Here is a 209,989-nt window from a genome sequence, read left to right as displayed (position 1 = left end):
CTTCAGTGTAGAAGCTCTGATGAGGAACAAGGCAGACCTTCAAGCCAGTCATCCCAGAGGCACCCTGCTGCCAACACAGGCTGAAAAAAGCCGCAGGAGAATCACAGAGAACAAGGGTTTCACTTAAATCAAGAAGGCAAAAGGAGGGCTTCCTGGGTCGTCCAGTGGTTAAGAATACGCCCTGCAATACAAGGGACACTGGTTCAATCCCTGGTAGGGGAAGATCCCACATGTCTTGGGGCAACTGAGTCCCAGCACCACGACTACTGGTGACTGCTCTCTGGAGCCTCCGAGCCACAGCTACTGAGCCTTCCCATGCTAAAGCCTGAGCATCGCAACCCCCTGTTTGCTGCAACTAGGGAAAGCCCAAGAACAGCAATGAAGACCCAGCACAGACATACATAAGTATTGGGGGGAAAAAAGAAGGCAAAATGAGACTTCAGAGCTGAGATGGAGGATATTGAGGACTGTGCTAACGATTTAGCATGAATTTGAAAAGGCCCAGGTTTGGAACGTTTGAAATCATTGAGTCCAGGGTTCAGATCCTGCCTTCTAGATTACTGGCCTACAGTTTCCTGACATCCACAGTGACCCAGTTTCCTCACTTCTGGCTGTTATGAAAGTTAAAGAAAATAAGGCATGCACACATGTACAGTAAGTCAGCCAGGGCTAATTCATCTCCATCCTCTTGTTCTGAAACCTGAACTCTCAACCACTGCTTCTGTTGAGCAAACATGTTTCAACGACCATCATATCTGCTCTGTCTGCTGAGGGCACTCTCTCTCCCCACCCTCCCCACCCCATCTCCAGTTATGCAATTCTAGCATATTCCATCACTCCCAAGGAAAGAACCCAACTGTATATCATCCATCACAAGACCACGAGGCAGGCATCTGACATTCTCTGATCCTTGTGCATTTTCTTGTTTAAGCTTCTATCTTTGTCACGGCTCAATAAAGCTCAGTTTCAACTTTTAAAACAACTAAGTCAGTCAGTTCAGTCGCTCAGTTGTATCCAATTCTTTGTGACCCCATGGACTGCAGCACGCCAGGGTACCCTGTCCATCACCAACTCCCAGAGCTTGCTCAAACTCATGTCCATACAGTCAGCGATGCCATCCAACCATCTCATCCTGTATCATCCCCTTCTCCTCCTGCGTTCAATCTTTCCCAGCATCAGAGTCTTTTCTAATAAGTCAGCTCTTTGTATCAGGTGGCCAAAGTATTGGGAGCTTCAGCTTCAGCATCAATCCTTTCAAAGAACATTTAGGAGTGATTTCTTTTAGGACTGACTGGTTTATCTCCTTGCAGTCCAAGGGACTCTCAAGAGTCTTCTCCAACCCCACAGTTCAAAAGCATCAATTCTTTGGCATTCAGCTTTCTTTACGATCCAACTCTTCTATCCACACATGACTACTGGAAAAACTAAAGGTGAACGAACCCCAATGAGTCAAATGGGACAACAATGCCTACACCCTCTAGGAGGGCTTGAATGCTGTGAGGAGGAGGAGGAGATACTCCATGAATGCTCCTACCTCCTCCTCCGTCTTCCGTCTTAAACAGGAGCAGTGAGCTCTGTGGCTGCCCTGGAGTGAATCTAATACCAGCGTGTGTAAAAGAGCAGAAGGAAAACAGTCTTATAAAGAGTAGGAGGAGGGAGAGGAGGAGAGAACAAAATAGAGAGAAAGAATACCAGGGTAAGACACCAGCCCTGCCCACTTCCACGGGGTGCAGAGGTGGCCCTTTCATTCAGGAACACAGCTGTTGAGCAAACAGATCTAAAACACAAAGGGAAACTCATTCAGGCCATGAGGGTGACCCACCTTGTCCTTTGACGGTCACTGAGAGGCTGCCAGCCACTGGGAACCCCAACAACAGGGAAGAAAAATTCACAAACAGAGCAACTATCTGCAGAGAAAATAAGAGCTGTAGGATAAAGGAGAAATGTAATTCTGATTAGTATTTTCAAAGAGATTTAAGAGAAAGTTTTCATTAGAAGACTACCTCAGTTTAAAAAAATTAACATTGAAGTTATTAACATCACAAATATAGAACCTTAAGTTCAGCTTTAATTTCGTTAATTATGAATCTACCAAATTTCAAGCAATTATTTTCAGGAGGTTTTTGTAACTTCATTAAATTCCCTTTGTCTGAAATTGCTATATTAATACATGTATTACATTTGATTTCCTTTATAAGCATTTCATTGGGCTTCCCTTGTGGCTTAACTGGTAAAGAATCTGCCTGCAATGTAGGAGACCTGGGTTTGATCCCTGGATTGAGAAGATCCCCTGGAGAAGGGAAAGGCTACCCACTCCAGTATTCTGGCCTGGAGAGTTCCATGGACTATATAGTCCATGGGGTCACAAAGAGTTGGACACAACTGAGCGACTTTCACATACATAAGCATTTCATGATTTACGTAACTCTAAAAGCTTCCAAGTACTTAAATAATTCATTACTTGACCAAGGTTGATAATTCTAACCAATAAAACTTAATATCTATCTTGGTATCTTAAATATTCCAATATTATTTATAAGCTTAATAAAGTTTCAGCTTAAAATCACAAATCTAAATAAATTATTCAATCATATGTTTTAAAATGAATCCAAGGCTAATTTATTAGCTAACTTAACATGCCAATTATCTTAAAAATACAAATAACCCCAAAAGATTAGGACCATGGATTTATTTCAACATTTACATTCAATTCTAAATTCAGAATCATCCTAGAGGACTATCATGTTCTTTCTAACAACTGTGGGCCAAGTCTGAATGTTGGATTAAACTCTGGGAGCCTCGGTTACTCCACCTAAACTTGGAGGTGCCCACGAGAGTGAAGATCCCCACGTTGACCCTGTGTGACAGATGTTCAGAAGTTACAGGAGATTTGGCAGGCTGTGGCTCTTTCTGGGCCGGAGTCCTGCTTCCCTGAGAGCCCAGGGTGTTGTCTTCTAACCCTCAGGCCCAGTCCTGCCCTCGTCCCCCAGATTAGGCCTCCCCGACGGCTGCTCACTGGTGAAGACACCTGGATTCTCAAACTCACAGACTTAGAGGGTCTGTCTGGTGCCTCCTACCCCTCTCGGCTGAGTACCTTCCTCCTTCCCAGGATAGGCCCCTACCGCCAGAAGCAGCTCAGTGCCTTCACTGACCCTGGGAGCAGCCCCCTGCTCACTGCTGGTCTGGACTGAGGAATAACTGACTTGCTATATGAAAGAACAATCAGGGCCAGGAGAAACATGTATTAGAATCAGAAGGCAAGTCTAGGACAGAAGGAGAATAGAAAGAATCAAGCCAGCAGAGGCAGCCCAGTGGTTCACACTGAAACAGAATCTCTCTGGCTAAAGCCTTGCAATCTGTATTTTAGAATTTCAGTGGGCGATTCTAGTTTTAAGAGTTATGAAATGTGGGACCTAAATTTGGCACCAAGCTTCCATGTGGCCAAAGTGAAAAGGGAAACAGGTTACGTGATACATAAAATAGTTCTCATTGCCCAAAAGAGAAAATACATTGAAACTTTCCCTGGCACTTGTCAATAAATAAATCTCTTACCTATTGGTGACTCATAATTGTAAAGAACATATAATCCCATAAGTTCCTTCTTATGGAGGCCTTTGAGTATCACCCAAGGTACAGACTTAAACAGGTGAGCAAAAGCACTAGGGACCAAGGAAACATGGATTAAGTGAGCTCTTCCTGTCGGTCTGAATACATCCAAAGAGAAAATTTGTTAAAGGTTCTTTGATGGCAGAATGTTTTTCAAACAAAATCTCATGGAAAACCTCAATATACAAAACAAGTCAAAGTGGAGCAGCTCTGAGAGGGAAGGAGGCCCAGAACCTCGGCCTTCCGTCCTGCCCCTGGCTCTGCAGGGTTCCCTGAAGCATGTCCTTCCAGGAAACATGCTTACGCTTGTGCCAGCAGGCAGGTTGGATGCCCGGTATGAGCTCAGCTGAATGGTAGCGACTGTACTGAGCTGAGAAGTGTTTTGATAAATTGCTTGCATTGAGCTCCCCAAATCGTCACCCGCTCACTGCATTCACACCCTTACAAATCCTTTCTGAATCCTCCTCTTGAGAGATGGTGCGAATTTCCTCACCCCTGAATTCTGAGTTTGGCCCCAGTTGTGATCTAACCAGAAGCTTCCAAAAGGGCTTGCAGGTTGCCATTTCTGCTCCTGTATCTAAACCTTTGTTACCGTCAGTAGAAATTGATGACAAGGTAGACAAAAATTTCAGGCAAGGCTTTACTGGGACTCCTGCTGCAGCACGAGGGAGAAGAAACAAGTAACAGCTTCCCTCGCTCCCAATGGCTGGCTGGTCTCTTAGATGGGGTGGGGTGGGGATGGTGGTTCAGATCGGTGGGTAAGGCCGGAGGGGCGGCTTAGGTGGTCTGCCCACACTCTTGTGGTGCTGTGTGCAGGAACCAGGTGTGGGGCCCTGCTTTGCTCCCAGTACCTCACAAGTGACAGCTGGGTTTTGGCCTTTTTGTGTCTTATTGTTCATAGTTTGTCCCAACTGCAAATGCACAGTTTCCTTAGTCCCTGATAGTTTCCTGTATTCTGTTGCTCAGGGAGAGTTTGTACAGGTGCAAACACTGCAGCAAAGGGCCCATGATCCCACCCTGTCTCAGAGCCCTTGTCCAGTAAATGGCCAAGCCAGACCTGGAAGCCTGGCAGGCTGGCCCCAGAGTCTGCATTCTTAACCAGCATGCTGTGTTGCCTCTCAAAGAGATTAGGGAAATTTAAGCTCTTTGGAGCTTTCCCAGGTTCTTTCCCTGGGCCTAACTTAACCTTCAAATCTAAGGTTGCTCAATCCCCCTCCACCCAAAAAAAAAAATTCTAGGAAAGTAGGAATGAAAACAGGGAAGAGACTCTTTCTAGCTGTACTCATTTCTCCTGGTATGTCCTGATCCACTGTGATGTGTGTGACAAGTAATTGGTTCCTTAAAACATTAATATTTGTGACTAACTCACTTATAAAACAAATGGAAACAAAGCCCTGGTTCTGCTCATAACTGTCTTCTTCTTGCTCCCTTGTGTTCCCATGTTAAGAGAGAAAGAGAAAGAGGTCTTTAAAATTTTTCCCAGTCTTAAAAAGTGTTTTTGTTTTTAATTACAGAAAAAGTATTTGTATATTTTATCTTCTTTCTTAATTGATTTGTTCATCCATCCATTCATTTATATTCAATACACATTTATTGTGTGCTTATTACATATTCCAGGTTGTAAGGATACAACTGAAGACAAGACAGATAATTAAGCCTGGCCTCTTGGAGTTCTCATTCTAGTACAAAGAAAACAATAATTTTTACTGTGGGCAGGCAATACTTGATGCCATGAAAAAAACTATAAGAAGGATGAGGAAATAAAGATTCCATGGAAGTGACCAGGGAAGACCAGTTATAACCACTATTATGAATTAGTTGCTAATGCTTCTAGTTGATATCTACTAAAAGCGAATGTTATCTGTCACAGAGCACCAGGCTGAGCTCCCTGCACCATACAGCAAATCCCCACTGGCTGCCTATTTTACACACGGTAATGTACATGTTCCCATGCTGCTCTCTCAATTCTTCCCCCTCTTCTTCCCTCACAGTGTCCACAAGTCTGTTCTCTGTGTCTGTTTCTACTCCTGCCCTACAAATAGGTTCATCAGCACCATTTTTCTAAATTCCATATATATGCATTATATATGACATTAGTTTTGTCTTTCTGACTTACTTTACTCTCTATAATAGGCTCTAGGTTCATCCCTCATTAGAACTGACTCGAATGCATTCATTCTTATGGCTGAGTAATATTCCATTGCATATATGTGCCACAACTTCTTTAACCATTCATCTCTGACACCCTAGAAGGGGTGGGAAGTTCAAGAGGGAGGGGACATGTGTACACCTATGGCTGATTCATGCTGATATGTGGCGGAAACCAACACAATATTATAAAGCAATTATCCTTCAATTAAAAATAATTTTTTAAAAATAAAGTGCATATGTCTGGAACAATATATAGAATTCTTCAAATCACCAAATAATACACACTAAATATATACTAACTACAATCACATTGTACAAGAGACCGGCTTCAGGGAGGGTGGAGCAGGCATATTTCTCCCTAAACCTCCTACTAAGTACAGCTGAAAACCCTGGACATTGTATGAATATATAAAACAAACCTAGGAAGACTTGGGAAGTGGGGTGGAGGAGGCAGACTGGTCAGGGCACTTGGGTCCTGAGGCCTTGAGTTCCTGAGGCTTCCTTTGCCTCATATACGGCAGACCTGGACCTGAAGAAACTGGCTATCTGGAAACACTGGATGCTCAAGCGAAGGACCAGAAAAGGGCAGCCTGGCAAGACAGAAAGCGTTTAGACAAGCACCGCTCTACTCCAGCCATACACAAAAAAACTTCCAGCAAGAAATAATGTGACCTGCCCCCAACCGCTGCTAGCAAAGGCACAGTGGGGAGCTCAAGGCTCTAACTTCCTCCAGGCTGTAAGGAGGTACCCCAAACTCATGCAGGGTGATGTTAGAGGAGGTTGAGCAGCAAGTAGGGGTAGAAGAAGAGGAGGCCCAGTGGAGAGTGGACTTTCCCGGCTACTCAAAGGTAAAAGGTAAAGAGGTCACTCTCCTGTGGCATCAGTAGAGGTCTAGTGGGCAACTATTAACTCAAATCCCCACCCAGCAGTGATGAGGAGAACCTCCCCACCTTTGGTGTCAATGAAGGCCAAGTAGAAAATCTGGACTTCTATCCCATCCTTTACCTGACAAAGATTTTAAGGCAGCCATCGGACATGTGCTCAATGAGCAATTACAAACATGCTTGAAGCAAAGAAACAGAACGTCTCTGCAAAGAAATGGAAGATATGAAGACCTGAGTGGGAATTTTAGAACTAAAAAATACAATCATTCAAATTAAAAACTCAATGGATGGGGGACTTCCCTGGTGGTCCAGTGGTTAAGACTTTGCCTTTCAATGCAGGGGTGCGGGTTCAACCCCTGATTACGGAGCTATGATCCTACATGCCTCACAGACAAAAAACCAAAACATAAACCAGAAGCAATATTGCAACAAATTCAATAAAGACTTTTAAAATGGCCCACATCAAAAAATAAATAAATAAATAAAAATAAACTGGCCCACATCAAAAAAATAAATAATCATAGTAATAAAAACTCAGTGAATGGGTTCAACAGCAGAAAGGAGGGGACAGAGGAAAGAGTCAATGAACTTATAAATAGAACAAGAGAAATTACTCAATCTGAACAACAAATCAGGCTGGAAAAAAAAAAAACAGGGCCTCTGGGACTCATGGGACTATAACAAAGGATCTAACCTGTCGCTGGAGTCCCAGAAAGAGAGCAGGAAAACAAGAGGGTAGGGTTAAAAAAAATACTCAAATAATGGCTGAAAAGTTCCCACATTTGGTAAAAGACATAAACCTGTAGATTTAAGAAGCTGAGCAAAGACAAACCTAAAGAAATCCACACCAAGATATCATAGTCAAACTTCTAAAAACTGAAGACATCACACTATCCTGCAATAATTTTTTCTTTTTTTTTTTTTTTTTGTATACTGTGTCAGTTTTCGCTATGTTATGCTATACTAGGACTTCCCTGCTGGCTCAGATGGTAAAGAATCCGCTTGCAATGAAGAGACCTGGGTTCGATCCCTGGGTTGGGAAGATCCCTTGGAGGAGGGCAGGCAACCCCCTCCAGTATTCTTGCCTGGAGAATCTCCATGGACAGAGGACCCTGGCAGGTTACAGTCCACGGAGTTGCAAAGAGTCGGACACAACTGAAGCAACTTAGCACACACGCACATGCTGTAACAACAAATGATCCCCAAATCTCAGTGGCTTACAACAAAAACTACTTATTTCTTACTCTTGTTACACATCTGGTCAATGTATCACTTATCCCAGGACCCAGGCTAAGGGAGAACTCTCATATCTTTATCTGTCTCATGACAGAGATAAAAAGATAATGGCTAAACCATGCAAGGGCTCTTAAAACTGCCGCTCAGATGTGGCAAAGTCATGTCCACTCAAAACTCACTGACCAAAGCCACACAGCCAATCTTAGTGTTGGGAAAGAAATGTACCCCACCCACTCTAACAGTAGGTACTGTGAACCCAGATAACAAAGTATGTGGATGCATAATCCAAATACAGGGAGGGAGAGAAGAATTGGAAGCAACAATCTATTCCACCACAATCTGCTCATGGGGTCATAAATATTCATTTCCTTCCTGACTGCCCATAAAATACATTCATCATCTTCCCAAAACTTTTCCAAAGTCTCACCCAATTGTAGCATCAAACATTATATCCGGGATCTTGTGAACCACCCCAGATCTTGAGTTAACTTTTCTTGGAAACCTGTGAATGAGAAACAGGAATTATCTATCCTACCGACTCCCAACATACAGTGGTGGGACAAGAAAAAGGGGCAGAGAAACACACTACACATTCCCCATTTAAAAGGGGAGGGCGTGGGACTTCCCTGGTGGCCTCGTGGCTAAGACTCCGAGCTCCCAACGCAGGGGACCCAGGTTCAATCCCTGGTCAGGGACCTAGATCCCACATGCTGGCACACTCAAACAAACATTTTCCAAAAGATAAAATAAAAGGGGAGGGTGGCCCAATCCACATGTTTGGTAAGCGAGAAGCAGCCTTCCTGCAGCAGGGGAATAAGCAATGGGAAAATTATAAGAGATGTATCCATATCCACATTTTAACTGCATCTAATCATCAGAGTAAAATTTTAAATGGCCGTATTATTTACTGAGTGTCGTATATTCACATATGTTTGGTGTTTGGACACTTCTGAAGAACTTAACAACAAAACCTGATTAAAGAGCATCTTAAAGGAAGGCACAAGGGAGCTGTTATTATTAGAGAAACAATGGCTGAGTGTGGAAGGCAGGCCTCTGCCTCACCCGCACCCCCACCTACACCCCCACTGTAGCACCACTGCAAGCATTGCTATTTCAATGCATCTTTGACACCTCAAATCTGAGTGAAGCTCAGTTTTGAAATGCAGCGCTCTTAAGAGTATACTGATTCCGAATGCTCGCCCACACATCACATCTCTGGAATGCTGGGGAAAGAGTGCCAGACAAACCTGGCACACGGTCCTCTGAAGTGTGTCCGTGTCTGGCAATCAAAGGTTGTTGAGAGAAAGACGGGTCGGTCCTGGATTGTTCTTTCCAGTGTGCTGACCATATGGACAAGCAGATCATCATGGAGTACTGACAAAATGACTATCCGAGATGTTCAACAGTAGAGAATATGGCATTAAATGATAGCATACTGAGGATAAAATATTGTGCAATTAAAAGCAGTTTCACAGAAATTTTAATGGGCCTTAATATAAATAGAATTATAATTGTAAGCATGTATACACACACACACAGAGCCTATTCTCCCATACAAGCATTGACACATTAGAAGAATACTCCATGATTAAATGCATTAAAAATCTTTCCAAATACTTAGCCATTCAGCTCTCTTGACAAACAGTTCCTCTTCATAATTCGCCCAGACAGAACATAATTCTAAACTACTTTGAAGAGATTTCAATTTAGGAAAAAACACAATAAGCACATTTCATACAGTAAATAAACTTTATTTTTCTGTTCTGAGATGACATTGCCAACAGTCACAGATTTGCATACGATAGTTACGTATTGGCTATTTACAATTTACAGTAGTATTTTTTCCTCTGAAAAATATAAGTACAAAAGCTAAGTAAACAATGAGGTACTGCCATTTGGATTTATCATATGTCAGAGCTTAAAGAACTAGTCTTTAGCAAATATTCAACAAATCAATCTGGATAAAATAGTCAATTAAATGCTCTAATTTATCAGAAAAAATCCACTAAATTTCACCTCAAAATGTATTGCACAAGTCTTTAAAAAAAAAATCACCCTAAAAATAAATAGGAAAGTCAAGCAGTTCTTTAAAAAGAGGGACAAAAAGAATGGAAGAAAGGAACATGAAGTGAGCCCATAAATCAGGTTAAGTTATTCAAAATATCTTTTAAACAACACAAAACTCTTCCCAACAACAACAAAAAATTGATAACCCCCAAAACTATCATTGTTTCTCCACTGATATAGTAATCTATTTTAAAGGCAGTCTGCAATCTTTCTGTGGGTCAATGTCAGATTTTTCTTGGTCTTCTGGCTACATGAGGGGCCCTGAATACAGCGTCATACTAACAACAGCAACTGTGCACAGTTTTCCAGGTCTGTCCAGCACCTCTCTTCCCCACTTCTTCAAGATGAAGGTCGCAGCCATGACTGGAAAAGAAAAAGGATGAGAAGAAAAAAGAAAGGGAAAAAAAATCTTTTAAAGCTAACTTTTTGGGAGATTTATTTTTTCAAGTTAAATTATATTAAAATTATATTCTATGGTCTGAAGACTGAAGTACAAATATTCTAAATATTAAATCCTGAAGGAATCTTCTAAACATTACAGTTCTTAGAATGACCTTTTAGTCAGCAGTCCTGAAAGCAATATCTGCATATGACACTGGAAACTGCAGCCTTGTAGCACGTACCAAAGGCTACCAGGTCATGTTAGAGAAAGTCAGGAGTAAGTGTGCTAGCATGGGAGAAACCTTCAAGGATGCAGGCTAGATTTAAGAGGAGAAAAGGTTTGTCCTTCTCTAATGTATTGATGTTTCTATATATTACAGTTCTCCCAGGATGCTAGGCATAGCAGCAAGGGACAATTGCCTTTTGGTTTAAAAAAATTATGTATGCCTCATCTGAAATTAACAAAGTTAATTTTAAAACCTTAATATGCTATAAAATATGATGCTAAACCTTCCTAATAAGGTTTCTCTAGATAAGATTCTAAAAGCCAAATCTAAAAGTCAAATCAAAAGTATGAGGTTAAAAATGCATAAAAATAAACCACCAAAGAAGATTAAGTAACTGAGAGAATCTTTCAGTTCTAGAGAAAGTAATACAGTCTTCTTGACTTGTAAATGAACAATATAATCCACCACTCAGGATGTATCTCCAAGAGTTTACTATTTATTAATATAAAACTCATTCAACACGCATGTAAGTCCTAGAAATCTAGAGAAGATAAGAAAAAGATCTCCTGTGATATTTAAAACCTTTTTTCAATTATTATTTTCAATGTTAGCTTGCACTGTTGCAAGAAGAGAAGTTCATGTGTGATTCAATAATGTTGCACAATGTCAATGTCATGAGAGACCAAAAAAAGGCTGGGAGGACTTTTCTAGTTCAAAAGAGACCTGAAGAATATGATGACAAAATGCAATCTCCCAATGGATCCTGGAATTTTAAAAATTATGAGACATTATTTGGAAAACTGGGAAATGTGAGTATTTACTATATATTAGATAACAGCATTGTATTAATATTAAATTTCTGAACAGTGGCAACTGTATTGTGAGTATATAGGAAAAGGGTCCTTATTCTTGAAGATACTTGGTAAGACATTTGGTTTATGTTTGACAAGTAACTCAAATGCTTACAAACACAATGTTTCAAAGCAACTGGCAAATGTCAGAGGAGAAAAAATATATACGGAGAGAAAGCAAGAGTGAGAGTGAGAAAATCTGGCAAAATGTTAATAACTGGTGAATAACCTAATAAATATAGGTGAAGGGTGTATGAGTGTTTACCTAAGTTTTACAAACCTTGTTTGAAATTTTTCTAACTAAAAGTTGTGAAGACAATCAAGTTATCAATCAACAGAAATGCTACATGGTAGCATTTCAAGTGATAAATGATGCTATTTAAATGCAGTAAGGAGCATGATACAGTATTTATAATATTATAAACAAAAGTAAAGGTGAGGACTTACTGAGTTAGATATGGGATTTACATGACTAATGACAGCTTCAGACAATCACTAAAACAAGTTAACTGATACACATTAAAAATAAAAATGAGATTCAAATGTAGGCAGAAAGGATATTTGAACTTAAAAGGTTAAAAAAATGCTGTATATTAACATTTTAAAACTTAATACTGTTAGGTGCATGTTAGTTGAATTAATAATCACAGAGAACCTTTAAGTATAAGTAAGCTCTATTGATTGTGATTCAGCTTGTCGCTTGTGAAAATTTGTGCAAAGTTTGAGATAAAGACATACCTGAAATTTTTAGGGGGTACTAAATCATGCTAATAGCATGGATAATATGTAATGGTGATGGGAGGGGTTGTTTAAATGTGAGGACAGTCAAATGTATCCAAACATTTTAGATGCCTCCACCTCATTGTACTAACACGTTAATTAGAAATAGCCACATTCAATTAAAGCAGGCTGCCTAAGGGTCTCCTCAGGACAAATGTGTTATTTTGCTATACTGTATAATCCCTTGGAGCAGGAAATGGCAACCCACTCCAGTATTCTTGCCTGGAGAATTTCATGGACAGAGGAGCCTGGAGGGCTACAGTCCATGGGATTGCAAATAGTTGGACACAATTGAGTGACTAACACACATGATCCCTAGAAGTAACAAAACTGCCATTTATTTTTAAATTAACTTTACTAGTGCTCATTATTTCAGACTAGCCTGACTCTAAGCAGGCTGTGTAATATTTTACATTCTGGATTCGTGAAATGTATCACTCTTATCTAGAAAATGATTTTTCATTTCTCTCATAGTCTTTATTAACTTTGAAGACCATTCTCAAGAAATAAAACACAAAAAGGAATATAAAATACATAAACATTTTTGTTTTGGCAAAATGTCAAACAGCAATTTTGAAACTTTCAATTGCTATTTAAAGAACTAAAATTTCCTAGAATTATACAATATTGGTGGTGGTGATTATTAATCTATATATTAAAGCTAAATTAACAGAAAATCCCTGTATTAACCCATAGCATAATCATATTTTCATTAAACAGAAGAACAAAAGAATTCCAGCAAAATGGTTAGTATCATGCAATACATTTGATTTTTTGCACAAAAGACACAAGACATATTATTCTTCACTCACCACATGCTAACTAAGCACAGACTGATGGTTTACTCAGAAGATACCACTGCGAGGTGAAGTATACTACAAAGCCAGGAAGAAAAAAAGCTTATTGGGTTAGTTTTAAGACTTAACACAGAGATTATATGTGTTTATGAACTTCAAAGGATTAAACTGAATATACTTAAATTTCTCACATACCCCCAAACCAAGGAATCTATCATCGCTCCCTCCCATCCTAAGTAACTGCAACACTACACAGCAGAGATTTTACTTGGAACTTAATTTAAACAACACAATTATAGATATATCTTATACTTAAGCACATATTTATATGCTAGATATAACTAAGTCATGATTATTTGGTTTATAAAAGGATTTGTTTCATAATTCCATTCAAGCATACATTACAATTTGATTTACATAATTTCATTTTACCACCAAAATATGGGGGGAAATGATGAACGTGAATACAGTGCATCCATACATTGAATTTCCCTCCTAAAATATGTTAATTTTATCAATGAACAACTCTCTTGTAATTCAACACTATATTAGGAAATGGTTTCAGGAATGATGACCCAAACCAAAGTTTGCCTTCAAAGGGACCCAATCTCTGCAAATACGGTTTTACTGTAGCAGCCTTCTGCAATAAATTCAATGTCCTATTTAACATGGTCATAATCCAAGATTATTAACTGACCTCCTGGTTTGCTTTAAAACAGTATCAGCAAAGACAGGAATTGTTTATAAAATCTGAGCCTACTCTTAGTGTGACCAACCTTGGAACCATCATTTTATTGATCATTTATATTTAATGTGCAGTTAGTAAGAAGCAACAAAATCAAAAGACAAACTAGAAAATAATATTTGCAACACACACAACACAATAAGGCTAACATCCTATTGGAAAACTTGCGGGAGTATGCAAAATATATATATACATATGTATGTTCCCTGTGTCTATGAATGTTAAGTATTGAAAAACTAAAATAACCTAGGTGTCTATGGATAGGAAATTGATGAACTCAACTGGAGGACATCCATATATCAACCAATCAAAAGAAGAAGGTAAATCAGTTTGTAAAGAGGTGGAATACAAAAATAAGCGAAAAAAGCAAGCTGTTGCACACTCATTTTTATAAAGTAAAACACCCAAATGATAGAGGAATAAATATAATTATGTAATTATAAAGCTGGGGATGTTCACAACACCAATAGTAAACATGATCCTGGCAGGGTGGAAAGAGCTGGGAGGCTGAAAATCATCGAGGTCTCCCTTTCTAAGCAATGTTTCTTTGCAATGATCACATAATACTATGTAATCTGAACAAAATTAGGAGGCAAAACCACTTTTGAGATAACAAATACATGGTCTACAGGTGCAGTATTTTTCACTATGCATCGGTTTTGTGTGCATCTGTTTCTTGAATCCACCTTGCATGCCGCTACAGAGACCATGCAAAGGAAAACCTAACTGTCCACTGGAATGGAGAACGTTTATACCTACTGATGCTGAAAAGTTCTGATGGTTTTATTAATTCAGAGGAGGTTTTTTTAAAAGAATTCCAACCAAAGGGAGAGAAGTGAGAAACACGAAGTACAAGGCCATGCCTAGAGTAAGGACTGATCAAGGATTTGACACAACACGAAGGGTCAGCGTGAAAGCAAAGCAATAACAAGGTCACCAGAAGGTCGGTCTTTAAAAACGACCAGACTAGATAGGAAACGAAAACAAGCCAAACCTTACTCATTAGAATAGAAGAAATTTCTTTTAATAGTCAAAGAAAACAGCCATTTAGTTTAAACGTGTCATTAAGTTTGCTAGCACTCTAAATAAGAATCACTTTTTAAATAACAAAAGAACTTCTCAATCTCAAGACATCATTTAGCACCTCATTAAAATAAACTTTCTTACTGTAATTATCCTAAATAAATAAGACTTTCTTTAAAAACAATCTGATGGTGTAAGGGCAGTCTTACTCAATTAGACAATGAGATAAGCTAAATATTTTTGTATTCACTATTGTTCCCATCCTAAAACTCAAACTACTCTGGCCATTTAAATTACCTAAACCATCACAAAATCAAGTATCAGGCACAAGATGCTAAAAACTGAGAGGAGTAAAAAGGCTGCCTTAGGGAACACAAAGCTATGTGCATCTGGCATATGTCTTTAACTTCTGACTCCTGCATATAAGACCATTTTTCCTCACTTGAAAGAACTTCAAAATTTACAACTAACTTAATACTTCAGAGGAAAAGAAACCTTGCAGATAGAATAATCCAACATATTCATTTTGCCAAGGAAGGCCAGAAATATGAAAAGCGCTTGTCTGCTCAAAGTCATCCAGGGGCTGAGCTGTTGAGTGCTAGTTCTCCCCACAACGCTGCATGTGGCTGACACTCGAAGGTGCAGAGACTGGAGGTGGGACACGGCTGGAGCAGGTATCCTTCCCATAAAGTGACTTGACTGTCGCACTGAGTGAGGTCTCTCATGGTTTACCTTGAACAAGTCTCATTTTCTAGGAAAGACTAGTGCTACACATTGCTTCATGGCGGCTAAGGAACCAGCCCCACCAGTGCCACCATCATCACAAGACTCCAGCTGGGGCAGTAAACATACTTTGGTTCTTCAACAATCTTAGCAAGATATTAGTTTTGTGAAGAAACAAAGACTCTCTGAAGAACCAAGTCTCAGAGATTCTGAGACTTGTCAAATGAACGATTAGAATTCCCCTCTCCACAGTGACCCTTAAGTAAAACAGACTTTAATTATGCTCAGTAATTTAATCTTACTTAACAGATAACAGTTTCTCATCTACAGAGTACGTTCTTGAAATTAGGTTAAACTCTGAAACCACTTATTAAATAATAACTGTTGAATTCTGTAGTGGGGTTTCTCAAAGAGTATAAAACTCACTGAGGGGAAGGGACATATGTATGGTACAGAGGTGATAAACTGAAAAATACCTTACGAGCAGTCATGGACAGTTTTTGATCCATGCCAGAGAGCAAACTTATAATCATGAGGATTATAAAGCAGTTTTTAGACAGTTTCCCTCCTCTAGTATCTGTTAAAATGATGCCGGTGCTGATGTGGCCCACACTGTCAGTACAAGGTGCAACGCCCCCTCTCTCAAGCGCCCCAGTTACTAACAAAGCGGGGAGCTCTGCAATGTGGCAGGGTCTGCTTGGCTTACTTATACCAGCTGTGCAGCCCCCAAATTTAAAATAACAAAGCAGTCAGCACTGCTGATTTTAACAGAGAGGAATCGAGCTGTGGTTACAACAAACTGCATAAATAGCCCATCTGGAACATACATTTAAATTAAAGCTAAGGTGACTAAGTAACTTTAAAATGATTATTTTAAAAACTCCTAAAAAGCTTTGCTTTCTATACATTTAGATGTCTTTTTACTGGATACTTCCATAGAAAAAGAGAAATCACCATTCTTAGCAGTGCTTCGCTCTTATCAAGTACAGCTCATCAGTGTATGAAGTAATAAGAGGTTTGTTCAAAAACAATGATTCCCATCACTCATTTACGAATGACAGTGACTTTAAAGCCAATGTGACTTAGGCTTCCACTTTTTCCATATAATCTTAATTTTTCATCAAATAAGGAAACAATCATGAATGACTCTATCAAGTACCAAAATCTCTTTATATTGACAAAAGTTTAATCAAATTGATGTATACGTAATCTCTGGGATCTCCCTCACTTCATGCTCACTATAACATTTCAAATTTCCTAAGCATCTGCTTTTATAACTTGAATTATATCACATAACCATGTCTTTTATTCATGTATGAATGAATGGATGCTTTTCCCTCTGCCTAAAATGAAAGATTCCACAAAGTCAACAACCATACCTTCCATGTCTTCAATTTTCCTATATTCACCATAACAAACATCAATAGAAGAGTCAATTGAACTCATTTATTAAGCAAAAGATAATGATGGATGAGACTGCTTAAAATAGTAGTGGAAGTCTGGGGCTTTCTTTCTGAGCAGGTCAGCCTCTGGGATAAGTAATTAGGAAGGATCAGTCACCAGTTCATCTCTATCTAGAATGAGTACCACTTTATTCATGAATAAACAGTGTAAAGTTTTGCAAAGATTGCTTTTCAGTTAAACTTAAGAAAGAAACTTTTCCATCTGTCTTCAAAGGTTTTTTGTGTTTTTTTTTTAATTATTTATTTTAATTGGAGGCTAATTACTTCATAATACTGTAGTGGTTTTTACCACACATTGATTGACATGACTCAGCCATGGGTGTTCATGCGTTCCCCATTTTACATGGTTCACTATTTACATGTAATCTATTCGAACAGTTTCTTTCAAGGCAAAACAATCTGCGGCTGCATGTGGGGGACTGGTGGGGGGGGCGGGGGCGTGGTACAGGGTGAGGGCAAATGTCCTACCACACTTGCCAAAGCAGTGACTTAGGACGAGTCTATACTATATTCCAAATCCTGACAAACTGTAGCCTAACAGTAAGAGGAGAGGTTGGCCATACCTCATCATCAAGAGCCTCATCATCAAGTAGCAGCTACAGGAGAATGAACGAAGATTTAAAAACAAAAGAAAACTTTCTATTTACTTCATTTTAAAATATTTTGACCATAATGACAGAATCATGTCAACAGGCTCAAACTGCATTTGAGAATTTGTTTTCACAAAGACAGCTGTTTTACTTGGTGAAGAGGAAAACCACTCTGAGTGAACTACAGATGACAGAATTGGATGTTTGCTAGAATTTAAAACAACATTCTCTCTAGTGATGAAGGGCATACATTATAGTTACCTACTTCTTTATCAAAAATATCTAGATTCAGAACTAACTATAGAGATATGACAATATTTTTCAGACCACTAGATACCAGGGATGAATGTTTTACAAAATAAAACAAAAACCACCATTAAAGGCTAGCCAGAATAACTGCAACTGTCCCAGAAAATATATAATAGATAAGTAATACAATATACAATGGAGTTGGGCCTAAAGTCAGGGGTGCTGGATGACTTTAAAGGATGCCAAGAAGACGTCAGAGTATCCATTGGGTCAAAGGGAAGGAGCATCACAGGGGACTAATAAGTGCCAGGGGGGGTTAGCCTGTAGGATAAAAGCCTTCCATCCAGGCCATCTCAGGGTTTTTGGTTGAGTTCCACAGGTTAGAACCAGAACAGACTTGTGACCCCAACAGAAAGAGCAATTTGGGTTCATGATAAGCCAGAATTTGTTTAAGAAACACACACAGTCTGTAGAGATAAGATGGCATTCTTTGAGATGCAATTACTTATTGACTTAGTCCTTCTTACTGGAGACACTCAGATGTGAGCTAACCATCACTATAAGAGCAGACCTTTGTTTGCTTTAAATAGGTGAGTAAAAGAAGAGCAGTACTGTCATCACAAAATAGGTACAGAAATTGCAGGGGAAGATGTGGAAGTCCTGCAGGCTACTAGCAAGACAAGAAAAGACAGAAGAAAGAGAAAGTTAGGGGTCAGACAGGAAACATCACAAGTTCATACTCTGCTTAGAATGGATCTTATTCCGGTGTTGGTGCAGGGCGAAAAGAAGTTAGAGAAGGGGAATTTTGTATAATTTATGAAGTGTGTATTTGTTTCATTTCAATCACAGCTGACTGTACACAAAAATTTCCCAGTAATTCAGTTATCTATCGATACTTTCCCTTGTAGGGTATAGGCCAAAAGCTCAAAAATGCTTAAATTCTTTCACTCAGAATTATTATATTTGGAAATCAATTGAAATAGATTTAGGAACTGTAATCTACCAAACACCTACATCATGATATAATTTGGTTTAAAAAATTATTACTCAACATACCAGAACAAATGTCTTTTCCATCCTTCCCAGAAAGAGCCCAAGTTCCAGAAATCTCATACAGCTCATTTAAGTGTCAACCTCATATATATTATTAAATAAGATTGTTCTTTCCTTGAGGGCATCCATTCAGATTTGCCCTCAGTTTAATATTCATAATGTAGTTTCATATTTCAGGCTATACTACAATAAAGATGAAAACTTTTAAACTTCTCTTACCAACTCAGTCTTTGTAAATGAGACAGAATATAAACAGACAAGATAAAGTTATCTTCTATATGTAGCCTATACTTAAAGCTTACCATGAGTCGAGCATCTTCTCTTTCCAAAATTTTCTGAGTCTGATCATCAGGGAACTTCAGTACAGTGGTTATAACCTTTGCCATGGTCTACAAGAAAGACAAGAGACGGTTACTAGACAGAAGAGTGGATGACTCTCACCCCATTCTGACATGTTCTGCCAGTGGAATTCTTTAGTGCTCTCAATGGAAGCCACGACCAAAGAAGTATGATGTGAAGGTATCGGTCAAGGAAATAACAGTCAATTCCAGAATTTCAATTTGAAAGGACCCCTCACAATGCCTGGGTTGATATTATTTTAAGAAGATGTATTTACAATAGCATGAAGCTATATAAAGTTCTGGTGTTCTTGGCCCTTTGTAGTATTAAAATGAAACTTTATTACTCATTCATTTTATAAGGCTTTTTATTTGTAGAAATCTATCTAGTAAGTGATGTATTGCCAAAACATATGCTCTAAATAATCAGAATTAGATACTCCCAAGTTCAGCTTGAACTAAATCACATCATATATCTCATAAACATGGGCTACTGCATGAACATGAACATGCTTATAGGTATTTTTTTAAGACATGCAGCACATCAGCCTAATAGAAATACAAATTACATTTTAAATAAACACAAGATGTTTTGTTTGGTAGAAAACAGGATGAATCAAAACATTACACATGGTGGCTTGCAAAACAAGATCATAAACTGTGCAGATCTAAATAAATATACCGTAAGCCAGACTGTCACCCATAAGCTCGTGGAAAATTCTCCTCAAAGGCTGAAATTCCCTATTTTGTATCAAGATGAGATGGTTTGAGGGAGACAGAGAGGAAAGAAGATACCACTTATGAAATAGGTAGGATAACAAGTTCAGCGCTCACATACAAATTCAGGTACTAGTGCTCTGCTGAGGCTGAGGAGCAGTACTCCCTACTGTAGGGCTACAGAGGATGGGAGGCTCACCCAGGAAACTGACTCTTAACATTCTGTGTTCACAGTTACGTGACTGTGCATGTGTTCTGGGCAGACTGCAGGGAGGGAGGGAAGTGTGACTGCAGAAGGTCACGGAGCAAAAGATGACATAAAACAGTTAACCAAAATTCTAGGAACACACAGCATTAGGGGAAAAGCATAATTATTTCCAGAAGAATGGAGCTGTTATAAAAGAACTAACATTTTTAAAATTCCTACTATGTGTTAAGCCTAGGCAAGGCACTTCATGTATTTCTAATACTCATTTCAACTAACAGATCAACTACTACTATTCTTCAACCCCAAACCCCAAACCATAAAGAGCAAGATTTTAATGTCTGACTCTGTTTCTTTTATCTTGCCTCTGCCAGCTTGATAATCAAAAAAATACCTTTAATACAACTTAGTTCCTGGAGAATACCAAAGGCATTTTACAAAAATCCTCATCCTTTAAATTATATTGCCCAGATGGAATAGAATTTTCTGTGCTAAACTGAAGTCTAGAAACCAAGCATATATGTGGCATGAAATGGCAAGAGAAATAAGCAGTAGTAACTGTTTCAATATTCTTTTTATTAACACTCTGTAAATTTAGCTTATCAAGTTCGAAAAACCCCAAAGTCCATTTATACTCATTATGAAACCATATATATTATACACTTATGCACAAGAATGTCTATCAAAAAAAAAAAAAAGAACTGTGGCTAGTTGCCTCATCACACTTCTAAAAACATTAAATGGGAAACCCACCTCTAAACTCATCAGCGATGCTGAATTTGCAGCTGGTTACCCAGTAAAGACTTACAGCTCTTCCCTTGCTTTAATGGAAAGCCCAGGTTCTCTGTCATACCATGGGAAAGAAATCAGCCTCTACATACTCTACATACAACTCTACATACAATATCCTCAGGCCCTGGGAAGTAAGGAAAAGTGCAAATGAGCCACCTGGTTTAGAAGTGGCTTCTGCCACCAGGTTTTCCTTAGGGAGAGAGTTCAATAAAGGACAGAATGAGAAACACTTTCTACTGAAAAGGAGAACAGGCTGAATTTAAGTACCAAAAATAGCATGTAGGATCAAAATCCAAGGGAAAAAAGTGCCAGGACAGAAGAAAGAGAGGAGTTTACTTAACTTCACACTGTAAGAATGTGTATCACACATGTGGTCTTTAAAAAATCATCTGCCTCATCAAGTAAGGAACACTGTGTGCAAAAGCAGATGAAGAAAGCCAGGTGGGATGACATACAGATCCTATTGGGCAAGAAACAACGGCAGATGATGATCAAATCACAAAGGCCATTAATGTATTCTGGCTCATTCTAAAACCACAGCCTGGTCTCCATTTCAAATTCTTTGTTAATATATAGGAATTGGGCAAATCAACAAAAGGAATGTCTAAAAATAGACATCGTGTCTACCTTTGAGTGTGTCAACCCTTGCTTGAAAATCTTCAGGGCCACCCTCCAATAACCTACAGGTAGAATTCTGAAATACTCCAGACTGTCTACACCCTGCAGCCCTAAGCAGAGTCACTTCCACATCACAGAGGCAGTGCTTTAGTTGCAGCAGACTCCTTGTCATTCCAAAGCCCACACTCAGTTTCCTGCCTAGGACTTTCTGTCTGGGCCTTCCTCCTGTCTGAGCTCATCTATCAAAATTTATGCCACCTTGTAAAGGACTGTATACACACCTCCTTCCCCATGATTCCCCTGACCTCCCCAAAAGTAAAAATGGAGACGCTGCTTTTCAGAGCCTGTATCACACTATGATTTGCTACACTCTGTATCACACTGTGCCTAGTGAGAACAGCTCCACCTTCCCACCATATGGTTCAGTTTGGTCAGTTCAGTCGCTCAGTCGCGTCTGACTCTTTGTGACCCCATGAACCGCAGTGCACCAGGCCTCCCTGTCCATCACCAACTCCCGGAGTCCACCCAAACCCATGTCCATCAAGTCAATGATGCCATCCAACCATCTCATCCTCTGTTGTCCCCTTCTCCTCCTGCCCTCAATCTTTCCCAGCATCAGGGTCTTTTCCAACACTATATGGTAAACAGCTTAAAATTAGGGATGGTATCCATTTTCATCTCCAGATCCATCATGGTGATAAACATTGGGCCACATACAGTAAGTGTTTAATAAATATGCAATAAATTAAACTGAGTATTGACTACCAATTTTCAATATTGACTTATAAAATGTCATGGCAGAATGAAAGCCTACTCATTCTTAGTAACCAGAAAAGCACACTGAAAGCTGAAGATGCAGCTCACACAGAGCCTCCTCGGCACAGATCCCTAGCTGCCTGGGCCTCAAAAACATCCCTTAGAGCTATCTCCCAGGTCACAGCCCAGGATAACCGCAGAGCTCCAAAAGCATAGGCTGAGACCTGGCTGAACTGGCCCCACCCCAGAAGGTAACTCCTGCTGGGCTGGGCCTTTCTCTAGGAATCAGACTCTGAAAGGATCTCACCCCATACATGTTTGCAACCTCCAGGAGACACAAGCTGAGGCAGTCACACTCTCATTTCATAGATTGAGAAAAGGCTAAATAATTAATTCAGCAACAACTCTGGGATCATAGCTTTAGACTCACAAATACACCAAAGGAGCTAAACTTCTCAGAGGCTATTTTTCTTAAAGAAATGCTTTTCCCCGTTCCCTGCAATAACAAGGTAACTTTATCTAAGTCACCTCAAATACAGGCTGCTATCCAACAAGGGCATAATAACAGAAAGTTACATTTCATTAGCTTTGTTTTTTAAAGATAAGGAGAAAATTCAGTTTTAGCTATCCTTTGAATTAAAAAAAAAAAGTTCTTAAGAAAAAAAGGCATTGAGTTACTGTGAATTAATACATCCATCCTATGATACACATTCAGGATCACACTGAATATTTCTTTAACTTGAACTATCTCATACACTGAAATTACATTTCTGTTGTATCAAGGATTCAAACGATCTCTAGCCCTGTAATTCCTGATGTTTAGCAGAATCTACAGCCTATGAATTCTTAATATTCTTTTGAGAGATTTTTTATGCCCTTATTTTTAGGTCTTATTTGCAAAAACAACTCCTGAACTGTCTTCATTCCTGAATTTAGCACTTAGTAACTCCCACAAACCCATACATTAAAACAGTTTCTTAGAAAACTCATTATCCCATTCTCAGCTAACATATAAGGACAATGTAAAAATTCATGAAGGTAAAAAAGTTGATACAGTATCAAAAACAGAAATTGCTTCAAATGAAAAATTTTAAGAAAGGTTCAAGAATTTCCCTAAGTATATTTAATTCAATTAAAGATGTATTTACAAAATGTCCACTATAAGGCTTTTAAAAACACTGCAGGGATACAAGTAACAATAAGACTAGACTCCACACTATAAGGGACTTTATAGCAAATTTAACATTCTAGAAAACAAATTAACCAAGCATTATTACTTATGCAGTGTGGTCATTTTTAAATGATCAATATTCTATATGTACAAGAATAACTTTCTTAAACAAATTAACCAAGCATTATTACTTATGCAGTGTGGTCATTTTTAAATGATCAATATTGTATATGTACAAGAATAACTCTTACACTGACCAAAGTATAATACTTCTAAATACCCCTACATAGTCATTCTTAATTAGGACCATTTCCAATACTATCCACACTACCCTTAAGTCTCCATGAAAATAGAAATTTCATCTCCTAATCTTAAGATCTGAAGTCAAAAATATCCACATGCTTCACAAAGTATTAAGTCAATGAAATTTTTATCTTTATTATTTAGCATCAATAATCAGTATTTTTAAATTAATATCTTAAAAATGTAACAAAGATAAGCGAGATTTGCCAACTCACTTTTGCAAACTGAGAGCAATAACACAATTACCTATTGCCTACTATCAGCATACATGGTCTGCTAGCAGTGAACACACATCAATATGTGTATTAAAAATGGGATACACTTCCTTCTAAATTAAACCGTATGACAAATCACCAGACACGATTTATACCTTAGTCTCACGACCCATCATATACTCAAAAAGCACTTTGCGCAAATACTCAAACTCGGTAGGCTCTCCGAAGAGTGAGATGTCAGTCTGGTACAAACCGCCACCTGTCAGACAAACAGACAGGTTAGACTGAAGAGAAAGCCAGGCAGGCCATTCAGCACTGAGACAGGTAAGCTGAAACAAAGGGACAGAGGGAGAGGCATGACTCTGGCATCAACTGTGCTGTGTTAGACTGCACTATGATATTTATACACATTATATATGGTAATGTATACAGCATTCCAACTGGTATTTTTCCTCTAGAAGAGAAAACAAGTATTATTACAGCAGTTTTATTTCTCACATCTTTCCCCTCATCCAAGATTTTCCCTTCTTCTGCTTCATCTTTCTGGCGTGACAATTTAAGAAGACAAGATCTAGGGAATACAAAGATTTCTTAAAACCAGTATTTCTCTCCTAAATACTATGTGGTTGGCTTCAGACAGTCTATGGTGACTAAAATGAACAATTATTTTTACTTTGTTAAGGAATTCAGTAGCTCAGAATAGTATTTTAGTTTTTCTAGTATTCCAAACCTAAAAACACTGAAGTTTAAATCAGTTTTCTAAACTGTTTTGAAACATAAGGTGGATGAAATAACTTAAGTGTATTAAGTAGTAACGCCATTTTAGTGGTTTTCAAACACTTTGAGTCAACATCTTAAAGACTGTCACAAAATATATAGTTCATCTATTAGATCAAGCTCCACTTCAATTTGAAAATAAAGAATACAGTTCAAGTATATGAAATCACAGTATGAAAAACTTTAATCTGAATAAATTCACAATTCTGTATCATGTGAAGTCTAAACTCGCATTCACTTCCAGTACAACGGCGCACTAGGTAATCTGAAAAGCCTTCTGCACCAAGAACTATCCAAAAGCATAGTAAAGAGATCAATGTGCAAATTCAACCAGACTGCCAGGACTGTTGACAGGAATAAGTGAGCTGACAGACAAACTGTTTTATAACAGTGCCTAACACTTAGTATTATATGTGTGTCAGTTATTAAAAAACTATACATGTGTTCATTTTACAATTTAAAACTGAAAAAAGAAGAAAGATTAAGTATGAAATTCTTAAGTTGAAACTAAAGAAAAAAAGAATCAATACTATATTCTTTATGTACTGCTGGGCACAAATTCAGCAGTTCTATGCTAAGAATCACATATGTTGACTTAGCTATGGAAAACAGTCTTTGAAGCAAGAGTCTTCTCTGCAATGAGCCATAGGAAACATCCAAGTTGGTTTTCTCTTCTTTTTGAAGTGTGTTTTGGAAAGAATCTAAAGCAAGTCCTTGTTTAATTAAAAACTGTATAATATCTTACGCTATTTCATAACAATAAGTAAGAGCTTTCAAAAACACTAAAGAATGTGAAATGGCTTAGATTCATGCCTGAGTGCCTTACATGAAAAAGCAGAAAGCTTTACAAAACATTTAGCAAAATAAAACTATTCTTAATACAGCAAGGCTGTGCAACTGAGAATGGGAAATTGTTACAAGATTATTCAGTCATGACTATCTCAAGGGAACAACTACATAAAGACTCAAGCTCATCTTCAGAATCCTTTGTAGGCAGCATACATAATTTAAGTCAAGACAATAATACTTCCAAATCATCCTTCGCCAGTTTGAAATAAGTTATTTTTATGAAATTCTTTTCTCCTTAAATCCTGGTTTAAATACAGCAATTAGTATTACTGTAATTAGTAGAAACAAAACAAAACCAAGCATTTAAAATATCTAACTCTGTGTTTATATGGGTACATGTAGTGGATTATATAAATGCTTGCATATACATAGAAGAGTCTGGAAAAATATACACAAATCGTAAACTAGGTCCATCTGGAAAGTGGAGAACAAAGTAGGAACCTGCAGTTTCACTTATACATGGCAACACTGATTTTTTTCCACACAACAAATACACATTAATTTTGCTTTAGATTACTATTATTCTTTCCATAAAACTAGCTGTTACTGATGAATTTACACATATTCCTTCTAAAGAATGAGATTAGCAAAGACAAAAATAAAAATCATCCAGAAGTTCCCCAACACAAGATATCCAAGGACAACATGAGAGATCACTCCTACCTTTGTAAGGTGTCCCCACAGCTGTTGCATATACATTCTTCTCATATTTCTTCAAACGATCTTCTAAACTGTGAATCTAAAAATAACAAATATTTCAATCACAAGATTCATATGGAAATAATGTTTAAAAAAAAGACTGCTATAGCCACTAGATTTTTTTAATGTGGAATACAGAATATAGACAAAACAAAATTAATACATATGGTTTCTTAGATACGACACCAAATGCAGAGACAACAAAAGGAAAAACATAGAATTTCTGTGCCTTAAAGTACATTATCAAGAAATTGAAGACAACCCACAGAATGGGAGAAAATACTTGCAAACCACTTATCTATTAAGGTACTCATATCTAGGATATATAAAGAACATTTACAAATTCAGCAACAACAAAAAACAAATAACCCAGGTTAAAAATGAACAAAAGGCACTGCCCTAAAGATACACAAATGATAAGATGCTTAACATCATCAGTCATTAGGGAAGTAAAAATGACAACATAATGAGATAGCACTTCATACTACCTAGGATAGCTATAATCAAAACACCTGCTGGGGAGGATGTGAAGAAATTGAAATTCTTATACGTTGCTGATCAGAATGTAAAATAGTATCCACAATGTAAAACCACCTGAAGGCTCTTCAAAGAGCTAAACAAGCAACTTCCGTATGATCTAGCAATTCCACTACTGAGTACATAACTCAAAGGAGGAAAGAGGTGTTCAAACTCAAACTTGTAAACGATGCTCCTAGCAGTACTATGCACAGTCAGCAAAAGGGAGAACAAGCCAGTGTATTAAGAAGCAGAGACGTCACTTTGCCAACAAAAGTCCACAGAGTCAAACCTATGGTTTTTCCAGTTGTCAATCACCGGTGTGAGAGCTGACCACAAAGAAGGCTGAGCACCGAAGAACTGATGCTTTTGAATTGTGGTACTGGAAAAGACTCCTGAGAGTCCCTTGGACTGCAAGGAGATAAAACCAGTCAATCCTAAAGGAAATCAACCCTGACTATTCACTGGAAGGACTGATGCTGAAGCTGAAGTTTCAATACTTTGGCCACCTGATGTGAAGAGCCAGCTCACTGGAAAAGACCCTGATGCTAGAAAAGACTGAAGGCAAAAGGAGAAGGCGGTGGCAGAGGATAAGATGGTTAGATAGCATCACTGACTCAATGGACATGAATTTGAGCAAAGTCCAGAAGACAGAGAGGACAGGGAAGCCTGGCATGCTGCAGTCCACGGAGTAAAATAGTCAGACACGACTTAGGGACTGAATAGCGACAAGAAACAATCCAAACATATATCAACTGATGAACAAACTGTAGTTATCACCCATACAATGAAATTTTACTTCATCAGAAAAAGGAGTGAAGTACTAATGAATATTACAACACAGATGAACCCTAAAAACATTATGCTGAGTGAAAGAGGCTAGGTTAGAAAGGTCATGTATTACATGATTCTATTTATATAAAATACTCAGAATAGGTATTTTGAGTAGTTGAGCATGCCCTGGAAGAGGGCATGGCAGCCCACTCCAGTATTCTTGCTTGGGGAATCCCCAAGGACAGAGGAATCTGGCAGGCTACAGTTCATGGGCTCGCAAAGAGTCAGACACAACTGAACTACTAAGCACATTTATATAAAATACTCAGAATAGGTAAATCCACAGACATAAAAAGCAGATTAGTGGTTGTGATACTGGGGAGGAGGTAATGGGGAATGATGCTTAATGGGTACAGGGTTTTTTCTTTTGAGGGTCATGAAATGTTCTGGAACTAGATAATCACGATGGTTTCAGAATACTGTGAATGAACTAAATGTCAATGAACTGTGTACTTTAAAATGATTAAAATGGCCAATTTTAGGTGTTTACTACTATAAAAATAATCAGTACAAAAACTGTTATGCTAGGACAGTTTGAAGACTTGAGTGTGCTAAGAGAAGAGAATTTTAAAGCAGTAAACTTGAGATGGATGAGAAAAGCAAAAACACTAGGGAAAAAAATAATAAGGTAACACTGGGACTTAGTATCTATCTTTGGGAATTTTTTAAAAAATACTATGAAAAGTTTCAAACATACTCAAATACAGAAAGTATACTACAGTTAATGCCTATCAACCTAGTTTCAACAATTATCAACATTTATATGTACATACGAGTTGTAAAAAACTGGAAAACTTCTAAAGACTTAGTTTTCAAACTCAACCAGTTGACTGAGGTCACTCTTCCTCCAGAGTTTGGAAAAAGACTAAGTATCATGCACCACAGGTATACATATACTGGTGTCTGCATGCTTATGCATCCTTCTAGGTGTACACACATGATCCTATTTAAATTTAATCACTGGATAACATATGGACAAATAATACTAAACCAAGACATTATAACCACTAGGAAAAAGCAGTAAACACTGATGTTAACCTATTTCCCCTCTGACAAAAGCTTCTTTTATAGAACTTAAGTCATTACAAATTAAATACAAACTGTTATCCAAAATGGTAAGCACTAGAATAACAGGATGCAAATGTTCTTGTTTAAATATATACGGGATCACAAATTTATAAATATATCCTCCAGCACTTTCAGATTTAGAAATAAAATTTTCTGTGTGAGACAAGATTGGAAAACCAACTATTAAATGAGTATTAAATCAGTTCTTTTTAAAAAATTAGCTAAATGAGTTCCAAGAATATACTAACATAAATCAAGGAAGTCATTTCAAAACAAAAAGCACCAATTAGACCTGTACCTGTTCTCTGAATTCCTGCTCTTTCAACTTTGAATCACTGATTAGAGTAGTCTTCTGCGCTAGTTGTGTCTGAAAGAACAAAAAGTCAGATATGAGACTATTGGTTTCATCATTGCGTGGACACATTTCTACACTGCCTGGAAAATTTTTCCTTGTTAAAACAAGTCTCTTCATATTTTAACTTAAAATACAGAATGCAAAATAAAATAAAATAAAATAAAATACAAAATGCTCCTGAAAATGGATTACCTTCACTCAAATTCAACGAAAAATCAGTCTTACCTGTAGCTCCATAATTGTTACCTAAAAATGGAAAAGAAAAAAAAAAGAAATAAGTCCATACACTAAAATCTACAAGAAACAATAAAATGGAACAATAGGAAATTACAAGGCAACAAAAATTCAGTGTTACAGTCTTAAGAGAGTGGTCAGACTTGAGATGAGACAACTTTAACTACTTGCTTTTAAACCTGGTCTATTTTGCTATAATATAAACTATCACAATGTAAATATACATGTGTGTGCTCAGTTGCTCAGTTATATCCCACTCTTGAGACCCCATGGACTGTAGACTCCTGTCCACAGAATTTTCCAGGCAAGAATACTGAGGGGGGTTTCCATTTCCTCCTCCAGAGGTATATATACATAAACACAGGTAAACACAAAGAAAAATGACTAGCAGGTCAGTTGTGAAACTCCTAAGAATCATGACCACTTGGGAAAAGAAGGCACCCATCAGGAATGGTTTATCTATATACATCCGTATTATCTGACTTTTTTTTTTTTACAGCAAGAATATATTTATCTATTATTTGTACAATTTTAAAAAACTAAACATATTAATATCTATTTATAACATATGGGCTCTTTAGGGAAAATTCTAAAGGACCATTTCTGCAAATCCACTGTATGCAATAATCACAAATTATTTCTCACCCAACTCAACACTGATATACAGTTCAAGACATCTCAGAAGCACCAAAAGATGCTCAAGAAGGAAAAGAATAAAAATTCAAAAAGAGTAAAATAGAAAAACATTTTTTAGAGCAGAAATAAAAGTTAAGGATATTCTCTCCTTTCTTATGCTACAAATTAAAGGACTCAAAAGACCTCCTGGATATTAATTTCACAACGTCTCAATACACTATGGCATCCTGACAAAGGTCTTAAGGCCACTTTATACAACATTAATACTTAATTTGATACTGAGGAGAAGAATACCTTAGAGAGACATGTATCCATCTCATAGGAAGCAACATTTAACAGTACCAAGTATATTCAAATAATGACCAACTGGCAAAAAATTTAAAAAACAAGAAAAAATAAAAGAAGCTAGAAGCTACTGAAGAAAGAAAGGAAATTCGCTCATTGCTAAAAACTAGAACCTGTGCACCAAGTGGCCCGGCATGGTAGAGCTGTCTTGCTGTTGTTTAGTCACTCAATCATGTCCGGCTCTTTTTTGACCCCATGGACTGTAGCCGGTCAGGCTCCTCTGTCCATGGGATTTCCCAGGCAAGAATACTGGAATGGATTGCCAGTTCCTTCTCCAGAGCCATTTATAAAGTCCTTTTCTCTCCATTTTGGAAAACTGACCCATGCAACTGGTTATCTAGAAAATTACTATCTGGTCGCTGACTTCTGCTATGAATCCTCTATAACTCTGGAGGATAAAGCCAACAGTATCCACCTCTCCCTTGGCCCTCTTGACAGTGCTATGAAGACCACACTAGATGAGTGAGAACATATCAGAAGGAGGATGGTATACTGCCCTGGCCTCTCAAAGGAGGCTCACAAGCCCTGAGGATATGCATTTGCTGGGGTGCACAGCAGGTCAAGAAGCCACAGGGTAGACACGATCCATCTTCCATAGCGTCATTTTTACTTAAAGACTGGGATTATAAAAAAAGCCTAGATATGCAGTGCCAGATCTCTTTGAATTGAGCCCAATTTTCCAAAATAATCCCCTTGCATCTACAACTTGTCCCTTAACCAAGGAGAAAAGATGGTTTTTCTCAAAGGTATATAACTAAAACCATTTTTATGTGACTACAAATAAGGATATATTATAGAGTTGAATACAAAATGTATATGAATTTTTAGCACAAAATATAAAAATCTAAAACTGAGAAACATTCTATGAACCATTTTTGGCTCTGCCCCAGGGCTACAAGGTTAACTGTCCTCTGCTGTCCTTTCCATGGGGAAGCCTGAGAAGTTTTGGTACCACAAAAACACCTAGGTTTTGAAGTCTGGCAGAGTGGATTTATATTCCCAATACAACATTTACTATGTGAGCTCAGAGATTTTATTTAATCTCTTTGAAATTTAGTTTCACACTCTAAAAAGAGAGGCGACAACTTCTCTCTTGAAAGATTTCTGTTAGGGTTAGATGAGGTAGGTGTGCATGGCAACAGGCGAGTGAGTCAACAAAAACGACAATGTTTTCAAGGAATGAGTAAAGCCCAGTCCAGGTCCCCTCACTTTATCATTGCCGGGAGTCTCCTCCTGCTCTAGCCTTTGCTGGTATTTCTTCTGCAGGTCCTCAAATTGAGTCTGCAAGTCCATTACTTTTGCAGTCATTTCTTCTTCACGAGCCTTTGGAATAAAAAAACATATGTATGTTAACAAACATCTCAAAAAGAATGCAGTAAAGAAGCAACATGATATTGAAAACTACCTCTGTGGTAGAAGCAAACACCTACATATTTTTTAAAACATAAACCACTATTTTTATTGTCATTCATTTCTGTGCTCCGAAAACTTCCGTTCATGCCTCACTTTTAACTCCAAGCCCTTTTTAAAGCTGCTCATTATTCCTAGGATCACTTTTCCCACCTTTAGTCCTCTTATCCCCACCCCATAAAGTTCGTCAAGCTGACCCTTAAACTACGGTTCCCAGGTTTAGGCAACATTGAAGTGTGTGACAGCATTGAGACTGAACTATAACACAGAATCTATGTTTTAAGGTTTCCATACTAGGATTTAATTTCCAGAAAATATCCAATATAAACTAGCTTTATGCACACGACAGCTCAACTAGCTAGACACTTAAGTGATCAAAAGAAGTATGGGTTTTTTCTCCCCTAGCTCCTTGGGATGGGCTGCACAAGTCAAGATGGTTCTCTGTCCTAGTTAGCAAACCTGTACATCCCCTACACATCGGACTGAAAACCACACCAGTGGTTCTTTGGAGTAAAGCGTTCAACTATAATCTATCTCTGAAGGAAAAAAAAAACAAAAAACTGTCCAATATATCAGTAACTAATGTAAGGTATCCATTTGCCTTGACCTTGGCAGAAAACAGACAAGGCTGCAAAAGTAATATGAGACTTATTGGCTGAAAACTCCTTCTTACAAAATTTGGCAGACAAATCATTCTCTCTTCTGTTCTGACTGCCCTGCTAAAAGGCCTGCCCATCCTTACATTTTTTCATTTGTCTTGATAATTGCCATCATTTGTTGTACAAAGCAGTCCAGACCACTCCTTGCTCTTATAAATCTTGCAATAAGGTTTGTGCTAAAAGAACATTTGGCGTTGGAATATTGATCAGATTTGAGTAATGAAGACAGGACAAGTGTTTGCTGAATAAGAGGCTCAACAGGAAAACAGCCACAAGCAGGTATCTGATTTAACAGAAGAAATGTCATCATTCTCAAAAACAGGTCCAGAGGCACAAAATAAAGAAATGAACCATGAGACACCTCAAAAGTCTAAATAACTTGTCATAACTTACAATTTGTCATGAAAATTCAAACAAATAAAAAAAGATTGAAGCCCTTCTCACAACATAAGCAAAGCAGGGGTCTCTTGTAACTAGACTCAGACATCTGCCACGGAGGCACTCGAACGTAGCCTCCACCCTTCACACACTACTGACCAGAAACTACAGTAAATCTATAACTGTCCGAAGTTCTGGCTTATTTACTGTTTTTATTCTACCATCACATATACTGTGTGGATGTCTTGTTGATGTGGTTCAGCTTTGTGTGAAAGATCACCCCTATAGCTACGAATTTGGTGAGGCTCAGATTCTGATATGGCAATTAGCTACGTCTAACATTTCCTTTGACAGCTGGGTGAAACCAATCTGGAGCAAGCCCACTAAGAATTAGAAAAGAATCCTTGATGTGTCATTTCTAATTGAAGAAATAGCTCTGTGGTTTCCTTTGTAAAAGCTTTCTGTCTTCTTCAAGGGAGGAGGGGGAGCAATACCTCTTACTCTTAAGTAAAAACAGTAAGAAAAACTAAACCAAGTATTTATGCACATACATGGAAACTATGTCTTAAAGACTATGGTGTCAAAGCCAAATCACTAAACTGTGCTAAACGTCAAGAAGAAATCAGTCTGACGCAGCTGTAGGAGCTCCTCCCTCCCAGTGAGGCTGCTCTGAGGCTGGGAAGGCAGTCAGCTCCCTTACTTGTCAAACTCGGTTCCTTTCAGATGTCACCATCCTTTATTCCCAAACGAATGCTCCCTTGCCTACCAGGTGTCACCGCCTTCAAATTCACCAAGTGTCTAGTATGTGCCAAGCACTTGGCTAGGTCCTCAAGACTCGAGATGGATAGCAAGATCCCTGCCCACAAGATACTAAGAGTCTAGGGGAGAGGACAGACACATTAATACATTCCTACACACATATGTATGTATGATAAAAATGACATGCTGAAAGGAAGTAATAAATATAAATAAATACAGAGTATCAAAGGAAGACAGGTGCAATTCATTCTGTTTTAAAGGGTTGCAAAAAACCTAAGTGAAAACAATATGCTGCAGAAAAGCACATTCAAAAAGCTAACTTTGGGGTAGGACTAGGAAAAAAGAAATAAGAATTCTTTTTTTTTTTTCCTGTCTGCATAAGGAAACACAGGTCTATTACATGAGAGACTAACGGTCACCTGTGGAGGGAGAAAGGAAACACGTTATAGAATATCGAGAACAGTGTGGGTGCAATTTTCATTAGGGACCATCCTCCAAGTATACTTTTTAATATTATTTTGATCTTTAAACCATGGAACATATTTGACTCAATTTTTTTTCTAAATACAAGTTGAATTTAAAACTTAAAAAACTGTCCAAAGAGAGATGACAGCCAGCACCACTAAGTCATGAAGTGTGAGAATGAGCTCTGGTGGCGCCAGGAAAAGCAGGAGCAGAAGTGAAATACGAGGAGGAAGGAGTTAAAGCTGAGCTCAGCCGGACCACCAACTGACCCAGAGGAAGGGCACCAGGACAGAGGGAAGACACTACACGTTTTCAGGGCAAGGGATGTGATCCCATCTTTATTTGCAGACAGACAGTAACTCTGACAGGAAGAGATGAAAAACCGAGAGCAAAGAGACCAACTGAGAAATTAATACAACAGACCAGGCCAGATGCAAAACAGCAGCCAGGACCGAGGGAGAAGTGGTGGAACTAAGAGGGGGGAGCGTCCAATGTGCTTCAGTGAAACACTACAGCTGAAAAGGTCTATTACATGTTGGAGACCAAGCTGGAGATACACAGTTAAAGGGAAAAAGGTTCTCTCTCTGCTGAGGAAGTCAGGGAAGATAAACAGATTTCATGTCCTAAAAGGTGTGTGGATGTGGACGCGGATGTGTTAGGGGCTGAGAAAGACAGGAGGCATGAATCAAGGATGACAACGTTCTCAGCTTTCTCCAACTCTAAGAACATGAGCTAAGACAGTAAAAGCAGGAAAGTGAAACTGTCTCTGTGTTCCACTTTCCTAGTAACAAATCCCACAATAACTTTAGTGGATGACAAAAATACAGCATTCTACAATGTCATTATTAAGACAAATCATCAATCTGATAATAGCTTTTATAGAGGGAAAAAACACTACTACATAATATATACAAATCTCATATAAACTCCAATTCTGGAAATTCTTAAATGGGAGAATGGTAACAGAATATGTCTCAAAATCAAAGCAATATGGTGTGTGCTCAGTATTGGTAATACTAACACCTTTGAGTTATATTTACTCTTTAAAAAAAAAATTCTTCAAGACAGAGTAGGTATTTGGGTGTTTGGATGGGGAGTGCTGATTTAATTACCAAGTCAGTCCTGGAGCTGGCATTGAATGTCTGAGGCCACACTGTCTAATACAGTAGTCACTGGCCACCCTGTATAGTAGGTATGAGCACTTGAAATGTGGCTAATCCACGCTGAGATAGACTATACGTGCAAAAATACACCAACTCTCAAAGAATTAATATATATATAAAATGTTAAACATAATATATATATATATATATAATTTTTATACCAACTGCATTTTGAAATGACAATGCCTTGGATATAATGGGTCAGTTACTGTATTATTAAAATTAAATTCACCTGATTCTTCTTTATTTAATGTGGATACTAGAAAATTTTAAATCCTATTTGTGGCTTGCGTTGTATTTCGAGGGGACAGGGCTGGTCTAAGGTACAGGAAGGGGTCTGGGGAAGAGTCCACCCAACTCCTCGGGTCCATCCTCTACTTCCCATCTCTAACGCTCTACTGCTCCCAGCCTGAAGCTGTGAGGCCCATTTATTTTCTAGTAACAACCACATCTTCCAGAAGGAACCATACAGAGGTCACCTGTCTCCCTGTTCACTGACCTCTCTACCCACAGAGGTGTGCGGTGACCTGCAAAGTCTACCTTGTGCTATGGTCCCCTGACACACACATTCAGAGAGAGACAGAGAGCGTTCACAAGAGGGAACAGGATAGCTCTGGCGCAATCTGTCCCCTGCACGTGAAGCTCCATGATACATAACTGTTCCCTTCACCAAGCTCCTTTCTGAAAGAGAAGCTTCTATAAAATACATGAAACTAACAGAGTCTGCACTCTACTACTCGCTTTGTAATTTTAAGGAAATCATTTAACTACGCTGAACTCATTCTCCTTTTGCAAAAAATTAAATAAATAAACCACAAAAAAAGAAAAAACAGAAGGTAAACCTAAAACTAGCTTTAATGTATCTTCCAATCCCAACATTCTCTAAGCATTCAAGAAACAATGATATTTTTTATAACCTAACTCTACACCTAAAGCAATTAGAGAAGGAAGAAATGAAGAACCCCAGGGTTAGCAGAAGGAAAGAAATCTTAAAAATTAGGGCAGAAATAAATGCAAAAGAAACTAAAGAGACCATAGCAAAAATCAACAAAGCTAAAAGTTGGTTTTTTGAAAAAATAAACAAAATTGACAAACCATTAGCAAGACTCATTAAGAAACAAAGAGAGAAGAACCAAATTAACAAAATAAGAAATGAAAAGGGTGAGATCACAACAGACAACACTGAAATACAAAGGATCATAAGAGACTACTACCAGCAGCTCTATGCCAATAAAATGGACAACTTGGATGAAATGGACAAATTCTTAGAAAAGTATAACTTTCCAAAACTGAACCAGGAAGAAATAGAAGATCTTAACAGAGCCATCACAAGCAAGGAAATCGAAACTGTAATCAAAAATCTTCCAGCAAACAAAAGCCCAGGACCAGATGGCTTCACAGCTGAATTCTACCAAAAATTTAGAGAAGAGCTAACACCTATCTTACTCAAACTCTTCCAGAAAATTGCAGAAGAAGGTAAACTTCCAAACTCATTCTATGAGGCCACCATCACCCTAATTCCAAAACCAGACAAAGATGCCACAAAAAAAGAAAACTACAGGCCAGTATCACTGATGAACATAGATGCAAAAATCCTTAACAAAATTCTAGCAAACAGAATCCAACAACATATTAAAAAAATCATACACCATGACCAAGTGGGCTTTATCCCAGGAATGCAAGGATTCTTTAATATCCGCAAATCGATCAGCGTAATACACCACATTAACAAGTTGAAAGATAAAAACCATATGATTATCTCAATAGATGCAGAGAAAGCCTTTGACAAAATTCAACACTCATTTATGATTAAAACTCTCCAGAAAGCAGGAATAGAAGGAACATACCTCAACATAATAAAAGCTATATATGACAAACCCACAGCAAGCATCACCCTCAATGGTGAAAAATTGAAAGCATTTCCTCTGAAATCAGGAACAAGACAAGGATGCCCACTCTCACCACTACTATTCAACATAGTGTTGGAAGTTTTGGCCACAGCAATCAGAGCAGAAAAAGACGTAAAAGGAATCCAGATAGGAAAAGAAGAAGTGAAACTCTCGCTGTTTGCAGATGACATGATCCTCTACGTAGAAAACCCTAAAGACTCTACCAGAAAATTACTAGAGCTAATTAATGAATATAGTAAAGTTGCAGGATATAAAATTAACACACAGAAATCCCTTGCATTCCTATACACTAACAATGAAAAAACAGAAAGAGAAATTAAGGAAACAATACCATTCACCATTGCAACAAAAAGAATAAAATACTTAGGAGTATATCTACCTAAGGAAACAAAAGACCTATACATAGAAAACTATAAAACACTGATGAAAGAAATCAAAGAGGACACAAACAGTTGGAGAAACATACCGTGTTCATGGATTGGAAGAATCAATATTGTCAAAATGGCTATTCTACCCAAAGCAATCTATAGATTCAATGCAATCCCTATCAAGCTACCAACGGTATTTTTCACAGAACTAGAACAAATAATTTCACAATTTGTATGGAAATACAAAAAACCTCGAATAGCCAAAGTAATCTTGAGAAAGAAGAATGGAACTGGAGGAATCAACCTGCCTGACTTCAGACTCTACTACAAAGCCACAGTCATCAAGACAGTATGGTACTGGCACAAAGACAGAAATATAGATCAATGGAACAGAATAGAAAGCCCAGAGATAAATCCACGAACCTATGGACACCTCATCTTTGACAAAGGAGGCAAGGATATACAATGGAAAAAAGACAATCTCTTTAACAAGTGGTGCTGGGAAAACTGGTCAACCACTTGTAAAAGAATGAAACTAGAACACTTCCTAACACCATACACAAAAATAAACTCAAAATGGATTAAAGATCTAAATGTAAGACCAGAAACTATAAAACTCCTAGAGGAGAACATAGGCAAAACACTCTCCGACATAAATCACAGCAAGATCTTCTATGACCCACCTCCCAGAATATTGGAAATAAAAGCAAAAATAAACAAATGGGACCTAATGAAGCTTAAAAGCTTTTGCACAACAAAGGAAACTATAAGTAAGGTGAAAAGACAGCCCTCAGATTGGGAGAAAATAATAACAAATGAGGAAACAGACAAAGGATTAATCTCAAAAATATACAAGCAACTCCTGAAGCTCAATTCCAGAAAAATAAACGACCCAATCAAAAAATGGGCCAAAGAACTAAACAGACATTTCTCCAAAGAAGACATACAGATGGCTAACAAACACATGAAAAGATGCTCAACATCACTCATCATCAGAGAAATGCAAATCAAAACCACAATGAGGTACCATTACACGCCAGTCAGGATGGCTGCTATCCAAAAGTCTACAAGCAATAAATGCTGGAGAGGGTGTGGAGAAAAGGGAACCCTCTTACACTGTTGGTGGGAATGCAAACTAGTACAGCCACTATGGAAAACAGTGTGGAGATTTCTTAAAAAACTGGACATAGAACTGCCATATGACCCAGCAATACCACTTCTGGGCATACACACTGAAGAATCCAAATCTGAAAGAGACACGTGCACCCCAATGTTCATCGCAGCACTGTTTATAATAGCCAGGACATGGAAGCAACCCAGATGCCCATCAGCAGATGAATGGATAAGGAAGCTGTGGTACATATACACCATGGAATATTACTCAGCCGTTAAAAAGAATTCATTTGAATCAGTTCTAATGAGATGGATGAAACTGGAGCCCATTATACAGAGTGAAGTAAGCCAGAAAGATAAAGAACATTACAGCATACTAACACATATATACGGAATTTAGATAGATGGTGGCGATAACCCTATATGCAAAACAGAAAAAGAGACACAGAAGTACAGAACAGACTTTTGAACTCTGTGGGAGAAGGGGAGGGTGGGATGTTTTGAAAGAACAGCATGTATATTATCTATGGTGAAACGGACCACCAGCCCAGGTGGGATACATGAGTCAGGTGCTCAGGCCTGGTGCACTGGGAGGACCCTGAGGAGTCGGGTGGGGAGGGAGGTGGGAGGGGGGATCGGGATGGGGAATACGTGTAACTATATGGCTGATTCATGTCAATGTATGTCAAAACCCACTGAAATGTTGTAAAGTGATTGGCCTCCAACTAATAAAATAATTAAAAAAAAAAAAAAAAAAGAAACAATGATATTTTTTAAAGCTTTGCACACATATACTCTAGGGAAGTATAAGAAAATGTGAAATTATTCAAATTTTCTTTCATAGTGAAATCTATAGCTCAAAATCTATATTAAAAAAATCACCAAAGAATTGATTCTTTTGAACTGTGGGCTTGGAGAACACTCTTGAGAGCCCCCTGGACTGCAAGGAGATCAAAGCAATCCATCCTAGAGGAAATCAGTCCTGAATATTCATTGGAAGGACTGATGCTGAAGCTGAAGCTCCAATACTTTGGTCACCCGAAGTGAAGAGCTGACTCACTGGAAAAGACCCTGATGCTGGGAAAGATTGAAGGAAGGAGGAGAAGGGGACGGCAGAGGATGAGATGGTTGGATGGCATCACCGAATCTATGGACATGAGTTTAAGTAAGCTCTGGGAGTTGGTGATGGGACAGGGAAGCCTGGCATGCTGCAGTCCATGGGGTCGCAAGGAGTCAGACGAAAATGAGTGACTGAACTGAACGTTTATATTCATGTAACATATCTCAGAATTCCAGCTCTTTCAATTATATTTAAAATAATTATTACTAGAATCTGTTCCTGGCTCAGACCTCTACTGCTACCACAACCAGACTAAGGCAAGATTCTCTGGTTTACCCATTCCTAATCATCAAATGTTTCTCAGCACATTGTGAACTAAGTCTTACAGTAACTAAAGAATCTGCACTCCAAGAAAGAACAATTGACATTGTTTTATATTCAAAAATATTCTGAAGTCCGAATACTCACTAGCATTCGTGGCTTATCTTTATACATAAAAATGACAACACTAATCCACCACTAATAGAATAAATAGTATACTGAATTTTATCTTTCAACTGCATATAAAAGATCTGGCTGATGTATTCTTTTTTTTTCATCTTTTTTCTCCCTTGAGATCAACAAAAACTATGCAAATTGGGTAGGGATGAAATAAAGTCAACTGGCCCTCCTGGAAAGATCCCAGTTAAGCTCATACACACACCAACTGTCTTAAACACAAGCTCTCAATTCTTAGTCTGGTGATCTCACAATTTGATCTGAATCTGGGAGACAGAGAAGAAAATCCATTCTTTCCCTTACTAACTTACTGTTGTTTCAAGTATGTCTGGTAAACAGACACTGTTCAGAAAACTATAAACCTAGCAGAAATCAATTAGACTCCTCATAAATCTGCAAACAATGGAAAAACACTAATTTGAATTATATTGAACTCCCCCTCCCCAAAAAACCCCTCTACATTAGAAAAACAGGAAATCTGACAGCCCAATCTTCTTTACACTACCATGAAATCTATTTCACCTAAATTTCAAGAGAGAGAGAGAGAAAATAAGGTACATCAAGGATTTCTTCATATCTTTTGGCGGTTCTTTTTAGGTCATCTTCTTTCTCTGCAATTTTTTTATATAACTGATTTGTCTCTTCTTGATGGCTTTCTAAAAGTTCAGCCTCCACTTCCTGGGCTTTATCTAATAAATTAAAAAAATGGACACATACAAGAAAATATATTAGGTAAGAATTAATATCTATATCCCAGTATCTGTAAGAACCCTTGTTCCAAATTATCTGTAAACTTGATTAAAATCAACTGATCAAACTGATCAAATGTATCCTTTTCAGGGAGCAGAAGTGCCTTCATCAGGTAATTAAATAGCTAATGCTTTCTTTCAGGTTGTTCCACCTGCTCCTTCCCTCTGAAAGCAAGTCACTTTCAGGCAGCACAGTTTCCATCAGTGAACTTTCTTGGGCAAGAATAATTTTTTTTCTCCTGTTTATAATTACATAAAGCACTTAGCACAGTGTGAAAAGAATAAGCTTAAATTATAAATAGCCACCGCTGACTGATTCTGATTTGGTTTCTATTGAATTCAAAAGTTTACTTACCGATGGTCTCCTTTATGGTCATTTCCAGCTCCTGTTCTTTTTGTGCGAGCTGTGTATGAAACTCTCTCATCAGCTGTTTTAATGTGGAATTGTGCTTCAACTCAAGATCTTCCTGCTCCTGTCTGAGTTCCAAAATATGAACAGCTAATTGTTGTCATACAAAAAACAGCAGTGCATATAGTCTGATCTCACTGGTGTATCCAACCATATTTAAAGGGGTGTGTGTGTGTGAGCACACATGTGTGTGTCTCCAGGCCCAGAAAACTTCTGGAAGGCCACATAAACTATGATTAACTCTAGGGAATGGTCCTGAGGATTTGAGAATTTTCATCTTCCACTTTAAATTACCATATACATCATATACCATATATACCACATGCATCTATATTATATAACAACATTAATACTAAAAATAATAAAACAAAAAATAATTACTGGGTTATGTACCTAATAATCATGACCTCATATGCAAGGAAAGGGTTTTTCCCCCTTAAATAGACATGGAAAAACACTGCTTCTCTCATTTAATTGCTTTTGTTTCTCTTCAGTATTTAACTTACTATATTTATGCTTGATACTAACAATTTTAGGTTATGAAACTCAACTGTATTAAGACACAAAAAAGATTTCATTAGGGAGGATTACCTTAAAGATAATCATACTGAAAAGAAAAAAAAACTTACTTGGGGCTTCTCTGGCAGTCCAGTGGTTAAGACCCACCTGCCAACGCAGGGGACACAGGTTTGATCCCTGGTCCAGGAAGAACCCACATGCCTCTGAGCAACTTAGCCCATGCACTACTCACTACTGAGCCCACTTGCCCAGACCCTGTGCGCCACAAGAGAAGCCACCACAATGAGAAGCACATGCACCGCAACGAAGAGTAGCCTCTGCTCAGGGCAGCTAGAGGAAGCCTGCACACAGCAACAAAGACCCAGCACAGTCAATAAACAAAATAAAAGCTTACTTGATTTTCTCTTCCATTTCTTTTTCATACTCTTTCTTTATTATATCCAGTTCTTGCTGATGCTCCTTCCGCAGCATTCGAATATCTTTCTGCAGTTTAACCACCTCCTGGCTCAGCTTTCGCTTCTCCTGCTCCGCCCCTGCTAATTTAAACTCCAGGTCACTGTGCTCCTCCATGTTACTAAGCAAGCTGGGCTGGACCACATGTGATGTGGACTTTCCTTCAGCACTTTCTTCCAAAACTTCTGTGGGTTTACTTTTTCCATTCATCTGTTGTTGTAGAGCCTGTAAACTTTCAAGTTTTGAGGTCAGCGCTTCGATTTCAACTCTGTGACCTTCCCTCTCTCTCAATAAGCAGGAATCCAGCTCTTTTATTTTTTGCTCCAAGATCTGACAGGTCAAGTCCTCCCCCTGGAGCATTTTCTGGACATTGCCAACCACATTTTCCAAGTTCTGCTTTGCCCCTGTGTTATTTTTATTTCCTTCTTCTTCCAAATGCTGGGAAGAAAGCAAGGAGTGTTTCTTGTTTTTTCCTTCAAGTTCTTCTTGAAGCTGATTAATCATCGCTCGATCCTCATGTTGTTTTGCTTCAGCCTGTTCTATCTTTATTAAGAGCTCCTGGTATTTGCACTGTATTTCAGAATGAGAGGAAATTGTCTCTTCTTTTTCCTGCTCCAGCCTCTGCACTAACATTTCCTTTTCAATTAAATTTCTTTGTAAAATACTTAGTTTTTCTTCACACGCATTCTGCACACAGCCTTGGGAATCTGCTTCTTCTTGCTCAGTACACACTGCCACGTTTTCCAATAATCTGGGTACAACTGACATTTCTGATTGTGGTGAACTTTCAGCGGACTTCAGTTTTTCTTGCAAGATGTGAATTTCTCTGTCTCTTTCTTGCAGTTTTGTAGTTAGCTCACTCAGATGGCTTTCTCTGTCTTTTCTGTATTGCTGTTCTTTCTCTTCCATTTGCGATAACAACTGCTTCTTGATGGCAGCAATCTTTTGTTCGGCTTTTTTCTTCAGTTCTGCTAATTTCGCAGCACCTTCTGACTCAAGTCTATCTTCCAATGCTTTTAACTCCTCTTCTTTGCCTTTCACAATTGAATTCACATGTTCCAATTCTTTCTTCACAGATTCAAGTTCAGACTTCATGGAAGACGCTTGCTCTTCAAGTCTTAAGACTTTTTCTTCAGCCTCTTTAACCCTGTTGTCCTTCTCTTCTCCTAACTCTTGGATGTGCCGGAGTTTCTGAATCAGTTCTTTCTGTTCACTATCCTTTTGTTGATGGTGGTTTTTAAGCACTTCATTTAAGGACTCAATTTCAATTGCTTTCTGAGCAACATGCTCCTCTAATTCCACAATTCTCACAGTTAGAGCTTTTAACTCAGCCTCTAAATTACACTCCTTCTTCTCCATCTCACTCTTCTTATCTTCCATCTCACCCTTTAAATATTCAAATCTTTTCTTTTGCTGATCAAGGTCCTCCTTCAATAAAGTTAACTGCTCATCCTTTTCACTGGTTTCCTTCGTTTTTAACTCAAGCTGCATCTGCAATTCTTTACTAGTATTTTGGTACTGTGTAAATCTTGACTGTGCTTTCTTCTTCCACTCTGAGAATTTGATGGACAAGTGATCTGCCTGTTCCAGAGCAGACGTTTTCTCTTTACTCAGAGTTTCAACTTTCAAAGATAAATCTCGCACTTGATCCAGCAATTCCTGCTGTGCTTCATCATGTCGCTTACTTAGTGATGAGATGGCTGCTTCTTTTTCAGCTAGGCTGATGCTATTCTGAAGCTGAGCATTCAAATCAGCTAGCTGTTTACTAAGACTGCTGATCTCAGCTTTTTTTTCTTTAAGCTCTTCTTTCATCATAGTGACGGCATTGATGTTTTCTGACAACTCCTTCTTCAACTGTGTGATACAAGATTCCTTTTCTGAAGCAGCCTGTTGCTGATTTCCTCCTTCCTTCTGTAAGGCTTCTTTTTCTGTGACAAGACCTTCAATATCAGCCTTCATGCTCTTAATCTGACCTTCTTTTTCTTCCAGCTGATGTGTAGCATGTTGAAAAGAACTATTTAGTATATTTTGCTCTTCCGTTAGCTGTCTAAGCTGTGCTTCTAATTCAGAAACCTGGCAAGTTTTGCTGAGTAGTGCCTCCTTCACTTTAGCTGTGTGCTGTTGACAATGGGAGATTCTAGAGAGAATGGCATTGATTTTACTACTGCTGATGTCGATGAGCTCACTTGTTTTAGCCTGTAGTAAGGCTTCGGTTTTCTTAGAGTAAATGTCTAGCTGAACTGCTAGCTCCTCAGACAGTTTTTTGAACTCCAGGCTTCTGTCCTCTAGGCTTTTCTTACTGCTGTCGTGTGAAGATTTCAGACTCTGGAATGCTTCATCTGTGGTTTTCAGCATCTCAGTAAATTCTAAAACCTTGAGCCTGTCTTTTTCTGCCAGCACCTTCAGTTCAGCTACTTGCTCTTGAAGAAAAACGTTTTCCTTCAGAGAGTCACTCAAGTCAACCTCCAGCTTTTCAAGTTCAGCTTTAAGTTTAGCTTCATTCTGTGCGAGGGAATCCCTGAGAGCAGCATTCTGCTTCAACTGTCCCTGTAATTCCTTTAACGCCGTATCCTGCCTAGCACCCTCTTCCTTCAGCCATGCCATTTCCTTATTCATCTCTTCTTTTTCACACCCAAATAGGAGCATCTTTTGCTTTAGTTCTGCTACCTCTTGTTCTTTCTCCTGTAACTGGATATCATGTTTTTCCTGAAGTTCTTCAGCTTGCTGACTAAGTTTCCGCTCCCAGGCTGCTATGACATCATCGAGCTCTCGCCTGTGTGCCTCAGTGAGACTTTCTATTTGCTCCCTTTGGTTTGTCTCCAGTCTTGACACTGCATCATTGATTCCAGCTGAATTAGCCTGTGCCATTTCCAAAATTTTGGCATTGAACTGTTTTTCTTTTTGACTGAGCTCCAGAGCAGTATTTTCAAGCTCTTTTTTAAGTTTGGCTTCCTGATCCAACAATTTCTTCTTTAACATTTCTTGCATCTCCTTTGCTTTCTGCTTAATTTTTTCCATCTTTTTCTCTTGATTTTTAAATTTGGCTTCATATTCCTCTTGCAAAACACGAATACTGTCCTCTTTGGCTGATAATTTCTGTTTGAGTATTTCTATTTCTTTGCTCTGGGCTTCTCTCATTTGTAAAATAACATTTTCCTTTTCCATTAAGAGTTGCTTGGTCTGGTCCTGCTCTGTGTTGTTATCTTTAAGTTGGGATTCATAGAGTTGGGTTAAAGATTTCACTTTTTCTTCCATTTCACGATTCTGTTTTTCAAGCTTCTGCAGTAGATCCTGCACCTGGATTTTGTGAGTGTCTAACTCAGCACAAACATCTTTCTTTTGAGCTTCAACTTCAGCTACCTGTTTGGTAAGAAGAATTCTTTCTGTTTCCAAATCCAACAACTTCTGCTGCAACTGGGCCAGCTGCTCCTCATGGACTTTAGCCTGCTCATGCGTTGTATTCTGCAGTGACTGGAAAAGCTCCAGCTTAGTCGATGCCTGCTGGAGTTCCCCTTCGGACCTTTTGATGTCTGCCTCTAAATTTTCCACATGGGCCTGATGTTCTTTTAAATGCTTGTCCTTTTCCTTCAGAAGAAGCCCAAGTTGGTTAATTTCATCTTTTAAGGCCTTTTCAGTTCTCTGGATAGAAATCTCTTGTTCTTTAATGATACTGTCAACCTGTTGTTGGTGATGATTTTTCTGTTCATCCAGCTTGGCCTCTAATTCCTGCTTCATTCGATCCGCTTGATCCTTTAGTACAGAAAGTTCTTCTTCCAGCTTGTCACGTGTTTTTAATACTTCTGACAGTTCAGACGATAATGATTCCAATTCTGTTTGCTTCACATCAAGCTTTTCTAAAGTCTTTTCGTTCATTTCTTCTATGTGGGCCTGAAAGAGTGTCTCTCTGTCTTTCACCAATGTTTCTTTCTCTCGCTCATACTTTTCTCTAAGTTCTTCCATTTCAGTCTGATGCTGCTGCTTTAAGACTTGGAGCTTTTCAGTCCAAATGTTATCCTGCTGATGCTGCAGACTTTCCAATTCTGTCTTGTGTTTTTCAACCATGATTGTAATTTCTTTATTGTGCTTATTTTTTTCAGCTTCCAAATGAATAGTTAAAGCTTCTGATTGATTTTTATTTTCTTGCAAGCTTTTTTCCAAAGAACTTTCTAATTCAAGAATTCTCTGTTAATGAAAACAGATGTGTTTTTAATTTATTAGCAATGATATACACGACATGATGTCTACACCTCCTTAAAGATTACAATTTAGATAAATAATTTTACATGTCATATCAAACACTAGAAAGGACAAGGAATCTGTGCTCAGTTCCTAAAGGAATCATGTAATAAAAAAAAAAGATTCTATTTTTTACACAGCTCATAATTCCAGATTCTTTCTATTTGGGTAACTAGTTCAGCTATCTTTTTCAAAATCATTCTGAATGGATAGTGGGGGAAAAAATGATAAACTATATAACAGTAACTGTTGGTAGAAAGAGGAGTATTTTTTTCTGTTTTTAGAAAGGCCTATAATAATATTCTATCACTTTTATAATTTAATTTTGAGAGAAAAATAATGTATCTGGCTCTTACACCAAAAATTATTACTTAGAAGATGTTTTTCAAAAAGAAGGAACTTACACCAAAGTAATTTACCAAACTTTGCCAAAGTAGTTTACAAAAAGTAACAGTGATACAAAAATATTATTATCTCATAAAAATATCAATCTTGACTGAAGGAAAAACAGCTAATTAAGGCAGAGCCAAGGAGTGTCAGAACTGGAAAGGTGTTAAGAAATTATCAGATCCAACCTCTTCATGTGACATGTAAGGAAATTAAGGTATAATTAATTTATAAAGCTAATAAGTGAAAGATGTAGGCCTCCTGAGTACCCATTCCCCTTGACTATGCCACCTTACAAAATATTGGAAGTGGGCTAACAAGACAGTTTAGAAATATGCCTAAGAACTGAGACTGTTTCACTGTCTAAATCAGAGCAAAAAGGCTTTTAAAAAGTCTAAGTAGTATTAATTTATTTCTAGTAAGTCAAATATCTCATGCACTGTTAAGGGAAAGAACAGAGGGCCTTAAAAATGTGCACACTGAGATAGACATACTTACCTGCTCATCACAGGACTATTTTTTAATATGGGAAAACGGGAGAAAAATTAAATGTAAAAGTAGAGCAACAGGGTAACTAAACTGATACAAACAGAAAATGAAGTATGTCTAGATATGGCATGAGATGAAGGTGAAGAGGTAAGAAGGTGTCAAGGCAAGCGCTGCCTACAAAAGGAGGCCTCTTCCTAAGGATGAAAGATGAGTAAGCAGTGGAGCAAGGACGCTGCACTGCTGACTGAGGGCAAAGAATTGGAGTGAGAAACAAATACAGTCAAGCAAAGGCAGAGAGTCAGGAGCACCATGAGGCAGACATCAAACCACTCCCACAAATAGCTCTGACTATCTACAAGTGGAGTGTACCTAAGTGCGCGTGCTCAGCTGTGTTCTGACTCTTTGCGACCCCATGGACTCTAGCCCACCAGGCTCCTCTGTCCATGGGATTCCCCAGCAAGAATACTGGAGTGGGTTGCCATTTCCAGGAGAGCACGTATATGTATATCTAAAACAAAGTCTTCTCTACAACTTTATATCGACTGTAGAGATAATAAAGAGTTTTCATGTATTAATACAAGTAATCCCATAGCCTGGGGCCCTGAATAGTGTTTAAACTTACAGTTCTATATGTCTCTGCTTCTTGTTGAAGGTCCCGAACTTTATTTTCACTCTCTGTGAGGATTGCTTTCTTCTGCAACTCTAACTCTTCCAAGGCCAACGATTCTTGCTGTTCTTTTTCTTGAGTGATCTTCAGATATTCTGACTGACTTTTTTCCTGTGCCAAAACCAATCATACCACCTTAGACCCATGTAGATCTTCAGCATTCTCAAAGCACTGCCACAGGAATCATTTGATCTGCACACCAGCCCTGTGAGGTAGGCAGCATTGTTGCCTCTCTCTTCTCATACTCTGGTCTGCATAAACAGGGCATAGTGTGCCTTTTCCAGTATGGTCTGGCCAGTCTTTGCCACAATTACAACTAATATGAAAAATTTTGTTTCCAGTAACCCTACTGTGGGTATGCATGCTAAGTAGGTCACTTCAGTCATGTCCAACTCTCTGCAACCCCAGGGACTGTAGCCCGCCAGGGTCTTCTGTCCATGGGACTCTCCAGACAAGAAGACTGGAATGGGATGTCATGCCCTTTTCCAGGGGATTGAACCTGTGTCCCTTATGTCTACAGCACTGGCAGGTGGATTGTTTACCACTAGCACCACCTGGGAAGTATGTCTACTATGTATTCACTACTTAAAATGCTTTGCAAAATATCACTGAATGTGTAGGGTCACACAATTGTCACTACCACTTCTCTAGAGTTTGATATTTGAACTCTAGGCCATAGACGTAAATAATTTATATAAATTTAGGCTGTAAATTTATATAATTTGTGAGAAATACCTTACTATGATAGGGAACCCTGCATGGAAAAGCTAATCAAAATGAAATTACATGTGAAAAAATGGATTAGATCAAGGAACTCTAAAAGTCTATACAGTTCTTAAAAAGATCTGGCCCATTTCACTCCGGTGAAGTATACTGCTTTAAGGAAAGATTTTGTACCACACCATAAGCAGATTGATTTTTAAAAAATTAGTTTCTATAACATCAATTTTGAAACATCATTTTAAACATATAGTCTGTTTAACATAGACTATAATCTAAATGCATTGCCACCTATGCCCATAAATATAAAAAAGGAAATGCTAATAGTCTGCAGAATTTTGGCTCTCAATGCCAAACTAATTTCTTTGAGAAACTAGGTAGGAAGAAGGGTGGAAGGGGACGAGCACATGTGCAGGTATGTGTGCTTCATGTGTTATTTGTGTCCTGCGCTCACTAGTCAGAGTATGTCTGATATTATCGATTCCCAAAACACAGTATTAACAAGGTCAGTGTTCAGAGACCAGTGTCCCAATTGTGCGTTACTTGCTCAGTCATGCCCAACTTTTTTGCGCCCCCCTGGACTGTAGCCCGCCAGGCTCCTCTGTCCATGGGATTCTCCAGACAAGAATACTGGAGTAGGTTGCTATTTCCTTCTCCAATTACAGTGCCCCAATTACTCCAGCATGAAAACCCACAGCAGGTCTTATGACAGGCATTTTTAGCACCATCCCCAGCTTCATTTATGTCCCCAATCTCGCTTTGTTCCTTTAATTTCCATGCTACTATTTTAAATTTATGCTGTCCTGTTGTAATTTTTAAGTACTCTTGTAAACAACTTCAAATCCTGTTTGGACCAACAAAGAATACAAATATGTGCCCATACAGATGTATGTTTCACAACCATGAACTAAACCCCTAACTTCAGCCAACAGCACTGTAAATCCATGTGTCTGTTGGCCCCACAGAGATTACAGAACTCCCTGACTCAGTTCAAGGATCACAGCTGCTGGAAAGCCTCAGAGCCCCAGGTCCAAACCAGAGTGAAAACAGAAATGTGGAAAAGAATGGAGATGAAAATTATAACAACTATTTCTCACCCTTTAAAAGTATTTTTTATTTTATTTTTTAAAGTATTTTTTAATTATACCTATTACCTAATGGATAATAACTTCATGTAAAAACAATAAGCTACATTTTTGGCATTAATACTTCTTAAGGTAACTTATCTAAATAGGCTTTTCACAATTTAAGTAAAATATTTTTTGTTTCAAGCTTTCAAATTATACCATGCCAACAACTCTTTCTTATCTTTGCTTTTTTGGTTATTGTTTTAGTTAGTTCAGCCAGTTTTTTCTTATTTTACTTTATTTTTTTTAACATCATATAGACTGAAAATTACTGCTATCAGTCTACTTAAAAGAAAACTGCATATGTGTTCAGTCATGTTCGACTCTTTGTGACCCCATGGACTACAGCGCACCAGGCTCTTCTGTCCATGGGATTTTCCAGGCAAGAATACTTGTTTCTCCAAGGAATGCTCCCAACCCAGGGATCGAACCCAAATCTCCCGTGTCCCCTGCATTGGCAGGCAGATTCTTTACCACTGTGCCATCTGTGAACTGGGTCATCTTCCTTTTGTCCTCTTTAAAATGCATTCAAGCAAACTTTCTGAGCCTTAAGCTCTGATACATTCGGTCTGGTATCTGATATCTATCAAGACATTCTTGCTAAATTATGCAGGTGCTGGCCAACTGCTTCAGTTAACCTACCCTTTATTTCCCCCAATCACAGTCTACAGCCAGGGCAAGAGGAACGATCCACAAACACACTGATTAATGGAAGCCTGTTAGACAAGCAAATTTAATTTTCAGACAATACTAAATCAACAAATTCTGACAGCCTCATTTCTGCCTACAGTCAGTCTCTCTGCATCCTTAAAGGTCAAGGCTGAGAGTAGAGTGACCTCAGCCTAGAAGGCAGGGGTGAGGGCATGACAACATTTTAATGAGGGAAAAACAAAATACTGTAGGTACTTACAAGAGCTATTCTCATTTGCTCCCGAAATTCCATTTCTTGAGTCTGAAGCTTCTTCGTCAGTTCCTGCTCTTTGCTAGCCAGCTCCTCTTCATGAAGCTTCTGTAATTTAGCAATTTGTTCTGAGGATTTCTGAAAAGCAGCCAAATAGTTAAAAGTGAAACATCCAGATAAAACATGTCACTCTACAACAAAACAATACTTTATTATAGTTCAATCATCAAGCTAACAGATTCCTAACAGGAAAAATCAGAACATATTTCCCACATAAATCAAAAGTCACCAAATTCTTGAGAGTTTAAAGAAAAACCAGTAAAGTGTTGCTCCTCATTTAGGACATGAAGAGCTGAAGCTTCAACAGTCAATCCTATGGGGCTGAAGCTCCAATTCCACATCTTACAAAGATGTTCCCACCAAACAGGATGGGGAAGCGTAGCAAGGGGGAATAAGGATGCGCTCAGAAAGGGCACTCCATCAGGGGCAAGCTGCCCTGGCTTCATCCATCTAATTATGCCTACCTTTCCAGGCATGTACTACTATTACTAATTAAGTATTGGTCTTGTTCTTTCTTGAATAGGAAGACTCAAATCTTATAAAAATGTCAAACCACCCTAAATAAATTAAAAAATTTTAATAAAATCAAATAAAACTACCAAGCAAAGGACGGAAGGCCCACTGGACAAAATAAACATGGAATAATAGCCAGTCTCTTCTGAACATTAACAGTAATGAGGACGGGCTATCAAGCAGTAGAATATAAATATAAAACAATATATAAAACAATTTAAAACTATATAAAACAATACAAAACTAGAACATATGGTAAAACTAGTATTAGTGTAACACCAGCATATGGTCAGACAAAGCAGTGGAACAGCACAGAGGATCCAGAAGACCCATACACAGCACTACAACAATTTAGTATGTAATAAAGGTAGTGTGGCATGTCAGAAGGGAAAACACAGGTTACGAAAGAAATGATTTGAAGACTACTAGGCAGTCATCTGGAAAATATTTAGGTTGGGTCCCTACCTCACTCCTCACAGTAAATAAATTTCAGTTGGATCAAAAATTTATCCATAAAAAATGAAAGCATAAAAGTGTCACATGAGAAAAACAATTTTTTTTACTCAATTGAGAATGTCTTAAAGCAGAATAAAAATTTGCTAACATTTAAGGAAAAGAAAACTTTTTTGCATATCACTCTCCCCCAAAAAAACAACAAAAAATGATAAAGACAACAAATTGAAAATTATTTGGATAAAAATACCTATCTCTAAGAGTTAATTCTTACTATAAATAAAAAGCTTCAAAAAATAAATAAATAAATAAAAAGCTTCAGTAAGAAATCAGTAAGAAAAAGTCCAACAGTCGAAGAGGAAAAGGAATCAGGATTTGATCAGGCAACTCAAAACGGAAAACTATAAATTCCTTGTAAACATACAAAAACATGTTTGTCATATTGTAAGAGATATGTATATTAAAACTACAATGATGTCATTTTTAGCTTAGCTCATAAAGATTTTTAAAAAGTCAGGTAACAACATCTTTGTCAGGGCGGGAACATATTCTAATACTTGAGTATAAACGGTCCTCCATCAAGCTTGTAGCAAGTAGGCAATAATCAAAAATACACATAACTTTTGCCTGAGTAATATTCCACTTCTAGGAATCTATTCTAAAGAAACAGATGCTAGCGAATACAATAAGGATATTCACAATTTCCAACAATAAAAACTGAAAGTCTAAATATCTACCCATCAGCAGAAAACTGATAAAATTATGACCTATTCATAAAATGAAATCCTGAGCCATCTTTAAAACAAAAGGGACATCACTTTTAACTCAATAATAAAGAACAACAACCAAGACAGATTATTAATTTGGAAAAACAAAATACAGAACATTAAAAATAACATGCCATCTTTTATTTTAAAAAAAATTAGAGAGAGGTTTAGAAAACAAAGAAGAGAAATTATATGCAGAGATTATCTCTGGGAAGTATACTCAAAAAGATACACATTCATTTCTTTATCAGAGTGCTTTTTTCCTATATCCTGAACATCATGAAATGGATACGGTCTAAAATATAAATTTCCTCTTCTTTACTGTAGAGAGTGTAGGAAAAGTGTAAGACTTAAGTTTCAAAACTGCTGTAACCCACTGCAATCTAGAATTATTCTTACTTTCGTGACATCAACAACCTCCTGCTTCCCGCGACTTAATTCCTGTTGAAGTCTGATACGTTCCTCCTCACTTGCTTTTTCAATGGCTTTTATTTGCTCATCCATTTCTGCTTTCATTTTTCTCCGTGCTTCTTCTGTTTTTTGGGCTGTACTCAGGGCTTTCTCAAGTTCCTCAAAAGCTATAATGAAAACAGCAGAAAACAAGTATCTCAAGAAATACTATCATTGAGCTAAAGTGTTTTACATTCAATTGATGGGAACTAAGAGCAGCAGTAGCAGGACATGTTAAAAAACTCATCATTGTTTAAAGCCAAGAGGTATTTGAGTAGTGGTTCAACAAAGCCACAAGAAATGTCCAGTCACTGAAAACAATTTGTCATTGAGTTTTGGATTCAGATCTTAAGATGGCTTATACTGTATGAACTTAGGCTCAAAGTTGGAAAAAATATTAAATAACTAAAGATTTGCCCCTCTCTCCCCACAAATGTCATTATGGATAGTAAATTCATAGAAATGAATATTTGTACCTACTTCTGTAGTATATAATTGCGATTGCTTCTTTGCTATGCAAGTTCTTGTCTATTATCAATAACTAGGTAACACTATTGTATACTCACTGGGATATTTTTAAGAATGAAAAAATTATTCTTTGACTAATCGTACTTTAAAAAAAAAACAAAAAACCTCTTAACCATACAATAAAAGCAGGGTTTTCTTCCTAAACATTTACTGGCTGAATCACATATTTGAGCAATGTATTTTGATATGAAACCTACTACTAATTTGATATGAAACCTATATGTTGATTTGAAACCTATATAAGTTTCAAATCAATGTAGCTAACTAGTAAGAAATCTTTTCCTGATTCAAAACCACTACAATATTGTAAAGTAATTAGCCTCCAACTAATAAAAATAAATGGAAAAAAAAAGTGTACCAAAAGGCACTACTAGCAGGGAATTTTGGAGTGAAATAAGTAAGAATACAGATCCTGCAAAAACAGTCACCTAGGCTACAACAGTAAGATCTTTAAGGACAGATTACTCAGCATCAAACAGAATCTGACAGCATGGGTACCAGAGCTGGGTAACTAGACACTGAAAATACACGAGTATGTGTGCTTGTATATATTTGTGTTTGTATACATGCATGTGTGTGTGTGTGTGTGTGTGTATGCATGTGTGCACTGTATATGTGTGTAAACACACACTTTCTCTCTCTCCCCCCCTTTCTCTCTCTACTGACAGAATAATATCCTGTGAAAATCCTAGTGCTATTGTCATCCTTAACTATTTTCTTTAGTCCTCAAAGAATAGAAGACTTTCCTTTACCAAAGAGAAGAACTATAAATAAAACATCAACTTTCAAGATGGGTTTTAATCCTTTTAAGAAATAAATATCCAGGGTGACAATTCATTGACACATGAAGTATTTTCACTTCCAGTGGTGTAAGAAATGTGGAACTTCAACCAATGATATCACATAAAAAAGCTCCTTCATTAACTACAATTTCACTTAACAGATAGTGGTTTTCACAAAGAAACTGCATACCTAAAGACAAACATGTATTCTAAAGCATCTTCTTAATGGTGAAGTATAGTAGGTATAGAAAAAGGCAACAGAAAGATGGAATTCTGCTAACAATGGGGAAACACAACTTAATTTGCTTACTACCTTAAAAAAAAAACTTCTCTGGCAATCATGCATTTGATATTAAAAAAAAAAAATCTATCCAACTTATTCATTTTATATGCCCAAAGTATAAAACCATAGCTCAAATAAGGTCTAAATTTTAATGACATATTAATTAGGTTTAATTATTTTTAAAGATGCCTACTCCAACTTCAGTGATATTTGCCTGCAAACACCAAGATGATAATCCTTAGACATAAATATGTTGGTAAATAAAATATTTAAAGGAATATGCTATCTTTGTTTTAGATATTCTTTTACTATAAATTCTGGTGTCAAGCATTAAAAAACATCTCTTGCTAGGAATAAGAAATTAGTTTCCTTGTTTCTTAAAAACCAGTCAAGTAAAGTGACCAATTACAGGAAAGAAATCTTGTAACCGGGTGCGTATTGCTTAAGTTTGAGCTGAAGGCTTACATCTGGGAAAGAAAAACATGGAAAAAGGAAAGATGGTATTTTTTAATGTTTGAATGTCATCACCATCTTTTCATTACAGCTAATATTCAGCATATAAGATTGTATCTTAGCATTTCTAAGCACTTCACAGAAATATCTTAAATCAAGCTCTAGAGAACCTGAAGATAGTTATGATATTCTTCCAGCAAGACCGAGTTTTAAATGAAAAGCTTCTGTCAATTAAGCAAAACAAAACTGTACACAGTCAATACCAAGTGAAACTTCCTTTCTTTTAAATTCCAGAATCCAATACAGTATAAAAATAGATACAGGGCTCTCACTTTCTTAGTCAACAACAACAAAAATCAATGCCACAAAGTTCCTTTTGGATATAATTTTCCAAAAGTTAATCTTCCTAACCATACTCAGTAAACTTTAGTACATTCTATATGGTATTGTAATTTTAGTGTTTAATACTCCAAAAACAGCTAAGTCACTTAATTATCCATCATATAATGATTAACATAGGACAGATCTGGTTCCAAAGTTCTCATATAAGTTTAATCCTTTCTTCCCACACTCTGCCACCTTGTCAAAGAACCATATAATTTTATACCTAAAAGGACACCTTTGAGACTTTTAATTCAACATCTTCATTCAAATGTAAGAACTGAGTTCTCCAACTTTTCCTTGGGATGATAAATCAACTTAACTATACAGGATTTAAGGAACAATCCTTACCTGTCATTATCTTTTAAAACTAAGAATGCTGGCATTGATCAGGCTCAGCTGAGCAGTGACAAACCTTACTAAACCAGAATTTTTGAACCAATCAATTACTGATGGCTTCTAACTCTCAACAAAATTCACCATGTTATACATACCTCTGATTGACATACAAAAACTCACTGCTTTCCATCTCCATCGTGCTTTATGAAAACGTTAAGTCCCCCCAAAACAAAATTTTAAAGAACCAGTAAAACGCTTTTCTGTATCCATGTACAGAATACTTATTTCAAACACATTCTACACTGTACCACAAATGAAGCCACTTCCTTACAGGAAGTCTGCCTCCAAAAACGAGTCCCATTTCAATGCTGAAGGAGGATATGCTGAGAGCCTACTTACTAACCAGAAACATCTCACCTTCTGATCCTGCAACCACCAGATACATTAAGTGGAGTCCATGGCCTGTAATATTCTAAACTCGAACTCCACCCCCCTTTCCAAAAGGAATCTACACTAGGATTTTAACGCTGAGTGTTAAATAGGTATGTTCTGAAGGCCTACATAATTACCTTCCAATTCCCAACAACATGAGTGAGAGCGGAGAAAGAAAGCGTGCATCAGCCCCAGCTGACGAGCCTTCTGCCAACATGCAGGAGTGCGCGGGGAAACCGTGGCACAGCACACATCAACGGGAAGGCTAAGCACCAACTGCCGCCAAATGTTGCAAGAACACATGGTGTTCTTCCAAAGCAAAATTCAATGTATCTCAGGCAATTTTTGTTTTCAAACAAAAACCTGTGAAAACATTTCTAGGAAAATGTAATCTACTTTAGGAATAGTCCTCTATCAGTTAGAAACACAGGGCAGACCTTATACTGCCAGCTCCTCACTTTCCCCTTAGACAAGGTTCTCTTACATCCATGGGAGGTAAAAAATGGATAAATGCTCACTCTAAGAGTTACATGAGCTCAGTAATCCAACCATTCATTTATCATGTATTTATTAGATGTTTGCCATCTGTCAAGCATATGCTAGGCACTGGGTGACATCAAGAAAGTATTTCACAAAGAGGAAGTTATAAGGTGTTGGGGGCGGGGGGTGCAAAGTATAAAAGAACCAAGCCTCAAGCTAAGCTAGGACAATTGTGGCATTTGCTTTTGTCACTTCAGCATCCTTCCCTGCACCACCCTCAAAGTCCTAACCAGTCATATTAATGACAGCAAATGTCAGAATTCTGAGATTCTAGGCAGCATTACTATTTTGCAGCACTGTCCTGGAAGATACTTTACAGCAAAAATAACAAGACCCACTCTACTCCCCCTGCAGGGAATAAGGAAAGAGGCAGAAAAGTGGAAAGGCTGGCAACCTCTAGATTAACTAAGAAGCTGAATAATAACATCAAGAATGAGTAGGTAAGCCAGTACCTATTTCTTTACCCCAGCAAAAGGCTGCTAGAAATGCATGAGGTATTAAAAACAAAAACAAACAAACAAAAAAAAAACCAGCTAGTACTACGAAGTGAATAAAATGCAAATTAACAGAAAAAAAACAATGAAAAGTTTTTATCAGAATTCCCACCCAATCATCAAGCCTCTTTTGTGAATAAAAGCAAAAGTCTAGAGCAGCAGTTTTCAAAGTCTGATCTCAAAATCCTAGAGTCCTGAGACCCCCTGAGGAGCTATGAGGCCCTCCTTTTTCCAAATACTTATCTGCATGAGGGCAGATGTTCTTGATATATTTCAACCAAATTAACATATCACAACAGACTGAAAGTAGAAACAGGCATGAAAATCCAGTTATCTTCTATTAAGTCAAACAATAATATAAGCAAAGATGTAAAATAAGGTTTTTCTTCATACTAAATTGTGTTTTGGGAAATACAGGTAGATTTCATTAAAGCATTTATACTTACATATAATAGGTTTTTAACTGTTATTTTTAAATGAACTATTTTTAAAATTTCTTAGCTTTAATTTCTAATGTAATAAATACCAATCCATATTACTCACATAATAAAAAATCTTTGGAATCCTCAACAATCTTTAAGAGTACAAGGAGAATAAAAAATCAAAAAATAAAATAAAATATTGAGAAAAAAAAAAAGAGTACAAGGAGATCCTTGTGCCTAAAAAGTTTGGAAACCACTGGTTAGAGTTTACATAAATGAAAATAAAATGATACTACCACCCAGTGGCATAAACCAGCTAGTGCAATACTTGTAAGCTGGGGCCTTCAGAAATCTAATAATCACATTTTGCAACAGAAATCTACTTTTCAAGCCACTTCCCAAAACACATAACAAAATTCACTCTAACAGATTAACTATGCTTTGACCTTTAAAGTTTTTACAGATCTATCCAAATTTTCACATACTCCTTACATTAATCATGCAAAATATCTATCAAACATTTTGAAAACTTCAGGATGATCTTGAAAAATATTAGGCTAAAGCTAAGTAAATTTAATTAAATTGAAAATATGACTCTGTAATAAATGTGTTCCTCTAGTTGCCGATGCTTCCCAGTACCAGTGACAAGTGCCAGGAACAGAAGTGAGCGCAGGGTGACAGGACTTCCCAAAGGTATGGGTGCACGGCCACTACTACAGGAATGTACCAAGCACCGACAAACACATGGTTATTAAATAAACAGCCTATTTTAAAATTAATTCCATTTAAAATAATACCGTTTTCCATCAGGTGTTCACTCAGTGCCAAAATGTGTACTTACTATTTGCCTAAAATGGCACCCTTAAATTCTACTTTAATTCCTAACTTTTTGCCTGAGAAACATGGAATTTTCTTTGTAAAGCTTATACTAAGGACCCATGATAAGGAAAAAAAAACAGCCCTTACCCCAGTCCTGTTCATACAAGGCTTGGGAAAGGCACCATGATTCACTTATTGGCATGTGTGGATGCACAAAAATAAGATGTTTTGTGAGACTTAAGACTCCAAGAAAACTCTGTGACAAATTATCAGCAACTAACAAAACACGTAAATACACATGTGATTTTTGTTTGTTATATAAATATGCATAAATCTTACACATTGTTTAAAAAGAAACTATTTTAAAGGGTTCTTCAAATAAATATGTTCCACTGAATGCCTTTGGTATTATCAGGCCTATACTATACAAATGAAAAAAAAAAAACAAAAAAAAACTTATTTCCTGAACAAACACAACATGACAATAAAAAGGCAAACAATGTTATGAGTTAATCTACATTTTTAAGTGCAGCCAACCATATAAAACACAGAACTTCAGCAAAAACAGGGTACATGAAAAGGAAACAGGGTTTATGGAAGTTAATGCACTCTGGAAACTTTCCTAAACCAAGCAGAATATTTTACTCATTTTGCAGAACTGTAGGCAATAACAATGGGGGGAAGGTGTTACTACTATGATGTGGGTTTTCTTTTATAATGGTTATATTTAAATAACTTAAAAATAACTAACAAAAAAGAGTAGAAATTTATGGGTCAGACTTTATCCTGAGAAAAAGTTCAAAGATGGAATAAGCTATATTATAAAGCTGCTATAGTATTATTCATAATAATGAAAATAGAAAATAATCTAAGTGCTGATCAACAGGGAGATGGTTAACGATGTACATGCATTCTGACAAAGCCATTAAAATATGTTAGTACATTAGCAACATGGAAAAGTTCTTCTAATGTAATGCTAAATAAAGAAAAAGTAGCATACAAAATTATATGGACAATTATGATTACAATTATATAAAATAAGGATTATGAAAAGACTAAATGGAAGTGTATTGAAACAACAGCAATGTGCTTTCATTTTCTCTATTTCCCAATTTGTTTTTTGTAATATACTACATTAATGATTAGCCAGCTACTCTACCTCCTATTTCAGTTAAAAACATACACACACATGCACATACAAAATAGCCAAGACTTAGTGTGAACTTAACATTCTGTACAGGTGCTGAACTGAAGAAATAATGTTCTAGACAATTAGTAATAATACCCAGCACTTAAAAAACACCATTACATATTTAAGCTGAATCACCAGAATTCTCCAAATTTAAAATCTGGTTACTTTACAATATGACCATCTATTTTAAAATAACACCTAGAAAGGAATACTATCAACAGTGTTTTGTAACAAAAATTTTGTAACAAAATTTGTATTTCGTAACAAAAATATTTATTTTTGGCTTTACCCACTGATAAGAGTAGTTTTAACAACACAAAAGTGCTACAGTACTGTCCTTCAGAAAGCATGCCTAGCAGCTCCACTGTAGAGCTGAGTAAGTACTATAGGCTGATACATCATCAAGCAGGCATGTTACCCGTACCCACAGTCTAGGCATTTTATGATAGTGTTATTCTTTTTAAAATCAGAGACACTCAGATTTCCTTTGTCCTCCAACATATGAGAAGCATCACAGTTTGTCTAGAAAAACTGTGAGAAGCAGTGCAATAGACTGTTTTCCAAGAAAAGAAGTGAGGATATATTTGAGACGATTTGACCTCCAGAATAAGTGTGCCCCCAAAATTAGTTATTTGTCTGCAAATACTCACATGTCAAGAACTGTTAAATAGATGAACTAATTTTTTTACAATAAAAAATGCACTGGAAGAGTTCAGATTCTTTGTTAATTATTTTATGTACACACTTACTTCTAAAAATCTTAACCACATGGTCAGCTTTTATGTGTTTAGCCTTTGAATTTTAAATCTAAGAGAAAGACAAACATTTAACAGAGAAACTAAATTCTCCAAGAGCCAGATGATATTCATATGCTACTATAGAAACTCTACTTACTTTACAAAGACATTTTCTTACTTTTAGTACTAAATTTGGACTTCTCTGTTAATTGGAATAATCACTTTTAGGTAAACTAAGAACCATATTATATTTGAACAATTCTGTTCAGACTCAACTAAAACCATTAGATAAAATTCAGTTGATGCACAAAACTAACTTTCATTATAGATTTTAAAGGACAACATCCTCAGTATGCTGCAATTTTCTATCATAAACCCAATAATTATGACTACAAATACAATTTCAAAAAGTCTATAAAAGCACTCATTGTTATGAGTGCTTACTTTTGGAAAGTAAATATTTCTATTAAATAACTATAAATCTTAATTCTCTCTTTAAGTATTTATTAATTTTAAATACTTTGACAGTACTATAAACATAAGGTTTTTAACTTAGAGGCTATGAAATATTTATAAGCAGTTTTATGAAAATCATATTTAAAGACAAAATACATAAAAGGTACAAACTACCATGTGTAAGCACAAGGAATACAGCCAGTATTTTGTAGTAACTACAAATGGAACACAACCTTTAACAATTGTGAATCACTATGTTATATACCTGAAACTTATACATTAACTATACCTCAACTAAAAAATAAACAAGTAAAGACAAAATATACCTGAGTTTCAGAGAAGTAAGAGAAGGAGGGCCATATTACAAAAGAGCTGACTACAACAGCAGCCTGGGAAATTCTTATCCTACATATGAATTAACTGCATGTTTCACCTGCCTTTTCATTATTCACCCCATTTTACTTGTTATCCATGGGTTTCTATCCCCTCACAAGATACACCCCAATTTAAAAAGGAAATGTAACCCTTCACCAGCATTATTTTCTCTCGGCTGGCTACAACAGTCAACAAAAGCAATCCTAAAAATGAAAAGGCTTGACATGAGAAGCTGAGACTTTGCAGTAGGCTTTTCTGTTCACAGAAACCAGTGTTTAACAGCATCTCACAAGCCTCCAACTGCTTCAAGGAAGCTGCTAGAGACTATAACCTGAGAGATTTTTCTACTAATGCTCTCTAGAAGGAAATCTTCTTAGGTCTAAAACAACTGCAAGGAGACATTTAGAACCACATCTAGTTGTGAACCAACTACCCCTCTCATTCCAAACCATTCCTCTCCTGAAACCTTACAATCTGGTTTCTAAAATCATTTCTGAAACTGCATTCTAGGAACTGAATCCTCATGCAAATTAAAAGAAATTTTAAAAAATCTGCATCCCACCTTCTGCATTTTTGGAAATGCCTCCCATATTCCCCAGAAGCCTAAGTAAGTGTCCACAATTCCTATGACGTCACAGGTTAACTTTTTTCTTCTCTTCACCAAATGCAAGATCTCTATGTTAAAAGCACAGACGCCAGATGCAAAACGCCCAGATTCAAATCCAGACTATCCATTTAGTTTCTGTGGGTGAATCTAAGCAAGTTACTTAACTTCTATGTTCTTAAATTTTCTGTCTCACTCCTTATTTGTAAAATGAGAATAACAGTAATACACATGTCATAGAAATTTTAAGGATTAAATACCAATACATACAGGAGTGAATGAATACAAGCAAAGCGTTCATGACAGAGCCTTGCATAAAGTAACTGCTGGCCATCAGCAGCAGGTACCACCACTGCTACTACTACCAGTAAAGCAGTCTTTCAGAGAATTCAGTCTCTTCTGCAAATTGAACCAAAGACTTCAACCTTAGGCTAATGCCTCCAGAAAGACGCTCCAATTTCTTATTTCCAAATTCCTACAAGTCAATTCCATCTGGAAAGCTCATAATCGGCTCAAATTCAGAGAATCTAGGCAAACTCATCATTTCACTCCATTCCTCAGTGTCCCCATTTAGACTTCCTTTATTCTGGCATCATGTGATTCATTCGGTCTCCAAACCTTAAATCTCTGATGTCTTCTTAGACTCCTACCTTTCTTCTGCCCGTTCAAGCTGGCTGGATACCAAATTCTGCAGAATCAACCCCTCCTCTTCTTCCCAGATCTACCATCCTAGAGAAGGTGGCCAAAGCTCAGTTCCCAAAACCTGGGTTTCTGCCTTTCCTCTTAAGTTCAACTCTGCACTTCGTTCCCTTTCTACATACAACACAGGCTTCCATCGCATTTATACTTGTCTATTATTGGTTTCCTAACATGGAAAACACACCAAAGTCTAAACTCAGCTACTCAAGTATCTTTACAGACTTTAACAGTTAGTTCCTTCACAATCCAACTTCCTTTTTCCACTTCAGCAAGAATGATTTCCAGCTGACACACACCCCACCTATGGTCACTGTGCCTATTTATGATTTAGAATCTGAAATGTGTGTTGCCCCCGCCTGTCTGGTTGGCCCATTCTAGTCACTATCTGAGGCCCAACTCAAAACTCCCATCCTCACTAACCTGAAGGTCCCATTCACTCTCCTCTCGCCTCTTTCAAGCATCTCTCCTTTCCTGTCTTGCATTACTCAGTACCATACCCTGCTGAACCCTGTGCTGGTCTCAACACTTCACAGCCTAGTATTTATTGGGTCAGGACATAATGCTGCTATGTATAATGCTGAATTATTCCATCATTCTATCAAAAAAAGCAAACTGTATCTTATACTTTTTTGTTTATCCCCAAGCATCCATAAGGTAGCAGTTATTTAGTATGTACCACACTGTGCCTACCTGGGCAGTTTCAAAATGTACACCTAAATTGATAGTCTAAGGCAGTGGTCACCAAACATTTTCCACAAAGAGTCAGAAATAAATACTGTAGGTTTTGCAGGGTTCTATATAATAGGCCAAGCATTAGCTGCATTACCAGCACAGGCCATAGTTTACCAAGCCCTGCCTCTTCTAAGGAACAGTCTACTGTGTCTTTATAAAGAGGCTCTACAGTTGAACATTTTTATCCATATTAAACTAATTTTTCTAAATGTTGGTTAGTCAAGCACTTAACATGACTTGAGTTCTAACATAAAACAAGTAACCCCTGATTTCTTACCAGCTCTTTCAGACTTTTCTTTCTGTTCACGTAACTCCTCTCCCTGGGTGGTCATCTGTTTGATGCGACTGCGAAGTTGGGCAATTTCTTCTTCTTTCATTTCCAGGGTTTCATGCATCTGACGTTTTGTCTCTGCTATTACCATTCCCTAAATAGAAGTGCAGACTCTAAAGCATTTGCATAACAAAACTGCATTATTAACAGCACATAACAAACTTACTTTAAAGGGCAGAAAACATAATGTTTCTTACTAAGTAGAGCATAAGAATTATTTCAATATTTCACAAACTAAAGTCTGTGTCCTGCATAAATACTACACTATGTACTACAATAACTTCAGTTACCTGGCATATCAGGGTATTTTTAATATAAAAATCACTTTAATAATAGTTTTATCTTTAAACTGTTAAAAACACATTTTAGTTAAAAGATTTATAATCTTTTCATAAATGCTTACTATAATTTTCCCTACCTTAGTAAACAGTTTACAACAAATCAACAAAATACAGCCTTTTGTACTTGGCTCACAACCAACCACAATTACTGAACTGCGCTCTGATACAGGGGAAGACCCAAAGGCTGCCGAGAGTGTAAGGCCACCGCTGCCACACTGGATGGACCGAGACTGTGGCACAGGTCTACCTGGCTTTTCTCTTTCCTCTTGTGACAATCTCTGGTCCCAACACCACTCCTTATTACTGTCAGTGGGGCAATCCCATTCCTCCAATTTGCTAACTGCTATGTCTTCCCACTTTCTGGATAATCTACACAAGAAATGAAGGTTGCTGGGGGGAAATATAATCAAACAGTATATGTTAAATCAGTCATTTGCAACTAACAAAAAAAAAAGTGTGGTTCAACTTGTCTCTTGAAAACTAAGACTGTGACAGCTAGTTTATGATATTAACAAGAGTATTACCTTACTTCTAGGGTTTGTCAACTCTTGCTTTAGGGTCTGACTCTTCCAGATGGCTAATATTAATTAACAGATTAAAAACTAGGTAAGTGGGGCATTATTACACAAATTTCAAAACAAAATTGTGAGCCTTCAGTTTCCTCAAAAACCAAATCACAATGGAAAAAAAGAGAGATAGAAAGAGAGAGGAGTGGAACCTATAGATTAAAAAAAGTCTTAAGAGTCAAAACCAACTGCAATGAAAGAACCTTAGTCGGATTCTGCATCACAAAAAAGAGCAAAAGTGTATGAGACAAAAGGGAAAATCTGAAACTGCTGAGATAGTTGACTTATCAAGGAATTGCTATTAAATTTTTAGATGTGATCATGATAATGTCATTATATTTTTATAAAAATAAAAATAGTCCTTTATTTTAAAAGACACATTAAAATACTTATAGAAGAAATGGCAAGGTCTCAGATTTGCTCTAAAACAATCCTTGGATGAGGATACTGGCAGCTGGGAATGCACAGATGAAACAAAATTAGCTGTGAGATGTTAAGTGTTGAAGTTGGGTGATGGGTTCACAGGAATTCCTTTTATTAATCTTTGTATTTTCTATAATAAATTTTCTCAAAAATTTGTTTAAACAAGGTCTTTATGAAGTTAATGAAATATAATCTAGTCAAATGGACAGAACGAAAAGACTGACAATACATTTCAACAGCAGAACAGCTCTGACACTTTCTTAATTACACGGTCACTTAAAATCTATAGTTTTAAGTACCAAACTAAAGAACATGGTGGATGGTGTAGAACTAATTGGAAGCTACTGAAAAAAAAAAAAAAGGGACCCATGAACTTGGCGCTGAAAAACTTTAGTCAAAACTGTTTGTTCATGAATTTTTTTTAGTTGTCTTTGCTGCCACAGCTGAAGCTACTGTCCTGACTCTAAACTGCCAATCTCACCTATATACTCTAAAGTTTATTTGTAGAAAAATTTATTTATGTTAATGTATATATTACCACTGCATTACTTTTTGGACAATTTATCTGAGAGATTAATCTGCTTCCATTATATTTGAAAGACAATACTTATATCATTCACATTTAGTAATGCCTTAACTAATTTAACTTTTCTCTAAAAAGTAGTTATGTACTATCAACTAATTTCTTTTGCAACAGCAGTCTAAACCTAGAAATCAAACTGCTGACTGGATCAAGAAATTACAGATTCAGCTTCACATGATACAAAGCTAACACTAATAGTTATATAAATCTAGAAATGAAAACAAAGAAGTTTTTTCATGGAAGTTGCCATAATAATTTTGGAAAGCAGAAGTCTGAATGCTTCCAATTGCTTCCAAAAATGAACTGGGGCAGGGGGGCCCTCGACAAATTTTAGTATCATAAGTTTTGTTGTTTTACCTTATCTTGTTCAAGCTGTTCAATTAAGTTCTTTGCATCACGCAACTGAGTGATTAGTTTAGTCTTCTCAGCCATATGAAGCTCCTAAAAAAATTTTAAAAATTCATTTCCATCTCTAATAAAGTTTCTTCTTATATGCGAACTCTAAACATTTCATCTAATTTGAACACTCCTACAAGCCTAGTAGGAGAAGAAAACACAGGATGTGTCAAAAGGACAGCCAACGGTAGACTCCCATGGCACTCGGGGGCCCTCTCCACGCGGTCTATGGAGGAAGGGGCCGGCCTTCCAGAGGAGGTGCAGGCCGCGCTGGGGCCTGTGGATCTACCGTCACCGGGCTACGGTAAACCACACTCATTCGCTCTTTTACCTTCATCTTTTCTAGTTCTTGAAGTCTTTCATCCAGTTGTTCCTGCAGGGCTTCTTTTTCACTAGTTAACAGCGTACACTGTTCCTTATGTGACCGAATGGTCTCCTTACAGCGCTGCAGTAGGTTCTCCTGACGCCTAACTCTCTGCTGAAGTACTTCCACTGTTTTAGCAGAAGCTCCATCTCCCACTGTTAACAGTAAAGCGGCATAAACAGGGGCTGTCAGTAAGGAACCTGAGGACTCCCCGGGATTCCGTTAGTGCACAGGAATGTATGCTCATCCCAACACTTTACTATACTCTGAGCCACTCAGAGAAGAGAGGGGTGACCTTCCCAACTTCTACTTTGCTGGTATTTGTGTGACCTGTAGCTGAAGGAGCTGAGTAGTACATTCACCTCTTCCGTGGTTCCGCCCCAACCCAAATGACACACAGCACTCAAGAGTTAACTAATGTTAACTGAACCCACCCTCCTTAAAAGACAGTTTCATGGCCATTTTTCACTCTTTGCCAATGCCCCCTGTGTCTCAGTGCCTATACCAAAATTATCTGTAAAGTATTCCTTCCAAAGCGTTCTCATCTCGTCCAGAGAGGAGTCCTGGCAAGTAAGCTTTCTCCACCTCCTTACATTTATGAAACAGGCCAGGGAGCATTTCAGGAGCCCTTATAGGCTGGCTGCTCAGATAGATGGCTATTCAGCTCTTTGCTCTGGTGCTGGCTGGGCCAAAAATTTTTATCAACAATTTCTTTGCAAGGAAGTTAGTAAATAAAAACTGGGAATTTTACTGAATAGATACCTCAAAGTCTCTAAGACTAGGGTGGACTATAATTGGTTTTTAAAACAGAATTTAACTATTCTTTCTTTTCAGTTAGAAAGCAAATAATAGGGCAAATACTGGGATCTTTGAAAGTAGAAACATGGAAGCAGTATTACTTAAAAACAAAAAGAGACAAATAATGACAAAGAGCATATTCCTTAATCTTGAGTAGACCTGACCTTTTATATGAAGTCTAGTTAACACTCTCAATAAAACAGTATAATGTAATGAATTTCAATGACAATGCAAATGTATGCTACTCACAGACTTTCAAGTAGTAAAACAATTACTTTCTCCTGAATAACAGTAAACAAAAAGCCCCAAAAAACATCAAAAATCTTGCATCTGTTAAAAACAAGACAACAGGTCCAAGATGGAGGGTTATGTTAAGCCCCAAGCCACCAAACTGAGACTTAATTACAGTTTTGACTTCTCCCAGAAATGGAATCTTAAGCCAGCTCAGAAGGAATCACCTGGTCAACACTAGAGAGGTCACAAGCCTGACAGACCCCTGCCTCCTCCAAAGGAAAGGGACCTTGTCACAACCAATCCACTCTTTGCCACTCTAACTTCTTTGTCCCACTCTCTTCTGTCTATAAAAGTCTTTCACGCCTTCATTTTGTACAGCTCCCAGGAGCTCTTTTCAATCTGCTAGAGGGAGATGCTGCCCAATTCATGAATCACTGAATTATGCCAATAAGATCTTCTAAATGGACTCAGTTAAAATTTGTTTTTTAACGCATCTTTCTAGAAATATGAGAGTCAGCGACATACTACTTCTACCTCAGTCCATGTCTATTAGTCCCTGCCCTAGAATCTCTCAACATCCTCCTCTAGTTTCTAACTTAAACTCCTGACAAGCTGAAGCTTACCTACTGGCTCTACATCACTGTCTGTATTCTCTTTAGTGACGCCTTCAGCCTCTGGTTCCATCTGAGGGAGTGGTTTTGGTAGATCAGCATTCATTGGGCCATTTCGTAACCGTTGCTTCAGCAAAGAAACCTAAAAACAAAAAAAGTTCTTCATTGGGGGTTAAAAAAAAAAACAACAACAGAAATTATGGCAGCAGTACTTTATTTAAAACAGAGAAGGGATAGAGTAAAGGTATCATTTTTGCTATAATGGAGAGAAAAAAATAAAAGTAAAAAATTTTCTCCCAAAACAACCAATTTTGGTATTTGCTATTTTCAGTGATAGCTTAGTCAGAAGACACAATAAATCAAAAATTATCCTTAAAACTGAGTTGAAAAGCAAAGAATGTTAAAAATAGGCCTTAAAAAAAAAAAAAATCAAGAACCTGTCAGATATCCCATCAAAATCCCTTTATTTTCCTGTATCTAATAAGTCCCATACATTTTTTACCTGAGTCTGGAGAACGCTGATATACTGATCTTTTTCCTCTAACGATGCATCAAACTCCTCTTGAAGATGTTTTTTTGCTTGTTGGTCCATTTGAAGCTCCTAAAACATAAAGGATTCACAAGCAGTTTTCAGTATAAAACAAAAAATATGAACCTGAAGTTTTTAAAACTTAAAAACTGATCAACCCAGACAGTATTACTCTTAAGGTATAAGCAACAATAATTAGAGAATAATTAACATTTAAAACAGTAGTGTTTACCTCAACAAATAATTCTGTTTTTTAAAGAGTATAAAGATCCAAGAAGAGAAAGCATACTTTTAGACCTTAATCACTGCTGAACTAACAACTCTGCAGAAAGGATTTAAAAAATGTTACTTAAGATAAAGGTGTAACTTTATCCTACTTTAAGACATCTTACTGCCTGTGCTATCCTATATTCACTTGATCTAAAACTGAATTGCTATACAGTAAGAAAATAGATAATCAGTAGAGCCTTCCTTTTTCCAATACATGAAAGTGATCAATTGCCAAAATCAGAAGCTTCCTCAAATGAAAGGCTTGACCTACTGGATCACCAAACAGTGATATTTCAAGTTCCTGACATTACTCAAAATGCTGCTTTCCTCAGGTCATTGATCAGCATTCCTAACTAAATCCAATTGTCTTTACCTCTCCACTCAGTCTCTAACAATTACTTCCTCAAATGAGGTACCTGCTTTCTGCAGGTGCAGAGCTCCTCCCTATAGTCCTGTCTTTCAGATTTTGTACCATGTCCTTCATTGATTCTATCAGCAGCTATCCCTCTGGGTTCAGTTTCAAGTCCTCAGGGCTTCTCCCTGACACCTGCTCCATTAGAATGCTGGAGATTAACACCTGGAACATAGCGGATATTCCATCCAAACCCCTCTATTTTTCTAGAATTCACAGTATTCTCATTTTCTAAGCTCAAAATAGTCAAAGTCATATTTTATTTATTTTTGCTATCTCTGAATATAACCAAATTCTTTCATTACTTTCTCCACAATATTTAGGTCCTTTTTCCCCATACATAACCATAATCCCAATCTCTAATAATTTTGAAGATTAATTTCCTTCAGTAGGCTTTCAGAGAAAATTCTTACCTCATGTTTTCATCTGATTTAATGAATCCCTCATACAACTCTGGAAATTTTTCTTCAAACAGTATTTTCAAGGACTCATAAGCAACGCCCTCTTCTTGAATTGTTTCAAATTTACTAATTCTCAAAACGCTAAGATACTAACTGTCCTCTCTTCCCAAGAGCCTCAAGGTCTCCCAGCACAGGTACTGCTCCTCCCACTACTGGCTTGACCTCCCCCAGAGCAGGAGTCTCCAAATGCTGGTCTTACGATCAAGACATGGCGGAGGAGCCAAGATGGCGGAGGAAAAGACCGGGAGACCACTTTCTCCCCTACAAATTCATCGAAAGAACAATTGAACGCAGAGCAAACTTCACAAAACAACTTCTGATCTCTAGCTGAGGACATCAGGCGCCCAGAAAAGCAGCCCATTGTCTTCAAAAGGAGGTAGGACAAAATATAAAAGATAAAAAGACAGACAAAAGAAATAGGGATGGAGACCCATCCCGGGAAGGGAGTCTTAATAGAGGAAGTTTCCAAACACCAGGAAACCCTCGCACTGGCGGGTCTGGGGGAAGTTTTCGAATCTCAGAGGACAACCTAACTGGGAGAGAAAATAAATAAAATCCACTGATTACGTGCCTAAAAGCAACTCCCAGCAGAACAGTACCCCAGACGCCCGCATCTGCCACCAGCAAGTGGGGGCAGAACGGAGAGGAGCCGGCAGCATTGCTTAGGGTAAGGACCGGGCCTGAGTGCCCTGAGGGCAATCGGAGGGAGCTTTTTTTGAGATTCCAACTTAAACTGTGGGATAGCAAAAGAGAGAGAGAAAATTAACCAGCAGAACACACTACCGGTCGTTTGCAAAACAAAGGGTCTGAGCAAGTCCAGAGAAGAGCTAGCCAGCTGCGGACTGGTCCAGCCCCGGTCCAGCCCTGCCGGAGGCAGGAGGCAGGGTGGAGGGGAAGGGGCAAACTCGGCCCCAAAGACGGCATCCCCCACCACACTGCAAACAGGCCTCCAGTTTCTAACCAAAGACTTCCTGAGATTCTGGATGGTAGACATCCACCGGGAGGGTCTGGCTAAACTCAAGGTGCACGCATGCGGGCGGAAACTGAGGCTGGGGCCGCGGAGGGGAGAAGGCGCGCCGCACCCGGGGACAGTGCGCCTGCCAAGCTCCTGGCTGCCTGAGCCGCTCGGTCGAGGAAGGCACAAAAAGCAGGCGCAGCTTTTTGTTCTGCGCTTTTGTGGAACACCTGAAAACTGGAATAGCGTGCAGCACAGGGCACGCTCCATATAGAGCAGCCGGGAGCCTGAGCAGCATAGATGGGGAAAGCAGCGCCCCTCCCTCCCCAAAGCGCAACGGAACTAGCAAACCTGAACAAGAGACCACCTCCGCCCACCTGTGTCAGGGCAGAAATTGGGCACTGAAGAGACCAGCAAACAGAAGCCAAATAAACAAAGGGAACCGCTTCAGAAGGGACTGGTGCAACAGATTAAAATCCCTGTAGGTAACACCAACTACACTGGAAGGGGCCTATAGATATCAAGAAGTGTAAGCTGGAACAAGGAGCTATCTGAAACTGAACCAAACCCACACTGACCACAATAGCTCCAGAGAAATTCCTAGATATATTTTTACCTTTTTTTTTCTTTTCTTTTCTTATTTTTTCTCTTTTATTTTCTTTTAAATTCCCTATTACTCCCCCATTACTCCTTAACTTTCATTTTCATTTATTTTTACGATTTTTTTAATTAGGAAAAAATTTTTTTTCTTGTTTTTTTCTTTTTCTCTTATTTTCTTTTAAAGTCCTCTATTACTCCTCTACTTCTCCTTAATTTTCATTTTCATTTCACTATAACCTTGCAAAAAAAAAAAAAAAGAGAGAAGCCCTATTTTTAAATTGAACTTCATATATATTTCTAAAATTTTTTGTGTTTTTGTTTTTAATATTGTATTTTTAAGAGTTTAACCTCTACTCTAGATTTTTAATCTTTGTTTTTCAGTATGTGATATAAATTTTGGACATTTAAGAATCCAATATTCAGTTCCCATTTTTATTCAGGAGTGTGTTGATTACTCTCTCCCACTTTTGACTTTCCATTTTCTACCTCAGATCACCTCTATTTCCTCCCTCCCCTTCTCTTCCCAACCCAATTCTGTGAATCTCTGTGGGTGTCTGGGCTACGGAGAACATTTTGGGAACAGAGAACTGCGTAGATCTGTCTCTCTCCTCTTGAGTCCCCCTTTTTCTCCTCCTGCTCATCTCTATCTCCCTCCTCCCTCTCCTCTTCTTCATGTAACTCTGTGAACCTCTCTGGGTATCCCTCACAGTGGAGAATCTTTTCACCATTAACCTAGAAGTTTTATTATCAGTGCTGTATAGTTGGAGAAGCCTTGAGACGACTGGAAGAATAAAACTGAAATCCAGAGGCAGGAGACTTAAGCCCCAAACCTGAGAACACCAGAAAACGCCTGACTACATGGAACATTAGTAATAAGAGACCATCCAAAAGCCTCCATACCTACTCTGAAACCAACCACCACCCAAGAGCCAGTAAATTTCAGAGCAAAACATACCACGCAAATTTTCCACCAACGCAGGAACATAGCCCTGACCGTCAACATACAGGCTGCCCAAAGTCACACTAACACATAGACCCATCTCAAAACTCATTACTGGACACTCCATTGCACTCCAGAGAGAAGAAATCTAGTTCCACGCACCAGAACACCGATGCAAGCATCACTAACCAGGAAACTTTGACAAGTCAATTGTCCAACCCCACCCACTGGGTGAAACCTCCACAATAAAAAGGACAGACCTCCAGAATACAGAAAGCCCACTCCAGACACAGCAATCTAAACAAGATGAAAGGCAGAGAAATATCCAACAGGTAAAGGAACATGAAAAATGCCCACCAAGTCAAACAGAAGAGGAGGAGATAGGGAATCTACCTGAAAAAGAATTTAGAATAATGATAATGAAAATGATCTAAAATCTTGAAAACAAAATGGAGTTACAGATAAATAGCCTGGAGACAAAGACTGAGAAGATGCAAGAAATGTTTAATAAAGACCTAGAAGAAATAAAACGTCAATTAAAAATGAATAATGCAATAAATGAGATCAAAAGCACTCTGGAGGGAACCAAGAGTAGAATAATGGAGACAGAAGATAGGATAAGTGAGGTAGAAGATAAAATGGTGGAAATAAATGAAGCAGAGAGGAAAAAAGAATTAAAAGAAATGAGGACAACCTCAGGGACGTCTGGGACAATGTGAAATGCCCCAACATTCGAATCATAGGAGTCCCAGAAGAAGAAGACAAAAAGAAAGGCCATGAGGAAATACTCGAGGAGATAATAGCTGAAAACTTCCCTAAAATGGGGAAGGAAATAGCCACCCAAGTCCAAGAAACCCAGAGAGTCCCAAACAGGATAAACTCAAGGCGAAACACCCCAAGACACATATTAATCAAATTAACAAAGATCAAACACAAAGAACAAATATTAAAAGCAGCAAGGGAGAAACAACAAATAACACACAAGGGATTCCCATAAGGATAACAGCTGATCCATCAATAGAAACCCTCCAGGCCAGTAGGGAATGGCAGGACATACTTAAAGTAATGAAAGAGAATAACCTACAACCTAGATTACTGTACCCAGCAAGGATCTCATTCAGATATGAAGGAGAATTCAAAAGCTTTACAGACAAGCAAAAGCTGAGAGAATTCAGCACCACCAAACCAGCTCTTCAACAAATGCTAAAGAATGTTCTCTAGACAGGAAACAGAAAAGTTGTATAAACGTGAACCCAAAACAACAAAGTAAATGACAACGGGACCATACCTGTCAATAATTACCTTAAATGTAAATGGGTTGAATGCCCCAACCAAAAGACAAAGACTGGCTGAATGGATACAAAAATAAGACTCCTATATATGCTGTCTACAAGAGACCCACCTCAAAACAAGAGACACATACAGATTAAAAGTGAAGGGCTGGAAAAAAATATTTCACGCAAACAGAGAACAAAAGAAAGCAGGAGTTGCAATACTCATATCAGATAAAATAGACTTTCAAATAAAGGTTGTGAAAAGAGACAAAGAAGGACACTACATAATGATCAAAGGATCAATCCAAGAAGAAGATATAACAATTATAAATATATATGCACCCAACATAGGAGCACTGCAATATGTAAGGCAAACGCTAACGAGTATGAAAGAGGAAATTAATAGTAACACAATAATAGTGGGAGACTTTAATACCCCACTCACAACTATGGATAGATCAACTAAACTGAAAATTAACAAGAAAACACAAACTTTAAATGACACAATGGACCAGCTAGACCTATTTGATATCTATAGGACATTTCACCCCAAAACAATCAACTTCACCTTTTACTCAAGTGCACACGGAACCTTCTCCAGAATAGATCACATCCTGGGCCATAAATCTAGCCTTGGTAAATTCAAAAACATTGAAATCATTCCAGTCATCTTTTCTGATCACAGTGCAGTAAGATTAGATCTCAATTACAGGAAAAAAATTGTTAAAAATTCAAACATATGGAGGCTAAATAGCACACTTCTGAATAACCAATAAATCATAGAAGAAATCAAAAAAGAAATCAAAATATGCATAGAAATGAATGAAAATGAAACACAACAACCCAAAACCTATGAGACACTGGAAAAGCAGTGCTAAGGGGAAGGTTCACAGCACTACAGGCTTACCTCAGGAAACAAGAAAAAAGTCAAATAAATAACCTAACTCTACACCTAAAGCAATTAGAGAAGGAAGAAATGAAGAACCCCAGGGTTAGCAGAAGGAAAGAAATCTTAAAAATTAGGGCAGAAATAAATGCAAAAGAAACTAAAGAGACCATAGCAAAAATCAACAAAGCTAAAAGTTGGTTTTTTGAAAAAAATTAACAAAATTGACAAACCATTAGCAAGACTCATTAAGAAACAAAGGGAGAAGAACCAAATTAACAAAATTAGAAATGAAAATGGAGAAATCACAACAGACAACACTGAAATACAAAGGATCATAGGAGACTACTACCAGCAGCTCTATGCCAACAAAATGGACAACTTGGAAGAAATGGACAAATTCTTAGAAAAGTATAACTTTCCAAAACTGAACCAGGAAGAAACAGAAGATCTTAACAGACCCATCACAAGCAAGGAAATCAAAACTGTAATCAGAAATCTTCCAGCAAACAAAAGCCCAGGACCAGATGGCTTCACAGCTGAATTCTACCAAAAATTTAAAGAGCTAACTCCTATCTTACTCAAACTCTTCCAGAAAATTGCAGATGAAGGTAAACTTCCAAACTCATTCTATGAGGCCACCATCACCCTAATTCCAAAACCAGACAAAGATGCCACAAAAAAAGAAAACTACAGGCCAATATCACTGATGAACGTAGATGCAAAAATCCTTAACAAAATCCTAGCAAACAGAATCCAACAACATATTAAAAAAATCATACACCATGACCAAGTGGGCTTTATCCCAGGAATGCAAGGATTCTTTAATATCCGCAAATCAATCAATGTAATACACCACATTAACAAATTGAAAGATAAAAACCATATGATTATCTCAATAGATGCAGAGAAAGCCTTTGACAAAATTCAACACCCATTTATGATTAAAACTCTCCAGAAAGCAGGAATAGAAGGAACATACCTCAACATAATAAAAGCTATATATGACAAACCCACAGCAAACATTATCCTCAATGGTGAAAAATTGAAAGCATTTCCCCTAAAATCAGGAACAAGACAAGGGTGCCCACTCTCACACTACTATTCAACATAGTTTTGGAAGTTTTGACCACAGCAATCAGAGCAGATAAAGAAGTAAAAGGAATTCAGATAGGAAAAGAAGAAGTGAAACTCTCACTGTTTGCAGACGACATGATTCTCTACATAGAAAACCCTAAAGACTCTACCAGAAAATTACTAGAGCTAATCAACGAATATAGTAAAGTTGCAGGATATAAAATTAACACACAGAAATCCCTTGCATTCCTATACACTAACAATGAGAAAACAGAAAGAGAAATTAAGGAAACAATACAATTCACCATTGCAACAAAAAGAATAAAATACTTAGGAGTATATCTACCTAAAGAAACAAAAGATTTATACATGGAAAACTATAAAGCACTGATGAAAGAAATCAAAGAGGACACAAACAGATGGAGAAATAGACTGTGTTCATAGACTGGAAGAATCAATATTGTCAAAATGGCTATACTACCCCAAAGCAATCTATAGATTCAATGCAATCCCTATTAAGCTACCAATGGTATTTTTCACAGAACTAGAACAAATAATTTCACAATTTGTATGGAAATACAAAAAACCTCGAATAGCCAAAGTAATCTTGAGAAAGAAGAATGGAACTGGAGGAATCAACCTGCCTGACTTCAGACTCTACTACAAAGCCACAGTCATCAAGACAGTATTGTACTGGCACAAAGACAGAAATATAGATCAATGGAACAGAATAGAAAGCCCAGAGATAAATCCACGAACCTATGGACAACTTATCTTCGACAAAGGAGGCAAGGATATACAATGGAAAAAAGACAACCTCTTTAACAAGTGGTGCTGGGAAAACTGGTCAACCACTTGTAAAAGAATGAAACTAGAACACTTTCTAACACCATACACAAAGATAAACTCAAAATGGATTAAAGATCTAAATGTAAGACCAGAAACTATAAAACTCCTAGAGGAGAACATAGGCAAAACACCCTCCAACATAAATCAAAGCAGGATCCTTTATGACCCACCTCCCAGAATATTGGAAATAAAAGCAAAAATAAACAAATGGGACCTAATGAAACTTAAAAACTTTTGCACAACAAAGGAAACTATAAGTAAGGTGAAAAGACAGCCCTCAGATTGGGGGAAAATAATAGTAAATGAAACAACAGACAAAGGATTAATCTCAAAAATATACAAGCAACTCCTGCAGCTCAATTCCAGAAAAATAAATGACCCAATCAAAAAATGGGCCAAAGAACTAAACAGACATTTCTCCAAAGAAGACATACAGATGGCTAACAAACACATGAAAAGATGTTCAACATCACTCATTATCAGAGAAATGCAAATCAAAATCATAATGAGGTACCATTACATGCCAGTCAGGATGGCTGCTATCCCAATGTCTACAAGCAATAAATGCTGGAGAGGGTGTGGAGAAAAGGGAACCCTCTTTCACTGTTGGTAGGAATGCAAACTAGTACAACCGCTATGGAGAACAGTGTGAGATTTCTTAAACAACTGGAAATAGAACTGCCATATGACCCAGCAATACCACTTCTGGGCATACAAACCGCGGAAACCAGATCTGAAAGAGACACATGCACCCTAATGTTCATCGCAGCACTGTTTATAATAGCCAGGACATGGAAGTAACGTAGATGCCCATCAGCAGATGAATGGATAAAGGAGCTGTGGTACATATACACCATGGAATATTACTCAGCCATTAAAAAGAATTCATTTGAATCAGTTCTAATGAGAAGGATGAAACTGGAGCCCATTATACAGAGTGAAGTGAGCCAGAAAGATAAAGAACATTACAGCATACTAACACATATATATGGGATTTGGAAAGATGGTAATGATAACCCTATATGCAAAACAGAAAAAGAGACACGGATATACAGAACAGAATTTTGGACTCTGTGGGAGAAGGTGAGGGTGGGATGTTTCGAGAGAACAACATTGAAACATATATATTATCTATAGTGAAACAGATCACCAGCCCAGGTTGGATGCATGAGACAAGCGCTCAGGCCTGGTGCACTGGGAAGACCCAGAGGGATCGGGTAGAGAGGGAGGTGGGAGGGGGGATCGGGATGGGGAATACATGTAAATCCATGGCTGATTCATGTCAATGTATGACAAAACCTACTACAATAATGTAAAGTAATTAGCCTCCAACTAATAAAAATAAATGAAAAAAAAGTATAATAATAAAAAAAAGAAAAAAGAAAAAAAAGATCAAGACATATTTTTCTTGGATCTAAAGATCTTTCATCTAAACAACTGTACCTTATCCTGAGACTATGTCCTTCCTCATTGTTTTTTATTTTAAAAAAAATTTCTTTCATGAAATAATGACAATAAAAGAACCTAGATCCTTATTCTCAATGTCCTCACTTGAAAAAAACAAAAGTAGCCCTATGACAAGTCTCTTGTCCCCCATTTCTGGAAGGAAATGAAAGGTAATTTCTCAGTCCATGAAACCCCAAAGTCTGGAAAGCACTGTCCCCCATGAACCGGCATAGGACAATTCTTTAATGTGGAACAGCTGTGCGTCTCCTTAATAGCAATGCAGTCCTTTACTTTCTTTAAATTTCATTTCTTCGAAATAATTTTCTACTTTCTACCATACTAGACCCGGTTACATGGCATCCCTACCAACCCACATTAACTTCTGTGATTTATACTGCTATAACACTTTTCAGGTTCTGAATGTTTTCATCTCCTCATCTTAAGAAGTCTTTGCATACAATGGAAACAATTTTTAATCATGTCCCCTCCTCCTTCCTCTTGCTACCTTATTCTACCAATAAAAGCTTCACAAATAATAGAGACCATAGTTATAAAGGAACTGTCTACTTACATCCTGACTACAGGCTACAGGGTTGCTAGCCAGTTGTCCACCACCACTGTAACAGGGTCCCACGAGCTCCGGAACTGGACCCAGCACCAGGGGTTACTTTCCACTTTCAGGAAGTTCTTCGGATTAGATCCTTAGGGTCACTAGGAACAACCCTAATCCTTCTTCCATGTGACACTACTTCCAGACTCTGAAGCCTGATTTCTCTCCCAAAAAATCTCCTCTCCACTATCCACTAACTCAACAAATGATGCCACAATTCACTGTCACCCAAGCCAAAAGTGTTGGGGTCAATCGTGACTCCTCTCTTTTCCCCCATTTCCAATCACCAGCAAACCCTCAAAGTAACAGCAAGCCTGACCATTTCCCACCACTTCTATCCCTACCATCACTCCTACTACCAACTACAGCTGTAAGATCTGTTGACTGGCTCTCACTTCCATTCTTATCTCCCTATAACGAATTCTTCAGAAAGTAACCAGTGTGTGACCACCCTCTAAAGGCCTCACTCAACCTTCAATCCTTCATGCTGCTTTATTTCCCCTAATAGAACTGTTTACTACCTAACAGTGTGTTATATATGTATGCATATACGTATGTGTGTCCGTGTCTTACCCACCAGAAAATGAGCTTCATTTGGTCAAAGACTTTGTTTTATCCACCCTGATATATTTGGTATCTAGGAAACTTATCTTCAATGTAAAGCTACACTATTTGAAATTTTTAGCACAATAATAAATGGCTCTGTACCATTACTAAACATAACAACCAATTCAACAATTGTCCTATTGTTGGCCATTTGGACTATTTGCAAATTCGGGCAAATCCTGGAATTAACATTGTTATGCATAAGTTTTATAAGATCTTTCTGATTATTTTCCCAGGTATTCTGATGAGTGGAATGTATCAAATACCTTTAACTTAGAAAAACCTTTTGGGTAAAAGTGCCATATTATTTGTCCCTCAACAAATTCTAAATGTACCCTCTTTCTAGTAACAACAGAAAGGGACTGAGAAGAAACAAAGCCTGAACTTCTACTCAGCCCAAGACTCCACATTTCTAGTTTGACCTCTAAGACATGAAACAGAAGTGTTAATATTCACAAAACCATGCGTAGGGGTCAGAGGCCATGCAGTGGAGAGGCTGGAGGAGGTGCAAGTACAACAGCCAGGCATCTTTTCCTTCTGGTGAACGCTAACTATACTTGTAGAACAAATACACCGCAAGAGTTAAAAAAAAGAATGTATATGTAATGGTTTATGATCTAACAGCATAGATATGGAAAATGATATTTTAAATGGTGGAAGGATTGCAATAGCATATAAAAATGCATTTAACTAATTTCAGTAATCATAATTGATGACGATAGTATTCAGTTCAGTCACTCAGTCATGTCCAACTCTTTGCAACCCCATGGACTGCAGCAATGGATGCCAGGCCTCCCTGTCAATCACCAACTCCCAGAGTTTACTCAAACTCATGTCCATTGAGTTGGTGATGCCATCCAACCGTCTCATCCTCTGTTGTCCCCTTCTCCTCCCGTCTTCAATCTTTCCCAGTATCAGGGTCTTTTCAAATGAATCAGCTCTACCCATCAGCTTCAACATCAGTCCTTCCAATGAATATTCAGGACTGATTTCCTTTAGGATTGACTGGTTGGATCTCCTTGCAGTCTAAGGGATTCTCAAGAGTCTTCTCCAACACCACAGTTCAAAAACATCAATTCTTCGGCACTCAGCTTTCTTCACAGTCCAACCCTCACATCCATACATGACTACTGGAAAAACCCCATAGCTTTGACTAATGGACCCTTGTTGGCAAAGTAATGTCTCTGCTTTTGAATATGCTGTCTAGGTTGGTCATAAGTTTTCTTCCAAGGAGCAAGCGTCTTATAATTTCATGGCTGCAGTCACCATCCACAGTGATTTTGGAGCCCAAAAATATAAAGTCTGTCACTGTTTCCAGCAGATGCCATGATCTTAGTTTTCTGAATGTTGAGTTTTAAGCCAACTTTTTCACCTTCCTCTTTCACTTTCATCAAGAGGCTCTTCAGTTCTTCTTTGCTTTCTGCCATAAGGGTGGTGTCATCTGTGTATCTGAAGTTAGTGATATTCCTCCTGGCAATCTTGATTCCAGCTTATGACTCATCCAGGCCAGCATTTCACATGATGTACTCTGCATATAAATTAAATAAGCTGGGTGACAATATACAGCCTTGACATACTCCTTTTCCTATTTGGAACCTGTCTGTTGCTCCAGGTCCAGTTCTAACTGTTGCTTCTTGACCTACATGCAAATTTCTCAGGAGGCAAGTCAGGTAATCTGGCATTCCCATCTCTTGAAGAATTTTCCAGTTTGTTTTGATGCACACAGTCAAAGGCTTAGGCATAGTCAATAAAGCAAAAGTAGATGTTTTTCTGGAATTTCCTTGCTTTTTCGATGATCCAGTGGATGTTGGCAATTTGATCTCTGGTTCTTCTGGCATTTCTAAATCCAGCTTGAACATCTGGAATTTCATGGTTCACATACTGTTGTTGAACCCTGGCTTGGAGAATTTTGAGCATTACTTTGCTACCGTGTGAGATGAGTGCAACTGTGCAGTAGTTTGCACATTCTTTGGCATTGCCTTTCTTTGGGATTGGAATGAAAACTGAACTTTTCCAGTCCTGTGGCCACTGCTGAGTTTTCCAGATTTGCTGGCATATTGAGTGCAGCACTTTCAGTGCATCATCTTTTAGGATTTGAAATAGCTCAACTGGAATCCCATCACCTCCACTAGCTTTTGTTCGTAGTAATACTTCCTAAGGACCTCTTGACTTTGCATTCCAGGATGTCTAGCTCTCAGTGAGTGATCACACCATCATGGTTATCTGGGGCATGAAGATCTTTTTTGTATAGTTCTTCTGTGTATTCTTGCCACCTCTTCTTAATATCTTCTGCTTCTGTTAGGTCCATATCATTTCTGTCCTTTATTGTGATCATCGTTGCATGAAAGGTTCCCTTGATATCTCTAATTTTCTTGAAGAGATCGCTAGTCTTTCCCATTCTATTGCTTTCCTCTATTTCTTTGCACTGATAACTGAGGAAGGCTTTCTTATCTCTCCTTGCTATTCTTTGGAACTCTGCATTCAAATGGGTATATCTTTCCTTTTCTCCTTTGCTTTTCGCTTCTCTTCTCTTCTCAGCTATTTGTAAGGTCTCCTCAGACAACCATTTTGCCTTTTTGCATTTCTTTTTCTTGGGGATGGTCCTGATCACTGCCTCTTGTACAATGCCACGAACCTCCATCTGTAGTTCTTCAGGCATTCTGTCTATCAGATCTAAACCCATGAATCTATTTGTCACTTCCACCATATAACTGTAAGGGATCTGATTTAGGTCATACCTGAATGGTCTAGTGGTTTTCCCTACTTTCTTCAATTTAAGTCTGAATTTGGCAATAAGGGGTTCATAATCTGTTACTTCAAGTCTGTGAGGTTTATAATGTTGGGATTAAGGCAAATGAGCAATTTTGGATCTTCTCATTTATCATCAGGTTCTTCCACAGATGAAATGTAAGGAAAAGAAACGGATGAAGAAGACAAGTAAATTTAGAGCGACTTAAAAGATACATCAAAAAAATTTTTACATAGGCAAGACTATAGCATCTTGAGGTATACACTTAGGTGATAAAATCTTAAAAGAAATACAAGGAAATACATTTAAGTTAGAATAGCAGTTACTTTTGGAGAAAGAGAAGGCGCTATGAATGGGCTGGGAAGCCCAGAGGAGCTTTTGGATGGCCAGCAACGTTCTCCTTCTTGATCATGGTGATGGCTACACAGGGGTCTCTACATACATGGAAGCTGTATTTTTGTCATGATTTTCTGCATCTATTAGAGCTTATGATTAAAAGATGGTAAATGCTTATGATAAATGACATAGCAGAGACTTAAAATGCTGTTCTCTAACCAATTTAAGCCAATATTTTCCAAACTTCTTAAGGTAGGACAGAAACAGAAATTAGCAAAGCATGACTCCAAATGATAAATATTTGCCTGGATTCTGATAGTTTACTGTAAAAATTACACCTTCCCCCCCAAATTACAAGAAACATAATTTTTGTTTTACTTCACCAAAAAGGTAAAAAGGTTGCTGGTTAGGAAAAAACAAAAAGAAGCCTGAACTACCTAAGAGACAGGCTAGCCTCAGAACGTTGTCACTGACTATGTAGGCAAATTATACTCTGTTGTTAAATAAGCCCCTCTCATGTCATTACAGGAACATCTTGGAGATATAAAGGATTCATTTCAGACAAACACAATAAAATAAGTATTGAAATAAAGCAATACTTCTGGTTTCCCAGCGCATGTAAAAGTTGTGTTTACACTACAGTCTACTTAGTGCGCAATAGCATTAAAAAAGCACATATCTTAATTCAAAAAATATTTTATTGCTAAAAGATACCAACCATCATCTGATAACACAGGATAACACATCTGATGATACAGATAACAATCTGTAAAAATGCAGGATCTCTGAAGCACAGTAAAGTACAATAAAAAAAGATCTACCTGTAATTTCACCAAGATGTATCTTAGGGAAGCCACATAAATAAAAACTAAAAGAACTGACCCCTGGTCTTGTAGGCTCATCTGGCTAGTTTTCATTATAATGGCGTACATATGAAACTATCCCAATACATAAAACAGTCCTGATAAATACGAGAAATTTAGTTACTATTCTCAAAGTACTATTCTCCACTTACCTCTCTTAACTCTCCAATCCTCCGAAGTGCTTTATCCTGACTCTGACTTAATATACCCTTTAATTTAAAAGAAAAAAAAAAAGCTGGTTCAAACAACCACATGACATAGTAATGAAAAGCAAGTTTAAAAGATCACAAATCACTGAGTTTTTCCAACACCCTTTACTTCTGCAACTATGCAATCACAACTCTCTCCTGCCACTTAGTGGTAGACTTATGTACATTTAGAAACAAAAAAACAGACAATTCAAAGAAACACAAGTAAGGTATTCACAGAATTTAGGAATAAGATGACCTTTTGAGAATGAGCTTATGGAATATTAATAATACACTGGATTAAATCAGAATTATCCCCCCCCTTCTATAGGCCACATGTTTAAGAAATTATCAAACTAAATACTTTATGTGCAATAATCTAATTTTTACACTTGTTATAGACAATTAGAATAGTGAAATCAGCAACAAATAACTGGTGTTACTATTCTCAACTGATTATATTCCAAACCAAAGTCAGATAATTTAATGTTGTACTCAAAGCAGACTATTATTAATGGCAGATTAAATATTTTAAAATAATATACATGGGGAAATAAAGTTTACCAAAACTCACTTTACAAATAACTTTTTGGTTACACAATCAATGTCTTTAAATGGGACAAGACATTAAACTGTTTTAAATAACTTCTATAGTAAGAATGAACACTATCTGATTTTATAAATAACAGCACCATCTGAACTGGAGTGATATTTCCCCTTAGCTCTGACATGTGAATTATCACCTGGGATGCCTGTTGGGAAATTTCTGGCCATGAACAGGATGAGAGAGAAGGGCAGAAGTAAGTTAGCAGGACTATAATCACTCCTACTCTCCACACACTTAACCAAGGGCTTTATAAGCAGCAACCTCAGGAAACAGAAGAGAGGATGCTTATTTTTGGACCCTGATATAAGGATAAGAAACAGATGTCTTCAGGTATTTAGAAAGTTGTATGTTTATCTACCATTAAAACAAAGATGCAGCCTACAGACTGACCCACCAGGAAACAGGCTTGAGAGAAGCAAGCATGGCTTAAATCCAGACTTCTTATATACTACCTACTCGAGGAAGCCCATCCCTACCAGAGGCAAAAACATTTGCGATTTCTCTCATTCTCTTCATCAAAATCCCTAATAGTAAAACAGGTTAAATACTTTGGTCATATAAAGAATTATTAAAAGCCAGGATCAGAACTATCTTATTACAAGATCCTAATTTTAAAATTACATATGAATCAATATAAATAGTCAACAAATCACTTACTTGTAGCTTTTTCTTCTCTCTATGAAGAGTCTGATAAGCTGTAACAAGCTAAAATAAAGAAAAAGTCACTAATAACATCAGTCATTCCTATATAAATGCAGTTAATTGTTCTAAATTCTGCTAAAATATCTCATTATGAAAGTCAAAAAATAAGTCAAAGGAACCCTTTAATAGACAATTCAAGTTAATCAGATGCATATGGAGTTGAAACTAAATAATATAGGTAATATATTTCTAAAAAATAAAATGTAACTTGACTATAAAAATACTAAATTACATTTTATTTCACCTAGACACATACCTCTAATACCTAATTCCTAAAATGGGATTAGAGCCCATTGCCTAAAGACTACTCAAACTGTGGTCACAGATCAGTCTCATAAACAAAAGCATCACCTGGAGCCTGCTATTAATAGAAATAGAAGTCCTTGGGCCCCACCTCACACTAACTGAATGAGAAGCAGAGGGAGGGTGGAGAAAGAGCAATGTGAGAATCGTAAGGCTACAGGCAACAATTTGCTCCAAAATTTTACTAAGAGTCCTGGCCAAAGGGGCTCAGCACCAGTGAAGGCCGTTAACTAGATACTGCCACCCACTACTTACCACCAGGATCCAGTGGAGCTAGGGAATCGACAGTTCAGCCAACGACAGGCGTAAAGACTAGGCCGTCACATGAGTTAGAGAACATGAGGAGGAAATTTTCATACTAGCAAGAAAAAGTCATGCCCCTACCTCACAACATTTTCCTTTGTAGCCATTCAATCTTCGTTCCGTCCTCCGCAACCACTGGATCAACTGCTCTTTGCTGAGACTGTCTAAATTCCCAAGTGAGTCTTCAGTCTCACTCTCCATATCAGAGGGTGGATCAAAGAAGGCAGCAGAAGAGTCCAGGTCGAACCGATTCAGGGATTCTCTAGAAGACGTGCGTACCAAAGACTCTTTAGAGGAAGATCGGACTAGAGATTCCTTCACTGGACTCCGAAACAGAGACTCCACGGACGGCACGCGGAGCTGGAGCTTCTGTGCAAAAGACTGCGTGTCACTCGACTGCAACCAAAACGCAACAGGACATGCGGGTTAAAACACACACTGAGACTTCTGTTATACCCTAATCACCAGCCAGAATCTGTTAAAAGCTCTAGCACATTTAACTTCATTCCTGACATTTTACACAATACACTATTGGCTGAAAAACAAGAGACACCCGGTTATTTCTGAAAAGGCTCTGGACCTTGAGTCAGAGGACTGGGGTGTAGGTCCCAGGTCTGTCACTGAGCAGTGGAATAACCTTCACTAAGTAACTTCCCTTCGGTTTGCCCATCTGTAAAAAAGAAGGAAGCCATGCTTTCCCAGCAGACCTCACCTGTGTGCTGTGAGATTCATCCACTAAACTAAGACCCTTGGAGGCAGGGGCCAACAATACCACAGTGTACACCCAAGACCTCAAATGGGGATATGTACTGTGAGGTGTGAAGTGTGTGGCTGAATCTGGAGTCTGCCTGGAGGCGCAGAGTCCTTATCACTCTTCTCAGACAGAGGGTAGGTAACGCAGAGTGAGCGCATCTTGCTCAGTAACAGAACACAAGGCAGAGCTGACTGGTGACGTTCGGCTCTGCTCTACTTACCACTGTCTACGGGGAATAAACGTAAGCGTTACAAAACCATGAAGGGCAGTGAGAGTCTGAGCTCAAGTCCCTCTGCGTGGATCAGTAAGCCTCACGTTAGAAACAGTGATCAGCAAGAGCTATTCCCTTAATTAGCATATTAATGTTAATGATAATGCATTATTTTGTAAAACAGCCATGGAAAGTACTCTACTTCAATAACTTGCATTATTCAAAGCAGCATTACTTTGTTCACATGACAGCAGTCAGTACTTAAGGTGTTTCCTAGAAACTCATTCTCATTAGGGCAACAGGGTCACTGCAAGATCTCAAAGATGCTAGGAACAAAATGCTCAGAGGAGACTGAGGTCATGTGCAGGCAAAGATTACAAGAAAACAGAAAGATTCTCTTTAATATTCAATTAAAAAAAAACAGACCAGGAATACTTTATAGATTTTAGAGATTTAATAATAGTAGTTGGCAAGGTGTGAGTTAACAGGGGCTCACCCTCTTCATAAACACAGAGATTTATTACAGGAGATTAGTAACAGTAAAAACTGAAAACAACCCAAATATTCACCACTAGAGGATATATCAACTACAATGTATGTAAGGAGGTTCAAGACATATTATTAAATGGGAAAACTCAGGTTATAAAATAACACATATACTGTGCGGTCATTTTAAGTAAAAAGTAGCTTTTATAGATTTATATGTATAAAGTTTTATATACATATAAAGATTTATATGTATATATACATAGCTTTATATGTATAAAGTAGCTACATATAGTTTTGAATCTGTATGTATGTGTATACAAACACCTTTATATACATATAAAGATTTCTATGTATATATACATAGCTTTATATGTATAAAGTAGCTACATATAGTTTTGAATCTGTATGTATGTGTATACAAACACCTTTATATACATATAAAGATTTCTATGTATATATACATAGCTTTATATGTATAAAGTAGCTACATATAGTTTTGAATCTGTATGTATGTGTATACAAACACCTTGAGAACCAGGTCGTTAAAGGACCAACACAAAAAGTTAACAATGAGTGGGTCTGAATGGTAAGATTTTAGGTGATTTTTACTTTCATTTTTCTATTTTTGTGTACTTTGCAATTTATTCTTTCATAATGTGCAAGTTTTACCTCTGTTCTGGGACAGGGTGGAGAACATCTTAAGGGAGAGGAGGGACCCTCATGCTCAAAACCCCGAAGACCACTTTACGCCTACTCCATCACCAGCCACCTCTGACCCACGCAAAAAGTGCTCTTCAGCTCCTACAGACAGTCTCCTTGTAAACTGCCTCAGGACGAACAAGTGAGAAGTCTGACTACCACTAGAAATAGCTGTTATTTTAGGTGAGCCAGGACTAATGAACAATGTCAAAGACATGTATGTGCAGAAGCTCTCAAGCTAGGTAACTGTCACATCTACTCTGCTTGGCAGGAAGGTGACTGACTGTCGTGATTCAGCCTGTTGAGGTGCTGAGCAAAGTTGCCTAAGTTTAAATCCTGGTTCCGCCACAATCAATGTTCAAAACAAGAGTCAAGTTACTTAACCTCACGAGTCTTGTTTCCGCCTCTCTAAAATAGGGATGAAAAAATAATAATGATGGTAATAATACTACTACCCACCTCATAAGGATGCCACAAGGACTGAGTGAGTTAACATGTACACGCAAATTGCTTATAATGTAGCAAATATGCAATAAAACATTAATTATCATTACTAGTATTAGAGAAAGAAGACTAAAAGACAAACTTACACTTAAGAACCACACTCAAGCTTATGTGGCAGACTCTTCTGGCTCTACAACGCAGGAGCTTAGAGCACAGGCTCTGCAGCCAGACTTCATGGGTTCAAGTCTTCCTTCCACCACTGACCAGCAATATGACCTCAGGCAAGTTACACTGCCCCTCTATGCCTCTGTTTCTTCATAAGTAAACTGGGGAAAACAGCACTCCCCTCCCAGGGCGCCTATGAGGAGTACTACCTGAGCGCATGTGAAGCGCTTCGAGCCATGACTGGCTTGAACTGTCATCACCAGATATCCAACACTATCTATCAATAGATACCTAATCCTCCCTTCTTCCTTTTCACCAGACACCAGTTTCGTTCAGGCTAACAATACAGCCAGATCAAACATTCACCTTCTCAAATATGAAGTAAAACCACAACAAGACACTACCACATATCCACTAGGATGGCTAAAATTAAAACTATGGAAAACTCCAAGTACTGGTGACGATGTAAAGCCATCCATTTTGGAAAACTACTAGTATTTATTAACACTAAAACTAAACACATGCGTACTCTGTGCAACAGCAGTTTGATCCACTGGAAAAGGGACAGGCTACCCACTCCAGTATTCGTGGGCTTCCCTTGTGGCTCAGCTGGTAAAGAATCCGCCTGCAATGCGGGAAACCTGGGTTCAATCCCTGGGCTGGGAAGATCCCCTGCAGAAGAGAAAAACTACCCACTCCAGTATTCTGACCTGGAGAATTCCATGGACTGTACAGTCCATGGGGTCACAAAGAGTCGGACACGACTGAGCAACTTTCACTTCACTATATACCCAGTACAAATGTATAATTATGTTCAACAAAAGACATACACTATAGCAGCACTGTTCAAAACAGTACCAAACCTGAAACCACTGTTGATGCTCATCAATAACAGATGGGAAAAATCAACTGTTGTCTGATCATTAAAGGAATACTAAACAGCAATAAGAATTAAAGATTAATAGCCGTAAACAAGAATATACATAAATCTCACTAACAGTATTAAACAAAAGAAGCCAGACACAAAAGAATATCCACTTCTAATTCTATTTACATAAACTCAGAAACAGGCAAAATTAATCTACAGTGTTAGAAGCCATAACAGTAGTTAACCCCCGCCCCTGGTGTGAGAGGAAAACAGAAAAGGAACACAAGGGTTTCTGGGAAGCTGGTAATTTCTGTTTCTTGATTTTGGGTGCTGGTTACAAAGCTGTGTTTGGTTTGTGAAAATTCAGAAAACTGTATATGGAATACATGATACTTTTCTGAATGTAGACATTAGAGTGTGATACATTACATTTCAATTAAAGGATTTTTAAAATACGCTCTGGGCATCCCTGGGGGCTCAGTGATAAAGAATCCACCTGCCAATGCAGGAGACACCGGCTCGTCCCTGATCCAGGAGGATCCACATGCCTCGGAGCAACTAAGCTGTGCCCTCAACTGCTAAGCCTGTGCTCTGGGGTCTGGGAGCTGCAACCACTGAGCTTGGGTGCCCTAGCGCCTGTGCGGCGCGACAGGAGAAGGCATGGCAATGGGAGGCCGCACACCACCACCAGAGGGGAGCCCCGCTCACCGCCACCAGAGGGGAGCCCCGCACACCGCCACCAGAGGGGAGCCCCCGCTCACCACAACTAGAGCAAAGCCCACACAGCAACAAAGGCCCAGCACAGCTACAGATAAAAGAATTCACAAAATCATTAAAAATATAAATGTAAAATCATAATAAAATTAGCTTTTCCCAGACTCTGGTTCAGCCACGAGTGGGCTGTATGCCAAAGCTCAGCCAATAATGGATACTACTGAGTGGGACTCTAAAGGATGCGACTTTCCGGAGTTTTCTGGCAGTCCAGTGGTTAGGACTCCACACTTTCACTGTGGGGGCCTGGATTCAGTCCCTGGTCAGAGAACTTAAGATCCCACAAGCCACACAGTGCAGCCAAAAACCACGATGGAGCCTTCTAGAAGAAATATCATTTTCCTGATAAAAAGGAATGTGTCTTTTGTCCTATTGAGAATGGAGATATATTTCCTGGAGGCCAAACTTGGAACCGGGAAGATGAAAGGCAGTGATCAGAATGAGAGGGAAAACGGAGGGCAGGACAAGAAGTCAAAGGGAAAAGGGTCTCTAATAAACTGTCTCCAACGTTTCTGCTACATGAAAAACTCAGCTCCCACTGGCTCCAACTACTGTCGGGTTTCTGGTACCAAAGACGTTCACTGATTTATAACTCACTTTCCAAAAAGCTGATGGGGACTAGAGAAGGAGAAATGTATAAGTAAAAACAAATGAACACAGAGTTACTTTTTAACTCCTTTCTGTCTCACGCACTTGACCCTGTGTTCATTCCTCCTGCCTATTTCCCCAACAGTGTTGCTGTTCAGACCTTTATCCTCCACCAACTGGGTATCTGTAGCAGCCTCTGTCCTCCTGCCTCAAAACTCCTATCTACCGGTCTGTCGCTGCGTCACACAGTCACTAGGGTGCTTAGGATTTCTTCCTAAAACATAATTCAGTTCATTTCATTCCAGCTTTTAATTTGAACTCTCACTTAATAGAAAGATCAAAATCCTTCACTTATGTTCAAGATTCCCACTTCCCAAGACCCATTTCTTTGTAAACTCACCCCTCCACATAACAGAAACTGTTAGAAGTTCTAACAGGTAACTTCCTGTTTCCTGAACAAATGCATTGTCTGTGTGCCTCTGTACTATCGCCCAAAGTTTCCGTGCATATGGAAAGCTAGACATCCTTCAAAAGTGAGCTCAAACTTCTAGGAGTTCACCCATCAGAAGCTGCCTTTCTTAATGGCTAAGCACTTTACCAGGACCACTCCTGGAGCACAAACTGCATTCTGACTCACCATTAGTTACTTACTCACCAATACAACAACTAACTGTTTATGCCTTGAAACAACTACAGAGAGAATACAGCACATTGGTTAAGAACAGACTTCCAGATTTGAATTCCAGCTTTACTACTTATTAAACTTTAAGACCTCTGTTTCAATTTCCTCATCTACTAAAAAAAAAAAAAAAAAAAAAAAAAAAACTAGTAGATTGTTATGAGGATTAAATGGGCAAAAACATTTAAAATAGTCTCATGTATAGGAAGCACTAAATATGTTTTCCTACATTGTATCCACTGCACACACACCCTCACCCCAAACTTTATACTCTTATAGAAGAGGATCCATATTCTCTATTTCTGTAGCCTTGCCTCAGTGCTTTCCACAAAGTGGGTACTTAGTACACATTTGTTCAGCTGAACCTTAACCTGGCAGTATGATAATGACGATCTAATGGGAAAACTTGAAATAATCAATGATTGATCAAAATGATACATATCATTTTTTATATATAGTGTATCTTATTTTAGAAATCATGAGCAAGAATTAATACAACATCACTAGCACTCTACAGTAAGGCTCATAAGTTTTATTCATAACAGAAAACTGCAAACAGCTCAGGTGTACATCGGTAGGTGATCACCTACAGAATATTCATGTAGAAATATCACACAACAACAGAAGGGAACAAACTACTGGTAACCACAAGGACGAGATTCCAAAAGCACTGTGGTGAGTGAAAGAAGCCTTCCACAAAACAGCATACACTCTATGAGGCCACGTACATGTAAATCTAAAATAAGCAAAACTAATCTGTCGTATGGTGGGAAAAACTTAAACCAGGTTGCCTCTGAGAGGAGCACCACAAGGGAACTTTCTGGGGTGAGGATAATCTTCCATAACCTGTGGTGGGTTTGGCACATACAACTGTCAAAACTCAGTCAATGCACATGTGAGGCTTGTACATTTCATTTTGTATAAAATTCACTTCAAAAAAGAAATTACAAACACTGATCTCTAGATAATGATATGCATACTAAAACATCAGTACTGTGGCCTGCAACTTTGAAAGGCATCAAAAAAATAAAATAGATTGAGGTGCACATAGAGGAATGAATATATGGACAGAAAAAAGAATATGGTAAAGCATCAGTGACAGAATTGAAGAGTTCAGTTCAGTTCAGTTCAGTCACTCAGTCGTGTCCGACTCTTTGTGACCCCATGAATTGCAGCACACCAGGCCTCCCTGTCCATCACCAACTCCCGGAGTTTACCCAAACTCATGTCCATCAAGTCGGTGATGCCATCCAGCCATCTCATCCTCTCTTGTCCCCTTCTCCTCCTACCCCCAATCCCTCCCAGCATCAGGGTCTCTTCCAATGAGTCAGTTCTTCACATGAGGTAACCAAAGTATTGGAGTTTCAGCTTCAGCATTAGTCCTTCCAATGAACACCCAGGACTGATCTCCTTTAGGATGGACTGGTTGGATCTCCTTGCAGTCCAAGAGACTCTCAAGAGTCTTTTCCAACAGCACAGTTCAAAAGCATCAATTCTTCAGTGCTCAGCTTTCTTCACAGTCCAACTCTCACATCCATACATGACCACTGGAAAAACCATAGCCTTGACTAGATGGACCTTTGTTGGCAAAGTAATGTCTCTGCTTTTTAATATGCTATCTAGGTTGGTCATAACTTTCCTTCTAAGGAGTAAGCGTCTTTTAATTTCATGGCTGCAATCACCATCTGCAGTGATTCTGGAGCCCAAAAAAATAAAGTCTGACACTGCTTCCACTGTTTCCCCATCTATTTCCCATGAAGTGATGATGACTGAGGTGTTAGGTACACATATGCTCACTTTATAAAGTTCTTTCAACTTTTCTATATGTTGGAAATTTTTCATAAGTATTGAAAATAAAATTAAAAGCAGTCTTTCACTTTCAGCAGTATTCAAAAACAGCAACGAAAATTTCAAAATCTGATTTTACTACTATAATTTATTTTAAAAAAAATAAATGATTTTCAAAACCAGACTTTTCCCAACTTAAAAAAAATTAACAGCATATGAGAATGGCCATTTAAATGCCTATGTTTTGCTCTACTGAATTTAGTGAAACTCAGTTGTTATTGGAGAAGGCAATGGCAACCAACTCCAGTACTCTTGCCTGGAATATTCCATGGACGGAGGAGCCTGGTGGGCTGCAGTCCATGGGGTCGCTAAGAGTCAGGACATGACTGAGCGACTTCACTTTCACTTTTCACTTTCATGCGTTGGAGAAGGAAATGGCAACCCACTCCAGGGTTCTTGCCTGGAGAATCCCAGGGACGGGGGAGCCTGGTGGGCTGCAGTCCATGGGGTCACACAGAGTTGGACACAACTGAAGTGACTTAGTAGCAGCAGCAGCAGCTGTTATTTTGTTTTTGTTGTTTTTACTGAAGTTTAGTTGACTTACAATGATATGTTCCTTTCAGGCATGAAACATACTGATTAGACATTTTTACAGATTATACACCAAAGTTATTACAATGTTACTGACTCTATTTCCAGTGCTGTACATTACACATCCCTATGATTTATTTATTTTATAGCTGGAAGTCTGTAGCTCTCAATCCCTTCACCTATTTCGCCATGCTCCCACCCTCCTCACCTCTGGCAACCACTAGTCTGCTCTCCATATCTCATTTTAACAGCATATAAATTTAAATGAGGCAAAACATGGCAAAAAACTATAGCTTGGGAGACATGTTTTTGTCATTCTACGATAACCCCACTATCAATAACTAGTCACTGGTCTCTGGGCAAGTAATTTAAGGTTTCATGCCTAATATCTCATCTATACAGTATAAGAGGGTACTACTAGATCCTATAGTTATCCTAAACTGCCAAAACACTAAAACTATAATCTAACAAAACTATTTCACAGCTTCTCAGATAAGGATGAATGCTCATATATACTTGTTTTACCAGTTTGTTTTACAAACTCTATTTTTCTCTATTACATGGTGGCATACACTAATTATTTTCAAATATCTGAGTTTTTTAAGTTTGTCTAAGGTAAAAACGTCAACTTATGAACGAAGAGTCATTTTGATTAGCTGAATGTTATGTACCGATTACCTGAATTTTGTGTACCAAATTAAACTGAAGAGTTAACTACTGTTAAGTGTAACAGACATTTTTTTGAAAAGGGTATACTACACTTTTCTGTTTTCTTAGATAAGGACAGTGAGTAACCCTTTTTAATGACATCTCTGCCACAAACTGTGTGCCAAAATCTACTGGTTTACAGAGGATTATCTACCCAGTAGTAGGGGGTCACAGGCAGCTACACCTTATAAACTCTTGGGCTTGCTTTTCACCATCTCTTCTACCTTGGTGTCAACTCTGATTTCCTGCTCCCAATATCAGTAAGCATTCTACCTGCTTCAGGGATATCCATTGTTCCTAATTTGCTAACAGCAACCAACAACCAATCTGTCAGAAATTTGCATAAAAGCAAACAGACTCTGAGTGGAGGTGTCTCCTTGTAACAAGAATTAAATGAGATCACGTGCATAAAATGATTAACAACACCTGAGACACAGTAAATGCAATAAACACAACTAACTTTCTGAATATCACACATGCTCATTCCTCACCTTAATTAAAACTTAAGTCTCTCCTGAATTTGATCAAAACACTGGTTGTTATTCATTCTAGTTTTTGCATTCATAATTATATTCAGTCTGCTTGGACTATTCTACAATAGAATAAGCATTCTAAATAATATTTTCTGATTAATATTCCTTAAACATCACTGGATCTGTCCAGTAACATTAAGACTGATGCCTCCCAATATTTTAACCCTCCCTCAAGGCACTTACAAGAAATTATGTATTTGTAAAAAGGACTTGGGATTAATTGGGGATGTTTCAAGGCCCAGGGACTTGGCCCAGAATCTGACTGGCCTCCCTGAAAAGAATGAAGTTCTCAGCTCACAGGTAACCTGTTCATGGAGTTTGGGAAGCTAGACAATACTTTAGAATGTTTAGTCTACATGATTTAGTTCATAAATCAGATTGTTGAGAAACTGCCTATGTTCATGCTCCAGGTCCTCAGAATCAGAAATGTTACTGCCCTACACTAGACACTGTTGAGAATAGCCAGGTTAATGATGAATAATCATCAGTAAAGCCAAAGATAATAAATGTTCATCTCAGACACTGCTATCATTAAGATTTTTTTAATGAATTTCTTTCTTTTTTGGAAGGAGTCAAAAGAAGGTTACATGAGTCCCACCCGCCAAATAACTTCTTAAAGTCAAAGATAAACTTAATTCTCTAGTAATAAGATATTCTGCATTAGAACAAACTTTAAAAGAAATGCCATTTTCTTCACATCCCCCTTCTAGAATATGTAACTCAACATGTCTTTCAGTATGACTTACTCCTAATCTTTTACAACTATAAAGTCAGTCTTTTTTCAAAGTTTTACCTTCAGTGCCATTAGGTTTTTAAATGAGCAATAATGGAAGCTTACAAAACTGGTGTGTATGTATATATATATACATACACACATGTATCACTTTCACTTTAAACTTTTTCCAAGAAACCATCAACAAACTTGGATTTACCATACATACTGCATCAAGTGTTCTGACATCACTGTTTCATTGTAAAGTCAAATGCTAATAACATAGATTTACTGACACTGAAATGACTTGCTCTTTCTTTTAAATAACATTTAAAACAAACCTGAGGAGTTGTGGGTTCACTTCCGTTAACACTGTCGGGAGATTTTGTGGCTTGGAAAGACGCATTCTAAGAAAAACAAAGAAACACTGTAAAGAGAGGATCAGAAAACTGAAGTTTTAAAACTGTTAAGAACAAAGGCCAAGTATCTAAACCTATTAGACACACTTATCTATTAAACAAAATTAGTAAGTGCTCACTTATTAGAATTTTTTCATGCAAGGCAAAACTAGTATGGTAAGTATTTTAGAAAATTCATTTTGCTATTTTATCTGTAACTAGACAGCAAAGATTAGTATGTAGCAGAATTTATTTCAAACTAATCACATGCCTCCCCCTATTACAATCACCCCAGTTTTTTTCCCTCAATACAAAATTAACATCAGGAATTCAATCAGCAAAACTCATGCAAGTAGAAAACTATCCAGAGAAAGTAATGTCAATTGTTCCTTACAATTAAATACTATTTATTCAGGCTAAGCTCTGAAAAATATCTTCCTAATAAGAAATGGAAATGCCTCATTCATTTAAAGCCATCAGTCTAAATGAAACTGGTAGGACAGTTTTCAGAAAAACTTAAAATTAAAAATAATTTCTTCCACAAACAAAAGTTTTTTGTTCTGTTCTGTTGGTATGACAAATATTCTAATTTACACAGCATTCTACTTATTACATCAAACTTGTGTGAGTTCCATAAGGTTTGATATTCTTCGAGATTCAAAATTCTACACTATTCATAATACACTAAGTGTCTAACTAAAATTAAACCTATAGAAGCAGCTCATGATAAAATAACGTCCATGTTTTAAACAAAAGCATTCAATCAAATACTAGCCACTTTGTTTCAGTAACTTGGTGCTTAAAAAGTACATTCCCCTACAATCTCTCGGGCTAACCAAGGAAAGGTCAAACATATGACTCTTCTTATTCTTAAATACAAGTGGGAAAGGCACTCAACTTTACAAAAGTGTTCTCAAATTTTTGAACTCTCATTAGGTATTTGATACTATGAAATAATTTTAGCTGTGATAAATGTACTATGATTATGTAGTTTTAGTCTTTATCTTTTAGAAATATATACCAAAATACTTAGGTAAGATTTCTGAAATTTGCTTCAAATAATCCCACGGGGATGGGGGAGAGGGGTATCTGCATGTGTGATGAGGGTGGGAGGGACATGGTTAGGGAGGCGTGAGGGGATGGTATAAGATAGCCACGAGTTATTAATTGCTGACACTGGACAATGGATATTGGGGGAAGGACAAGAAATCTTATGTAATTTTTATTACTATTTCCACTCTTGCTATATGTTTGAATTTTTCTCTCATAAAAGTTTAAACACCTTGTCCCTCTAACATAAAAAGAGCTATCAAATTTTATCAGTCCAAGACACCTCCTTAAACTTACATAGGGGAGAGCAGTTAGGGGGATATAGAATTAACTTTTATCTTCCTCTTCTCTGCCATTTCAAAGAATTAGAAGCTGGATACATGGCATACATTTGTACAACATTTTAATTAATGCTTTCTAGCCCTAAAAATATCCTACACTACACACTCTAAAATAAAAGACATATTTCACAGAGATCAGCAAGTCTCTCTGCCAGGCAATTGAAAAGTAATTGTCTACGTGCAGTAAAAATGCTTTATGTATACTTCATATTCAGTTGCACAGAATATTAAAAAGATGTTTACTCAAGAATAGAACTTTAATAAATAAAATGAAACAAAATAAATTTTATTTATCAAGGGAAAAAAAGGAAAGTAACTGACTGTTAAATTGTGGAGAAAGCAAACAAGAGGGCTCCATAAGATATTATATTTTATGTAGTAAAAAAACCTGGCACGTTATTGTGGCCCATACAAAAACAGCTATTCTACAACTGTTTGAAATACCACTCTACCAAACAAACAGCATAATATTTAAAAACTTTTCTTTCCTGTACCTATATTTTAATTTACTCTCTATACTATGTATCGGGCTCCCCTGGTAGCTCAGACAGTAAAGAATCTGTCCACAATGTGGGAGACCCAGGTTTGACCCCTGGGTTGGGAGGATTCCCTGGAGAAGGGACTGGCTACCCACTCAAGTATTCTTGCCTGGAGAATTCCACGGACAGAGGTCCCTGGAAAGACCCAGTTCATGGGGTCGCAAAAAGTCGGACATGACTGAGTAATTGCAAAAATTACTATATATCTGAATAAATGCAAGACAACTAAAGAAAGTACTGAACTATGTTATCATGAAAATTTAAGTTACAAATCTCTAGAAACAAAAATTACAGATATTGTCACTAAGTATAATGCCTTCTTCATTTCTGCCCTGCAAATTCTTTCTCATCTTTCAACTTTCAAATGCCTCTTATTTTGTGAAGCCTCCTATGGCTGGCCTGAGGGACTAACACATTTCATATGCTTGTATTTTCTTCTACAAAGCCTTAATTCTTTTGAATTGTTATGTGTATTTTGACATTTTTGTCTCAATACTAAACTACAAATGCTCAGAGAGCAAGAATCCTACAATTTGCCTGACTGATAGTAGAGGCTCAGGGATTGCTTCTGAACCCCTTATGCAGCACTTCTTTCAGTGTAAGAAGACTTCTGAATGCCTCTCCGAAGACAGAAGCCCAAAAAACTAGCTCAACACATGTCAATACTCAAGGGTCACCAACACTGTCTCCTGGAGGCAATTCTTAGATAACAAGAAAATGTTTCTAAAGTGCATTTAATTTAAAAGTACACACAGGTTCCCTGCAAGATCTGTCTTCAATTATGATTTGTTACATCTTTCAATAATCACTTTTAACTGCTGTAAGGTTATACCACGGTTTTATGTGAGGAGAAATGTTATTACCTAAACAAACAAACAAAAAAAATGTAAATAAGATTATCATAGACTTTCAGCCTACTTACCTTATTTTAAATAGTTCTAAAGCCTTCATTTTAAGATTATTAGCATTTTTTTTGCAATAGGATAGGTATTCAATACGAATTGTTTTTATGTACTTATCGAAGTGGACCACGAAGTTCTTTTTTTTAAGTCTCCATTACTACTACATGAAGTGTAATATCATTTTATGTTTTTAAAAGAAGTTGGTAATAAGTTATCTCTCACTGGGACTCCTGTCTCCCTCTCAGGACTGAAAACAGTGAGGTATAACTGGTAGCCCAGAACCAAGAAGAGACCTCTATTTCTAAGTGTCAAGCTAAGGCATCACAAGAACTCTCTGCTGCTTTCTTTTCTAAAACCAAGTTTAGAAGGTAACATAGGGTTGCTACTGGCCACATGCAGACCAAGTCTTTGCTGGCTGCATGAATAAGTATGTGCATGCGTGCTCAGTCGTTCAGCCGTGTTTGACTCTTTGAGACACCCCACAGACTGCAGACCGCAAGGCTCCTCTGTCCGTGAAATTTTTCAGGCAAGAATACTGAAGTGGGCTGCCATTTTCTCCAAGGATCTTTCCAACCCAGGGATCGAACCTGTGTCTCTTGCATCTCTTGCATTGGCAGGCGTATTCTTTACCACTGAGCCAAATGGAGAGCCCCATGAGTAAGTACAGAAATGTTCTAATTTCACCAGCTGCTTAATAAATTAAACCAACTCTTATTGTTTTAAAAAAAACCTCAGTCCCAGTTCAGTTGGTGTTCATTCTAACACCAAAAGCTATCCTTACTTGGCAATCAAACATCTAAGTTTTAATTTGCTAAATTTATTAATTTAGCAAATTTTCCAAAGTAGAGTTATACACAAGATTCAAAATTGTATGAATTCAGTCAACTGAAAGATAAAGAGGTAATTTTTTCCTTTCAAATGTTAAATACACAGAAAACTGGTAGTCTCCCAAAATAAGATGCAACTACTTGTTACAGTACACTCCACCTGCCTACTCAATATTGCTTAATTATGGATTTATATACAATGATTTTTTCATTCCTAAAAATGTGAGTCACATCTCAAAATATTCTTGGCCTCCTACCAATAGAACAGAGATTCCTAGCAATACATACCTCTTTTAGTTAATGAGCATTCCCTAGGGAGGAAAACTTAAGAGTTCATACCAAGTGAAAGTATTCTTTGCTATATTAATGAAAACAGTGTTAAATTTTGTTGCTGTTAAAAGCTAGCAAAACACACACCAGCCATCAGAATTCAGCAGTTTACGCTCTGATTTTTTTACAGCAAGGTTAGCAGCACAGCACTGAAGATGCTTTGAGAGGTGGTCAGTGACAAGCAACATGAGATATGCTTCTAGAATGACCAAATTACTCTGCTTCCCCACACAGGGAATGCAGAAAGCGGTGGAAGGACTCACCACACTTTCAGTCTGGGTTTTAGGCTGCTTGGAGGAATCCAAAGCAAAGATAGTATACTCAGAGAGAAAAGCAGGCTCTGCTATCATCCCGGCTAGGAGCTGTCTCATTCAGGGTAATGAGCAGAGGCATGAACATAAAATAAAGGATGAAAAACAAATCATAAGGGCATGTTGCAAAGTTCTCATCCCACAGGCACGTACAACACGCTAGTGGCCTTGCACCACCACCACTCCACCCACAGAAACAGTAAGTTCCTGGGAAACTGCAGGGAGATGAGGTGAGCTGTTCTGGACCTCAGAACTCAACTTTAAACAACTTGCTTTTCGACGGACAAATGATATATGCAACAGGCACCATGGCACACAGCACATCTGGCAATTCAGCACTGAAGTCTACACCAGTAAGATCAACTAATGGTAAAGACACAAAGTCTTAAATACTGAGCTGCTCATTTCAATAGACAGAAAAAGCCAGCATGGAAATTTATGGGGCAGTTAAACACACAAAATTTTAATCATTTATTGGCACTTATATACAAATAGTCTTCTCCAATACATACAGTAGAAAATTTTAAAACATTATGTATAATAAGTTTTAAGGATAAGTTCTATTATACTATTGATAGCTCTTTTGATATACATTCTCGTCTGCGTAATTTTCTTTCATTAATTGTATACTATATCCCAAAACACTATCACGATTTAGATGTGTAAGAAATTATAATTAAAATGAACTTTTTGATGGTGGGGGTTACACAAACACACTCAAGTAACAAAACTGCATTTCTAATTATTTTTCTCTACCTAGCCCATTTTGGGACCTGCTTCTTTTTTTTTTCCCACAATTTTCTGTTCTTTTTCAGGACATTATTATTACTTCATTTATCTTTACTGAAGATACTTGTTTTTCAAAGTCTTGTCCAGACTGCCCTTTTAATTATTTTAATTTCACCTGGAACAAACTGATATATCCCAATTCCTGTTTTTATTGGTTGTCTTCTTAGCATTTATTTTAGCATTTTCATTTACAGGCTCATTTTCAGGAAGGCATTACCCTTCTCCTTCCCTCTGTGCTCGTCCCTCCTTATCCAGTCGATCTGACTCCCTGGGTCCCAGTTTGGGTTTCCAGCCCCATGGCAACGCAGAGGTTATCACAGACTCAGTCACTGAGCCACGGGAGGTATGGTTCAGTTCTGGGTCACAAAGCCTCCCTAGAGACAGCAGCTTCTCACAGTGGGCCACAGAGAGCTCTAGGCATCAGCTGGGAAAAGCTTTCCTCAGCCCCCTTTCATGAGAGCTGTGAGCCCCACTTTAGCCTCTGGCCTGTAGCACTAAAACAAATTCTGGCAGCACAGAACCCTTTCGGTCCTTCTCAACCAGTGTTCAAAGAGAAAATTAAGTCCTAATGCCAGCCCTAAGGCATCTGCTAGCTAGCATCCACTGTATGTCATGAATTAGTATATCCTGTATGTACTACTCTATCCTCTTTTAGGAGACAGACCCTAAAAATCTTTGGGGTCTTATTTTTTTGTCACATCACTTGGCTTGGGGGCTTTTAGTTTCCCAACCAGGGACTGAAACTGGGCCCCAGCAGTGAAAGTGGAGAGTCCTAACCACTGGGCAGCCAGGGAACTTCCAAAAAGCTTAAAACCTTCTAGTAGCTCTACTGTGAAGAGAAGAGGCCCTGTTTCTATCTTCCCAGACACTGTTATATATAGCTGTTGTAGCAACAACTTATTTTTTTGAGTCAAATTTATTTCATTCTTATATGCAATAACGTATACGTTAGGTACATAATACACTCAGAAAATACAAGAAAAAAAATCCACTACAGTAGTAGTTGAGAAAATATGCAGTACAGACTGTGGTTAAATCATTTTGATCAAATCCAAGATCATGAATTATGGCCCTCTTTTGTCTATATGGGTAATTTTACTAAACATAAAAACATACAGTCTTTAGACAGAAAAGAGCAAAAAAAAAAAGAAAGAAAGAAAAAGGACAAGGTATCTAAAGTGTCCTAGCTCTAATTAGCACTGAAAAGACCAAGGGTATATAAAGATGGTAAAAGCTAAAAGAAAAAACAAACCCACATATCAAGCCAGAAAACCGGGAAAGTAGCAACACAGATTCAAAGAATTTCTGCTAAGTCTCAGGACACCTGAGACTTAATAAGACATCAAAGATCAGCCTGCTACCCCAGTTAAAAAGAAAAAAAAAGATCAGTTTGCCACTGCAATCCTGAGGATGCTCAGTTCACTCAGCAAGAGAATGGAGCCAGCTAGCTCATCACCTGTTTGACAGAGAAAAATAAAGACAGAAGACTCATATTACTAATATCAGGCATGAAAGAGGGAAAATTACTACTGCATTTACAAAATAAAAAGAATTACAAGGCCCTATTTTGTCTTAAAAAGTCTTATAGTATTACAAGGCAATACTATAAATAACTGCATGCCAACAAACTAAACAACATGGTTGATATAAAGTACCAAAACTGATACAGAAAGAATAAGAAACTATTAACAGAACCACAAAAAGTGAAGAGACTGAATTAGTAATCAAAACAGTTCTCATAAAGAAATGCCCAGGATCAGATGGCATCATTAGTAAATTATACCAAACATTTAAAGAATTAATACTAATCTTAAAAAAATATATATATATATGTGTGTGTGTGTGTGTGTGTGTGTGTGTGTGTGTGTGTGTGTGTGTATACATACATATATATATATATATATATATATATATATATATATAGGAACACTTCTCAATGCATTTTATGAGACCAATATTTTCCTAACACCAAAATACTGCAGACCAACAGACCAATATCTCTTATGAATACAGACAAAAAAAAAAATCCTTAAAAAAAAAAACCTAGCAAACCCAGCAATATAAGTTAAACACCATGAACAAGTGGAACTTATTCTACACAGGGTTGGTTTAACACCCAAAACCAGTTAATACAATACATCATACCAACAGAGTAAAGGACAAGGTCACATGTCAATCTCAAAATGCAAAGAATGCATCTGACAAAATCCAATACTGCTTGACGGTAAGAACATCCAACCAACTAGGAACAGAAGGGAAGTTCCTCAACATGAGAAAGGGAATATACTAAACACCTTGTTAGCATCATACTCAACGACAAAAAGACTGAATGCTTTCCCTCTTTCCTTTAAGACTGAATACCTTCTCTCTTCCCTTAAAGACTGAATGCGTTCCCTCTGAGAGACAAGTATGTCTGCTTTCACTACTGCTCAACTGAAGGTTCTAGCCAGGGAAATTAGGCAAGAAAATGTAATAAAAGACACAAGATTAAGGGAAGATATAAAACTACCTCTATTTCCAGATAATGTGATCTTCTACAAAGAAAATACTAAATAATCCACTAAAGGAATCATAGAACTAATAAATGAGTTCAGCAAGGTTATAGGATAACAAGATAAGTAATAATTTATAAAAATCCTATTTTTTTCTGTAAAATAACAAGAAAACTGAAAATGAAATTAAGAAAACAACTCAATGTATATTAACATTAAAAAGAATAAAATATATGTGAATAAATTTTAATAAAAATTTTAACAAAATTTTTACAAAAGTAAATTTTGTAATAACAAATTTTAATAACAAATTTTTTTGTTATTAAACAAATAATTTGTAATAACAAATTTTAACAAAAGTAGTATAAAACTTAAGCTGTGGAAATTATGAAATTTTTTGAAAAAAATAAAGAAGACCTAAACACATGAAGGAGGAGAGGGAAAAGAAAGAGAAAATAGAAAGTTTCCAATTACTTAAATCTGATAAGAATGGCACAAAAAGAAAAGTATAAATCTCTCTCTTTACAGAGTCAGAAGAAATGTAAATAAAATAAGTATCAGACAACAACAGGATATTAATAATGCACTCTGACCAGGAGAATTGATTTAAGGAACGATCAACTGGCTTAATATCAGGAAATCTATTAATTTAATTCATGTTTTATCATTAGAGCAAAAGAAAAAATATGAGAACTGAATAGGTATCAAAGGCAAAATAACAGCCATATCTTCTATTTTGATTAACTGACAGAGGGTAGGTAGGTTATAATTTAACAGTCTAACAAAGAAAAAGCACATCCAGCTTTGAAAGTCAATCCATGTAGGGGCAAAATTAATTCCAAACTTACAAAGAAATATTTCTCACCCATCACTTTGGAAGATAATTCTTAACAATTCCTAAAGAACAACACCTTCAGAAGCCCCAAAACAAAGAATAAATTTTAAAAAAATGCTTAGGAACTGTCAAAAGCTGAGAGTATCAGGAATCCCTGTTAGGGGTCATCACATGAAACAGTGAAAATTTTCTGGAAATACAAAGACAACTACTGAGGTAAGAGACGGCATTTTGTTTCTGAAAAATAGCTTAAATCAAGAGAATAAGAAAGAAAAGGGGATATCTTTCTTGAAGCTTGCGAAAGCATCTAGTCCAAAGCAGCCTGATGCTTCATTATTTCTTTCCCTACAGTGTCACGCTTAATATAAAATGTCCTGTCTGTGGTGTTCAAGAGGTGGTGAGTATAGATAAAGCTTTTTCTTTTCTGTACAATAACGATCTTTTGTATGTGATATACAAATTACAAGTATTTTCATATTTCTGAATTCACTTGCCCTCCACAAGAACCCTGTGAGAATGGATATTCATTTTACCACAATTTAAAGCTGAGGCTCTGAGAAGTTAAAAGAAGCTGCCTAAAGCTACACAGCAGGTAGGGATGGAATCCTAGGATCCTTTTACTACTCCAGGCTTGTGCTGCATGTAGAGAAGCAAAAGAGCATACAGGATATGTGAACAGACATCTTTCTACTCACAGAACAGAATCTGCCAAACAACTGAAATACTAAAATCATTCTTTCTATGCGTCATTTCTAGCCAAAAAAAAAATATATATATATACATATGAAAATAAACTGATTTCTAAAGATTAATTTTAAAATATGAAAAATGTGAACAGACGAGTTCCTAGGAAAAGAAGGAACATGCCTACTTTGACTCCCATCTGTGAGGAAGTACCTCCAGAAGACAACAAATCAGAGAGCAGGGTAGGCAAGAAAGTGAACATTTCTCCTTCAAAAGTTCAGCAGGCAAAGATAGAGAGAGAGGTAACAGCCATGGGGCCCTAATCCACGTAAGGCTCCATGTTTCCCTCCCCTCTTGGCGGGACCTAAGCAGAGTAAGCGAAGCAGGCCCTCTTGTCTTCCCAGGCTGCCCCCAGGAACAACGCGGTAAGCACCTACCACACGCACGGCATCATGCGAGGAGAGGAACATGCCGTGTTACTGGCTAGCCCCACAATCCCGGAAGGAAGCTACTGCTATTCCCATCCTATGCATGAGAAAATCTAAGTCACTGAAAAGTTAACTTTCAAAGATCCTTCAGCCAGCAAAGCCAGACAGTTCCAAAAACCACCCCCTTCTCACTCATCTATTCCAGGTATTAAACCAAACAAACATGTCCTCATTTTCTTAGAAAAGTCTTCAGACTGAGCCATAAAAGGAATGCAGGAGTTACACCTGTTGCAATACAGATACACCTTGAAAACATGATGCTAAGTGAAAAAAACCAGATGCAAAAAGTCGCATATTATGTGCATCCACTTATGTGAAATGTCTAGAAGAGGTAACCCACACCGGTGGCCACCTGGTGCTGGGAGAAGGGGAGAATGACTGCTTAGGAAGTAAGCAGCTTCCTTTAGGGTAATGAAAATGTCATGGAACCAGACAGATGTGATGGATGCACAACACTGTGAGTGTAATAAATGCCACCTTTAAAGTTTGCTTTAAAATGGTAAATTTTATGTTACAGGAATTTTATCTCAGTAAAAAGAAAAATTAAGAGTGGAGCAGAGGGCAGGAGGACAGGCAATTCATTTGCCTAGTTAGCCCTTTACATGATCCTACACTCTCTACTGCTCAAAGGTACCCAGCTCCAGAGGTAAAGATTCAACTCAAGCAACACAAAGGGGCAGGAAGCCTGTGCTGAGGGTACTGAGGCTGGGCCTCGGAGCCCCAGGAGAGAGTATCAGGCCACCTGGACAGATTCGCCGTCTATGCAGCATGAGAGTCCCAGAGCCCCACAGACCTCCGTGCCAGGGCACATCAACCTACTCCCCTCTGCCTTCAATGTCTACATTCATATAGATGATTTTTTACACCCCTATAAGGAAGCCTGGGGCGTCCCAGGTGGCTCACTGGTAAAGAATCTGCCTACCAACGAAGAGACACAGGTTCGATCCCTGGGTCGGGAAGATCCCCTGGAAAAGGAAATGACAACCCACTTCGGTATTCTTGCCTGGGAAATCCCATGGACAGAGGAGCCTGGCGGGCTACCTACAGTCCATGGGGCCGCAAAGAGTCATACACGACTTAGCAACAAAACAAGAACAAGGAAGCCTGAGGCACTGCTAACAGAGACAGACTTCTTTAGATTTACATAAAGTATTTACTAACATGGGAAAACAGACATATTAGGATTTTCCCCAATAGCTGAGAAAAGGCAAAACATTTAATTGACTAGAAAATCAACATAATGAAACCATTCTACTTTTCAAGCTTTCTAGATAACACAGACTTTATGTACCTTCTGGAGAGATTGACAAATATTTGCATTTTGAATTAAATTTCCACATTTTGCTAAAAAGAAACTTAAAACTAAAAGTGAGAATCCCATCACTGACAGAGTATCCTTCACCTCAGAGGTCTAACAAAATGAAAAACCCAGGGAGTCTGGGAGAGAGCTGGTGACTTAAAAGGATAATTTTGTGTAATGTCCTTTTAATCAGTAACTTGATCATGAAATTTAAAAGTCCCTTATTTATTTCAAAATAAGTTGAACTAAGGTATACATTTCACTTTGTTATCAAAAATTATCTTTTAGAGTTGTTTAAAAAAGCTTAAAAAACAAGGAGATGAAGTGATGATATTGCTTTGGCTATCAACCAGAAACCATTTCCTAAGCTATACCTATAAGCACAGGAGCTTTAGTGCTGGAATATGGGGAAAATAAAAAATAACCTTTAGCTTACTTAGCCTGCTGTAAAAGAATGCTGAAACCATCCTTTTCAGAAAGGATTATTTTGTAAAGATACATTCAATTTATCTTGTAAAGATACATTCGATTTAAATGTTTTAAAGCATCCTAGAAAAAGCAAATCTTAAAAAAAAAAGCAATAGTAGCAATCAAAAAGTTATTTTCATTGTTTCAACTGTATGTAAGCCAATATACCATAATATCAACCAATATACTAAGTGCAGGAATGATGCCATTAACACTGACTGCAAAAAGTGTTTTTGCTGCTCAATACTCTAGCTTTCATTCAAATTACTTTCACATATAAACTAAATTCAACAACATTAACTTGAAATCTTAAAGTTAAAAAATGCAATATTGTAAATAATGCATAGGAAAATAATATTGCAAAGAAAGTATGCATATACTTTAGATTCATATATAACTGTCAGATTATTTAAATATATACACTAAGGACACAGTATACTATTAACTTTCAATGCAAAAACTACTATGAAATTTTATTTTGCTATCAACATCTACTAAATAATGGTTTTCAAAAATTATGTTTTAAAGTAATCCTCATCAAGGCAGTTTGGAAAAAAAATCTTTACAATTTTTAAATTTGCATACACCCTATGACCTAGCAATCCCATTCTTAGAAATCTATCCTACAGAATAACAGCATTGCAAATTATGCATTACATACAATGCTCAGTCCAACACTACTTAAAATATTGAAGAGATTATAAAATTGAATTCATAATACTGAGACTTTTTCCAAACTAATCTATAGCATCAGTGCAATCCCAATTAAATTCTCTATACATGTGTTTTCTTGTTTTTGTCAGCGTTGTGTTTTGAGTTAGTTTTTGTAAAAGGTGAAAATCTGATTCTAAAATTTACATGAAATTTACATGGGAAGGTGTAGGAATAACTAAGACTTTCCAGAAGAACAAGGTGGCAGTGCTGTGGACTGAACGTTTGGGCCCTAAACCCCAGTGACATGTGGTGAATGTACATGAGGGCAAAGCCTTTGGGAGGTAGTTAGAGTTAGATGAGGTAAAAAGAGCAGGACCTACCTCTATGACGGGATTACTGCCCTTACAGAAAGTGAAAGACAAAGAGAGCGGCCTCCCCACCCCCCCATTTCCCGCTAGGTGCAAGCAACGAAGAAAAGTTATGCAAGGACATAATGAGAAGGCGGCTGGTGCCTCTCAGGAAGAGGGTCCTCACCAGATACTGAATTTGTTGGCACCTTGATCTTGGGCTGCCCAGCCTCCAAAACTCTGAGAAATAAAGGTCTGATGTTGAAGCCAGCAATCTAAAAATTTTGGTTTTAAAACCAAGACAGGGAAAACCTGCTCTACACTGAAGGCAAGATTTAATATAAAATAGTTATGAAGACAGTGCGGGAACAAGTCAAAGACAAAGCAAGCAGGAGAACAGAAAATAGAGCCCAGAAACAAATCCACTCAAATATGGACACGATTTCTGATGGCACAGGAGAGCGGTGTGGAAAGAATGAAACAACTGGAAAGCTACAGGGCGAGAACAGTGGTAGTGAAACCTGATCCCTACCTCACACCATGCTGAAAAAACTTATTTCCAAACAGAGTATTAGATTCAAACGTGAAAGGTAAAACAAGATAATACTCTCAAGGGTAAGAAAAGAATACTGTAATAAGAAATGAAGAACACTAGCTATAAAATATAATATTGATAAATTGGACTACATTACAACTAAGAACTTCTGTTCAAAGGACACCATTAAGAGAATAAAAGGCAAGGGACAGAAAGGAAATAGATATCTACAAGGCATATATCCAATTAAAAAAACTCCTATTCATACTGTATAAAAAAGAACTCCTACAAATCAATAAAACAAAGATAAACCAACAGAAAAATGAGCAAGAGTCTGAAATAAGCTCTTCACAAAAGAAGTTATCAATACACTTAGATGAAATATACAGATGAAAACTGCTCAGTCTTGTCAGTCATCAGAGAAATGCAAATTAAAACTACAAGAAAACATTACACACCCACCAGAATAGCTGAAATTAAAGACAACTTTCATAAACTCCTGGTAGGAAGGTAAAGTTCTACAACTATCCTGTAAAAAACAATAGGCATTAGCTTCTAAAGTGTTAAAACTACATACACACTTTAACCCAGCGCTTCTCCTCCTATAAGTATATAGCAAAAGAAATGTACAATAATCTTCACAAGAGCATAATTTAAAATAGCCAAAAATTAGGCAAGCCACAGGTTTAACTATAAAGTTTATGATAGAAAGCATACGTAAGAGGCTCTATTTAAAAAAAAAAAAGGCAGCAGCATATATCAAAGGGGCAGGATGATGGTACTCTTTCGTAGGGGAGGGAGGAAGCACTACAGTGCTGGCAGTTTTCCTCTTCTTGACCTGGATGGTAGCTACACGGGGACTCACTTCATAAAAATTCACTGATTTGTGCACTTTGTTTTACCCTATTTTCTGAAGTTCTGGAACTCTTAAAATCCTTCACAGAAAGAAAAAATGTTGGAAAAAATCTAATCTGAGCTATGGTGCCAGCTGCACGTCACTTGGAATCAGTAGTTACTTCAGTGTTCCAATCACGAACCTGAAAATATAGGACTTCTCCCCACATAATGCTGAACAAATTGTTATCACATCATTCTGAAAATATCAAATATTAAAGGCAAAGTATAAAAAAAGGCAAAGTATATTATCCTCTCAAATTAAGGTATTTAAAGAAAACACACTTTATAAAAGCAAAATTACTATTAGCAAAAAAAAAAAAAAGGTTACTAAAAAAAAAACTAGGAATTAAATAATTGACCTGTCAGAAAAATTTCCCGTTTTTTTAATCAAAAGAAGCATAGTAAGCTTCTTGTAAGTTTGTTAAGGAAGAAATTCTAAACTTACCTCTCTGTTGGGTGTACCCTCATCAAATGACTCTGTAAATGAAGACGTCCTGCTCCTGGTTCTCGTTGGTGTTGAAGAACTGGAGGAAGCCTAGATTAAAAGATTATTGCACAAATTAGAAAGACTACACATGTGAGCACACTACCTACTATATAGTCCTTTCTCACAGCCCATGCCCAAAGAACCCAGTAAGAGGAAGGAAAAGAGCAAATACATGAAAAACAGAAAAAGGTAAGTGAAACATCATCAACTAGCAGACCCAGGCTACCCACTGGGTCCTTGATCTGATTCTGCCACCAACTTGAACTAGGAGACCTTCACTAAATTAACTTTCTGAGTGATAAACCTCAAAATAAGGTTGCGATGTTAAAATTACTTTATTAGGGGAGACTGAAACCAGATGAGAAGTATATGAAAACTTTCTATACTATCTTTGCGGCTTTCCTATAAATCAAAATTATTCCAAGTTCACTAAAAATAAGTTTGTCAATTCAATTGTGAAAGTGCCTTCCAGCTCTAATATTCAACATAATGAACTGTGGAGGTAAATATGTCTCTAGTCAAGGGTCTTACTTTGAGAATACTGTGCACACCACAGCCCAGTACTGAGATGCCAGTCCATTACTTCTGTGAAGGACTGCATGACTCCTACAGTCCTTAGTACAAAAATCCGTAGGATAAATTTAAACAAGAAGCTCCAAATTGAAACTAGAGCCTGAGGCCCACTCTAAAGTAAGCTAAAAACAGTCCTAAAAATATAAAACCAATACTTCAAGATGCCCCCTCATCCATAACAAGATAGGTCTTAACTCATCTACACAAAAAAAATAACGTCTTGATGTCTTACCCTTCTGTAGTCTGTACAGCACTACATAAATAAAAAGCAATTAGTAAATATTTGTTAAAATAAATGAATGAACAAATGAACGTCCATCTGTCAAGTTAGTGTGCGCTGCTGTGTCTATGTCTATGCTGGAGCAGAGAGGTCACAAGAAACATTGTATACACATACACACATACATATGTACATATTCAGTGTACAATTAAGCCTAACATTTCTAATCAACACAAATGTTCAGTAAATGGTGCTGGGACAAGTGGCCATCCACATGGCGGAACAAAATCAGTCAGACTTTTACTTCATACTTAAGCTATATTAAAGATTTAAATGATTTCTGGGACTTCCCTGGTGGTCCAGAGGTTAAAATTCCTCATTTCCATTGCAGGGAACTGCAAGTCCCGCAATCCCCTGGTTGGGAAACTAAGAGCTGAATAAAACAGATTTTTATGTCAGAAGCAGAAATCAAAAGGAATAGTTTAATTGGGAAGAGGGGAAAACATCAACAAAATGTGACATAAGTTAAATAAACTTTTTTTCTAAAAAGCTCTTATAAGGACTTAAGTCCAAACTCCAAAAACTCACCAACCTAGTCTTCTTTTCATCTAGGGCAGGTGACCTGAGCTCCCCCAGTGAACATACCCACATGAGACTCTGAGTCATAGATGAGCGGTATGAGAAAACAGACATGCAAAATTAACCAAGCTCGTCAGCTGGTGAGCGTGGAGACACAGAGCTTCCTGCACGCATACACAAGAGCTGTGCATGTGAGATGCAATGTGCCAAACTGAGGCGGCTGCAACATTCTTATTAGTGCGGTCCCCCAGCTTGGCTGGGCAGAGCCATCAGCCCAGACTTTCAGGCCCTCCTGAAAATTCTGTAAGTCACCAACTACTTATTCATTAATAGAACCCTTTTCTGCTTAACTAGCTGGACTGAGTTCTGTTGCTTACAACTTAGAATTCCAGCACACACATACCTTCTAAAAGATGAACCAGAAAAATCAACACATGATAGAAGGAATGAGCTATGTGCAGAAGTTACCTTAAGGGATAAGACATCCCTTCTCAACCAAGACAAAAAACAGCAACAGTAAGGCCTCAAAATTTTAAACAGCAAAATAGTTGAATATGAAATAAAGTTGAAGCCTTATCAATATTTTAGAAGGCAAAAGAGAAAAGGAAAGATATACCCATTTGGATGCAGAGTTCCAAAGAATAGCAAGAAGAGATAAGAAAGCCCTCCTCAGTGATCAATGCAAAGAAATAGAGAAAACAATACAATGGGAAAGTCTAGGGATCTCTTCAAGAAAATCAGAGATACCAATGGAACTTTTCATGCAAAGATGGGCAAAATAAAGGACAAAAATGGTATGGACCTAATAGAAGCAGAAGATATTAAGAAGAGGAGGCAAGAATACACAGAAGAACTATACAAAAAAGATCTTCATGACCCAGATAATCATGATGGTGTGATTACTCACCTAGAGCCAAATATCTTGGAGTGTGAAGTCAAGTGGGCCTTAGGAAGCATCACTAGAAACAAAGCTAGTGGAGGTGATGGAATTACAGTTGAACTATTTCAAATCCTAAAAGATGATGCTGTGAAAGTGCTACACTCAATATGCCAGCAAATTTGGAAAACTCAGCAGTGGCCACAGGACTGGAAAAGGTCAGTTTTCATTCCAATCCCAAAGAAAGGGAAAGGGAAAGGGAAGTTGCTCAGTCGTGTCCAACTCTTTGTGATCCCATGGACTGTAGCCTACCAGGGTCCTCTGTCTATGGGATTTTACAGGCAAGACTGCTGGAGTGGATTGCCATTTCCTTCTCCAATCCCAAAGAAAGGCAATGCCAAAGAATGCTCAAACTACCACACAATTGCACTCATCTCACACGCTAGCAAAGTAATGCTCAAAATTCTCCAAGCCAGGCTTCAACAGTACATGAACCATGAACTTCCAGATGTTCAAGGGATTTAGAAATTGTGAGAGGACTTAGAAAAGGGAGAGTAACCAGAGATCAAATTGCCAACATCCATCAGATCATCAAAAAAGCAAGAGAGTTCCAGAAAAATATCTACTTCTGCTTTTTTGACTAAGCCAAAGCCTTACTGTATGGACCACAACAAACTCTGGAAAATTCTGAAAGAGATGGGAATACCAGACCACCTGACCTGCCTCTTGAGAAATCTGTATGTAGGTCAAGAAGCAACAGTTAGAACTGGACATGCGACAACAGACTGGTTCCAAACTGGGAAAGGAGTGCGTCAAGGCTGTATATTGTCACCTTGCTTATTTAACTTATATGCAGAGTACATGATGAGAAACGCTGGACTGGATGAAGCACAAGCTGGAATCAAGACTGCCAGGAGAAATATCAATAACCTCAGATATGCTGATGACACTACCCTTATGGCAGAAATCGAAGAACTAAAGAGCCTCTTGATGAAAGTGAAAGAGTGAAAAAGTTGGCTTAAAGCTCAACATTCAGAAAACCAGTATCATGGCATCTGGTCCCATCACTTCATAGCTAATCGATGGGAAAACAGTGGGAATAGTGACAGACTATATTTCCTTGGGCTCTAAAATCACTGCAGATGGTGATTGAAGCCATGAAATAAAAAAAACGCTTGCTCCTTGGAAAGAAAGTTATGACCAACCTAGACAGTATATTCAAAAGCAGAGACATTACGTTGCCAACAAAGGTCCATCTAATCAAAGCTATGGTTTTCCAGTAGTTATGTATGGATGTGAGAGTTGGACTATAAAGAAAGCTGAGTGCCAAAGAACTGATGCTTTTGAACTGTGGTGTTGGAGAAGGCTCTTGAGAGTCCCTTGGACTGCAAGGAGATCCAACCAGTCAACCCTAAAGGAAACCAGTCCTGAATATTCATTGGAAGGACTGATGCTGAAGCTGAAACTCCAATACTCTGGCCACCTTACGCAAAGAACTGACTCATTTGAAAAGACCCTGATGCTGGAAAAGAGTGAAGGTGGGAGGAGAAGGGGACAACAGAGGATGAGACGGCTGGATGGCATCACCGACTCAATGGACGTGAGTTTGAGTAAACTCTGGGAGTTGGTGATGGACAGGGAGGCCTGGCGTGCTGCAGTCCACGGGGTCGAAAAGAGTCGGACACAACTGAGCGACTGAACTGAGCTGAGAAAACATACGTGTGCTTGTGTGTGCTTAGTCACTCAGTCGTGTCTGACTCTCTGTGGACCATGGACTGTAGCCCTGCCAGGCTCCTCTGTCCATGGAATTTTCCAGGCAAGAATACTGGAGCGGGTTGTCATTTCCTTCTCCAGGGGATCTTCCTGAACCAGGGATCCTACCCATATTTTCTTATGTTTCCGGCACTGGCAGGTAGATTCTTTACCACCAGCATCACCTGGGAAGACCCCAAAAAATGTATGACTAGAAGCCAAAATTGTGTTTAGAAAATAGGAAAGGAAAGCAGTCACTGGACAGTGTTTATCTAGGAGTGAAACTAAATCACAAATATTCAGAACACTTCAGAAATAATTCTCACTGAGGTTGAGGGAAATGTAATAACCCTTCCCACCCAAAGCCGTGAATTTCAACCCACACTTTAAAGACTCTAGATGTTTCAAACACTACCAATATGACTGGGAGAAGCTCCATTTATATCTCCTTTTTTTTATACGGTTATATGTAGTATCTCCTTTAATAAAAGGGCTACTGAGAGGGCAAAAGTTAGGAAAGTAATTAGCTTTACTAGGCCACAGAAGTAACTCTTAGCCAACCCTCTCTGCCATTGAGATTCAAACATCTCAAAAAAAATGGGGGGTTAAAATTCAGCTTTCCAAATACCCAGATGCCAAGAAAGGGCTACTCCAGACAAAGACTTCCAAATCACTTGAAAAGTGCACCTCTACTGTGAAACTTTTTAATTGGCACTATGAGAAAACACAGTGGCTCATAGTGGCTCAGACGGTAAAAGCGTCTGCCTACAACGCGGAAGAGCTGGGTTCGATCCCTGGGTTGGAAAGGTCCACTGGAGAAGGAAATGGCAACCCACTCCAGTACTCTTGCCTGGAAAATCCCATGGATGGAGGAGCCTGATAGGCTACAGTCCATGGGGTCACAAAGAGTCGGACACGACTGAGTGACTTCACTTTCACTTTCACTTATGCTTTCTCATATAAGCCTAATCTTTAACTGGAGCCTCATCAACTCTGGGAAAGTCAGCAAAATCAAATGTTGGGGTTTATGAAGTTAAAGTATAGATTCTAAGACACACTGCTGCTAAGTCACTTCAGTCGTGTCCGACTCTGTGTGACCCCAGCCCACCAGGCTCCTCCGTCCCTGGGATTCTCCAGGCAGGAACACTGGAGTGGGTTGCCATTTCCTTCTCCAATGCTTGAAAGTGAAAAGTGAAAGGGAAGTCGCTCAGTCGTGTCCAACTCTTCGCGACTCCATGGACTGCAGCCTACCAGGCTCCTCCATCCATGGGATTTTCCTGCCCTCAGAAAATTAGTACCACATGGCCAAGCTTGGCCTGATGGTTTGTAGGTCTTCCTCTGGAGTTGCAAAAGTAAGAATCACATGAGGGAATGGATGTGACTGCAAAGTATGAAAATATACAAAAAAAGACTAGCTATACTTGAGTATTTATCCCGAAGTCTTGCATCTTTAACAGCTATCCTCACTTTAAAATATATAGGAAAAATAAAATGAAATAAAATATATAGGGATTTACATTCCTTCAAACTAAATTCCGTCTAATTAATTCTTACAGCCATGAGAAATCTGAAGACAGATTTCTAAGCTGTTTGTCAAGAAACCTGATGGTTATATCCAGGCTCACAATATTTTTATTGCCAACTGATTATTTATTGACCATAGCCCTCGACTTCACTATAAAAAAAAAAATTTTAGTCACCGTGGTACTCAGAATTCGAAGATGACCCAAAATCACCCTCGCCTTGCAAATATGAGATATCATTGTCCTGATGATCTTCCCTTTCAGAGCGAAAAGGATTTTGCAGGTGTATTTAAGACTACTACTCAGTTGACTCTAAGTTAACTCAGAGAAAGGAGACTATCTGAATGGGACCAACCTAATTACACAAGCCCTTCAAATGAGTCCAGTGTGCAGCAGTGGGGGCAGAAAGCAGAGGCATGCACTCCTGCAATCCTGAAGGAGAGCAAAGGCCTGTGAGGGTCAAAGGGTGAGGAACTGTGGGCAGCGCTAGGAGCAAAAGACAGTAAGAAATAAGGACCTCTGTCCCACAACCATATGAGCACGGATGGGGATCCTCATCATCAGATGAGAACACAATTTGGACAACTTGATCTTAGTCTTGTGAGACCCCGAGCAGATAAGTCAATCATGCCATGCCAGACTTCGTACATACTATGAAAGAGTAACTTGGTTATTAGGCAGTAAGGTTGTGGTAATGTGTTACTCAACATCAGGAAACTAATGCAGTCACCTTTAGGAACAGTAAGCCTTGAACACCATGACTTTTCATTACCCACTCAAGACTCTGCTCAGACGTCACTCTGATCCCCTCACGCTGTCACCACCTCTCATCTTCATGGTACAGAGACCACATCTTCCCTTCAAGGCAAAAGTGACCCCAGCACAGCACCTTAGCAGGTTCTGTGAAATGAAGCACCCTATAGTAACAAACGCTTTCAAATGCCTTCTCTTTAGATTCTCACAAGCCATCTGAACAGTAGGAGGACAGCCATCCCTAATTTCCTGACAAGAAAGTGAACAGCTGAGAATGCCTGTGTGGCTGGATCAGGGTGCACACTACAAGATCTGGGCTAGCACGCAGGTCTTCTGAGTCCCTCATCTGCTTCCCCAGTACTCTCTGGATCATTGTTTCTCAAATTTTTTTCACTGGGACCAGCAGTTAAACAACAATAACATTCTTTTTGCACAGACACTTCTAAAACAAGTTTTATAGAATCTTAATCTTTACAACATAAGATGCCACATTTTGACCCAAAATATTCTTTCATTTAAAAAAAAAACAGCTGATCCCAATCCACTAACTGATTCCACAACCCACCCAAACTGCTTTCACCATACCATACTGTCTGTATAAGAAAAATGATGATAAACATAGCCACTAACTCTTAAATCTCGATTACGTCAAATGTATCTAGTATATTTTTACTATACCAAAAAACTAAACATTGAAAAGCATTAATCTTAGGCTGAACAGCACACTCTAAAGATAACAACACAAATTTCAGATATTCTTATTACTGAGAAATTCTATGTTAGTCAAAACTATGTTAATCAAAGTTTACTCCATTGGGGCTCTATTATCTGAGAGTTTTCCTATAAAGAGCTACTGTATTCAAGACAGCTGAACTGTCAGATAGATAAGGATATCTAAAGTTATAAATTCAAGATGGTTAAATCTTACTGATACTTGAAGGGGTTTGGCGATAACAATAAGGTTTAACCATTTTGAATCTATACCTTTCTGAAATCAACTAATTCTAGTTTTCAAAGATTAAAGGAAACTAAACTTAATTTAACATTTTTTAGGTCAGTTGTCATTCCTATGAATACCCTACTTGTAGTATATCTTCTCCATCTGTTTTAGCATGCTACTAGTTTAGAAACTAGATAACTACATCTAATAGAATTGCAGACAAAATAAACATAAGGAAATTCAAAATGAGGAATTTTTTTAAACTGTCCTTATGAATAACTTACATTAACTACAGAATATGAAGTTAGTGACATTAAAATTTTGGCTGCCCAGAAGCCTTTTGACAGTACTACTCAAATGATACCCCAAGTAGATGAATGGCATTCTTACACAAGCCTAACATTTGGCTTCATTTCTCCCTGCCATACCCACGAGTAACCAAATCATAGCAAGGACATAGCCACAGACTCAGCCACAGACTCCTCCTCACCACGTATCCCTGAAAGTCTCTGCCAATCTATCTGACACCCCAGCTATAAAGGAATGGCCAAAGTAACCTGGAGTTAATATGTCACATAAACCTTTATCTACTAGCTACCAAAATTATTAGAACTTTCCATCATGTCTTTAGTAAAGTACCTTCTACATCCTGTCGTCTAAACAGTAGTGCCAGAAATGAAATACTGCTGCTTATGTTATAAATGTTCACCTCTCAAAAATAGTCCTTTAATATAGTGAAGTCCACTCATTCAAAAGTAATTTAAGGAGACTTCTAGTTAAAAACATGATAGGTGGACCAAAGTTTCTTATTTTTCTCTCCCTTGAAAAGAGTTGGGGCATCCCTGGTGGCTCAGTTGGTAAAGAATCGACCTGCGATGCAGGAGACCTGGACTCAATCCCTGGGTGAGGAAGATTCCCTGGAGAATGAAATGGCAACCCACTCCAGCATGCTTGCCGTGGGAAATCCCATGGACAGAAGAGAAGAGCCTGGAGGGCTACAGTCCATGGGGTTGCAAGAGTTGGACATGACTTAGCAACTAAACCACCACCCAAAGAGTTAAATTTCAACCAATTTTCAGAAGAATCAGTGTGAACAAAAGAATACTAAAGTGATGGTACAGCTGAGGACACTACAATCCCAGGGAGGGAACACTGATAAGAAACAAGCCTATTTTCATCTCCAGAGCCCTAAAAAGATTTAAGACTTCAAAGTTACAATGCAAGTTATAACGAAGAAGTTAAGAGGCAGGACCAAAATCAGAAAAATTGGTTGAAAGATTCCCATGTCCCTTGTCCCACCTTACATAGCCTCTGAAAAACCAAAGGTTTATTTTTCTGGAGCCATTGAGGCTCCAAACTGGATGAAGCCAAGCACAGTAAGACAGGAGTGAAGGGCAAAGTGTGTGACTAAACCTAGAGGGATTACAGGTGATATTCTGCACAGGGAATAGTGGAACCTCCAGCAGACTGCTTCCGAAGCAGCTAGGCTTATAACCTGGCAGCCCTTGCCCAAAAAACAAAAGGCTTCACTGGAGAAATCAAATGACATCTTAAGATCTCAGGTTATCAAGAGGTAGATATTTCTCCCAATAATAAAACCAATTTGCAGCCTAACACCCAGCAGGGAGTCCCAGCGTTGATCACATGACACTTCCAGATAGCATCAGATTTTTAGTGTCTCGCCTTTAAATATGGATACCCCAGAGCAGTCAGTAAAGAAAATTTCCAATGTTAGAGCCAACGACAACAAAATCCACAAAAAATAAATAAATAAATAAAAGAAAACTTCAAAACAAAAGGGAAAAAATCAGAGCTATAAAAGATATATCAGAGGACTTCCCTGGTGGTCCAGTGGCTGGGACTCCACACTCCTAATTAAAGGGACCCAAGTCTGATCCCTGGTCAGAGAGCTGGATCCCACATGCTGCAATTAAAAACCCCACATGCCACAAGGAAAACCTGGTGCAGCCAAAATAAAAATTTATTAATGTTAAAGATAAATCAGTATTAGCAAGAGCAATGCTATGAAAAAACAAAAGACAGTAAGAAATAGCCTTTGGAAAATTTAAAAACAGAATAGGAAAAATTAAAAATTCAACTGAAAATTAACATTGTAGATTTAACTATACTTCAAAAAATAAAGAAAACAAAAAACTCATTGAAGAGTTAGATAAAATTGAAGCAAACTCTCAAAAACAGGACAAAAAAGGAACTTCCCTGTGGTCCAATGATAAGACCCCACACTTCCAGTGCAAATAGAACAAAAAACAAATAAATAAATTAAAATAGACCATGAAGGGTAAAAAATAATAAATAAGAGAATCTATCCTGAAGGTACAAAAACTAACTGGTCCTCCAGAATAGAAGAGAAAAAGCAAAGGAGAGAGAATTATCAAAGAAATAACATCTAAAAGTTTCCAAGAATTTAAGCACAGGAGTCACCATACTTAGTGAAGCACAATGCAAAAATAAATCTACACAAAGGCATGTTCACCATAAAATTTCAGAAAACAAGAGAAGATCCTAAAGTCTCCAGAAAGAACACGGAGGACAGAGCTGGAGGCTGGAGTAGACAGTGCGCTTTGTTTTGTTTTGTTTTGTTTTAGTGTAACAGTCTTTCAGCAGTGCTTTATCTTTTAAAACTACAGAATGTATCACTTTGATAAAAACAAAAGTAAAATTTCATTTAAAATTTTTATTTAAAAATCATGAGTGTCTAGTAAATCCAGTAAAAGGTACCCCATATAATTTAAAAGCATAATACACAGATTAAAAGATGATCTATTTCTCATCCTAAATTTCATCCAACAGTTGATAACAAATCATAAGTGAACTGATGTTATTCCCAACATTTTAGACACTGGCTACTGTTAACATCGTCCACGCTAACTTAGTCAAATAATTCTATAAAATAAATAAAATAGACAAATCAGACATCTTTACTAATCTAAGAAACATGCATTTGTTAAGAATTCATAATTTGAAAGACAAATATTTAAGATAAATGCATGTTCATGCAAAAGGTGGTAATTAGGTTTCCAGTACAAGAATGCAGACTGAACACTGTTTACTTCTCTTCCTCCCAAAAACCCATTGAAATGAAGGTTTAAAAAAAAAGCAGAAAAGCAGATAAACTAAAACTCTAGAACAAGAGAGGGAAAATCATAAGTAAAAAAAAAAAAAAAAAAAAAAACAAATTTTTGAAGAATAAAGGCAAAAGGATTCAAATTGGTGGGGAAGTCAGGGCAACTGGGCCGTAACTCCAAACATACACAAAAGGCAGCTCTGGGAGAGCAAAAGGTACTTCTTGCAACAGGGGGAAAAATCAGTTTTATACACTAGAACGGGAGATTACTACTCTGAGGAACGTGTCTCAGGTCTGTGAAACAAACAGGTACATGGGGTCAGCCTCCTTCAACCCAAACACTTCTCCAGACAAAAGAAACAGCCAAATACAAGGAGTAACACCTTGGAGGCGTCAGTGCTCCAATTGCAGAGGCTGGCACCATAAAGCAGCAGGGAAACAACACACCCCAGTTTCACCACAGCAATCCCAGTCCTGCCCAGTCCACGTCAGTTTAAGTTTCAAGATAATTACCAGTGTCCCCATTCATTAAGAATGTTTGGGTAATAAATCACCCACCTGGTCTTCATAAATATAAATGAACAACTAATAACAACAAGACATTTTTCTCAAAGAAAGAAAAACAACATGACCAGTGTGAATACATATAACAACCTAGAACAATCTGATAAATCAAGGAACAGACTTTAAATATGTATGTATATATAATACATAACATCCTGGGAGAGTTTTGAGAAGCTCTAGCTTCCATTAAACCAAAAGCTGCTGCTAAAAAAAAAAAAACTAAAAGTACCGTGGGGTTAAGAGAATCAGCTTTAGAGCAAGACTGCCTGGGTTCATATCTCAGCTTTATCTCTGAGTTGTATGGTACTAGCCGTCTACACAGACAAGTTATTTAACCTCCCTTGGCCTCAATTTCTTATCTGTAAAATAAGGATAATACAAATCCATACCTTTTATTATTTCATGTATTAATTTAGATAATACATGCAATGCACCAAGAAAACAGTTAGGTAAAAATAACTACCCAGGGTTGACTAGTGTTAATTTGTGGAAGTTAAATGTGATGACGAGAATAAATTCAATAGAAGAAGTTGAAATAAAAATCTGAAATCTTTCAAAGCAACAGAATAAAGGGAAAAGAGGAATATATCAAAAGAGGGGAAAAGGATATACAGAGAATTTATTTAAAAAAAGAATAAGATTTAAAAAAGAAAGAAAAGGGGGAGACTAAAAAAAAAGCAAAGAAGAAAACTAGAAATTTTTTAGCATCAAGGAAAAAGAAAAGATTCAAGGATCAAGTTAACCACCAATACAGCAAAGAACAAGTTTGAATTAGATTTTTCATTTGCACACAGGATGCTAGAAGATAAGGGAGAAATAAAGCCAACAGCCTGAGGGAAATTTTTCAACCTAGAATTTTATAGCAAGTCAAGTAAATGTTCACGTAAATGAAAACATCTTCCTAATATTTCGTGATTTAGGAGGTAAAGAAACTAAACGGTTAGTTAAAATCCTGTATTTTTAAGGACCTTTATCAACACATTAACTGAAGTTCTACATCAAAGTTTCCAGCCTTGCTTTCTTACCTGGGCCGAGGATGCCTCTGAATTTGCTCACAGCTTCGGTGGGATGCAAAGTTGTATACAATTTGCAAATACGTCTTAAAGTCTCTGAATATCCCAATAAGCTCAAGAGACAAAGCTTCTCTCAAAAGTTTTTCCTCCAGTTTTTCCTACCAAACTAACAGGCAGATGAAAGAACTTTGTACGGCCCTTACCTGTTCAAGTTTCACAGAGATTTTTTAAATCACATAAACAAGAACTGTCTATTACTTAAAATACAAGAACTTAATGTATATTCTATATTAAGCAATAGAAATAGCTACTATACACTCCCTAATCAAAACACAGATTTATAAACACTCAAGACACTCTGATTCTTCTGATCTAAATGTTTCTCTCTGGGAGCTATGCTTTTTAGATTGAGGAAAATTATTTTGCCAAGTGATGTTTATAAAAAAACTATGTTCCTTCAGAAAGGGACTCTTTTCCCTGTTTGTGAAATTTCTTTTTATTCCTATTACACAAACTATTATTTTGTGACCCCACTCTAAAAAAAATTATAATCCTACAAATTTGGGGTGAGCCCACATTGTTTTGTTTTATTATTGTGGTAAAGTATATGCAACATTAAAGTTACCGTTTTAAACATTTGTAGGTGGACAGTTCAGTGATATTGATTATACTCATACTGTTGGGCAACCATCACCACTATCCATCTCCAGAACTTCTTCATCCTCCCAAATTGAAACTCTATCCTCATTAAACGATAATTCCTCATTTCCCCCTCCTCTCTTCAGCCACAGACAACCACCGTTCTATTTTTTGCCTCTATGATCTTGACTAATCTAGGTACCTCACACAAGTGGAATCATGTAATAGTCCATTTGTGCCAGTGTTTTTTATAATTTTTAAGTTTTAGTAATATCTGAAAAGGGTTGCAAATGTTAAAAAATATTTTTTATTCACAGCACTATATACATCCTAAGAAATTAGAAAGTATCCTATATTACTCTTGAATAATTTTTATCAAATTTATTCTATGGATTTTAAAAATCTAAGTATTGATATTTGTTGTTAAAAAATTAAGTGAAACTTGCTTTGAAATTGTTTAATTTTATTTTTAAAGTCAGAGTTGACCAAATGTTTACTTAAAGTAGTATTTCCCAAAGAAGGGCTCAAATAATCTCAGCTCCAAAGAGAAGTGACTGGGGACTAGAAAACAGTGTCTTGCTTTTATTGAATGCTTTCAAAAACTGAAGAAACCCCAAAGTATTAATATCACGAACACTACCGTTATTACTATTACTGAAAACTTTTGCAAGTATTTTGATCATTTATCCCAGAATTATCAACATCTGATGACTCACTCTATTTGAAACATACCTGTCAAGCAATCTCACCTCTGGAAATCAAGCTAAGAACCAGGAAATATGTACACAAGGGCCTCCAAAACCGCAAACAAATGTCTCAATTTGTATTAATGCACTAAAACGCATTAAAGAATCCCTTAGGTACTTGCCCTTATTTTACACAAAATTTTAGAAATTCAGGGTCCTGTCTTGATTTAAAGCCCAAAGCAATTTAAAGCCTGAGATAAGACTTGGGCAGATAACAAGGGAGGCTACAAAGTAATCAGGAAAACTAAACCAAGAACAAACAAATCCTCCTGACCAGGTAAAAGCAAACTGTCTTTCACATCCCATTAAATTCCTGAGGGTATGGCACCCTCAACACAAAATAATTTATATTCAAAAAACAAGACGTAATATTATACAAATTCAAGATCCTCTGCATGACAAAACAAGGACATGTTTTATCTGTTACAAAATGATTATCCCATCCAAAGATATTTGTTTTGCTTAATTCATACTTGAAAGAAATTCTTAACTCTAAAAATAATAATCCAGAATTTCTCAACTTGAAGGGTTCTGAATAGTTAAGGATCAAGACAAAGAACAGAATCAAGTTTCTATCAGCAATTGATCACTAACAATTTACTTTTGCATTCTGGATAAATATATACATATATCCACTACACACACACACACACACACACACACACACACAGTCTTTTGCATTCTGGATAAATATATACATATATCCACTACACACACACACACACACACACACACACACACACACACACACAGTCACCAAAAAGGATTGTTTTAAATCTTCAGTACACAAAGTGCTATTTCTTGCTCCACACGCACTGTCTTCCCAGAGGCATCAAGCCATAGGAACTGGGAGCCCTAATGCACTACCTGTAACTAGCTCTTTTACCATGATTCTAAAGACAACCTCAGGTTTCCCAAGTGGTTCAGAAGGTAAAGAATCCGCCTGCCAAAACAGCAGACACAGATTCAATCCCTGGGTCGGGAAGATCCCCTGGAGAAGGAAAAGACAGCCCACTCCAGTATTCTTGCCTGAAAAATCCCATGGATAGAGAAGCCTGGTGAGCTCAGTCCACGGGGACACAAACAAGTGGGACAGGACTTGGCAACTGAACAACAACAAAAGACAACCTCCCTTTGTTAAAGATCGATAGTAATTCTTTTTCACGAAAAAAAGATAACATTTACAAATAAAAAGTCAGCAGCTTGGAGCATATCCTTCTTAAACTATTTTCACTGTGTCATACTTGCCCCACAAAACTGGGATCATGATTTACATGTTGTTTTTCAATCTGCCTTTTAATGCAAGTCAGAGTCTACTTACCTGTAGGCTCTAACTCTAGCTTTAGGCAAGTTACTTAACTCTCTGAACCCCATTCCAGGTATGAAAGATTCTACCTTGTAGATTTATGTGACAATGAAACAAAATAACCCAAGCAAAATACCTAGCCCAGTAAGAACCTAATAAATGTTGCCCTTTTTGTAAGGCTGCATAATAACCAACTATATGACATAACTTATCTAAACAATTCTCTACCGCTGAATATTTCTGGCCACATTTTACCTATTAAAAACAACACTGAAGTGAAATTCCATGTGGCTAACTCCTTAATACATCCTGAATTCTCTTAGAATTTTTAGAGGTGGCCTCCTGGATCAGTGATACACAGTCCCTTACATTCACTGCCGTGCCTCTTCCCCACATTCCTCACCTCTACCTCACTTTTTTATTTTTTCTTTCTTTCTTAAATTAACAGTGTTTTGTAAAATTTTAAAAGCTCACAGTAAATGTAATATATTTAGTATTGAAAGTAATATATTTAGTATCCAAATCTTAATCACTATTTACAATTCCCTTGGGAGAATGAACAAGCTTTCAGTGCCATATATACCTCAACCACTGTTTCACTCTACAGAAGCTTTAAATAAACTTCAATTTACAGTTTCAGAATAAATTCAATGCGATAGATGCTTGATTTAGTAGTTATTGGTCATTAGATTTTTAAGAGTTGTGTAAGATAAATGTTATGTTTAAATGTTTTAGAAATGCCTGCCAAGTAGTCAAAAGCCAGCTTTTCGTGTAGACACTCTAAAATTAAATCTGTTGAGACTCAGACAAGCTGGGAAGCAATTTAGCAGAAGCCCTCCTCATTGCTCAAAGAACCACGTGCTGCCGGCACCAAAACACACATTCACAGCTGCTTAGGAGACTGTTTCTGCTTCTTTAAATTAACACTACTAACGCGCCTCCCTTTTCCTGGAAATTGTCATTTCCTGAAGCAACCACATTCGTGAAAAACAAACATTAACAAGACTCCTGACGGAGCAGAGCCGAGCTGCGGACGCGCGCAAGCCCTGCCGGGCCCCACAGAGGCCGCCCCTCCGCCCGTCCCGGATCAACCCAGTTATGCGAAGTGGCGAACTCGTGACAGCCTCGGGCACTGGACGCCGGCCACGCCGCCACCTCTCTCGGGTCCAGCGCTTCTGCAAGCAGGCCGGCCAGGAATGGCTCGACCGCTGGCCCTCAGGCCTGGACCCGGGTTTGGAATTAAGGCTCCGTCACGGGCCAGGGGTCCCTCGGCACTCAATCTCGGGTCGGGGATGAGAGGGGGGGACTTCAGTCCAAAGGTCAGATATTACAAGGGGTCCTGGTTTTCCCATTCCGCCCTCACTCCTGAGTTGGGGGTGTCGGATGCCTGGGGGAAACCTGTATGGGTCAAAAATCAAGCAAGATCAGAGCGCTTCTCACTTATTCTCAGACCAGGTTGGGCATCAGGGGTAAATTAATAAGTCAGGTGTCACGAACCCAACGGAGTTCTGGGATGGGGGACCCGGGTCAGGACTCACGGAGGACCTGGACCGCCCTGAGCTCATTCCCAGGGAGAGATCTGCGGGGAGCCTCTGGTTGGAAGTCAAGGGTCGGGGCTGAACCTCCGCACTCCTCTGCCCGCGAGCCGATGTCAAGTGTTCTCGGGAACCAGGGGAGCGCGGCGGCCATAGTACCTGAGAAGAGGCCAGCGCCTGCTGGAGCTGCTGCTGCTCCTCGCTGATCTTCTGCTTCAGTTTCTTGAACATCGCGCAACGCGGGGTCCTGAGGTGGATGAGACCTGTGGGGCGAGTGCTCAGAGAGACCCGGCCGCGGCGGCTTCTCTACACCACAGACCGCGGGGGCCGGGCCTCGCCGCCTCCTCCTGGGGCTCGCGGGCCGGTCGAGACACTCGTCCTGCGGGTGTCGGCGTCGCCGCCGCCGCGTCTCTCTCTTCTGGGTGCCACCGGTTGGCCTCGGCCCCCCATCCAGCCCCGGCGGCAGCGGCGGCGGCGGCGGCGACAACGGCAGCAGGTGAGCAGTGGGAACAAGGCGCCTGCGCGGCCTACGTGGAGTTCGGCGAGGAAGCGCTACCGGGCGCTGGAGGGGACAAGCTGGAAGTCCGGCCCGCGCATGCGCGCTGCGGGGTCGCTCCCGGAAGGTGCGGGACTCGGCGCTGCCCACGCTCATCGCGCGTGGACCTGCCCTCGGAGCCGGGCGCGGGGTGACCCCTTCACTGACACACACCCGGGCTGCGGTGCTGCGAAGTCAGGTGCTGCTTCTCTCGAGGATCGCAAGGCTGACTGTCCCGCCGCAAGACACCTGTTGTGTGTGTGTGAGAAGAGGGGATCCGGGGGACCTGCCGGAGACTGTGACTGACAGTGTACTTTTGTTCAGTATTTGTGGTTTGCATTTTCTGTCTTCAGTATCTCGTATTCCTACTGCTTCCCAGAGTGGCCGTTTTTCCTTTACTGGACTCTTCAGGGGTCAAGAAGTGCCTGATAAGAAGCGCCCAGGGTTCAGATGTTTCAGTTCAGTCCAGTCGCTCAGTCGTGTCCCACTCTTTGCGACCCCATGAACCGCAGCACGCCAGGCCTCCCTGTCCAACACCAACTCCCGGAGTCCACCCAAACCCATGTCCATTGAGTCGGTGATGCCATCCAACCATCTCATCCTCTGTTGTCCTCTTCTCCTCTTGCCCTCAATCTTTCCCAGCATCAGGGTCTTTTCAAATGAGTCAGCTCTCCGCATCAGGTGGCCAAAGTATTGGAGTTTCAGCTTCAGCATCAGTCCTTCCAATGAACACCCAGGACTGATCTCCTTTAGGATGGACTGGTTGGATCTCCTTGCAGTCTTTCAGGCTGATATAGTTTGGACATTGCCTGTATGTATACAGGCTTCCCAGGTGGCGCTACTAGTAAAGAACCCCGCTGCCAATGCAGCAGACTAAGAAGTGCTTCCATTCCTGGGTCGGGGAGATTCCCTGGTGGGGGACATGGCAACCCACTCCACTATTCTTATCTTAAGAATCCCGTGGACAGAGGAGCCTGGCAGGCTAGTGCAGAGGGTCGCAAAGAATCATGGCTGGAGTGACAGCATATGCACGCACATACACGTGCTGCGCTCCGTTGGATCAGTCGTGTCCCACAGTCTGCGACCTCATGGACAGAGCCGCCAGGTCTCCTGCATTGCAGACGGATTCTTTACTAGCTGAGCCGCCAGGAAAGCCCAAGAATACTGGAGTGGGTAGCCTATCCCTTCCCCAGGGTATCTTCCCGACCCAGGAATCGAACTAGGGTGTCCTACATTGCAGATGGATTCTTTACCAGCTGAGCTACCCGGGAAGCCCCCACATACATACATATGTAATATATATCGTGAATTTGAGCGAACACCAGGAGATAGTCGGGGGAGAGGAGCCTGGCATGCTTCCATCCATGACGTGGTAGAGTCGGACACGACTTATCAACTGAACAACAACAAATATATGTATTAAAATATATAAATTACTGAAATGGTGTATTTTCACATATTCCTTCAAAAATCTTTATCATTCTAAGTGCCAGGTCCTTGGTGACCTTTCCTAGTCCTTGACAGAACAAGTAGACAAAAAAATTGGTAACAATATAGAAAAGTGGGGTCAGCTAACTTTGCCTTATCTTTTTTTGAAAAGATGGGAAAACTGCAAAATACATGTTCTTTTTGGATACACGTGGACCAGTCACCAAGATAGACCATGTGCTAATTCATACTACAGATTTCAGTTTCAAAGGATTAATATCATATAGTGTGTTCTCAGATCACAAAGTAATTAAATTAGAAGTCCATAGCAGAGATATCTAGAAAAATCCCCAAATGTTTGGAAATTATGCGGTGCACGTCGAAATAGTTGATGGGCCAAAGAAAAAACCACAAGGGAAATTAGAAAATATTTTAGAAGAATGAAAATGAGAACAAAGCTTACCAAAATTTGTGAGGTTCAGCTAACGCAGTGCTTAAAAGAAAAATAACAGTATTAGGTGCTTTTATTAGAAAGGAAAAAAGATTGGAAATCAATACTCTACACTTCCACCTTAAGAAGTTTGTAAAAGAAGAAATTAAAATCAAAGTGAGTAGAAGGATTGAAATAAAAGATACTGAGCAAAATGAATTAATGAAATATAACACAATAAAGAAGAAAACAACAAAACTAAAATTTGGCTCTTAAAAATGATTAATAACACTGGTAAGCCTCTAGTAAGACTCATGAAGAGAAAGGAAAATACTGGTTATCAATATAAGGCGTTAAAGAGTGCTCATCACCACAGATTCTACAGATATTATAAGGGAATACCCAACAAATTATCAAAACGTAGATGTCCTTCAGTCAATGAATGGATAAACAAACTGTAGTACCTTCTTACCACGGAATACTACTCTGACATCTAAAGGACAGAGCACTGATGCTCATAACAACCTGAATAGTTTTCCTTAAGTTTCACTATGTGAAATAAATGAGACCCAAAAGAAGTCATACATGATATACATGACAAATCAAGATGATTCTTCTCTTGCTGTCTGTACAGTACATCCCCTGCTTGACCAGTCCCTATCACACCCACACCCTACTCACATGACTGACCTCCCCTCTTAATCGTTTACTTGATCAGTAAATACCTGCATACTTGTCCCGGGGCCCAGCTAGCGATTGTTCTCATCTCTAGATCGGAACCTCACCGCTAAGATAGTTTATCACAGGGGGGTTGGCGGGCATGCTCCTCTACTGGTTTCCCTGATAAGATGAACCAACTGAAAGTCAGTTCACCCTATGACAGGGAAACCATTCCCTCCCTCTGCTCCCCACCACCCCAATAGCGAAGACTAGTGCCATGTCCTGCCGCTCATTGTGGGGTGTCAATCCAAGAGCTTACTTCAGGCACATAAGATCCCCCTTGCATTAAACCTCTGATGTCACTGTTTTGCTGACTCCGAACTCTTCCTTTGGTCTTGAGAGTGGGCAGGTACAAGGCTTGCAGGCCTGTGAGATGCAGCCCACCAGATTCCACTTACGACATTCTGAAAAAGCAAAGCTATCGGGAGGGAGAATGGATCTGTGGTTCTAGGAGTTTAGTAGGGCAGGACTGGGATGGGGTGGAAGTGGTATTAACTACAAAGGGGCAGGACAAGGGAATCTTTGAGATGATGAAACAGTGTGTATCATAACTATAGTGGTAGATGTGCAACTTTGCATGCATTTGTCAAAACCCAGAAAGCTATATACCACAAACACCCGACTTCAGTGTATGAAAGTTTTTAATGAAAATTAAAAGCCCGAGGCTCTGAATTTCACTGCAAGTAACACAGCTTGGATGTGGTAGAGGCAGCATCTGAACCCATAGCTTTCATGGCTCTAAAACCCATGCCCACACCGCCACCCACACTGCCTCTGGATCCCTTACTACAGAGACATACACTCCCACTGACACTGATTTTTCTATGTTCTCCAATACTTTGCTCCAAAATAATCAACTGATTGATATCCAAGTGTCCTCAACAACATATATTCTTTCAAAATAAAAAAGAAATTTTATTTTGTACATTGAGAGCATTTATCCACAAATGTGAAAGTGCTACAGCTGTGTTGTTCTTCACATACCAGATTTGTCAACATTTGTAAGGGGTAGGGGGTATATGTGTATATATGGGATACATATGTAGGGGGTATATATGTATATTGCATATGAAAGTGAAAGTGTTAGTCACTCAGTCGTGTCAGACCCTTTGTGACCCCATGGACTGTAGCCCACCAGGTTCCTCTGTCCATGGGGATTCTCCAGGCAAGAATACTGAAATGAGTAGCCATTCCCTTCTGCAGGGGATCTTCCCAACCCAGGGACTGAACCCAGGTCTCCTGCATTACCAGCAGATTCTTCACTGTCTGAGCCACCAGGGAAGCCCGTATATAATATATATGCATACACATTTTGGCTGTAGCAAGTGAGAGATCTGGAGTGGACTGAAATACTTTTATTCTTATACTGTTTTAATGAACTTCACTGGAATACTTTGAAATATATTATGTTTTTAATGTTTACTTTCAAAAGAATATCTTTTGGCTACATTAATTAAAGTTATATAGGCACTGCCCTGGCAGTCTACACTTGATCTTAGCCAAAAGGCCGAGAAGCGATCCCCTGGCAGTCTAGTGGTTAAGACTCTGTACTTCCAATGCAGAGGGCATAGGTTCAATCCCTGGTTGGGGAACTGCTAAGTCACTTCAGTCGTGTCCGACTCTGTGCGACCCCATAGACAGAAGCCCACCAGGCTCCCCGGTCCCTGGGATTCTCCAGGCAAGAACACTGGAGTGGGTTGCCATTTCCTTCTCCAATTCGTGAAAGTGAAAAGTGAAAGTGAAGCCACTCATCATGTCCGACTCTTAGCAACCCCATGGACTGCAGCCTACCAGGCTCCTCTGTCCATGGGATTTTCCAGGCAAGAGCACTGGAATGGGTTGCCATTGCCTTCTCCGACAGGAACTAAGATCCCACAAGCCATGTGGAATGGCCAAAAAAAAAATTTTTTTTAATTAAAGTTATAAAACAGTTCGAAGACCTCCCTGAAGGAAAGGTCTGCACATCAGTATCTAAATTTAGACTATGACTCTCCCAGGAATTTAGCTTCCTCTCCAGTCTGAGGCCTGTCCTTACAGAATTTTTCTTTTTTTGGTATCTTTGTTTTTCATTTAATTCCCATTTGTAGGCAGAAGCAAGGACACTAAAGAAAACTGAAAGGCTGTATATTATTGCTATTGCATAACGATGAGCCAAAAAGTCACTTTCCCAGGGTCATATGATCTCAGTGACAGAACTGGAAACCTATCTCAGGCCTCTTGCCCTTTATCCTGGCCTCCAGCTATAATCTGTTTCACATTCCCTTCTCTTCTGAGACACACCCAGCTCAATTTTTTAAAGTAGTTCAATTTAATTTTTAACACTTTTGTAATTGTTTACAAATGTCCTAGGACTGTTTACACAGCTGATAACAGTTTAATGAGAAGAGTCCTGGAAGGGAAAACCCAACACTGGGCTGAGTGAAAAAAAAAAACCTTATTTCAAGCATGAGGCCTCTTGGTCACAGAGAAGGGCTGAGAGAATGAAGGTGAAGTGTCAAATTCCCTGCTCCTACTGAACAACTATGTGATAATCAGACTCCTAAGTAAACAAATTCAGTCTTGCAAACCTTTGAATCCTTACCTCATACTCAAGATACTGTGTGGGAGGAAGGGCTGGAAAGCTCATAGTCAAATCACAGCTTTGCCACTTATTATTAACAGTTCTGTGATCGGGAGAAAATGACTGAACGTCTTCATGTGTCAGTTTCTACATCTGTAAAAATTTCCCATGAAGATTAAATGAGTATTTGGATAACAAGTTAGTATCTTGGAAAAGAAGTCAGATTTATTCCTCACATCTGAAAAATTAAATTATTAAAGTAGTAGAAGAAAACATGGGAGGATTTATTTTATAACCCTGGAGTGCTAAAGGCCTTCCTAAGTATAACATAAAATCCAGAAACCATTACAAAAAAGGTTTATTTACATGAAAGGTAATTTTCTTATTCCGCATGTCAAAAATGCTATAAAAATTTTTAATGCTATAAAATAATGAAATATTGTGTAATTAATTGCTCTATAGTAATGACATAACTATATGGATGAATATATACTATAGCATGGATGAAACTTACATAATGTTGAGCCCAAGAAAGCAAAGAAAAGAATATATACTACATTATTTCATGTAGGCAAAACTAACCTATGGTGTTAGAAGTCAAGGGAAATGTTGTCTTGGGGTGTAAGAAAGGCATAGCAATAGGGAAGGAGATTTGAGGGGAGATTCTGGGGTACGTGCCAGTTGTATTCTTTGTCATTGGTAATTTTATACAGATATGTTTGAGATATTTTTGTTTCCTGATTATTGTGGTGGGTATCCATGTTAAAACTCACAAAAGCATACATCAAAATTAAAATTCAATTTCATCCTATGTAAATTTTAAAATAATAACAGTTCGCCATGAAAACAAATAGGCATAAAATTTTAAAAAAAAAGAATGAGGCAGCTGATGTATACAGATTATATCTGGGGAGATTGCAAGACATTTTGTTAAGTCAGAAACCAAAGTGCACTGTGGTGTACATAGCAGACTATCATTAGTGTAATTAACAATTATATTCATTTATATGTGTGTTAGGTTAAATTGCATGAAGTTACTGAGTTTTAACTACAAAAATAACAATGTCATATAGTTCAACATATGTGTGTATGTATATTTGTAAACAATAGGTATTATAGAATATATCACCAGTGAAGGAAACAAGGCAGTTGGAGGTATCAGGGTAGTTATAAAAAGGGTAGTTGTATCCCTTTTTATCTCTTGAATTCATCACCCAAGCATGGATTAACTATTCATTCAAAAATTAATTCTAATATACAAAAAAAAGTAGGCAATGAGCAATACTTTCCAAAATTTAAAGAGAAGTTGTTTTCAGCCTCAAATTCTCTTTGAGCCAAATAATTAATCAGTCATGTATGTGTCCATAAATGCTTAGGGAAAATGCTGAAGGCTGCACATCAAATTATTAGCTATGGATAGGTTAACCCTGAACGATGTAACTAATTAAAATGGGGAATACAAATTTCACTTTTCACCCTGTGTGTTTCTTTATGCTTTGAATATTTAAGATGTATATACAAGACAGAAAACCAAAGGTGTAGCGGAGCCCCCAAAGTAGGCACTGTCCCCTTCTTGCATCTATCTCAGAACAGGACACTACATTAATTGATTTTGCAAAGGAAAACAGGCTCCTCTAAGTAATAGTGAGATGTGGATATTTTACTCCAGAATCTAGAATCTCTAGTCTAGATTTTCTAGGGAGAGCAAAAGTCATGGTTTACATTGTTTAGTGCACAGTATTTCGCTCCAAACCATCTTATTAAATATATCTTTTCTCCTCAAACCACCCTACCTGCTGCCCTGTGGTCACATCTTAATCTCCCCATGGAGATGTCAGCTTTGTCTGACTCATCCTCCTCCACCAGCTCCAAGACCTCTGGGCATTTTGTCTCTCCTTTCCTTAAACAGAGCCTCCTCTGCCCCACCTCCCCAATCTTCCACCCCCCGGATGGAAGTCTACCCTGGACAGAACAGTCGATTTTGCACTTAGCCAAAAAAAGATCCTCTAGTTACTAGGCACTGTCTCATTAAGAGAAAGAGAGGAAATTCTAAGCACTAAGTCTTCTGTCATTGAAAATCTTGAAAGGATGATACTTGCAATTTAAGAAAGTTAGAGGGGATTCCCTGGTGGTCTAATGTTTGGGACTCCACACTTTCACCATTGAGAGCCTGGATTCAATCCCTACTAGTCAGGGAACTAAGATCCTGCAAACTGTCCTGTCAAAAAGAAAACAAAAATTAGAGTTAAAAAAATAGACTTTTTACTGGTATCTTCTTAAGCTAAAGTTCTTTAGCTTACCCAGACACTAGGCTCCTGCAGGAATAGGTGAAATAGATGAAAAGAAAATGAAATCAAATGAGGCATAATTCAAAGAAGCAGACTTGACTTTTCAACCCAGGGACAAAACAAGAGGTGGAACATGTGTGACGGTCTGGGATGCTCCCAGCTGCACCTTTTAGACCTTCAGAGAAGACAGAGCTCGTGTGTCCACCTTCGACCAGGGGTCATTACCAACCAGCTGCTCTCCGTGGTTTCCATGGCAGCCAGGAGATGCTGTGTCACCCTCCCCTCACCCTGGACAGACACCTGAAGCCTCTAGTCTCGGTCAAAAGCTCCACCCATCCCACCTCCAGGCCAGCTTCGTCTTCAGCATGTGAAAGGTTGAAAAGCAGAGCAGCATTCCTTCCCAGGGAGAACTCTCACCTCAGATCACTCCTGGCACACCAGTTCCACAGCTCGCCAAGGGCACACCCAAGGCCCAGCACCCAGACTCAGCCAGAAGGACTGAGATGCTTGGGTTGATGGGCGTGCACCTGTGTGGAGTCCCCAGCTCCCTGCACTCTCAGCCTCGGCGTCGTCTGCATTTCCAGGCACAGTAGAATTCTCATCTCCTGTCTTGAGCGTAGGACACTTGAAGGGTGATGGGTTTCAACATACAAACACTCATGTGATATTCCGAATAGATACATTTTTCCTTCTCTCGAACTTTGAGGCTTCCGTTTCATTACAGAATCATCTCACAAGAATCATACTCAGTAAACTACCCTCTCTCAACGTCCCTGAAATGTGTGATTCTAGAATCTGATTCTTTCTCCCTTTAAAGTGAAGTGTTAGTTGCTCAGTTGTGTCTGACTCTTCGTGACCCCACGAACTGGGCCCACTATTCTCCTCTGTCCACAGAGTTCTCCAGGCAAGAATACTGGGGTGGGTAAGCATTTCCTTCTGCAGGGACAGGCAGATTCTTAACCATCCAAGCCACCAGGGAAGCCCCTTTCTCCCCTTCAAAGGGCATTATTCAGGGTGCAGTGGCTGCTACTTGAACAGTCTTTGAGAGAAAAAGATCAGCCTCTCTTGTATCTTTTTCCATTTTGTATGAGAGAATTGCCTGTCCTCCCAGGGCCAAGGGACAGACGCCAGGTTGAGATGTAGCCTAGCAGTGTGCAATGGCTGCGAAAATATTGACTTTTGACAACAGGCCCCAAGCACCAGCTGTGACAACTCAGCAGCTGGTCTAACTCAGACAGATTATCTGCTGGGTACAACACCTCTGACCCCCACCCCAGCAACTGCACAATAACACTGACTTGTTTGCTTTTCTTTTTCAGCCATGACCATGTGGGATCTTAGGGCTTCCCCACACCTGTGACTCAGTGGTAAAGAACCCCCCTGTAATGCAGGAGACCTGGCAGGACCTGTGGGTTTGATCCCTGGCTTGGGAAGATCCTCTGGAGAAGACCAAATGGCAACGCACTCCAGTATTCTTGCCTAGATATTTTCATGGACAGAGGAGCCTGATGGGCAACAGTTCATAGAGTCGAAAAGAGTTGGACACAACTTAGCGACTAAACAATGTGGGATCTTAGTTCCTGGACAAGGGATTGAACCCACGCCCCCTGCATTGGAAGGTGGGGTCTTAATCACTGGACCACTAGGCAAGTCCCCAGTATTGACTTATTTGTAACTTACAGAACGGATCTTTCTCTCTATTGCTGTAACTTTCCCACCATACCTAGGAAGGAGGACATTGAATTACAGAGGAACCCACAATCGGAGTGAAGAATCCACCTGCCAATGTAGGAGATGAGAGTTCAATCCCTGGGTCAGGAAGATGCCCCGGAGAAGAAAATCTTCTGGAGAAGATTTCAGAGAACCCTCTCCAGCATTCTTGCCCAGAAAATCCCATGGAGGAGCCTAGGGGTTATTGGGGTTGAAAGAGTCAGACGTGACAGAGTGACCATGCACACACACATACAGACATGACACCAACAGGCTGCCACTGACTCCTGGTCTGCGGTACGTTCTCAGATGCACCTTGGCCAAGTCAAGCAGAATTTGCCTGAGGCCAGGGTGCCAACCTGCATGGTGCACTCCCCTCCTCCAGCCATATCCCTATACAGTCCAGACAGGTATAGAGCCTATAATGCTCAGAAGCTGAAGTTGAACCAGTAATGCTGAAGTAATGCCGAAGAAGCTGAAGTTGAACGGTTCTATGAAGACCTACAAGACTTTCTAGAACTAACACCCAAAAAAGATGTCCTTTTCACAATAGGGGACTGGAGTGCAAAAGTAGGAAGTCAAGAGATACCTGGAGTAACAGGCAAATTTGGCCTTGGAGTACAAAATGAAGCAGGGCAAAGGCTAATAGAGTTTTGCCAAGAGAAGACACTGGTCACAGCAAACACCCTCTTCCAACAACGCAAGAGAAGACTCTACACATGGACATCACCAGATGTTCAACATCGAAATCAGACTGATTATATTCTTTGCAGCCAAAGAATATACAGTCAGCATAAACAAGACCTGGAGCTGACTGTGGCTCAGATCATGAACACCTTATTGACAAATTCAGACTTAAATGGAAGAAAGTAGAGAAAACCACTAGACCATTCAGGTATGACCTAAATCAAATCCCTAACGATTATACAGTGGAATTGCCAAATAGATTCAAGGGATTATATCTGATAGACACAGTGTCTGAAAAACTACAGATAGAGGTTCATGACCTTGTATAGGAGGCAGGGATCAAGACCATCCCCAAGAAAAAGAAACGCAAAAAGGCAAAATGGTTGTCTGAGGAGGCCTTATAAATAGTGAGAAAAGAAGAGAAGTGAAAGGCAAAGGAGAAAAGGAAAGGTATACCCATTTGAATGCAGAGTTCCAGAGAATAGCAAGGAGAGATAAGAAAGCTTTCCTCAGTGACCAATGAAAAGAAAGAGGGGAAAACACAGAATGGGAAAGACTAGAGCAACTGAACTGAACTGATAGAGCTTGAGGTTTGGCAGCAGAGGGAAGACGCTGGCCCCACCCTACAACTGAGTATTGTTCAGTCACTCAGTCATGTCCCATTCTTTGTGACCCTATAGACTGCAGCACGCCAGGCTTCCCTATCCTTCACCATCTTCCAGAGCTTGCTCAAACGTAAGTCCATTGAATAGGCGATTCCATCCAACCATCTCATCCTCTGTCATCTTTTTCCTCCTGCCTTCAATCTTTCCCAGCATCAGGCTCTTTTCTAATGAGTCGGCTCTTTGCATCAGGTGGCCAAAGTATTGGAGCTTCAGCATCAGTCATTCCGATGAATATTCAGGACTGATTTCCTTTAGGATGGACTGGTTTGATCTCCTTGCAGTCCGAGGAGAACTAGGTAGTCCATCCTACCTCACTATTCACCACTCTTGATATATGTTGCTTGGAATGGGAAAACAAAAGTTCTCAAACATTCTTCCTCCTCAACCCCATTTTCTGATACCTCCATGTATCAGTCAAGGTCTGTTCAGGAAAACATAGTCTATACTACTGTGGACTAAAAAAAAAAGATGTACAACTTGAGAGTTGTGAGTTAAGTTTTATTGGGGGCAAAATGAGGACTGCAGCCTGGGAGGCAGCATCTCAGATAGCTCTGAGAGTGTGCTCCAAAGTGGCAGTAGGGGAAAGTCAATATATAAGGTTTTGGTGAAGGGGGAGCACAGAGTGCCTCCCTCCACCCTGAACTCTCTCAGGGGGTGTTGAAGATCAACAGCTATAGCAGCCTGGGGTTCAATCTCTGTAGAGGCAGATGGCAAATGCCTTTGTTGTTCAGCCATTGGCAATGCTCTTGGTAACTGCCAATTTGTAGTTGACACTAGCTATGGGGAACTAGTTGTATAGGTATTGGAAAATCCAAAAAACCAAACAAGGAAGGCAACCTGGAGATTAGCAAGAGCAGGAAGATACCACCATCCCCCGGGCTGGAGGAACCAGGGCAGGAGGCAGGGCTAACGGACTCCAGGAGCATGTTCAGAGCCTCAAAGTTGGTGCCACCTTACCACCTCCCACCCCCACTCTCACTTTTCCGCCAACGCTTCCCCCTGGCTGCACCCAGTTGGCAAGGGAGCCTGAGAAACATAGCTGTAGGTCAGCTGTTGCCGGAAGGGAGAACCCTCTAGGGCCCAAGAGTGGGCTCTTATCTGACACTCGGAGGTAAGTTGTCCGAGGAGACACGTGAGCTGATGAAGCACGAGATTTTATTGGGAGGGGGTTTCCGGGCAGAGGACAACAGGGTCAGGTAACCCAGCAGGACTGCTCTGCCACACGGCTCACGATCTCACAGTTTTACGGGGATGGGATTCGTTTCTGGGTTGTCTTGTTAGTTTCTGGGTTGTCTTTGGCCACTCATTTGGACTCAGAGTTCTTCCTGGTGGCGCATACAATTCTCAGCCAAGATGGATGGCAGCAAGAAGGATTCTGGGAGGTGGTCAGACACATGGTGTCCTTTGGATCTTTCCCGAACTCTTCTGATTGGTGGTGGCTTATTAGTTCCGTGTTCTTGACTAGGACCTCCTGTCGTAAAATAACTCACACAGGTGGTGCCTGGCCAGGGTGGGCGGTTCCAGTCAGTGTGCTTCCCAATACCAAGGGTGGAGTGTGGAGCCGAGGACAGACTGCAAAAATGACTGGCACGTCCTGAAAAGGTTACTTGTGCAACAATAAGAGCTCAGAATCCTCTGCAAGCAGACTCTACAACTCTGATCAGACTGCCTCGCCCAGGGCAAAATGCACAGAGAAAGGGAGTCACCCCAGTGGGAGCAAAGACTTTACCTGGTGTTTACCAAAGGAGGTCAGGAAGGGTTAGCAGTTGCAGAAGAGCAGGAAGGAGGGAAAGAATCTGGGGAAACAGGATTTTGTAGGGGAGATTAGATAAGATCTGATTTGCATTTTTATGAGAGAAACCTGATTGGGGTTTAGGACACAGCTTTTCAAGCTTTATTGTACAGGCACGTCACCTGGGGACCATTCAGCAGGTGGGGTGGGGCCTGGGATTGTGCATTTCCAGCAGGCTCCTAGGTGGTGTTGACAAGGCTGGTCCATTGAACACACTGAAAGCAAAGATTTAGGGAGACTCTTGGCACACCTGTGTCGCTTCAGTCATGTCCAACTCTTTGTGACCCCATGGACTGTAGCCCACCAGGCTCCTCTGTTCATGGGATTCTCCAGCAAGAATACTGGATTGGGTTGCTATGCCCTCCTCCAGGGGATTTCCCAACCCATCTGGGAATTTCCCAACTCACATCTCTTATGTCTCCTGCATTGGCAGGCAGATTTCTTTACCACTAGGGCCACCTGGGAACATCAGGGAGACCCTTGAGTCTGTGTAAATGCTGATTGGGATGATCCATGAAGGAGAAAGCTTTGATCCAGAAAGAGATAAAGACAATAGAAGAGGCAGTGCGCCTGCTAGTCCCAAGGATTTGTCTCTTGCTTCCAGAGTTTGAACAGAAGAGACCCAGGGATGCCCTCCTTCTGGCCTCTGGCCATCCATGAATCTCTTTTCCATTTGCAACCTCTGGGACTGTCTTCTCAGCTGTCCTCTGCCCCCAGGGAATAGCCAATACCTTTGTGTGTGTGTGTGTGTGTGTGTGTGTGTGTGTGTGTGTGTGTTTGCGCGCGCGTGCGTGCGCAAACATGTGCTTAGGTTCTTACTGACCAATCAGAAACTCTCAGACTCCTTAGAATTATTCCACCCATGTAGAGGGTGGAGGCCACCATCAACCACCTACTCAACCTGTGTCTTCAGAGGTGTTACACCTACCTCTCCTTGGGTTTCCAGTTCAACCACAATGATGCAGCTCCTGGGGGCATGGACCATTTCCCTCTCAAGTTGGTTGAGGAGAAGCTTGAGAGTGCCCAGCATCCTGGAAGATGCAAAATCAGTGCAGCAGCAGCCTTTTCTTCCAGAATGTAAGATGCTATCCCAAGATGAGTTGGGTGAAACCATGGAAGCCACCATGGTCCTGGAAAATCAGGCGTTTTTGGATCTGCATGCCCTGGCTTCTGCCTGTGCAAACCCCTTCTCTGTGACTTGCTAGAGAGCCGCGTGCTAGATGAGGAGGTGAAGCTCTCAGGGAGATGGGTGACCCCCAACTAACTTCTGCAGGATGGCCACCCCCAGGCTCAGTGAGTGTCTCTTTGAAAAACTCACCCTCTCTGACACTCTCAGTGATGTTAAGATGACGGGAGTGCCAACCAGCTGCACTTAACATACATTATTAATGCAGCTTCCAGCTTCACTTGCTGAATCCAGGATCCCTGTTACAACACTCCATGAAAAATAAATGAGTGTGGTAAATGGCTTCCACTTTATGGACTAATACATTGAAAATATCCAAGAAGACCTATGTATGGAGCTTGTGAAAAGCAACATCTGGGACCATTTTTTAATGTAAGAAAAGATCTCAGGGGTGATTTTTGGCATCTGGAAAGCAGCTGCCACCAACAGTAAAGGCTAGCTGTTTATCTTTAGAATAACTCTAATTAGAGGCTGACATAATGCTCGGTCTCCAGTTAACGAACGTCATCGATCGCCAAAGAAAAGAAAGCCTGGGAGGTGACAGACATTATGTCAGAGGAGGGACTTGTTGCTGGAGAAACTAAGCAGCGATCAGCTCCATTTTATTGGTTGTGAATAACCTGACTTCTTTTTCTTTTTTGTCAAGTACCCGCTTAGTTTCTTCATCGGATGTCTGAATAATTATTTCAAATTCAGTGAAACCAAAATAAAATTCTTGATTATATCTTCACTGCTGATGTACCTTCTTAGTTTTTAAAATTTTGAAGTATAGATGATGTACAGTATTTTATAAGCAACAAGTGTATAATAGAGTGATTCACAATTTCTAATGGTTGTACTCAATTTATAGTTATTACAAAATACTGGCTAGGGCTTCCCTGGTGGTCCAGTGGTTAAGAATTCGCCTGCCAATGCAGGGGACAAGGGTTCGATCCCTGCTCCAGGAAGATCCCACATGCCGCGAGGCAGCTAACCCCGTGGGCCACAACTACTGAGCCAGTGCTTCAGAGCCCATGAGTCATAACTTCAGTGCTCAGCAACAAAAGAAGCCATTGCAATGCGGAGCTGGCACACCACAAGAAGAGAAGTCCCCGCTCTCTGCAACTAGAGAAAGCCGGAGCACAGCAGTGAAGACACAGTGCAAGCAAATATAAAATAAATAAATTAAAAAAAAAATACTGGCTATACGTCCTATGCTGTACAATATATCCGTGTAGCTTATTTTATACTTTTTTTTTTTTCGCCACACCTCATGGCATGTGGGATCTTAGTTCCCCAGTTGGGGATTAGACCCTCATCCCCTCAGTGAAAGCTTGGAGTCTTAACTGCTGGACCACCAGAGAAGTCCCCATTTTATACTTAATAGTTTGTACCTGTTAATCTCCTATCCCTATGTGCCGCTCCCAGTACTTCCCACTGGTAACCACTACTTTGTTCTCTATGTCTGTGAGTCTTTTTTTTGTTGTTATGTTCACTAGTTTTATTTTTTACATTCCACATACAGGTAATATTATACAGCATTTGTCTTTCTGACTTATTTCTCTTGGCATAATGCCCTTCAAGTCCATCCATGTTGTGGCCAATAGTAAAATTTCCTTCTTTTTTATGGCTGAGTGGTATTCCATTGTATTCTTCCTGACTTAAGTGTTTCTCCTTGTCTCTGCTCCTTCACTTCTGCTCCCTGATCACCTCCCTAAAAGACTGTTTGCTCCTCAGTCCTTGCTTTTTGAGGAAACCCAAGCTAAGGCAGGTGACATAAAAGGAACAGAGTTCTTAAGATATTACTAGATCGTTATTTTGAAGAAATTATGAATATTATGCAGAAAGTACAATTGACATATACTTGGAAGGGCAGCCATGACGAAAGACTCATGAGACGCTGATAACCGGGAGTGAGCTGGTAATATCTTCCCTTTCTCTTTTTCACACAAAACATTCTCCCAGAGGATGGATCAGGACAACTATCAAGAATAATCCTCCACAAATTATAAAGCGCATCCCTGCTCAGCTCTATCCTTCCCCCATCCTGCTTCCAGCCCCTACAAGTGCGCGCTGAGGGCACTCCCCTCAGTAAACCCCTTGGAGTAGAATCTCTGTGTCAGGCTCTGCTACCAGGGGACCTGACCTGAGAGAGAAGTACAGGATGATGAGGGCTCTGGAAAACGTATCCCATGAGAAGATGATGAAGGAACTGCAATACTCAGTCTCGGGGAAAATGTGTGGAAATAGGAATAGCAGATACCTTCAAATATTTAAAAATTAAATAGTAGAACAAGCACAGGTTGGATAGAAATTAGGCCAAAGCAGAATCTGGATGAGCATTAGAAAGAACTTACTCATACTCAAAGCTTCCCAACATAGGTATAGACTGCTTTGCAGTTTGACATCCTGCATGGAAAGTATTAACCCAGAATCCAGGGGACCCCTGAATGGGACAGAGGAGGAACCTGGGACCTGGGTGGGTGAGTCACTGGACCAAAGGCAACGCTCTAGATGTTATTATCCTAAGGGCCACAAGATGGCAGCAGAGAACTCACTCCAAAGGTGAATAGAAAATTCTGGTTCTTTTCACAGATTTGATTCTGATCTTCAGATATTCTAGGAGGCATTGTGTACACCATTATAAGCCCTTGTAGACTCATGACACACAGACATGCAAAGTAAAGCATTTCTCCTAAATCACATATTTTACTACTGGAAAAAATGGTAGAAACGGGTCAATCTGATCATGAAGATTACACTGAATCAGGGTAAACACACTTCGTAGAATCTGACACTGATGCTACTTCTATCTTGACATGCAGATTTCTACTTCCAGCCATTGTGTACCTTCCAAAAGGGGACTCTGTGTTTGAAATAAGCTTAACCAAGAGCCTACATGTTGGGCTTCAGTCTACGCTTGCTTGTGGTGTTTACAGAAAACATGCTCCACATTGCTAGGGGACAACCTCAAGTCTACATATTCTCAAAAAATACAGGGCAGTGTCGATCTTTTCACTTATTTGGCCAATTAGTGTTAGCCACTCTAATAGCTGTATACTATTTCATCATGGGTTTGATTTACACTTCCCTAGTGACTTAATGGACTGGGAAACAGACTCTTGGAGGTCACAAACAGAACCTTGTATGCACCAGGACCCAGGAGAAAGGAACAGTGACCCCACAAGAGACTGACCCAGACTCACCCTTGAGTGTCCAGGAGTCTCCAGTGGAGGAGAGGGTCGGCAGTGGCCTGATGCGGGGTTGGGGGCACTGAATGTAGCAGTGCCTGCATGGGACCTTTTGAATGAGGTCGCCATTATCTTCACTACCTCCACCATAGTTTAGTGAAGTGAAGTGAAGTGGCTCAGTCATGTGCGACTCTTTGCGACCCCATGGACAGTAGCCTGCACCAGGCTCCCCCGTCCATGGGATTTTCTAGGCAAGAGTACTGGAGTGGGTTGCCATTTCCTTCTCCAGGGAATCTTCCCAACCCAGGGATCGAACCCAGGTCTCCCGCGTTGTAGACAGACACTTCACCGTCTGAGCCACCAGGGAAGTCCCCACCACAGTTTGGCCCCAGGTAAATAACAGGGAGGGAACACAGCCTGGCCCATCAACAGGAAATTTGATTAAAGATTTACTGAGCAAGGCCCTGCCCATCAGAACAAGACCCAGTTTCCCCCTCAATCAGTCTCTCCTATTAGGAAGCTTCCATAAGCCTCTTATCCTTCTCCATCAGAGGGCAGACAGAATGAAAACCACAATCACAGAAAACTAACCAAACTGATCACATGGACCACAGCCTTGCCTAACTCAATGAAACTATGAGCCATGCTGTGTAGGGCCACCCAAGACAGACAGGTCACAGTGGGGAGTTCTGACAAAACGTGGTCTACTGGAGAAGGGAATGGCAAACCACTTCAGTATTCTTGCCTTGAGAACCCCATGAACAGTAGGAAAAGGCAAAAAGATAGGGCACTGAAAGATGAACTCCCCAGGTCGGTAGGTGCCCAATATGCTACTGGAGATCAATGGAGAAATAACTCCAGAAAAAATGAAGAGACGGAGCCAAAGCAAAAACAACACCCAGCTGTGGATGTGACTGGTGATGGAAGCAAGGTCCAATGCTGTAAAGAGCAATATTGCATAGGAACCTGGAATGTTAGGTCCATGAATCAAGGCAGATTGGAAGTGGTCAAGCAGGAGATGGCAAGAGTGAACATCGACATTTTAGAAATCAGTGAACTAAAATGGACTGGAATGGGGGAATTTAACTCAAATGACCATTATATCTACTACTGTGGGGAAGAATCTCTTAGAAGAAATGGAGTAGTCATCATTATCAACAAGAGACCAAAATACAGTACTTGGATGCAATCTCAAAAATGACAGAATGATCTCTGTTCATTTCCAAGGCAAATCATTCAATATCACAGTAATCCAAGTCTATTCCCTGACCAGTAATGCTGAAGAAACTGAAGTTGAACGGTTCTATGAAGACCTACAAGACCTTCTAGAACTAACACCCAAAAAAGATGTTCTTCTCATTATAGGGGACTGGAATGCAAAAGTAGGAAGTCAAGAAATACCTGGAGTAACAGGGAAATATGGTCTTGGAGTACAAAATGAAGCAGGGCAAAGGCTGATAGAGTTTTGCCAAGAGAACGCACTGGTCATAGCAAACACCCTCTTCCAACAACGCAAGAGAAGACTCTGCACATGGACATCACCAGATGGCCAATACCAAAATCAGATTGACTATATTCTTTGCAGCCAAAGATGGAGAAACGCTATACAGGCAGCAAAAACAAGACCCGGAGCTGACTGTGGCTCAGATCATGAACCCTTTATTGCCAAATTCAAACTTAAATTGAAGAAAATAGGGAAAACCACTAGACCATTCAGTTCAGTTCAGTTCAGTCGCTCCTCAAATCCCTTATAATTATACAGTGGAAGTGACAAATAGATTCAAGGGATTAGATCTGATAGAGTGCCTGAAGATCTTTGGATGGAGGTTCATGACATTGTACAGGAGACAGGGATCAAGACCATCCCCAAGAAAAAGAAATGCAAAGGGACAAAGTGGTTGTCTGAGGAGGCCTTACAAATAGTTGAGAAAAGAAGAGAGGTGAAAGGCAAAGGAGAAAAGGAAAGATATACCCATTTGAATGCAGAGTTCCAAAGAATAGCAAGGAGAGATAAGAAAGCCTTCCTCAGCGATCAGTGCAAAGAAATAGAGGAAAACAATAAAATGGGAAAGACTAGAGATCTCTTCAAGAAAATTAGAGATACCAAGGGAACATTTCATGCAAAGATGGGCACAATAAAGGACAGAAATGGTATGGACCTAACAGAAGCAGAAGAAATTAAGAAAAGGTGGCAAGAATACACAGAACTATATGAAAAAGATCTTCATGACCCAGATAATCACAATGGTGTGATCACTCACCTAGAGCCAGACATCCTCAAGTGCGAAGTCAAGTGGAGGTGATGGAATTCCAGTTGAGCTATTTCAAATCCTAAAAGATGATGCTGTGAAAGTGCTGCACTCAATATGCCAACAAATTTGGAAAACTCAGTAGTGGCCACAGGACTGGAAAAGGTCAGTTTTCATTCCAATCCCAAAGAAAGGCAATGCCAAAGAATGCTCAAACTACCGCACAATTGCACTCATCTCACACGGAGAAGGCACTGGCAACCCACTCCAGTACTCTAGCCTGGAAAATTCCATGGATGGAGGAGCCTGGTGGGCTGCAGTCCATGGGGTCGCTAAGAGTCAGACACCACTGAGCTACTTCACTTTCCCTTTTCCCTTTCATGAATTGGAGAAGGAAATGGCAACCCACTCCAGTGTCCTTGCCTGGAGAATCCCAGGGACGGCGGAGCCTGGTGGGCTGCTGTCTATGGGGTCGCACAGAGTCGGACACGACTGAAGCGACTTAGCAGCAGCAGCAGCAGCAGCAGACGCTAGCAAAGTAATGCTCAAAATTCTCCAAGCTAGGCTTCAACAGTATGTGACCCGTGAACTTCCAGATGTTCAAGCTGGATTTAGAAAAGCCAGAGGAACCAGAGGTCAAATTGCCAACATCCGCTGGATCATTGAAAAAGTGAGTTCCAGAAAAATATCTATTTCTGCTTTATTGACTATGCCAAAGCTTTTGACTGTGTGGATCACAACAGACTGTGGAAAATTCTTAAAGTGATGGGAATACCAGACCACATGACCTGCCTCTTGAGAAATCTGTATACAGGTCAGGAAGCAACAATTAGAACTAGACATGGAACAACAGACTGGTTCCAAATTGTGAAAGGAGTACATCAAGGCTATATATTGTCATCCTGCTTATTTAACTTACATGTAGAGTACATCATGAGAAACGCTGGGCTGGATGAAGCACAAGACGGAATCAAGATTGCCAGGAAAAATATCAATAACCTCAAATATGCAGATGACACCACCCTTATGTCAGAAAGAGAAGAAGAACTAAAGAGCTTCTTGATGAAAGTGAAAGAAGAGAGTGAAAAAGTTGGCTTAAAACTCAACATTCAGAAAACTAAGATCATGGCATCTCATCCCATCACTTCAGGGCAAACAGATGGGGAAACAGTGGAAACAGTGTCAGACTTTATTTTTCTGGGCTCCAAAATCACTGCAGATGGTGACTGCAGCCATGAAATTAAAAGACACTTGCTCCTAGACAGCATATTGAAAAGCAGAGACATTACTTTGCCAACAAAGGTCCATCTAGTCAAAGCTATGGTTTTTCCAGCAGTCATGTATGGATGTGAGAGTTGGACTATCAAGAAAGCTGAACACCAAAGAATTGATGCTTCTGAACTGTGGTGTTGGAGAAGACTCTTGAGAGTCCCTTGGACTGCAAGGAAATTCAACCAGTCCATCCTGAAGGAAATCAGTCCTGAATATTCATTGGAAGGACTCATGCTGAACCTGAAACTCCATTAGTTTGGCACCTGATGCAAAGAACTGACTCATTTGAAAAGACCCTGATGCTGGGAAAGATTGAAGACGGGAGGAAAAGGGGACCAGAGAGGATGAGATGGTTGGATGGCATCACCAACTCAATGAACGTGAGTTTGAGTAAGCTCTGGGAGTTGGTGATGGACAGGGAGGCCTGGCATGCTGCAGTCGCAAAGAGTTGGACATGACCGAGCAACTGAACTGACTGACTCAGTGACTTAATAATGGAGCTACAACTTTCAGCATGTCGAAGACTAAGCCTGCTTAGGAGACTCAAAGGAGTAAATAGAGATGTAGGAAGAAAACCAGGAAAATGGATCACTTACGGAAGCCAAGTGGAGAAGTGACTCAAACAGAGAGTGGTCAATAGGATCAAATGATGTCGTATGAGGTCTGAACATTCTCCTTTGGATTTAGTGTCTCTGGGTGGCTTTACCAAAAGATCTTCCAGTAGCAATTGGTTCCAGCTTCCAGTCTCTTTCCACATTTCTAGAGTGAGTCCCACTGTACTGCCTGCTTGGCAGCACCCCCTCCTTAGGTGTCTGGGTCCAAGTTCCAGGGGGCCCCTCCACAGACCTCCTGAAGTCAAAGCACCAGCTGGTACCTATTTGCAGTCATTCTAAGTTCCTAGGGCATGTTCCAGGCTCTGTTCACTGGGAAGCCAACCCTAAGATGGAAATTAGAGTGCAGACGCTTCATTAGGGAGTGATCTCAGGACCATCAACCTCTGGAAGAGAAGAAAAAGCATCAGGACCAGATGAGGGAGAATTGGGTTGTGATGCAGCCTCCACCAAGGCTCAGCCACCCCCACGGGGAGTTGTGAAAGTGCAGGGCCCTTCAGTGCTGTCTGGTCGAGCCCTAAATGGAGACATCATTGGATGCAGCCCATTCCTGGGAAAGGAGTGTGATCCCAGGTGAGGGCACTCCTCCCGGCTAAAGGCAATTCCCATTCATAGCTGAGGGCTGTCAGCCAGCACCACCCTGCAGCTTATTCCCTTCGGTCTTGAACAGGGATCTGGGTGGCACAATCAGAATCCACTGCAAGGGTTCCTCCTCCAAGCCTCTACATTCAATCACCACAACCTCTTCCCTTGGCTTCTCATCTAGGTGTTAACGTCTCTCGATTACCTCCTGCCTGCTTTCTGCATTCTCCTACACCTGTCCCAGCAATTCTTCATGCTAGAGCCTCTCCTGTTTGCTGATGGATGCACTTCTTCCACCGAAATGACACCTACGCTGTCAGGAAGGAACAGGCGGGATGAGAAACCCACACTTTTGGACTGATTTTGTGTCCTTTCGACCGGGTTGCATATGACCCTGAAAGGTCAGGTTGGGAAATATCAGGATGATGTTTTACTTTCAGCTCATTGGTACCCCCAGAGTCATCTACTGGTGCAGAAATCTGGAGTGAAATAACAAGTGACCCCACATCCTGTGCCTTCTGAGTGTATGCTCCGCAGGTAGGAACGCGTCTGAACCCTCGGAGCCCCTTCCAGCCCCAGTGTAACCCAGTAACTGCATTTCTGACCTCCTAGGGCACTAAATGGCTCCCTCCTGATCTGAAAACATTAACGCAATTGCAACCTGAGCAGAAGCCTAACTGCAGGTAGAAAGGATTGAGGCCCGAGACTCAGTAAATGAAACATGGTCTAAATGGGTCCTAAAGGGATAGGAATGAACCGATGATTTCTTCTTTCCATTTCAGGCTGCACCAAATCTGGTTTTCAGTAGAACTAAAATGCAACAGACCCAGACCAGCATATTCTCAACAAAAAGCTCTGGTCAGTTCATCCAGGATCCGTCAGCACATTTACATGTAGACACAGGGGTTTCAGGAGACATGTCTGAACTATAATTCGCTGGTCTTCATCACCAGCATTAAGAAGCAGTCAGAAAAAAAAAAAAAAAAAAAGAAGCAGTCAGAATACAGTTCGCTTCAGTTATCCAGAGCACATTTTATTAATGAGGAAGGACTATGATTCAGATGATTAATTTCACAGGGGGAGTTTAAAACCTGGTAAGCACCACTCGCGTAATATATACTACGAACTTGATTATTAGGAAGAAGCAAAACACAAATCATTATTACCAAAAAATTCCTCACTGAGAATAAGTCTCCCCACCCCACCTCCCACAACGTATTAAAGACTTCAAATCTAAAAACCTAAACATATGTTACAACATTTAACATTAAGACTCAAGTTTATCTTTTTAAATACGCTTTAAAATATACTGAGGGTCTTTGCTCCTTCCCTTGATTCTCCAATTATGTGAAGAAGCCTTTTTCATTGTTTTTCTCCTCGATGTCTATCTCCTTCTCTGTCCCCAAGCAGGACCACGGAGGACTGAGGAGATGCTGAGGCTGTGACTGTGACATCTGCTCTGCAGCCCACGTGTGCTAGCTCCGGAAGTGGTCCTCGATGCTGGGAGGCACATCCTTCTGTAGGTTTGCCCTGCTGGTCTTTCTGGCAGCTTCAAGCCAGGGATGCTGAAGGACCTGGTGGGCCGTGTAGCGCTTTTTGGGGTCTACCACCAGCAACCGGCTCACCAGATCTTTGGCAGCTGTTGGAATGATAGAAAGATGGAAAAATGAGATGGATGCAGATGGTTTGGAGGGATTTTCCTTTTCCATACAGGAAATAAGGACACAAATATCTGTGTTAGCGACAAGTGCTGGACCAGAGGACCACTGACCCTCAGAACTGTCTGCCATGATGGAAACTTTCCACATCCGTGCTACCCCCTTGGGGCTACTGAGCATTTGAAATTCAGCTGGTGCAACTGATGAACTGAATTCTTCTTGCATTTCCTTTTAATTCACTGACACTTAAATTCAAATAGCCCCATGCAGCTACCAGGCTACCATGTTAGATATACAATCATGAGGTCAGGCCCACCACTACCACCCATGGTGCCGTCCAGCCCAAGAGGACACATGGAGGCCATGTACCATACCTATACATATTCTAAATGTGTAAATCAAGGGAAAGATTTCACCTGAAAGGGCCAAAAGCGAGGAGGACCACACAAGCTTCTGCTCCACTAAAGGCACCTCTGACCTTCACCCTCTGACTTTCCAGAGCCCCTGTGCCCCAAGGACGCCCCTAGAGACCTGACTATTCACAGGTAAAATAAGCATCTCTAGTCTATCTGATTCATAGACACTTCTGTATGTGAGATGGCTTTGATCTTTTCAAATGAGGATTCCACGTTTCTGATATTTTTCCAGTTCTGAGGTTCTTCAGCTGGCTTCAAGAAAAGTATTTGGTGACTCCAACTGGTGGTGAGACTTACATCTCAAAGCAAGTCCTGTGTTTGGGATGCTATGGAGATCTACACAAAGCTAGCAGGCAATAAAGGAAAGCAGAAGATGCGGATGGCCCGGGTACCATAGCAGGTTCTCTGGGTATCATTTCACACACCTGACCTGAAAACAGGCTCTGCAGTCAGATCCCAGAAGGGGCTCCAGCTCCCCATCCCCCACCCCTCCTGCCTGGGAAGGAAGTCTCACCATCAGAGATATTGTCCCAGTAAGGAGCCAGGAACTCGAAGCGGCCGAGCTGGATGATGTTAAAGAGCTCCTCCTGGTCCCTCTCTGGGCTGCGGAATGGGGGGAAGCCACACAAGAGGATGTAGAGGATCACGCCCGCGGCCCACATATCCACCTCCAGCCCGTAACCTGTGCAATGGAGGCAGAGGCACATCATCTCTTGGCTGCCATCTTGGTATGGAATGGTCTCAAAACCACACATTCAGCCAACCAGACAACTCTGAGTGCATCCATCCTGCTGTCTCTATATAGTCAATGTGTTCAAAATTTAACTCACCCTGTTCCCATCTCCCAAAGAGCTTTCTTTTCCAATACCCTGTGTTAGCTGGCGCAAGCCCTACTGTCCTGGCTTCCCAGAGTTCACGTAGCCATAATTGTTTTCTTTTTTAAAATATTTATTTACTTATATATTTATTTGGCTGTGCCAGGTCTTAGCCCCTGCATGTGGGATCTTCGGTCTTCATTGTGGCATGGGAACTCTTTGTTGCAGCATTTGGGATCTAGTTCCCTGACCAGGGCTCGAACCTAAGTCCCCTGCATTGACAGTGCAGAGTCTTAGTCACTGGACCAGCAAGGAAGTCCCTAGCTTACTTGCTTCCATTCCTCTCTGATCCAGCTCAGTAATGCCTCCATTAAAATGTCCATAGTCACTCAGTACTCTCCTGTCACACTGTCACCACATTACCATGGCAACTCTGCTGGCCACACTGAGTTCAGACTCATTTGTGGAGAATCCTGGCTAACCCTCCCCATCCAATTGCACTTCCCTCTGCTCTACTGAGGCTGGTTTTTCAAAGTCTCTACCACCCAACTTCCATGCACAGGGTAATCTCTGTATCTTGGCTTCCCTCATGCATTTGCTGCTGGGATAAAACTCTCCCTTCTCCCTACCCACAAGCTTACAACCCATCTAGAGCTTTCCCATCTTTAGCCATCAGAGGTGGTTTAACTGATTTCTCCTGGAGTGCAAGGATGGCTAAATAGTTATTCACATACTTGGAGCCATATAATAATGATGAAGATGATTTCCTTGTATATCCTTTACAGAGTCTGTCACTAAAATAGTCCATGGACCCTTATACAATATGCAATATACATATATTATTCATGGGGTTTGAATTGGGACCTCCTTTTCCTTTAATTGCAAGGTTAAAAGAGAAGTTTTAAAGCCAATTACCATAAGAACTGCTCCTTGTCTCTCCCTTAGAGGTAGCTTTAGGTGAGTGGCTAAATGACCTTGCTTGCTTGAGTTTCTCATTCAATTCTCCACCATCTTTCATCTCACTGTCCCGCCAACACACACACACACACACACACACACACACACACACACACACACACACTCTCTCTCTTCTCTGTAATAAGAGCAGCCCTGATGAGGAAAAAGTTCTCATGCTTTGGTCAAGGAGACCTACTTCAAATATTTAATATCCAAGTGCAAATGCAGAGCCAATCTCTGAGATTTTTAACTGCTTCATGTTGAAAAATATGAAATTTAAATATTAAAAAGTAAACATTGGTTAGTAAGCAAGCTAGAGTTCCACAGAGCCATGTGTAACCTTTACCTTTCTCAGAGAGGATTTCAGGAGCTACATAAGTTGGAGTCCCACACACAGTAAATATAGGCCTCACCACATGCTTTGCAAGACCAAAATCAGCCAGTTTCAAGGTGGTAGATTTGTCCTCATTTCGCTGAACCTGTAAGAAACCAAAATCCCCAAACCACCAAAATTGTGATGAGAACAAAGAAGGAATAGAAATACAAGCATAAAAATACAGGAAAAGCATATAATAAAACACAGGCACTTATAGATTAACCTGACACTGACAAATTCAACTTGATCTCAGTGACACTTGCTTACTAAAGAACCAATGAGTTAGATTTTCTCTGCGGTCCAGTGTGGCAGTACCATATTGTCACAGACGGCTATTTATTTTAAATTGAATTAATTTAAATCAAAATTAAATTAAAAATTCAGTTTCTCAGATGTACTAGCCACGTTTCAAGTGTTCAAACGCCGTCTGTGGCTAAGGGCTACCATATTGGACCATGAAAATCTACAACATTTCCATCATGACAGAAAGCTCCACTGGGCAGCACTGAGTTAGAATAAGGATCAGTGAGCAAGTGTGTGCATGCGTGCTAAGTTGCTTCAGTCATGTCCAACTCTGCGACCCCATGGACTGTAGCTGGCCAGGCTCCTCTGTCCATGGGATTCTCCATGTAAGAATACTGGAGAGGGTTGCCATGCCCTCCTCCAGGGGATCTTCCCAATCAAGGGATCGAACCCGAAAATTGCAGGTGGATTCTTTACCAAGTGAGACACCTGGGAACCCCATTTTTTGAACACAGACTAGCTTTAACGAGAGCTAGAAAAAATGCTGTGGGTAATGCAAAATCTGAGCAGAGGGAAAAAAAAAGGAAAAGAAGTAGGAACTGGAACGGAGCAGTAGACAAATAAGCAGTGAAGGCTAAAATTATTTGTTTACCTAACAAACACCTCTGTCATGCTTCTTCGGGGCCAGGCATTGCTTATAACATATTACAAAATATTAATTCACGTGCTCCTCATTGCAGTCTTGTGAGGCCGCTCACATCCCCATTTTACAGATGAGGAAGTGGAGGCACAGGGACACCGTAAATGGTGAGCTGCAGTTTGAACCCTGAACACTTGGGCTTTATAGTCTGTGCTTATAACTGGTGTATGACCCCAAATCTGCCAGCAAAGGGTTATTTCTGTTGCAAGAGGCAGCACCTGGGGGTCTGCAGGGCATTTGGCAGGACTCTGGTTCTCCCTGAGCCCCATCAGTCCCACAGTCAGGCATAGTGACACCCAAAAATGCAGGGTGGGAAGCCACCCCCCCAAATCTCCCCAGACAAGGGTAAGTGCTCCAAATATGCTTCGGTTCCTGCCAGAGAGCTTACATCTGTGTAAGCAGAATGTGTCTTAATCACTGAGCCCAAGTCACCATTGGGTAGGCTAATCAATGTCTCCATAATTAACCTGACCTAACGGAAATCATAGATGTAGAACTAAAACGCTCTTCTGCTTTGGTCTGTGTGTGGAGACAGACACAGCCCTAAAGGGAACTGGGGACATAATTATGAGAATAATTTATACTAGAAAATCTACTTTGGAAGGGAGGGACAAAAAACCATGTGCTGACTTAAGTTTCCAGATGGGCCATCTTCATGAATCCCATTTGCTGGGTGACTAATGAAAAAAATCTGTGCCTTGCAAACATGTGTAAATATTCCCAACCAAATGATCAGCAGTAAAAGCGTGTGACTGATTGAATACACCAAAACAAACCATGTACACCCTTGCAATATAACAAAGACACCCTCTCCTTCCTCAAAGAAACCCCCTGATTCTAAAACCTGGCTGCATAACAGAGGGAGCAGATGAAACATGAAGGAGACTCAGTCTTTCATTTTGAAAATTTTCATGAGATTTATTCTGAAAATGCATTATGTTAAATGTCCATGTGCTGATAGACATATTTCTCAAATACCAAATCTGTTTTCTTAAAGAAAATGTTTTATGGCTTTTCTAAAATAATATGTTGCTCCTTATCTCCATTCCTTTTCTCTTCAAGCCTCAAAATGATGAGACCCACAGCAGAAGCTGAGGGGTGGTTAAGATTTGCAGGGCTGTTCCTTCCAAAAAGTGAGATGCATTGTGTTTTTAATTCTTCTGTCTCCAGCCTCTGCTGTCATGAGTTATGTAACATTTCTCAGAGCTGTCAGTGTGACTTGAGACATCTTGTTTACTTCACCTACAAGACCAGCTTAACTACATTTAAGCTCACACACTGACAAGTGCGAATTTTGTTTTTTGCTTTTTGTTTTCCAACAGGCACTTCACAATCTTGGCTTTGGAACAGTTCTTATCTTAATCCTTAAATTCATATGAGTGGCATCTTTCTGGAATAACTCTTCCTCCTAGAATTTGTGGAACTTTTTTTTTTTTTTTTAATTGAAGTATAGTTGATTGACTGCCCCAACTGGCTCAGCAGAAGAATCTGCCTGCCAACGCAGGAGACAGGGATTCGATCCTTGGGTGGGGCAGATCCCCTAGAGGAGGAAATGGCAACCCACTCCAGTATTTTTGCCTAAAAAAAATCCCATGGATAGAGTCCAAAGGGTCACAAAGACTCAGACATGACTGAGCACACACACACACATAGTTGACTGACAATGTTGTGTTAGATTCTGGTATACAGCAAAGTGATTCAGTTATATATATATATAGTTTTTCATATCCTTTTCCAATATAGTTACTTACAAGATATTGAACATAGTTCCTTGTGCTATACAGTAGGACCTTCTTGGTTAGCTATTTTATACACAGCAGTGTGTACCTGCTAATCTCAAACTTGTTTTCTATGTCTGAGTCTGTTTCTGTTTTGTAAATAAATCCATTTGCATCATATCTCCAACTCCACATATAAGTGATATTGTGTTTGTCTTTGACTTACTTCATTTAGTATGATAATCTCTAGATGCATCTTTTTAAAAATTTTTTAATTTTTAAATTAGAGTGTAATTGCTTTATAATGTTGTGTTAGTGTCTGCTGCACAACAACATGAATCAGCTATATGTATACATACATCCCCTCCTTCTTGAACCTCCTTCATCTCCCCCAGTCCATCCCTCTAGGTCATCACAGAGCACCCAGCCAAGCTTCCTGTGCTATATAGCAACTTCCTACTAGCGATCCATATTACATGTGGGAGTGTATCTATGTCCACGCTACTCTCTCATTCATCCCACTCTTTCCTTCTCCCTTCTTCTGTGTCCACAAGTTCGTTCTCTATGTCTGAGTCTCTAGTCCTGCCCTGCAAATAGGTTCATTAGTACCATTTTTTCTAGATCCACACATATGGGTTAATATACCATATTTATTTTCCCCTTTTTGACTCAATTCATTCCACATGACAGACTCTAGGTTCATCCACATCTCTACAAATGACCCAATTTCCTTCCTTTTTATGGCTGAGCAATATTCCATTGTATATATGTACCACATCTTCTCTATCCATTCATCTGTCTATGGACATTTAGGCAGCTTCTTGTCTATTGTAAACAGTGTTGCTATGAACATTGGGCTCCATGTATCTCTTCAAATTAGAGTTTTCACCTTTCCCAGATCCTTTGCACATGAATGGGATTGCTGGATCACACGGTAACTCTATTCTTAATTTTTAAGGAACCTTTATGCCGGAGCCTGCTCGCAAACGAACTGGTCGAGAACGCAATTACCAGAGTACCTAGGAAATAAGACTCAGAAAGATGGGGTTGAGAGGGATGGAGTCAGCTTGCGTCTGTCTCCAACAACTTTATTGAAGAATGCCACACCTATATATATGCTAACGGGAGTTACTAAAAATAGATCAAAGGTTTGCATACGTGCAGAACTACAGGCACAGATGTTTTAAACTCCTACACTTAAGATCAGTAAAGCATTACCCTAGCGCCCAACATGATTAAGATCAATAGAACATTAACTAGATAGAAAACAGGCTTCAGGCATGACGAATTTATCAGCACCAGGAAAACGGGCAAAAGGTCACCGGGGTGTTTTTTCCCTGAAGGAGACAAATGCCAGTCTATACTTTAACAAGAAGGGGTGGCAGGACAAAGAGAGACCCTTTGTTCTCTCTTAGGGCCGTAAGGGGCCTGTACATTCAGGCCGGCTCCCTGCACCTTTATACTATTCTCCATAGTGACCACAGACAATTTACCTTGTGCAGAACTTCTGAAACCATCAAATTCTCCACCCAAATGGGCAACTCATCTAAAACACCCTCCCACCAGACTATCATTCACCTTGACTGAAATCTCAAGATGAAAAGATCCCACAGCTTCACGTGGCAGACCATACCGATTATAATCACCTTAACATGTAAGGAGGTTCACCCATGTTGATTCAGAATTTCATCCCCACCCGTTTTCTAAAATCCGCCCTCTGGGAAGGACACACAACTTCCAAAGATGGGAAGCAAGTACCAGGACCCTCCCCCAGGCCACCTCTGGCTCCTCTAACAGGCTCCCAGGTGGTACCTTCCTGGGCCATGCTTGCCTGAGGGCCCGCCCACAGCCCCTGAGCCCACATCTGACCTTGCCCTCAGCCCACATCTCCATTTCTCTGCCTATAGGTCTATCTAAACTCACTTCTCTAGATCACATTCCTTCTGGGGCTTGTTTTCAATTGCCCTCTAATTGAGAGAGTGCTAGAGATTACTTTACATGTTACTTCAAGGATTGTTGACCCATCTAAGTCCAACATCCCTTTTTCCAGCCACACCCAAGTCCCCTTCTTTGAATTCAGGCAATCTATATTATTTACATTAGCAGCCCAGTCACATCTAGACTGTCTCAAAGATTCAAGAGGAATCGTTCTTTTTCTGAGCCATTAACAACTTCCTCTCCTTCAAGGCACAACAGTTTGGGTTTTTTAAATTAATTTTTGGCTGTGAAGGCACAATTTAAATGTGATCTTGCAATGATCATCTCTGAACAGCAGGCGGCAGCACAGTACAGACCAAACAGCAAGTGGCTCCCCTAAGAAAAGGGATAAGGATATACATAAAATACTCTTTGATTAAAAGAATACATGATGAAAAAAAAAAGGGATAAAAGCTTATTTATCCAACTTCTTTCTTGATCCTTCATGCTTCCTCTGACCTTCTCCCTCCAAGTTTCCACTTCTAACTGACCATGAGGACTGGAATGACCTTAAAAACCAATTCACATGGAAACGCCAATGTCTAAAATCAATTTACAGGCCAACAGCAAAAAACAGCAAAAAAAAAAAGAATGACTGAAACAATCAATGGGGATGAAATTTTCCCTGGGACCTGTCACATGATCAGCCTATGACATGCCTCTGCTGTCTACACATCATCACTTCTCCAGCTCCTGCTTGCTTCTCCCTGGGCCCAGTCAACACCGCACAGCGTATTCCAACCCCGCCAAGGGAACACATGCTGACAGAAGAAGCAATTAACACTGATATTTCTGCAAGCTGGAAATTTTCATAATTAAAACTTCTTTTGCAAGCTCCCAGGAGTCTAAGTAGCCCTAAGGGAAGAAGGAAACTAGCATCTTATCAGGAAATATGATCACTAGAAATAAGATAAGCTCAGTAACACAGGCCTAAAATTTTACCCTAGGGCGCAATTACCAGATATAAATATTTCTGCGGTGAAAACAACATGATAAGCTTGTTGGATCCATTCAGAGTTCTTGGCACATTCTGGAAGTCTCTAAAGGCAGCCACAATCAGCCATGTAATCAAAAGTTAGTTCTGACATCATCACTCTCCTGTTTGGCAGAGACAGGTATTGATACAGACAGTAGCCATCCGTTAAAGGAAGAGACAATTACTTTGATAATACAAAGCAGAATACAAAATTAAAGACGACCCAAGAACATTAATTGATGGACAGCAGTCACCATGGTGGTATTGACTAATATTAACTCTCAAAAGACCAGCCAAATTTGCAATGTAATTATAATATCAGGAAATTTAGAAATGACACCTTTCTAAACCCAGATAATGAGCTTACTGTTAAATCCAACACTCCCCAGATCTCCTTCTGAAAAACCACAATGCACCGATGCTAAGTAGCATTTAAACTCTGACACAGTATGTTGAACTTCGAGTGTATGTATCCTTAGTTGTGTCTGACTGTTTGCAACCCCATGGACTGTAGCTCACCAGGCTCCTCTGTCCATGGGATTCTCTAGGCAAAAACACTGGAGTTGGTTGCCATGCCCTCCTCCTTCCCAACTCAGGGATGGAACCCATGTCTCCTACATCTCCCACATTAGCAAGCAGGTTCTTTACCACTGAGCTACCTGGGAAGCTCATGTTGAATTTTACTCACCCAGAAAAGGACAAACAGTTTAGAAATGTGATCGGCCCATTCATTCAGAAAAATGCCAGCTGACAGATTATACACAGGACAGAAGAGATATTCCCCTTTGCCACTAAATTTGGCTCAGATCTGTGGCTTTGTACAGCTTCTGAAGGGACCACACCACCACGAAAAAAAGCTTTTTATTTAAAAACAAAATAAATAAATGAATAAAAACAAAAAAAAAGAGGACTTTCTTTAAAATCAGAAGATAGGTCTAATATTAGTTACAATGAACAGCAGTTAACAACTCATGTACTAGACTGAAAACATAGCTATGCTGCAGTTTTCATCTCTCTCTCAAAATACACACACACACACACACACACACACACACACACACACACACACACACACTTCATTGCCCTCAAGGGCACTAAAACACATATGAACTGAGATATAAATCCATGAAGAGTTGCTGAATGACTTCTCTCAGGCAGTGAGCTTGTCCACACTAAATGTACTCCTTGCAGTTTTTCTATTTCCTGAAGCAAACATTTTCATGCCATCTGCAAGTGCTGACTTTCTTCATTTAAAAAATTATTGACACATCAGTCCCTTAACACAAATGAGAGTCTCTCCTGCCCAAGATATGAACCAGCTTGACAGCCTGGTTCTGGGACCTTGCAGAGAAAACGCAAGCTCAGATGGACTGTCCCCTAAAGAAAACGATCCTACAGGGTAAACAATCTCACTCCACATCCTCAAGAACATGTGTCACTGTTCTAATGATTTTTTAAGCACAGGCCCAAAGTGTCCCACACCCAGGCCTCTAATCTGAAGCCTTCCTGCTTACACAACTCAGTGAAAACAACAGAAGATCTATAAAGAACACTGCTCTATCATGATTCCAAAGTGGCCACTGTAAACAGTGTAACACACTTCACACACAGGGAATACCTGGGCTCAGACCCCAAAGAAAGAAACAAAAAGAAACTAAAGAGGGTGAGGACACTCAGCTCATGCAAACATGGAATTCTTCAAGACTTCCTTGGTGGATCGCTGGTTAGGACTTGGCGCTTTCACTGCTCTGGGCCCAGGTTTGGTCCCTGGTCAGGCAACTAAGATCCTGCAAGCCTCTCAGTGTGGTCCAAAAAAAAAAAAAGAAGAAGAAGCAAAAATGAAATTTTTCAAAGGGAGATTTACCCAATGGTAATTCAGAACACTCAGGCAGTCAGTGTTCTGCAATTCTATGAATTTAGGCAAAAACAAAGTTGCTTGATTGAAGGGTCAACTAGGTCTCACTTCACCAGATAATTAGCTTGACTCACTTAGAGTTTCATTCTGCTTGTCGGAGCAACTTAGGCAGATGAATGTAACGGGATGATGTTTCCAGGCTGGCTCTACAACCATGAAATGAAAGGAAACAGGCTAACTCCCTGCCCGCCCCTGCTCCAAAAAAAAGTATGGTTTACAGAGACCATTGTTTCCATCTTCTCCAGCTTCATATGCAGCAATCTGGCTTTGGAGTCTTCTTCACGATGTGCACTGTAATATCAGACTTGTTCTTAACATCATAATAATGACACCAGCTGCCGCTGATGGAAGGCTTCCTATTATCAGGCAGCACACTGGGGTCTCTATTCACCCACTCATCCAACTGATATTTATTGAATATCTACTATGTGACAGAACTGGTCTAGGTTTCACGGTACAGTCTAAATAAAACAATGTTTCTGCTGTCCTAGGACTTTCCAGGAGGAGCAAAGAGAGAACAAATAAATATGAAACAGATCAGGTGGTAATTGAGGTTACAAGTAAGAAAGCGGAATAAAGGGCCAGAGAGTGACCATGTGAAGCGTGCTGTCCTAATGAAGCCCACTAGGAACACAGCTGAAGCTCAGAAACATGTTCAGTTGATTGCCTCATTGCAACAAGCGAGAAGGTGCACCTTGGGGATCCAGGCGTCTAAGCAAGAGGGTGTTCAATGAGCTAGTAAGATCTGGGCTGTGCCAGGTAATTTGGAAGAGGGTTCAAGAAAGTAGGATTTTGCTATGAACTGGATACTGTCAGGATGTGAGGGTAATTCTGTGACTGGGCATCTTGGTAATTCTTCTCTAAAAGGTGAGAAGAAGATGGGGCAGTGAGTCAGTCCTCAGGAAGGGAATATGTAGCCACACTTGTGGTCTGGACTATCCTGTTCTTATCTGGATTTGGACATCATGATGAAGAGGTCTTGCTTTTGTCTGGATCCATCAAATGGCTACCCACTCCAGTACTCTTGCCTGGGAAATCCCATAGGCGAGGAGCCTAGTAGGCTACAGTTAGTTCATGGGGTTGCAAAGAGTTGGACGTGACTAAGCACACATCATGGTCCTAGAGTAACCTTATTTCACGCAGGTGTTTGGGGAGATGGTTTACATCCCAAACCAGAACAGCTGAGCTGTGAGTGGCAGGCCAGCTCCTAGTGGTCTGGGGCTAATTGTCCCTTTCCTGTGAGCAATCCATCCTTAACTGTACAAGATAGGTACCATTACTATTTCTCTTTCAAAGCCCCAGAGAGACAACAGGGCTGATGCTAGAGGCTCGTGGAATCTTAGTTTCCTGACCAGGGCGGGAACCCTGACCCTCGGCAGTGAGAACGTGGCATCCTAACCACTGGACCACCAGAAAATTCCCAGTACCAAGCCTTTTTAATTCCTGCGGCAAGACCCTTTCTGCAAAAGGGCCAGGTGGCTTTCAATGCAAGCATGGGCTCAAAGCCTACGGGGGAAGTTGTTACCAGCAGACACCCTCAACACCGAGGCCAGAAGACAGGCAAATGTCCAAGAAATGAAGTCCATGTGATCACTGTCCAAGTGAACATACTCTTCTCCCGGGGATGAGGAAAACATTTTCCATTCTGTTTAAATTGGGAGGCTACTTTCTTAATAATTTAATAAAACCCCATTTATTTCCACAATTTTTGAACTATAAGCAAAGTTTTAAATACTGGAATATGTTAAAAAAAAAAAGAAAAAGACCATAAAGGTAATGTTCCCGGGATTTCCTTGGCTGTCCAGTGGTTAAGACTTGCTGTTTTTACTGGAAGGGGTGCAGATTCAATCCCTGGTTGGGGAACTAAGATCATGCATGCCACACTCTATGGCCACAAAAAAGGAAAGAAAATTTCTTAGTCTGAATAAAAATGAAAATACAACATATCAACATAAAAAATTATATACATATATGTATATATTATATATAGGTAATGTTCTATAGGCTTCCCTGATGGCTCAGATGGTAAGGAATCCGCCTGCAATGCAGGAGACCTGGGTTTGATTTCTGGGTTGGAAAGATCCCCTGGAGAAGGGCATGGCAGCCCACTCCAGTATTCTTCCCTGGAGAATCCACATGGACAGAGGAGCCTGGTGGGCTAGAGTTCATAGGGTCGCAAAGAGTCAGCCACGACTGAATGACTAAGTTCTGCAAGCTTAGCAACGTTCTAGGGTGCAAGGGTAACTGAATAGGTGACCGTTTCTATGTTTTGTATCTCATTTTTTTTTAATTAAAAAATAATTTCTGCCTGCACCTTGGGGCATGTGGGATCTTAGTGCCCAGACCAGGGATAGCACCAACTCTTAACCCCTGGACCAGGAGGAAGGCCCCTGTGCCCCCCCGTATCTTCGCTAACCGCCCTCTCCCACCAGGGCAGGGCTCACCAGCAGATTTTCCGGCTTGAGGTCCCGGTGGACGATCCTCTTGTCGTGCAAGTGCACTAGCGCCTTGCACAAGTCCATGAGCAGGAGGGAGGCCTCGCGCTCGGGGAACTTCACACTTTCGATGATGGCGTCGAACAGGTCCCCTCCCTGCACGTACTCCATGATCAGGTAGATCTCGGCGTCCGTTTCGTACACTTCGTGCAGTTTCACGATGTTGGGGTGAGAGAGGCTCTGGATGATGAGGATCTCGCTGTCCACCATGTCCTCCTTCCCCTTGAGCTTGGCCTTGTCGATGATCTTCATGGCGTAGGCCTGCCGGGTGCCGCGGTGCCTGCACTCCTTCACCACCGCAAAGTTCCCGTCGCCGATCACCCGGCCCGGCTCGTACTGCTTCCGCACGTCGGCCGCCAGGATGCCCGCGGGCCGCCGCCTCCGGCCGGGCCGCTCCGCCTTGCTCTCCTCCGGCCTCGTCTTGGGCTCCTTTTCGATTCTGGCTGGCGGCTCGTCGCGGGGAACCATCATCCTCCTCGCTCCGGACGCCCCGGGCTTCTTCTCCTTCTCCGCCTCCTGCTCGTCCCCTCGGGTCCTGGGGAGCTTCTCCGGATCCAGGTCGGCGTGATGCTCCCTCCGGAGCCAGCCTCCCGGCTTGCTCCTGCCTGCGTTCCTGCCATCTTTCTCCTCTCGGCGGGGCTGCGCTTCCCCAACGAAAACGTCCCTCTTGGCCTTGGCTGCAGCAGGGGGATGACCCTCCTGGCCTCCGGGGTCTCTGTCCTCTTTCTTGTCGACGCTTTTGCTGGGTCTCCTCGGTTCCTGCGGGGGGTGCCCAGGACTGCTCCGGGGACCCTCCTTCCAGCCTTCCTCCCCACTCTGGGGCTTATCCTCCGGGGACCTCCGGCAGCTCCTGGTCCTCACCAGCCTCTCCACGTCGTAGCGGGAGCACCTGCCCAGGTCCAGCTCGCTGGTGCCCAGGGACAGTCGCTCCCTCTGCAGGCCCTGCTCTCTCTGGAGCTCTCTCTCCCGCTTACACTTTTCACACCTGATCAATTCCCCCGATGTCTTTTCGATCTCCACCGCCAGGTGCTTCTCTCCACTGGCACGCCTCTCCAGGGCGGCATCCTTGGGCACCTTGCTGCCAGATTCGGGCTCCCACTTCCCCCTGCCCCACTTCTTCGGGGTCCTGGCCCTGTCCTCCCCGGGAGTCTGCCCCTGGGGTCTGATGGCTGCCGGGGACCTGGCAGCCTCACCGCTGCTATTGGTAGTCTCGGTCTCCCCACAGGGAGGACCCCCTTTCACAGCCTTGCTGTAAAGTCTGCTTCCCAGCCTTGGAGAGGGGATCTGGCTGTGCTGCTGGGTCAAGGTCAGGGCCCAGGCTTTGCTGGGGTACAGTTCCTCCATAGCCACCTGGATGTTCTTCAGCGTCAGCGGCTCTTTGCCCACCGCTATGAAAGCGTCGCCTTCCCTGAAGAAATCAGACACGCTCCTGATTTCCCGGCCTTTGAGGTTGAACAGCTTCCTCACGCGGTCACTCTTCCACCTGGGAAAGCCCAGGGCCTCTGAGACGTCGGCCAAGAGCTGCTCAAAGGTCTGCACGGACCGCCTGTTGAGGAGCAGGGTGATCTTGCGGAGGGGGTGGCCGCCCACCTTGACCACGGTCACGACCCTGGGCTTCAGCTGGCTGTTCTCAGCATGGACGGGGTGAAGGCCACTCTGGGGGCTGAACGCAGGCACCGCAGAGCTGCGTGACCCCAGGAATGCTTTCTCCAGGCTCCCTCGGCCAGCAGGCAGCCAGGTACCCTGCAGCTTCCGCTCCGTGATTCTCGAGCTTAAACATTTTAGAGAATGTTCACAGAGACCTCGATGTCCTGTGGGGGGAAAAGGACAACACAGTATTAGTTCAGTGGGTTCAAAGAGCGCTTTGACCAGCGCAGTCGGTAAAGAACCTGCCTGCAATGCAGGAGACCTGGATTTCATTCCTGGGTCGGGAAGATCCCCTGGAGGAGGAAATGGCAACTCACTCCGGTATTCCTGCCTAGGAAATTCCATGGACAGAAGAGCCTGGAGGACTACAGTCCAATGTGGTTGCAAAAGGGCTGGCCACAACTTAGCGACTAAATAAACAAAGAAAAAAGTCTTTACTGAAGATGACTGATGCTATCACAGGTTAGAAGTGTGCATGTTGAGGATCTGCTTGAAACAATGGAGCCGTTACAGGTGAGGTCTCCTGCCCAGTCTCCTCCAAGAGCAGCCAGGAATGCAGTATGGAGTCTGCCCTGGGCCTGGGGTGCGCCCCCTCCAAGTCTCCTGGGTACCAGGATGGACCACACCTTGGGAGCCCTTTCTAGGCAAGGCCTGACCCTGAAGGCAGCTCCCACTATCCTAAAGTGACCTGACTTTCAAAAATCTACAACTGAGATAAAAGATCCAAAATTTGCTGCCCAGGAAATACCAACAAGAGGTCAGAACTTTCTGGAAACTTAAAGAACCCAAATCTTTTTTTTTTCTGCTAAGTCACAAAAGATTGTTTTTTTCCATTTAAAAAATAATTAAAGTACAGTTAATCCACAATGTTGTGTTAGTTTCAGGGTGTACAGCAGAGTGACCCAGCCACACACACAGAGAAATATGTACCTGTTTCCTCCTAGATTTCCCCTTACCTCTAAAGAATTCAAATCTTACCCACCTCTTTGCCAAGAACAGTTTTCTCAGCTTGACTTTCAGGGTGAGACAAGATGTGAAGAGGTTATGAGCACAGAATTTGAGACAAATCTGGATTTGAACCCTGGAGTGGCCACTGGCCCTATGTGTGAACTTGGACAAATTACTCACAATCTGGTGGTTATTGTCTTTTTTTTTTTCATATATGAAGTGATAATGATAACACCTTCCTCCCAGGACTTTTGGGTAGAGTAAATGAGAAAATGATTATGATTCACTTGAGCTTGACACATAGTAAGGGCACAGTGATTGCCAGTTATTAATACTGTCCCTGTGATCTTAATACCTCTTTTGTATGATCATTTCATTCTGGTAGCAAAGGACCTCATGGGCCGAAATGACACGGTGGTCTTCTCCAAATGTGTTTTTCTCTCATTATCAAAAAAAGGAAAGAAGAAAACCAAAGTCATTTTATTCTTCAGAGCTTTAAAAATGAGAATGTACTCATTCTCATGATGTTTCCTGATAAACTGAATAAATGAATAAAATAAGACTCTGTATTTCCTGGTCAGACATACTCAGCTTTACCTCATTTTATTATGCTCCACTTTCTTATCTTTGAAGATACTACATTTTTTATTTTTTTATTTTTTATTTTTTTTATATTTTTTATTGATTGAAGGTTTGTGGCAACCCCAGGTCAAGCAAGTCTATGGACATCATTTTACCAAATGGCATTTGCTCACTTCATGTCTCTGTGTCCTATTTTGGTAACTCACACAATATTTCAAATTTGGTCATTATTGTTATATTTGTGATGGTGATCTGTGACCGGGGATCTTAGATGTTACTCCTATGGCTCACTGAAGGCTGAGATGATAGTTAGCTTTCCTTCTTTACCATAAAGGTATTTTTAAATTAGGGTATGTACCTTTTTTTTTTTGACTGCTCCAGGTCTTTTTTTTTTCTCTTTCCTTGAACTGAACACATTTATTTTTTTAATTAATCAGTTTAATTGGAGGATAATTAATTACTTTACAATATTGTGGTGGTTTTTGCCATACATCAACATGAATCAGCCATGGGTGTGCATGTGTCTCCCCATCCTGACCCCCCTCTTCCTCCCCATCCCATCCCTCTGGGTTGTCCCAGAGCACTGGCTTTGAGTGCCCTGCTTCATGCATCCAACTTGCACTGGTCATCTGTCTTATATATGGTAATATACATGTATGTTTCAGTGCTATTCTCTCAAATCATCCCACCCTCCCCTTCTCCCACACAGTCCAACAGTCTTTTCTTTACATCTGTGTCTCTTTTGCTATCTTGCATATAGGATCGTTGTGTTACCGTCTTTCTAAATGCCATATATGTTAGAAAACGCCGCGGGAAGAAAGAGCCACCTCTAAGGACCGGTGGTAAAAGGCCTTTAATGGGCAGTCGCTCTCGGGCAGATCTCCCAGGGAGGGGCGGGTGAGCGAGGAGACAGAGAGTCTGCGAGGTATGGGAGATGGGGAGAGGTTTTATAGCCAGGGCCGGCGTCCAGGTCAGGTCCTTCTATATAAGGAAGAAAGCGTGGGCTACAGCGGCGGTGGGTGTCCAAGGGCTCTGTGTCGGTTCCTGATCGGACCAGGCTGCGGGGGGGGGGGGGGGGGGGGGGGTCGGTCCCCGGAAGTTTAGCCAGCCTCCGGAACTTGTCTGCGGCACTTTTTCAGGGCATACCTCAATATACCTGACCTTTCAATATATATCTGTTAATATACTGTATGGATGTTTCTCTTTCTGACTTATTTCGCCCTGTATAATAGGCTCCGGCTCCAGGTCTTAGCTGTGACATGTAGGATCCAGTTCCCTGACCAGGGATCAAACCCGGGCTCCTGCATTGGGAACACGGAGTCTTAACCACTGGCCACCAGGGAAGTCATTGTTTTTTTAAGACATAATGCTCTGGCACACTTAATAGACTATAGTGGGGTATAAATATGACTTTTATATGCACTGCAAAATCAAAAACATTGGGACAGTCACTTCATTCGCAACAGCTCCAGGGTATAACTGTAGTTGAGAAAAAAGTGGCTTAATTTTCATATCTGCCCAGGGTAGAAAAGGAAACAGAAAAATGATAGCATATGGAACTCAGTTAAAACCCAAGGATGGGCTGCAAATTATTAAAGCTGCCCCACAGGATCCCTATGTCATATCCTACATGCAGGAACCTGCCATTTAGGCTTCCTTTAAGAAGTTTTAAATGATTATTTTTAAGCACATCTGATTTGTAGCAGACACTCCAGTTTTGCCAGGATGGGCAATTTGGCCCAGCATATTGACACAGAATTTTTTTTTTTTTTTTTTTTGGTTTTTAATTATAACATTCAATCTGTTCTGAGATGATTTCCATCTAGACACAGGTGTCTGATTAGATGACAAGTGTGGCCCCACTGATTCTTCCCACATGCCATGAATTTATAAGCTTACCAGTCACATTTACAGTTAAACTATTTATTTATGGGCATCTGTCATTCCTTTCTTCTCATAATCTCTCTAATTTGCCTCCATTTTCGGCTGAGAAGGTTGATGCTGAGAGAGCAAGAGGAGAGGTCTCCAGGATTCATACTCATTCCCATTTCCTCAGGAAATAGGAAGGATGCCAAGAAAGGTGACCCTCAAATGCCCGTACACAGAGGGGCTAAGGCTTTTCATTTGTTTTCCTTACGGTGCTTCTTACAGAGCGGGACCCTCAATACATTTGTCAGGCTTAGGAAAGGGAAAACAGATCTGTGGCTCAGGTCGTGAAGAATCCGCCTGCCAAGCAGGAGATATGGGCTCGATCCCTGGGTCAGGAAGATCCCCTGGAGAAGGAAATGGCTACCCACTCCAGTGTTCTTGCCTGGAAAATCCCATGGACAGAGGAGCCTGGCGGGCTAGAGTCCATAGAGATCCAAAAGAGTTGGATGGGACTGAGTGACTAAACAATTCCAGGAAAGGTTCAGGGCAGAACCAGGAGGACAGGGAGCATTCTGTGAATACATGGGGGATGCAGGAGAGTTTAGCATGGAAGGAAGGGGGTTGAGGAGGGGGCCAGCGGAAGTCCAGGAAGATCTCATCGCAGGAGACATACAACAGTACTCTTGGAGCAAGACAGTCACTCTGGGCCCCATCTTCAGTGGCGACTGAGGATGACAGGGGCAAGTCATGATGAGAACTCAGGGTCCCAGGTAGTGAGATTTCGGAGTCCGGGTGTAGTGGTAGATGACCTGGCCTGTGGTACCCAGAGTCAGGATGGGGGAGAGGTGGCCATGCCCTGGGATGGCTGTGCCCCAGCTGTCAGCAGGCCCTAACCCAGAACCCGTCCTCATTCTTGGCGGTTAGGATAGCACTCCGGTCTCACTCCATCCCTGAATCCAGGAAATGCTCCAGGGACGTGGCCCCCATCCCAGGGTGCGGGCACAAAAGATGTGGCGATAGCAGCTCAGTCTCTGCCACACCACCATCACGCATGTGCAGCTCACTGCCCAGCTGTTCTCAAACCCCCTTAAAACCTCTGTGATCTAGAGCCAGAGTGAGAACTTGGCACCCCTTCTCCCCAACATAACTAGGAGTTACGAAGGCAGCTCTTTTGGTTTTGTCTGTATCATGCTACTGGGGAGTCCCGGGAAACTCAACCTCAAGATGCAATTACTTTTACCGTCTCTTCCACAAGCCTTCCTTCCTCCTTTAAATTTCTTAGCCCAGGGCAGATTTTTCTTCTTTAAAGGGAAGAGAAAAAATCAGGAGACTCTGAATGCCTGGTCCATAGGCAAGAAGAGCAAATAGCCTGGAGAGGAACAGCCTAGCACACCCCTGGGACCCTGGGTTCAATCTCCAGGAACAGCTCCATCAGCCAAGGAAAATAGTGCCCTTGAGGACTTCGGGGCTGACTCTAAACAGCACTATCCAGGACCTACCCAGATAACCTGATCATGTCCACACATCTGCAACAACAACTGACAAATCAATTAAGTAGAACCGTATGAAATTGCTAGCAGTTCTACCAATTACATCTCAGGGGATGGTTGGATGGCATCACTGACTCAATGGACATGAGTTCAACCAAACTCTGGGAGATAGTGAAGGACAGGGAAGCCTGGCATGCTGCAGTCCATGCGGCCACGAAGAGTCGGACATGACTTAGCGACTGAACAACAACTGGCAATTACCTTAAAAGGAAAATTTCATATGGCTCAACCTAGCACGATCTTGGATAATAACCTCTACTCTATCTCTACACTAACAATAGCTAATCAAAGTAGGCATAGTAAAAATGAAGCATCCTCATTCCCAGTCCTCAGCCACCAGTTGGCAGTTTCCAGGAAAGGATGCCCTTGTAGCATCACTTTTCTGGTAATTTCCTACGGCAACATAAATTGACCTCAGCTTGACATTACCGCTGCTTTTGCCTCAAACACCGCCGAGACAAATGTTTATAGGGTTTTTCCCAGCACCCATCAAGCCCATGCATGCAGCAGAACTTTCACAAAGCCAGTTCTCTCCTTAAGAGCCTACGGGAGCCCCTTATTATCATCTCTGAGGGTCAAACCCAAACTTTTCAGCTTGACATGGAAGGTGCTCCCTTGTCCAGTGGCACCTCACCCATCCCAACCCCACTCTACCTGAAGTAGGAGATAGATGGACCCCGGGGCAAAGCAGCTGGAGTTTGTCAAATGGAGTAAAATTGAAGTTTTGTTTTCCCCAGATGCTCCAAGGACAAAGTTAATGGCAGGAGCTGAGCTCTGCTGGAGTAAAGAGATAAGAGGTCTGCTCCTGAGGTCAGAGAAAACTCCCCAACTGCACATGCACAGGAAGGCTCCTCAGGGGTCAAAAACGAGGGCGTGCCATCCCGTAATAAGTGTCATCAAACCTCCCACTGGCCTCTGCGCTGGAATCCATCTTGGCAAAAAAGCTGCATATACATATTGGGCGGGGGGTGGGGGGCGCTGGAAGGGTGGGTCCCAGAACAGGGCAGGTGTAGGAAAAGAACTGAAATAACTGGCCAAAGGTAAACAAAGATTCAGAAGAACTGCCTTATACATATGATTTAATGGCCTCTCTACTGCATTCTTCCTCACTGGGGAGGGCGCTCATACCCCTTCTCTCCGGGTTGTATTTCTGCCTTGCTTCAGTCTTAAACAAACACAATGTTTCTCTGTGTACTCTCCCACGTTATACTGTATCTCTGATAATAAGCTGTGTACCTGTTTTTACAGTTTTTGCCTCTTTGAGAAATTCCTATTTCAAACACAGCAAGCGCGAGGGGAACTTTATTTCTAGCCTTTTGCCCCCAGTGGACTAGCCGGCTAGGATTCCGGCTGTTCATCCAGGCTACCCAGGTTCAGGTCTTGGGCAGGGAACTAAGGTCTCACTTCAGGACGGTTCACTGCTGTCTCTCTGAGATGGCATCCTCACCCCTCCCACCCATCCAAGCCTCACCATCACGTAAGATCTAAGACCTGCATCCACCACCAAACCCTCCCTGACCTCACAAGTTCACAGTCTCAGCTCCCTCTTCTGAAGCTCTGTTCATTCATTAAAACAACATTTCACATGAATGCTTGAGACACTTCCTTCTGCACACCTCAGCTCACTGTTACTTCATCTTCAAAGGTGTAAATATTCCCCCTCTCAACTAAACTCAGCCTCACCAAAAGCAGAGACCATGGATTACGCAAACTCCCTCCCTCTGTCCCAGGATATATAATAAGCATGTGAGATTGGGGAAACCCGTTTCCAGTACTAACTTCAGCACACATATCAGGACTCAGGCTTCCGGCTCTCCTTGCAAATAACTGAGTGCTACTAGTTTCCACACTGGCAGACATCCCACAACAGACCTTAACTAGATGAAACAAGTGAGATGAAAGAAAACATGGTCACAGACAGCCACTGACTACCAGGAAATGTGACAAGGTAGCGCTGGCCAAGGACAGATGATACAGGGAGGGAAGAGGAGTGTATTTCTTCAGAGTTTTGTGAAGCTTCCTTTCCAAGTTGCACAAAGAATGTGAACATGGGGTCAGAAGCTCTCATTTAAATCCTGGTCCCCCCAGACTCCGAGTAGCTGTGTGACCTTGGGAACACTATGTGACCTCTCTGAGCCTCGGTTTCCACGTGGGCTAACGCTGGCACCTCACCTCTGCATCCTATTTGGCATAGAGTGGGCACTCAACTGTGTATGTTTTCTTCCCTCTCCAACAGAACAAGTCTCATAACCTCCGCTTTCCTCCCAGTCCATATACATGTCAAGGGCAAAGAGGACGTGATGCTAAATGTGACTCAGCAGGGAGAATTTGTCATTTAAGTAGCGACTGAAACAGAAAACCCGTAAGGGACAGGATATTAAGAGAAACACCCGGGCAGATCTAAGCATCCGGCTCCTGTGGGCAGACAAACTTCCTGCTCACTGATCCTAGGATTCTCTGACTGGTCTGAGTCAATAAACTCAGTAACTGCAAAAGCATTTTGCTGTTATTACCTCTGATGAGTTTGGCTCCAAGCAACTGTGCCTCCTCGCTGCTGCCATAACTCAGATGAATTAATGTAACCTCGTTCCACAAGGATCAGCTCTACACCTTTTGACACTGAAAAGGCTACCAAAATGACCGGAAGTCACATGAATCCAGTTTCCTATCCAATCATTTATCATTATTTTATCCAGGCTGCTAATCATCAAGTTTAGGGTCAAGAAAAAAAGAAAAAAAAATGAAAATATACTGCTAACATGAATCTTTTACTTATATTCTTTCATGAGAACAAAAGGAGTGTACCATTTCCTAGTCATTAAAAAACTGTGGTACATCTGTCTTTATTTATTTTTGGCTTTGCTTCTGAGGCATGTGGGATCTTAGTTCCCCAACAAAGGATCGAACCCAAGCCCCCTGCCTTGGAAGCACTGAGTCTTAACCACTGGATCACCAGGGAAGTCCCTTCCTAGTCATTTTTAACCATAACCCATAGGTCTAAATTATACCACAAAGAAAAACTATGCCTCAGGTCAGCATTCACTTTGGAATTCTCGCCTTGGCTCCTATAATAACACACTAGAAAAAGAAATAGGAGAATCATACCCAAATTGCTATAGGACATAAATAATAAATGATCACTCTTTAACCATTTACAAATTCTGAGTATTAAAAGAAATGGAAATTGGTGTTTTAAAACATTTGGTTAATAAGCAATGCAACAAAAAAGCCCATGCAATGCATTGAATGACAGGGAATCTTCCTTCCTAACAGGGAAGCTCCACTTGAAATTCTTTCCCTTTATCAACCTCTTATTCCTTGATGGTGTCAACAGACTGATTACTGGTGGCCTCAGTAGGCAGTGCTAAGAGACGATTCACTTCCATTCGTCTATGGGAGATGGAGCAGAATTGGCTGAAATCATTTTCCTTTTCACTGAGTAATCATTTGTCCTGGGATTTTTCCAGGGGCTGTTTGGGAACAAACTCATTTTGCTCATATGCAAATCTGAGGCAGGAGAAACATTTGCGAACTTACATTTGATTATGCAAACATCCCAAGGAGGGTTTCCTAAACGAATAAAAAATTGGAACACAGCCTTTTACTAAGCCTAGTTACTGTTTCGTAACTAGGAAGCCTGGGCAACGTCTGTATTGATCAAAGCTGGGAAAACTAACAAGGGTAAGGTAGTAAAATAAAATGCTACTATTTAATGTCTGTCATCACCGATGACACTCTAATGTCGTCGCTAATTAATCTTTATTACCAACAGGACATCAGGAACAGAGCAATTAGAAAGACTCCCCTGCTCTCATCTCAGAAATGTCCCAGGTTTGGGGTTCTCTCTTATCTGCTAAGTTTCTTGTGCCAGTTCCAAGTGCCTCCCAGCATGTTGGCATAAAAGCTCTCTAGGGTCTCTGGGTGAGGGATGTTTGCCAGTCCTTGTTAGAACAGATGCCTGATATATTTTTCCCAAGGTACTTGCTGATTTAATGATGACATTTACTGTCTCAGCTACCTTGAAAATTGTGATGCATTTTATGCGGTGCCTCTGTTGTTTACAAGGGGATTCTAAAGTGAACCAGTGTACGTGTCGTCCCTCATTTTCAAAGCTCATCTCTGACCCCCCTCAATATCTCTCATCTACCACCCCTCAGTTTCCTGGCTCACCCTGATCTGGTCCCATTTCATCATCACATCACAGTTCCCACTTTAGTCTCTGTTAGTTTTATTTTGTCTGAAGAATCCTCCTGTTTATGCAAGCCAGAAGGTATTCTCCTCTCCCCTCAGACATCTCAGGTCATACCAGGACAAAAAGGACCCAGGACTGAAGTATATACTTTTCCCTGTTGTCACTGACCTGCTTCCTTTGAGCATCCTGCTAAAGTGATAAGACCAGCGGCTCCCATTTGGCAGGGCTTCTCAAATGCTAATTGTGACACCACCAGGGACCATGTTAAAATGCAATCCTAATACAGTCAGTCCAGGTGGAGGGTGGGGCTGAGATTCTGCAGCTCTAACAAGGTCCCCAGGTGATGCAGTGCTGCTGGCCCCTGGACCACACTTTGAGAAGCAAGTACAGCTATAGCCCTAAGCTATACAGAGAAGCTGCAGGTAGGGGGCACAGCAGAAAGGGGCAAGGTAGGGCTCTGGGACCACCCTGGCAGCCAGGGGGCAGCAAAGTAGAGGGAAGTGAGGAGTGACATCACAAATGGAGGAAGAACCGGAGCCCTGGTGCACCTGAGCATCCTGAGGATGCTCGTCCTGGTGCACCTGAGGATGAGGTGACATCCTCCCCAGGGGGGACCCTGAGGATGCTGGCTGAGGTCCTGTGAGAACAGGCGGGGCCACTGGGACCCCATGCTGGGCATTAATATTAACACGACCTCGTTTGCTCCCAGGCTGGTGAGCTTCAGACATCTCAGTAACCACGACAAATAACCTTCTCCCCACCCTCGGTCTGTCCAGATGAACCTTTCTCCCACCTTCTGCTTGTTCCAGCACATGAAGCCCTCATTCTCCTCTTTTTGCCTGTTGCTCTGTGTCCCACCATCGTCCCTCACGTCGGTCCTTCTCTGTGACATCCAATGCCAGTTGGCTTTGACTGAGGCTTCCGCTGGGAACAGCTTCTCTTTCAGGCTGACCCCTGGGTTTAATGTTTCTTCCAACACTCCCCAGCTCACCCACGTCTGGGGTATCACCGCTTACTCAGTAGAATTACAAGAAGGCACAGCTCCCAGACCGGGCTATGGTTTCCTATGACCTGGATTTTTAATCCCATTTGTCTGTTGCAGCTCAGAGATTCACAATAACCTTGACTGGGGCTGAAGTTTTGCTTCTCTCAGGACTGTTCAAGGAGGCTCAAGGGGGTGTGTTTATTTGGAAAGGGAGCACTAAACTACATCCCACCTTGGGACCCGTCTCCAGCTGACTTGATCCTGCCAGACTTTGTATTTTCCTTCTTCTGTCTGGTGATCACACCACAAAGCCTTCACCGGCGCACTGGTCTCTACCCACCTGCGTCAGAACAACATTCAAACACTGGGCTAGACAGAGCTTTGCCACGCTCTATCCCTATAGGTGAGGTGCAGTAACCAATCTTTATTTTTGGCATGTAGGATCTTAGTTCCTGACCGGGGATAGAACCTGCACCCCCTGCATTGGAAGCACAGAGTCTTAACTCCTGAACCACTGACAATCATTCTAAAAGCAATTCCTCCATTGTCTTTTCTTCTAGAGAGATGAGCAGCTCTTATTCATTTCTGCATCTCTGTGCTCTGGTTGGATGGATCTCAGAGTGATGTAAAGACACTTGGTGTATCTGCACCACCCACAGGCACCTCCTTGTAGACTCTCGTCCCTCATTATCAGACGTACATCTGAGGGGCAGGCACAGACCTCCACTATCCATTATTGGGAATTCTCTGGTGGTCCACTGGTTAGAACTCTGTGCTTTCACTGCCAAGGGTGATGGTTCAATCCCTGGTAGGGGAACTAAGGCCCCACAAGCTGCATGTCACAGCCTAAAGCATGAAAACAAAAAACCTGCCATTATTGTAAGGATAGAGGAAGCAAAGCACTTGTGGATGTTTATAAAGTGGTTTTTAAACGATTTTGACTTCTCTGTAAGACAACCTCCATGTGCAACGTTTAATTAAATAGCAAGCAAGTAAAATGATTCAAGAGTAAATGTTCCAAAAATATATATAGTTTTCATTCATATACAGGAGAAATGACACATTTGAAAAACACTGGGGCTGCTTATGTAAAATAATAATAAAGGAATATGATGAATAATTTTGAGCCAATAAATGAGACAACTTAATGAAATGGGTGGATTCCCTGAAAGAGACATATTACCAAAGTTCACTCAAGAAGAAATAAATACCTGTGCTATTTACCTGAGCTTTATTTTATTTTTCTTGGCTGTGCTGCACTGCATTCAGGATCTTAGTTGCTTGAATAAAGATCAACTCCACATCCCTTGCATTGGATTCTCGGAGTCTTAACCACTGGACTGCCAGGGAAGTCCCTACCTGAGGTTTAGATATACCAGACTGAGGAAGAACTTTATATAAATATTTAAGGCATGGTCATTACATGATTGATTGGATTTATTGGTAGAAATTCTCAGAAATTGTTTATATGGAAATATTCATCTTTTGTAAAGAAAAGTAATATCATGGATCAATCTAAGAAAGATACAAAGAAGAATCTTAAGAAGGACCATGTGTTGAAGGCAAAGGCCATGTAGGTGAAAAAATCTGTGGGTATCGGAATTAAAAGGGCCAATAGTCCAACACCCTAAATTTTTAGATATGACTGTAGACCAGAGGGGTTAAGCAATTAGCCCACGCCACAAAGCCAGCTAGTAAGAACTGAAACAATTCTTCCACAGATCCTGAATCTTTCTGAGCAACAGTTCAGACAGGTTTGGGGGAGTCATTTGTAACCATGGAATAAAGCAAAACTCATGGGATCAGCCAGAGGAAACAAAGCCAGACTCAGACTCGTCAACAAGCAACAAGACCTACGCAGAGCAGCCTCAGTTTAACTATGCTCCAATCATGAAGCCAGCCAACATCCCAACTGGGCAAAATAAGGTCACCCAGCGTTCCTGCAGCTGGCAATAAACAAGTGAGCTCGTCCCTGATCCCCGTAGACAGGATGAGCTAAAAAAAAAAAAACAACTCCCCAGAGTGAATTAAGATTCCAAACAAAGAAGAGTGATGCTGGGGGAAAGCAGATTAAGGTACAACCTTTTCTTCTTTTAGGGAATTAAAACTGGACTTGGTTTTCCTCTCACTGGAAAGTAGGGAAGAAGTCACAGTGCAGGGACTCCGACTGCATCCAATAAGTATTTAATACTATACAGCTCCAGCCCAATACCCAACCTGAGTATCAGAGCCACAAGGGTCCTCAACTGCACCTCTGCTGGCAGAATACCTAGTGTTCCCCACTGCCAAGGGAGCCTGCACCAGCCCCGCCTCCCAGGAGACGGGAGGTAAAGACGGTCACAAGATGACAGGCAGAAGGTCACCCACACAGAGTAAGCACTCAGTACCTCGTAGTTAAATCAGATTGACAACAGCGGCACCAAGGCAACAGGTCCCCTACTAAGGTGATCTCAGGACTTCCCTGCTGGTCCAGTGGCTAAGACTCTGGGCTCCCAATGCAGGGGGCCCATGTTTGTGCCCTGATTGGGGAACGAGAGCCCACAGACTGCAACCAAGCGTTGGCATGTCGCATAAAGATCCCGCATGCCACAACCAAGACTGAAGATTCTGCAGGTCACCACCAAGATCCGACGCAGCCAGATAAACAAGTATATACGTAAAAATGCCAATCTCAGTGAGTAGAAACTTACATGGTTCCCTCAAACAGCCCCACTGCTACATCTAGGCCTTTTGAGAGCATCATTTACAGATACTTTTCACCAAGGCTGCTTCCTTCCAAGCCTTAACAGGGGTAAACTTTGGCGGCTCTGGCTTCTCCATTTGAGGTTAAGTTTCTTCAGGATCCCTTGTAATGCCGTCTCTTGACATTTGCCCAAAAATATGTGATCTGCAGGGATGAAGCCTATTAAGTAAATGGGCCTTGACTGGCAAGGTTCCAAACACCCAGCCCTAATAGCAAGCTTGTAGGCAGACTGTCCATAAACAGGCATTGCAGGAATGAACCTAACAAATCCATAGTTGTTTTTAGGAAAACAGCCTCGCAGTCAATGGGCCAGGTGATCAAGGCAATCCTGTACTCAGGATTTTTTTTAATCTGTTTCTGCCTGCGAATCCACTGACAGCTCCTCAGTCATGGACGCTGCAAGTGCCCACTCAGACGCCCTTGCCAGGCGGCAGCTGCCACCCGCCAGCTCTTCTGATTGATGGGGACGGGAAGGATACAAAGACAGGGCCCTTACCCCACAGCGAGAACAGCTCCTTGAGGCGGTGCAAGACCCATCACTCCCAGCTGGGACCACATCCTAGCTTTGCTGCATCCCTCGCTCACCTTGTTCCCCCACCTCCTTCTCCTGTCAGCCCTCCCGCCAAAGTCACGCACACAGGAATCCCTACCTCAGGGCCCGCTTCCAGGGAACACAGACCCCCACCACTGCCCCAAATTATGAGCGGTCTTTACATTTTGTTATTTTACTTTGAGGGTAGAACCACATTGCAAGGCATGTGGGATCTTAGTTCCCCGACCTGGATTGAACCTTCACCCTCTGCAGTGGACGTGTGGAGTCCTGGGCCACCAGGGAAATCCTGAAAGTCTTTCAATTTTAAAATAAGAATCAGCACTAAGCATTTTGTGTTTGGTGGCATTTTTCCAAATTCCTAAGTAGAAGGCATCCCTTCTCTTGAGTTTCATTAGAAACAAAAGGCAATTCGAATAAAAATCCACCATGCATGTTTTTTCCTTGGTTAACATCCTCACTGAAGAACACCCACACGTCGTGTGTATGACCACAGCAAACAAGCTGAGACAAACCCACCTCTCCCCACCTCGACACAAACACTCCACTTGCCTTTCTAGAAAAACCCCTCAGCAAGGACACCTACTTTGTCCTCTGATGAAGAAAGCACAGAAAACTTACAGCACCAGGCAGCCGCTGATGACTTTGCTCCGTAGTATAGACAAAGCAACTGGGAAAAAAGCAAATAACTGACAAACCTTCCCGAGAACACGGAACCCACAGGGGTCTTTCCACTGGGTCTCACTTTGTACTTATCCCCCGTTTCTCCTTAATCCAAGTGTGGATCCCTGTGTTTCTTTCACGCTACAGGACTGCTTTGGCAAAGACAGTCTTCGAAACCAGCAAACCATAATAAAAAACCAAACAAACAAAAACTCCAGCAAACCTCCTCAGTTATACTGTTCTTGTAGAAAATGAGCAACACCTGGGAATTCTAGATTTAATATTAGTGGCATTAAAGAAAAAGCACTAGAAGTTCTAAAAGTCACTGCACAGCACACACAACCCTGCACTTGGCCACCTCCTCATAATTAGTTTGCTGGGGAGGTCTGCCACCCCTGGGCATCGCTTGACTCCAAGTTCTACAAAGAAAAAAGGAGCTTCCATCTAGTTCCTTTTTTTCTTTTTCAATTAACATTTCCCATGATTTTGGTTTTCTTAACTCAAACACAGTTAAGTAAAATAAAAGGACTCCTTTTATTTTGTCTTACTTTACCCAGTCTGACCTGTCAGTTCTAGTTCTTTAACCAGACCTGACCTGTCTTGACTGTCCCTGCCAGAGTCCTCTGATGGTGTCTTTTATTATCCAGACTCAAAATACAAACATGTTATGACCAAAAGGGTCAGTCATCAAAGGGAAGACTGTGATGTTGGAGCTACTGATGTCTAGGACCAGTCAGAGACACCTACAAGCGAGTTTCAAATTCTTGAGAGACGATGTCTCAGAGAGAAAGCACAGTGAACCCAAGCTATTTGTCTCACAGCCTCTGTAACTCTGCACGTAGACTGTGGGTCGGCTACGACAATTCCTACCAAATGCCCAGTTCCTTTGTATACCTTTCCTCTCTATCCCTCCTTCACTCCCTGAATTCTCTTTCTTCTTTTTTTTTTTTTGGCACAGCATATGGGATCTTAGTCCCCCAACCAGGGATCCCACCCGTGCCCCTTACAGTAGAAATGTGGAGTCCTAACCACTGGACTGCCAGGGAAGTCCCTTGAGTTCAGTTCAACTCTAGCATATATCCATTTATTTATTCGGAGCCACTTGGAAAGGCAATTAGGGCACACGGAAGCTAATGAAAGTTTTCTATTTTTCACTGCAAAATACAATTAGCTAGTGGTCAACTATAAGGCCAACATTTTAAAATTACATATATTTAATATTAAGTTTTCCTGTGTAACAGCAACAATCAGTTGGAAAATACAATTTTAAAGTAAGAACATACATAATGTTAACATACATATAATTCCTAGGAATGAGGTTAGCAAGAAATACATATGGTCAGCATAAGTGTTAGTCATTCAGTTGTGTCCGATTCTTTGCGACCCCGTGGACTGTAGCCTACCAGGCTCCTTGGTCCATGGGATTTTCCAGGCAAGCATACTGGAGTGGTTTGCCATTTCTTTCTCCAGGGGATCTTCCCAACCCAGGGATCGAACCCAGGTCTCCTGCATTGCAGGCAGATGCTTTACCGTCTGAGTCACCAGAGAAGCCCAAAAATACTGGAGTGGGTAGCCTATCCCTTCTCCAGGGGATCTTCCCAACTCAGGAATCGAACCAGAGTTGTCTCCTGCATTGGAGGCAGATTCTTTACCAATTGAGCTATCAGGGAAGCCCATAAGAAAAATCACGAAACTGAGAGAGGAAATAGGATATCCATTTAAATAATGGTTCCAGAATGTGAAGACCTAATAGGTTAAACATATCAGTTCTTTTCAACTGGGATTTGTAGGTTTGATGCCATTTAAGCACTAATGTAATTTTTAAAGACAGACAAGAGGGAAATGAGTAATGAGGATAGTAAAATATATTATAGAGCTATAATTACAATGCCTTGGTACTTACACAAAAAGAGCTGAATTTCACAAAAAAGAAAACTGTAGCCCCAAAATAGATGCTACCTCACATGAGAATTTAATGTATAATAAAGGATCATTACAAAGTAACTGAGAAGGGAAGGATTTTCATTCAATATTGGAACAACTGGATAATAATCTGGAAATGCGATGCACTTGGATTTTTATTTGACAAGCAGGTACCAAAATAAATTCAAGGTGAATTAATTATAAGTCATAGAAAAACAAATAAATGGTGCTTTAATATTAATCAAGCCACTGAAGACAGAACAAGTTTGGAAAACAGAAACATTAAAGATGAGCGCGGGTAAAAGATCCCAAGAGTTCCTATGTATCAGAAGGATGAACTGACTTTAGTGATGCCATCCTACCCACAGGGACAGGGCCAAAGCTGTGTGTCAAGTGGTGAGGTGCTCCAACCAGTCAATGCCAAGAAGCTCAGTGGCTACCATAAGACAAGCTTCTTGCTCCTGTGAAATCCCACTGGGCTGAGCCTGTTCCTCCATCTCAGAACCTCCCAGGTTGCTGCAGTGGTGGGAGAGACACAATGGGAGTACCCTGGCTCTAACTCACTCTCATGAGAAGTGACACACAGCACTCCCACCCACCCAACCAACCCAAAGGGTCTTGGGGTGGACTGGCCCCAAAGCAGACTTCGACTTGGGTTGGACTCATCCTAAAGCAGAGCCTGGGGGAAGGCTTTGGGTTGACTGGAGGAGGTGAGCCTGGGACATACTGGGGGAGGTGGAAGAAACGAGGCAGTACAGGAGCATGAATGAGCAGATCACCGCTGGGGCAACCTGGGCTCAGCTCTGCGGGAACCTCTGGGGAGGACAGGCAGAGGATGTCCACGGGCTGGCCCACCAGGGGGACAGGGGAACTGTGGTATGTATCTACCCATCGCCCTTCATCAGTGGTCCAAGGCTGCTCCCAGGAGCACTAACCTCCCAGCACTTCTGGGCCAACCATGCCCCTTGCAGCCAGGGAAAGCCCTCCAACGGGGCTGCAGTGCATTGCAGGAAAAGCGTCAGGACAGGGGTTGTGGCAGTGCCATCCAACCATCTCATCCTCTGTGGGGAACTCACAGCATCTGCTAAAGAAGGGAAGATGTGGATATCTGGAGAGCACCGTCTCTGCCACAAATGCAAAGACCCAAGCTCCAGAGGATTCTTTAGCCAATCTGACACCTACAGAGCATCTGAACGAAACTAAACAACCAGCTTCATCCAGCCCGTTCCTGGAAAGACACTTTTAAAACCAAGGCTATCATTGCTGGGAGATCTGCTCCCCCAATCAGTCCTGAGGTGCAAAGATGCTCCCTGAAGGTGCCCTGGACTAGCTTGTGGGTGTGGAGATGGCTGGTAGGGAAAAATGCCCCACCAGTTCCGGGGGATTCCAAGCCTGTTTGCATGTAGTATGTGGTCTCTGAGGGTGACCAGGAAGGACTAGCTCACAAACCACTGACCACAGGTTCCAAAGAAAACCAGCAAGGGAAGCCTGCATGTCCCTCTGGAGGCCCTGGGAGGCGCTGCCGTAAGGTGATGCCTGTGTAGAGACCAAGAGACAAGTGGAAATTTGTCAGGCATGAGGACAGACAGGGTGGACGCCACTTATGGCAGCTTTTGCTCTTGTTGGTGCATTAGGCTAATACTTCATACAAAAGGGAAATACCAAGTGACCTTTCAAATTACTTAATGTGAGGCTTCCCTGGTGGTCTGGTGATTAAGAATCTGCCTGTCGATGCAGGAGACAGGGGTTCGATCCCTGGTCTGGTAAGATCCCATATGCCACGGGACAAGAGAGCCCGTGTGCCACAGCTACGGAGCCCAAGCTCTAGAGCCCTCGAGCTGCAGCTACGGAGCCCACGAGTCCCAGAAACAGTGCTCTGCACAAGAGAGGCCACCGCAGTGAGGAGCCCTCGCTCCACAATGAGAGTAGCCCCAGCTCACTGCAACTGGAGCAGGTCCACGTCAACGAAGACCCAGCACAGCCAACATAATACATTTAAAAATATATAAAGCAACTTTTTAAATTAATGCCAAAAACTTTCATTAATACAATACTTCACTCTAGCCACCAGAGATGTGTTTTTGTGACCCTTTTTCACATGTGTGTTTGGGTGGCCTCATGCTCTCTGCCCTCCTCTGCCCCGAAGTGCAGTTTCCATACTTCTTATTGCATAATTACCTAGAGACCATTTAACCAGCACCACGCCTGCTCTCTCCTCAGAGAATTTTTGAGCTTCGCTGTCCAAAACCACAGAGCGGAAAGTGAATCGTTGGTGCTCTTCGAAACTGAAGGCAGATCACTAAGCTCACATGATATGGGATGACAGCTTCAATCTCAAAACCATCCCCAGTTTTCTCAAACGATTATCACTTTCCTCCAACATGCAGAAGACAAAAAAGTGTGTGTTTGATTAGGCAAAATGTTGCCAGATTCTGGCAGGTTCTGATTTTCTCCAATGGGTCAGAAGTGGCAGGCACAAGAGATGGGTTAACTCAGAACCTCCAAATGAACACTAATGAAATGTCCTGGAGAGGGAAAAATAGACACTGCAAGATGCGAGAGCTTCTCAGAAATTGGTTCAGGAGGGCTTTGGTCAGTTAGAAAAAGTGGGGTGATAGATGTGGCACAGTCTGCCCCAAAGCTCTTCTGTTCCTCCCATGCATATGGTCCTCTCCTGGGACAGCGGCACCCTCAACTTCCCCCATTCTCCGAACTCCACAACCAAGAGTCAGTTCCTTCTCCCAATCCTTTCCTTCACCGTCACATCTGGTCAATCTCTAAATCCTAGGGACTCCACTTCCTAAATGTCTATCAAATCTGATACCTCCTCTCCACTCCCTTAACTACTTGCTACCTACATGCACCTTCTCCGCGATCCCCCGCCCATTACATGGGACCTGAACGATCTGCCTCTGACCTTCTTTCCTACCCGTCCCCTCCCACACCCCTGGACAAAGTGATGTCTCTGAATCATAAAGTGGGTCATCCCTTTCCTGCCTCAACTGAACAACTCCAGTGGGTTTCTACCTGTTTCTTGAATTCTGGAGAACCCTCAGATATACTCTAGGGAATTCTCAAGTCTCCAAAAGTATTTTTTATTTAACTTTGTGCTTTCACTTGAATGATCCTCTTTTTAAAAATTATTACTAGAAAGTCAACAGAAACATATTCTGGGTCATCTGAATGAGCGTGTTATGACCAAGTGCTACCACGTAATTCCACTCTGTGTATTCTTGCATTTATGATGCAGCTGGTCACAAGAAATAGAATTATTATGTTAACATGTTTATTATTTTAATATTATTTGAATTGTCACAGGCTAGTGAGAAAACAACAAATCAGACTTAACTCAGACAAAGGGAACTGAGAAGTGGGCCATCACATGACCCGTGTGAAACAGTACACAGCATCCCAAACTCATAAGAACCTGAAAAATCACCCAGAAATGGTGATTTAGTTTTAGCAAGAATGACTTCCTCCATCACATTAAATTCATGGAGTTAATCTGAATTTATTCAATTTGTAGCTGTGCTGATATTTTATTCATACATTTGTTTTGGTTTTACGATCATAAGGAAGCTCTAAATATGAAGAGTTTAGACATATTTAAGGCTACCACATATTTGAGTTGCACTGTAATAAAAATAATTTTAGCCACCACTAGGCACTCTAGCATTTTTTCTCCTTTAAATAAATCGACATATTACTTGCATTTGAGAAACTCGGGCCCTCAGAATGAGGCTTTAAGTTACAAAACACAGCAGATGTGAGAGAGACAGTGACGTTCTCTGACCTTACCATCCACACACCCTTCATCATTTCCCACCCCACCTTGCCATTGGTTCTGACCATGGGCTGCAACACAGGCAGGGATGCATCGGCCCCAGGCTGCAGCACAGAAGAGCCAGCGAGCACCCCTCCTGTGTTCTCACCCAGCACTGGTGACCACACATAGGCCAATTTTTCCAAATGGTGTGGCAGCAAGATGGGAAAGCTCTGTCAACTTGGCCTTCCACTGACCTACGAAGAACACACAGAGCAAGTGAGAAGTCACCATTGTTGGGTGAAGCTACCAGGGGATGAATCTGATTTGTTACTGCACCAGAGCCTAGCTTATCCTGTCTTCAGGAATGGCCATCTACCTCCCTGAACAAGCCCGTCCCATCATGCTCCAGGCTGCAAACAACTCTTAGTTCAATGACCTGAACACACCAAACTGCTTCTTGGCACCTTACCTTTGCATATGCTGTTACTTAATCCTAGAATGCCGTTCCCCACACTCTTCTGTTCTCTTCCTCATCCTGCCATTGTGATTCATCCTTCGAAAGCTAGTTCAGATATAATTACCACCAGGATATTTCCTACCTTTTCCAACCTTCTTTCCCCCATCACCATTACCCAAGAACTCTACAAAATGCTTTCTTGCCATGTGACAATTACATGTTTACATGCCTGTCCCCACCCTACCCCCAAACATACTGTTGCAAGATCAGCAGCTTATTCACCTCCACACTGTCAAGACCACCATGCAGGAGAAGTAGGCAGCATTTGGCAATTTGGCCAGGAAAAGCTTCCTCCAGAGGACTTGTCCTAAGATACTGCAAGGAAGCTGAGTTGAGATCCATCACCCCCCAGAGAAAACCCTTGACCCAAGAGCAAAAACTCCAGGAAGTCCCAGCCGTCTCTGCCCCAGTTCCAGAGCAGACACGTGGTGTTCTGAGAAGCCTGAACCATCCTCATCATCTCCCCAAACTCAGTGCTCTTCAGCCCCCACTAAGGACTCAGACTTTACCTGGCAGGCCTTAGCCAAGGGCTTTGTACTCAAAGTGTGGCCCACATTTAAGAACTAAGGAGTGGGACTTCCCTGATGGTCCAGTGGCGAAGACTCTGAGCTCCCAATGCAGGGGCCCAGGTTCAATTCCTGGTCAGGGAACTAGATCCCACACGACACAGTGAAGATTGAAGATCCTGTGTGCCATAACCCAGGGAAGCCAAATAAATAAATAAAGAATTTTTAAAAATAAGAACTGAGTAGCTAGTGAGAAAAGTGGAACCAGACACCTGGGTCAGAACCCACATTTTAGCAAGATGCCAGGTGACTCATACACTTACAACATTTGAGAGGCACTGACCTAAGGTACTCAAACAGAATCTCTCCATCCTGACAGGTAACTTTAATAACCATACTTTTATACACTGATGTATGCAATTAATCACAATAAAACTGAAAGATGAAAAAGAATTCATAAAAAATCACAACACTTTCTCATTATAATAAATATCTGTGAAGTGTTTTATATCACTGAATTCTCAAGAACAAGTCACTCACATCCATTTTACTGATGAGGAAACTGGGGTTCAGATTGGTTGGGTACTTTGCCCATCATCACACAGCTCTGAAGAGTCAGAGTCAGGGTTTGAAGGCAATTCTCCTGGACTCAAGAATTGTAATTCCCATCACCACACACTCCATGGCACCCTGTCACTCAGGAACAGCCTTCCAGATCTTCCAGCCTTCCAGAGATCGCCATGTCCCTTCACCCAGCCATATTTCTCTCTAGTCCATCACTTCCAGCACCACTATGCCTCTACATACACCGCTCTCCCCAAGACACTGCTGGATCTCCCTGGGCAATGATTTTATGGGCTTGGTCAATAATTGTTGATGAATCAATAAAAATATTTCCTCCTTGATCATCAGACAACCCTCTGAGGATGGCTGGACAATTATTATTAAGTTAAGAAGGCTGAAGACACTGAGGTTCCCAGACAAGTCCAATGCCTTCCACCAGGTCACCAGGAAGTCTCAGACCTCTGGGAATGGACCTGAACTCCCTGACTCCCAGGACAGATGTCTGCTTCCCCATACTTCCACTCTCCCTGTATTTCCCTCTTCTGACCTACATTGGCAGGAAGTTAAAAACATCCTTCCCAAAGAACTCCCTCACATATGCATCTTCAAAAGGGGCTCTGTGTTACCGCCAGACGGGCCAAATTTAGACATTCACAGGAGGACACCACAGAAAAACCTGGGAAACTCTGGGTACCAGATACAATAGCCCCCTGGATGCAAGGAAAGGAAACATCATCAGGCAAGAGCCTTCAACTAGTGAAGCCTATCCAAACTCCTCACAAGGAACCCAAATCCAGGTAGAGGCCCCTGGAAGGCCAGGCTGGTAGAGACCCATCACCCTCCCAGATCAGGTATCAGTCAGTCCCTGGAGTCTGTGGTATTGTGATTCCACTGGTCAAGACAGCCCTTTCTTTCCCTTTATTGTCTTCAGAATGAAGCTAAGGGGACTTCCCTGGGGGTCCAGTGGTTGCGATTCTGCCTTCCAATGCAAGGAGTGTGGGTCTGATCCCTGGTCAGGGAGTTAAGAGCCTAGAAGCCTCACGGCCCAAAAACCAAAACATAAAACAGAAGCAATACTGCAATAAATTCAATAAAAACGTTAAAAAGCGTGCACATCACAAAACTTTTTTAAAAAGAAAGAAGCTAAGATGTTTACCCAGCTCCACATGTAACCAGAGAAAAGCAGCACACCTGCCTGAAATATTCAAATATTTAGGAAAACATGGGAGGGACATTTCCCTCGACCTGGTTAAATGGGGGTTGAGAGAAGACAAGAGTGAGATCCTGTGGACAATGAAGCAATGCTCCATTTTGTTTTGCATTATGCCAAAGCACCATGCCACCCTTTGGGCACCCACCGAAGGCACCCAGATGAGGTGATTAATGGGCTCTGACTCCCTGTTGGTTAAACTAATGCCTGGGCACAGAGCTTCATCCGCCAGGAGACACTTGGTGAAAATTCTCACCAAGGCACTCTGCGGGCTAGCACAGGCTGCCCAGTGCTCATGATACAGTCATACTCAAGAAATGTTTGGCTCAGTTCCCCAGCATCAGATCCTGAGACAGGAATTTCCTAGGAAAGTGTTTCATTAGCAAGTATTGCTAGGAAAAATACTGGTAGGGGAGTGAAGACATGAGGCCAGAAAGAGAAGCAAGAGCAGCAATGATGCCTGGAGGTCAATGCGGTGCCACTCTACAGATTCCAGAGGGTCCAGAGGGTCTGCCACCAACAACGAGGGGTTGGCAGCTGGAAATGAAAGCACCTGGGGCACCAATGTGCAGAAAGGACTCTGAATGGACAATGAGTGACTGTGAAGAGTCTCTGACAGTCCAGGGTTCAGTATTCCTTTCTCCAAGGTTTGCCCAAAGCATGGCCATGATACCGCTGACTCGGTTATTCTGCAGCCTCACGGGGTTCTCATATTTCTTTTGGCTCACCCAAAAAGGACCTGGCTCAAAGACCTTTCAAATCTTCATGGAATGAGTTACAGAGCCTCTTTCAGAAATGTTTCCTGACTCTCTTCTTTCTCCCAAGAAGCATTTTCTGTCATTACCCAAAGCAATCCAAATATCAAGCTGAAATGTTTTCCTGAAGTTGGGCTGCCAGGCAAACCCAACAGCCTTTTCCTTTTTTTGTTTTTTGCTTTTTGCTTGCTAGGGCCCCTGATTCTTGACACCTTGCCCCTTAAGGATAAGCACAATGCTTGGCTACTAGTCTAAACGCCCCATTCATTGCGTTAGTGATTGTTAGCTCAACACTAGCTCACAGATCACTGTTATAAGCAGTAAATGGACTAAGTTCACAGCTCCTAACCCAACCATCAAGGCACAGGATCACCTAATGTCAAGACAAGGAAGGACCCAGCTTCAATTTGACAGCGGTCATCTTGGACAAGACAGAAAGTAAAGGAGATGGACTCCACAGTTGGGGGGGGGGAAGGGGGGCGATGGAAAGATGACTAACTGCTGACAATGAATAACAACTGAGTTCTCTCCACAACTTCTCCTCACCCTCCTCTCTCCCAGCAGGCAGATACCCTGAAAAGGTGTCTCCACGCACCTCTGCCCAGCCTTTCTCCTGTCTCACAACACCTCTCCCCCAGAGTCAGACAAGGGAAGGCTGTGGAAATGTGGTCCTATATTTGAAATTATTGATGGGATATTTCACAAATTCATTTTCTTTCTTTCTTTTTTTTTTTTTTTTTCTGTTCATGCCCCATATGCTCTGCCTGGAGCCTTTTCTCCTGTGATCCTTAGTTCTTCTGTGTGTTTCTTTACTTCTAAGGAGAACTGCCTTTCCTTTAGCTGGGTCACAGAGCTGTAGGACACCTGGGTTCAAATCCCAGCTTGGCTGCTAGCAAGCCATGTGACCTTGGGAACCTCCGTTTGCTCATCCGACAAATGGGAATAAATCCACCTTCCTCATAGGTCTGTGGAGAGGACGAAATGAGGTCAACTCTAGGTAAAGCACCTGACAACGTCGAGATGCTCAATACAGGCCAGATTGCTCCCTCGCGGCTCCCCTCTCCTGCAGCCCCACCGCACCTTGCAGGATGTCCCCGCGTTTCCCAGGCCGGCCCCTCTGGACAGCGAGGGAGAGGAACCCAGCTCGGGACAGCGTTAACCCCGAGAAGGCGAGTTTCAGTTGGTGTGGACACACACACAAGCACACACGCGCGCGCGCATACACACGCGCGTACAAGCACTGCGCGCTTGCTCCGGGCACCCCCGCGGGACCCGCATTGAGGCCCCGCCGCGCACGGAGCGGGGTCTCCAGTCCCGGAGACAGAAGGGCTCCCCCTACCCCGGCGGCGGCCCCGACCCGGTGGGCGCCCGAGCGCACAGCACTTACCCGGGGCGGGCCGAGTGGGGCAGCCGGGGGCTGGCCGGCCGGGGGGCGGCGGCGGCGGGCGCGGGGCGGGCGCGGCGGCGGGCATGGCTCGGAGACCCGGACACGGGACCGCGGCTCGACGGCAGGGCGGGCGCGGCGCGAGCTGCGAGGAACCCGCGCCGCCTCCTCTCCTCCTTCCCTCCCGCCGCCCGCCTTGTGCTGCGCCGGGCGACAGCCACGGGGAACGTCTCCGGGGGCGCCGGCTTAGCAACCGCGCGCCCGCCCCGCCTCCCTCCCGGCGCCCGCCCCACCCCGCCCCGCTCCTCGCCGCCCCTGCAGGCAGGCGGGGCCCGCTTTGAACTTGCTCGCGCACCCCTTTCTTCTCCAGAGAGCGCCCTAGGTGGCCCTCGGGGACCCCTCTGGAGCCCCGCCTCTCCCCGCTCGCCGGGCGCGCCCTGAGCCAGGAGCGGTCGGGCTTTGAACCTGAGCCTCGCCCACGTCCTCTGTGGGTGGCGGACCAAAGGCGTTCCCAGGACCCCGGCAATCCTCGCCCCTCCTGGCGGTTCAGAGACCGGGCTTCCCTCACCGATCCCTTCCTCCTACCCCATCCCCACTATGCTCACGTACGGACCCCGCAGCCGCCCTCTGCGTGCCCGCCAGACTCAGAGACCTGCTCCTACTCTGTTCACACCAGTGACCTCAAAGATACAGCTTGCAAACTGCCCTCCAGCCCCATGTCTTCCTGGTACCATCCAACGGCTGCCCAGTGCTCCCTGCATTGTTCTACCCCTTCCAAGCCCACCATAATCCTCCCCCACTTGCAGAGATTCCCCCATGTCTGCAGTCGCAATCCCATCTCCTCAAAGACGGCTCCCAGGCCCCTCCCGGGAGAGATGATTAATGCAGGGAAGACCGTGCCGGTGTTGGGGAACGGGATTTGCCACTCCAAACGGTCTCTCTTCGGAATATTCTTTTAAGCTGGTTATTTTTTGAGAAACAGCAGACAGGGGGAAAACTCTGAAAACCAAGTGGGAGTTACCCTTGTGTAAGAAACATTTATATTTGTAAAGGAAATCTCCGTTTATTAGATGTCTCCTTTACCTGGAAGAGAAGGACCAAATCTCTAAAAATTCCTCCCCCCCACTTTCATTTCTAATTATTTACAGAGTCTTGTCACATCATTTCTGAGTTTTTCTTTTTTTATTATTATATGAAACATATATCATTATTCTCCACATTTTTAAAAGGAACTAACATAGAGCAAGCATTATTTTCCAAACTTATTTGAGCACATAGTTATATTAATATTTCATGAACAAATGGTTCTATAGGAAGAATAAATGACAGCTCATGTGCAAGACCTAGAGAAAGATATTTAGAGATGATTTTCTTTCTTTCTATTTCGAAACCTCTATTTCTTGAGGTTTGTGGGATATTAGTTGAACCTAGGAACTTGACGTGCAAGTACGGAGTCCTAACCACTAGATCACCAGGGAATTCCCTAAAAATTCTAATCACTGGAGAAAACAGTGACAAATCTGCATCACAACCTCCCCCCTTTATACTGTGCTTCTCCTGGCAACAGCTACACCCTCAAGATCCTCTTTTGTCTTCAGTTGAGGATGGTATTTAAGGTAAGGGCTTTAGCCATTTGGAAAGTTAGTCTTTCTGGGGCTCTCCCATGTATGTGTGTGTGTTTGCTCAGTCGTGTGAGCTCAGTCTTTGTGATCCCATGGACTCTAGCCTGCTAGGCTCCTCTGTCCATGGAATTTTCCAGCAAGAATACTGGAGTGGGTTGACATTTCCTACTCCAGGGGACCTTCCGGACCCAGGGATCAAATCTCCACCTCCTGCGGCTAATGCATTGGCAGGCGGATTCTCCCACTGCGCCACCTGGGAAGCCCTGTCTCATGTGTGCCTGTTGTTAAACTTGACTTGATTTTTCTCCTATTAGTCTGTCTCCTGTCAATTCTGAGACCAGCCAGAAGACCCTAGAAGGCAGAGGAAAATTTCTTCCTTACCATCACCTACCTCTCCACATGACCACTGACATGATTACAGCAGTGGTCTTGATTTTCCTTGATCCATCAGGTCACCGAATGGCCTTGTCTGGTTCTGTGAACTTTTGCGTGTTGACAACATCAAGGCTGAGGACCAAGCCTGTTCCCAGATGTCAGGGTCTGTCTTCCTCTTCCTCACATGTAATAAAAACTCTGGGAGAAGGCTCTACTACATTGGTTCAGCAGCTCAGAGGTGATCTTAGGACTAAATCTCTTTCCATGGCATCCATTAATATATTGCCTTCTCTCCTCAGGCTCAGACTGTTGCCTCAGGGTCGTAGGACGGCTGCAACGGCCGCTGGAAGCCACTGTGCAAAAGAGCTTTGGCTTCCAGCTCGTTTGATGGCCACGAAGTGATCATCAGGGACCATTTGCAGCAATAGTGAACAAAATGACAAATGACCTGCCTCCCAGTCACTCCTCTCTAGTAGGGAGAGGCAGATAATGAAACAGCAAGTATGGTGATAAATGGCAAGGAGAAAACAAACACGGAGAAGGGGATAGGGTTTGGGGACCGTTGTTATTTTAGGTTGGGCAGACAGGAAGGGCCTCACTGACAAGATGACATTTGAGCAAAAGCCTGAAGGAGAAAAAAAAGAAAAAAAAAAAAAAAAAGCCTGAAGGAAGAAACTATCTTGAAATTTCTCTTGGCGGTAGGTAGCCCCTCGGCTACTTAAATATTTCCTTTTTAGAAGTCACTGTAGCCACTTACAAAAGTTTCAAAACCAAAGTTTTAGGTAATTCCCTGGAGGTCCAGTGGTTAGGATTCTTGCTCTCATTGCCAAGGTCCCAGGTTCCATCTCTGTTCAGGGAAATAAAATCTCATAAGCCTCAGGCAAAAAAAACAAACAAACCCAAAAAACCCCACAAAAACTAAGTTTAGAAAAAGGTTTAACTTTTGTGAAAGAGAATTCAGATGACTTGTGTTTTCTTTCTTATAAAAGCAACGGCCCAGCAATGTTTAATTACTGTCTATATAATCATTTATAAATTCAATAGATAAATGTATTAAACACATACAAAGAACAGCTTAGATCAGGTTATCAGATTACCTGCCAACCGTGAGGGGTAAACATGATACATCTCATTGAACACTGGAAGAAACTGTTATCTGCTCGCTGAACACATATTCTCTTTCTGATTTAGTAACAGACCCCAATTTTTAGCTGAACACACTGCAGCTTGGAATAAAAACTAGATTTCCTAGCCTCCCTTTGTTACTGTACCAAAATGTGATCGGCTTGCCCACTATGCAGCAGAGTCAGTCTACTGACACCAGGTTGTGATAAAGGAAAGTACAATGTTTATTGCAAGACACCACACAGAAGAATGGGCCACTCATTATCCAATGGCTGAACTTGCTAATGTCTTTCAGGTAAGTGTTTTTAAAGGCAACATTTGGGGTGAGGGTTGCAGCTCATGGACTTTCTTCTGATTGGTTGGTGGTGAGGTAACAGGATATTTCAGGAAACTTAATCATCAACATTCTGGTTCCAACCAATCTGAGATCTGTGTGCTTGTGGTCAACATATAGTCACCAATCTCCATTTGGGTGGGGGGCCTTAGTTTCTGCAGAACAATGCAAAGATATGCATCAGATTGTTATGTATATTCCTTGAGGAGGAATGAGGACTCTTTTATCACTGAACTACTGCTTAACCTATCCTTACTGTTGTTGCTTGACTGCCTTTGCTTCTGCACGCCCTCACGTTCCTAATTAGTAACTGCATGAGTCCGCTCTTTGGAACTCAGGAAACTCCTAGGAGACTAAAGCCTTTTTCAAGAAACAGGGGGCACAGAGGGGCTTTGGTACCCCCAAAAGGCCCTGCAGGGACCTGCTCAATGTTACCTTCCCCCACCTTTTCTTTCAAACTCCTCCAGCCTGAAAGGTCCAGAGGCAGGATAAGAAAGGGAATCAAACTTCGGAAAGGAATTTGGCAGGTGAACTCTATCTTAGGGGGGAGTTCAGACAGCTTCACTGTCTACATCTCAACCCTCACCTCCTGCCAGTTCCCCAGGGAGGCTGTAGGCTCCTGCTAATGCAAATTCCTTGCTTTGTCTTGGCCACCATCTCTTTCCATCCATTGTTCCATCTGCCCCATGCAGCCCTTACTCAAGCATCATCTCCTCACCCTAAGTAAACTGCAATGCACATAACAAGTCGTAACTATTCTGTCCTCCCTATCAGCAGGAAGATAGAAAAGTAGGGTGTTGAAATGGCTGCATCATTATCAATCTGGTTCCCCTTCAGTACTGACAACTGGCGCAGTCAGTGACACATTCCATCCAGCTGATGATTCCTATCAACCTTGAAGTCAGCCAGAATGCCTTGGTTGGCTTGGGCAGACTCTTCACATATAACTCAAGTCTGGTAGACTTCTTTCAACAAGGAAGAAGTCAGGTAATTCCCAGGCAATCTAGCGGTTGGGGGCTTCCCAGGTGGCCCTAGTGATAAAGAATCCTCCTGCCAATGCAGGAGACTTAAGAGAAGAAGGGCACGGCAACCCACTCCAGTATTCTTGCCTGGAGAATCCCATGGACAGAGGTGCCTGGTGGGCTACAGTCCATAGGATCGCAAAGAGTCGGACAAGATGAAAGCGACTTAGAGCACGTATGCGCGCGCACACGCTCACACACACACACACACACACACATACACACACACACTAGTGGTTAGGACTCAGTGCTTTCACTGCTTTCAGCTGTTGGGACCCAGGGTTCAATCCCTGGTTGGGGAACTAAGATCCCACAAGCCCTGCAGCATGGTTAAAAAAAAAAAAAAGCCCAAAAAAGAAAACCAATGAAGAAGTCAAAACTCTTGCCTAAGATAAAGTGCAGGATTTCCCGTGAAAGACATTGATGCATATAATCTCTCCTCTCACTCTGTTTCAGCTAACTGTGTCAGCTGTGTGTAGACATGATTTCAGGAATATATCTAAAATGCAATACCACTTTTCCTGGATACAAGCTCCTGCTTTTTTAAACAAACCCGTTTATTTCCAATGTCTGCTAAGCGTGCCATCTGGGCCCTCCCGATGCCCGAGAATATGGCACTTGGTGCAGCAAAAGCAAGATGCAGATAATTGTTTCTCTATTGTAGCAATAAAAACAAACTCATTTGCAAAACTACTAAATGATTTTCAAATGTGGAATGGTAATAAAAGGCAAATCCGAAACATTCCCCTGCCCATACGGTATAGAAGCAGATTCAGGGCAAGATGTCAAGCATCACAGGACATGAAAACACTGCCTATAATTAGGTATAAAAGCTAGAAAACAGAACTGGGCTTAAGTCTGAGAAAGACAGACTGAAACACAAAAATACATGTAATCTCTCTTGAATTACCAAGCTTGCCCTCAAAAAAAGAAAAAAGAAGAGATAATAAGTAAATAGCCAGTCCTAAGATTCCAGAATAAAACACATTGGGTCACAGGGGACTTCCCTGGCAGTCTAGTGGTTAAGAATTCGCCTTCCAGTACAGCGGGTATGGGTTCGATCCCTGGTGGGAGAGAGAAGATCCCACATGCCTGACAGCCAAAACTCCAAGACATAAAACAGAAGCAATATTGTAACAAATTCAATAAAAACTTAAAAAAAAAAACACGGAGGCACACAAAGTTAAAGCCACACATATGTACAAGTATATTTGCAAAATGTGATGCATGCTTCATGCCTATGTATGAACCCCGCCAAAACTGAGAATGTGATAAGGAAATTCTGAAGTTAGAGGCTCAGATTCTCTTACATAAAACTTTAAAATAAACTTATCAGTGATTCAGTTGGCCTCAAATAAATTCTTTCTATTCATCTTAATATAAAGGACAGAAAGTCACCCAGGATATGAACGCTGTCCTCAAAGATAAACAGAGAAAGTGGACAGACCTTGCCTGACTCTTGTATTTAACTGAAAGTTGCTGCTCTAAGGCAAGATCTGCAAACTATATGAATGGCGCAGTCAAATCTGGCTCATTGTCAATCTGTGTAAATAAAGGTTTATTGGCACACAACCATGCCTATTAATTTACATATTGCCTATGCTATTTTTGAATAGTTGTAAAGAGACCATAGTGCTTCCCAGGTGGCCCAGGGGTAAAGAATCTGCCTGCCAGTGCAGGAGATGTGAGTTTGATTCCTCAATCGGGAAGATTTTCTTCTAGAGAAGAAAACGGCAACCCACTCCAGTACTCTTGCCTGGAGAATCCCATGGACAGAGGAGCCTGGTGGGCTACAGTCCATGGAGTCGCGAAGAATTGGACATGTCTTAGTGACTAAACAACAGACCCACAAAGTCAAAAATATTTGTTACCTGGTTCTTTACAAAAGAAATTTACAGACCCCTGCTATAGTGTCAGAACCTTTCTGTGTTCTGTCTTTGGAGGAAATGGAGAAGGGCGAGGCACCAAATTTTACTTCTTTACATGTTAAATAATATATAAAGAACTTTTCTAGAAAAAAATTCAAATTTCTCATTCTCGGGTTTGAAGTAGACATTTTACTTTTATCTAACCCTTTGGGTTTCCCTAGTGGTTCAGACAGTAAAGAATCTGCCTGCAATGCAGGAGATCCAGGTTTAATCCCTGGCTCAGGAAGATGCCCTGGAGAAGGGAATAGCTACCCACTCCAGGATTCTTGCCTGGAGAATCCCACTGATAGAGGAGCCCAGCAGGCAACAGTCCATGGAGTCACAAAGAGTCAGACACAAATGACGAGCTAACATTTTTTTAGTGTCCAACCCACTTGGGAGATTAGCTCCTTCTCTGAATATTCTCAAAGATCTCTACCAAAGAGGAGAAGCCCAATGCAAGAGGAGAGACAAACATTTTTGAACCATCAATCAGGAGTTTCTGTAGAGGGACACCTCTTTTAAGCCCAGAACTCTGTGAGGCAGGGTCATTCTTGCCATTTTTCTGAGGATGTCTCCTGTTCTTAAACACTTGAGAAAGCTGAGAGTCGGAGAGCTTAAGAAACTCACCCAGGGTCACACAATAGCCTAATAAATTGCAGAGGCAGAATTGGAATCCTGGTCTGTCTGATTGCAATGCACATCCACCATACCTTGCTGCCTGATCAATGTATCCATTTATTCATCCAATGAATAACCACTGAGCATTTTGGGGGTATTTATTATGTTCAGTCTCTACACCAGTGCCTGAGGACACAAAGATCATGAAAAACAATGAAGGGGGACTGCCATCAGGGTAAAATACATTTTCGATAGGACTGATGTGACCTCCTCCAGGTCAGAATCCCCTCAATTCATAATTTAAGTTTAAGAGTAACCATATACGTTATGAGAGACAGTTCCATGATTATATCTTCCTAAAAGTTGTAGCATTGATGAATTAGATTGTAACCCTAAAGTACAAGCATACATAGACTGTTGACATCATGTCAGAGAAGTCAGCTGACTCACAAATTAAAGCAATTTCTCAAACCAATTTAGTTCTTTAAAAATCTAGATTACCTTTGAATTTCTATTAACCACCATACTAGACCAAATTCTAGTGTCCTGTTGGTATAGAACTCACTAGACTGTGATGACATATAAAGTCAGTATTTCCTAGTCTCTAACTTGGGTATCATTACTTTTTCAATGTAGTCTCGAGCTTTTTTTTTTTTTTTTTTTTTTTTTAGTGCTTAAAAGTTGAAAGTTCATTCTATAACCTTGATAGAGCATCTTTAGTTTCCAACAGCAGCTCTGGTTACTTAAGGGATGATTGTATTATTTCTTTCCCTTGAATCTTCATGACTATATGAAGCCTTTCATAGAATCCTAAAAGTGGTAAAGAAAGTAGTATTATATACATTGCAACTCTAAATGTTTTAAATGTAAATAGTGAAGATTCTAGTAAAAGCAGTAAATGTGAATCGGTCTGTGCTGGAACAAGTGACTAGGACGTGATTTCACAGTCAGAAAGGGCGTTTGCTTATTTGTTTTTAAAAAAAGCAAGTAGGATGGGCATTCTCCAGAGATCCAGTGGTTAGTACTCCGCACTTTCACTGCTGAGTGACCGGGATCGATCCCTAGCTGGGAAACTAAGTTCCTGAAAGCCACACATGTGGTTCCCTCCCACACACACACACACAAAGAATGAATAAGTAAAATTAAAAAAAAAAAAAAAAAGTAGGAGGTTTGACAGTGAAGATGTGAAATCTGACCATCACTGCATAAGCAATCTACCGACCCCTAATGCTCAAGAATTGTCTGTCTTGAAACTTTCAAACAAATGGCAGGAAGTCATCTATACCTTTATGATTCTCAAACTAAGCACAGTGACAGAACCACAGTTACGGGTAAACCAAATTCTCCCCACTTGCCCCAGAATAAGTCTTATGTTCCAGTGTGAAAATGATGAATTATTAATTAATGGTTGAAGAAAAGGACTAAGGCTCTAGGGCTTCCCTAGTGGCTCAGACTGTAAAGAATCTGCCTTCAGTGTAGGAGACTCGGGTTCAGTCTCCACATTGAGAAGATCCCCTGGAGGAGGAAATGGCAACCCACTCCAGTATTCTTGCCTAGGAAATCCTTTGGACAGAGGAGCCTGGCGGGCTGTAGCCCATGGGGTCACAAAGAGTCAGACATGACTGGAGCAACTAACACTTTAACTTCACTTTACACTAGTGCATGACTCAATTTTGAGCTCCTTTACACCAAGGACAGAAGTGGTATGGACCTAACAGAAGCAGAAGATGTTAAGAAAAGGTGGCAAGAATACACAGAACTGTACAAAAAAGATCTTCATGACCCAGATAACCACGATGGTGTGATCACTAACCTAGAGTAAGACATTCTGGAACGTGAAGTCCAAAGGGCCTTAGGAAGCATTACTATGAACAGAGCTAGTGAAGGTGATGGAATTCCAGTTGAGCTGTTTCAAATCCTAAAAGATGATGCTGTTAAAGTGCCACACTCAATATGCCAGCAAATTTGGAAAACTCAGCAGTGGCCACAGGACTGGAAAAGGTCAGTTTTCGTTCCAATCCCAAAGAAAGGCAATGCCAAAGAATGCTCAAACTACCGCACAATCATCTAACACGCTAGCAAAGTAATGCTCAAAATTCTCCAAGCCAGGCTTCAATAGTACGTGAACTGAGAACTTTCAGATATTCAAGCTGGATTTAGAAAAGGCAGAGGAACCAGAGATCAAATTGCCAACATCCATTCGATCATCAAGAAAGCAAAGAGTTCCAGAAAAACATCTACTTCTGTTTTATTGACTATGCCAAAGCCTTTGACTGTGTAGACCACAACAAACTGTGAAAATTTCTTAACGAGATGGGAATACCAGACCACATGACCTGCCTGTTGAGAAATCTGTGTGTAGGTCAAGAAGCAAAAGTTAGAACTGGACATGGAACAACAGACTGGTTCCAAATCGGGAAAGGAGTACATAAAGGCTATATATCATCACCCTGTTTACTTAACTTATATGCAAAGTACATCACGTGAAACGCCAGACTGGATGCAGCACCAGCTGGAATCAAGATTGCTGGGAGAAATATCAATAACCTCAGATATGCAGATGACACCACACTTAAGGCAGAAAGCGAAGAAGAACTAAAGAGCCTCTTAATGAACATGAAAGAGGAGAGTGAAAAAGTTGGCTTAAAACTCAACATTCAGAAAACTAAGATCATGGCATCTGGTCCTATCACTTCATGGCAAATAGATGGGAAAACAATGGAAACAGTGACAGACTTTATTTTGGGGGGCTCCAAAATCACTTCAGATGGTGACTGCACCATGAAATTAAAAGATGCCTGCTCCTTGGAAAAAGCTATCACCAACCTAGACAGCATATTAAAAAACAGAGACATTACTTTGCCAACAAAGGTCCGTTTTTCCAATAGTCATGTGTGGATGTGAGAGTTGGACCATAAAGAAAGCTGAGTGCCAAAGAATTGATGCTTTTGAACTGTGGTGTTGAAGAAGACTCTTGAGAGTTCCTTGGACTGCAAGGAGATCAAACCAGTCAATCCTAAAGGAAATCAATCCTGAATATTCATTGGAGGGACTGATGCTGAGGCTGAAGCTCCAATACTCTGGCTACCTGATGTGAAGAACTGACTCATTTGAAGAGACCCTGATGCTGGGAAAGATTAAAGGCAGGAGGAGAAGGGGACAACAGAGGATGAGATGGTTGGATGGCATCACCAACTCAATGGACATGAGTTTGAGCAAGCTTCAGGAGTTGGTGATGGACAGGGAAGCCTGGTGTGCTGCAGTCCATGGGGTTGCAAAGAGTCATACATGACTCAGCGACTAAACTAACTGAACTGACAGCAAAAACAGAAGTAAATATCTTGTAAAATCAATCACAGTAGTCAGGACAAAATTATGCCTAGAGGCAAAGCAGAGAGGGGTATTGCCAAAAGCCGTTACCTAATGACAGTATAGGACGTCTTGTAAAATCAGTGGGACATACAAGAGGAAAGAGTAGTCTATACGGTGTGTGTGTGCACATAATAAAAGTTTCTTCAACTTATACTGGGACAAACACTGCAAAATACAATCTCACTCTTGACCCAAGCATGGCACATTCACGAGGGAGAAGCTCTCAATGACTTTCATGTACCAAGATGAGAGATTGTTTGGGCAGCTGCATTGTAAACTGGAAAACAAGTGTTGAACCGGGGTTGATGGAACATCAGCCACACATGAAGCAAAAAAGAGTATATCTATACAGTTCAGGGCCTGTTCCTGCAGGCCAATCCATATACAACTTTACTGGCAGAAGACAGGCAGTGACCCTCAGCGTGCCCTCTGGTTGTATCCGGTGGAGGGAGCCAGTGAAAATTACAAACGTGGTCAGCTCGCGGTGACTTAGCCTCCACTCTCTCGGCATGCAGTGAGAAGAAATGGGCAGGAATCTGTTTAGCATGGTTTGTATGAATCACATTCAAGTAAGATCACAGTCAAGAAGTGTGTGTGCTTCCATTAAATTATGGAGAGGAGGATGAGGTTATAAAAATGGTTTTTTTTTCTTATAACTGATATGTAAAGAAAGACCTCTTCTATCATTCCAAGCAGGCTTCTCAAGTGGTGTTAGTGGTAAAGAAACTGACTGTCAATGTAGGAGACATAAAAGACTTCGATTCGATTCTTGGGTCAGGAAGATTCCCTGGAGAAGGGCATGGCAACCCACTCCAGTATTCTTGCCTGGAGAATCCCATGGACAGAGAAGCCTGGTGGTCTACAGTCCATAGAGTCCCACAGAGTCGGACACAACTAAAGCAACTTAGCACATGATTCCAAGTGGCAAGTGGCAGTGACATTTTCAGTATTTTAGAGATGGTTGAGCATCTAGCCTCAAAGTCAATGCATCACAATCATAAATATCCAAAATAAGATATCAGGGGGATTCCCTGAAGGACCAGGTGGTTAGCACTCTGCACTTCTGCTGCAGGGAGCACAGATTCTATCCTTGGGTGGGGAACTAAGATCCCACATGCCACATGGTGTGGCCAAAAAAAAAAAGAAGAATAAAAAATATCAAAATTTCACAAGGAGGTTGAACTCTGGTATAAAAGACTCTAATCACCAAGTAGGAATTTTTTTCTCAGCGTTTATTTTCTTCATTCATCAGAGAAAGAAGTCATTATCATATTATCAATCAGGCTGACAAGTCACAGTCAAACACTGCACCAGACCATGAAGAAATTGTCTCAGAGGCCAAGTTGGTCAAGGGCAGGACAGGGCTGTAGGCAGTGTTCCACTCCAGGTTCAAACATTCACCCTCCTGGGCTCCCTGGGCAGTGAAACTGTTGACCAGGCAGCCTCAAAGTACAGACTTCAGTAAGAAATTGCCCTAATATCCAAACCAACTAATGAAGCTATCAGACACCTGCTGGTGTCCTCTGTTCCTAAAATTATGATTTAGTAGAAGCAAAGAGTTAGAGAAGAAAACAACGAGGGAGTTATGATGGCCTACTATTGAAGCTGACAGTTAGATACCCTGGTGGTGGAGAAAAACACTCTTCTCCTAGGTGATCTGAAACTATTATTATTAATCTTGAGTTTTTAGTGTCATGCTTTGTAACATTTGAAAGCTGTGATGATTTTTTTTGAACTTAAGTTGGTAAATGGTGTGATCTAAATTCCCATGGATTGTTCAAATTTAAAAACAGGATAAATTATCAAATAAGCATATTAAAAACAAACAAAAAGCGACTGAAGCATAGCCATTTTTGCAGTATGAAAGCAGGGCAGGGCGGTCATGGCCGAGACTGAAGAGCCATTGTTCTGTGTGGAGTTCTGGTCTTTGTTTTTCACACTTGCACAGAACCTTCTCAGTTTGAAATCTCAAGAATTTTGCAAGTGTTCCATGAATCTTTAGACCATCCCACTTACACTGTGAGTGGGTGGAGAACAGGAGACCCAGGGAATTGAAAGAGCCTCTTCTGTGTCAGAGACTAGAATAAGGATGAAAAAAAAATGTCCTTAACTTTGTTCTGGTTCATTTTTAATAATGTCATTTGTGAAGCATTTTAGCAACAATAAAATCAGAAAGAAAAAAACAAAACAAAACCCTCCAATCATCCCTAAGTTTCAGAGAAGGTAGAAAATGTAGATTTTGGTAAAGCTATTTTCAGGAAAGCATTTAAAAAGCACAATTATCTAACAAAGCAAAACTGATAATTATATAATTTCATAGCATTTGGCAGCAGGATGACTTTTGTTTCAAGGAATGGGTGGGACTCATTGGATGCCTTTTTGTCTGCAGATCTTGGTGCCTCAGACTGCTAGAGATCTTTGGTGCAAAACAAGGTTAACATCAATCAAAGGCCTTGCAGGAACAGACACTATTTATCTTCATTTTTGGGAAAACAGACATTGAAAAGTACAAATGGAAATTACTGATAATGAGAAAGTCAAGATGTGGTTGAAAGAATGCTATCTCTGAAAAACGAAAGCAAATGACATATAATCAGGGACAGAAGACTTGACTCTCAGAAAGATGGCACCTCCTACACCTTGAACTTTAAGAAGGGCTCAGCAGGTCTTTGGAAGAGGTGTTGAGACAGGAGGATGTGATGGTGAAATGATGAGCATACCAGGGAAACTGAGGCTGCAGGCATGAAGGAGATGTTCTGCGAGAAACATCAGAAAAGACAAAAGAGCAGCAGAAGGCAGAGCTCAAAGGACAGCATTTATTATCCACCCCCCGACCCCACCAGCCAGTTGTCCAAGCTCCTCCAGCACCAGCACCACCAACATCTCTAGTCGACCAGATGACTAAAGACTTTGGTCCCCTTTGCTCAGCCAAAATTTTCATCCTAGGCTCTGCTCTCTGTGACTTGACAACTGAGGCTAATGGTCCAACCAAACTTCTTCTTCCTTAAGATATTGATGTCTTTGTGCTGTGTGCTCAGCTGCTTCTGACTCTTTGCAACCCTTTTGACTGTAGCCCACCTGGCTCCTCCATCTATGGGATTTTCCAGGCAAGAATACTGGAGTGGATAGCCATTTCCTCCTCCAGGGGATATTCGCAGCCCAGGAATCAAACCCATGTTTGTTGAACTCGCAGGTGGATTCTTTACCACTAGCGCCACCTGGGTTACCTCTTCTTCAAGAGTTGCTCACAAAAACTGATGCCTTAATCCAGTCCTGTGGGCTAACTTGTATCAGTTCAGTTCAGTTCAGTTCAGTCGCTCAGTCATGTCCGACTCTTTGTGACCCCATGAACCGCAGCACGCCAGGCCCCCCTGTCCATCACCAACTCCCGGAGTCCACCCAAACCCATGTCCATTGTGTCGGTGATGCCATCCAACCATCTCATCCTCTGTTGTCGCCTTCTCCTCCTGCCCTCAACCTTTCCCAGCATCAGGGTCTTTTCAAATGAGTCAGCTCTCCGCATCAGGTGGCCGAAGTATTGGAGTTTCAGCTTCGACATCAGTCCCTCCAATGAACACCCAGGACTAATCTCCTTTAGGATGGACTGGTTGGATCTCCTTGCAGTCCAAGGGACTCTCAAGAGTCTTCTCCAACACCACAGTTCAAAAGCATCAATTCTTCTGCGCTCAGCTTTCTTTATAGTCCAACTCTCACATCCATACATGGCCACTGGAAAAACCATAACCTTGACTAGATGGACCTTTGTTGGCAAAGTAATTTCTCTGCTTTTTAATATGTTATCTAGGTTGGTCATAACTTTCCTTCCAAGGAGCAAACGTCTTTTAATTACATGGCTGCAATCACCATCCGCAGTGATTTTGGAGCCCAGAAAAATAAAGTCAGCCACTGTTTCCACTATTTCCCCATCTATTTGCCATGAAGTGATGGGACCAGATGCCATGATCGTAGTTTTCTGAATGTTGAGCTTTAAGCCAATTTTTTCACTCTCCTCTTTCACTTTTATCAAGAGGCTCTTTAGTTCTTCTTCACTTTCTGCCATAAGGGTGGTGTCATCTGCATATCTGAGGTTATTGATATTTCTCCTGGCAGGCTTGATTCCAGCTTGTGCTTCATCCAGCCCAGTGTTTCTCATGATGTACTCTGCATATAAATTAAATAAGCAGGGTGACAATATACAGCCTTGACGTACTCCTTTTCCTATTTGGAACCAGTCTGTTTTTCCATGTCCAGTTCTAACTGTTGCTCCCTGACCTGCATACAGGTTTCTCAAGAAGCAGGTCAGGTGGTCTGGTATTCCCATCTCTTTCAGAATTTTCCACACTTTATTGTGATCCACACAGTCAAAGGCTTTGGCATAGTCAATAAAGCAGAAATAGATGTTTTTCTGGAACTCTCTTTCTTTTTCAATGATCCAGCGAATGTTGGCAATTTGATCTCTGGTTCCTCTGCCTTTTCTAAAACCAGCTTGAACATCTGGAAGTTCACGGTTCACGTATTGCTGAAGCCTGACTTGGAGAATTTTGAGCATTACTTTACTAGCGTGTGAGATGAGTGCAATTGTGCAGTAGTTTGAGCATTCTTTGGCATTGCCTTTCTTTGGGAAGTTGTATCACCCCACCCCTAAATTCATAGGTTAAAATCCTAACTCTTAGTACCTCAAAATGTGACTGTGTTTGGAGATAGGGTCTTCAAAGTGGTGATCAGGTTAAGTGAGGTCATTAGGTTGGACCCTAATCCAGTAGAATTGGTTTCCTTATAGGAAGTGGAAATTTGGACACAGAATTCCACAGAGAGAAGATCGTGTGTAGACACTGGGAGAAGACAGCCATCTGCAAGCCAAGGAGCAAGGCCTCAGGAAAGACCAAATGGCTTCCTCTCAGCTGTGGAGCCACCAGAACCAAGAAAATATACTTCTGTTGTGTAAGCATCCCCAAGCAGACTAATATACCTGGCTATCATTGGTGGGGTGACAGCCCTAGTCACAAAGGCCTCTAGTTCTCCTCTCCTTAAGCCAGACATACTATTTCCTCTCTGCTGCGCAGAATTCCCTCTGCCCCTCCCTGACGACCTCACCCCACTCACCTACTCCGATCACTGCAGGGTGAAAAAAAAGGAGGTGTAGACCCTTCAGATTGCAGGTTCTCACTTAACTTTTTAAAATATCTCCTATCAAAAGGGTAGACAAAACAGTGTTTGTCCCTTGGCAAAGACTCCTTCTCAGATATATTTGCGGATTGCAGTTCACTTGAACTTAACTGCGGTGGCTTCCTTCCACCTGGACACCCCCAAGCAGCCTGTGCATTTCTTTTTTCCTTTGAGTTAAACGCAACGAAGGAGCAGCAGGAATGAGAGATTCAGCCACATGCACCTTCTTTCATGCCCTGACTCCTCTACACACGCACACGCGCGCGCACGCACACACACACACACACACACATGCATACACACACACATGCATACACACACACGTGTATCTTGCCTGCTCACAGCTGGGCCTGGAGATAGGCCATGTTTCCTTCTCCAACAGTCAGCCTGACAGACTAACATCTCCAGAGTCTACTTTTGTTCTAAACAGGATTTCTGCTTCTTTAAAAAATTTATTTGAAAATCCTTGATAGGAGGAAGATTAGAGTTCTTCCGGAAAGTGTTTCTATCACAAACCCAGATCTCCTTGAAAACTCTAACCTGACTTTTGATGAGCTGAGAGAATTAACGATCAAGGTCAGCCATCTCTCAGTTGATTTGGAGGACTCCGATGATTGGCATCTGGAACACAATCTCCAGGAAGACAGACGGCATCTTCTCCCTTTGGTCCAGCTGTTCAGCCATCTCACAGCCTCCGCCGGGGGTGGGGGTGGAGATGAAGTGTTTCCCCCTTACTCTGACCCAGAAGCTTTGAGTAAAAGAGAAAAACTCACCAACCAGGTCTGTTCTGATTCCTCCTCTGGGAACATTCCAGGTGAGAGGCTCTTTCCCTCCCTTGGTTGTGACGGACCCTGCATTGTCCCTGGGGGATTCCACTCCTGGGCCAATGCGACAAGAGACATAGTGGGAAAGAAGCCCTGAAGCTATCAGCCAGGAAAAGGGACTTTGTGAGCAGTGATTAAAAAAAAACAAACAGGTGCTCCCCAACTCCCCACTGCCAAATAACCACCTGCAAAGTGAGCAGTCAGAATAGTCAAAGGATTCCAGGAAACTGGAAACATGCTGGCATCTATGTGAAGGAAAACTGAAAAGCGGAGGAAATTGGTGGAATAGAAAATGGAAGAAAATGGAGAAGGAAATGGCAACCCACTCCAGTATTCTTGCCTGGAAAAGTCCATGGACAGGGGAGTCTGGCGGGCTGCAGTCCATGGAATTACATGACTGAGCATGTGTGCACAAGAGGGTGGAGGGAGATGGGTTGGTAGCAATAAAGTGGTAGAACTAAAAAAAAAAAAAAAAGGAAGAAAAGTGTTTTTATCCCAAGAGAACTGCCACCCTGTCTATCTTGGTACAATTGAAGCAAACTTAGCTGTGATCCCCACAGGTGAGTGCTGGAGAGGTGAGTCCTCAGGGGCAGGGCTAGGAGGAGCTCTCAGAGCCTCTGTTCTTGTCTGTATAATGGGTGTGACCCCAACACCTGCCTCCTGGGATCGCTGTGGGTACTCACTCGCCCGTATGAGCCAGCAGGAAAGTACTCACTGCACAACAGCTGTTATAGTGGGTGTTTGCATTCCATCAAGCTCCGCTGGGTCTTCTGTTGTGGCTCAGTCGGTAAAGAATCCACTGCAATGTCGGAGACCTGGGTTCGATCCCTCGGTTGGGAAGATCCCCTGGAGAAGGGAAAGGCTATCCACTCTGGTATTCTGGCCTGGAAAATTCCATGAACTGTATCGTCCCTGGGGTCGCAAAGAGTCGGACACGAGTGAGCAACTTTCACTTTCACTTTTCAAGCTTCATAGCCGGGTGAGTGTGTCTTCGAAGCTCAGGAAAGAAGCCAGGGAAGGTGACAGGAAGATATCATCGGTTGGGAGACTCAAGCGCAAGGCTACTCTCGGGGAGTATACCTGCACCAAGATTACTAAGAAGCCATAGCTGGGTCAGTGATAAAGTTCAAGGTGTGACTGATGGATGACCTTAGAAGCTGAGGTGCCCTCTTATTACCACTGGCTGTAGATGAACACCAGTTGGATGGGGGTCAGTTGGATGAACAGCGCAGGACAGAGCTAGCCCTATGGGACCTCAAGGGGTGTCTCCAAGAGGATCCTTTCCTACTGGCTTATCATAGCCCCTTTTTTAAACATTTTTTGACATGAACCATTTTTTAGAAGTCTTTATTGAATTTCTTACAATGTTGCTTCTGTTTCATGTTTTGGTTTCTTGGCCTCAAGACATATGGGATCTCAGTTCGTCCACCAGGGATGGGACCCACACCCCCTGCATTGGAAGGTGAAGTCTTAACCACTGGAATGCTAGGGAGATCACTATCATCACCTCTTAATATCACTTTGTAAGCACAAGAGTGGACCGAGCATGCTCCTCTCTGACCACCTCTTTGAGCAACAAATGTGTGCCCTCCTGTTCCTCTCTGTTTTCATCTCCAAAAATATCTTTACTGTTCTTTGTGACCACATAGACTCCAAACTATGTTTAAAATCCCAAGTCTTACAGAGTACTGAAGATCACCACCAGCAGCAATTTGGAATTAAATTTTATTTTTGTTTGTTTTTGCTAAAGTGGATTGAACCGTAGAGCCTCCTCTTCAGCATGAGTTTTCAGGGAACAATTGATCTTCGCATTTCCATGCCAACGCATTTACTTCTTACTAAAACCTGACCCATATTCGTGGTATCCATCTGAAATTTGAGTTGTCGCCAACTCTGCACTTTCCTGGACACTCTGGAAGTGGACATTTATTTGGGTACTTCTAGGACTGTTTCTCTAATGGAAAGCTCTTAAAGTAGAAATGCGGATAATATACATACAATGAAATATTCTTCTGCCTTAAAAGGGAAGGAAGTTCTGCAGTATGCTACGAGGGTGAACCTTGAGAACATTATGCTGAGTGAAATAAGCCAGTCACAGAAGGAAAAAAAAGCTGCCGGAATCCACTTAATCAAGGTCCCTAGAGTGGTCAAAATCATGGGTGCAGAGTGGAATGGGGGGTGCCAAGGGCTGGGCGGAGGGGAAATGAGGAGTTGTGCAACAGGTACAGTTTCAGTTTTGCAAGGTAAGAAAGCTCTGGAGAGGGATGCTGATGGTTGCACAATAGTGTGAGTGTGTTTAACCCTGAAAAGTAAGATGATGGGTAGCCGAAATAGCTCAGTTGGGAGAGCGTTAGACTGAAAAGTAAGATGGTGAATTGCGTGTTGTGTGTATTTTACAATTAAAAATGCTAACAAGAAACAAAAAGTAGAAATGCTGAGTCCAAAGGTGAGTCCTTTTTTAAACTTAATACTGTCACCGTGCCCTCCAGGAAGGCTGTCCTGGTTTTGTTCTCGCAGCTGTGGGTAAGCCCACCTCCCACAGCCTCATTGGTCGGAGTGTCACCAACCTTTTCTCCATCGCGATTTGGTTTTGGCAAGCAGAATGGCCACACACAAAAAAAAAATTGTAAGAGGACTAACACTCTCAACTTGAAGTGCAACAAGTGTTCATCTGGAGGCTTCACTGATGGTCCAGTGGTTAGGGCTCCACACTTCCACTGCAGGGGGCACAGGTTCCAGTCCTGGCCCGGGAACTAAGATCTCCCATGCCAAGGGGCAAGGCCTCCCCTACCCCACAGAGAAGGATGTTTATCAGCTTGATCCCTCCAGAAGCTCCAGAGTAGCCACAAAGAAAATGCAGGCTGCAGCATTCTGCAGGGTAGGGGTAAATCTCCCAACGATGCATCTAGAAACTCAGGAGTTATTCTCGTTGTCTTCCCCCATCCCACTCCCTAACCTTAAAATGATGACTCCAAATATCACAGAGTGGCCTACATACTTGCCTGAAACAGCTGTCCTGCAGAATCACAAAAACGTGGGCTAAAAATAGCCTCAGTCTCTAAAAAGGTTGGGCCCCAGGGAACAAAGCCCTCATAGAAATGTCTCCACCTCCATCCATGCCACACAAAGCTGACCCAGCTCTGTCCCCGGTGCTCGTCATCCTTCGTGACCATCTCTCCCTGCCCTGGAAATAGATGCCTGGCATCTTTTTGCCTTCTTGGTCCCTCGAGGGAAGGGAGGCAGGGTAGGAGGGAAGATAATGCAGTTACATCCAAGCTCCAAGTTTGTCATTATTTCCATGTTATAAATGCCTGCACGGGCTCAGATTTTAAATAACATGTCTGAATGCCCACGGCCAGAGTAAGTAGCCAAATTTCAAACTTAGGGCTTGCTTCCAAGATCCTGTGGTGACAGTTCTCCTTTCTGTGCAGCCCATTCCCCCAAAGAGTTCTATCAGACACTCAGGTCACATCCCCACTGAGGGTGAGATGCTGTGTCTTAAGTAGAGAACACAGGCTCTGAGTAGGGTAGGATCCTGCAGAACTGGGAGGCAGCTTTCTCAACAACAACCCACCTAAAGAACGCCTGGTACCTTGCTGATGGCTTCCCCTCCCTCTTAGTGAGTGAGGAGACACATTTTTCTGGGTGGTAGGTGGGAGTGTGGCTCAGCTCTGCATTGTCATTGGCAGGCCTGCTGTCTCTGCCATTGTAAGGTATGCGGGTCTGTCAAGCTCAACTCTAAACTTCTGTGCTGTTGTGGGGGCTGCTGGATGGGGGGATGGCTCCTGGTGGCCCCCACCTGCCTTGCACTCTACAGGCACAATCTCTAAAGCATGTTTAGAGGGACAGGATCGATCAGGTAAAGACAGTCTCAGTGCCGAGGAAAGAGATTTAAGGGGCAAGGGAGAGTGGGTTACCTGTCCTTTGAGTCAGGAACTTAAGGACCATCCAGGGGTGCAGATTTCTGACAATCACATAGTATCAATCTGGGAACATGTTGAAGGCATCTCAGACTCTGAGTCAGCTGGAGATAGTCGTGGTGTGTGTCTGAGTCAGCTGGAGATAGTGTGTGTGTGTGTGTGTGTGTCAGCTGGAGATTGTGTGTGTGTGTGTGTGTGTGTGAGTCAGCTGGAGATTGTGTGTGTGTGTCAGCTGGAGATAGTGTGTGTGTGTGTGTCTGAGTCAGCTGGAGATAGTCGTGGTATGTGTGTCTGTGTGTGTGTGTGAGTCAGCTGGAGATAGTCATGGGGTGTGTGTGTGTGTGTGTGTGTGTCTGAGTCAGCTGGAGATAGTTGTGGTGTGTGTGTGTCTGTGTCTGTGTGTGTGTGTGTGTGTCAGCTGGAGATTGTGTGTGTGTGTGTGTCAGCTGGAAATAGTGTGTGTGTGTGTGTTTGAGTCAGCTGGAGATAGTCGTGGTGTGTGTCTGAGTCAGCTGGAGATAGTGTGTGTGTGTGTGTGTCAGCTGGAGATAGTGTGTGTGTGTGTGTGAGTCAACTGGAGATAGTCGTGGTGTGTGTGTCTGTGTGTGTGTGTGAGTCAGCTGGAGATAGTCATGGTGTGTGTGTGTGTGTGTGTGTGTGTGTGAGTCAGCTGGAGATAGTCGTCGTGTGTGTGTGTGTGTGTGTGTGAGTCAGCTGGAGATAGTCGTCGTGTGTGTGTGTGTGTGAGTCAGCTGGAGATAGTCGTGGTGTGTGTGTGTATGTGTGTCTGTGTCTGTGTGTGTGTGTGTGTGTGAGTCAGCTGGAGATAGTCGTCGTGTGTGTGTGTGTATGTGTGCATCTGTGTGTGAGTGTCTGTGTGTGTGTCTGTGTGTGAGTCAGCTGGAGATAGTCAGGGGGTGTGTGCGTGTGTGTGTGTGTGTGTAGGTTAGGCACTGAGATGAAGTTGGTGATAGTCAGACGTGTGTGTGTGTGTGTGAGTCAGCTTGAGATAGTCGGGGTGTGTCTGTGTGTGTGGGTTAGGCACTGAGATGAGTGTGTGTGTATGTGTGTCTGAGTCAGCTGGAGATAGTCAGGGGGTGTGTGTGTGTGTGTCTGAGTCAGCTGGAGATAGGGTGTGTGTGTGTGTGTCTGTGTGTGTGTGTAGGTTAGGCACTGAGATGAAGTTGGCGTCATGCCTGGAGAACCCATGAATGCCAGATTCCCATCCTGCAAAGACCCCAAAGGAGGCAGAGGCATGACAAGAAATGACCAGTCCGTGTGGCACAATGTAACGTGCATGTTCAGTCGTGTCTGACTCTGCAACCCCATGGACTGTAGCCCAGTAGGCTCCTCTGTCCATGGGATTTCCCAGGCAAGAATACTGGAGTGGGTTGCCATTTCCTCCTCCAGGGGATCTTCCCAGCCCAGGGACTGAACCGCATTGGCAGGTGGATTCTTCACCATGGCGCCACCTGGGAAGCTCCTGACACAAGGTTAATGTTGTTAGTAAATACTGGGCCCCAAACCTGCCATACCAGATCCCTAGTCTCTAGGGGGTGGTGCCGCATTCCAGCCCTCAGGTCGTGTGGACCGTGTCTGACTAGTCCCAGACTATTGGC

At 40.9% G+C, this 209,989-nt stretch overlaps 2 protein-coding genes, 1 non-coding gene and 1 pseudogene across 7 annotated transcripts; 1 reads left to right on the top strand and 3 right to left on the bottom strand.

Annotated features, from left to right (window-relative positions):
• Positions 1-9,591: 9,591 nt before the first annotated feature.
• GOLGA4 (golgin A4) lies at positions 9,592-125,976 on the bottom strand. Of its 5 annotated transcripts, XM_065932988.1 has the most exons (26): positions 125,757-125,976; positions 109,451-109,540; positions 99,469-99,567; positions 95,160-95,225; positions 84,900-85,214; positions 84,168-84,215; positions 82,868-82,924; positions 68,355-68,453; positions 67,865-67,994; positions 66,177-66,364; positions 65,807-65,890; positions 63,483-63,630; positions 52,887-53,065; positions 50,704-50,832; positions 47,902-48,057; positions 42,109-46,349; positions 41,142-41,263; positions 40,596-40,726; positions 31,464-31,577; positions 29,265-29,285; positions 28,983-29,051; positions 26,231-26,306; positions 24,097-24,200; positions 19,129-19,215; positions 12,996-13,058; positions 9,592-10,307 (listed from the first exon to the last, which is right to left on the bottom strand). In XM_065932988.1, the coding sequence occupies exons 1-25, from the start codon at positions 125,826-125,828 to the stop codon at positions 13,029-13,031; spliced, it is 6,855 nt and encodes a 2,284-aa protein (XP_065789060.1). In that variant the 5' UTR covers positions 125,829-125,976; the 3' UTR covers positions 9,592-10,307; positions 12,996-13,028. The 5 variants fall into 5 exon arrangements, 4 of the variants coding, with proteins under 4 accessions (XP_065789060.1, XP_065789062.1, XP_065789063.1 ...); XM_065932990.1 differs by lacking the exon at positions 65,807-65,890; XM_065932991.1 differs by lacking the exon at positions 99,469-99,567.
• Positions 125,977-130,084: 4,108 nt separating this feature from the next.
• LOC136168150 (U2 spliceosomal RNA) lies at positions 130,085-130,229 on the bottom strand (annotated as a pseudogene).
• Positions 130,230-148,801: 18,572 nt separating this feature from the next.
• DCLK3 (doublecortin like kinase 3) lies at positions 148,802-180,340 on the bottom strand. The gene is made up of 5 exons (XM_065932457.1): positions 180,316-180,340; positions 161,678-163,539; positions 151,675-151,807; positions 150,071-150,238; positions 148,802-149,121 (listed from the first exon to the last, which is right to left on the bottom strand). Exons 1-5 carry the CDS (start codon positions 180,338-180,340, stop codon positions 148,958-148,960), a joined length of 2,352 nt encoding a protein of 783 aa, XP_065788529.1. The 3' UTR covers positions 148,802-148,957.
• Positions 180,341-184,241: 3,901 nt separating this feature from the next.
• On the top strand, positions 184,242-184,313 carry TRNAG-CCC (transfer RNA glycine (anticodon CCC)). The gene has a single exon. It is a non-coding gene; the product is annotated as a tRNA-Gly (tRNA).
• Positions 184,314-209,989: the final 25,676 nt, after the last annotated feature.

Source organism: Muntiacus reevesi, chromosome 4 (assembly GCF_963930625.1).
Source record: "Muntiacus reevesi chromosome 4, mMunRee1.1, whole genome shotgun sequence".
NCBI classification, from domain to species: domain Eukaryota; kingdom Metazoa; phylum Chordata; class Mammalia; order Artiodactyla; family Cervidae; genus Muntiacus; species Muntiacus reevesi.
The sequence above is the reverse complement of the archived record's forward strand: the minus strand, read 5'-3'. Positions and strand labels throughout refer to the sequence as shown.

Excerpts from the sequence above, each read along its gene's own strand:
- GOLGA4 (XM_065932988.1), bottom strand. The coding sequence starts at position 125,828 with ATGTTCAAGAAACTGAAGCAGAAGATCAGCGAGGAGCAGCAGCAGCTC. Across the intron at positions 67,995-68,354 it reads TCAGCGTTCTCCAGACTCAG|GTTTCTTTGCTGAAGCAACG; the intron begins GTAAAAAATGTA and ends TTTTGTTTTTAG. Across the intron at positions 29,052-29,264 it reads TAACAATTATGGAGCTACAG|ACACAACTAGCGCAGAAGAC; the intron begins GTAAGACTGATT and ends TTGTTCTTTCAG.
- DCLK3 (XM_065932457.1), bottom strand. The coding sequence starts at position 180,340 with ATGGTTGGCCCAGAAGTGCTGGGAG. Across the intron at positions 151,808-161,677 it reads TCAAGCCGGAAAATCTGCTG|GTTCAGCGAAATGAGGACAA; the intron begins GTGAGCCCTGCC and ends GGTTTCTTACAG. Across the intron at positions 150,239-151,674 it reads TGAAATCCTCTCTGAGAAAG|GTTACGGGCTGGAGGTGGAT; the intron begins GTAAAGGTTACA and ends TCCATTGCACAG.